General features: G+C 42.7%; 6 protein-coding genes across 16 annotated transcripts; 2 read left to right on the top strand and 4 right to left on the bottom strand.

Moving 5' to 3' along the window:
* Positions 1 to 977: 977 nt before the first annotated feature.
* LOC110524605 (glomulin-like) lies at positions 978 to 13,721 on the top strand. Its single transcript, XM_021604427.2, has 18 exons — positions 978 to 1,181; positions 1,362 to 1,490; positions 3,646 to 3,756; positions 3,881 to 3,989; positions 6,760 to 7,012; positions 7,182 to 7,284; positions 7,481 to 7,659; positions 7,767 to 7,820; positions 7,919 to 7,949; positions 8,050 to 8,139; positions 8,243 to 8,284; positions 8,393 to 8,466; positions 8,720 to 8,804; positions 11,370 to 11,479; positions 12,896 to 12,959; positions 13,071 to 13,206; positions 13,357 to 13,445; positions 13,539 to 13,721. Exons 1-18 carry the CDS (start codon positions 1,146 to 1,148, stop codon positions 13,638 to 13,640), a joined length of 1,797 nt encoding a protein of 598 aa, XP_021460102.2. The 5' UTR covers positions 978 to 1,145; the 3' UTR covers positions 13,641 to 13,721.
* Positions 13,719 to 16,115, bottom strand: LOC110524606 (uncharacterized protein C1orf146 homolog). Its single transcript, XM_021604429.2, has 5 exons — positions 15,913 to 16,115; positions 15,625 to 15,718; positions 15,042 to 15,213; positions 14,693 to 14,771; positions 13,719 to 14,122 (listed from the first exon to the last, which is right to left on the bottom strand). Exons 1-5 carry the CDS (start codon positions 15,979 to 15,981, stop codon positions 14,009 to 14,011), a joined length of 528 nt encoding a protein of 175 aa, XP_021460104.2. The 5' UTR covers positions 15,982 to 16,115; the 3' UTR covers positions 13,719 to 14,008.
* A 303-nt stretch (positions 16,116 to 16,418) lies between these two features.
* On the bottom strand, positions 16,419 to 29,698 carry LOC110524603 (AP2-interacting clathrin-endocytosis protein). Of its 2 annotated transcripts, none has more exons than XM_021604424.2 (7): positions 29,566 to 29,698; positions 28,162 to 28,223; positions 26,628 to 27,273; positions 22,595 to 22,682; positions 22,091 to 22,227; positions 19,946 to 21,955; positions 16,419 to 17,662 (listed from the first exon to the last, which is right to left on the bottom strand). In XM_021604424.2, exons 3-7 carry the CDS (start codon positions 27,142 to 27,144, stop codon positions 17,643 to 17,645), a joined length of 2,772 nt encoding a protein of 923 aa, XP_021460099.2. In that variant the 5' UTR covers positions 27,145 to 27,273; positions 28,162 to 28,223; positions 29,566 to 29,698; the 3' UTR covers positions 16,419 to 17,642. The 2 variants fall into 2 exon arrangements, with proteins under 2 accessions (XP_021460099.2, XP_021460100.2); XM_021604425.2 differs by having other exon boundaries at positions 26,628 to 27,270.
* Positions 29,699 to 73,222: 43,524 nt separating this feature from the next.
* LOC110524602 (epoxide hydrolase 4) lies at positions 73,223 to 84,858 on the bottom strand. Its single transcript, XM_021604423.2, has 7 exons — positions 84,394 to 84,858; positions 83,176 to 83,261; positions 79,734 to 79,891; positions 77,215 to 77,343; positions 75,984 to 76,087; positions 75,493 to 75,641; positions 73,223 to 74,459 (listed from the first exon to the last, which is right to left on the bottom strand). Exons 1-7 carry the CDS (start codon positions 84,634 to 84,636, stop codon positions 74,219 to 74,221), a joined length of 1,110 nt encoding a protein of 369 aa, XP_021460098.1. The 5' UTR covers positions 84,637 to 84,858; the 3' UTR covers positions 73,223 to 74,218.
* Positions 84,859 to 87,206: 2,348 nt separating this feature from the next.
* brdt (bromodomain, testis-specific) lies at positions 87,207 to 103,163 on the bottom strand. Of its 9 annotated transcripts, none has more exons than XM_036978436.1 (21): positions 102,862 to 103,163; positions 97,722 to 98,021; positions 96,559 to 96,696; positions 96,244 to 96,433; positions 95,977 to 96,107; positions 95,390 to 95,755; positions 95,121 to 95,249; positions 94,737 to 94,976; positions 94,458 to 94,645; positions 93,981 to 94,279; positions 93,730 to 93,852; positions 92,983 to 93,114; positions 91,753 to 91,808; positions 91,437 to 91,545; positions 90,675 to 91,058; positions 90,305 to 90,378; positions 89,880 to 90,000; positions 89,674 to 89,774; positions 89,347 to 89,537; positions 88,913 to 89,177; positions 87,207 to 88,797 (listed from the first exon to the last, which is right to left on the bottom strand). In XM_036978436.1, exons 2-21 carry the CDS (start codon positions 97,923 to 97,925, stop codon positions 88,729 to 88,731), a joined length of 3,510 nt encoding a protein of 1,169 aa, XP_036834331.1. In that variant the 5' UTR covers positions 97,926 to 98,021; positions 102,862 to 103,163; the 3' UTR covers positions 87,207 to 88,728. The 9 variants fall into 9 exon arrangements, with proteins under 9 accessions (XP_036834331.1, XP_036834332.1, XP_036834329.1 ...); XM_036978437.1 differs by having other exon boundaries at positions 97,722 to 98,018; XM_036978434.1 differs by lacking the exon at positions 102,862 to 103,163 and adding an exon at positions 102,463 to 102,816.
* Positions 103,164 to 125,928: 22,765 nt separating this feature from the next.
* Positions 125,929 to 251,934, top strand: LOC110524600 (transforming growth factor beta receptor type 3). 2 transcript variants are annotated; one of them, XM_021604413.2, is made up of 17 exons: positions 125,929 to 126,174; positions 135,910 to 136,130; positions 160,939 to 161,126; positions 188,471 to 188,608; positions 205,885 to 206,068; positions 216,391 to 216,553; positions 217,333 to 217,480; positions 222,443 to 222,632; positions 225,739 to 226,052; positions 226,600 to 226,755; positions 229,856 to 230,017; positions 231,425 to 231,628; positions 233,305 to 233,598; positions 240,436 to 240,565; positions 244,640 to 244,690; positions 244,925 to 245,032; positions 251,014 to 251,934. In XM_021604413.2, the coding sequence occupies exons 2-17, from the start codon at positions 136,067 to 136,069 to the stop codon at positions 251,133 to 251,135; spliced, it is 2,616 nt and encodes an 871-aa protein (XP_021460088.2). In that variant the 5' UTR covers positions 125,929 to 126,174; positions 135,910 to 136,066; the 3' UTR covers positions 251,136 to 251,934. The 2 variants fall into 2 exon arrangements, with proteins under 2 accessions (XP_021460088.2, XP_021460087.2); XM_021604412.2 differs by having other exon boundaries at positions 135,907 to 136,130.
* Positions 251,935 to 288,358: the final 36,424 nt, after the last annotated feature.

Raw genomic sequence — 288,358 nt, 5'->3', positions numbered from 1 at the left:
CGTCCTCGGATACACAACCCAACCAAGCCGCACTGCTTCTTAACACAGCACGCATCCAACCCGGAAGCCAGCCGCACCAATGCGCCGGAGGAAACACCGTGCACCTGGCCACCTTGGTTAGCGCACACTGCGCCCAGCCCGCCACAGGAGTCGCTGGTGCGCGATGAGACACGGTGTTTCCTCCTCCCTACCGACCAAGCCCTCCCTAACCCGGGCGACGCTAGGCCAATTGTGCGTCGCCCAACGGACCTCCCGGTCGCGGCCGGTTACGACAGAGCCTGGGCGCGAACCCAGGGACTCTGATGGCACAGCTGGCGCTGCAGTACAGCACCCTTAACCACTGCGCCACCCGGGAGGCCCCGCAGCTTTGACATACAGTAGGCTACATGTAACCGTCACAACAATCATCAGTCTCCAATTAAAGATGACTAAATCAGAGTCAACACAGCACATTGTCTCTGGGTGTACTTGCTTTGTGGCTTTTGTTCAGGGCTTTGCTTTCATCACGGCCCAATACAGAGAGCAAACCTATCTTAACCAGCAGCCACTGGCTAAATCCTACCGTTCAAACATGCTCCTGGCTAACCCTATCTATTTATCTCAACTAGCTACAGCCGTGTGTGTGTCCTGTCCTGTCCTGTCCTGTCCGTCTGTCTGTCTGGGGCAGCAAACTGATACAGCTTAGGCCAGTGCTCAGTACTGGTTCTTAAAGTAACAGAGTTTGTTATGCATTTGATGTACAAGATATGAACTTCACTTCCCTACAGGAGCCTACATTTGTGGTTAATTAAAACAAAACAAAACAAACCCAGGTCACCAGCATGCAGTTAGTTCTAGTGGTTTAAGGTTGATTGAGTCTCCCTGGACTAGAGCCTTCCAGACAGTTCTGTTGTCTGCCGTGACTATGTTGCACTGCTTTAATCCGATTATAGCTCAGGCACATAAGGCTTGATAAGAGGTTTACTGATTGAGGTCTCTGGACAGTCCACCTTTACCACAAGTCATTTCAAACCGCAACAGTAACTATCTGGTGTCCTCTTTTTGGCAGAAATTTGGATATTATCATTATTTCATCTATATTCTGAATATTCACACTCTTATTTTTTGGACCCCTCCACGATTGTTATTCAAGACAAACGCTGAGGATGGCTGATCAGCTGCAGGATGTCATCCAGAGATGGGTAAGCTAACATGCTAACAGTGGCTCATATAAGAATGATAAGAACTAGCTTATAATAATATCATTGATATGACATTTTTAACAATAATATGACTAATCAGATGCATAATATTGTCAGAATTATTACTTTGAACTAGCTGTCTCTGTGAGTGGTGTCAGTTAGCGTCTTGTATCTCTACAGCGAAAAGCCGTGGTGGAAGATGGTTTAAGGCCAGAGGACCATGAACTGTTCCAGAATGCTGGATTGGCGTATATTAATCAGGGTGACACGACACAACTGCTAGACTTCATTCAGGATGAGAAGAACCAGGTAAATGCATCACATTCGCATGCCCTCCAATGAAAACCCCTCTTATGCTCCACTAAGTGAGTAATTCAATTCAAAGATATCCTAAGAAGAATCACACCTTACTGTTACAGAGTGAACCGGGAGGACATTGGGTGCTTTACACTGTTCTATTTGTGAAAATTGTTGTAAAATATACCTTGCGTTTGACACATTTTTACACATTGACAGTGTAGTGTAGTAGATTCCAGTCCCAGAGGCCGATAATGGTGATGACAGACACACGCACACTCCAGTCTCCTCTGTGACAACATCCGCAAGTCTACAGCTAACAGTACAGGCCACTTTGCTACATTGCCACCATAGACATATAGGGTGCATCCCAAATGGCACCCTATTCCCTACATAATGCACTATTTTTGACCAGGGCCCATAGGGCTATAGTGTGCATCCCAAGTAGTGCACTATGTAGAGAATAGGGTGCCATTTGCGATGTATACATAAAATAACGATCGCCTCTCTGCCACTACCCAGAGCTTGTTGTTGGGCTGTTGACCTGAAGGTGTGAGGACTGAACAGGCCGATATCCAGTCAGATTTCTCGCTCCAGTGATGGTGACCCTGTTTGGAAAGGCTATTCTCTAAGTGCCCTTGGTTGTCCCTCCTCCCCACGCCTTCTTTTGCTCTAAACCATACACTTACAGGAGCATGTGTCAGGGTGGTTTTTCAAAGTCTTTAAGGAGCTAAAGGAGCCTCAGGAGGTATCTGGGTTGAAGATATTGAATTGACTCACAAATGAGAAATCTGTGAGAAAACCCTCAACTTGGACAAAGAGTATTATCTAACTGTAGTGAAGGGATATTCACTTTAAAAAGAGAACATGGAATGGAAATGGAGTTAATTTTGATGGAGTCATAACAGGGTCTATAGCTACCTCTCTAGGATGTCCTGGAGTCATACAAGGGCCTATAAGTAACTCGCTAGGACTTCATTGAGTCATAAAAGGGTCTATAGCTAGCTCACTAGTGTAGTAGGATGTCCCTAAAATCATACTACAACTAGGACATCATGGAGTCATAACAGGGTCTATAGCTAGCTCGCTAGGATATCATGGAGTCATAACAGGGTCTTTAGCTACCTCACTAGGACGTCATGGATTCATACAAGGGTCTATAGCTACCTCGCTAGGAGGTCATGGAGTCATACAAGTGTTTATAGCTACCTCGCTGGGATATCATGGAGCCATAACAGGGTCTTTAGCTACCTCGCTATGACGTCATGGAGTCATAACAGGGTCCCTAGCTACCTCGCTAGGACGTCATGGAGTCATAACAGGGTCTATAACTACCTCGCTAGGATGTCATGGAGACATAACAGGGTCCATAGCTACAGTGCTAGGACATTATGGAGTCATACAAGGGTCGAAAGCTACCTCGCTAGGATGTCCTGGAGTCATACAAGGGCCTATAGGTAACTCGCTAGGACATCATGGAGTCAGACAAGGGTCTATAGCTACATCGCTAGGATGTCATGGAGTTACAACAGGGTCTAGAACTACCTCGCTAGGAACACATGGAGTCATAACAGGGTCTATTGCTACCTCGCTAGGATGTCATGGAGTCATAACAGCGTTTATAGCTACTTCGCTAGGATGTCATGGAGTCATAACAGGATTTATAGCTACCTCGCTACGATGTCATGGAGTCATAACAGGATTTATAGCTACCTCGCTACGATGTCATGGAGTCATAACAGGGTCTATAGCTACCTCGCTACGATGTCATGGAGTCATAACAGGGTCTATAGCTACTTCGCTAGGACGTCATGGAGTCATAATAGGGTCTATAGCTACCTCGGTAGGAAGTCATGGAGTCAAACCAGGGTCCTTAGCTACCTCGCTAGGATGTCATGGAGACATAACAGGGTTTATAGCTACCTCGCTAGGATGTCATGGAGTCATAAAAGGGTCTATAGCAACCTCGCTAGGACATCAACTTAGCTTTTTTGACCGACGTGAGGGGGTAGTCAAGGTGGTCATTTGCAAGATAGCCCACATGCAAGTAACAATTTGTATACTTAAACTTGCACAACTGTTTTTCATCATCAGTTGCTGCTTTCTTTCTAAATGTAAAAAGTAGACAACATGACACAGAAGTTTTTGGTTATTTTATCTGACCCAGGGAATAGTGGAGTCTATGGGCTGTGGCCTCCTTGCGTCCCTGGTGGCCGAGGTACTGAAGAGGAAGAAGAGTTCCTCTACCTGTAAGGCCGTTATCACACACCTGGCCGAGGTAAACTATATATATATATTATGAATTACCCTTGACAGAATTGAATGGCAAAAGGCTAAAGAGCAGGTAGATTCACATGGCATGGCATCAGAGTTAACAGTAATGTAGAAATCTTGTCTCTCAGACATGCAGCCCGATGGAACTCATGCTGATTTTTCTAGGCCAAGTGGATGACCTTCATCCGGACCTCATCGCTGATACCATCGTACTTATGGCCCCGCATCTTCAAACAGGTAATACTTAGCAGTGGTATTGTGAAGGCTATCTCCTGCAGATGTTGTTTGTTTCCCTCTACTGGACACTTACTGGAACTTAATCTTGATGACGTTCCCTTTCATTTTTTTAATGCCGATATTTTTTTATTTATAAATGCAAACAGAACACAAAAACAACACAACCACCACAACATTCCCAGACCTGTGTTTTTGTACGTTTATGGACAGAAGCCTTCCATTTCAGTACACATACACATAGTGCATCAAATTAAAACACAATTATGTATGTTGGTAAATCTTACACTCCTCAAGATTACCAATGTGAGGTTTTCAGATTTTATCACACGTCTTTCTTTTGCTTAATATCATGAAACACAATCTAATGGAATCAAACCTTCAGTTCGTTATTGACGATGCGTGTGTATGATGCTTTCCAATTGATAGCTACACATATTTTTTGCAGCAATTAGCCCTGAATTACAAAACCTTCTTTGATATTGGTCAATAATATTTACATTCCGCAACAGACATAATCATGGAGATGGATGGATGTAAAATCCTTGACACAATGATATGATGGCACAGACATCCTATTCGTTTTTTTTGCATCTCCAACAGCGATATGACTGATTTCTGGGTACATTACATGCATTCTAGCAGGAGTGTAGTAAATCCTATGGATTATCTTCAATTGCAATAATGTATGGCTAAGATTGTAGGAGCAAATATTAACATTTTCACATACAGTTGAAGTCGGAAGTTTACATCAAATCAAATCACATACACTTAGGTTGGAGTCATTAAAACTAGTTTTTCAACCACTCCACAAATTTCTTGTTAACAAACTATAGTTTTGGCAAGTCGGTTAGGACATCTACTTTATGCATGACACAAGTAATTTTTCCAACAATTGTTTACAGACAGGTTATTTCACTTACAATTCACTGTATCACAATTCCAGGGGGTCAGAAGTTCACATACACTAAGTTGATTGTGCCTTCAAACAGCTTGGAAAATTCCAGAAAAATATGTCATGGCTTTAGAAGTTTCTGATAGGCTAACTGACATAATTTGAGTCCATTGGAGGTGTACCTGTGGATGTATTTCAAGGCCTACCTTCAAACTCAGTGCCTCTTTGCTTGACATCATGGGAAAATCAAAAGAAATCAGCCAAGACTTCAGAAAAAATCATTGTAGACCTCAGCAAGTCTGGTTCATGCTTGGGAGCAATTTTCAAACACCTGAAGGTACCACGGTCATCTGTACAAAAAATAGTACGCAAGTATAAAAACCATAGGACCACGCATCCATCATACCACTCAGGAAGAAGAAGCGTTCTGTCTCCTAGAGATTAACGTACTTTGGTGCGAAAATTGCAAATCAACCACAGAACAGCAAAGGACCTTGTGTAGATGCTGGAGGAAACAGGTACAAAAGTATCTATATCCACAGTAAAACGAGTCCTATATCGACATTACCTGAAAGGCCGCTCAGCAAGGAAGAAGCCACTGCTCCAAAACCACCATAAAAAAGCCAGAGTACAGTTTGCAACTGCACATGGGGACAAAGATCGTACGTTTTGGAGAAATGTCCTCTGGTCTGATGAAACAAAAATAGAACTGTTTGGCTATAATGACTATTGTTATGTTGGGAGGAAAAAGGGGGAGGCTTGCAAGCCGAAGAACACCATCCCAACCGTGAAGCACGGGGGTGGCAGCATTATGTTGTGGGGGTGCTTTGCTGTAGGAGGGACTGGTGCATGTCACAAAATAGATGGCATCATGAGGGAGGAAAATTATTTGGATATATTGAAGCAACATCTCAAGACATCAGTCAGGAAGTTAAAGCTTGGTCACAAATGGGTCTTCCAAATGGACAATGACCCCAAGCATACTTCCAAAGTTGTGGCAAAATGGCTTAAGGACAACAAAGTCAAGGTATTGGAATGGCCATCACAAAGCCCTGACCTCAATCCAATATAAAATGTGTGGGCAGAACTGAAAAAGCGTGTGCGAGCAAGGAGGCCTACAAACCTGACTCAAGTTACACCAGCTCTGTCAGGAGGAATGGGCCTAAAATTCACCCAACTTATTGTGGGAAGCTCGTGGAAGGCTACCCGATATGTTTGGCAATGCTACCAAATACTAATTGAGTGTATGTAAACTTCTGACCCACTGGGAATGTGATGAAAGAAATAAAAGCTGAAATAAATCATTCTCTCTACTATTATTCTGACATTTCACATTCTTAAAATAAAGTGGTGATCCTAACTGACCTAAGACAGGGAATTTTTACTAGGATTAAATGTCAAGAATAGTGAAAAACTGAGTTTAAATGTATTTGGCTAAAGTGTATGTTAACGTCCGACTTCAACTGTATCTGTGACCAATAGTTCTCATCAATTTCTTCTTTGAGATCTGTTTCCCATTTTTGCCTTCGGTTCTGAACCATCAGATAAAAATTCAGTCAACCCTTGATATAACTTGGCAATCAACTTCTTTGGCGTTGCAGCTTCTTTCAGTATTTGTTCTATGCTACTGTTAGGTTAATCCTGATTCTGTTGAAGCGATTGAATAAGATTTCTTAAATAGTCTTAGATAACCCACATTTTTCTTGTAATTGATTGAATGACAGTAGTGAGCCATTTTAAAACAAATAAGCCTCAAAACAAATCAGAATGCAGTAAAACAACCTATACATTCCTTCAATTACTTTTTAATACTGTATTCTTGCCTCTCCTAGTGCTATTCATGTTGGTGACTCTTGAATGTCTCCGTCCATCTCCTAGTGCTGCTGCGTCTGGGTGAGGAGAAGGCTCCCTGGGTAGGCCTGGCTCTGGCTGCCCTACAGAAGCAGGTGTCCAGGCTGCCAGTGCCTTACACCAAGGAGCAAGAAGTGGAGGATGCGTATGGTCTGTGTCGTTGCTGCTCAGCCCTGGCCAGGTTCATGGAGCCATTCGTGGAGGAAGTGAAGAGGAGGGACAACAGCGAGGATGGTGGCACTGCTTCAGACAATCAGCTAAAGACTGAGCTTCTCAAGTTGTAGGTGTCTGTCTGCCTGTCTGTGTGCTTTGTTGGATAGTAATGTTGCTAAAAGGAGCACCAAAATGTATCAATCAGATGTAGTTATTGGCCAGGTTATAATCAGGAGAGTAGAAGATACTGACACCGGCTTGTTGATCTGTAATGCATATTATTCTTCTCTCTACAGTTGCATGGGGAGCTTGAGGGAGCCACTCCTTCAGGCACAGCTTGACCAGGCTATAGACATCCATAAACAGTCTCCCCTATGGCACTTTGCTACAGACATACTGGTAAGTAATCCGGGCCTACTTGGTAGAGTGATGGCCTTTTGAAATTGCTCTGCACACTACACTAAGGGTTAGCTCTTTTTCTACTGCATTTTCCATCAAGTCCAGCGAGACTATCAAACAAGGCAATCAACCTTAAAATAGACAATTTTAATAAGAACCTAGCTAAAACAAGACTACATTGTGTTTTTGATCCTAGGCCATCCTACCAGCCATCCAGGAGCCTCTCCCAGGCCTCCTGTTCTACAAGGCTCTGAAGAAGAGGGAGGAGTCTGGCCTCCTGACAGACAGTACTAAAGCCCAGGAGTCACGGGCCTGTCTGGCATACCTGCTCTTTGTCCAGCTCATCACCATCGAGAGCTTTCCAGCAGTTTTCAGGTGAAACACAGTAGAAAGGTTCTGAATAACCGTGTTATTGAAGATATGGGGTGATAACTATGTTTGAAACATATAATAGTATTAATAATATTTTGTTGATCTCTCAGCCCTGTGTTTGTCCTGCAGTGTAATATGGAATATATTGACCTCCTACTGAGTAGGTATGTTTTCAGAGCTAGACTGTTCTTACATGATAATAAAACATTGGTTTAAGATATAGTGTGTTCCTCTAAACAAGATGTTTTCTTTCCTAAAATAGAAAGGAAGAATCGTTCCTACTCAAAGGCCTGGTAAGGATAAATTGATTTCAAATCTTCCAAATACTATATTGAGTGAATTCTCTGAGTAGTAAGTATTGCTAAGTATTCTTCTCCATGCTCGATCACTCAGGAATTATATACAAAAAGCTTGGAGAGAGTGGAGGATAACAGCCTCCCAGTTGAACTGCTGGACCTAAAGTCATTTTACAGTGTTCCACAGGTGAGTCTGACTACATACCAGAAGCAGCTAAACAGATGCATATGTAACAGACGTAATGATAATCATTTGTGATTTGTGTTTTTGTTGTTGTGTGGAAATGCAGCACTTGGTGCAGATCCTGACTGTGTGTCCAATTCAGCATTTGGTAATTGAATAAAACCCCTGCATGAATAAAACCAATTGAAATGATTACTATGTTTACTATTATTACTATGTACCTGCTAGCCTAATAACTCCTTTCTCCCATTACCAGAGAGAACAAGGGTTTAAAGTGTTACAGCTCTTCATAGATAAATTGGGACCTGAGGCTAAGCACAAATTCTTCAGGTGAGAATACTGTATAGCCTGTATGTGGTCCGCAATGGATGAATCTGTAGTACTCTATAGCAGTACCCCCCGTGCATGTTTAGTTTTTGCCCTAGCACTACACAGCTGATTTAAATAATCAACTCATCATCAAGCTTTGCTTATTTGAATCAGCTGTGTAGTGCTAGGGCAAAAACCAAAACGTTCACCCAGGGAGGGCCCCAGGACCACATGGTATTAGAAACATCTTGAATATCCTGATTTCTCATCGTAGGTGTATGATAAAAACCAGTTGCCATGCCGGAGTAGAGGGTTACATTATAAAGAACATCAAAAATCAGATTGAGCTCTCCTTGAAGGTAAGATATACAGTGCATTCGGAAAGTATTCAGACCCCTTCCATTTTTCCACATGCTACGTTGCAGCCTTATTCTAAAATTGATTAAGAACTATTCCTTATCAATCTCTACACACAATACCCAATAATGACAAAGCGAAAACAGGTTTAGTTTTTTTGGCTAATTTATTAAAAATAAAAAACAGAAATACCTTATTTACATAAGTATTCAGACCCTTTGCTATAAGACTCTAAATTGAGCTCAGGTGCATCCTGTTTACATTGATCATCCTTGAGATGTTTCTACAACTTGATTGGAGTCCACATGTGGTATATTCAATTGATTGGATGTGATTTGGAAAGGCACACACCTGTCTATAAGGTCCCACAGTTGAAAAGGTCCCAATCCATCAACATGATCAAGACAAATGAGATGATTGTGGACTACAGGAAAAGGAGGCCCGAGCACGCCCCCATTCTCATCGACGGGGCTGTAGTGGAACAGGTTGAGAGCTTCAAGTTCCTTGGTGTCCACATCACCAACAAACTATCATGGTCCAAACACATTAAGACAGTCGTGAAGAGGGCACGACAAAGCCTATTCCCCCTCAGGAGACTTAAATGATTTGTCATGGGTCCTCAGATCCTCAAAAGGTTCTACAGCTGCACCATCAAGAGCACTGGTTGCATCACTGCCTGGTATGGAAACTGCTCGGCCTCTGACCGCAAGGCACTACAGAGAGCGTGTACGGCTCAGTACATCACTGGGGCCAAGCTTCCTGCCATCCAGGACCTCTATATCAGGCGGTGTCAGAGGAAGGCCCTAAAAATTGTCAAAGACTCCAGCCAACCTAGTCATAGACTGTTCTCTCTGCTACTGCACAACAAGTGGTCCCGGAGCACCAAGTCAAGGTCCAAAAGGCATCTTAACAGCTTCTACCCCCAAGTCATAATACTCCTGAACAGCTAATCAAAGGGCTATCCAGACCCCTATTTTACACTGCTGCTACTCTCTGTTATAGTCTATGCATAGTCACTTAAACTCTACCTACATGTACATATTATCTATATTACCTCAACTAACCGGTGTCCCTGCATATTGACTCTGTACTGGAACTCCCTGTATATAGCCTCACTTGTTATTTTACTGCTGCTGTTTAATTATTTGTTACTTTTATTTTCAATTTTTTTAACACTTTTTTTTCTTAACTTCTAAAAGCATTGTTGGTTAAGGGCTTGTAAGTAAGCATTTCACTGTAAGGTTGTATTCATCGCATGTGTTAATTACAATTGGATTTGATTTGACAGTGCATGTCAGAGCAAAAACCAAGCCATGAGGTTGAAGGAATTATCCATAGAACTCTGAGACAGGATTGTGTTACAGGCACAGATCTGGGGAAGGGTACCAAAAAAATGTCTGCAGCATTGAAGGTCCCCAAGAACACAGTGGCCTCCAACATTCTTAAATGGAAGAAGTTTGAAACCACCAAGACTCTTCCAAAACGGCCAAACTGAGCAATCGGGGGAGAAGGGCCTTGGTCAGGGAGGTGACCAAGAACCCGATGGTCATGCTGACAGAGCTTCAAAGTTCATTTGTGGAGATGGGAGAACCTTCCAGAAGGACAACCATCTCTGCAGCACTCCACCAATCAGGCCTTTATGGTAGAGTGGCCAGACGGGAGCCACTCTTCAGTAAAAGGCACATGACAGCCCACTTGGAGTTCGCCAAAAGGCACCTAAAGACTCTCAGACCATGAAAAACAAGATTCTCTGGTCTGATGCAACCAAGATTGAATGCCAAGCGAAACCTAGCACCATCCCTACGGTGAAGCATGGTGGTGGCAGCATCATGCTGTGGGGATGTTTTTCAGCGGCAGGGACTGGAAGACTAGTCAGGATCGAGGGAAAGATGAATGGAGCAAAGTACAGAGAGATCCTTGACGAAAACTTGCTCCAGAGCGTTTAGCACCTCAGACTGGGGCGAAGGTTCCCCTTCCAACAGGACAACGACCCTAAGCACACAGCCAAGACAGTCCTTGAGTGGCCCAGCCAGAGCCCGGACTTAAACCCGATCAAACATCTCTGGAGACCTGAAAATATCTGTGCAGCCTTACAAAGTTTGAGAGGATCTGCAGAGAAGAATGGGAGAAACTCCCCAAATACAGGTGTGCCAAGCTTGTAGCGTCATACCCAAGAAGACTCAAGGCTGTAATCACTGGAAAATGTGCTTCAACAAAGTACTGAGTAAAGGGTCTGAATACTTAGGTAAATATAATATTATACTTAGGTAAATATAATAATATAATATTAACCTAAGTATAATATTTCATTTCTAAAAACCTGTTTTTGCTTTGTCATTATGGGGTGTTGTGTATAGATTGATGAGGGGGGAAAAAACAATTAAATCAATTTTAGAATAAGGCTGTAATGTAATAAAATGTGGAAAAAGTCAAGGGGTCTGAATACTTTTTGAATGCACCGTAGTAGGAGACATTTTGATAAACAGGACAGTAGCTCCATTTCATTGCATTAGAAAAGGTGTATACAGTGCAACCTATAATTGTGTTATTCTCCTTGTTATCTCTAGCCAGGTCATGAGAATGAATGGTTTATGGGAATCCAGGTTTTGCCCCTACTGAGACTGGTTCTCTGTTTCCCACGGGGCCCAGAAACAGACCTGCTGAACAGTATGGACAGGTTAGTACCGTTTGTCCTCTCCCTAAATTTAGGGCCGGTTACCTGGATACAGATTAAACCTAGTCCTGGACTAAAAAACACTGTCAATGGAGAGCAGTGTGCGTACTTTTTCTAGGACTAGGCTTAATCTGTGTCTGGGAAGCTGGCCCATAGGATCTGTCTAAGCAATCCTGATACCTCTCTGTAGTCTAAAATACAAACCTTGGACTGGTGAGCCTGCCTTGCCCCTCTACAAGCTGTGACTGGTCCCTTATCTGGTCATTAATACTGCAGTAGAAAGCTGCATATTCTAGCCACATATATCTGGTGCCCAGCATAAGGCAGATGGAACATGGACTACGGAACCGATCTATTCTCTAATGAAGTTCAGGTTTCATTCCTAGAATCCCTTTCTTTCTAACAATGAAGATAGCATTCTTAGCCAACAAGACATAATTGATTAATCAACTCTCCATCCAGTTTAAAACATAGACTGTAGTAAATAGGTCAATATCAGCTGACTGTTGTCAACTTGTAATGCCCGATTGAAACACAGACAATATAATATACACTGAACAAAAATATAAACGTAACATTTTTATTTATTTAATGTTGGTCCCATGTTTCATGAGCTGAAATAAAAGACCCCAGAAATTTTCCATACGCACGAAAAGCTTATTTATCAAAAATGTTGTGCACAGATTTGTTTAAATCTCTGTTAGTGAGCATTTCTCCTTTGCCAAGATAATCCATCCACCTGAAAGTTGTGGCATATCAAGAAGCTGATTAAACAGCACGATCATTACACAGGTGCACCTTGTGCTGGGGACAGTAAAAGGCCACTCTAAAATGTGCAGTTTTTTTTACACAACACAATGCCACAAATGTGTCAAGTTTTGAGGCAGCGTGCAATTTGCATGCTGCCGGCAGGAATGTCCACCAGAGCTGTTGCCAGATAATTTAATGTAAATTTATCTACCACAAGCTGCCTCCAACATCGTTTTAGAGAATTTGGCAGTACTTTCAAACAACTCACAACCTCAGACCACGGCCTCACAACCTCAGACCATGTGTATGGCGTTGTGTGGGCGAGCGGTTTGCTGATGTCATCGTTGTGAACAGAGCGCCCCATGGTGGCGGAAGGGTTATGGTATGGGCAGGCATAAACTAAGGACCACGAACACAACTGCATTTTATTGATGGTAATTTGAATACACAGAGATACCGTGACGAGATCTGTGACGAATAGGTATCTGTGACCAACAAATGCATTTCTGTTTTCCAGTCATGTGAAGTCCATATATTAAGGCCTAATGAATTTATTTAAATTCACTGATTTCCTTATATGAACTGTAATGCAGTAAAATCTTTGAAATTGTTGTATGTTGCGTTTATATTTTTGTTCAGTATAGTATTCTTTGTCCATCTCTACCTTAGGGTAATGGAGTCTCTCAATCTATTACGATACCTGCATATGCGGGACATGGACTGGCAGCAGACAGTGAGTGTTTTTGACACATTCATATAACTCAGAAGATTAAACCTTGCTACTAGTCAGTTGACGTGGTTAAGACAAGACAGCACGGTGATGGTCTAACGCTGATGTTTTCAGTCAAGTATATGGCCGGAGCTGTTCAAGATCAAAGAGGACTACCTGAAGATGCTGAGGGTGTGTCTGGCCCTCTCTAGAGCCTACTATGCAGGGCAGGTTAAGAACATGAGAGAGGACAAGAAGATTCAAGCACAGGGTAAGAAAGCAGATCTCTCTACACTACAGTACTCCATCTATTAAAATGTATTATATGTACATACGGTGTATTACTCTGGGAAGACTGTACAACATGTGTTATACTGTGTACACAAATCAATGTATTATTGTGACTCTCATCCATTAACAGAAGCCAGAGAGGCTAGAGTTGCATTAGTTCAGACTATGACTGTGAAGAACAAGATGGTATCAGATATGACCCCAGAGATGCAGTATCAGGTAACTATAGCCACGTTACCACTGCTGTTTTTGCTTGCTTGTCAAATTTAATTTAATCATTTGAATTGGCACTGAGTTATCTTGACTTCACAGGTACTGCAGTGTGCTCTGGTGACCTTTGACCTGATGGAGAGTCTAGTGATCCGTATTGAGGAGATATCAGAGGAGAAAGTGAAAACGGGGACTGCTGTCTAACAACAGAGATGGCTCAGAGTCTTATGCTTTTAAAAATGATTGTTTCAGGCTAATAATAAATAATAAATACACAATCTACAATTTTTATTTGATTTATTTAAGCCTCATTTCACTTATTTGCAATGCTGGATTTTCAATTGACTTTCTATTGAATCTATACAGTAATAGTATTCTTCTGGATACAGGATTGGATGCATTGAGTATATCAAGCACACTAAACACATGCCAGTTGGGTTAAAGCCATTCTGTGCTTGTGACCATAAACACAGCTGATGCCAGACCTAGCATAAATCAATCATTAGAGTCACTAACCTATCATGAACAGGTAGGTTTGAGGGGACCTGGCATCCCCACTCTGCACCAGCTGCTCACCTCAGCTTAATGTCCTTGAGCATCTCCCAGACAGAGCTGCTCTCTATAATGTGGGCTCTGGCCAGAGACATCCGATCCCGCACGCTGTCAACATGGGGCTTACTGGTGGCCTGGAAGATGAGATCACTTTCATTATCACAGGGGGAAAACTCGAACTCTCAACTTTAGCCGGCTGGCAAAAACCTTGTACATTGACAGAAATGTTTATTAATGTGCATTGTCCCTGAGCAAAGTAAAGTAGCCTAACTTTGTATCAACTTTATCGTTATAAACCATATTTGTATTGACTATTTCTTATCTATGCATAGTCACTTTACCCCTACCTACATGTACAAATGACCTTGACTGACCTTTACCCCCGCACATTGACAAAGTACCGGTTTCCCCTGTATATAGCCTTGATAGTTATTTTATTGTGCTATTTTTTTTTTTTTACTTTTGTTTATTTAGTAAATATTTTTAATTTCTTGAACTGCATTGTTGGTTAAGGGCCTGTAAGTAAGCATTTCACGGTATTACCTGTTGTATTCGGCGCATGTGACAAATAACATTTGATTTTGATTTGATTTTTTATCAACCTATGCCAAGTATCTTCATTTTCGTTTTTCAGTATTATTATTACTTAATATCCATGTCAATATAATGTGTGAGGACTTAGGGGTGTCTTCTTTCATCCTTACTTTGGCTATAGTCAGCATCCCCTTGACTATCTCTGTGTTGTTACGTACAGGTAGAACTCTGAGATTGCTGCCAAGGAATCTGCAATAGACCACAGGATCCCTCAGTTACAATGAAAGCACAGCACTAACATATCCATGTGACCGGAAATATTGTTGCATCATTCAAAACTACTGGTCATTTGAATGTATTTGGGTCAGTACAGTAGGATAATCGTTTAGAGGAGGAGTGAACATTACTGTGAAACTACACTAGTCCACATTGGCCTGTAAATGCATAACATTTGCACGTTAGAATCATTCCAGACAGGAATACAATTGTCTGCTATAAAGTATAATAAAATAACTATACCTGTGCTGTATCACTGACATGATGCCCAGTTCCTTCTTCCCATAAAAAGGGGCTTGCAAGAGAAGGAAACTATTGCGGTGAACCGTCACAAACATCTTGATCTTGTCAAACAGTCCTGCTTCCTCAAGGTTCTCTGGTAGTTCTTGTGGGTTTATTATGAGGAACGCAATACCTGGACAACCCACATTAATACATTAATTTATAACACAACTTTGGTCTTGCAGACTGGCCTTAGGCTTATGTGCTTTATTTGCTAGATTATGAGGGAGTCAATGGGCTATCACAAAATATCTAGGTAATACCGACAGAAGTCTTCTGCAGCCTTTTAATAGGAGCAAAATCCTGCAGTTTTTGAAGTTAGACCACATTAGCTGAAAGGTATCTCATGTCATGACAGGCCCAGGGGACAGTGTGTAATGGCGGGTACCCCCTTACAACAGGTGGTAGATGGCACTGTGACATGGTCTTCTTGGCATTGGCAATATGATAGCCTAAAGACACCAACTGCTGATCTCTAGTATAGGCATACATACTGTACATTTGAAGCATGAATCAAATAACGTAATATCAAATTGATGATTACCTGACTGCGGGAAAACAATGGATCCCGACTTGACAGCGTCTGAGAATCGGATCCGATGGTGCTGTGCAAGAAGCATCCTGGATGTGTCATGATTCTGTGTGTTTTAGTAGGGTAATGTTTTACATGGGTAATGTATTGATGAAATCTAATAAGCTGTAATAATCAAATTGTCAATATTGTGACTTCATATCAATATTGGGAAGAACTCAATTATACAATTGTCCATTTCTGCCCAAGCTAGCTCGCTAGTAACTTCTTTGGCTAGCCATTTGTCGTGTTAAACGTTACCTGAAGTGATGTGCTGACTATAATTGTTGTTTTCCATTGAGTTGTCCTGTCATTACCGTTGGTAGTCATTATAGGTGGTGGTATGTAGCTAACTTTATTCACCCAAAATAAGATAGGGTGCGAAGTTGGATAACAAAACAAGTCTGTTTTGTCCGAATGAGCGGTGCTGAGTTGACTGGAATCCTACGAGGCACGTGAAGGAGGTGTGAGCAATGACGTCACGGGACCCTAAAAAGGTGACGTCATTTCACGTACAGCAACAAACGCCCAAGTGCATCCCTCATTTTAACCCGACATGTACAATAAAAATCTATATAATTTCACAAATTATCTGTTTATTTAAAAAAATGATCTACTATTGTATTTTTACTATCACCAAACCCCCCCAAACATGAAACTATTGTATTTACAACCAAACATTTACATTTTTATATACACAATGAATATAAAGCCAACAGACCAACATGTTCTCTAGTTTCTGTGAAACTATCATGAGTAGAGAGCCATAAGAAAAACATGTATTTTTTATTTTCTTCTTTCTGAAGGTTGCAAACACCAAGTAAACAGTTAAACATACACAAATGTCCGCATGCACAACACCTTATTTGTGTCTAAACTCTCAGTCCATTAAGTATTAAGGATATAACTGAAGATGATGAAGGGGCAGAGCTTGACTTGGGCAGGAGCTCACTGGAGCTGAGTTCCGGCACCTAAAATGTTCTACGGCTTGAGCTCCTGTTCCTCTTATCAAAAGGTGTTGTGGAGCTCCTTTACCTAATTATAAACAGTACCGGCACCCAAAATTAGTACTGGAACCTATTTCCGTCCAAGTCAAGCACTGTGAAGGGGACTGAATGCAAACAAACAAGTTCAGTTTGAGAGTCCGAAAAAACTCAAAGCTCATAAAAAGCAGCATAAAAAGCATGAGACAGTCAACCAATAAATAGAGGATGACTCAAACATCAAGACAGAATAATTGTGGTACTGTAGATGTCAGTAAACCATAGACATGTTGCAGAAGTCCAGAGAGAAAGTGTAACAGGTCCCGCTGATAGAAAGTACTGTTGTAGTGTCTGTCTCAGAAGAAGTGTTGTTTAGTTGATGAATCTAGAGAGAAGGTTGATAAATCCAGAAAGAAGTTAACATAGTGTCTCCTTAGTCCTTAAACCTGTCAATCAAGTGATGTGTTCCTAACTCCAAGATGATCCATTAGTCCTTAATTCTGTATAGGCTTTGTCAGTGATAAGTTTCTAGCTCCATGATGGTCCACTACCCCTGCGGAGAGGCAGCATACTCGGGCGAGAAGCTGGTCACAGTGATGCTGGTTGTGGAGTCCTCCAGGGGTGATATGAGCTCTGCCCAGCGTTTAAATTTCTCCTTCTCGTGGAGCAGGAAGGTTTGCTGGGTGTCCAGGCAGTCCCGGGAGACGGACAGGTTCTACTTGATGAGATACTGGGCTAGGTTTAGGTCCTCAGGGACTGGGTTTATGAAGCCAAGAGTTGCTTCAGCATGCTCCAGTCACGCTCCGCAAACTTACCACTCTCTTCATTGTAATCTTCCTCTTTGTCGTTCTCCTCCTCCTACCCCACTGTGCTCCTCCTGCTGCGGTTGTCAGAGGAGCTGAGGTGCTCAAAAGCTTGTCTCAAGTTCAGTTCGTAGTTGGTAGAGAGGGCTTTGGAGGGGCGTCAGTCATGTGTACAGGTTGGGGTTGTTGTTTGATCCAGTCTGTCTCATTGTCCTTCAATGCCCCCTAAAAACAGTTGACAATGACATAACAATTCATCTTTCCATAAGTCCATAGTCATTACAAAGGTATCCTGCAGGTCACTTTTACGTTATTATCCCAACATTTAGATGACTAAAGTTTCACCCTTAATGCAGCTGTCTCCTCTTAACATCCATTAATAATCAAATGACAGGATGAGTCAATAACCTGTCCTCTATTCCACTAGGAGAGAGGCAGGAGGCCCTCATTTCACCATTGTTGGTACCTAGTTACAGACCAATGGATTATAATATGAAATTGTTGATATAATGTAGAATTATATCATATGCATAAGTCATGAGTAGTCACTGACCTGGACTGTGGGTGACAGATAGGATGGACAGATGCCTTAAAGGTCAAGCACAGAGGGATGTAGTTGTCTGGATGTGTCTCTTTTATCCACCAGTGAAAAAACACAGTAAGCCATTCATTGCATTGCCAGCGCTTGTTAGTTAACTCTGCATAACTCAGTTTGCTCAGGCACCAGTGATATGTTTGAAGAAATAAACCGTGCAGGTATCTTTAACTAATGAATAGAACTATTGTATTGTACAGATATGATTATAATACGGTCACAAAAACCAAAATTCAGGCAGAAATGATTTACTTTGCAGCACAAAGGGAAGTACATAGGTTAATCTACCATTTCCCATCTGATTTTATGTACAGTTTCTTTCTGTAATTAACACTGCTTCCATATCACTGTAAATAACAGATCCATGCTGGCAATGGATGATACAATTGACCTCTTATTGCTGTTGACAGCAAAAACAAGATTGATATGTTTTGCACTGGGATAGACCGTAACCAGTATGCATCCCAAATGCCACCATATCACCAGTATAGTGCACTATATGAGGAATAGGGTGCCATTTGAGATGTGACCCCTAACTAAGTAATAGCTTTGCTGTATCATATGAGAATGAAAAAAGAGAGACATGGAATATAAAGATTGTTCTAGACACACCACATACAGAAAACTACCAGGCAGTACCACACGTCTATTGAACCAAACCAGCATTACATAATAAAACAAGTAAAAAAATAATTAAGTAAAAACAAACATATTGGGTGGAATAAATAAAAAGACACAACAAATGGCATGTACTACTATCATGCAGATGTCTTTTTGATAAGCAGACTGATGAGAAGATACAGGTTAGAAGGGTCTGACAATAAATAACAAAAACAAGCCAATCCTGGGTAGGCAAGGGTCCCTGTAGGTAAGTAAAACAAAGATTGACATCTTTCTCAAAAGCAATCTGGTCGTAATGACAGCTTAGTATTTGTGGATTTACCCTCCAAATCAACTGGCCACTTTGCATATTATTGTGACATTAGATTTTTTTTAAAATCATATCTTGGTTGCACGTCTTCTGCATGAAATACAAATGATGGAAACATCAATCTAATAAATAATATCATCAGCTGTGGATTAAAAAAGGCCAGGAGCTGTTGGATTTCGTTGCATTCACTAAAAGAAACAATGAAAAATCATTGAATATTTGCATTTTTATGTACATCAAAGTGCATTCGTACAACTAGGCCCACATCAGTCCGCCACACCTTGTCAGAAGGCAGGGGGTTTCTAACCAACACATGACACACTACTTTACACTAAATATGTATCCCAAATGGAACCCTATTCCTTACACAGTGCACTACTTTTGACCTTACGGGCCGTGGTCAAAAGTAGTGCCTTATAAAAGGGAATAGGGTGCCATTCACGACTCACTCTTAATATTTTAGTATCAGTTCTCATTGAAATCAACATTGCTTTTTCTTTCCATAAGTAATCTAAGTAGTCAAGGTCAGAATGCCTCTGAAAAAAGGTAGTTCAGTTGTTATAAGATGATTATAGCTAAGCTACTTCTGCACGTTTCTTGATTGACCAATCTCCATTTTTTTTTTTTACGGATATTGGTGTTACCAATTCAAATCAAGGGACTGGTACACAGATGTTTTGTGTATTTATAACAAGCTTTCGGCTACACTATATGGGCATATAAAAAAACGACCCCTTATCCAATTTGAGTTTGAACTAGTTAAGTAATCTGTATTTTGAGAGGAAGGGTCATAATGCAAATGAATAGTCTGAGCATCATGTTATATCAGACAGAGGAGATTGCAAGATACAGAGGGAGAACTAATTAACTAACTATGACTTGACTAATGGAGTTTGGCTGGGTGGGGAGGGAGAATGGGTGAGGGGTTTGGCTACAGGGTTTAAATTAGGTGGGTTCCTAGATGTAGATCATTATACATTACCTGCTGGGGATTGTGGGATAGCTGCATGTACAGGAGAGCCCCCTTTCTGCTGAGGGTCATTTAAGTCTGTATGTAAGTCTGATCTCTTGCTGTCTACATGCACAGGTACAGATGCTTGGCTAGGCTTGGTTGAGGGGTTGTTGCGTGGTGATCCTCCATTGCTGTACTGTTCAGCAGGCCGGAGGTCTAGGTGGCAGGGTCTCTCTCGCTCTTGGGGAGGCAGGTCAGTGGGGTCATGGTCCAGAGAAGGGCAACCAGGACTGGGCTCTACTCCCTCCACTTTGGTGGGGTTATGGTCATCTACCAGAGGATCCTGGATCTCAGTGAGGAAAACAATGGGTTTGTTGGGTTTGTTGTTGTTGGACTCGTGCTCGTTGCCTTGTTCCTGCTGCTGCTGAGGTGTGTTTTTGGGAAAGTCCGATGCCAGGTGCCCCCCAGAGTGAGAGACAAAGTTGGGGACTGACTGAGGGGCCGGAGAAGGGTTGCTCCCGAAGACGTCGCAGGGCGTGAGGGGGTCATCAGGCTGTTGCTGGGGCGGAGTCTGCACCCCGCACTCCTCTGATCCCAGCTCCTCACACTCGTCAACAGAGATCAGAACAGAGCGGCGGAAGTTAGAGGCTGATTGGTAGTCCAGTTGCTGCTGCTGTTCGTTGACTTGACCAGGGTCAGCTCCATCCTCGAAGGCCATGTTCACAATGCCCTGGAATTGAGAAGAGGGATCGGCAGGAGGCAGAGGGGCCTGGTGAACAGGAAGAACCTCCACCTCTGACCTCTCATCCTCTTCCTCAGACTCCTCGGACTCCTCAGAGGAGAAGAGCTGGCTGTCGGGGACCTGCTTCACCATAATATTGGTCTGCACCTCCTCCTCAACAGGGACCTCGTCTCGGTCCCTGCTCAGCCAGGAGCGCGGCCGTTGCTTCACCCCTTCCTCCTCGCTGGTGGTCTCTACCTCGCACCCCTTCAGCCTCACCTCAACCCGCAGTCCACCATCCAGCATCTTCAGCTCCTCAGGCGTACTCGTGTCACTACTACTGCGACCCAGGAAGTCATGGCAACGCATGGTGCCGCCTCCTTTGGATTCGCCGCGCTCGTTGGAGCAGCAGTCATCCACATCGTCCTGGGAGCCCCCGGCGTCGTAGTCCTCAGAGCGAGGCTTGATGTCGTCTGATGAGGTGGTGGCACTGCCGGATTCTGACTCGGGGCTGACCTGGTGGTGCAGGCTGCTCCACGAGTCCTCCAGAGGGCTGCCTGGAGTTGGGGTGTCCAGTGGAAGGTCTGTGGCTGAGCCAGGAGTGTGTTTACATGTGTGTGTCCCCTCTGTGTGCTTAGCAGGCTCTCCGCTTACAAGGTTATTCCCATTAAATATGTGGTTGATTGCTGGTGGCTGATTGGACAGAGCCCTGACTCCTCTTGTACAGTTAGGTTTACCTGGTTGTTTGGCAGATTTCTGAGGACTGGCATTCAGGGGTAAGGAGAGGGAGTCCCCTCCTCCACTGTGGCCCTGGGAGCATGGTGGTAGTGGGATGTTATGAGCTGGACTCTGCTCTGTGGATGTTGTTACTGGCTCTGAGGCCTTCTCTCTGGGATCTGAATGTGAGGAGACCCTCTCTGCTCCGGAACCAGTGTCATTAGCCTGCTGGGTCTCTGTAGAGGTTTTACCATTAGATCCTTCTTTCTCTTTAGCTGCAGGCTTTTTGGATGAAATGACAGAGGATACGTTTTTAACTGGCCCCGCTGACTTGGGTGAGGCTTTCTCTGTAGGAGATTCAGAAGTAGCATTCTGCTTTGGCCCAGGTTTGGCCGTTGCTAGTGGAGGCTGTTTGGAAGGAGAGGAGCTGGAGATGGCTTTTACTGGTTTAGAAGTAGATTTGGCTGTGGCTGCGGTAACTGGGGTGGTTTTTGTGGTCTTCCTGGCTGCTTTGTCTGCTGAGACTTTGGAACCATCCTTATCCTCCTCTTTCCTGGGAGACGCAGGTTTTCTGGCACTCAGGGATGACCCAGGTCTAGAGACTGCATGAGAGGAGAAACATATTTCAATTGTTTGGCCCGGTGAGATGATGTTAGGATTTGTATTGGAAGAAACACACATGCACACATGGACGCACACACGTCCACACGCGCGTGCAAACACACACGGTTTCTCACCCTGGTTCTCAGCTGAGCCTGTTGGTGTGCTCATCCCCTTTGTGTCTGCTCTGGCTCCTGTTCCTACAGTTGTTGTTCTTCCTGTAGCGGAGAGCTTGGCTTTATTGGCCTCTCTGGTGCTAGGCTTATTGGTAGGGCTGATCAGGGAGATGAAGAAACCATGAAGTCAAAAGAACAGCACCGGAGAACAGAAAATTAATCCTGACACTCACAAAATGAAAGCCATTTTAATTGCTTAAAAATATGTTTAATTTAGGACAATAACAACAATCATTCAATAAAGGATACAAAATCACAGGGTCTGATCACACTAAGGGATGAAAGCGCATAAACCTCAAAAGACCATGGCATTAACAAGTACTGCAATGTATCGTTTCACCCATCTCTGTATGGACTAGCAATTACCACTATATAACAGTGGGGGGCAGCAGAGTTATTTCTACCATTTCTCAGGGATGGTCTACCAAAATTGGATGTTCTGATATCGGGTGCAGTGCTGCTTACCTGTTGATCTTTGTGGTGTCTGTTTTCTGGGGGGGTTTGGTCAGTGGAGATTTGGTCAGAACTTTAGCCTGGGTTTTTGTCTTAAGATCTAAAACACAGAGGATCGTTATAGTGTGTTTAACCAAACACTGATATTTATTGTTGGAAACGGTCTCATTTCAGAAAATGAAAACTGCTCACTTAGAATGAGGGATTAAGAGGCAGAATTAATTTATACAGCTTACCGGGGACAAATAGAGCAACAATAAACAGGCAGTTTTGAGGGGAGAAATGCTAATTGAACTCATGAAATCCTCAAACAAAGTACAGAGATGATTCCATTATAAGGAGAGCTAACAAGGATGTGAGAGCTAGAGGCTAGGAACTGATATTAGTACTGCACATCAAAGCCAAAATATTGCAAAATCAGAGCCAATAACATAGAGCTGGAGTAGAGTAGATAGATGGGATGACTGGGCTGGTTAGAGAGAGGGCGGGAGGGAGAGCATATGGCACTCTGTCTCTCCCTTTCTCTGTTGAATGAAAAGGAGGGACAGACCGGCTGAGGCCCTATACTCTAATCTACACCTTATTGAGTCCTTTTCGCACACATACAGTCAGTGCATTCGGAAAGTTTACACATTTTGTTACGTTACAGCCCTATTCTAAAATGGGTTAAATTGTTTTCTTCCCTCGTCAATCTACACACAATACCCCATAACAACAAAGCAAAAACATGTTTTTAGAAATGTTTGCAAATGTATTTAAAATACATATTCTGACCCTTTACTCAGTACTTTGTTGAAGCACCTTTGAAAGCAATTGCAGCCTCAAGTCTTCTTGGGTATGACACTACAAGCTTGGTACACCTGTTTTTGGTGGAGTTTTCCCGCATTTTTCTCCGCAGATTCTGTCAAACTCTGTCAGGTTGGGTGGGCAGCATCGCTGCACAGCTATTTTCAGGTCTCTCCTGAGATGTTAGAACGGGTTCAAGTCCGGAGATGCTGCCACCACCATGTTCCATCGTAGGGATGGTGCCAGGTTTCAGGTCCGGAGATGCTGCCACCACCATGTTCCATCGTAGGGATGGTGCCAGGTTTCAGGTCCGGAGATGCTGCCACCACCATGTTCCATCGTAGAGATGGTGCCAGGTTTCAGGTCCGGAGATGCTGCCACCACCATGTTCCATCGTAGGGATGGTGCCAGGTTTCAGGTCCGGAGATGCTGCCACCACCATGTTCCATCGTAGGGATGGTGCCAGGTTTCAGGTCCGGAGATGCTGCCACCACCATGTTCCATCGTAGGGATGGTGCCAGGTTTCAGGTCCCGGAGATGCTGCCACCACCATGTTCCATCGTAGGGATGGTGCCAGGTTTCAGGTCCATGAGATGCTGCCACCACCATGTTCCATCGTAGGGATGGTGCCAGGTTTCAGGTCCGGAGATGCTGCCACCACCATGTTCCATCGTAGGGATGGTGCCAGGTTTCAGGTCCCGGAGATGCTGCCACCACCATGTTCCATCGTAGGGATGGTGCCAGGTTTCAGGTCTGGAGATGCTGCCACCACCATGTTCCATCATAGGGATGGTGCCAGGTTTCAGGTCCCGGAGATGCTGCCACCACCATGTTCCATCGTAGGGATGGTGCCAGGTTTCAGGTCCCTGAGATGCTGCCACCACCATGTTCCATCGTAGGGATGGTGTCAGGTTTCAGGTCCGAAGATGCTGCCACCACCATGTTCCATCGTAGGGATGGTGCCAGGTTTCAGGTCCGGAGATGCTGCCACCACCATGTTCCATCGTAGGGATGGTGCCAGGTTTCAGGTCCGGAGATGCTGCCACCACCATGTTCCATCGTAGGGATGGTGCCAGGTTTCAGGTCCCGGAGATGCTGCCACCACCATGTTCCATCGTAGGAATGGTGCCAGGTTTCAGGTCCGGAGATGCTGCCACCACCATGTTCCATCGTAGGGATGGTGCCAGGTTTCAGGTCCGGAGATGCTGCCACCACCATGTTCCATCGTAGGGATGGTGCCAGGTTTCAGGTCCGGAGATGCTGCCACCACCATGTTCCATCGTAGGGATGGTGCCAGGTTTCAGGTCCCTGAGATGCTGCCACCACCATGTTCCATCGTAGGGATGGTGTCAGGTTTCAGGTCCGGAGATGCTGCCACCACCATGTTCCATCGTAGGGATGGTGCCAGGTTTCAGGTCCGGAGATGCTGCCACCACCATGTTCCATCGTAGGGATGGTGCCAGGTTTCCTCCAGGTGTGATGCTTGGCATTCAGGCCAAAGAGATCCATTTTGGTTTCATCAGGCCAGAGAATCTTGTTTCTCATGGTGTGAGGGTCTTTAGGTGCCTTTTGGCGAACTCCAAGCGGGCCGACATGTGCCTTTTACTGAGGAGTGGCTCCCGTCTGGCCTCTCTACCATAAAGGCCTGATTGGTGGAGTGCTGCAGAGATGGTTGTCCTTCTGGAAAGTTGTCCCATCTCCATAGAGGAACTCTGGAGGTATTTCAGAGTGACCATCAGATTCTTGGTCACCTCCCTGACCAAGGCCCTTCTCCCCCGATTGCTCAGTTTGGCCGGGTGGTCAGCTCTAGGAAGAGTCTTGTGGGTTCCAAACTTCTTCCATTTAAGAATGATGGAGGCCACTGTGGCCCTGGGGAGCTTCAATGCTGCATAAATGTTTTCGTACCCTTCCCCAGATCTGTTCCTTGACACAATCCTGTCTCGGAGCTCTACGGACAATTCCTTCGACCTCATGGCTTGGTTTTTGCTCTGACATGCACTGTCAACTGTGGGACCTTATATAGACAGGTGTGTGTCTTTCCAAATCATGTCCAATCAATTGAATTTACCACAGGTGGACTCCAATCAAGTTGTAGAACCATCTAAAGGATGGTACGTTTAAACAGGATGTACCTGAGCTCAATTTTGAGGCTAATAGCAAAGGGTCTTCTGGTATTTCTGTTTTTTATTTTTAATACGTTACAAAAAATCTAAAAAAATCTGTTTTCACTTTGTAATTGACGGGTATTGTGTATAGATTAATGAGGAAAAAGTTGTACTTAATACATATTAAAATAAGCCTGTAACGTAACAGAATATGGAAAAAGTCAAGTGGTCTGATTACTTTCCGAAGGGCACTGTACACCCACACACACTCACACAAAAACACAAACACAAGCTCTCATACACACACACACACACACACACTAAGCTTTAGACATTGAACAATCAATGCTTCCCATTTCTATACTGTTTAGACCCACTGTGTCTGTATATATTGTATACTTGACATAGCTCACTGTAATATATATATTGTTGTACATATCATTCATAGTATATCTTTGTGTACATTAATCCCATGCACATAAGCACAGATAGTTTTTTGGATTATTGTTATAGTGTTATTTGGATTGTTAAGAACAGTTAACAGTCAGTTAAGAACAAATCCTTATTTTCAATGACAGCCTAGGAACAGTGGGTTAACTGCCTTGTTCAAGGGCAGAACCACATATATTTATTTACCTTGTCAGCTCAGGGATTCGATCTTGCAACCTTTCGGTTACTAGTCCAACGCTCTAACCACTAAGCTACCTGCCGCGCCTCTGGGATGAAGCATAACTCATTTAAATCACTCTGCTACTTATTCTTCATAAAACCTGCTACCATTCATTTCTAAATCAAGCTAATTTTTCAGACACTAACTTTCTGCCATAAATTCTAATTAATGTCATCATAACAATGAGTGAATTAACCTAGCGTCAAAACTGGTTAGAATCACGTCATTACAGAGTCCTTATCACAACGTCATTACAGCGTTATTATCACAACGTCATTACAATGTAATTACAACATCATTATGTCTTTTCAACAGTTTTTTCCCTACTGGGAGGCAACTTAATAACATTGGATGTTAGACAAGGGAAGTACAGTTTCCCAGCTGGCAAAATGAGTTGAAAATCATTACAAAGTCATTATAATGTATTTTCAACCAGTTTTGCCCACTGGGGAGCAAGTTAATTATGTTGGATGTTAGACCAGACCTGGCATGGTGGGGCAGTTGCGTGGGCTTCCGGAACTGTTGTCAGGAGAGGCACTGCCGGATGTGGAGGGGGTGGTAGTTGCCGGGTGGGCTGTGCTGCTGTCTGCCCCCTGAAGAGAGTCACCCTTCCCTGCTGTATTCTTCTGCAGCTTCCCTGGCCTGGCCTGAGCTGTGGAGGTGGTGCCTGGGGGAGAGGTCTTGGGCCTGGCTCCAGGGTTAGGGCTAGGCTTCCTGTCCTGGTCCTTAGTCCCCTTCCCACCTGTTGGGGACCCCCTGGGTCCGTTAGCGGTGGCTACCTCCCTCCTAGCCCCCCCTGGGCCAGCCGTACCGTTGAGCACTGGTTTGGCTGATGCGGAGGTTGTAGTCTTGGCTTTAGCCGTGGTGCTCTGGTGGTCGCCTGGCTGCTTGGTCTTGACGTTCTTTGCCCTGAATGGGCCAGTGTCTCCAGGCTTGGTAGCACCAGTCCCTCTCCCTGCGGTGGATGGGAGGCCTGGCGTCCCCAGCCCGTCTGACTTCATGGTGGCTGATGATGTAACTGCAGTGCAACTTCCTTTCCCTGTGTTCCTGATGACCCAAATGGTCCTGTGGACAAGAGGTCTTTCACAAGGAGCTGCAGGAACTCAAGGGCATCTTACACCTCTCGGCTGCTAGAGAGAGAGAGAGGGGAGAGGTTTGAATGGAAAGATCAGATCACACAACATCATTTGGGATAATGGAGTAGTAGCCTACAGACTTGATTCAACAACTAAAGACTGGGATGAAGCAAGTTCGATCTAACCTGCAATTACCTATAATTAACCTGTGATAGAGAAAGTGATTAGCACTGATTTTGCAGATAGTGGCTAAAAAGGTTTTTCATTATATGTTGGTTTACATACATTAGTTGAATCAATGCACTAATTGTAAGTTAATTGCAATAAGAGCATCTTCTAAATTCCCAAAAGCAAATGTTAATTCAATAGGATTGAATAATACTGGTGAGGATGCCTGCATGTGACTGAGCTGTATTGTACACTCAGGCTTGTAAAACAAAAGCAACCCTCATCACATATTTCCAGGTTCTGTCTGCCTTGTGTTACTGTTCGTAAGTCTGATACGACACAAGGTCTGTGTGTTTATCACTCTGAGGGGATGAAAGGTAATTGCTATCTGTGTCAGTGATGAAACTACAGTCGTCAGCTGCAGAATCAGTGTGTGCGTGTGCGTGTGCGTGCGTGCGTGTGTGCGTGAGGCCCACTCTAGTGTTTCGACCATTCACATTTCTGTGTCAGTGTGCAGTAATTACAGACTTTTAAAAGTCACCATCCTAGATCATAATCACACCGTTACATTTACATTTGAGTCATTGAGCACTTAGATGCTCTCATCCAGAGTAAAGTATAATCAGTGCATGCAACTAAATAGGCATCATAACCACATATCATAATCATTACATAGGTGCGTCTGTGTTATAGATGGGAACATGAGAGAGTAGAGAGAGTAATAAAACAATAACTAGTCAATTAAATAATAAATAAGCTTTTATCATGCATTACCTTTGAGCTGGTGAATACAGGCTTTCCCCCAAGTCTTCTACTGTTTCTTTTATCAAAAGCACCTATGGAAGAGACATAATTAAAACAACACATTTTAAACTTGGTTAAATTACAATCACATTCGAAAACACAGTCAAAGCACAGTACTCATCCAAAAAACAGGTCGCCACAAACATCTTTCAAGGCACTTTGACCTAGTTCTGTCTTGCATTCTCAACACAAGGAGCATTCAATTTGATGGGTATTTTCCATGTGAACTGTACCAACATGTCCCTGAGATATCAAATCCATGACATGTCCATTGAAGAGACGATACTGCAATGAGGCTATTCCACCTAAGGCTTCCTGATTTTGATTTTAATGAGATACAGAAGGTGAAACAATGTGGAGAGGCTTTCATTTAATCAATGAAACATCAGTCAATTTTGACATCTGACCAAGAAAAGACTTCACAGCACATCCTTCCATTTCCCAGAGATACTCCAAATGAAGACCAAACCGATGCACCGGAATGTAGTTGAGTGTGTGTGTGACTGTGTGTCTGTGTTGGATGGGTATGATGTGACGTGTGTGACTACATTACCTTATGCAACTATGCATATTAATTCTACGTGCCTTGTCATGAGTATGTGCATGCGTACGTGTGAGCTATGTTAGTGACAGAGAGATTTCTACAGTATGGAATGTCAGTGGAATTTTAAAACCAAGTTCAATAAATAATTCATGCTATGCATTTCAATGGATCACAAAGCTATACAGTCAAAACAAAGCCGTGCATTATTTGTTTCTCAGCGAATGTATATAATTATGTGTAAAATCCACAAATCCAACCCTCCACCCCAGCCCTTTATTACAATACAGAAGAGAACATGGTGCAGTTTTAGCCTAGTTGCTATCTACAAATTGGCTGAAAATGGGGTGAGTGACTGACTGACCCTCTTCCTCGCCCAAACAACAGATGGACCTCAGGTCGTGTCTGTTTGTGCTCTGTTTTGTTCTGCAGCTGTGCTGAAAGCAGACATTTAATGTCTGATGTTACCCAGAGGCAGCTGCAGCAGTAACATATGCTTCATGGGCTTTGGTTCCTTCCTCTCGAATCATGCAGAGACAGAGCCTGTGCTTCATGGCTGTAGCCCGGTCCCAGATCTGTTTGTGCTGTCTCTTGCCATTTCCTATGGTCATTGTCACTGTAGCCTGGTCCCAGATCTGTTTGTGCTGTCACTTGCCATCTCCTATGGTCATTGTCATGCCAAGCAAGATCAAACACATTGAACATATCTCTAATATCCCATCTGAGCTTAGAGAAACAGAGCTCTGGCTGTCTTCTGCAGTGAGAGACAGATCAGTTCACCTCCCAACTACAGCTAAAGCCCCGTAGAATAAAGATGTCCTCCCTTCTCTTACCTGCCAGTATCCTCTCTCTGTGCTTGGAGGGTAGGGTCTCCCATCCCTGCATGTGGCAGACAGAGTAGAATGACTGGAGCAGGAAGGTCCACAGCCTAGCGCGCAGAGCACCAATCTTTTGCCTAAATGGCTGGTTGAGAGAGGAGAGGAGAGAGGGAGAGAGGAGGAGGAAGAGAGGGAGGGAGGGAGGGAGGGAGGGGGAAGAGAGAGAGAGAGCTCTAGCAAATCAGCAGCTGCTTAAAAGGACCCATCACCATGGTAACCACCCCTCCTTTCTCTCTCACTCTCCATCTCTCTCCCTCTCTCTTGCAGAATCCCCTTGAGCTAAATGGATGATGTCATCAGCTGAGGCTACTCCTACCTCCTCCACATCGCCTCAATGTTTATAAAAAAACAGAGCTGGAGGGTAGGGAGAAGCTCTCTTTCATACATAAATCGTCCCTCCCGTCCTCACTCAATTCAATTCAAGGCGCTTTATTGGCATGGGAAACATATGTTAACATTGCCAACGCAAGTGAAGTAGATAATATACAAAAGTGAAATAAACAATCAAAATGAACAGTAAACAATACGCTCACTCACTCTCTCCCTTCCTCTCCCACTCTCTGGCTCTCATCCCCTCTGACTACTGGCCACAAGTAACACAGAGACAGATTAGAGAAGGCCACTCTCATGCCTCATCATGCTTTCTCTCTCTCTCTCTGTCTCTCTCTGTCTCTCTCTCTCTCTCTCTCTCTCTCTCTCTCTCTCTCTCTCTCTCTCTAATCCATCCTGCCATATTCCCTGTCGGGATGTATGATTTAACCCAGACAGCCTAACCCTGCCTGCAGCCTATACAGCTCTAACCAAGCCAGGCTGTCTACAGTCTGCACCCTTTAGCGGTGTCACACTCCCCTGGGAGTAATTACATGGGCTTAACGGGGCTCTGGAACTACACTACATGACCAAAAGTATGTGGACACCTGCTCACCGAACATCTCATTCCAAAATCATTAATATGGAGTTGGTTCCCCCTTTGCTGCTATAACAGCCTCCACTCTCTGGGAAGGCTTTCCACTAGATGTTGGAACATTGCTGCGGGGACTTGTTTCCATTTAGCCACAAGAGCATTAGTGAGGTCGGGCCCTGATGCGGGGCGATTAGACCTGGCTTGCAGTTGGTGTTCCAATTCATTCCAAAGGTGTTCGATGGGAATGAGGTCAGGGCTCTGTGAAGGCCAGTCAAATTCTTCCACACCAATCTCAACAAACCATTTTTGTGTGGCCCTCTCTTTGTGCACAGGTGCATTGTCATGCTGAAACAGGAAAGGGCCTTCCCCAAACTGTTGCCACAAAGTTGGAAGCACAGTATCGTCTAGAATTTAATTGAATGATGTACTGTTATGATGTCCCTTCGCTGGAATTAAGGGGCCTGAACCATGAAAAACAGCCCCTGACTATTATTCCTCCTCCACCAAACTTTACAGTTGGCACTATGCATTCGGGCAGGAAGCGTTCTCCTGGCATCCGCCAAACCCAGATTCATCCGTTAGACTGCCAGACGGTGAAGTCATCACTCCAGAGAACGAGTTTCCACTGCTCCAGAATTCAATGGTGGCAAGCTTTACACCACTCCAGCCGACGCTTGGCATTGCACATGGTGATCTTAGGCATGTGAAACCCATTTCATGAAGCTCCCAACGAATAGTTCTTGTGCTGACGTTGCTTCCAGATGCAGTTTTGGAACTCTGTAGTGAGGGTTACAACTGAGGACAGATGATTTTTTACTGAGCTCTTCAGTAAGGTCATTCTACTGCCAATGTTTGTCTATGGAGATTGCATGGCTTTGTGCTCGATTTTATATACCTGTCAGCAACGGGTGGCTGAAATAGCCGAATCCACTAATTTGAAGGGGTGTTCACATACGTTTGTATATATAGCGTAAGAATCACTCCCTTTTACCCAATGTATGTGTGAGATTTGGAAGAGAGAATTGCAGGCAATGGGGGTCGGTGCCGTTTAAGATCAAGGAGGACAATGTTTTTTTTAATGATCATTGCCTTATACCTGTATTCAAAAGATTACTGATCTAGGTTAAGGTTCCCTTTCCATATATAATTTTTCATTATGATCTCTAGAAGGCAAAACCTATCCTATATCAGTACTCATACTCAGAGACTCTTTGTGAATACTGGCCAGAGGCAGAGAAACCCTCAGCTACAAACAACAATTATTACACATTATAAACTGGGTGGTTCGAGCCCTGAATGCTGATTGGCTGACAGCCATGGTATATCAGAGCTCTAATTACGCTAGTAGCCAGTTTATAATTACAGTTTTTTCCAACTGCTTACACAAGTTTTCAAAACTGTCTCCTTTTTTTCAAAACTCTACACACAATTCCCAAAACTGCACACACAAAATGCAAAATGCCTCACAACTCCTTCAAAATGTAACTCTGCATTAAAAATGCCATAAACACATGTCAGAATGAAGCATTTGCATCAAATGGCAAACACTGCTTTCATATTAGTACATTTTTGGATATACCATGTAAACACTGTTGTTCTAAATCTAAAGCTCTTTGGTCTTTCATAGGCTTATATCTATTTCAATACAATGTTCTACAGTGAAAGTAATCGGCTGAGCGGGGTAACAAGTACACTGTAAACACCAATGCAATGTAGAAACAGAAAATATTTATTAGGCCAAACATTACTGTTGTATACAGTACAGTGCCTTGCGAAAGTATTCGGCCCCCTTGAACTTTGCGACCTTTTGCCACATTTCAGGCTTCAAACATAAAGATATAAAACTGTATTTTTTTGTGAAGAATCAACAATAAGTGGGACACAATCATGAAGTGGAACGACATTTATTGGATATTTCAAACTTTTTTAACAAATCAAAAACTGAAAAATTGGGCGTGCAAAATTATTCAGCCCCTTTACTTTCAGTGCAGCAAACTCTCTCCAGAAGTTCAGTGAGGATCTCTGAATGATCCAATGTTGACCTAAATGACTAATGATGATAAATACAATCCACCTGTGTGTAATGAAGTCTCCGTATAAATGCACCTGCACTGTGATAGTCTCAGAGGTCCGTCAAAAGCGCAGAGAGCATCATGAAGAACAAGGAACACACCAGGCAGGTCCGAGATACTGTTGTGAAGAAGTTTAAAGCCGTATTTGGATACAAAAAGATTTCCCAAGCTTTAAACATCCCAATGAGCACTGTGCAAGCGATAATATTGAAATGGAAGGAGTATCAGACCACTGCAAATCTACCAAGACCTGGCCGTCCCTCTAAACTTTCAGCTCATACAAGGAGAAGACTGATCAGAGATGCAGCCAAGAGGCCCATGATCACTCTGGATGAACTGCAGAGATCTACAGCTGAGGTGGGAGACTCTGTCCATAGGACAACAATCAGTCATATATTGCACAAATCTGTCCTTTATGGAAGAGTGGCAAGAAGAAAGCCATTTCTTAAAGATATCCATAAAAAGTGTAGTTTAAAGTTTGCCACAAGCCACCTGGGAGACACACCAAACATGTGGAAGAAGGTGCTCTGGTCAGATGAAACCAAAATTGAACTTTTTGGCAACAATGCAAAACGTTATGTTTGGCGTAAAAGCAACACAGCTGAACATACCATCCCCACTGTCAAACATGGTGGTGGCAGCATCATGGTTTGGGCCTGCTTTTCTTCAGCAGGGACAGGGAAGATGGTTAAAATTGATGGGAAGATGGATGGAGCCAAATACAGGACCATTCTGGAAGAAAACCTGATGGAGTCTGCAAAAGACCTGAGACTGGGACGGAGATTTGTCTTCCAACAAGACAATGATCCAAAACATAAAGCAAAATCTACAATGGAATGGTTCAAAAATAAACATATCCAGGTGTTAGAATGGCCAAGTCAAAGTCCAGATCTGAATCCAATCGAGAATCTGTGGAAAGAACTGAAAACTGCTGTTCACAAATGCTCTCCATCCAACCTCACTGAGCTCGAGCTGTTTTGCAAGGAGGAATGGGAAAAAATGTCAGTCTCTCGATGTGCAAAACTGATAGAGACATACCCCAAGCGACTTACAGCTGTAATCGCAGCAAAAGGTGGCGCTACAAAGTATTAACTTAAGGGGGCTGAATAATTTTGCACGCCCAATTTTTAAGTTTTTGATTTGTTAAAAAAGTTTGAAATATCCAATAAATGTCGTTCCACTTCATGATTGTGTCCCACTTGTTGTTGATTCTTCACAAAAAAATACAGTTTTATATCTTTATGTTTGAAGCCTGAAATGTGGCAAAAGGTCGCAAAGTTCAAGGGGGCCGAATACTTTCGCAAGGCACTGTAGCAGACAACAAAACCCTAAACATATGTAAACCAAAAGTATATTCTTTAGAATACAGTAAAGAACACAATTGTGTGTGTGGGGTCCCGGGGGGGTAGTCCAGGAATTGGTGGGGGGGGGGCAGTCACCAGTGCTAAGCTACGCTTCATCTCTTCTCCGTCCTGAGTCTGGCCACGATACTTCGTCCACATCACAAGATAGGTTTTCTCTTGCCAAACATCGAGGGAAGAATCTCCTAGCATGGCGTATCCAACCTTGGACAGAGGCAACCTCCATGTCCCCACATAGACCATATTTATAATTGCAGTCTCTTGTACATCTGGTAAACAAGCGTCCTCGTCCTCCATGATGTCTTTGCCTTTCCACTCTGTACAGAATTCAAACACAGTATGTGTTCAGCATAGGAACTGTAAACAATGTACAAAAAAATGTAGTACAGCATGATAACCAACCTCATTCATTCAATGCAGTGCAGTAAATGGATGGCTTAGAGTTACAAGTGTTCATGCAATACTATGAAGTCACACGTATTTTACAGTACATTACTGTAATGCTAAAATACTCATTAGATAGTTGCATACCTGTTCTCATTTCTGAAGGTTCGAATTATGGACGCCACTGTAAATCGACTCACATTGGGCTGGACTCTCAGTCCAGCCTCTCTCATGGTCAAACCGTGGTTGATCACATGATCAACAAATTTTGCCCTAATCTCATTAGAGATGCCTCCCCTTCCTTCTCTTCTTTGCCCTCGTCTTCTTCCTCTCCCTCCTACTCCTCTTGCTCTCTGTCCATTGTTGGCATCCATTGTTCAAAACAGGTAATCTGACCGTTGACCTATTTATAGGCCTATACTACAGTAAAGCAGTGATTGGTTAGTGATCAGTTAAGCTATTAGTGTTTGCACATGTGAGGAGTGTGTGTGTGACCTGGTGAATAAGTGTAGCATTTTGATTGGTTGTGTTTGGAAAAGGAAAGCAAGTCACTTCCTGTTAGATTTTTGTGTTTTAGGTTGAGAATTGTGTGTAGTATTTTTTAAAAAGTGTTTTATGCAATTGACAACAGAGTCAAAGGCTGAGAAATAGCTTATGGTTTTTCACATTTGGTGTGTAGTTTTGCACTTTGAGTGAGAGGTTTCAAAAATCGTGTGACATGAAAAGATTTTGTGTGTAAGCAGTTGGAAAAAACTGTAAGCAATAAGGCCCGAGGAGGTGTGGTATATGGCCAATATACCACTGCTAAGGACTGTTCATAGGCACAGCCCTTAACCGTGGTATATAGGCGATATACCACAACCCCCCGAGGTGCCTTATTTCTATTAAATTGCTTAAGTAGAACACTTTTTACACCATACAGATCATAACAAAACTTGAAAAACAACTATAACCAACAATTATTATTAATCAGTCAACGCTAGTAGTAATGTACTAGCGTTACTAGCGTTACCCCCACTACCCTTGCCACCACTGCTGAAAAAACTCCTAGGGGCAACACTGCATTCGGCTAGATTATAATCACATCTCAGACTCCCACATTAACTAAATCAGACCAATTTCAGAGGCTGATTAGAATAATCCTTTAGGAAACTCATCGTCACCACAGCTGTATACATGAACTGTGACTGTGATAACAGTGTGGAATGATTCTAGAGGTTGGCGACTAAGCAAGGGGATTGTAAATGTGTATTCCTATCAGGGCAGTCAGACACAGTAAGTTGGCATATTATGAGGACAGACACCCACTGAATTAAATAGAACACTTACATCAAATATGCAGACACCAATGATACAAATATCTGTGACTGGGACTGCACCAAGAACATCTAGTGCTGTCTCAGCATGCAGCAGGATGTTTACTAGGAAGTTTTCATGCATAGCATTAGCCTCATTGGACCGTCTACAACTGATAGAACGAGAGTCATTTCTCTCTTTCTGTCTCTGTGTGTGTTTGCGTATTTGTCTGTCGTATGTTGTATGTGTGTCCCATGTTGTGTGTGTCTGTCCTATGTTGTGTGTGTGTGTCATATGTTGTATGTGTCTGTCATATGTTGTATGTGTCTGTCATATGTTGTGTGTGTCTGTCATATGTTGTATGTGTGTCGTATGTTGTGTTTGTGTCTGTCATATGTTCTGTGTGTCTGTCATATGTTGTATGTGTGTCGTATGTTGTGTGTGTCGGTCGTATGTTGTGTGTGTCTGTCGTATGTTGTGTGTGTATGTATCGTATGTTGTGTGTGTTGTATATTGTGTGTGTGTCTGCCTTATGTTGTGTGTGTCGGTTGTATGTTGTGTGTGTCTGTCGTATGTTGTGTGTGTCGTATGTTGTGTGTGTCATATGTTGTGTGTGTCATTCGTATGTTGTGTGTGTCTGTTGTATGTTGTCTGTGTGCGTGTCGTATGCTGTGTGTGTCTGTAGTATGTTGTGTGTGTCTTTCATATGATGTATGTGTGTCGTTTGTTGTGTTTGTGTCTGTCATATGTTCTGTGTGTCTGTCATATGTTGTATGTGTGTCGTATGTTGTGTTTGTGTCTGTCATATGCTGTTTGTGTCTGTCGTATGTTGTGTGTGTCTGTCGTATGTTGTGTGTGTCTGTCATATGTTGTGTGTGTCTGTTATATGTTGTGTTGTTTGTCATATGTTGTGTGTGTCATATGTTGTGTGTGTTGTATATTGTGTGTGTATCGTATGTTGTGTGTGTCTGTCGTATGTTGTGTCTGTCGTATGTTGTGTGTGTGTCTGTCATATGTTGTGTGTGTCGGTCATATGTTTTGTGTGTCTGTTGTATGTTGTATGTGTGTGTGTGTCGTATGTTGTGTGTGTATGTATCGTATGTTGTGTGTGTTGTATATTGTGTGTGTGTCTGCCTTATGTTGTGTGTGTTGGTTGTATGTTGTGTGTGTCTGTCGTATGTTGTGTGTGTATGTATCGTATGTTGTGTGTGTCGTATGTTGTGTGTGTGTCTGTCATATGTTGTGTGTGTCGTTCGTATGTTGTGTGTGTCTGTTGTATGTTGTCTGTGTGCGTGTCGTATGCTGTGTGTGTCTGTAGTATGTTGTGTGTGTCTGTCGTATGTTGTGTGTGTGTGTCGAATGTTGTGTGTGTGTCTGTCGTACTTTGTGTGTGTGTGTGTGTGTGTTTATCATATGTTGTGTGTGTGTCTGTCGTATGGTGTGTGTGTGTGTGTGTGTGTGTGTGTGTGTGTGTGTGTGTGTGTGTGTGTCTGTCTGTCAGATGCTGTGTGTGTGTGTCTGTCGTACGTTGTGTCTGTCTGCCTTATGTTGTGTGTGTCTGTTATATGTTGTCTGTGTGCGTGTCATATGTTGTGTGTGTCTGTCGTATATTGTGTGTGTCCTCTTCTCTTACCCATTTAAGGCTGTGGGTGTGACAGACAGACACTGGTCTTGCAGCTCTGTAGCCAGCACACCGTCTGGTTAGCCCACTTGACCTCCGGGAGACTGCCCTGCAACTGTTCACTGCCACACAGCAGAGTCACAGCATTCTGTACAGTCTGGATAGAACACGATTATTAACTGTTATCTCTTCTTCAAGAGACTTTTCTCTTTCTCTCCCTCACATCACAACACACACAGCAGGATTACAAAACACACACACAGACAGACACAGTAGTGCTGCGCAGGTCAGTTGTTTCACCCGCACCGCAATTGCTAATAACACATCCGCAATCGCCCGACTGCTACCATCCAGAAGACGAGGTCAGTAAAGGTTCATCAAAGCTGCAACCGAGAGACTGAAAATCATCTTCTATCTCAAGACCATCAGTCTGTTATATAGCCATCACTAGGCGGCTACCACCCGGTTACTCAACCCTTCACCTCAGAGGCTGCTGCCCTATATACATATGCATGGAATCACTGGTCACTTTTATAATAGAACACTAGTCACTTTAATAATGTTTACATACTGCTTCACTCATCTCATATGTATGTACTGTATTCTATTCTATTGTATTTTTTGTCAATGCCACTCCGACATTGCTCATCCTAATATTTATATATTATTTTACTTTAGATTTGTGTGTATTGTTGTGAATTCTTAGATATTACTGCACTGTTGGAGCTAGGAACACAAGCATTTCGCTTCAACCCACCAGTACATGACCAAGCAGCATGGTGACAGGCAGCGGCAGGAGGAGCAGCACAATCAGGACTATTGGACTTGGGAGGAGATACTGGATGGAGATGGACCCTGGATGCAGCCGGGGGAATATCGCCGCCCCAGAGCTGGAGGCAGCCAAAGCGGAGAGGCGGCAGTTTGAGGAGGCAGCACGGAAGCAGGGCTGGAGGCCCGAGAGTCAGCCCCAAAAATGGATTGGGAAGGGGGAACACAGGAAGTATGGCGAAGCCAGGTAGGAGACCTGCGCCAACTTCCTGTGCTTACCGGAGAGCGAGAGGGACCAGGCAGGCACCGTGTTATGCTGTGGAGCGCACAGTGTCCCCAGTGCGGGTGCATAGCCCGGTGCGATACATACCAGCTCCTCGTATCGGCCGGGCTAGAGTGGGCATCGAGCCAGGTGCCATGAAGCCGGCTCTACGCATCTGGTCTCCAGTGCGTCTCCTTGGGCCGGCATACATGGCACCAGCCTTACTCATGGTGTCCCCGGTTCGCCAGTGTGGGCTATTCCACCTCGCCGCACTGGCAGGGCGACCGGGAGCATTCAACCAGGTAAGGTTGGGCAGGCTCGGTGCTCAAGAGCTCTAGTGCGCCTGCACGGTCCGGTTTATCCAGTGCCACCTACACGCACCAGCCCTCCGGTGGCAGCCCCCCCGCACCAGGCTTCCTGTGCGTGTCCAGAGCCCAGTACTCCCTGTTCCTCCTTCCCGCACTCGCCCTGAGGTGTATGTCCTCGGTCCAGTACCACCAGCGCCGGCACCTCGCACCAGGCCTACAGTGCGCCTCGCCTGTCCAGCGCTGCTAGAGCCTTCCTCCTCTTCAGCGCCGCTAGAGTCTCCCTCCTGTCCAGAGCTGTTAGAGTCTTCCTCCTGTCCAGAGCTGCTAGAGTCTCCCGCCTGTCCAGAGCCGCTCGAGTCTCCCGCCTGTCCAGGGCCGCTAGAGTCTCCCGCCTGTCCAGGGCCGCTAGAGTCTCCCGCCTGTCCAGGGCCGCTAGAGTCTCCCGCCTGTCCAGGGCCGCTAGAGTCTCCCGCCTGTCCAGGGCCACTAGAGTCTCCCGCCTGTCCAGGGCCGCTAGATTCTCCCGCCTGTCCAGAGCCGGTAGAGCCGCCAGAGCCGCCAGTCAGCCAGGATCCGTCAGAGCCGCCAGTCAGCCAGGATCCGCCAGTTAGCCAGGATCCGCCAGAGTCGCCAGTCTGGCTATTTGGCTGACTAGTAGGCTATTTATTAGTCAACTTGTCAAAATTGGATACATGCTGCTTCTCTTTTGTCATTATATTACAAAATAATGTAATAGATCGATAGAATAAATGCTTCAATCTAGTTGACATCTGTAAAGTTCTCTCTGTCATCTTCTTTCGCGGAGCAAAGGCGTTTAGGGGCTGTGGAGAAAATGCAATAACGGCAACAAAAGAAAACGGGAAAGATTTTCTGTGAAAAATGTCCAAATGAAATCAGTTTGACTAGTTGTAAGGAAATAGAAAGCTGTAGAAACGACCCAAAATGTTTCTGATTCCAGTTCAGCTTCGATGCATATTTTATGTCGTTAAAATACTATTCGCTTTTATGATGTTGACAGCATCTCAAGATGCAGAAATAAATCAATCATATTTCTCTGCTCCTGTTCCGAAGTGCAAATTTGGTGTATCATTTGTACTATCATTTTACTGCAAGAAATGCTTAATTCTGCAGGAGTTAATTCATATTAAGGATATGTGAGAGCTTATTGACCTACAGTCAGTGTCCAGATTTCCGTTTCCACTTAACTCATCTGAACAGTAGGCTACAGTTCCCTTGACGTGCCTGTTAGGAATTGTATGAATAATGACTAAACAATATCTACATTTTAAATAGAACTATAACTAATTGAACTTATACTCTTTATTATATCTGATTAATAATATTAATTCATAAGGAAGGGATTTTGGAGCATGAAACAGGGGGTAATTAAATTAAATAAATACCATTCCAGCCAGGTTGGGGAGGACTGGAATTGTGGGTCGTAAGCAGAAAGGATCGTTAACCTATGGTTGAACCGACTCAACTTAGCTCTGGGATGTTTAGTTAAGGCAGAGAGTGTTTTCCTGGGTTTTCCATTATCTGGAACTGTCTTCTAAATAGTGATGGATGAAGGTGAAGATTCCAGAAGTTGATCTAGATAAGTGTGTGACTGGAATGAGCGAGCTAGTGGGTTGGAATAAACTTTTGAACCTGTTCTGTCCTTGTCGATTGGAGGAAGGACATTTTACAACAGATGACGTCATATTTTGTATAGAAACTGTTGTTTGTGGTTTCATGGCAGCGCGCTCCGGGAATAAATACTATTATCTAATTTTGATTAGACTGGTCTCTTATTTATGCAAATAAGAATCTTACAAATTCTCATAAAATAGACTAAGTGAATTCAATTAATGAAAACATATTGGAATTATGAAATTACATTAACAGTGCCATAGGCCTATTTGAAGTCCGTCTTGTGACTGTGGAATTTGTATAGTGCCTCACAATCATCACACACATCATTGCCAGCACTGCTATCATCCTCTTTAACCACTTCACCAATTCTTTCCCAAACATGACTTTTCTGTCCCTCCCTTCTCTTTTTCAACTCTCCTTTTGCAGCTTTTGTCACCCTGAGGGGTGAGCATGTCAGCGCCTCCACACACACACAGACACACTCACTCACACACACAGACACACACACACACACACTCACTTACACACACACACAGACGCACACACACACACACACACACACACACACACACACACACACACACACACACACACACACACACACACACACACACACACACACACACACACACACACACACACACACACACACACACTCACTTACACACACACACAGACGCACAGACGCACACACACACACACACACACACACACACACACACACACACACACACACACACACACACACACACACACACACACACACACACACACACACTCACTCACTTACACACACACTCACTCACTCACACACACACACACACACACACACACACACACACACACACACACACTTCGCCCACAGCGGAGTGGAGGCAGTATAATTTTTGCCTCCGCGGATTGACGTTAACTTTTTCTGCCTGTTCCCAAAAGCATTATTTGGCAATTGGCCTGTAGGCTATTTGGCACAAGTACAGTGAAGTTTAGGCTTATACACTAACACCAAATAACCTAAAATAATGAAAGCAAAACCTCAATGCAGCCTATAAATATAAATTGCACAAAAATGATAGGCTACATTTATGGATTTTTTAAGGTATAGTTTTCTCTTTATTCAAACCACCCGCCCTTCATCCACACAATATTTAATGACCATAAACCCGTCCATCCTATGGTATCTGCTTGGACTGCAGGCTATTAATCAATCTGCACATCACAACAGGAACAATATATAGGAACAATATATATTATAGCTCTTATGATCTCTTATTTTAGTCCTTTCTCTTTCTGTCTACTTCTCTTTCTCAACACATTCACAGTGTTTCACCAACTATCTCATCATTCAAAATCACAGTCTGTGGAACAACAGTAATTTCAGCTCTTATGAGACATGCTATTTGTCACATACATGTTATTTGTGAGCCATTTGTCCTTCTCTCACAACGCATACAACCACATAGTTCATAAAACACTACATCTTGTCATTCATAATTTACAATTCAGTTTCATAATGACATTATGGACAATGGAACACTGTTTATTATCTTCAAAATGTGTTAAGACATTTACACCTTTGATCAAATCTAGTGTGTGTAGACTACTACTGTTCCTTACACCACTACTTGGCTATCGATGGAGGGGGAACCCCAAATTATGCAACAGATTTTGGCAGCAGCCAGGTGCTCCAGAACAGCAGCACCAACAGTAGTATTAGTAGGCTGCACTCCAGAGGGGTGTACTCAGGGGAGGCAACTTGAGAGCAGCCCTGGAGTCACACATAGCCCAGCCCAGGAGGAGATCCAGCTTCAGCTAGCTGTCTCCTCCCTAAGGGGGGCAGGAGGGAAAGACACTGGCTTAGTCCCACTTTCTACCCTATTCCCGAAGTGTGCCCTTGCACACTCCCTGTCATGGATTTACAATGGTGGAAATTCCTTCCAGCCAACACCATACTAATCCAATGCTTTTAAATCCATGATGTGGAGTGCAAGTACACATGTCAGGAGAAGGGTAGAGAATTGGGATGCAGCCACTCACTCAATTACCAGACCTGATTACACTGCTACATCTGTCTGTATCCACACTGTCCTCCTGAACACGCCTTCCATAAAGGACTGTTATTCAATAAAGATGACCCGCTCATTTGATCATGTTTGGATTGACTTCCTGTTGGGACTTCCTGTCAGGTACTGAAATAGAAAATGAGTTGAGGATGTTGGGGTGTGTGTGTCTGTGTGTAACCCACCATGGCTCCAGTCACAGCAGTTAGACAAGCAGTCTGAACATCACAAGGCAACATGGCAAAGTTTCTCTCTGACCAACTCTTCACATAGTGCTGAGCCCACCTGTAACATACAGTACAAACGAGTGTTAGAGATAGAGAACCTGTCACTACACATTCCACTGCTGCACGCTTATTGCTTGTTAAACACCTTTTTACCTTGTTTTTATGGAGACATGTATGAACGAATGAGATATTTGACGCCAGCTGGGGATTGTACATGTTCTGTAGATAGCAGCCTTAATCACAAGACCAAGACCAGGCACTCATTAAACTTCCTGATTATTATCACGGCAAATCCATTGATATACAGTAACCATCCACTGACTAGCCAATGAGGCTCAGTGTGACTGTCTACTGTGTGTGATGAGATTCAGTGTGCACCATTACTGTCTCTTTAAGGTCTGAGGAGATGAATGGTCAGGTCTGTGTCCAAAACCTATTATCCAGCCTAACATCCAACTGAGAGAGCTGCCACACTCTGTTTGTGTGTGTTTGTGTGTGTGTGTGTGTGTGTGTGTGTGTATGTGTGTGTGTGTGTGTGTGTGTGTGTGTGTGTGTGTGTGTGTGTGTGTGTGTGTGTGTGTGTGTGTGTGTGTGTGTGTGTGTGTGTGTGTGTGTGTGTGTGTGTGTGTGTGTGTGTGCCTGCCTGAGTGCGTGTGTGTGTCTGTCTGTCTGAGTGAGTCCCAAATGGCACTATTTCCTATAGTGGACTACTTTTGACCAGGGATCATAGTAGTGCACTACAGGAAACAGGGTGCCATTTGAGACGCAGCCTAGGACTGTTCAACAACTTTTAGTTAAGGCAGTGGCACTGAGAGAAGTGATGAAATCCAGTATCGTCGTTGAAATGGAGTGAAACTGAACTCAGATTCTTAGTCCCATTTTCAGGGAAGTGGCCAGAGATGGTTGGTTAGCTCCCGAGGCCTGAGGGGTGAGAATGTCAGCGCCTCCACACACACACACAGACACACGCACACACACACACACACACACACGCACACACACACACACACACGTGACTCAAACGCTTCGCCCACAGCGGAGTGGAGGCAGGCAGCACATCCCGGCCCACACACCCACAACATCACAACCAATCAGCTTACCACAACTTTCATAGTAAAAATACTATCCTTCTGATCTACATTCCCACATTTCTCTCTGTGTTTACCGCAATGCCAATCCAATCCTCACCAGACAGTTACTTTGTAGGCAGAAAGTGGGTCTAGGTAGGGGTGGTCTGAGGTAAAGGGAAATGTGATTTAAGGCAAAGAGGAAGACACGAAGTGAGAGGCTTCACTCGCCAAAATTGGTCCAAAGTAAGCCCAATGCGTTTCTATGGGCTTAATATGCAACCTAAGCTTTAGGACAACGACTCCAATTGTTTGGGTGGAGCATCTCATCATTATATACAGATCTCTGCTTAAGGCAATTTGTGGTAAGGAGGACGGAAAGGAAAGCATAACCTCAGGTGGCCTAGTCCTCAACAACAACAACAACAACGCTTGTAACCACCATGCTGAAGTGTCAGGAGTAGTGAATGAATGGAGAGGCTGTGGAAGTCCCACAAGGGAAAAGCCTCTGCTGAGCTGCAAATTATTGATCTGTTCAGATAATTCTCACAATTAGTACTCCAACTGACTCCTGCTTCAAACAAAGGAACGACAAAATGAACCTGGGCCTGTCTGTCTGACATCTGACACAGCAGCCCATCTGAAAGCATACTGTACCAAGACTAAAGGATTATTAAAAAGTTATACTGTAATGTAAACTTCCCATTGGGGTTTTAGTTGTTTTTTTTGTGTGTATTTTTCTGCCAGATTAAATCCACACACAGATGGTGAAGTTAGAGTTAGGCCTGAATGACCAGACTGAAAAACTAAAAAGGCCGTCACAATTTACACAGTGCCCATGGCGGAGGTCAAATCCAATAAAATGTATTTCTATAGCCCTTCGTACATCAGCTGACATCTCAAAAGTGCTGTACAGAAACCCAGCCTAAAACCACAAACAGCAAGCAATGCAGGTGTAGAAGCAACTCCCTAGAAAGGCCAAAACCTAGGAAGAAACCTAGAGAGGAACCAGGCTATGTGGGGTGGCCAGTCCTTTTCTGGCTGTGCCGGGTGGAGATTGTAACAGAACATTGCCAAGATGTTCAAATACTCATAAATGACCAGCATGGTCAAATAATAATAATCACAGGCAGAACAGTTGAAACTGGAGCAGCAGCACGGCCAGGTGGACTGGGGACAGCAAGGAGTCATCATGTCAGGTAGTTCTGAGGCATGGTCCTAGGGCTCAGGTCCTCCGAGAGAGAGAAAGAAAGTGTCTGTGTCTGTGTGTAACAGACACAGACAAGAAAGAGAGAATTAGAGAGAGCATACTTAAATTCACACAGGACACCGGATAGGACAGGAGAAGTACTCCAGATATAACAAACTGACCCTAGCCCCCCGACACATAAACTACTGCAGCATAAATACTGGAGGCTGAGACAGGAGGGTTTAGGAGACACTGTGGCTCCATCCGAGGACACCCCCGGACAGGGCCAAACAGGAAGGATATAACCCCATCCACTTTGCCAAAGCACAGCCCCCACACCACTAGAGGGATATCTTCAACCACCAAGACAAGACCGAGTATAGCCCACAAAGTTCTCCGCCACAGCACAACCCAAGGGGGGGCGCCAACCCAGACAGGAAGATCACATCAGTGACTCAACCCACTCAAGTGACGCACCCCTCCTAGGGACGGTATGAAAGAGCCCTAGTAAGCCAGTGACTCAGCCCCTGTAATAGGGTTAGAGGCAGAGAATCCCAGTGGAAAGAGGGGAACCGGCCAGGCAGAGACAGCAAGGGCGGTTCGTTGCTCCAGAGCCTTTCCGTATGGTTCCCAATCAGAGACAACGATAGACAGGTGTCCCTGATTGAGAACCATACCCGGCTAAAACAAAGAAATACAAAAACATAGAAAAAATAACATAGAATGCCCACCCAAATCACAGGGAGTGAGAAATAAACTAGTTACTAAAACAATTTTCTGGAATAAAAGCCTTAATAAACTAGTTACCAAAACAATTATCTGGAATAAAAGCCTTAATAAACTAGTTACCAAAACAATTATCTGGAATAAAAGCCTTAATAAACTAGTTACCAAAACAATTATCTGGAATAAAAGCCTTAATAAACTAGTTACAAAAACAATTATCTGGAATAAAAGCCTTAATAAACTAGTTACAAAAACAATTATCTGGAATAAAAGCCTTAATAAACTAGTTACAAAAACAATTATCTGGAATAAAAGCCTTAATAAACTAGTTACCAAAACAATTATCTGGAATAAAAGCCTTAATAAACTAGTTACCAAAACAATTATCTGGAATAAAAGCCTTAATAAACTAGTTACAAAAACAATTATCTGGAATAAAAGCCTTAATAAACTAGTTACCAAAACAATTATCTGGAATAAAAGCCTTAATAAACTAGTTACAAAAACAATTATCTGGAATAAAAGCCTTAATAAACTAGTTACAAAAACAATTATCTGGAATAAAAGCCTTAATAAACTAGTTACAAAAACAATTATCTGGAATAAAAGCCTTAATAAACTAGTTACAAAAACAGTGTTAGACTGTTTGCAGTTGACACACAGATGGGTAATACGTCCGACACTGGTCACAGGAACATTGTTTTGTAATAGGAGTGAAAAGAGATAAAATAGAGTTCTCTCTGTGCCTGCTGACGGGTAAATCTAAGCTGTCTGTCGTAGGTGGCAGAACAGAACCAGGGGGCAGAACAGAACAGGGGGAAGAACAGAATAGGGGGCAGAATAGAACACGCCATATCAGCTGTATCAGAGGCAAATTATGAGGTGGGAGTGATGAAACAGAGGCTGTTCAGAGAACTGAAAACACAGCGGGACAGGAATGGGTGCAGGGATGCCTGCGAGGTAAAAAAACTGTACAGGCAGGCAGGTAAGGTACCAAAACAGAAGGCTGTTCTATCTTTTGTTTTGAGAAGCTAAATCTAAATCCTACATCTCTCTTTCTGCAGATGTAGGATTGATAGAGCCTGGTCCCAGATCTGTTTGTGCTGTATAGGTAATTCCTACGAAGTTGGTAAGAGAGCACAAACAGATCTGGGACCAGGCTAGGGCAGATCAAAGAGGTTGGTTTGGGTTGTGGGTTGTGGTTCTGACTGGGAGAGAGGCTTGGGTGAAGTTGGGTTGTGGCTCTGACTGGGAGAGAGGGCTGGGTGAGAGGGACAGGTGTGGTGTTGTGGTTCTAACTGGGAGAGAGGGACAGGTCTAGTGTTGTGGTTCTAACTGGGAGAGAGGGACTGGTGTAGTGTTGTGGTTCTGATTCATCATCAAGCCCTAGGTTCTGTAGAATTCCACTTCCACTACTATAAAAAATACTTCAAGCAAGCACACACACTTAAGTCAGGAAGTTGACATTTTCTAGTTGCGGATATTAATCTTTCATTCTGATGGATTAATAAAGTATGATTATTTCCTAATCCATATATAAGGCACCTGGCACTGGCTCTGGGAGGCAGTGTACATCAACTGTAAGAGAATCTCCCTCTCATCTGGACCCAAACTGAAAATAACACAACAAACACTGTAGTTACCTCTCTATGCAATGGAGAACCATAATGCCACATCTACCCTCTAATCTAAGTCCTGTGGTGTTGTATTGGCTGTAGGCTTTTATTCAAGCTGTTAACTTGTACAAATTGTACATGTTTCTCTTGCAAAATATATATTATGTTAATGAGTCTAAACTATAAATAGTGGTTCAATAAAACATACAGTATGTAAACATATCTATTTTTTGCTACATTATGTTTTTATAAAATGCAAGTCTAATCGAAGAGCAGCGTTAGAACATTGTGACTCAGTCTTATGGGGAATTTTTCCCAGAGTCCTCCATGGCGACAGAGTGTGTCGTCCCGGGTTACTCTCAGATCAGCCAGTCACAGAGACTAGTAACATTAGTCTCCCCTGAGGAGATAGGGCTGCCTCGATTGTCTCTGCTGCCACACTAATCTGACAGCAAGGGGTTGTGGGGGATCTTCCCATCAGAAGAATGATAGAGAGGACTTAACTACAGTAGATGACCTCGCTCACCGTGTGGATATCTGAGTGAGTGGAATCAGGAAATTACACTCCCTGACTGTATTTGGCATTGTGTGAGTTTGTGAGTTTGTGAGTTTGTGTGTGTGTGAGTGTGTGTGTGTGTGTGTGTGTGTGTGTGTGTGTGTGTGTGTGTGTGTGTGTGTGTGTGTGTGTGTGTGTGTGTGTGTGTGTGTGTGTGTGTGGGTGTGTGTGTGTGTGTGTGTGTGTGTGTGTGTGTGTGGTGATCCTCAGTGATTACTGTCGCTATTACTTAAACACTGGCTGCTATTTCGCTGGGGCCACCCATATGAAAATGTATGCACACGTGACTAAGTCGCTTTGGATTAAAGCGTCTGCTAAATGGCAGACAATAATATTAAGAACATTGGCCACACTTATTGGGAGACACTAAAGACATTTCACATAGCGTGGTCATGGTGGTGCAGTAGTGTACTCCACACTAAGCTACTTTATTAGCACTGTCAGCCTACTGTGGGAAACATGTCCTTCTGTGTGTCTAATAGAAGAGTGACTCAGCCTGCTCCATACAATGAGCTGTAGGAGTCTCTGCTGCTTAAAATTCTGCTGAAAGTTAAAGGCTCTAGATTGGGATTGTCAGTCAGTTTCCGTGAGAAGGGGAATATCTATTCTCTTCCCCCCACAGAGGGAGGTGGGGATAGAGGGATGGATGATGGAGTGATGAAAGAAATCACACAGCTCAGTCCCAGTAGAGTGGTGTGGATAGAGGTGGGGAGTGAGAGAGAAGAGAGGCAGGCAGGCAGGCACCACTGGGCTACCATACTGATCAGATTCAGCAGGCAGTCAAGGCTCTCACAGCATGGTGCTATGCTACAGTAACACAAAAAAAAGGCTTGCCCCACTTTCATCTGACAGAGGAAAGGAGAGGTGCAGCATTTCGCTGGCTGGTTGGCTGGCTGGCTGACTGGCTGGGTAGATCCCCTGAACACAGGCAAGGAGGCAGGGAGGTAGAAACCTGTTTCCATGGTTATAGGCCAGCTACTACTTTGTAGCCTACCTCTGCACCACTGAGTGACCTCACTACAGCGTAATGGCTGGGTGAAACACTCTGGCCTTGAGGACTGGGATTGAGTGGTACAGTTTAGCTTTTATCAATGAATTATGATAACCTAAACATGGGAGATACTGTATATAAGCGAGATCTTGTCACACAGAGACAGAAAGTAGTGTTTCACATTATTGCTTTAATTAAATTCTGGTCTGGGGAGCTATTTCGGGTTGATTTTTGATTCAAAGGTCAATAGAGAATGAATGAGTAACCATGACCATTTATTTGTGATTATACTGAAATCCAACTATTTAGATTGGTTAACATTTTGGAATGCAATCTCTGCAAATCTCCCTTAAAAGTGAATTCTGTACGCAAATGCATAACACTCATGATTTCATGTGTGACACAAAAAGAAACGTCCCTTTTTCGGTACCCTGTCTTTCAAAGATAATTCGTAAAAATCCAAGTAACTTCACAGATCTTCATTGTAAAGGGTTTAAACACTGTTTCCCATGCTTGTTCAATGAACCATAAACAATTAACGAACATGCACCTGTGGAATAGCTATTAAGACACTAACAGCTTACAGACGGTAGCCAATTAAGGTCACAGTTATTTAAGAAAACTTAGGACACTAAAGAGGCCTGTCTACTGACTCTGAAAAACACCAAAATAAAGATGCCCAGGGTCCCTGCTCATATGCGTGAACGTGCCTTAGGCATGCTGAAAGGAGGTATGAGGACTGCAGATGTGGTTGCAGATGATAAGACAGCGCTACAGGGAGACAGGACGGACAGCTGATCATCCCTTGCAGTGGCAGACCACGTGTAACAACACCTGCACAGGATTGGTACATCTGAACATCACACCTGTGGGACAGGTGCAGGATGGCAACAACAACTGCCCGAGTTACACCAGTAACGCACAATCCCGCCATCAGTGCTCAGACTGTCCGCAATAGGCTGAGAGAGGCTGGACTGAGGGCTTGTAGGCCTGTTGCAAAGCAGCTCCTCACCAGACATCACCAGCAACAACATTGCCTATGGGCACAAACCCACCGTCACTGGACCAGACAGGACTGGCAAAAAGTGCTCTTCACTGACGAGTCACAGTTTTGTCTCACCAGGGTAATGGTCAGATTCACGTTTATCGTCTAAGGAATGAGCATTACACCGAGGCCTGTACTCTGCAGAGGGATCGATTTGGAGGTGGAGGGTCTGTCATGGTCTGGGGCAGTGTGTCACAGCATCATCGGACTGAGCTTGCTGTCATTGCAGGCAATCTCAACGCTGTGCATTACAGGGAAGACGTCCTCCTCCCTCATGTGGTACCCTTCCTGCCGGCTCTTCCTGACATGACCCTCCAGCATGACAATGCCACCAGCCATGCTGCTCGTTCTGTGCGTGATTTCCTGCAAAACAGGAATGTCAGTGTTCTGCCATGGCCAGCGAAGAGCCCGGATCTCAATCGTCTGGGACCACGTCTGGGACCTGTTGGATCGGAGGGTGAGGGCTAGGGCCATTCCCCCCAGAAATGTCCAGGAACTTGAAGGTGTCTTGGTGGAAGAGTGGGGTAACATCTCACAGCAAGAACTGGCAAATCTGGTGCAGTCCATGAGGAGGAGATGTACTGCAGTACTTAATGCAACTCGTGGCCACACCAGATACTGACTGTTACTTTTGATTTTGATCCCCTCTTTGTTCAGGGACACATTATTCCATTTCTACTAGTCACATGTCTGTGGAACTTGGTCGGTTTATGTATCAGTTCTTGAATCTTGTTACGTTCATACAATATTTACACATGTTGTTTGCTGAAAATACACGCAGTTGACTGTGAGAGGACGTTTCTTTTTTTGCTGAGTTTACATGGTATCATACTATGAATGTAGAAGAAGCACATCGGTATGTATCAGCAGTGTAAGCAGATCTATAGCAGTATCTCTACTCATTCCACTTCCAAAGGGCCTTGCATGTTTACCACTATCACGAGGAACTACCTACCAGTCAAGGCAAGTTGGAGCATCAGTAAAAGTCTATATAATACAAGAGAATTGTTCTATGTTGCCGTGATGTTATCAACTATAACTGCTTTCTGAACATAATACACCTACGACCTATTGAGTTGTATCCAACTACGCACAGATCGAAGAGCAATTGAGATGTACAGAGGTTTGATACGTCCCAGGAGAGCTTTTGTGTAGGAGATATAAAACAAAGCAATCATAGGCATTCCCCTACATAAATATTGATGAATGAAACCTTTAGACTTTCTCATGTTACTAGATTTCTTCCTTCTAGGAAGTTTTTCCTGGACACAGTTCTTCTGCTGACTCTGTGGGGTCTAGGCAAAGTTACTGTCCCTTTATGACCACTGCCGATGCAAAAAGGGCTTACAGTAATACATTGGATTGAGTGATTTATTGATGATTGATTACCTGTGACAGGAGAAGACCTGTTCCCCCACGGATGCTGATGTAAGATCCTTTTCCTCTCTGGTAGAGATCCAACAGGTCTGCTCCAAGACCAGAGGCTGGTTCCACAACCACAGCATTGTCTGAGGGGGAGAGGAGGTAGGAAGAGAGATAATAAGAGAAAGAGAGAGTGTGTGTATCTACAAAAAACCTGGTCCTTTGGCCAGGGCAGATCCGACTAGAAGGGCTGTGCATGCTATGTGTTGGACCAGATGCAAAGTGTTGGTGTGTGTGTGTGTGTGTATTAACTGAATAAACATGCAGAAAGAGTAGCAACCAATAGTGTTTACCTCAATAGGTCAATGAAGCCCAGTGTTGCCTTATCTGCAGTGCTTGACTTGGACTGGAGCTGTCCAGAACACCATACCAGCACTTTTTCATTTTTGGGGAATTGCTTCCTCTATAAAAAACAAAGTAGTCTATCGCTGATTCACAAACCCTGGCAAAAAGGTTGATCATCACCGATCCTCCACTAGATTTCACAGTGGTTGCGAGACCTGGAGAGGCCTACAGCCTCACTGTGAAATTTGGTGGAGGATCGGTGATGATCTGGGGGTGCTTCAGCAAGGATGGAATCGGGCAGATTTGTCTTTGTGAAGGACGCATGAATCAAGCCACGTACAAGGTTGTCCTGGAAGAAAACTTGCTTCCTTCTGCTCTGACAATGTTCCCCAACTCTGAGGATTGGTTTTTCCAGCAGGACAATGCTCCCTGCCACACAGCCAGGTCAATCAAGGTGTGGATGGAGGACCACCAGATCAAGACCCTATCATGGCCAGCCCAATCTCCAGACCTGAACCCCATTGAAAACCTCTGGAATGTGATCAAGAGGAAGATGGATGGTCACACGCCATCAAACAAAGCCGAGCTGCTTGAATATTTGCGCCAGGCATAAAGTCACCCAACATCAATGTGAAAGACTGGTGGAGAGCATGCCAAGATGCATGAAAGCTGTGATTGAAAATCAGGGTTATTCACCCAAATATTGATTTCTGAACTCATTAGTCTTGTGTTGTTTAAAAATGAATATAAACGTATTTTCTTTCCATTATTTGAGGACTGACAGCACCACTATCGTTTTTGCTATTTTGACCAGTTGTCATTTTCTGCAAATAAATGCTCTAAATGACAATATCTTTTATTTGGAATAATAATAATAGTCATGATAATTTGGTTAAAAGTAAAGGAGGAGTCATGGAAAACGTGTATAAACCATTAACAGTAAATAATCAGAGGTTTTTGTAGCATAGTGTAATTTGTGAATTTCGGTGAACACAGTCTAATGGACCGACTTGTAAAAAAACTGCTCCTCCACTTCTTCCATACCAAATCAAGCACTGCTTATATACACTGGCCTGTACAACAAGCTATTAAGTGGCTTAAGAGTCTCATGGACCTAGATCCGGGGGGAGTTTAAGTAACCTCAGACAAACATCCCTAACAAATGGCAGCATATTCCCTATATAGTGCACTACTATTGACCAGGGCCCATACGGCTTTGGTCAAAAGTAGTGCACTATACAGGGAATAGGGTGCCATTTTGAATAGGGTGCGATTTTGGACACACACAGTTGATCTGTTTCCCTGAGTCAGTGTGGAGATCTGCTGAGTTAGCATGGGGACCTTTGAGGACAATAGTGGGAGGCTCTAACCTCTCAGGGATTCCTTCTCCAGCTAAGACCGTGCATTGGTCTGATGTGTACACTCACCTAAGATTAGTGTAAAGACTACTTTATTGTCCAATGTTAATGAAAGCCCATTGGATTTGTATGTTCTGCTTTATCCCAACATTAGAATTGTAGCAAATGCCCAGGTTAGAGCATTTGAATACCTTCTATGAGGAATACTATAGTCAGTGTATTATCGTTGCTCTGAGTTGGTGTATCCACGGAGGCACTGAGGCACAAGGTGTAATGTTCCAGAACACAGAACACAGAGGTGCGTGACAGGCGCACAGTGCAGCTGTGCAGTGATTCTGACTGCAGCCCGAGTCCCAGTGCCTGTCAGCAAGCCCACTGCACCCCAGCCCAGTGCCTGTCAGCAAGCCCACTGCACACCAGCCCAGTGCCTGTCAGCAAGCCCACTGCACCCCAGCCAGTGCCTGTCAGCAAGCCCACTACACCCCAGCCCAGTGCCTGTCAGCAAGCCCACTGCACCCCAGCCCAGTGCCTGTCAGCAAGCCCAATGCACCCCAGCCCAGTGCCTGTCAGCAAGCCCAATGCACCACAGCCCAGTGCCTGTCAGCAAGCCCAATGCACCCCAGCCCAGTGCCTGTCAGCAAGCCCAATGCACCACAGCCCAGTGCCTGTCAGCAAGCCCACTGCACCCCAGCCCAGTGCCTGTCAGCAAGCCCAATGCACCCCAGCCCAGTGCCTGTCAGCAAGCCCAATGCACCCCAGCAGTGGCGTGTAATCATGGATGCCAAGGGAAGCAAGCCTTACCCCAAACAATTGACAAATAAAAAATAAAAAAATCATAAAATAATTCATCTTTCGTCTCTCTGTGTTTCATAATGTTCCTTCAATTCACAAGAGGCTGAATGTCTCTCACTGGAGAAAGAATCAGAGCGAGCAAAACAGCGCCCCTCTGTCTCTGTATGTGTAGGTTATCTATCTGATGCTGTCTGGTCCAAAAGAGTATGACATTGTCGCCGCTTGTAGCATTGAATGCAAGGGAACCCAGCGAGCATTTGGCCTCCATTGATAAAAAACGTATACAATAATAGCCCATCAGAGTTGAGCTAAAAAGAGTGAGCTCAACTGTGAATGGTCCTGGCACACCAAAAAAAAGTGTCAGTTTGGATTTGGCCTCATTACTATCATATCGCACTGAGAACATACATCATTGACAGAAATAACTTGAGTTGTTGCATCTCATTGTGTTCTTGTCCTCCGGTTCTTGTCCTCCATTTCTAAGCAAGTAGGGTGAGTCAACATGTTTTTTCTACTTGCACGCACGCATGCACACACACACACACACACACACACACACACACACACACACACACACACACACACACACACACACACATACACACACACAGAGAACTATGGACAGCCACATCATGTTTAGCTTACGTTGATTGGACTAAATTGTTTTTGGTATCTTTTAGTTGTCACTTTATTAGACTAAGCAGAGGTGATTTGATGATGTTGAAATGTTGAAGTTGAAATGGTGCTGGAATAGTGGAAGCAGCTCCTGTTTTCTTTGCGACTTGCGGTAACTCTACGTGGTTCTAAATGAATAGCTGTTTACTGCCCCTGAAAATGTCAGAAACATTAACTTGCTTGAACGTGCTGTAGGTCCTGTAATTGTTTATTACATGCAATATGCTTTGTGGACTTCACCGGACAGAGGCTGCTCTCCGGTTTTGTGATCAAACAAACGTGTGGTTGAATGTATTCTGCCACTGTCTTCTTATTGTCTCGGCCTTTAGCCCTACAGTGCTTTCAGGAAAGTATTCACACCACTTTACTTTTTACACATTTGTTTTAGGTTACAGCCTTATTCTAAAATTGATTACATTTTTTTTTTCTCATCAATCTACACCCAATAAACCATAATGATAGAGCAAAAACAGGTTAAGGATTTTTTGCAAATTGATAAAAATTACAAAAATGAAATATCAAATTACATAACTGTTCAGACCCTTTACTCAGTACTCGGTCCTATCGGACCTTGTAGTCATAGCAGATAATATTCCAATTTTTGGTGACTTTAATATTCACATAGAAAAGTCCACAGACCCACTCCAAAAGGCTTTCGGAGCCATCATCGACTCAGTGGGTTTTTTCAAACATGTCTCTAGACCTACTCACTGTCACAGTCATACTCTGGACCTAGTTTTGTCCCATGGAATAAATGTTGTGGATCTTAATGTTTTTCCTCATAATCCTGGACTATCGGACCACCATTTTATTACGTTTGCAATTGCAACAAATAATCTGCTCAGACCCCAACCAAGGAGCATCAAAAGTCGTGCTATAAATTCACAGACAACACAAAGATTCCTTGATGCCCTTCCAGACTCCCTCTGCCTACCCAAGGACGTCAGAGGACAAAAATCAGTTAACCACCTAACTGGGGAACTCAATTTAACCTTGCGCAATACCCTAGATGCAGTTGCACCCCTAAAAACTAAAAACATTTCTCATAAGAAACTAGCTCCCTGGTATACAGAAAATACCCGAAATGGTGCCACACCAAACTTGAAGTCTTCCGACTAGCTTGGAAAGACAGTACCGTGCAGTATCGAAGAGCCCTTAAAATAAGTACATAATAAATAAGAACAATCCGAAATGTCTTTTTGATACTGTGGCAAAGTTAACTAAAAAGCAGCATTCCCCTAGTGAGGATGGCTTTCACTTCAGCAGTAATAAATTCATGAACTTCTTTGAGGAAAAGATCATGATTATTAGAAAGCAAATTACGGACTCCTCTTTAAATCTGCGTATTCCTTCACAGCTCAGTTGTCCTGAGTCTGCACAACTCTGCCAGAACCTAGGATCAAGAGAGACACACAAGTGTTTTAGTACTATATCACTTGACACAATGATGAAAATAATCATGGCCTCTAAACCTTCAAGCTGCATACTGGACCCTATTCCAACTAAACTACTGAAAGAGCTGCTTCCTGTGCTTGGCCCTCCTATGTTGAACATAATAAACGGCTCACTATCCACCGGATGTGTACCAAACTCACTAAAAGTGGCAGCAATAGCCTCTCTTGAAAAAGCCAAACCTTGACTTAGAAAATATAAAAAACTATCGGCTTATATCGAATCTTCCATTCCTCTCAAAATTTTTAGAAAAGGCTGTTGTGCAACAACTCACTGCCTTCCTGAAGACAAACAATGTATACGAAATGCTTCAGTCTGGTTTTAGACCCCATCATAGCACTGAGACTGCAATTGTGAAGGTGGTACATGACCTTTTAATGGCATCAGACCAAGGCTCTGCAAATGTCCTTGTGCTCCTAGACCTTATTGCTGCTTTTGATACCATCGATCACCACATTCTTTTGGAGAGATTGGAAACCCAAATTGGTCTACACGGACAAGTTCTGGTCTGGTTTAGATCTCATCTGTCGGAAAGATATCAGTTTGTCTCTGTAAATGGTTTGTCCTCTGACAAATCAACTGTAAATTTCAATGTTCCTCAACGTTCCGTTTTAGGACCACTATTGTTTTCACTATATATTTTACCTCTTGGGGATGTCATTCGAAAACATAATGTTAACTTTCACTGCTATGCGGATGACACACAGCTGTACATTTCAATGAAACATGGTGAAGCCCCCAAATTGCCCTCGCTAGAAGCCTGTGTTTCAGACATAAGGAAGTGGATGGCTGCAAACATTCTACTTTTAAACTCGGACAAAACAGAGATGCTTGTTCTAGGTCCCAAGAAACAAAGAGATCTTCTGTTGAATCTGACAATTAATCTTGATGGTTGTACAGTCGTCTCAAATAAAACTGTGAAGGACCTCTGCGTTACTCTGGACCCTGATCTCTCTTTTGACAAACATATCAAGACTGTTTCAAGGACAGCTTTTTTCCATCTACGTAACATTGCAAAAATCAGAAACTTTCTGTCCAAAAATTATGCAGAAAAATGTATCCATGCTTTTGTTACTTCTAGGTTAGACTACTGCAATGCTCTACTTTCCGGCTACCCGGATAAAGCACTAAATACGGCTGCTAGAATCCTGACTAGAACCCAAAAAATTTATCATATTACTCCAGTGCTAGCCTCCCTACACTGTCTTCCTGTCAAGGCAAGGGCTGATTTCAAGGTTTTACTGCTAACCTACAAAGCATTACATGGGCTTGTTATCTCTCTGATTTGGTCCTGCCGTACATACCTACACCTACCATACCTGCAATCTAATAGAGATTGCATCATTTGTGGATCTGTTGGGTGGTATGCAAATTGGAGTGGGTCTAGGGTTTCTGGGATAATGGTGTTGAAGTGAGTCATGACCAGCCTTTTGAAGCACTTCATGGCGAAAGACATGAGTGCTACGGTTTGGAAGTCATTTAGGCAGGTTACCTCAGTGTTCTTAGGCACAGGCACTATGGTGGTCTGCTTAAAACATGTTGGTATTACAGACTCGGACATGGAAAGGTTAAAACTGTCAGTAACGACACTTGCCAGCTGGTCAGCGCATGCTCACAGTACACATGCTAGTAATCCGTTTGGCCTTGCGGCCTCGTGAATGTTGACCTGTTTAAAGGTCTTACTCTCATCGGTTGCAGAGACCGTGATCACACAGTCTTCCAGAACAGCTGGTGCTCTCATGCATGTTTCAGTGTTATTTGCATCGAAGAGAGCATAGACGTAGTTTAGCTCGTCTGGTAGGCTCGTGTCACTGGGCAGCTGTCGGCTGTGCTTCCCTTTGTAGCCTGTAATGTTTTGCAAGCCCTGCCACATCCGACAAGCGTCAGAGCCGGTGTAGTACGATTCGATCTTAGTCCTGTATTGACGCTTTGCCTGTTTGATGGTTCATCGGAGGGCATAGCGGGATTTGTTATAAGCTTTCGGGTTAGAGTCCCGCTCCTTGAAAGTGGCAGCTCTAGCCTTTACCTCAGTGCGGATGTTGCCTGTAATCCATGGCTTCTGGTTGGGGTTTGTAAGTATGGTCACTGTGGGGACGGCATCATAGATGCACTTATTGATTCAATTCAAGGGGCTTTATTGGCATGGGAAACATATGTTAAGTGAAATAAACAATGAAAATGAACAGCGAACATTACACTCACAAAAGTTCCAAAACAATAAAGACATTACAAATGTCATATTATGTATATATCTTCCGACTTCTGGCGCCGACAGAGATGGCCGCCTCGCTTCTCGTTCCTAGGAAACTATGCAGTATTTTGTTTTTTTATGTGTTATTTCTTACATTGTTACCCCAATAAATATTAGGTTTAACGACATACAGTCAGGAGGAACTATTGGATATAAGAGCAACGTCAACTCACCAACATTACGACCAGGAATACGACTTTCCCGAAGCGGATCCTCTGTTTGGTCCACCACCCAGGACAATGGATCGGATCCCAGCCGGCGACCCAAAACAACGGCCCCGCAGAAGGGGCAGACGAAGCGGTCTTCTGGTCAGGTTCCGTAGACGGGCACATCGCGCACCTCTCCCGAGTTTACTACTCACCAACGTCCAGTCTCTTGACAACAAGGTAGACTAAATCCGAGCAAGGGTTGCCTTCAAGAGAGACATCAGAGATTGTAGCGTTCTTTGTTTCAAGGAAACATGGCTCACTCAGGATACGTCATCATAGTACAGCGGTACAGCCACCTGGCATCTTCACCATCGCGCCAACAGAAACAAACATCTCTCTGGTAAGAAGAAGGGCGGGGGTGTATGCCTTATGATTAACGAGACGTGGTGTGATCATAACAACATACAGGAACTCAAGTCCTTTTGTTCACCTGACTTAGAATTCCTTACAATTAAATGTTGACCGCATTATCTACCAAGAGAATTCTCTTCGATCATAATCACAGTCGTGTATATCACACCCCAAGCAGACACATCGACGGCCCTGAAATAACTTCATTTGACTCTATGTAAACTGGACAACACATATCCTGAGGCTGCATTTATTGTAGCTGGGGATTTTAACAAGGCTAATCTGAAAACAAGGCTCCCTAAATTTGATCAGCATGCGCGACCCGGGCTGGCAAAACCCTGGATCATTGTTATTATAACTTCCACGACGCATAAAAAGCCCTCCCCCACAGGAAACGCCCGTGCTCAGGTCTGTCCAATGCTGGTCCGACCAATCGGATTCCACGCTTCAAGATTGCTTCGATCACGTGGACTGGGTATGTTCCGCATAGCGTCGGACAATAACATTGATGAATACGCTGATTCGGTGAGCGAGTTTATTAGCAAGTGCATCGGTGATGTTGTTCCCACAGTGTCTATTAAAACATTCCCCAACCGGCCTCAGTGGTCTAAGGCATCGCAGTGCTAGCTGTGCCACCAGAGACTCTGGGTTCGAGCCCAGGCTCTGTAGCAGCTGGCCGCGACCGGGAGGTCCATGGGGCGACGCACAATTGGCCCAGTGTTGTCTGGGAGGGTTTGTACATAGTCAAAGCTTTCCTTAAGTTTGGGTCAGTCACAGTGGTCAGGTATTCTGCCACTGTGTACCCTCTGTTCAGGGCCAAATAGCATTCTAATACTCTCTTTAATAGACCATAGTAACCAAATGGCCACCCGGACTATTTGCATTATTTTACTTTCGTTTATTTAGTAAACTCTATTTTCTTAAAACTGCATTGTTGGTTAAGGGCTTGTAAGTAAGCATTTTACGGTAAGGTAAAATGCTGTAACCTGTTGTATTTGGCGCATGTGACAAATAACATTTGATTTGATTTGGTTTGATACTGCTGCTGGTGGTGGTGGTGTCAGATCTACCTCTAGTCTACAGTATTCCTGATGGAGAGTACCACTGGTTCTGAGTCATACCACCCTGATGTTGATATTATAAATGGATTGAATAAGCACTGACATGATCACATAATCTCATAATTCCTTTGTTGTTCATAACCAGATTACGCTGTTCTATTGAAAACCTGCATGACAAAATACTGTAATATCCAGAAAGAACATGAGTTTGGCGCCATCTGTCAGAGATTTAACAGTACTCCAACTACAATCCAAGCACCGGTTTAACAGTCAGGATGATGGATCTATAGAGAGTCAGATAATCCACAGTGAAACATAAATTATTTGGGTTAAGCAACATTTGATGTGTCTGTAGTGCCATTTATTTATTTAACCTTTAAAAAATAAAAAAGTTTTTGAGGAATACCTGTTTGAGTGATATACAGCTTGCCACATAAAGCACGCATAAGGAAAATTGGACAGTATCAAATCAAAATCAAATCAAATTTTATTTGTCATGGTTAGCAGATGTTAATGCGAGTGTAGCGAAATGCTTGTGCTTCTGGTTCCGACAGTGCTGTAATATCTAACAAGTAATCTAACAATTCCCAACAACTACCTAATACACACAAATATAAAAGGGGTGAATGAGAATATGTACATATAAATATATGGATGAGCAATGGCCGAGCGGCATAGGCAAGGTGCAATAGATATGATATGAGTAATGTAAGATATGTAAACATTATTAAAGTGGCATTATTTAAAGTGGCATTGCTTAAAATGACTAGTGATCCATTTGTTAAAGTGACCAGTGATTGGGTCTCCATGTAGGCAGCAGCCTCTCTGAGTTTGTGATTGCTGTTTAGCAGTCTGATGGCCTTGAGATAGATCTCGGTCCCAGCTTTGATGCACCTGTACTGATCTCGGCTTCTGGATGCTAGCAGGGTGAACAGGCAGTGGCTCAGGTGGTTGTTGTCCTTGATTATATTTTTGGCCTTACAGTGACATCGGGTACTGTAGGTGTCCTGGAGGGCAGGTAGTTTGCACCCGGTGATGTGTTGGGTGTAACAGTTTAACTTTAGTCCATCCCCTCACCCCAACCTGGGCTCAAACCAGGCACCCTCTGCACACATAGACAACTGACACCCACAAAGCATTGTTACCCATCGCTCCACAAAAGCCGCGGCCCTTGCAGAGCAAGGGAAACCACTACTTCAAGGTCTCAGAGCGAGTGATGTCACCGATTGAAACACTATTAGCGTGCACCACCGCTAACTAGCTAGTCATTTCACATCCCTGCAGTTGCGGGCGGTGCAGTTACCATACCAAGCGGTGATACAGCCCGACAGGATGCTCTCAAATGTGCATATGTAAAGGTTTGTAAGGGTTCTAGGTGCCAGGACAAATTTCTTCAGCCTCCTGAGGTTGAAAAGGCGCTATTGCACCTTCTTCATCGCACTGTCTGTGTGGGTGGACCATTTCAGTTTGTCAGTGATGTGTCCCCCGAGGAACTTGAAGCTTTTCACCTTCTCCACTGCGGTCCCGTCGATGTGGATAGGGGATGCTCCCTCTGCTGTTTCCTGAAGTCCACGATCAGCTCCTTTCTTTTGTTGATGTTGGTTGAGAGGTTATTTTCCTTGCACCACACTCCCAGGGCCCTGACCTCCTCCCTGTAGGTTGTCTCGTCATTGTTGGTAATCATGCCTACTACTGTTGTGTCATCTGCAAACTTGATGATGGAGTTGGAGGCGTGTGTGGCCACACAGTCATTGGTGAACAGGGAATGCAGGACGGGGCTGAGCACGCATCCTTGTGGGGCTCCATTGTTGAGGATCAGCGGTGGAGATGTTGCTTTCTATCTTCACCACCTGGGGGCGGACCGTCAGGAAGCCCAGGACCCAGTTGACCCCTCAAACTTAATGATGAGCTTGGAGGGTACTATGGGGTTGAATGCTGAGCTATAGTCAATGAACAGCATTCTTACATGGGTATTCCTCTTGTTCAGATGGAAGTATGAAGTACTTCCATCTTGAAGTATGTGGAGACAACAGACTTGGATAGGGAGATATTGAACATGTCCATAAACACTCCAGCCAGCTGGTATGCGCATGCTCTGAGGACGCAGCTAGGGATGCCGTCTGGGCTTTACGAGGGTTAACACGCTTAAATGCCTTACTCATGTCAGCCATGGAGAAGGAGAGACCACAAAATAGCGGGCAACATCTGTATTATCCTCAAAGCAGGCGAAGAAGATGTTTAGCTTGTCCGGAAGCAAGACGTCAAGTGTCCGCGGTGTGGCTGGTTTTTCCTTTGTAGTCCGTGATTGTCTGTAGACCCTGCCACATACATCTCATGTCTGGGCCATTGAATTGCGACTCCACTTTGTCTCTTTACTGACGTTTTGCTTGTTTGATTGCCTTACGGAGGGAATAACTACATTATTTGTATTCGGCCATATTCCCAGTCACCTTGCCATGGTTAAATGCAGTGGTGTGTTCTTGTCAGGGTAGGTTTTAATAGTCACAGTGGGAACAACATCTCCTATACACTTCCTGATGAACTCAGCCACCGTATCAGTGTATTGGTCTATGTTGTTCTCGGACGCTGCCCGGAACATATCCCATGATCAAAACAATCTTGAAGTGTGGATTACGATTGGTCAGACCAGTCCTTAGCACGGGTACCTCCTGTTTGAGTTTCTGCCTATAGGAAGGGAGGAGCAAAATGGAAAAATTGTGATCAGATTTGCAGAAGGGATGGTGGGGGAGGGCCTTGTAAGCATCCCGGAAGTTGGAGTAGTAGTGGTCGAGTGTTTTAGCAGCGCGAGTACTACAGTCAATGTGTTGATAGAACTTCGGTAACATTTTTTTCAAATTGACTTTGTTAAATATGGCCTCAGGCCATGTGGTTTACAGTTTGCATAAAGTCCAGTGAAGTTCTTTGAGGGCTGTCATAGTATCGGCTTGAGGGGGTATGTACAGTGGCTTGCGAAAGTATTCACCCGTCTTGGCATTTTTCATATTTTGTTGCCTTCCAACCTTTTGGGGGGATTTGTATCATTTGATTTACACAATATGCCTACCACTTTGAAGATGCAAAATATATTTTTAATGTGAAACAATAAATAAGACAAAAAAACAGAAAACTTGTGCGTGCATAACTATTCACCCCCCCAGTCAATACTTTGTAGAGCCACCTTTTGCAGCAATTACAGCTGCAAGTCTTTTGGGGTATGTCTCTATAAACTTGGCACATCTAGCCATTCTTCAAGGAAAAACTGGAAGGAAGGAAAAACTGCTTCAGCTCCTTCAAGTTGGATGGGTTCCGCTGGTTTACAGCAATCTTTAAGTCATACTACATGTTCTCAATTGGATTGAGGTCTGGGCTTTGACTAGGCCATTCCAAGACATTTAAATGTTTCCCCTTAAACCACTTGAGTGTTGCTTTAGCAGTATGCTTAGGGTTGTTGTCCTGTTGGAAGGTGAACCTCCGTCCCAGTCTCAAATCTCTTGAAGACTGAAACAGGTTTCCCTCAAGAATTCCCTGTATTTAGCGCCATCCATCATTCCTTCAACTCTGACCAGTTTCCCAATCCCTGCCGCTGACAAACATCCCCACAGCATGATGCTGTCACTACCATCCTTCACTGTGGGGATGGTGTTCTCGGGGTGATGAGAGGTGTTGGGTTTGCACCAAAGATAATGTTTTCTTTGATGGCCAAAAAGCTAAATTTTAATCTCATCTGATCAGAGTACCTTCTTCCATATGTTTGAGGAGTCTCCCACATGCCTTTTGGCGAATGCCAAACGTGTTTGCTTATTTTTTTCTTTAAGCAATGGCTTTTATTTCTGGCCCTACTTCCGTATAGCCCAGCTCTGTGGAGTGTATGGCTTCAAGTGGCCCTATGGACAGATACTCCAATCTCCGCTGTGGATCTTTGCAGCTCCTTCAGGGTTATTTTTGGTCTCTTTATTGCCTCTCTGATTAATGCCCTCCTTGCCTGGTCTGTGAGTTTTTGTGGGTGGCCCTCTCTTGTCAGGTTTGTTGTGGTGCCATATTCTTAAAAAAAATATATATATATATATAATGGATTTAATGGTTCTCTGTGGGATGTTCAAAGTTTCTGATATTGTTTTATAAACCAACCCTGATCTGTACTTCGCCACAACTTTGTCCCTGACCTGTTTGGAGAGCTCCTAAGTCTTCATGGTGCCGCTTGCTTGGTGGTGTCCCTTGCTTAGTGATGTTGCAGACTCTGGGGCCTTTCAGAAAACGTGTATATATACTGAGATCAGTGACAGATCATGTGACACTTAGATTGCACACAGGTGGGCTTTATTTAGCTAATTATGTGACTTCTGAAGGTAATTAATTGCACCAGATCTTATTTAGGTGCTTCATAGAAAAGGGGGTGAATACATATGCATGGACCACTTTTCAGTTTTTAATTAGTTTTTTAAAAATTTGAAAACAAGTATTTAAAAAAAATGTACTTCACCAATTTGAACTATTTTGTGTATGTCCATTACATTAAATCCAAATAAAAATCAATTTAAATTACAGGTTGTCATGCAACAAAATAGGAAAAATGCCAAGGGGGGTGAATAATTTTGCAAGGCACTGTACACGGCTGTGACTATAACCGTAGAGAATTATTTTGGGAGGTAATACGGTCGGCATTTGATTGTGAGGTATTCTAGGTCGGTTGAACAAAAGGACTTCCTGTATGTTATCACAATTACTGTGTACCATGAGTAGTTAATCATGAAACATACACACCCTTCCTTCTACTTCCCGGAGGGATATTTATTCCAGTCTGCGTGATGAACTGAGAACTCAACTGGCTGTACGGACTAAGACAGTATATCCTGAGAGAGCCATGTTTCTGAGAAACAGAGCATGTTACTACCCATGATGTCTCTCTGGAAGGAAATCCTCGCCCTGAGCTCGTCAACTTTATTATCCAGAGACTGAACATTAGCGAGTAATATACTCAGAAGCGGTGGGTGGTGTGCACGCCTCCTGAGTCGGACTAAAAGTCCACTCCGAGTACCTCTTTTCCGTCGTCGGCGGGGTTTTGGAACAGCCTCTGGAATCAGTTCAATTGCCCTGGGGGGTACGAGCTAAGGATTTGATTCGGGAAAGTCATATTCCTGGTCATAATGCTGGTAATGCTGGTAAGTTACTGCCACTCTACATCCAAAAGTTCTTCCCGGCTGTATGTAATTACACAAAATAATTCCTGGGCTAATAATGTAAGAAATAACACATAAAAAAACAAAATATTGCAAAGTTTCCTAAGAACTAAAAGCACGGAAGCCCTATCCGTCGGAAATGCATAAAAGCATTTCCACTGACATTCCAATTGAGATGGTTTTGGATGAGTTGGACCACAGAGTGAAGGAAAAGCAGCCAACAAGTCCTCAGCATATGTGTGAACTCCTTCAAGATTGTTGGAAAAGTATTGCGGGTGAAGCTGGTTGAGAGAATGCCAAGAGTGTGCAAAGCTGCATCAAGGCAAACGGTGGCTACTTTGAAGAATCTCAAATAAAAAATATATTTAGATATGTTTAACACTTTTTTGGTTACTACATGATTCCATATGTGTTATTTCATAGTTTTGATGTCTTCACTATTATTCTACAATGTGGAAAATAGTACAAATAAAGAAGAACCCTTGAATGAGTAGGTGTGTCCAAACGTTTTACTGGTACTGTATATTGTACTATTGTACATTGCACTATCAATTGGTTAGAGGAAGCTTCAAATATCACATTTTGTCAAGATGTTGACAAAAGCCAGTCATCGCTTTTCAAAGTGTGTTGCATTATGGGTATACAAATGTCTGCAGTTGCACCTCACCAATTGCAACTTGAAGTTGGAACCAAAGCATTGTGGGAGACGACCTTCTGTTTTTTTGGAAGCAAAAGGCACTACATGCTCACAAATTGTTGATGTCACCACCATTGGTTATGCTTGTTGACTTTTCTGGGTAGATGACTATTTAGAGCTTAAATGCTGTATTCTTACAATGTAATTACTTAGGCCTACATTTGATCCAAATGTATAACATAGATAAATAAAATATTCTACTTGTGACAGCATAGTTAATGTATTAATTTAGTTGTTACTATAATGTTGTGTCCTATGAATGTTTTTGTGGACAGCAGTGGCTTCTTCCGTGGTGTCCTCCCATGAACCCTATTCATATTTAGTGTTTTACGTGTCGTAGACTCGTCAACAGAGATGTTAGCATATTCCATATTTCTGTAACTCTTTAGCTGACATTGTAGGATTCTTTTTAACCTCATTGAGCATTCTGCGCTGAGCTCTTGCAGTCATCTTTGCAGAACGACCACACCTAGGGAGAGTAGCAACAGTGCTGAACTTTCTCCATTTATAGACAATTTGTCTTACCGTGGACTGATTGACATCAAGGCTTTTAGAGATACTTCTGTAACCTTTCCAGCTTTTTGCAAGTCAACTATTCTTAATCTTAGGTCTTCTGAGATCTATTTTTTTTGAGGCATGGTTCACGTCAGGCAATGTATTGTGAATAGCAAACTCAAATTTTGTGAGTGTTTTTTATAGGGCAGGCCAGCTCTAACCAACATCTGACCCCACAGTACAGTTTCTGTACAGCACTTTGAGATATCAGCTGATGTAAGAAGGGCTTTGTAAATACATTTGTTTGATCTCCAATCTCGTTTCATTGATTAGATTCCATCCAGGTTAGCTGACTCCTGAATCCAATTAGCTTTTGGAGAAGTCATTAGCCTAGGGGTTCACATACTTTTTCCAACCTACACTGTGAATGTTTAAATTATGTATTCAATATAGACGAGAAAAATACAATAATTTGTGTGTTATTCGTTTAAGCACACTATATGTCTATTGTTGTATCGTAGACAATGAAATTTTATGACCAATTCATGCAGTAATCCAGATCATTCCAAAGGGTTGACATACTTTTTCTTGCCACTGTATAGCTTAAATAATTTCTGTACAGTGAGTGTTTTGTCCTTCATGTGATTAAATTAAGTTATGTTCTTCACATGCTTACTGACAAAAGCAACATAAAGGTTGAGAATTAAAGAGATAAACCTCCACTACAGGCTGTAATGATGCTGACATGCAATCAATTACCATACAGTAAGAATCTTTGTGGACTCCATTTAAATCAAATCAAATTTATTTATATAGCCCTTCGTACATCAGCTGATATCTCAAAGTGCTGTACAGAAACCCAGCCTAAAACCCCAAACAGCAAGCAATGCAGGTGTAGAAGCACGGTGGCTAGGAAAAACTCCCTAGAAAGGCCAAAACCTAGGAAGAAACCTAGAGAGGAACCAGGCTATGTGGGGAGGCCAGTCCTCTTCTGGCTGTGCCGGGTGGAGATTATAACAAAACATGGTCAAGATGTTCAAATGTTCATAAATGACCAGCATGGTCGAATAATAATAAGGCAGAATAGTTGAAACTGGAGCAGCAGCACAGTCAGGTGGACTGGGGACAGCAAGGAGTCATCATGTCAGGTATTCCTGGGGCATGGTCCTAGGGCTCAGGTCCTCCGAGAGAGAGAAAGAAAGAGAGAATTAGAGAGAGCACATCTGTTAATCACATCTGTTACAATTCCATGTTGCACAATAACATAATAATAAGGAAGGTACAGGGGCATGAAGTAATGGAAAACATAGCTTTTCAATATGCTGCAAAAACACCTATATGTCTCATTCTCTGTCTCATTCTATGCACCTCATTCTATCTCATTCTATTCACCTTTATTTAACCAGGTAGGCAAGTTGAGAACAAGTTCTCATTTACAATTGCGACCTGGCCAAGATAAAGCAAAGCAGTTCGACACATACAACGACACAGAGTTACACATGGAGTAAAACAAACATACAGTCAATAATACAGTATAAACAAGTCTATATACGATGTGAGCAAATGAGGTGAGATAAGGGAGGTAAAGGCAAAAAGGTCATGGTGTCAAAGTAAATACAATATAGCAAGTAAAACACTGGAATGGGAGATTTGCAATGGGAGAATGTGCAAAGTAGAAATCAAAATAATGGGGTGCAAAGGAGCAAAATAAATAAATAAATAAAATACAGTAGGGAAAGAGGTAGTTGTTTGGGCTAAATTATAGGTGGGCTATGTACAGGTGCAGTAATCTGTGAGCTGCTCTGACAGTTGGTGCTTAAAGCTAGTGAGGGAGATAAGTGTTTCCAGTTTCAGAGATTTTTGTAGTTCGTTCCAGTCATTGGCAGCAGAGAACTGGAAGGAGAGGCGGCCAAAGAAATAAATGGTTTTGGGGGTGACTAGAGAGATATACCTGCTGGAGCGTGTGCTACAGGTGGGAGATGCAATGGTGACCAGCGAGCTGAGATAAGGGGGGACTTTACCTAGCAGGGTCTTGTAGATGACATGGAGCCAGTGGGTTTGGCGACGAGTATGAAGCGAGGGCCAGCCAACGAGAGCGTACAGGTCGCAATGGTGGGTAGTATATGGGGCTTTGGTGACAAAACGGATTGCACTGTGATAGACTGCATCCAATTTGTTGAGTAGGGTATTGGAGGCTATTTTGTAAATGACATCGCCAAAGTCGAGAATTGGTAGGATGGTCAGTTTTACAAGGGTATGTTTGGCAGCATGAGTGAAGGATGCTTTGTTGCGAAATAGGAAGCCAATTCTAGATTTAACTTTGGATTGGAGATGTTTGATATGGGTCTGGAAGGAGAGTTTACAGTCTAACCAGACACCTAAGTATTTGTAGTTGTCCACGTATTCTAAGTCAGAGCCGTCCAGAGTAGTAATGTTGGACAGGCGGGTAGGTATAGGTAGCGATCGGTTGAAGAGCATGCATTTAGTTTTACTTGTATTTAAGAGCAATTGGAGGCCACGGAAGGAGAGTTGTATGGCATTGAAGCTTGCCTGGAGGGTTGTTAACACAGTGTCCAAAGAAGGGCCAGAAGTATACAGAATGGTGTCGTCTGCGTAGAGGTGGATCAGAGACTCACCAGCAGCAAGAGCGACCTCATTGATGTATACAGAGAAGAGAGTCGGTCCAAGAATTGAACCCTGTGGCACCCCCATAGACACTGCCAGAGGTCCGGACAGCAGACCCTCCGATTTGACACACTGAACTCTATCAGAGAAGTAGTTGGTGAACCAGGCGAGGCAATCATTTGAGAAACCAAGGCTGTCGAGTCTGCCGATGAGGATGTGGTGATTGACAGAGTCGAAAGCCTTGGCCAGATCAATGAATACAGCTGCACAGTAATGTTTCTTATCGATGGCGGTTAAGATATCATTTAGGACCTTGAGCGTGGCTGAGGAGCACCCATGACCAGCTCTGAAACCAGATTGCATAGCAGAGAAGGTATGGTGAGATTCGAAATGGTCGGTAATCTGTTTGTTGACTTGGCTTTCGAAGACCTTAGAAAGGCATGGTAGGATAGATATAGGTCTGTAGCAGTTTGGGTCAAGAGTGTCACCCCCTTTGAAGAGGGGGATGACCGCAGCTGCTTTCCAATTTTTGGTAATCTCAGATGACACGAAAGAGAGGTTGAACAGGCTAGTAATAGGGGTGGCAACAATTTTGGCAGATAATTTTAGAAAGAAAGGGTCCAGATTGTCTAGCCCGGCTGATTTGTAGAGGTCCAGATTTTGCAGCTCATTCAGAACATCAGCTGAGCAGATTTGGGAGAAGGAGAAATAGAGAAGGCTTGGGCGAGTTGTTGTGGGGGGTGCAGTGCTGTTGACCGGAGTAGGAGTAGCCAGGTGGAAAGCATGGCCAGCCGTAGAAAAATGCTTATTGAAATTCTCAATTATGGTGGATTTATCAGTGGTGACAGTGTTTCCTATCTTCAGTGCAGTGGGCAGCTGGGAGGAGGTGTTCTTATTCTCCATGGACTTTACAGTGTCCCAGAACTTTTTTGAGTTAGTGTTGCAGGAAGCAAATTTCTGCTTGAAAAAGCTAGCCTTGGCTTTTCTAACTGCCTGTGTATAATGGTTTCTAGCTTCCCTGAACAGCTGCATATCACGGGGGCTGTTCGATGCTAATGCAGAACGCCATAGGATGTTTTTGTGTTGGTTAAGGGCAGTCAGGCCTGGGGAGAACCAAGGGCTATATCTGTTCCTGGTTCCACATTTCTTGAATGGGGCATGTTTATTTAAGATGGTTAGGAAGGCATTTTTAAAAAATATCCAGGCATCCTCTACTGACGGGATGAGATCAACATCCTTCCAGGATACCCCGGCCAGGTCGATTAGAAAGGCCTGCTCGCTGAAGTGTTTCAGGGATCGTTTTACAGTGATGAGTGGAGGTCGTTTGACCGCTGACCCATTACGGATGCAGGCAATGAGGCAGTGATCGCTGAGATCTTGGTTGAAAACAGCAGAGGTGTATTTAGAGGGCAAGTTGGTTGGGATGAGATCTATGAGGGTGCCCATGTTTAAGGCTTTGGGGAGGTACCTGGTAGGTTCATTGATAATTTGTGTGAGATTGAGGGCATCAAGTTTAGATTGTAGGATGGCTGGGGTGTTAAGCATGTTCCAGTTTAGGTCGCCTAGCAGCACAAGCTCTGAAGATAGATGGGGGGCAATCAGTTCACATATGGTGTCCAGAGCACAGCTGGGGGCAGAGGGTGGTCTATAGCAGGCGGCAACGGTGAGAGACTTGTTTTTAGAGAGGTGGATTTTTAAAAGTAGAAGTTCAAATTGTTTGGGTACAGACCTGGATAGTAGGACAGAACTCTGCAGGCTATCTTTGCAGCACCGCCCCCTTTGGCAGTTCTATCTTGTCTGAAAATGTTGTAGTTTGGAATTAAAATGTCTGAATTTTTGGTGGTCTTCCTAAGCCAGGATTCAGACACAGCTAGAACATCCGTGTTGGCAGAGTGTGCTCAAGCAGTGAATAGAACAAACTTAGGGAGGAGGCTTCTAATGTTAACATGCATGAAACCAAGGCTATTACGGTTACAGAAGTCGTCAAAAGAGAGCGCCTGGGGAATAGGAGTGGAGCTAGGCACTGCAGGGCCTGGATTCACCTCTACATCGCCAGAGGAACAGAGTAGGAGTAGAATAAGGGTGTGGCTAAAAGCAATAAGAATTGGTCGTTTAGAACGTCTGGAACAGAGAGTAAAAGGAGGTTTCTGGAGGCGATAAAATAGCATCAAGGTATAATGTACAGACAAAGGTAAGGTAGGATGTGAATACAGTGGAGGTAAACCTAGGTATTGAGTGATGAAGAGAGAGATATTGTCTCTAGAAACATCATTGAAACCAGGAGATGTCATTGCATGTGTGGGTGGTGGAACTAATAGGTTGGATAAGGTATAATGAGCAGGACTAGAGGCTCTACAGTGAAATAAGCCAATAAACACTAACCAGAACAGCAATGGACAAGGCATATTGACATTAAGGAGAGGCATGCTCAGTCGAGTGATCAAAAGGGTCCAGTGAGTGGAGAGGTTGGTTGGGGGTCACGGCGATTTAGACAGCTAAATCGGTAGCAAGCTAGCATAGGAGCAAGCTAGCATAGAATGGAGGTCTGTTATTAGCCAACTCTTGCGTTCCGTCAGTAGATTAGAGGGTTTCCGTGTGGTAGAGGGGATTAATCCAAATCACACAACAACAACAAAAATAAAAACAATAGATATAGTTATAGAGGCCCAAGAAGAAAAATAAATAAATAAATAAAAATAAAATAAAAATTGTCCGATTGTCTATTCAGATAGCAGCCAATAAGATAGCCAATGGCTAGCAGGCCGCAGATGGGCGCCCAGGCAACGTTGCGCCGGAGGAGCCAGCCGGACAATTCCCTCGGGTAGACAACGTCGGCAGACCAACTGTGAAGGCCCGGTGGGGCTCCGCGTAGGCAGCAAAACGGGTCCGGATAGGTGACTGCAGCCCAGGAGTGATTGATGGAACTCTTCAGCTGGCTAGCTGCGGAACAATTGATGTTAGCTCCGGAATCGACGAAAGCCGATAGTCACACGGATAGCAGCTAGCTAGCTGTGAGATCCAGGTATGGATGTCCAGAGCCAGCGGCCGAAATCCGATATGTTCCGTTCCGAGCCGCGCTGCGCTGCACCGCGCCGTACAAAACTGGCGATAGATTCTCGAGCCAAAGGACAGCCGATGACCACAAACCGTGGTTAGCTGAGTACTAACGATTAGCCAGTAAATAAGCTAACTAGCTTCTGAACCAGCTTCAGAGTAGCTTCTGGACCTTCTTCACCATATATGAATTGTGCAAAGTTAGTTCGTTTCAGTCATGTCTTTGGTCACGTTCACGTGGGTCAAATAAAAAACCCTTATGATTAGGTGACAATTGAGCCTCCCACAATGCAGGCGATGGTTGCAGGATGAAATTGGTAAAGAGCAACTGCATAAACTTGCAGTCAAAACTTCATGACATTTGTAAAGTTCATGCAGTCGCAAGTCGGACAATTGTTATCCCAATAAGGCAACACACTTTGGAATTTGAACAAATTTATCTGCTCTAACGTGTCAAATGGCTGTTTTCGAGAGATTCAAATCCGTAATGTATCATGGATAAATAGATCAATCAGTCAGTCAGCAGTTGCCTACACTGTCGGCTGCAATGTTGAACAAGACCAATATTTTAATACCATTTCAATTGAATTTCTTTGCAATGAACATGATTTGCTGTGCCAGGTGACATAAGGAAAATGTACTTTTACCATAAATGCATGAATATAAATGGGAATTAAATGTGCCGTGGCGGAGATCTTTGTGGGCTATACTCTGCCTTGTCTCAGGATGGTAAGTTGGTGGTTGAAGATATCACTCTAGTGGTGTGGGGGATGTGCTTTGGCAAAGTGGGTGGGGTTATATCCTTCCTGTTTGGCCCTGTCCGGGGGTATCATCAGATGGGGCCACAGTGTCTCCTGACCCCTCCTGTCTCAGCCTCCAGTATTTATGCTGCAGAAGTTTATGTGTCGGGGGGCTAGGGTCAGTTTGTTATATCTGGAGTACTTCTCCTGTCTTATCCGGTGTTCTGTATGCTCTCTCTAATTCTCTTTCTCTCGTAGGACCATGCCTCAGGACTACCTGGCATGATGACTCCTTGCTGTTCCCAGTCCACCTGGCCGTGCTGCTGCTACAGTTTCAACTGTTCTACCTGTGATTATTATTATTTGACCATGATAGTCATTTATAAACATTTGAACATCTTGGCCATGTTCTGTTATAATCTCCACCCGGCACAGCCAGAAGAGGACTGGCCACCCCTCATAGCCTGATTCCTCTCTAAGTTTCTTCCTAGGTTTTGGCCTTTCTAGGGAGTTTTTCCTAGCCACCATGCTTCTACACTTGCATTGTTTGCTTGCTGTTTGGGGTTTTAAGCTGGGTTTCTGTACAGCACTTTGAGATGTCAGCTGATGTATGAAGGGCTATATAAATACATTTGATTTGTGTAGTAAATGCTCATATTGCATTTGATTTCTCCAAACAAATAAAACACAGTAAACTATTTTGAACTAGAGGGATTGGCATCTCTAAACCAGGCCAATCTAATTTTAATAATGTTCTGATATAATGACATGGCTGGTTCTGTGACACAGCAGGCATGCAAATTGTCACGTTGTGTCTGTCATCCATACAGTCAATAGTCTATTCAGTAGGTCAGTTAAAAAGATTGACAATGGCTCCCCAGGCTTCACATTATAGTTTATTTGCTTAAAAAATCAAAATGGTGCAGACCTGGCTCAGTGGATTTCAAAATGCAGTGTGTAGGAAGAGATTCAAAAAAGTGTACAATATTGAACCATCACTGTTGTTCTATACAGGAATTCTCAAATATCTGAGTAAATAATCAAAAAAATACAAAAATAACAATATTTTCCATAAGACAACGCTACCTGATAGAGAGGGTCTGTGGTTACGTCCCAAATGACACCCTATTCCCTGTAAAGTGCACTACTTTTCAAAAGCAGTGCACTAAATAGGGAACAGGGTGCCATTTGGGACAGAGACAAGGGTGTGGGACAAGAGGGATCCCAAAGGATTGTGTCCAAAATAGTGAGGAGCAATCCAGTGACACATATAGCAGACAAACGCCACAGTTCAACCTCAGAAGACATGGCACAACTTTACAACGCCGCAAAACATTATACAACATTACATTAAAAGGCACCACACAATACAAACTCACAAGGAGATTTTGCCACACATTTGTAATGTTGTAACCTACAAACTTTAAGGCGGATGTCATGTGCAAAAGAGTACAGAATGTGTCAAACATACTACTGTACTACTCAGTGTCCTCTCAATAAAATGTGCTTTTTTTCTCTTTCACTTTCTTTTGACATTAAAAAAAATATCTGAAATGTGCAAAGATTTAAAGAATGATTGCATTGTCATTATATTGGTTGGTTTTTCACAGGAATATTCCAGGCTTCTAGTGGTAGGGGTGGATGGTGGGGATGGAGGGAGGGAGTGAAGGATGGAAAAGGCCCCGTTCTATGGTAGGGGTGGCTGGTGGGGAGGGAGGGAGTGAAGAAGGGAGGGGGCCTTGTTTTAATGTGTGTCCCAAATGGCACCCTATTCTCTATATAGTGCACTGCTTTTGACCAGGACCCGTAGGGCTCTGGTCAGAAGTAGGTCACTGTATAGGAAGAAATTGTGCCATTTGGGATATAGACCTAGCTAGATTCAGTTCCTGTAGGTTTTGCGGCCCTCTCCCTCTTTGAGGAAGGTCCATATGAGTGTGTTGACGATGTCAGGCTGGTCCTGCTGTAGCCAGTGGCTGGCCCCGGAGATGATGTTGAGTCGGAAGTGATTCCTGATGTAGACACGGCACGCCTCAGCCATTTCCTGCTCCAGGAAGGCATCTCTCTCACCCCACAACAACAACACCGGGGACTTGACATCATTCTGGCTGAGTGGGAGGGAACTGTGGAGAGAATTTTAATAACAGACCTGAGATGAGTTGCTTAAAACTGGTTAAACTCAATCATATGATGTGCTATACAGATCTGAGATGGGTTGGGGTCAATTCCATTTCTACTCAGTCAATTATGGAAGTAAACTGAAAATTTGAATTTTCCACATTAAAAAGCAACGCATCTGAGAACCAGAAAACTGGTTTAATGCAGACTTGATGTCCAGCATTCACATGGTATCCATGTATGTTACCTGTATTGTAAACTTATGGAGAGGCTAATTGAATAATAGATTTATAGAATATGTTTCTCACGCTAATTGATAATGTGTCAGTGACATTCATATTATATAATTCTGAGCAGAATAAAATATGCTGTTCTGTTCTGACAGACACTGGCTGGCTGCTTAAGGAAGAAGAGCAGATGGTGGAGTCAGTCATGCATGTACAGTTCACATGTGAAAAACACATGTACTCTCTGATGCTGGGTGAGTGAGTGAGAGAGAGAGAGAACAAGAGAGAACAAGAGAGAGAACGAGAGAGAAAGAACGAGAGAGAGAGAACAAGAGAGAGAGAGAGCGAGAGACACTGAGAATGACAGAGTGCCAGAGATGACATTGTATCAACCCAGAATCATCCAGGCTTTCTCTTATTCATTATAGGAGTCAACTTGTCAAAGACAAACAACACAAAAACAACTAACAGAATACATTATTCTAAAGCCCAATTATTTCTCATCGTGTAGTCTGATTCCAAGACCTCGGTACGTATTACACAACCACTGAGTTTTCACAAGAGGAACTTATTTTTGAATGTACTGTAGTAGTACACTTTCATCAAAACAGCATTTACAACAGAAGAGGGCGCTAATGAATCACATTATCATAAGGCGCTTGAAGTAATACCGTATCTCAAATGAGGGTACACAACAATGGTGGTCAGCTACGACATGTTCAATGGGCATGTCATACATAAGTAGGGATGCTCACAGGAGACCAAATACAGAGCTCACTAATTAAGAATTTCATTGGTTCATAATCTTAACCTGAAGACATTCCTGTAGTAGTTGAGGGCCCCGGTGAGGGCCCCTGGCTGGGAGAAGGCGTAGAGATAGGCCTCCATGTCCTCTGCAGTGAGCCATCGACCCTTCCTCCCAATCCCTGTACTACGGCTGGTGAACAGACCTTTCAGTGCCTACAGTACAGAGAGGACAGAAGGACACACTGGGTGAGTGTGTGTGTGTGTGTGTGTGTGTGTGTGTGTTTCCGGATGTGCTCAAGGTGTGATTTGAGCTGGATGGCTCACACAGACAAGGTCGCTTATGTGACTGTCACAGTAATACAGGATGTATGAGGCTCTATAAAATGCCATGGCGGTTGTGTCTATAAATTATCGCCATACACAGACTCTTTGAGGCACAACCATCACAACAAGAATCCCCTCCCCTTCGACATACACAAAGGCAACTTCCTGTTGCCTGGAGCAGTTCTGTATTTTTCACCTTGAGGTCACTCAAACACATGCGACATGCTTCACCTTGAAATCATTGATGGAGAGCATGAGCTCTGGGAAGCGAGACAGCTGGAAGAAGAAGAAGTAGCTGGACTTGAGCAGCTGACTGGGATGACGCAGGGCATAATCTAGAAATATGGAGGAAAGAGGAGAGGAGAGAAGACAGAGGGAGAGTGGAGGGCAGGAGAGGAGGGAAGAAAAAGACAGGGGAGAACAGGAAAGAAAAGAGGAGAGGGAGAGAAGGGCAGGAGAGGAGAGAGGAAGAGGATAGGAGAGAGGAGGGTAGGATATGAGAGAATAGAGGAGCGGGTGAGAGGGAAAAGAGGAAAATAAGACAAAAAAGAGGATGAGAAAAAGTTCCAAAATAAACACTTGCATACCACTAAAAATTAAGCAATGTTTTGGGCATGTATTCTAAGTGGCATGCAAGTATGGATGTTAAGCAAGAGACGAATCCAGCGTAGTTGCTAGGGAGAGAGAGGCTGTGGATGTCTGCCAGTGACCTCCCCTCTATCCTCTCCTCTCATTTCTAGCCAGCTGCTCCAGCTCCATATTAAAGCACTACTGTATAATTACCTCCTCCATCTTCCCCTCAATGAAGGAGACTGAGGAAATACCAGATGGATGCAGCAAACACTGCATGGGGGTAATAATACCTCACAATTAAAGATGGTAATCTCTAATTAGCACAAGGAGGAAGAGGAGGTTTCTCTCACATCCGATTGATTTAATAATTGTATATTTGTGACATACAGTAGGCTGTTTCATCTGTTGTTCATCTAAGGACGGTGATGGTGATGACGTACCAGTTAACACAGAGGGATGGGGGCAGTTCAGGACAATGACGTTCCAGGGACTAGTCGATTGGTGTATTCAGTCCACAGTGTATTCACCAATGTAGTCCCTGTCATTTTATGCTAAACTAATTTACTTTGCAAAACTGAAACTTGAAAACAGGGAAGTTAGGATGTACCAGTGAAGACAGAGGAGTGGTGGCAGTTTAGGACATACCACTGAAGACAGATGGATGGGGGCAGTTTAGGACATACCACTGAAGACAGATGGAGGGGGGCAGTTTAGGACATACCACTGAAGACAGATGGATGGGGGCAGTTTAGGACATTAGGACATACCACTGAAGACAGATGGAGGGGGGCAGTTTAGGACATACCACTGAAGACAGATGAATGGGGGCAGTTAAGGACATTAGGACATACCACTGAAGACAGATGGATGGGGGCAGTTTAGGACATACCACTGAAGACAGATGGATGGGGGCAGTTTAGGACGATGAGTTTGGTGACCATCTCGGGGTAGTGGATGGCGAACAGCCAGGCGATGGTTCCTCCCCAATCATGGCCGACCAGGTGACATCTGTTGTAACCTGAGGAGAGATGGAGTAAAGTCTGAGTGTGTGTGTGTGTGTATTTGTCCAGCCCCATTCAATCACCTTCTTGGAGTTGAGTCTCCTTGCCAAGATACCGTATCTCCTGAAGTAGAACAATCCTATTACAGTGTGCAATGTGAATAATGTGATGCCTGATTATTCAGCTTATTAGTCATCTTCTTAGTCAGCTTATAGGGAACAACTGAGCCAGTCTGGTGTACAAGTGCGACAGAGGAAGTTTTGGGCAGAAGTCTGGCATAATGAATATAATATGACCACAGCTCATCTTGTTTGTTTAAAAAAGGTCAATATTTTGCCTGCAAAGAAAATAATTGTCAGTTGTACTGCTATTTGAAATATCAGTCTGACAAGGTGAGGGATACTGGTGTTACACAGACACAGAGGACCCCAGGTCTGAGTGGATGCTTCCTGTTTCACTGAGTGATAGAGAGCGTGCTCCGTGCTGCCTGCTGCCAGCCTGCTGCCAGGCTGGGGGCTCTGTAGTTAGTGTGTATCAGCACGATGACCCATGGTCAGTCACCATGAGTCAGAGTAAGCCTGTCATGTCCTGCTGTGTTGTAGGCCCACAGGGTGTTCACAGGCTGTCCAGTCCACACAGTATTACAACGAGAAACAAGTTTAACTTTGACTCAGCTCAGGACACCAGGCTGTGTCACCCTTTCTCTTTGTTCCCATGGAGTGATGTTTCATAATATGGGTAGTCATGGTCCCTAAAGTGTCTATCCCTGAATCAGACTGGGCATGATTTGTTTCAACTTCCATCATATATAGAGTGGGGCAAAAAAGTATTTAGTCAGCCACCAATTGTGCAAGTTCTCCCACTTAAAAAGATGAGAGGCCTGTAATTTTCATCATAGGTACATTTCAACTATGACAGACAAAACGAGAAAAAAAATCCAGAAAATCACATTGTAGGATTTTTTATGAATTTATTTGCAAATTATGGTGGAACTTGACCAAATACTTATCTCAATACTTTGTTATATACCCTTTGTTGGCAATGACAGAGGTCAAACTTTTTCTGTAAGTCTTCACAAGGTTTCCACACACTGTTGCTGGTATTTTGGCCTATTCCTCCATGCAGATCTCCTCTAGAGCAGTGATGTTTTGGGGCTGTTGCTGGGCAACACGGACTTTCAACTCCCTCCAAAGATTTTCTTTGGGGTTGAGATCTGGAGACTGGCTAGGCCACTCCAGGACCTTGAAATGCTTCTTACGAAGCCATTCCTTCGTTGCCCGGGCGGTGTGTTTGGGATCATTGTCATGCTGAAAGACCCAGCCACATTTCATCTTCAATGCCCTTGCTGACGGAAGGAGGTTTTCACTCAAAATCTCACGATACATGGCCCCATTCATTCTTTCCTTTACACGGATCAGTCGTCCTGGTCCCTTTGCAGAAAAACAGCCCCAAAGCATGATGTTTCCACCCCCATGCTTCACAGTAGGTATGGTGTTCTTTGGATGCAACTCAGCATTCTTTGTCCTCCAAACACGACGAGTTGAGTTTTTACCAAAAAGTTATATTTTGGTTTCATCTGACCATATGACATTCTCCCAATCTTCTTCTGGATCATCCAAATGCTCTCTAGCAAACTTCAGACGGGCCTGCACATGTACTGGCTTAAGCAGGGGGACACGTCTGGCACTGCAGGATTTGAGTCCCTGGTGGCGTAGTGTGTTACTGATGGTAGGCTTTGTTACTTTGGTCCCAGCTCTCTGCAGGTCATTCACTAGGTCCCCCCATGTGGTTCTGGGATTTTTGCTCACCGTTCTTGTGACCATTTCCTAATAATTGCTCCCACAGTTGATTTCTTCAAACCAAGCTGCTTACCTATTGCAGATTCAGTCTTCCCAGCCTGGTGCAGGTCTACAATTTTGTTTCTGGTGTCCTTTGACAGCTCTTTGGTCTTGGCCATAGTGGAGTTTGGAGTGTGACTGTTTGAGGTTGTGGACAGGTGTCTTTTATACTGATAACAAGTTCAAACAGGTGCCATTAATACAGGTAACGAGTGGAGGACAGAGGACCCTCTTAAAGAAGAAGCTACAGGTCTGTGAGAGCCAGAAATCTTGCTTGTTTGTAGGTGACCAAATACTTATTTTCCACCATAATTTGCAAATAAATTCATAAAAAATCCTACAATGTGATTTTCTGGATTTTTTTTTCCTTTTGTCTGTCATAGTTGAAGTGTACCTGTGATGAAAATTACAGGCCTCTCTCATCTTTTTAAGTGGGAGAACTTGCACAATTGGTGGCTGACTAAATACTTTTTTGCCCCACTGTACATCTGTCTCTGTGTGTATTTCTGCATAAACTACATAAACATGGATATAAAACACAGAAAAAAGATGTGGTTGTCCACTCTTACCTAGGTATTCGACAATGTCCTTGACGTCTGTGACCAGGTAATCAAAGCGGTAGCTCTCTGTGGATGACGGCAAGTCGGACTCCCCATAACCTCGCATGTCAATGGCCACCACACGGAACTCACTCTTAAACTCACGCAGCTGGTGGCGCCAGGAAAACCTGGGGGCAGGTAGACAGAGAGAGAGACACAAGAACCATCATAGTCTTGGTGAGAGGAGAAAGTCACACACAAGACAGTACTTCATTATTAAACCCCATCTCCACTACGGCAATCAGAAGAGGACATTCAGCATAGTGCACACTGCTAAAAAACCACAAACTTCTACCTATGCATATATTCTTCTATAAAAACGCTGTGTGTTTCTCTCTTGAATATACCTACAAAGTTGCTGTATCTTAAACTGTATTATTTCTACTGGCACTCGGCTTCCCTTCTTCCCTTCCAAACGGAGTGAAGGTCACCTTTGTAAACTCAGCAAAAAAAGAAACTTCCTCTCACTGTCAACTGCGTAAATATTTGTATGAACATGACAGATTAAACAACTGAGACATAAACTGAACAAGTTCCACAGACATGTGACTAGTAGAACTGGAATAATGTGTCCCTGAACAAAGGGGGGGGGGGGGGGGGGGGGGGGGTTCAAAATCAAAAGTAACAGTCAGTATCTGGTGTGGCCACCAGCTGCATTAAGTACTGCAGTGCATCTCCTCCTCATGGACTGCACCAGATTTGCAGGTTCTTGCTGTGAGATGTTACCCCACTCTTCCATCAAGGCACCTGCAACTTCCCGGACATTCCTGGGGGGAATGCCCTAGCCCTCACCCTCCGATCCAACAGGTCCCAGACGTGCTCAAAGGGATCCGGGCTCTTCGATGGCCATGGCAGAACATTGACATTCCTGTCTTGCAGGAAATCACACACCGAACGAGCAGTATGGCTGGTGTCATTGTCATGCTGGTGGGTCATGTCAGGATGAGCCTGCAGGAAGGGTACCACATAAGGGAGGAGAATGTCTTCCCTGTAATGCACAGCGTTGAGATTGCCTGCAATGACAACAAGCTCAGTCTGATGATGCTGTGACACACCGCCGCAGACCAAGACAGACCCTCCACCTCCTATTCGATCCCACTCCAGAGTACAGGCCTCGATGTAACGCTAATTTCTTAGACGATAAACACGAATCCGACTATCACCCCTGGTGAGACAAAACCGCTACTCGTCAGTGAAGAGCACTTTTGCCAATCCTGTCTGGTCCAGTAACGGTGGGTTTGTGTCCATAGGTGATGTTGTTGCCGGTGATGTCTGGTGAGGGCAGCATGCCTAAGGCACGTTCACGCAGATGAGCAGGGACACTGGGCATTTTTCTTTTGGTGTTTTTCAGAGTCAGTAGATAGGCCTCTTTAGCGTCCTAAGTTTTCAGAACTGTGACCTTAATTGTCTACGGTCTGTAAGCTGTTGGTGTCTGAACTACTGTTCCACAGGTGCATGTTCATTAATTGTTTATAGGTCATTGAACAAGCATGGGGAACAGTGTTTAAACCCTTTATAATGAAGATCTGTGAAGTTATATGGATTTTTACAAATTATCTTTGAAAGACCGGGTCCTTTTCTTGCTGAGTTTTTAATATGAATGTTCGTTTCCCCAATTCTAATCCGCTCAATCATCATAGTGGAGAGCAAAAGCTCTCTAATTGAAGATCTTGTCTGCTGTGGATCTATCTGCTGTGGACTGGAGGCTGAGGCTCCTCAGAGCTCAAATCCCCACAGAGGAGGAGCACAAGGCCTGACTGGGGTTCTGTTGAGTCAGGATAAGAGCTGGGCCCTGGTCAAAAGTAGTGCACTACAGGGAATACGGTGCCATTTGGGACATAGTTCTGGAGCAGAGAAACCCAACATCTTAGAATATAGATGAGGTTTAAAATAACACAGGCACTTCCAGTTCCTTCACAGCCTTGCACCCCACCTTGCACCCCAATCACCCACACAAAAAGCCTCTCTCTATTCTGAGTGATAAGGGAAACTTGAGTTTAGCACTTTTTAAACACTGAATTAAGTGAGAGAAGAACGTTGTAAGTGGAAGAGAGTCTGTCTGTCCAGCCAGCACGGCAGAGAGAGACGCTACGTCCCAAATGGCACACTAATTCTATAAATGCACTACTTTTGACCAGGACCCATATGGCTCTGGTCAAAAGTAGTGCACTATATACGGAATAGGGTGCCATGTGGGACACATTCAGAGTTCATCATGGATTCCTGTGCAGTAGATGGGCAGTGAGGCGGAATAAACCCAAGAAGACCGTTAATTAAGCCCGGTCCTGTCCTTTCTGCTGCTCCGTGAGTTCCCTGAGATATGGACTAGCTTACAGCACTTGACAACCTCTTAATTTAGCCCCATTCCAGAGGTCGACCTCACTACTACACTCCATATCATTTTTTATGAAACATGGTGGAAAGAGGAACAAGGAACTTTAGAGCCTTAGCTATCCTAATAAGCAATAAAGTCTAATAGGAATGTTGTAATTGAAGAATCACATAGTATGAAGACCCCAACTGAGATATGGTCTTTTGATGCAGAAGTAATGTACAGCAGAGCGTTGGTTACATGATACAGTACTGTTGTGTGGGATCGATACAGTAGTTATGGGATTGGTAGTTTTTCTTGTTGTTGGTATTATTATTACCACTTTTTTGTGATATCCAATTGGTAGTTACAGTCTTGTCCCATCGCTGCAACTCCAGTAAGGACTCAGGAGAGGCGAAGGTCGAGAGCCGTGCGTCCTCCGAAACATGACCCCGCCAATTCGCACTGATTCTTGACACAGTGTTCGCTTAAGTCGGAAGCCAGCTGCACCAATGTGTTGGAAGAAACACAGTACAGCTGGCGACCGAAGTCAGCATGCAAGCGCCTGGCCGCCACAAGGATTTGCAGGAGCCCAATGGGACAAGGACATCCCAGCCGGCCAAACCCTCCCCTAACCTGGACGACGCTGGGCCAATTGCGCACCCGCTGGGACATGGGTCTCCCAGTCGCAGTCATCTGCGACACAGCCCGGGATCGTACCCGGATCTGTAGTGACACCTCTAGCACTGCAATGCAGTGTCTTAAACTGCTGCGCCACTCGGGAGACCCCGGGGTCAGTGTTTCATGGGGGTCCTGGTTAGTTAGTTTGCAAAGGAGCTCCTTTCCAAAATGCTTTCTCAGCATAAAAACACAAAAATAAAAAAAATGAACTGGCCAGGCAATACCAATACATTAGTTGAGTCTCTATGTTTCCTGGACACAGATTAAGCCTAGTCCTCGACTAAAAAGCTAAATAAATTGAGAATTTCAATTGAAAGTGCCTTTCAGTCCAGAACTAGGCTTAATCTGTGTCCGGGTTGAAACACCAGCCCTTTATGTGTGTATAATATGCAGACGCACTGTGTAGTCTAGATGTCTTACCAGAACTCTGGGAAGCCATGCAAAAACAGCATGAGCGGTTTCCCTCTCTCTCCAGCAGCGACATAGTGAAACCTCAGACCAGACTCCTGAGAATAAAGACGGAAGACAGATCAGTCAGTCACCAGGGACACACTGTTATATGTCAACACTTCCCTGATCACTATCACGTGGGCTCTTACTGTCTGCTGGTCTCTGGTTGTGTCCCAAATTACACCTTATTCCCTATATAGTGCACTACTATGGGCTCTGGTCGAAAGTAGTGCACTACATAGGGAATATGATGCCATTTGGGACGTAGTGCTCTCTGTGACATAAAACTCTCATCCTCCAACATTGCTGTATGCTTTATGGCGCTGTAAAGCAGGGATAGAACAGGGAGAGAGCAGGGCCATCCCATAAACTCAGCCTTGGCCTGCCTTCTGCCTGGTCATTCCAGTATGATGCATTCTTTATATTATGAAATCAATCTGTCACTAACATTTATAGCCAATTCTATTCAAATTATTGTGAATTCATGTTGCAATGGTATGTAGAATAGGTTGTTCTTATGGTTACCCGTTGAGTAAAGTGTGGATAATATGCATGGTCTACCTACTTTATCTAATTTCTGATTTAATAACATTGTCTAGATCAAGTCAAATGTGGTCAAATGTAGCTACTTACTGGCACAAAGTTAAATCGCACAGGTTACTTAATAATATAGGGGATTGTTCTTACAACTGAACTGCCACATTGTTATTGTGAGCATGCGTTCATGCTATGTGAATCCTATAAGGGATAATGTGTTGCTAAATAAACATTTAAACGAAAAATACAAATGAAATGTGAATCTACAGTTCATAGCACCTTTAATCTTGGTATTCGTGTGAAATCGTGGCATTTGTCACGAATTACTATTGCTGCTGCTATAGGGGACTGTCCGTTCAGCACTACCTACCTCTGAGGCTTGAGCGCATATACAGAGACAGTAGATTGGAATAATAACAGAAGCCTACACTGCAAATATATCTGCATATGGCGTTTCGCTGAAATTCCCTGCAAATAAAACAGATGCCCCACGATTTGCACGTACCCTGCAGGACTATTCGAATTGATTTCAATTATACAAGCACATTAGATACATACGGAATTACCTAAACAGACCTCTCACGCACACAAAAGGCTATTTCCCAATCTCAAATGGGCTCCCACTCACGTGCAATGTAAAGTGTGCCATACCTTTATTCTAACGTAACAGTGGGTTCCCAAGGACGTGTCATTCAAGCAAGCAGGGGGAGTTTCGCGAATTCCCCACTGAAAGGTGGCTGACGGCCTTAAAATGATGCTCCACCAAAGTTTCAGCAGCGCTACGGCAGTGCAGAGGGCACAATAGCCGTATATCAACGACCAATACCCTAAAACTCGGATCTTCAGCGTGAGTCTGATTGTAAACAGGAGCAAGTTGTTGAGCACTCTCGCCATCTTTACATTACTCAGGTAAAACAACGCAGATCACGTCACCTACCTATTGATATATTAATTTGTTAATTATCTTGAAATATCACTCATCGTTATCCGGTAGCTCCGCTAACAGCGCATCTGCTTGCCCTGTCGATCTGCGGCTGTACTAGGGAGGATCCCTGAATGAAATGTTCAAGAGGGGAGCAGTACGTCAGAACTCACGCGTGCGTGTGATGACAGCAGATAGGATGTTAAATTTGAGATGGGTGTTTAACGCTTCTATTCTTTTAATCTAAAAGCCTAGAAATTAATCTGAGAAAAATATGAGACGCCACGTCACCTCCAAAACATATTCGTTTCTGAAACCTTTTCCACGTGTTTAGACTGCAAAATAAGAGGTGAATGAGCAAGTGCGTGACTCAGACTGACCTAGGGACATGATTGAGAGACCTAGAGCTCTCTGGGATTAATGGTGAATGACAGTTAATGCCTCAAGGGAAGAAAATGGTGATCTGACTCCTAGGGCTGTAATCCACTGCTCAATCCAAGGGTGATGGATGCTGATATGGGCAGTATGAATGTAAAAAGTTAATGTACAGGACTGACTCTCAGTGAGTGTATAGCTATTATTGCAGTATACTAGCATGCAGTTGGAAAATTGCTAAAATTAACACTAAATTGAGGCATTGAGTCCAGCTTGTCTTGTCAAATCTCAGTCACTGAACAAATGCAAGTGTGTAGATCTGAATGTGCACTCTGTTTTCAAGTATTGTGTCATATTTTTGTTGTAATGAAGACTTTCTGGATATCCTCCTTGGACTGGCTGATCGTTAGTGCTGGACTTGGGCAGGAGCTCACCGGAACAGCAGCTAATGGGGATCTCTAATATATACAAATACAAGTACAGGCATCTAAAATGTTATATTGCTTGAGTTCCTACACATCTTATAAAAATTAGCTTAAAAGTAAATATAAACAGTCCAGACACTGAAAATTAGTACCGGAACCTATTTCAGTCCAAGTCAAGCACTTCTATAAATCATCGTCATCATCCATTAATCAAATCAAATAAAACTGTCACATGTGCTGACATGTGTAGACCTTACAGTGAAATGCTTACTTACAAGCCCTTAACCAACAGTGAGGTTCAAGAAAGAGTTAGGAAAATATTTACCAAATAAACTAAAGTAAAAAATAATTTAAAAGTAACAATAGAATAACTAGGCTATATACAGGGGGTACCGGTTAGTCGAGGTAATTTGTACTCCTGTGGCGGGCTGGGCGCAGTGTGCGCTAGCCAAGGTGGCCAGGTGCTTCCTCCGACACATTGGTGCGGCTGGCGTCCGGGTTGGATGCACGCTGTGTTAAGAAGCAGTGCGGCTTGGTTGGGTTGTGTATCGGAGGACGCATGGCTTTCAACCTTCGTCTCTCCCGAGCCCGTACCGGAGTTGTAGCGATGAGACAAGGCCCTACGCAGTTCCCTCTGTAGTGCCTTACGGTCAGATGCAGAGCATCTACTATACCAGGTGGTGGTGCAGCTGTAGAACTTTTTGAGGATCTGGGGACCCATGACAAATATTTTCAGTCTCCTGAGGGGGTAAAGGTGTTGTCATGCCCTCATGACTGTCTTGGTGTGTTTGGACCATGACAGTTCGTTGGTGATGTGGACATCAAGGAACTTAACTCTCGACCTGCTCCACTACAGCCCAGTTGTGAGCAAACTTAATGCTGTTGAAGTCGTGTTTGGCCACGCAGTCATGGGTGAACAGGGAGTACAGGAGGGGACTAAGCACACACCCCTGAGGCGCACCCAGCGTTGAGGATCAGCGTAGCAGACATGTTGTTGCCTACCCTTACCACCTGGAGGCAGCCAGGCAGGAAGTCCAGTTGCAGAGGGAGGTGTTTAGTCCAAGGGTCCTTAGCTTATTGATGAGCTTTGTGTGCACTATGATGTTGAACGCTGAGCTTTCACACATAGGTGTGAACAGCATTCACACATAGGTGTTCCTTTTCTCCAGGTGGGAAAGAGCAGTGTGGAATGCGATTGAGATTGCATCATCTGTGGATCTATTGGGGCGTTATGCAAATTGGGGTGGGTCTAGGGTGTCCGGGAGGATGCTGTTGATGTGAGCCATGACCAGCACTTCTTGGCTACTGACGTGAGTACCACAGGCAGTAATCATTTAGGAAGGTTACCTTAGTTTCCTTGGGCACAGGAACTATGGTGGTCTGTTTGAAACATGTAGGTATTACAGACTCCATCAGAGAGAGGTTGAAAATGTCAGTGAAGACACTTGCCAGTTGGTCTGCGCATGGTTTGAGTACACATCCTGGCAATCCGTCTGGCACTGCAGCTTTATGAATGTTGACCTGTTAAAAAGGTCTTGCTCACATCGGCTACCGAAATCGTAAGCCCACAGTTGTCCAGAACAGCTGGTTCTCCCATGCATGCTTCAGTGCTGCTTGCCTCAAAGCTAGCATAAAAGGCATTTAGCTCGCAGCTGGGTTTCACTCTGTAGTGCATAATAGTTTTCAAGCCCTGCCACAGCCAACGAGTGTCAGAGGCAGTGTAGAAATCAACAATAAACAAATACAGAAAACACTGCTTTAATGAAAATCTTTTTATGATTTAGCTTTTAGAGTGTGATCTTCTCAAAAGTATATTAGTTCTTTCTCTATAAATGGCATGACATTCACGCATACCACAAGATACAGAATAAAGTGCTACTGTTCATGTCAGAGAGAAAAAACAAAAAAACTGCAGAATAGCTAGAACCATAGGATCAAAAAACAAAGTCTTACATGTCTCCCAAAACATTTAGTCAGGATTGGATCTTGATTAGAAAAAGCCAACAATGTAGGCACCAACAATACCAAAAGTTTGCTATAATCACACCACTATACATGGCACTTAAACTTTTTCAAGCAGAAACTCAAAACAAGTGTATAGTTTTAAATAAGTCCCACATTTGAAATAGACATTTTGGCAAAGATCGACACATCTTCAGCCTCCGCGTAACAAAATACTAAGTATGATTTCATACAGATAAACAAATATGTTTGGAACAGAAAAGGCATTTTGTTTTACTAAAGTCAATCAAATAGGACATGCATTGTAAAACTCATATTGAACATTTTTCCACAATAAGGTGCAGAATTGTAACTATGAATGAAGTATGAAGATAAGAACTATAACTGGAGAAACTATACAGTGCAGTACATGGATATACATAGTATTACTATTTGGGAGTGTAGCAAACACACAAAGGTCAGGTTATGCATTTCAGCCAAGTCAGAGTTGGAATGTTAAGAAGTGTGTGAACCGGTTGATGTGTACTGCAGTCATAGGAGAACGACTCACCAAGTAGTGTCCCAAATGGCACCCTATTCTCTATATAGTGTACTACTTTTTACAAGATCCTATGGGCCCTGGTCAAAAGTAATACACTACAAAGGCAATAGGGTGCCATTTGGGAAGTAACCTAGTTGAAAAGGAACAGAGGACTCTACGTGTTGGAGGAAAAACAAGTTATTTTCAACATTTATTTTTTTCAACAGCTCTTCATTTTGCTAACTTTTTACTTAGTCTTTTTCTCTAAGAGGTAAGCATTACTTCAGTGCAGCAGATATTTACAAAACCACCATCACCATGAGTAGAAAAAGGAAAGTCAAAATGCCATCTATATATGGTCCATTGTTTTTTTTGTTGCAATATCAATATTTTACATCTTACAGTATCTTCTTACAGTTGACAACTATACTAAAATGTACTGGGGTTATGTTATGTGATGCTGATATAGTACAGTACAAGCTTACCCTGGTAAGGATAGTAATAGGCTGTCCCAAATGGCACCCCATTTCCTATATAAATGTAATCATTTTGACCAGACCCCAAAATTGGGTACTATATAGGGGGTAGGATTGTCATTTGGGAAGCAACAATGACCCGTTTCCTTAATTTAGATGCAGCTCGCTCTGTTCAGACAGCCAGTGTCTGGAGGGAGAGAAGAAGCCTAGGGTGCTGTCTACTGGAACACCATGCTCATTTATTTATTGTCCAACAACAGAAGACATCAGTCGGTCACAAGCTGCACTGCCTGCTGCCATTTTATGTTAGTCCAGGTTCTTCTCAAACGTTGCCATGATGTCACTCTGCATGGTCATGTCAATGATACCAGACATCTGAGGAAGGAGAGGCGGTAGGTTATGAGATTACAGTCTGGGATTCAACTGTATAAAAGAACAGAAGAATGACTGGCATAATAAAATACATGGAAGAGGAATAAAAGGAACGTACAGCCTCCCGTCTGCGTCGCTCCTGTTCTCTCCTGCGGGCCATCTCCCTCTCCCTGTCCACAGAGGTCTGAGTAGTGAGGGGCGGAGGTGGGGTTGGGGCAGCCGCTAGAGGCTCCTCTCTTAGGGCCTCTGGAGCTTTAGGAGACGGAGGCTCCACGATGACCTCTGTCTGCAGGGGGATCTCTGCTGGCTCTGGGGTTGGAGTTCTACAGGGCAGGGGCTCCGGTTCTGCTGCTCTAGGTGGCACTGATACTGGCATAGTCAGGCTGAAAAGAAAACGTCACAACAATGTCAGCTAGCGCATCAAGTATCACTCGCATATTGATAGAGATCTACTTCATTATTTGAGGATTTTGGACGAGGAATTATTTCCTACAAGACATGAAACTGATACGACTAAGAAAATATGTTTATGACTGGATGGATGAATAATACCTGCTCTTCCCAGAAGCCATCTCCTTCATCTGCATCCTCCTTAGAATCAGAGCTTTCTCTCTCTCCTCCTTTTCTATGGCTGCCCTGCGAAACTTATCAAAGCTCTCCTTCGATGACCTCACCGTAGAAGGAGTGGAAAGCGACATCTTCCTCAGACTAGCCCAGGAGTCTGCGTTCTTCAGGACAATATCCTACCAAGGATAGTTTCCCAAATGAAGTTTCACTTTTTTCTGACAAATAATATGAATGCATCTATGGGCATGCATACAATGTTTTTCAAGTAATTAATGACAATGGTAGTGTTAAGTTCCATTCACATTTGCATACCTTTTTTGCAGGCGTGTTTTTTCCGTCAGCAGTGGTTTTATTAGCTGGATGAGATAGGCTGGTGTTGCCACCATCAAACACACTGTCAGAGTGTCTGGTATCTGGGGAGGCAGAGTAAATAGAATCCATTTAAAAGTTTTCTGGAAAAATTCTAAAGGAAAACATTTACACAGCGTACGTACACACATACACAGAGTTGTGCTTACTAGTCTGTTTCTGCAGCTTCCTGTAGGGAATCTCCTCCAGTGCTTCCGAGGCCCTCCTGTCATCCTTCACAGGCTGTAATGGGCTGTCTTGTAGAGGGGACAACAGCACTGGGTACAGCTGCTACCAAAAAGTGAGATTTACAGTGTTAAACCGCCATTACCACTCCCAGAGCTAAGGCCAATGCTATTTCACACAATCTGTCTCCACTCATTAAGGATTTGGCCAGTAAAAACAGTTAAATCGCAACAAAAAGGAAAAGAACACAGTAGACTTGTATCGATATTAACCCAATTTCCTTCACCCAAAAATATACCAGCCAACTCTTTTGATATTAATAAATACCAAGGACAGAGACATTCATTTAAACAGTGATTTAATCCAGCGTCACAATTCATCCTTCAACAACAGGAAGAGGAGGGCATACCTCATATCTGTTGCCAGCAGCCTGTAATAAACCTACAGGAGGAGAGGTCAGAGGGGACAACAGCGCAGATAGGCCTGACGGACAGGAGAAAAACAAAGCAGTGCATTATTCTCCACAGACAGACACCAACACTGTGGATGTAAGCAAGCAGCAGTTGATGGTGAGCAGAGCGGGATGAGACATGCAGCCTAGGCTACAGCGATGGTGACATGGCATCTATAACACACTGCAAACAAAGAGACAAAACACACCATCTACAGATGACACAGACATGATCAGCTATGGGCTGAGAAGCAGGCAGCACACAGGGGAGTGGACATGCTAACAGCTACAAGCTAGGGGGATGCTTAGCTGACTGAAGAGATCTTACCTTCCTGTTGTGCCCTATCAGGTAGATTGAGATAAACTGGCCCAGTTTTCACCTCCTGTGTCTGGCCTGGTGACTGACAATGAGGAGAGGTGAGGAGTGCTAAGGGAGAGGGCTGGGGCAAACAGAGTAAGCTGGAGGGAGGTTCTTGTGTGGGGGTGGATGTTGTGCTGAGAGGGTCTGTGGGCAGAGTTAGAGTCAGGGAAGGGTCACAGGAGGCGGCAGAAGGGGGAGTGAGGGAGGGGGAAGTAGGGCTCTCAGATAGGGGGTCTTGTTGTTGGGGCTGACTGTCAGTGAGCTGCTGGGGGGCCACCATGTTTTTGCGAGGTAGTGGTGCTGCTTTGGAACTAGGTCTTGAAGGCTGCGGAGGCAGGCGGCTGTGTAAGGCTGAAGACAAGTGGGGAGGGGAGATTCAAGAGTAACAGTAAGATAAGGCTTCCATCCCAATCTGACTTCATAGCTAAAATCAACTCAACTTCATCCCACGAGAGACAGAAACACTGACCAGAGAAACCTGGCCTATTTAATCTCTAACCCAAACAATGCAATCCTTGGTCCAGCCTGAGACTTTCAATGGGCTTAAAACCTGCTGGTTTACAGGATAAATTGCATTTCCATAGCTAGGGTTGACACTAAGGACTTTGGAAGAGCAGTGTCAACCACCTTTAAATCATTAAAGGGCAGTGTTACAGAACTTGACATGGTTGTCCATTGGGTTCCTTTATAGCCAACACACAGAACATGAAGGCAACAAGCATTTATTACCTGGGGGTGAGATGAGCAGATCTAGAGGAGGCTGGGCTGGGTACTGCTGTGTAGACTGGCCTTTAGTGACTGGTGCTGGGGGTAGAGAGGCAGGCAGGGGCTGGCTGGTCTGGAGAGAAGATTCAGACAATGAGTCTTCTCAGATTTCTTATTTTTATAATTTCAGTTGAGAAGGAAAGGACTTACAATTTATAATGAAAATGCACTGTAGTTCCAACCTTCAAGTATATTCATCCAAATATCACAAAAGTGAACATATAACCATGCGAATTAGGCCACTAGTTTAAAGGAAGCAGGGCCTATGTTACAGATTTACCTTGGTCTTGACCTTGTGTGGATCACCTTTGCTTTTCTTCTTCTTGGTTTTCTTCACTGAAAGACAGGTACAATAGTCATTTACATTTACCCATTGTAGGATAACTGGAAAATAAAAACAAAAAGATCTACTTCACTTACTTTCAAGTAATATCAAAACAATTCCACTGACCTACTCTGGAATCACTACTCTCATACCAATTCTCAGCTGAAGCTTAAGTTGTGATCGCAAGCAAATGTGTCTAGTAGGCTTTACGATTTATGATAAAAATGAAAAGAAAAACAACTTAACAGTAAAATGTCAAATTGTTTATGAAAATGTATTTATTTGAACCTTTAGGTGTCGACCACCAAGACTAACTATGTTAAAGGTTAAACTGGAACAAGAAAACATTAGCACTGGCTACAAAATGTATAAGTGCAGCAGAAATCCTACTCCATCAAGGTCTGCATTAACGTTAAAATCTGTTGATTACTTTAAATACATCATAGATTGTATGAGTTTTAAGCTAATATTGCTCTATACTAAATCATGCAAAAACCCAACACAAAAAGTACAATCAAAACCAGTATAATTGTGATGAGGGCCAGCTGTGACTCTGCAATGGTTCGGAGTATGGAGGGTGAGACGAGGGGGGCGAATAGTATGGTAACACTGTCTGGTACTTCTCTAGCCCTACCCATCTGATTTTTGTTATGTTTATCGAAAGATGTATAGCTACCGGTAGGCGTGAAAATAAGACCTCTGGCTTATAATTAGTGGCTAGTCTGTATGGGTAGTGTTTAATAACTTGTCCCCATGCAGCAGCAGTCTGGGGCCCGTTGGAAAATTAACATTTTGTACAGAAGACTGGCTGTTCTCATTTCAAACCTAACCTATAGTTTGTTTTCAAAAGGTCAAATAAATTCAGTGAAACTACAACAAAACAATAACATTATCAAAAATAAATATAACACCCTAATAATCTGATGAGGTTTGTGTGACAGAGTTGGCTCTATAGACAGACTAAACGTACGTAATAATACAATTTAAAAAACAATATTTTTTCAAGTATTTTGGTTTCGCCAGCAGGTGAAAAGGTGACTGAGTTCTACTGTGCTACAGAGGCTAGAGAGTCCCAGTGGGTTTTAAGCCATATCTTTTTCACTCAATCCATGTGTAGAGAGTGGGGAAAGGGAGTGGGTAGGTAGGGAGGGAGGAAAGTGCTTAGTGCGGAGGAGAACAGCTAACCTGAATCAGAGTCACTGCTATCAGAATTGCTAGAATCACTACTACTGCTGCTGGAGATGTCAGAGCCGATACCCTCACGGAGACGGGATGGCTGGGCTAGGTCTGGGACAGCAGGAGCCCTGGGGAGCTCACCTGGAGAAAAACAGAGAGGGACAACTGTTATGTATAGGACAACAGAGAGAAAGACTGAGGCAAGCACTGCACAGTTGAGTTATTCACTATTGGACAGAAGAGAGAAAACATAGAAGAACCCATATTCCCTGACTCTAAGGACAACAAGGCCCCTAGATCACAGACACACTGGTCCTTGACAGATCCATATATAAATACGAGAGGCCCAGTTTTCAGAATGGCTGCCATGTTAGCGCTCATATAGAACTTTATTCTTGAAATGTTGGTGATGTAACAAAACGAGAGCGCCTACGACAGTTCCCTATGAAATGACCCGCTGTAAACAAGCAAAACAGCGCAGGGAATTTTACGTTTATATTGATTAGCATTCAGGGTAATTAATGTGTATCCAAGTCTTTACTGTGTTGTAGTGTCAACAAATTGCATATCTGCTTTCACTGGACATCTTCATAGGTTTTGAAAACTATCAGAAATACATACAAACGCAAAAGCGTTATCACTTAGCAATGGAGGAGAAAGTGGCGCCCTCTGAATTTTCAACCGCATTGACCCAACTCTATATATACACACTGTATGGCTCTGGTCCTTGCTACCACAGATTCACTGTTTACTTACTTGTTGTCTTTTTCTTCTTCTTTGCCAGTGAGCTCATTTCTTCAGTAATACTCTGGAGATATTTCTCTGCATCCTGCTTCTTCACAGTCTGTATTGGTCCTTTGGTTTTCACCAGCTTATTCACTGGTAGAAAGAAGATGGAAAATAACTGACATTTGGGCCTGTCCTTGGTCAGCAGTACTGAGATATACAGTGCAATGATCAACCCGCAAGGAAGCTCAGAAAGAAAGGTGTGTACTACAACTACTCACGGTTGTGTTTCTTGGGTCGTTTCCTGAGGCAGGTCATGGCGAAGCTCTCCAGGGCCCTGAGAGTGGAGGGCTTGAGGGTCTCAAAGTCGATCTCGATCTCCTCAGGGTTGGCATTTCTGAGCGAGGCCTCCCTGGCCTGGATGATGTTCACCACCTTACCCAGTTTGTCCCCCGGAAGCTTGTTGATGTCCAGGCTCAGCTGCCTCTTCTCACTGTACGACATGGGCAACGCTGGCACCTCTTCCTCATCAGACTTGTAGGGCACCATTGGGAGTGCCATCTTCCTCCTCTTACCGTGCCTACAGAGGGGCGAGAAGACATTAAGAAACTCTTGGTAGGACAATGGAAGTTAGTTTCAAAGTAAAATTGGCAACAATAGTCAGTAATCCTGTGTATTGGCTGAAGAAAAGGAGTTACACTGGGGATCGGGATTAGAAAACAATTAGAGCAATTTATCAACAAGGATTTGCCACTTACACTGCAGACGTGCCCTTATTGATGCCCCTCTGCTGTACTTTAGGTTTGGTCTTCCTCAGGTCTTCTTCCTGCTTCGGTCTACTACTCGTTTCCTTCTTTTTTCTTCTCTCCTTTGATTTCTCTTTCTTCTTTGGTTTGAGCAGGGGCTCCTGGGTGAGTTTCTGCAGCTGATCGTGTACCGCTTTCAACTGAAAAGAAGAGAGTTAGATCAGTTAGATACGTGGCAGTAGGTAACAGAACAGTAATGTCAGCATGGCCAGGTAAGATGACACAACATACCTGTTCCTCTAGTTTAGCCAGCCGTAGAACTCTGGCCTCCTCTTCCTCCTCCTCCTCCTCCTCTTCCTCCGTACCAGAGGAGGACTCTGATTCAGAAGAGCTCTCGCTGTCACTGCTGCCTGTGCTGGAAGAGCACTCAGGCCCATCTCCTCTCGCTTTCTTGTCCCTGTGGTGACCTGGATCACCCGCACTCCTCACTGGCTCGTCTGGAAGCTTCAGCCAGCGTGCCTCAAACACATCCTGGTGGGTAAGGGCCACAAGTCATCTAGTCAAAACTTCTCACCTACCATCTATATTCATTCATATTGCACTTTTGTTATTCCATCGCAATTTATTTAAACAACTTCTAGGGACTGGACTAGCTGAAACCAAGGGCAATCATACCTGGAGTTTTCTTGCCATAATAACAACTTCGTGGGTGGGTGGGTTGTATTTGTAACAGTTGGAAAACATGAGTCTGAAATCAGCAGCAAACTCCTGGGCATCCATGTACTCACGTTCGTCCATTTTTTTCTGTGAGAAAACACGCAAATACTGTCATCTTCATAATAGTGAGAGAGATCAAGGAACAAGATACAGCTACACCAAAGTAACCTTGGCAGATACTAACTAGCCTCTTGTTCAACAAGTTTAGTGTAACACGGCTATCTAACCCGTATGGTGCCCAGGTCCATGGGCTGCTTGATGATGTCGTGGTAGTCGCGTAGACCCAGGGCCTCCGTATCCACCGGCTTATAGAAGGGCCAGCCGTAGGCCGCGTGCCTCTTGGTGAACATCTCCTTCAGGATGCAGTTACAGAAGCGGAGCTGATCAGAGAGCTTCCTCTTCTTGCTCTGGTGGTGCTGGGGAGAGTCCGGCAGGTCTTTCCTGGGGGGTTTGATGGGCCGACTGCTGCCCCGCCTGGAGAACAGCTTACAGGCCGTCGAGCCATCAACGATGGGGGACGACTCGCAGCTGGTGATCGGAGCAGAGGCTGTCGGCGTGGTGGTGTCGGCTTTTCTTTTCACACCCTTCTTGATCTGAAACGATACGAATACATCAGCGCTGGGTGTTATCTGAGAAGGGTGGAAATTCAATCAAACTACAGACTAAACAGAGGTTGCACAATATACATGTTACAAAGTATTCTGGAAACTACAAAGGTGATGTTTATGTGGAATGTATAAGTGGTATAGAGGTTAAAGTTGCTGTCAAAATATATACACAATACACACTGAGGTAATTGTGAAGAGGTACTGACTTTGGCTGCTATGTGTGAGGAGAGCTGGGCAGCAGGGGGGACGGTGTGGAGGGCCTCAGGAGGGATGACTGTCACTGTCTGCTGGAACACCACCTCAGACACAGGGGACTGGGGCCTCAGCTTCACCACACCTACACAGAAGAACATAGGACATTTAGAAGGCAGTGTGTACTCCTAGGAGTATATAATAGATAGTATGGAGCTATATGGCCCTGGTTGAAAGTAGTCACTAAAGGGAATAGGGTGCCACCCATTTGGGATGCATACAATTTATGTGCAAGATTAAGCAGCTGGAGCAGCTGTGTAGCCTACTAGCAGAGGAGGACTTCCTCCCACCCTTCACTGGTGTCTTGGTTGTGATGGCAGATATCTCAGTCTCTTCCTGGGGCATCTCAGCCACTCTCTGTAGGAAGATCTTCTCCAAGGCTTGGGCCATCAGGACTATGTCATCTCCAGGCTGGAAAAATGTAATCCCAATTATTGTGCATTCTGTCACTCAATAGGAGACCATGTAGGCCTACACTATTGGTGCGCGGCAAATGAATAAAATATGATTATGAAGTGTTAACTTTTTTTCCTTACCCGATTATATACATAGCAGTTGGTGAAGAGTTTGTTGAAGTCCTGTATGCATTCCAATGCTTTGCAGTAATAATTATTCTGAAGACGCTTCTTGATGGTGCTCAAGTCCATTGGTGTCTTGATAATTGTATAGTAATCCTAAAATAGAAAAATAATGGGAAAACGTTAAATACAAAAGATAAGATTATCAAGGTGGAGGAAGGATGGAGGAAATGGAAAATGAACAAGTACAATTTTAGTCATTTAGCAGACACTTACCTAGAGCAACTTAGTCAGTGCACTCAACTTATACTGAACAAAAATATAAAACGTAACATGTAATAGTAGTGTAATAATAATAATAATAATAATAATAATAATGTGGTCGCATGTTTCATGAGCTGAAATAAAAAATCCCAGAAATGTTCCATAAAGCTTATTTAAAAAAATAATAATTGTGCACAAGTTTGTTTACATCCCTGTTAGTAAGCATTTCTCCTTTCCCAAGATAATCCATCCACCTGACAGGTGTGGCATATCAAGATGATTCAACAGCATGATCATTCCACAGGTGCAATAAAAGGCCGCTCTAAAATGTGCAGTTTTGTCACACAACACCAGAGTTGAGGTGATCTTTTTGAGGGAGAGTGCAATTGGCATACTGACTGCAGGAATGTTCCCCAGAGCTGCTGAAAGAGAATTGAATGTTCATTTCTCTACCATAAGTAGCCTCCAACGTCATTTTAAAAGAATGTGTCAGTACGTCCAACTGGCCTCAACTGTAGACCACAAGTAAACACACCAGCCCAGGACCTCCACATCTGGCTTAATCACCTACAGGATAGTCTGAGACCAGTCACCAGGACAGCTGATGAAACTGAGGAGTATTTCCATCTGTAATAAAGCCCTTTTGTGGGGAAAAACTAATTTTGATTGCCTGGCCCATGCTGCCCAGTGGGTGGGTCTGGCTCATCCCAGGCCCACCTCTGGCTTCGGCCCTGCCCATTCATGTGAAATCCATAGATTAGGACCTAATTCATTTCAATTGACTGATTTCCTTATATGAACTATGACTCATTGAAATTATTGTGTTTAAATGTGTGTTTAGTATAGTTTAGTATAGTTTAGTAGGGAAAAACAACCATATATAAAAGTAATTGCAAGTAACAAAAAGTGAGACTCACTGGAATGTGCAGTCCGACAGCATCAACAGGCGTCCTGAAAGGCCAGGAGAAGTTGTGTCTCCACAGGGCCTTGACCACCACCTTCTCCAGGTACTGCAGCTGGTTGGTTTGGCGACCAGGTTTCTTTGGGTTGTTGAACTTCGGCGGAGGAGGGTTCACGCCTCCCACCCTGGACACCGAAGGGTATTTGGCGTCTGTCATCATGATGCAGTCCAAAGCGCGGTGGACACGGGGTAGCAGTTGAGAGCGACACTTATTTTCCGTAGCTCAGCTTTCATCACACATCTTCCTCCAATACTACTGAAAGAGAGGGGTGGTTTTCAGCATGGCTGGGCATTTCTCTATAGATAACCGTACAACAATAATAATAATAATGACAAAACCCCTTTTGATCCCCTGGTACAATATCCAGAGCAGAATCACACTGCCATGGAGATGAAGTTTCTGGATTGACTGTTTTATTAAGATAGGAAGGCTTTGGCCATGAAAATTTCATCTGCATAAAATCAAAGATGGCTCTGAAATCCCAATACGTAAACCCATCACTGCTATATCGTACACCAGTATGTCCATAGACGGTGCCATACAGGCAGGTTGATATGGTGTTTTTGTGCAGGGGAAAGGTTTTACTGAGGGTTTTGCTAAATAAAATTGAGCGCAAAACATAACTACAAAAAACAACCAATTAATCCTATGATATTCAGAACTGGTTTCTACTGCCATCTACTGGACCTGTGCATTGTGGGCTACAGGCAACATTACAATTCTGATGTCCAATGTGGCAACTAAAGCGCAAAATTTTCTTACCTCATATCTGTCAGAGAAACATCGCTTGACAAATAAAACCGCAGATATTTAAAAAAAAAAAAAATACAAATTCTCCCCCTCTGTAAGCAGTGCTATCCTCTACCATCCAACCAAATGGTTTTATGAAAAGTATGGGCATATCAATTGACTCGACAGAGCGCAATGCCAACTGATGAACTTGTAAGCATCTATGTTTTCAGTCAAGCATTTTTGACAATTAGTTACACTAATAAGTAGCAACATTCTAGGCACCAATACTTTATGAAAAGCATTAGGCCTATTCACATCACAGAAAAAAATAGAGAAGTCACGAAGTTCAAGGTTCAGGAAAATCATATTTTTATGATTATTCAACCTAACCCTTTGTTATTCCAAACATTCATAAAATACCTAACTTTCAGCCATAAATTATTAAACATTACCAAAGATATGAATTACATAACATGCATATGAACAAACTATGCTGTCCATTATACAGTAAACTATAGGCCCAATTTCTCTAAGAAATTCCCAATCAGTTGAACGTTTTCAACTTCTCACTCAAATTTGAAAAACACCTCCAATACACTTGTAGGCAGGGGACGTTTAGTGTAATTCACAGCCTTAAAAATCAAACTAGGTACCTAACAGTTCACAAAAAAACATTTGTGCTGGCACAGATGGATGCCCTTGTTACCCACTTACCCCATCAAGAATATTGCAATCTTCCAAAAAAAAGGTACACATTCAATGAGATTTGACTTTTGCCCATACCCAATCAAAGAATTTACATTACAAGTTATGTTGATATTTCTAGGCAGTTTATTTTCTTTCAATAAATACATTGTATTGTTTACAGAGAAACTATAATTTGCACTCCCAAGGACATACAAAACATTAGAAAATTAACATTAAAAATAAACAGAAAATACAATTCATAACAAGACTAAAATTGGTTTATAATTAACATTACCTAATGTTATATAATTAAGTAGTATGTCATGAAAAAAAATACATGCAGCTAATACTGAACCAAACATTTTTTTTTGGGGGGGGGGGGGGGCAAAACTTAAGCCTTGGACTGAATAGAAAGAAAAACAGCACCATGCATTTTTATTTACCAGGAGAGCGTAACGTTACAGATTAATGTGTGCATTACATGTGAGAAGTGATGGATGTGTAGGTGCATTTTATTATTTAAACATGCAGTTGTTTACTCTGACCAGGGTTGTCACTAGTTACCTCTGCCACGAGAAACGATGTGTCACTGTGTAATTTCTGACTGCCCTCTACTGGTAGACATGGAAGTAACTGGTTGGCATCAGGCCAGGGTCCGTGCAATCAGAATCCATGGGATATCTCTATAAAGCTCAGTTCTTGTGACCTTACTTCTAATTTAATGAATAATGATCCACCTCCAGAAACAGGCCCAATAACTTATCGGTAAAAGAGTATGTGTGTGTATATATATACATATATATATATACATATATATATATATATATACACACACACACATTGTATCATTTCAGATGTATTTATTATTGTTGGACACTACTACACTGTTGGAGCTAGGAACACAAGCCTTTCAGACAGCGGCAATAACATCTGCTAAATATGTGAACAATAAAATGATTTGGACCATGCATAGTCTATGATTCATAATGCACTCTAAAAAGTATTATTTTTGTCATTGCACTTTTAAGATGCCATTTCTAATTTAAGAGCTTTGTTGCGCATTTAAAATACCCAAATGCAGGACAACAGGATGATTTTGCAGGTCAGTGCAGCCTACATTAACTTTTGGGGGACTATTCAGCTAACCATCCTAAAATCTTATAAGATATTAGGTGGTGTAAACAGTAACACTGCTATTATAATTGGTTCTGTTATATAGAATCATTACGTGATCTTCCAAGACATTGATTCAGCTTTGATCGTACTTTACTAAAGGAGAACAATTGTGAGAAGAGGCGGGTGCACTACAGCAGTACTACACTCCTGTGTAACCAAACAAGCTAATTGAATCGCACCCAGCCTACTCTTGCCTCATGCAACATTTGGTGAGGCAGAAACAAGAGTTAACATGTATGTTATGAAAATGTGGAAATATTTGGCCATGGATACATTGCTGGTTGAGCTCAGCTCTCAGGGGGGAATGTAAAACAGTTAGGAAGGGAGACTGAAAAATGGGAGAGTGAAGTACCAGAAAATATGCTGAATGAGCAACTAATGAGCACGAAGAGCCTTGAATTTGACAAAATGACCTTATATCCTTCAGTCTAACACGGCGATTTACCTTTGTAACTTTGTCAGAAGCACACTTTTTGTAAGTAGTCAGTCCCAATTGTCCACCAAGTTCAGCTGAAATGTATCCCAAAAAGATTTAAGAAATGTGATGAAGATAGGCCTATGGATACTGGCGCACGTCTGGTCTTGCGCAGAATATCAGATCTCAGCAACGATTGAGATTGGGCAGCAGATAGCCTAGTGGTTAGAGCGTTGGACTAGTAACTGGAAGGTTGCAAGATCAAATCCCCGAGCCGACAAGCCCCTGAACAAGGCAGTTAACCCACTGTTCCTAGGCCATCATTGAAAATAAGAATTTGTTCTTAACTGACTTGCCTAGTCAAATAAGGTAAAATAAATAATTTGAGATGTGCTTAACACCTCGATCACACCGACATCATTGCACTAAGTGGTATGCAGCATCATCTGGATGCGTGCTACAAAAGTTAAACATTCACCGTATCCTTCCATTTCTGTCAAGCAATCGAACCATACTTCCGACGTCCCCATACGTTCGATAAATCAAACGTACCATTGGAAATGAATTTACTTCCGACGTCCCAGAATGCAATGACACTGTCAGTGTGATCAAGGCGCTACATGGGCATTCCGTGGTCTGCACTGGCTGTGAAGAAAGTTGGTGTTTATACAGGACCGCTCGCCCTTACCTACCATCAACCAAATCATGCGGAGCTATACTGAGCCCGTATTACACCATTTGAGAGGCACACGGCGAAGCAGTATGGAATTCAATTAACGTTAGGCCTCTGCGTGCTCCGACCACATTTTCGGATCAAGCATTTACTGGCTCTTACAGTTAAGCACCGCGTTAAAAGACTAATTCCCTTCATCTGAATATAGGAATGTCAGCAAAAATCATGGGTGCCAGTTAAGTGCACACAGCGTAACAGACTAAATCAAATGAGAAGACGTTTTGTAATATTTAGTAGAACAGACATGCTCCTGTCGGTATTAGGCAGTCAGTCATCTGAAAAGCAGCCCCCCCGATAATGTTATTGCAGAGCTACACTGAAAAAACTACCTCTTCAGATTCCATGACGAAAATCCGTCGCAGTGACGGAGAACGTTCCCCCTGCTGTACATAGCTAGCTAACGTTAGTCAGCTACAACAAGTTCCAGACTAGCTAGCTAACGTCAAATAATGTTACATAGTTGAAGTTAACAAACGTTAGTGAGCTATAGTTTGTGCGCATTATTGGTCAACTCCATGCTTGCATGACGCAATCAACGTGGTTGGACCGAAATGTGGTGGCTAGCACGTGAGATAATTTACAACCTGACTTTCGTACCAAAAAAACGAAAGCTTCGCCCAGCCAACATATGTGAAATTCTACCTTGTAGCTAAAGAATTGAATCCAGAACATGGCTCAGATTTTGCAGTAAATGTGACAAACGAATCTTGGTTGGCTAACGTTAGTTATAGCTAGTTAGCAATGCTAGTTAGCTTTATGTAACAAAATGGTGACAGGAAACGATTTCCGTGTCAAGGGCCCACACAAAACGGAGGCCAACCGCTCAAACTTGAAACAGCTCCACCACACACACACCTTCCATATCAACGTTATAAGGAGATACACATAAAGTAACCAGCTGATTAAATGCAATGTGTTAACGTTATATTTCCCTGACCTCTTTTCACATTTACCTTTCCGTCTCTGGCACAACAAGATTGTTTTTACTGCCGAACTGAGACAGACGTTCTTTGCCGACCGTGTTCTGCTGGAAGGATGCCAAATGAAACTGTCGCCGATGATGCGGTGGATTAAAATGTTGCTGTTTTTAGTTGGCTAACAAATAATATTTAAAAAAAAAACAATACACGGTTTTACCAATATCAAGTACATTGAAAACGAGTCTTCAATGGCGGACGTCTCTATGGGCAACCGCCTCATATTTATACACTTCAATTCAGAACTCAAGCGGTGATTGGTCAAACCAGTTCACGTGATACATTCAGTCCTTGATTTCCTCACTAGCGTAGGCGAGGATTTCGTTTTACTAAATAAAAATATCCTAGATATTGTTATATCAAACATCGGTTCACCTTGAGCTCACTGACATCCGGGTCCTCTTTTTCGATGTAGTAACCTAGATAGTTTGAAAGTTAAAGAAGGCAGTCGTTAAAAAAAACACGGAAAAGCAAGGGTATTTTTCAAAATGCAACATAACTGGTCAAACCACATCACATGACCATTCTAGAACCTTCCATTGATGTGTAAGAATGAAAATTGCCGCTAAACAACACATTTCTTGCGAACATTATACACAAATGTGTTTCTAGTCGCTGTTTCATCGATATGGTGCCTGTCCCAAAGAATGCGTACAGCCAAGCGGTGTAGGTAGTTCAGCTGAGAACTATCACAGTTTCGAAGCCAACATCGCGAGACTTCCGGGAATTCTTGCCAAACAGACCAGTCCGGGGATTGCCGTTTGATATGTCAATAAGAACAATTCTTCATTAGTTGTACATTTTCGCGAAATCTAAAGGCACAACCTATATTCGTTCCAATGTCTTAAATAGTTGAACATGTTATTTCTCCAACTTCGTGAAAGTGACAAACTGACACGTTTTAATTTTCGTCAAAAACAACTTTATATCGAACGAGTGCCTTTGATTTGAGGCAATTTGGCTTTACCTGACGTCATGTCTAGCCTTGTTGTTGGCTCCCTTTTCTGATCATCACTTGATTTCCCTGAATTTACAAGCTACTAAAAAATCAAAAGGTACTCGAGGATATTGGACATTAAACAATACACTTCTTAAAGATACTGATCTCATTGAAAACATCCAATCATTAGCTAAATATATTTTTGCTAGAAAAAATTTGGGTCATGGGAGCAGATGGGAATTTTTCAAATATAAAGTCAGAGTGGTAGCCATTAAACTCGCCAAAGAGCTGATGCAATTAAAGAACCATAGAGAAAAGGAGATGATGAGCAAGCTTGACAGTTTTCTAAAGAAAGATAATCTATCTGAAGAGAAGAGGAGTCTGTGTTCAGGTCTTTACAACTAGAATTAGAACAGACTTACACGGATTTGGCAAAGGGTGCCTTTGTAAGGTCAAGAGCAAAATGGATTGAAGAGGGGGAAAAAACACTAGTTACTTTTTTGCACTTGAAAAGAGAAACTACAAAATAAAATATATAACTGCACTCAAAATTAACAATGTTTTATGCAAAGATCCCATTACAATATCATAATTTGTCAATTCCTTTTATGAAAACCTTTACAGCTCTCAAATTCAGGAAGATGGTTGTGAAAGTTACATTTGCCACATTCAGAATTGTGTCCCTGTAATTGAGGATGATTTCCACTCAGTTTACGATTCACCTGTGTCAACTGAAGAAATTAGAGAGGCTCTGAATTCAATGAAAAAAGGGAAATCACCTGGCCCTGATGGCCTGTCAGTTGAATTCTATAGACAGTTTTGGGAGTTACTAGAAGAACCGATTTTCAATGTTTCAAGATTGCATTAAAAATGGGGAAATGGTCTCCACTATGAAACAGGGCCTTATTTCATTGATTCCGAAGCCTGATAAAGACCCTTCTCTCATTGACAATTGGAGACCAATTACTTTATTAAATGTTGATTACAAATTGATTGCTCTGGTTTATGCCAAAAGATTAAAGAAAGAAATAGATACCATTATAAATGAGAAGCAAACAGGGTTTATGAAGGGCCGTCACATAAGCTCTAACATTCGTTTAGTCTTGGACCTTATAGATTATTCAGATGCAATTGACTCAAATGCGGTTGTCCTATTTCTGGACTTCTGTAAAGCTTTTGACACAATTGAACATGAATTTCTCTTTAGGTCTCTTAAACTTTTTGGATTTGGTGAACATTTTATTAAAGTAATTTGCATGTTTTTCAAAGATATAAATAGTAATGTGCTACTAAACCTTAATACTTCCAAAAGATTTAGTATCAACAGAAGTGTACGACAGGGATGCCCAATTTCGCCATTTGTATTCATTTTGGTTGTGCAACTTCTATCTCTAGATATTCTGAATGATGCAAATCTGTATGGCTTAACCATTTTTTTTTTTTATAAATCAAAATTTCCCAACTGGCTGATGATACTGCTCTCCAGGTCGCACATGCCCTTAATGCTATAACTGTATTTCTATTGCATCAGGATTAAAACTGAATGTTTCTAAATGTGAAATCTTATGTTTATTTGACTCTGATGACAAAGAAATTGAAAATATTCCTGTAAAGGACTGTGTTAAATATTTAGGAATACATATGTCAAAAAACCACTTAGACAACTTTTGAATTTCTCTCCTAAAATTAAGAGAACTAAAAATATATTTAATAATTGGCTACAAAGAGATCTTTCTATACTTGGGAGAGTACTTCTGTCCAAGGCAGAGGGACTGTCTCGTTTTGTGTACCCCTCATTATTGTTATGTGTAAATCCAGCTACTTGTAAAGAGATCAATAAGACCTTTCTTGACTTCATCTGGAAAAATAAGTCTCACAAACTAAAAAAATATGTCCTTTCTAACAAAAGAGCTGAAGGCGGTCTAGAAGTGTTGGATTTTGTTGACTTAAATAACACTTTCAAGATAAACTGGTTGAAAAAATGTTTGCTCGATACTGATTCAATATGGTATTTCATTCCAAATAATGTGTTTAATAAATTGGGAGGTCTTACATTTTTACTGAAATGTAATTATATTCCTGAAATATTACCTGCTAAATTGGCTAGGTTTCACGAACAAGCTTTACTGGCCTGGAAAATATGTTTCCTGCACAATTTTTCCCCTCATAAAGCTCTTTTGTGGAATAATTCAGACATAACTGTAAGGAATAAGTCATTGTTCTACCCCAGCTGGCACGAGAGGAATATTTACTTTGTTCTTAATATTTTCGACAACAAGGGTATTATTCTCACATATGAACAATTTATAACATTGCAAGAGTTTCCAATACCTTTCAGAGAGTTTATTTCTGTGATCAAAGCCGTTCCCAGTGGTCTAACTACACTTATGAAAAGTGGTGTCCACATCACCAACAAACTGTCATGGTCCAAACACACCAAGAAAGTTGTGATGAGGGCCCGACAACGCCGTTCCCCCCCATCAGGAGACTGAAAAGATTTGGCAGGGCTCCCCAGATCCTCAAAAGGTTCTACAGCTGCACCATCGATAGCTTATTTATCTAAAATGTTGTAAACACATTTACAGTGTCTTCGGAAAGTATTCAGACCCCTTGACTTTTCCACATTTTGCTATGTTACAGCCTTATTCTAAAATGGATGACATTTTTTTCAAATACTCAGTAATCGACACAAAATACACCAGAATAACAAATCGAAAAACAGAAAAACAAATACTTTATTTACATAAGTGTTCAGACCCTTTGCTATGTGACTTGAAATTGAGCTTAGGTGCATCCTGTTTCCTCTGATCATCCTTTAGATGTTTCTACAACTTGATTGGAGTCCACCTGTGGTAAATTCAATTGATTGTACATGAAAAGGCACACACCTGCCGATATAAGGTCCCACAGTTGACAGTGCATGGCAGTGCAAAAACCATGAGGTCGAAGGAATTGTTTAAAGAGCTCATAGACAGGATTGTGTTGAGGCACAGATCTGGGGAAGGGTACTGAAAAATGTCTGCAGCACTGAAGGTCCCCAAGAACACAGTGGACTCCATCATTCTTAAATGGAAGAAGTTTGGAACCACCAAGACTCTTCCTAGAGCTGGCCACCTGGCCAAACTGAGCAATCGGGGAGAAGGGCCTTGGTCAGGGAGGTGACCAAGAACCCAATGGTCAATCTGACAGAGCTCCAGAGTTCCTTTGTGGAGATTGGAGAACCTTCCAGAAGGACAACCATTTCTGCAGCACTCTACCAATAAGGCCTTTATGGTAACGTGGTCAGACTCCTCAGTAAAAGGCACATGACAGCCCACTTGAAGTTTGTCAAAAGGCACCTAAAGAATCTCAGACCATGAGAAACAAGATTCTCTGATCTGATGAAACCAAGATTCAACTCTTTGGCTTGAATGCCAAGCGTCAAATCTGGAGGAAACCTGGCACGATCCCTACGGTGAAGCATGGTGGTGGCAGCATCATGCTATGGGGGTGTTTCTCAGTGGCATGGACTGGGAGAGTAGTCAGGATCGAGGCAAAGATGAATGGGGCAAAGTATATCAAGAGCTCCTTGATGAAAACCTGCTCCACAGCGCTCAGGACCTCAGACTGCAGCGACTGTTCACCTTCCAACAGGACAACAACCCTAAGCACACAGCCAAGACAACGCAGGAGTGGCTTCGGGACAAGTCTCTGAATGTCCTTGGGTGGCCCAGGCAGAGCCTGGACTTGAACCTGAAAATAGCTGTGCAGCAACACTCCCCATCCAACCTGACAGAGCTTGAGAGAGTCTGCAGAGAAGAATGGGAGAAACTCCGCAAATACAAGTGTGCCAAGCTTGTAGTGTCATACCCAAGAAGATACGCGGCTGTAATTATTGCCAAAGGTTCTTCATCAAAGTACTGAGAAAAGGGTCTGAATACTTACTTAAATGTAATATTTCAAATGTTTGGTTTTTAAAAAATGTACAAAAATGTCTAAAAACCTGTTTTTGCTTTGTCATTATGAGGTATGTATTGTGTGTAGATTGATGAAAATAATTATAAAAAATATTTTAAAAACATTTTAGAATAAGGCTGTAACCTAACAAAATGTGGAAAAATTCAAGGGGCCTGAATACTTTCCGAAGGCACTGTATTTATATTCCTGTTAGTGAGCATTTCTCTTTTGTCAAGATAATTGATCCACCTGACAGCTGTGGCATATTAAAAAGCATGATCATTACACAGGTGCCACTTGTGCTGGGGACAATTAAAGGCCACTCTTAAATGTGCAGTTTTGTCACAACACAATGCCACAGATGTCTCAAGTTGAGGGAGCATGGCATTGGCATGCTGACTACAGGAATGTTCACTAGAGCTGTTGAAAGAAAATGTTATGTTCATTTTTCTACCATAAGCTGCCTTCAATGTCGTTCTAGAGAATTTGGGAGGACGTCCAACTGGCCTTACAACCACAGACCATGTGTAATCACACCAGCCCAGGAACCTCCACATCCGGCTTATTGAGAATATATTTTTAAAACTTTTTGCAAAAAAGTACTGTGTAGTTCCAGTAGTTTGCTACACCACTGCACGACAAAAAATAATAAACTACTGTTAACACTAACAATATTTGAATTTAGTTCAATTGCCATCAAGGTATTACAAAATGTAGTTAACTAAATGTAGTTCAACTAGTAATTTTACTATTCCCCAACACTGGTAAGGTGTGGTCGAAGAGTAGATGATTAGGGTTCAAACTTCTCTAATACGTTCTGTCATGGTAGGAGAGATATGGTAAGCCTGAGTGCCAGTCTGTTTGTGCTATCATTCCAACTCCTTGTAATTAATTTTATGCCAAACATATGGGGAGAATCTCAATTGGTTTTGCCCGCCTCCTCTCCTCTGTCCTCTCCTCACATCTTTATGAAAAGGGTCAGAGGTAATCGAGGAGCGAAGGCTCTGATTCTGCCGGAAGACAGTGATGAGGGGGAAGATGGTGGAAGTGGATGCTGTGCTAGAATTAAGCAGCACGTCAAGTACATTTTGTGAAGACTAATGTTCTGAATGGACAACAGTAATATCAAAAACTGGAACAAAAAGGAAATTGTCTAAAATTGGAGTGGAGCATACGTGTGTAAATGATAATGAATAACTTCTCGTTGGTATGCATTTGTTGAGTAAGGATGCATATGTGGGAAACCCGTTTGAGTTGTCAAAAATTGTGAAGTATGCGCTTGGAAAAGTGCAGTCTGTCAGAGTGACCAGGAGTGGTATTATTTTGATTAATTCTATTTCTGAAGAGCAGAGGAAGATTGCAGTCGGCCTGAAAAGAATCCGGACAATGTAAGTTTTGTGTTTTGAGCTTCGGAGTAGAGCACCCGTCAAAAAACAAATCAAATTTTATTTGTCACTTGCAATGAATACAAAAAGTAGACCTTACCGTAAAATACTTACTTACAAGCCCTTAACCAACAATTCAGTTCAAGAATAAGTTAAGAAAATGTTTACAAAATAAATGAAAATAAAAAATGTAATTAAAAGTAACACAATAAAATAACATTAACGAGGCTATATACCAGGTGTACCAGTACCGAGTCAATGTGCGGGGATACAGGTTAGTCGGAGTAATTTTTATATATAGGTAGGGTTAAAGTGATTATGCATAGATAATAAAAGCAGTGTAAAAATAAGGGGGGTCAATGTAAATAGTCAGGATGCTCTCGATGGTGCAACTGTAGAACTTTTTGAAGATCTGGGGACCCATGACAATCTTTTCAGTCTCCTGAAGGGGGAACAACGTTGTCGTGCCCACTTCACAACTTTCTTGGTGTGTTTGGACCATGATTGTTTGTTGGTGATGTGGACACCACGAAACTTGAAACTCTCGACCCACTCCACTACAGCCCTGTCGATGTGAATGGGGGCATTTGGCCCTCCTTTTCTGTAGTCCACAATCATCTCCTTTGTCTTGCTCATGTTAAGGGAAAGGTTGTTGTCCTGGCACCACACTGGCAGGTCTCTAACCTCCTATAGGCTGTCTCATCGTGTCTGTGATCAGGCCAACTACTGTTGTGTCGTCAGCAAACTTAATGATGGTGTTGAAGTCGTGCTTGGCCACGCAGTCGAGGATGAACAGGGAGTACAGGAGGGGACTAAGCCGCACCCCTGAAAGGCCCCTGTGTTGAGTATAAGGGCAGTGTGGAGTGCGATTGGGATTGTGTCATCTGTGGATCTGTTGGGGCCGTATGCGAATTGGAGTTGGTCTAGGGTTTCCGGGATGACGGTGTTGATGTGAGCCATGACCAGCCTTTCAAAGCACTTCTTGGCTACCGACGTGAGTGCTACGGGAAAGTAGTCAATTAGCCAGGTTACATTCTCTTTCTTTGGCACAAGGACTATGGTGGTCTGCTTGAAACATGTCGGTATTACAGACTCAGTCAGGTAGAGGTTGAAAATGTTTGTGAAGACACTTGACAGTTGGTACGCAAAATCTCTGAGTAAACTTCCTGGTAATACATCTGGCCCCGCGGCAATTGGAATGTTGACCTGTTTAATGGTATTGTTCACATCTGACTTGCCTAGTTAAATAAAGGTTAAATATATATATATATTTTTAAACATTGGCTACGGAGAGCGTGATCACACAGTCGTCCAGAACAGCTGGTGCTCTCATGCATGCTTCAGTGTTGCTTGCCTCGAAGCGAGCATAAAAGGCATTTAGCTTGTCTGGTAGGCTCGCGTCACTGGGCAGCTCATGGCTGGATTTCCCTTTGTAGTAATCCATGGCTTCTGGTTAGGATATGTAGTACGGTCACTGTGGGGATGACGTCGTCGATGCACTCATAGATGAAGCCGGTGACTGAGGTGGTATACTCGTCAATGCCATTGGATGAATCCCGGGAACATATTCCAGTCTGTACTAGCAAAACAGTCCTGTAGCATAGCGTAGTGTCCTCATCATTTGACCGCTTCCGTATTGAGCGAGTCACTGGTACTTCCTGCTTTAGGCTTTGCTTGTAAGCAGGAATCAGGAGGATATAATTATGGTCAGAGTTGCCAAATGCAGGGCGAAGGAGAGCTTTGTATGCGTCTCTGTTTGTGGAGTAAAGGTTGTCTCTATTTTTTTTTGCCTCTGGTTGCACATGTGACATGCTGGTAGAAAGGATGTGAAATGGTTTAAGTTTGCCTGCATTAAAGTCCCCACTAGGAGCGCAGCTTCTGAATGAGCATTTTATTGTTTGCTTATGGTCTTATACAGCTCGTTGAGTGCAGTCTTAGTACCATCATGGGTTTGTGGTGGTAAATAGATGGCTAAGAAAAATATAGATGAAAACTCTCTTGGTAGATAGTGTGGTCTACAGCTTGAGGTACTCTACCTCAGGCGAGCAATACCTTGAGAATTCCTTAATGTTAGACATTGCGCACCAGCTGTTATTGACAAATAGACACACATCCCCACCCCTCGTCTTACCAGATGTAGCTGTTTTGTTCTGCCGATGCATGGAAAACCCAGCCAACTGTATATTATCCATGTCGTAAATTCAGCCACGACTCGGTGAAACACAAGATATTACAGTTTTTAATGTCCCGTTGGTAGGATAGTCTCGAACGGAAATCATCCAGTTTATTCTCCAGTGATTGCACAATTACCAATAAAAGTGATGGAATAGGTGGGTTTACCCACTCACCAATGAATTCTCAGAAGGCACAGGATCTCCGCCCCCTGTATTTCCATCTTTTCTTCACGCAAATGATGGGGATTTTAGCCTGGTCTCGAAGAAGCAGTATATATTTCGCATCGGACTCATTAAAGAAAAAATCTTTGTCCAGTTCTATGTGAGTAATCACTGTTCTGATATCCAGAAGTTATTTTTGGTCATAAGAGACGGTAGCAGCAACATTATGTATAAAATAAGTTACAAACAATGTGAAAAAACACACAAAATAGCACAGTTGGTTAGGAGCCCGTAAAACGGCAGCTGTCCCTCCCCAGCGCCATTGTAGTACTCGTCATCTCAGGGGTGACGAGGGATGTTCAGGTTGAATACCTGAAGAGAATTCCTGGTGTGGTTGGTGCCCGGCGTCTGACCCGCTGGGTGAATGGAGAAAAATAAGAAAGTCTGTTAGTCCTGTTGTTTTTTGATAAAGACCAAATACCTAGGCATGTGAAGCTTGGTTATGTAAGATACGCCTTAAGAGCTTTCATCAGCCCAAACCACTGCAGTGTAAGGATTTTAAAGGATTTGGAGGTGTTTCAAGTGTGTGCAGATGAACAGAGTATACTGAAGAAAGGTGTGTAGAAGGACGCCAGTGTTGCAATTGTGGTGGTGATCATGACCCTGAGTTCCTGGAGTGCCCTGTAATGGTGAAGGAAATTGAGGTGGGAAAAGTTAGTGGTCAATTGAATCTCCTATGCGTGATGCTAGTGAAGAGATGGTAGTGGATACCCCACAGCCTGTAGGAAATATTTGCTGTCAGACAAAAGATACCCTGTGTGTTAAAAAGGTGGATTTTGTTGCGTTCATTGCCATAATTATAAACTGTACAGCATAAGTCTCAAAGAAGTCGTAGAAACTAGACCTTATTGTGGCTGCAGTAGAAAAGGTTTTGGGATTCAAGGATTTTACACCGGAAGACTTGAAAGGGGTACTGGTGCCGGAAGACATGCCCTCACAGGTTCCCCTTGAGCCTGTGTAGGGATCAGATCAGTTTTTTACATTTATTTTTTAACAGAAAAGTTATTTGATTTATTTGATTTATACATTTTTTGGTTGTTTTTTGGTAGTTCAGTGTTTTGGGGGAATCCTGTTTCCATCCCGTATAGTAGGTGGCGGGATGCACATTCAAATATGTGATTGCCAGTATACCATAGAAGAAGAAGAGAAGAAGAAGAAGAAGAAGAAGAGGAGCGAAGGTGAGAGAGTAAACATTGAAACAAAATACGCTTGTATGAAATGAGACTCTCCTTCTCCACTCTCCTTCTCTCAAAATATTTATTTTCACTTGATTGGAAGTGTGGTGGGTTTTAAAACACTTCCACCGAGAATAAAACACTCCCATCCTCTGCCGAAGTAGCTAATCGAGGAGGGGAGCAGACTCCTTCATTCGCCTACTAACTAATTGATTCTCTCCTTGATCACTGGACCATTTATCAGTTTCTGGACGGACGAGTCTTGGAGAGGACAGACTCTTTCCCAATTGAGAATCTCTGCCATGGTGGGATAGGATAACAAAAACAACCATAGTTCCTATGTGGGGCTGCTGGCACTCTCACATTGGGTTATAGGAGTGAAAGTTAGGCGGTATGGCGGACTGGCAAAAATAAATAGTGAGGGTACGCCATAAAAGTAAGACATGAGCCTATGACAATAATTAAAACAAAATGTCAAGAAAACTGTAGGCTTTTTTACACCACTTTTTATCATGACCAAAATTTGCGAATTAACTTCAAAATAGGTGGTATAACCTATGCTCCAAAATGCGATGTGGTTTGACGAAAACACTGAAAGACACCAAGACATGACATTTTTTGGTGTTATGTGTAACAAATGTCTCTTTCCATTCACTACTGTTGGGAGATTGTCTAGTAAAGAAGCCCTTTGAAGTGACTGTTTGACAATCATTTGAATACATCATGACGGGTTGTGTTTATTCCATAATAAAAGGTAATACATTTTGAAAGTAAAATTACAAGTCATAACAACATGGCCAACATCGATCTTATTGAATTAATAGGGATTCTATATGTAATTCTATGATTAAGCCCATAAAAATAGTTGGCTATAGGAAGTCACATACCTGGAAGAAATTAATTCTACTTTTACCCCTGCTTGTGGGCCAAGGGTCGCGTAGCAAAGATTGTCTATTAAATCACAGATTATCCATTATATTGACCAGATACACAAGTGGGATCTCTAACAATGAAAATACAAAGGCAGTCGAGAGGAGGCGAGAGGCGAGCCAATGAGAAGGCAGCTACGCGTGTGAACAAATGCACATGTCTGATATAAAGTTATTTTTCTCAAAGTTGACGGGATGTCACGTGTCCTACTTATCAGTACACTCATAACAACCTAAGCATTACAAAACTTCTATTTGATCAAATACGTCTCACATAGCAAATAATTTAGCATATTATTCCAATGCTAGCCTCGCTTCCTGTTAAGGCAAAGGCTGATTTCAAGGTTTTACTGCTAACCTACAAAATATTACATGGGGTTGCCCCTACCTATGTTTCCGATTTGGTCATACCTACATGTATGCTACAGTCACAAGACGCAGGCCTCCTTACTGTCCCTAGAATTTCTAAGCAAACAGCTGGAGGCAGGGCTTTCTCCTATAGAGTTCCATTTTTATGGAATGGTCTGCCTATCCATGTGAGAGACGCAGACTCGGTCTCAACCTTTGTGATCTTCCTGTCCGGGTTTGTGCCCCCTCGGGTTCGTACCGTGGGGGAGATCTTCGTGGGCTATACTCGGCCTTGTCTCAGGGTAGTAGGTTGGTGGTTGAAGATATCCCTCTAGTGGTGTGGGAGCGGTGCTTTGGCAAGTGTGTGGAGTTATATCCTGTCTGTTTGGCCCTGTCCGGGGGGTATCGTCGAACAGGGCCACAGTGTCTCCCGACCCCTCCTGTCTCAGCCCCCAGTATTTATGCTGCAATAGTTTATGTGTCGGGGGGCTAGGGTCAGTCTGTTATATCTGGAGTATTTCTCCCGTCTTATCCGGTGTCCTGTGTGAATTTACAGATGAAGTCGAATGTCAACCACTGCACAAATTTCTTGCTAACAAACTATAGTTTTGGCAAGTTGGTTAGGACATCTACTTTGTGCATGACACAAGTAATTTTTCCAACAATTGTTTACAGACAGATTCTTTCACTTATAATTCACTGCATCACAATTCCAGTGGGTCAGAAGTTTACATACACTAAGTTGACTGTACCTTAAAACAGCTTGGAAAATTCCAGAAAATGATGTAATGGCTTTAGAAGCTTCTGATAGGCTAACTGACGTAATTTGAGTCAATTGGAGGTGTACCGGTGGATGTATTTCAAGGCCTACCTTCAAACTCAGTGCCTCTTTGCTTGACATCATGGGAAAATCAGAAGAAATCAGCTAAGACCTCAGAAGGAAAATTGTAGACAAATCTGGTTCATCCTTGGGAGCAATTTCCAAATGCCTGAAGGTACCACGTTCATCTGTACAAACAATAGTGCGCAAGCATAAACACCAAGGGACCACGCAGCCATCATACCGCTCAGAAAGGAGACGTGTTCTGTCTCCTAGAGATAAACGTACTTTGGTGCGAAAAGTGCAAATCAATCCCAGAACAACAGCAAAGGACATTGTGAAGATGCTGGAGGAAACAGGTACAAAAGTATCTATATGCACAGTAAAACGGTTCCAATATCAGCAAGGAAGAAGCCACTACTCCAAAACCACCATAAAAAGCCAGACAACAGTTTGCAACTGCACATGGGGACAAATATCATACTTTTTGGAGAAATGTCCTCTGGTCTAATGAAACAAAAATATAACTTTTTGGTCATAATGACCATTGTTATGTTTGGAGGAAAAAGGGGGAGGCTTGCAAGCCGAAGAACACTGTCCCAACCGTGAAGCACGGGGGTGGTAGCATCATGTTGTGGGGGTGCTTTGCTGCAGGAAGAACTGGTGCACTTCACAAAATAGATGGCATCATGAGGGTGAAAAATTGTGTGGATATTTTGAAGCAACATCTCAAGACATCAGTCAGGAAGTTAATGCTTGGTCGCAAATGGGTCTTCCAAATGGACAAGCATAGTTGTGGCAAAACTTCTTACGGACAACAAAGTCAAGGTATTGGAGTGGCCACCACAAAACCCGGACCTCAATCCTATACCAAATACTAATTGAGTGTATGTAAACTTCTGACCCACTGGGAATGTGATGAAAGAAATAAAAGCTGAAATCATTCTCTCTTCTATTATTCTGACATTTCACATTCTTAAAATAATGTGGTGATCCTAACTGACCTAAAACAGGTACATTTTACTGGGATTAAATGTCAGGAATTGTGAAACTGAGTTTAAATGTATTTGGCTAAGGTGTATGTAAACTTCTGACTTCATCTCTCTCTCTCTCTCTCTCTCTCTCTCTCTCTCTCTCTCTCTGTCTCTCTGTCTCCGAGGTGCTGACCTGTTGCACCCTCTACAACCACTGTGATTACTATTGTCTGACCCTGCTGGTCATCTATGAACGTTTGAACATCTTGGCCATGTTCTGTTATAATCTCCACCCGCCTCAGCCAGAAGAGGCCACCCCTAAGAACCTGGTTCCTCTCTAGGTTTCTTCCTAGGTTCTGGTCTTTCTAGGGAGTTTTTCCTAGCCTGCTTCTACATCTGCATTGCTTGCTGTTTGGGGTTTTAGGCTGGGTTTCTGTACAGCACTTTGTGACATTAGCTAATGTAAAAAAGGCTTTATAAATACATTTGATTGATTGATTGATTGATTGATTGATGGTAAGCCATAAAAATGTTTGTTGACCAAATGTCAAACTCACTCATTGACCTTCATTGCTTGCTTGCTTGGTTGGCGAAAAAAACACCATCTGCTAGAGAAGACAGATTTTGGGCCGAGTTGGGCCTCTCGCTTCGCCTCTTCCTCTTTGATTATATTGACATGATATTTGAGTGACCGCTCTAACAATGGAAATACATGTCCTCAAAGATGGAAGGCAGGTGAGATCAGGTGGGACCATTCTAGCCAATGAGAGGGTAGATACTCGTGGGCCATAGAGTTAGAGGGCTAATCTTTGTATCTGCCATTATATTGTATGTGGCGTCCTCCTCCTTTTTAAAGTAATACATTTTCTTCTTCATTGGCTGATTGCTCCCATCTCATGGAATCCCGACCCAGTTGACTACTTTAAAATGGTGGAAGCCTTCAATGGCAATGTTGATGCTAAAACAGGTTATATCCATTATGAGTCCTCCATCTATCTCTATGACAACAGGAACAACTCTGATATAAAATTGTTTTTGGGTAGGTAGCAGAAATGCCACCTGCGTCCACTATTATCAGTGCATTCTTAACAACCTAACCATTACAAAACCTCAAAAACATTTTCCCCTTTCAATTAAGACCTAGACAACCAGGTGATGGGAGTTCCTTACTAATTAGTGACCTTAATTCATCCATCAAGTACAATGGTGGACTGGGAAGAACTTGAGAGGGTGGCCGGAAAAAGAAAATGCACACACCACTACGAAGGGTTTGGATTTAAATCAGCTGGGTAAGAACAAGATGTATGTCAGAAGATGGATAGCATTATCACGAGGAGACATATACTTAGATTACAGTGGCAGAATGGAGGAAAAAAGAGAGGCAGAGGAGGTCAGAGAGAACGGGAAGAAGAGGGTGAGCCTGAATTGGTTAAAAATGGAGAATGGTAGAAAGTGTAAGTAGAGTGAACTGTATGCCAGATCGAAGACGAGTGAGTGAGGTGAGTGAAGTATTGGAGGTGGTAGGTGTATTGGAGGTGGTAGGTGTAGTAATGGAGGTGGTAGGTGTGGTGAAGTTCTCAGAGCCTGAGGCTTGCACCGAGGGTCAGGATAAAGATGAGTTTGTGATGATAGGAGTGTCATTTTGTGAAAAAGTGGACCCTTGCCTCTTGGCTGATCCATTTGTGGTTTCAGGGTGGGTGAAAACAATGATGGGTGCTGTGGAATTGGTGAAGGTAACCAGAAGTGGACTTGTAATAGTTGTTTGTGTTTCTGCTGGTCAGAGGGAGCAGGCGCTCCGCGTTAAACAAATGGGGACCAGAGATGTAAGGAGTGATTACTGGGGTAGTGGTAAATGTGAAAGTTCACCAATTTGAAGGGGAAGATTCCCGGTGTTTGTGATGCTTGTCATTTGGTGCAACGCAGACAGGGTGGCGTGAGTGGTGAAACAGAAGAGTCGTCTGCTCTTTTGAGTTTTGATGTTGAGTCTTTACCAGACAAAGTGATGTTAGGATATATAAGTATGAGCTTTTGTGCTGAATACATTACGTTTTTACAGGTGTCAAGCTTATGTGGCAGCAGTGTGTAGGAGGAGGTTCCTAGGTTTGAGAAGTGTGCAGAAGGGCATGAGACAAAGCAATGTGTAGCATTGGGGAAAGTATTGGTATGTGTTAATTGTAGGGGTGTTAATTGTAGGGGTGCCCATGGGGCTGGGGATCAGAAATGTCCCGTGCAAGAGAGACAGGTTGAGGCTTCCAGGGTTAGAGTATTGCAGAAGTTGTCGTATGCTGAGGCAGTGAAGAAAGTAGAGGAAAATGGGTCAAGGGGGAGGGATCCTGAGAGGAGTGGTGTGAGTAATAGATATTTATCAGTACAGAGGGATAGGCCAACAAGTGATACATGCTTCAGTAAGATTACATTTATAGCTATGGTTATCAACTGTACTGCAGGGATGGAATGTATGTTGCAGAAAACTGAGGATGTGGCGGCAGCTACAGAGAGCTATTTGCGAGACTTAACGTCAGAAGAGTTACAGGGTGTGTTGAGTTGTGGTGTCCTGTCCTTTCAGGCTGTTGGCCTGAAGTAGGACTAGATGGATTTAAATAGGTGGATTGAGATGTTTTTAGTGAGTGTAGGGTATTTGTTTATTTTTTATTTTTTTCCAAGCAAAGTATAAGGGAGTTACTCCAGTCTAGTAGGTGGCGGTAATGCAACACTTATTGGATGCCAACCTCTGTTAAATCTCATCAAAGAAAAAGAAGGGAAGAACTTCCTGCTCGAAGGAAGATGGACGTTGGCGGTAAGATGGTGGACAGGAAAAAAAGGAGGAACGTGAAAAATATGAGTAAATATGGAGTGGGGGATTGCACAAGCCTTCTGGAAGATATGATGAAGGAGAAAATGCCCCGACAAGAAAAAAGGAGAAAAGTGGATAATGTTTTGAGTGAATATGGAACGGAGGATTACACAGAACAGAACAAGAGCGACAGAAGGAAATTTAACGTGACAAGAGTGAGGATTAATTAACTGCGCTGGAATGTGTAGTGATGACCGCAGAGAAGGAGCTGAGTGTAAAGGAAAGCGGTGGGGTGAGGAAGGTTGTCGCCAAGTGCAAAAAAGAGGGATACGTGCTCTAGTAACTTAGAGATGTAACCTGACGAGCGTGAGGATACTTGTTGAGTCAGGTGCGGTGAGGACCGTTGAGTTTGAGCCTCTTCCTGATAATGACAAGGATGATTCTGGCCCAGTGGGAGTGAGATTTGTGGAGAGAATGGATCCTTGTTTTCTGGCTGATCCATATGTGGTGTCAGGTTGGGTGGAGAAGAGGTTGGGGACTGTTGAGTCGGTGAAAGTAACTCAAATGGGCTCATGATGATTTACTGTGATTCTTCTGTCCAGAGGGAATGGCGCTGTGACTTGTTTTTCTCTTCAGAGCAGGGCGCCGTTGGAAGGAGTGGTAACGTGGGGTGGCATTAAGTGTTGAGGAGGATCAGCTGAAATGGAAGATTCCTGGTATCTGTGATGCCCTGCGTTTGGTGCGACGTGGACCCAGTGGAGTGCGTGGTGAAATGGAGAAGACCGACAAGGTCAAGTTAGGATGTGTCAGTTATCCAAAAATACTACAGTGTTTTTGGTCCAAGCTTATGGTCATGTTGCAGCAGTGTCTAGGAGGGAGATTCCTAGATGTGTGAAGTGGGCATGAGATGAAGGAATATGTAGTATCGGTGGAGAAAGTTGTATGTGTTAGCTGTGTGGCTGGAGATTGGAGGTGTCCAGTGATAGAAATGCAGGTTGAGGTTGCCAGTGTCAGAGTAGCACTGAAAATGTCGTATGCTGAAGCAGTGAAGAGCAATAGAGAGTAATGGGAATAATATCTGCTTCAGTAAGGTGAGTTTCTTAGCATCCATAGCCAGTCACAGAAAGTCGTGGTGGCAGCTGCAGAGAAGTACTGCAAATAAATTGTAGAGGGTGTTGAATGGGGTGTTGAATATTTTTTTCTTTACCTTTATTTAACTAGGCATGTCAGTTTAAGAACAACTTCTTATTTACAATGATGGCCAAACCTGGACGACATCCATATGTTGCATTACTGCCCCCAACTGAACTATAATAAAGAGCCATTACACTTTGTGATACGAAATGAGAACCGGGAAAATAAACTAAACAAAAAATATACATGTATTTTAATTACCCTACCAACTAACCCTATACTCATTAAAACCCATCACCTTATTTCACTACTTTAACCCTCTCTGATCCTACCCCAGGCCAACAACCTGAGTGGACTGGACACTGCCACAGAACACACACTGTGACTCTTCTGAAGTCAAATCTCCTACCCACAAGTACTGTTTTTAGAATGAGATGTCAGAAAATCATGGGCATTAATATGGAGTTGGTCCCACCTTTGCTGCTATAACAGCCTCCACTTTTCTGGGAAGGTTTTCCACTAGATGTTGGAACATTGCTGTGGGGACTTGCTTCCATTCAGCCACAAGAGCATTAGTGAGGTTAGCACTGATGTTGGGTGATTAGGCCTGGCTCGCAGTCGTCGTTCCAATTCATCCCAATGGGGTTGAGGTCAGGGCTCCTTGCAGGCCAGTCAAGTTCTTCCACATCGATCTCGACAAACAATTTCTGTATGTACCTCGCTTTGTGCATGGGGACATTGTCATGCTGAAACAGGAAAACTGTTACCCAAATCTGTTACCACAAAATTGGAAGCACAGAATCGTTGAGGACATACAAAAAAAAATTCTCGCTACAGCACTCGTTGGTCCCATTCCGTGAGCTTGTGTGGCCTACCACTTTCATGGCTGAGCTGTTGCTGCTCCTAGACGTTTCCACTTCAAAAGGGCAGTTGACTGGGACAGCTCTAGCAGGGCAGAAATTTGATGAACTGACTTGTTGGAAAGGTGGCATCCTATGATGGTGCAATGTTGAAAGTCACTGAGCTCTTCAGTACAGGCCATTCTACTTCCAATGTTTGTCTATGGAGATTTCATGGCTGTGTGCTCTATTTTTTTGTATATACCTGTATATACCTGCAACGATTGTGGCTGAAATAGCCTAATCCACTAATTTATAGGGGTGTCCACATACTTTTGTAGTGTATTTTCTGTCATTTACGTTCCATTTCTGAGGTACAGTTGATAACCCTTGCTGTGAACGCTAAGAAGCCAAACTTACTGAAGCATATATCACTCATTGGTCTATCCCTCTGTGCTGGCACAGATCTACTATTCACAGGGATCCTCTCAGAATTCCTCACCCTTGATCCATCCTCTACTTTCTTCACTGCCTCAGCATACGACACCTTCTGCACTACTCTGACTCAACCTACCTCAACCTGCCTCTCTCGCACCGGACACTTCCAATCCCCAGCATCATATGCACCCTTACAGTTGATTGACCCACACCATTTTATCCACCGAAACTACACAATCATCTGTCTCATGAGTCCTGCACACTTCCCACATGTTGGAATCTCCCTCCTACACTGCATGACCATAAACATTTGCACCTGAAACAGAGCAGTGGATTCAACAGAAAAGCTCTAACAGGAAAACTGATATATCCTAATATGACCTTGTGACTCCTCTGTTTCACTCCCACACTCACCATCAGGTCTGCGTCGCACCAAACGGCAGGCGTCATAAACATCAGGAATCTTCAACTTCAATGCTCCACCTCCACACTTAACGCTACCCCAGAAATCACTCCTTTCAATGGTGCCCTGTTCCTAAGAGCAAAGGAAGAATCAGATCTTGACCTAAGTTACGTGACAGAGCACCCACTCTCTCTGGTCAGAAGAAGGAAAAAAGGGGGGAAAGTCCATTACAGGTTACCTTCACTGATTCAACTGCATCCAACTCCTTTTCTACCCACTATGAAACTACAAATGGTTATCCCCTGTCCCCACAGTAGGCATTTTTGCCTCTTGCCAGGCTTTTTGTTATTGTAAATATGAATGTGTTAATTAACTAGCCTGGTTAAATAAAGGTGTAAAAAATAATCATTTTTACCAGGAATTGTTAGCAAAGGTAAGAGAGGGCGCGATGTTAGCTGTCTCACTAGAAAGCTTATGAAATGAATCTCATCATGTTTGTAATGTAATATTTTGTATTGGAACTCTGTATTTTGTATTCTACAATAAATGGGAACATCACTCAAATAAAGATCTTTCTATGCTATGTGGACAGGTCAGGAACTGCTCTCAACATGTCCCAATAGCGTTTCATAGGGAATCGAAAGTAATTAATGTTCATTCAGCAAAGTTTCTTTGTAAGTGCCTCTGATACACCAATAATACTTATTCAAACTTACCAATAGTGCTTTGAATAACCACAAAATACATGAGCATTTGTCTGACAATACAGTACTGAAATGACAACAGAAGGATGAGGAAAAAATTGTTGGCCTTGTCTTTGTATGAATCAGGAGGAGTGCTATTTAGAAACAGCCACACGAGGGCAGTATTACCTACATTATGTGTGGTGCAGAAACTCCTCTGCCGAAGGCTAACTGGAAAACTGACGTGCAAGGACCATGCATTTAATATACTGTTAGTTTCCATAAATTATTTGACAGCCACAGTGTTTTGGTCACTGCTCGTGTGTTTACTGTTTCTGTTAACTTGTGGATGTCTATATTCTGTTTGCATATTTTGTCTGTTGCCGGCAGCAACACTTCACTGAGTTAAAATCCGGGTAAATGTACTTGGTGAATAAAGTGATTCTGATATATCTATCAACAATCAATAGTCTCTCTCATTATTTGGGATTTTCTTTCTCTGCACAAGATGAAGATGCTGTGCAATTATGTTGGCTAGTCCTTGACTTTTTCACTATATTCAGACTGTGAGCTATTGTCCAATGGGCAACCTTTGATGCCTTTTTCATGTTGCTCATACATAACTCACATAATACATAATCACTCTTTGTGAGACAGAGGTCAGGGGTTATGTATTTCCTTACTCTTCAGGTTTATATTAAAATGTACAGAATTCATTACAGAATTCATTACATAATTCAACCCAGCCCCTCTGCCCCTTTTTATCCAATTCTCAATGTATTATTTTTTTTTTACTGCTGTCTAATAGGCTACTAACTATAGTACTACTTTTACTTCCCCAAATTGGAAGATATCATGCTATTTTTATTTCCTTATTCACACTTAATTTTTCTCTTTGCTGAGGTGTCGGCCTACCCTCAGCCCAAACATTGAACACCAAATAAACATACAACAATATAAGCAGGCCTTTCACTGTCATCATACATACATACATATGTATGAGACGTAAAATGATTTGAGCCCTTTGAGCGTTAGCTTGTCAACTCTCAGAAGCGGCACATCAGTGTTGTTGTGAAGGCATCAAGGTGTTCCGAAACAAGGTTTCCTCCCCTCTTGTCACAGGTACCGGCTCATTAGTGGCAAATCATCTCTCTGACATTTGTGTTGTACCCTGCTATATAGCATCTCCCTCTCTGTGGAGAGATGATATCACATCAAAGCAAAACAGATCTGTTTGTTCAGAGATACGAGACGACTTGACGAGGTAGGTACAGATATATGCAGCTAATAATATCAATATACACACACACAAACACACAGTGATTTATGCTTGCTAGATGATAGCTATCTGGGAGGAGGGGAGCACATGGAACATTTGACTAGTCCCAACTTTAATTTTTTTGTGTAGAATCAGTTGATTCATATTTTTTTTGACCAGTCAAAGCTAATACAACAGTCATGTAATAAACATGTAGACATTGGTAGGCTTCATCAATGGCATGAAGAGAGAAAACCAAGGAACAACACCTTGAGGGAGAGCACAAGGACAGTGAAATGCCTTTCTTGCAAGCTCCAAACCCAACAAAGTCGGAAGTTTACATACACCTTAGCCAAATGCATTTAAACTCAGATTATCACAATTCCTGACATTTAATTCTAGTAAAAATTCCCTGCCTTAGGTAAGTTAGGATCACCACTTTATTTTAAGAATGTGAAATGTCAGAATAATAGAAGAGATAATTATTTATTTCAGCTTTAATTTCTTTCATCACATTCCCCGGTGATCAGAAGTTTACATACACTCAATTAGTATTTGGTAGCATTGCCTTTAAATTGTTTAACTTGGGTTAAACCTTTCGGGTAGCCTTCCACAAGCTTCCCACAATAAGTTGGGTGAATTTTGGCCCATTCCTCTTGACAGAGCTGGTGTAACTGAGTCAGGTTTGTAGGCCTCCTTGCTCGCACACACTTTTTCAGTTCTGCCTACAAATGTTCTATGGAATTGAGGTCAGGGTTTCGTGATGGCCACTCCAATACCTTGACTTTGTTGCCCTTAAGCCATTTTGCCACAACGTTGGAAGTATGCTTGGGGTCATTGACCATTTGGAAGACCCATTTGCGACCAAGCATTAACTTCCTGACTGATGTCTGAGATGTTGCTTCAAAATATCCACACAATTTTTCACCCTCATGATGCCATCTATTTTGTGAAATACACCAGACCCTCCTGCAGCACCCCCACAACATGATGCTGCCACCTCCATGCTTCACGGTTGGGATGGTGTTCTTCGGGCTTGCAAGCCTCCCCCTTTTTCCTCCAAACATAATGATGGTCATTATGGCCAAACAGTTCTATTTTTGTTTCATCAGACCAGAGGACATTTCTCCAAAACGTACGATCTTTGTCCCCATGTGCAGTTGCAAACTGTACTCTGGCTTTTTTATGGTGGTTTTGGAGCAGTGGCTTCTTCCTTGCTGAGCGGTCTTTCAGGTTATGTCGATATAGGACTAATTTGACTTTGTATATCGATACTTTTGTACCTGTTTCCTCCAGCATCTTCACAAGGTCCTTTGCTGTTGTTCTGGGATTGATTTTTACTTTTCGACCCCAAAATACGTTAATCTCTAGGAGACAGAACACATCTCGGCTGCATGGCCCCATGGTGTTTATACTTGCGTACTATTATTTAAACAGATGAACGTGGTACCTTCAGGCATTTGGAAATTGCTCCCAATGATGAACCAGACTTGTGGAGGTCTACAATTTATTTTCTGAGGTCTTGGCTGATTTCTTCTGATTTTCCCATGATGTCAAGCAAAGAGGCATTGGGTTTGAAGGTAGGCATTGAAATACATCCACAGGTACACCTCCAATTGACTCAAATTATGTAAATTAGCCTATCAGAAGCTTCTAAAGCCATTACATAATTTTCTGGAATTTTCCAAGCTGTTTAAAGGCACAGTCATCTTAATGTATGTAAACTTCTGACCCACTGGAATTGTGATACAGTGAATTATAAGTGAAATAATCTGTCTGTAAACAATTGTTGTAAAAATTATTGCACAAAGTAGATGTCCTAACCGACTTGCCAAAACTATAGTTTGTTAACAAGACATTTGTGGAGTGGTTGAAAAATGAGTTTTAATGACTCCAACCTAAGTGTATGTAAACTTCCAACTTCAACTGTAAATGCAGCACAAAAAATAACAAAGTAGAACAAAAACACACAAGAAATAAGAAGCACACGAGAAAGTAAGAAGCTATAAACAGGGTCAATTCCAATAACATATTTACAATGTGCAGGGATACTGGAGTTATAGAGGTAAAAATGTATAGGGGTAAGGTGACTAGGCATCAGGATATACTTGTACTTGTAACCGAAAGGTTGCAAGATCGAATCCCCAAGGTAACAATCTGTCGTTCTGCCCATGAACAAGGCAGTTAACCCACTGTTCCTAGGCCATCATTGAAAATAAAATACGAATTTGTTCTTTAACTGACTTGCTATGAGGGAAAATAAATATACAGTGAGCTCCAAAAGTATTGGGACAGTGACATTTGTTGGTGTTGTTTTGGCTCGGTACTCCAGCACTTTGGATTTGAAATGATACAATGACTATGAGGTTAAAGTGCAGACTGTCAGCTTTAATTTGTGGGTATTGTCATCCATATCAGGTGAAAGATTTCAAAATTACAGCACAGTTTGTACAAAGTCCCCCATTTTAGGGGACCAAAAGTTTTGAGACAAGTTCACTTATATGTGAGTGAGAAAGTTACAGACTGGGCTGTCCGCACCAACCTCTGTAGGACCATGCAGCCGAGGGCGGTGCTGTTGCCATACCACAGCTGTATAACTTTTTGAGGATTTGAGAGCCCATGCCAAACCTTTTCAACTTCCTGAGGGGGAAGTCATTACAACTAATGACTTATTATGTGTTGAGTTTGAAAAAATAAAACAACGATAACAACATTGGAAAATGCTGCTTATAAAGGGAACGAAACATTATCATTTTAATATGACTTATTAATCATTATTAAACCCAATAATAACAATACTATTTAATTATTTTCATAGTTCAATTAGCCTATACTGTGTTTGCCTAAAGTCGTAATGTGCAATCTGTTTGAACCATAATTATACTTTCACTGGAATGACAGCAGCAACTGTCTGCTCTTCTCCAATGAAAACCAATCTGTTGACTTATGTAGCTAGCTAATTTACCTCGCAGCCTCCTCCCACCACAAGACCAACCCTCAAAATGTAGTGCCTCGTGAAAACGGAGATAGGTATTTAAAACGTTTAAGCAATAGTAGTGGACTCACTATTCATAAACTCGGCAATTTCTGTAACCTGACATCTAACGTTGTTTTCCAAGGACGTGGAGGGGGTTTTCCAGGAAAGGATACATATCGCATCCATTCGAACCACTGCAAGGCAAGCAAGCTACAATTTACAACAAAGTTTACTTTGAGATTCCTGGATATTCTGCATGGTACGTCAGAGTTCTTCTTTAAGCGTTAAACGTTGTGAAACATGTTATACTAGCGTACAGAAAGAAAAGTTACATTAGGCCTACATAGTAATTGTTTTATGAAAATAATGTATGTGTTTATCATCTGCATGTTTTACTGAACATCTCTGGGATAAATAATTGCTGTGTCCCCTCCCCTGCTCACAACCCCGCACTGCAAGGATGCAAAATAGTGCACAGAATATGAACATCCCTGCCGGTCAGCAGAATATGTCTGATATTCTGTGATAGGCTGTATTGTTGCAAGTGACAGAACAAACAATGACATGTTCTTCCAATGCACACACAATAGTTATTCGGATAAACCGTGATGAACTTCAGCATTTTGTTTTCCCTCTTATCAACTTTAATGACGTCCTATGCTTTCCTGACTGAACAACTATCCCAAAAGCTATTTGCAATCGTAAGATTCTGAGTATATTGAAGCTGTCAAGCTCTCAAAACCAAACACGCATGGCCAGTTGCATGGTCCTTGCGCACACCTACAGCTACCCATCACCCCTCGATTAGTGTCAGCATTGTTGCTTTTAATATGCAACTGGTTTATAACTGTTTATAACTAACTAAATTAATAAATATTCACATTGGATAATTGATTTCAATAATTTATTATAACATTGTAAATAGTAAACAGTAATGCAGGCTTATGTATTAGGCTATTTATTTGTGCAACCTGATGTAGACAACATGGTCAGAGGATCACTGGTGGGAAGGAACTTTAACATTACACAACTGACCTGCCAGATATCACACCTTAGTGCTGAACATCACTTTGCTGTATGATTTTGTTTTGTATCTCTGCCTTAAACAACTTCAAGTTGTGTTCCAGTGTGGCATCACTGATGTGAAAGCAAAGCATGATACCAAACTGTCTACAGCAATTTCTGAAAGGATGTGCATTTTTTTTTACCATCATGATTTATACATTTGCAGTATGTACCTATCTTCCTTTAGTTTGAGTTCTCTGTAATTTTTTCAGATTTAGTTCTGCAATTCTGTCATTTTAGGAGCCGTTTTCAGAAACCTTTGATGCATTATAATACTGTTATTGACTTGGTAAAAGTAGATATAACTGTTTACCTTGTTATGATGAAAGAATAGCAGATTTATACAGTAGTATGTCTGATATGGGACAAGTAATAATTAATGTAGTTATAAAACACGAGCTGAAAAAAAGCTTTAGATTACAGATCTGTGTCAGAAAGCTATTTGAATTGCTTTCTAAATACTTGCTTTAGAGATTTCCTAGGAGGATTGTTGTTTGGCAGCCTTGTAGGGCAAGGTAGGCAGAGTCTGGGGCATGATAGGCTATGTTAAGCTTGATGGCAGCTGTAGTGTTGTGCACATTTTTAATAGCTATATATTTGATATCTGGTCTTGTGCCTGTGTTTAGTAGCCGAGGTAAGGGCTTGTACCTTATTCCATGGTGTCAGAAGTAGGGAGACGGGTGAGAGATCTGTAAGTCATGCCTTAGGTGAGGTGAATAAAACACACAAGGTGAGGCTGAGCATAATATGATATCAAATCAAACCTAAAGATGCCCTCAGTCTCAATATCAGTGAATAACTGAACTGACTCAGAGAGAAAGAAAAGCAGGACCAGGGAATATGCATGTTGATATGTACTCAGTTGTTGTGACTCACTCATATAGATCACACATGCTGATGACATTCAAGTGTATGAGCAGAGAGTCTGGCTCTGTGTTTGAGGAGATTGTGTGTGCATATGGATTGACTTACTCAGGGGTCAGTGCACATATGGTTGGGGAGAGTGAGTAGCTCTTCAGTCCCAGTCACTATATTAAGTAATCAGTATGTGTTTGTGTTCACACACAAACATTTACATTCCATTCCAGAGCAACTTACAGTAGTGAGTACATACATTTGTGTACTGGTTTCCCTCAGGGTTTGACCCCACAACCCTGGCATTGCAAGTGCCATGCTCTACCAACTGAGCCACACAGGAGTACACCACACAGGCATGCACACAGGCATGCACACAGGCATGCACACACACACACAGACAGAGAGAGAGAGAGAGAGCTAGTCAATACATGCATCCCTAGTGTGCATCCCTTGCATTGACACGTGGCGTCTCACTTCCACAAGAGGAGATGTGGGGAGGGAAGATTGGTCTCTTCTGGACAAGCACATTGTTTATTATAAACAACAGTAGTTACTCTGCATCATCGGTGTCTTATACAGTTGAGAAACATAACTTTGTTTAGACTGAACAAGCCAGCCTACACTCTTTTTAAAAATGTATTATTATTAGTATTATTTGACCCCTTTTTCTCCCCAATTTCATGGTATCCAATTGGTAGTTACAGTCTTGTCTCATCGCTGCAACTCTCTTATTGACTCGGGAGAGCCGTGCGTCCTCCGAAACACAAACCAGCCAAGCCGCACTACTTCTTGACACAATGCCCACTTAACCCGGAAGCCAGCCGCGCCAATGTGTTGGAGGAAACACCCTACACCTGGCGACCGTGTCAGCGCGCACTGCACCCAGTCCGCCACACAAGTCGCTAGTGCGCAATGGGACAAGGACATCCCTGCCGGCCAAACCCTCCCCTAACCTGGACGACGCTGGGCCAATTGTGCGCCACCCCTTGGGTCACCCGGTCGCGGCTGGATGTGACAGAGCCTGGACTCGAACCAGGATCTCTAGACCACTGCGCTACTCGGGAGGCCAGCCTGGACTCTTAGAAAAAATGGTTCCATAAGTGTTCTTCAGCTGTCCCCATAGAATAACCCTTTTTGGTTCCATGTAGAACCCTCTGTGGAAAGGGTTTTTACATAGAACCCAAAAGGGTTATACCTGGAACCAAAAGGGTTCTACTTTGAACCAAAAAGTGTTCTTATAATTACAACCACAGAACCGTTTTAGGTTCTAGATAGCACCTTTTTTTTCTAAGAGTGTACTTCATTCAGTGAACTATTGAAATGAGAGCAGCCAGATTAGTGTCATTTTAGGTTATGAAGCTTCTCAATTTCTTATTGCAAAAACAGAACTCATATTCTGGATGGGTAGTTGTCCAGATGGACTAAGGAACTGAGAAGAGGTGGTTGGAGACGCTCATTCAGACACATTAGCTGCATTTAATAGGTGATTTATACTTGACCCGGCGTAAGAGTAGCAGAGCATGCAAGTCACTGGTCTCTGGGTGGTTTGCGGCCAGCACTGGACATCCTTCATTAGACAGCTTTTCCCTTTGTTAGATAGGAGGGACTTACAGTGGGGCAAAAAAAGTATTTAGTCAGCCACCAATTGTGCAAGTTCTCCCACTTAAAAAGATGAGAGAGGCCTGTAATTTTCATCATATTCATCATGATGAAAATTACAGGCCTCTCTCGTATTTTTAAGTGGGAGAACTTGCACAATTGATGGCTGACTAAATACTTTTTTGCCCCACTGTATAATAGCCCTTTTTAACACTTTTGATTAATAATTGTAATAATTTTGCATTAGATGTGACTAGGGGCCATATGTATCAAGTGTCTCAGTATAGGAGTGCTAGAATCAGTTTTGCCTTTTAGATTACAATTCACAAGTTTACATGGTTGGGGGACTAATCCTAGATCAGCACTCCTACTCCTAGATGCTTGCTACATACGACCACAGTACTAAATTCATTAATCTCAGTTTATCTTAAGCCCTGAATGCTGATTGGCTGACAGCCGTGCTATACTAGCCCGTATACCATGGGAATGACAAAACAATTATTTTTACTGCTCTAATAATGTTGGTAACCAGTTTATAATAGCAATAAGGCACCTCGGGGGTTTGTGGTATATGGCCAATATACCACGGCTAAGGGCTGTGTCCAGGCACTCTGCGATGCGTTGTGCCTAAGAACAGCCCTTAGCCGTGGCATATTGGCCATATACCACACCCCTCGTGCCTTATTGCTTAAGTAAACAATTCTGCCTCGTTTCCTGGATTCAGGATAAGGCTGCTGCGCTTTGGAAACCATGTTGCATTTACGGTCCCTCCTACGCTGCAATAGTGTAGAGTACCTAATAGCTACTTATTATGTTCAGTCTGGGGTCTGCAGTGTCTCTAATGGGTTTTCCAGACCAGCTTGGAGTGAAATGGAAGCTCTGCTTGGACGGACGGCTAGAGTTAAAAGAGAAGTCACATGAGGTGATCCTACTGTTGCAGCAACAAAAAGTCAGTCAGTTTCTTGCATCAGTTTGAATCAGGGGAGAACGACTGCCCTCTCATTGAAGTTGCGGTAGTTCAAGGCCGACCGTGGTACTGTAGGCATTGTTAGCAGCAAACAGGATCCCCCATTATAGTGAATGGAAAAATCAGTATATACACATGTCAGTATATACACACAAAAGTGCTTTATTTGTTTTGTGAAACCTAAACCTCAATAGAACTAATATGAGCTGGCAGAGTGAAAAATGGCTTAAAATATAGCCAGTTTTTTTCGTGATTACTTCAAAACTACGGCAAGCAGTTGGGGCAGATGGTAATATTATGAGACTGGGCTCCACGGCGGATGCAATGAACTAGTTTTTATCAGAATTTTTTTTTTTTTTTTTTTAAGTTCATGTGTCCAGCCTACTGGTGGCATGCCTGGTGGGGTAAGTGTGTGTGTGTCAGTGCTTTGTGTAAGTTGACTAGGAAAACAATGTGGAATTTCCAACACATTAATGTTTCTTATAAAAACAAGAAGCGATGCAGTCAGTCTTCCCTCATCTCCTAGCTAGCCTGCAACGCCACTTCCTGGAGTAGCTCAAACTGCGAATGTTATGTCTCCACGAGATGCCATCTTAACTTACTTAATTTGGCTTCAATGCGCTATTGAGTCTTCACATAGCCTTAACCTTGTTCGCAACACCTGCAAAACAAAGGTCATGTGATTTGGAAGAATGCCCCTCTCCCTACAGGTGTGATTACTACCTCTGAGGGTTTAGAGCTTGAGGTAGTCACCTCATACAAGTACTTGGGAGTATGGCTAGACGGTACACTGTCCTTCTCTCAGCACATATCAAAGCTGCAGGCTAAAGTTAAATCTAGACTTGGTTTCCTCTATCTTAATCGCTCCTCTTTCACCCCAGCTGCCAAACTAACCCTGATTCAGATGACCATCCTACCCATGCTAAATTACAGAGATGTAATTTATAGATCAGCAGGTAAGGATGCTCTCGAGCGGCAAGATGTTCTTTACCATTCGGCCTTCAGATTTGCCACCAATGCTCCTTATAGGACAAGTCACTGCACTCCGTTTACTATCTCCGTTTACTATCTATCTCTGTATACCCGTCGCAAGACCCACTGGTTGATGCTTATTTATAAAACCCTCTTAGGCCTCACTCTCCCCTATCTGAGATATCTACTGCACCCCTCATCCTCCACATACAACATCCGTTCTGCCAGTCACATTCTGTTAAAGGTCCTCAAAGCACACACATCCCTGGTCGCTCGTCTTTTCAGTTTGCTGCAGCTAGCAACTGGATCGAGCTGCAACAAACACTCAACTGAACAGTTTTATCTCCATTTCTTAATTGAAAGACTCAATCATGAACACTCTTACTGACAGTTGTGGCTGCTTTGTATGATGTATTGTTATCTCTACCTTCTTGCCCTTTGTGCTGTTGTCTGTGCCCAATAATGTTTGTACCATGTTTTGTGCTGCTACCATGTTGTGTTGCTACCATGTTGTGTTGTCATGTTGCTGCCATGCTATGTTGTTGTCTTAGGTCTCTCTTTATTTAGTGTTGTGTTGTCTCTATTGTCGTGATGTGTTTTGTCCTATATTTTAAAAATTTTATTTTTGATTTTTTTAAATCCCAGCCCCCGTCCTCACGGGAGGAATTTTGCCCTTTGGTAGGCCACCATTATAATAAAAATGTGTTCTTAACTGACTTGCCTTGCTAAATAAATAAAATAAACATAGGAATTCATGGTGTCACGTGATCGAAGGCTTTGTCCATTCATAATGTAAACAGTCATTGGTTTGAATCCATAGTCCAGACCGATGCAATAACCCTTAGACTGGTTGATTTGACACTTTCATGATAGGCTAGGCCAGTTCTTTTTGTCTCCTGGAAACAATTAGGCCTAATGAACGTGCTTCTGAACCCACTGTGTCTCAACCATCAATCTAAACTCCGGAAGGAAGCAAAAACACTTCAGCACTTTCTCTCATTTCACTCTTCTTGCTCAAGACCACAATCGGTTTCCACTCTGTACTCTGTGTGGTCGCAACACCGTTTAGATCTGGCCTGAACGCTCTGAATTATATCATGTCATTTAGCTTCCCTTTGATATGGAATTTGGCCTATAGTGGAGAATGGAGGGATAGAGTTTACCTCCACTTATGAAAGGGGAAGGGGGGCGTTGGGAAAGGGTCCATCAAATCAAAAAGAGATGGCACTAGCCCCGCGCGCTGCAGTGTAATATTTGTTGTGATCATCCAAAACGACTTTCCAGTCCACACAGCTGCCAGGGTCTGAAAGGCCCTTTGTTCCAGCAGCTGTTTGCACTGTGGAGCTCAGTGATGCACCTTAGCCCGCCTCAGTTCTCATCAGCCCTCGGCTCCCTCTGTCGATGCACCTTAGCCCTCCTCTGTCGATGCACCTTAGCTCTCCTTCCATCTCTTAGGCCTCTATCCACTCCATGCTTCAGAGCACTGCAAAGCACCTTAGGTTGATGATCCTACCGATTCTCGACTTCGGCAGTCTATCACAGTGCCATCCGTTTTGTCACCAAAGCCCCATATACCACCCACCACTGCGACCTGTATGCTCTCGTCGGCTAGCCCTCACTACATATTCGTCGCCAGACCCACTGGCTCCAGGTCGTCTATAAGTCTTTGCTAGGTAAAGCTCCATCTTACCTCAGCTAACTGGTCACGATAACAACACCCACCCATAGCACTCGCTCCAGCAGGTACAGTGGGGAGAACAAGTATTTGATACACTGCCGATTTTGCAGGTTTTCCTACTTACAAAGCATGTAGAGGTCGGTAATTTTTATCATAGGTACACTTCAACTGTGAGAGACATACATAGATCAAGACTGGGCACCGTGTATTCCGTGTTGGCCCTCAACAATGTGAGAGCATACAGAGAGAGGACACCACAATAGTGCTGGCATCTGGCCTGTCAGGACTCTCTGCATTGGGTTCATAATCTGAACGGCCATGCTGCGGTGGTGCATTCCTGTGTGTGCTGCGTTACTGCTCTATTGTTCAGAGAATCCTTTTCTTTTGTAGGGTAATCCTAACAACTCAATGAGCTATGAAAAATCCCTTTCCCTGTTCTAACTGACTAATGCTGTGATAGTGATACTTAGGCAGGCTTACTGTTCACTTATCATTCCACAAATTATTTAAATGTCTTTTAAAGGTGCACTATGCAGAAATCGTGTCGCCATTTCCTGGTTGCTAAAATTCGAATAGTTTGTCTAATTTCAGTTTGTGACAACATAAGCAAGTATAGTGTCGAGAACCATTTATTCCATCTACAAATATTGCATTCAACTGTTTGAAGCTGTTTTACAAAACCGAAAGTAAAAGACACCAAAATGAATCTTAAGAATGGGAAGCATAGAAATAGTGAAGTGGTTGTAATTTTTATCATGTAGGATATGTGTATATTAGAAATTCCTCACATGTGACTCGTAATAAGACTAAGCAATTATCCTATTAAAATGTTTATCTGACTCCATAAAGATCATTCAAATATACGCAAGCATTAGGCAATGAGTTGAAGTTGACTAGCAAGAATTGGTCTGAGAATTGTCCGTATCAAAGGCAGATATTTAATTAACATTGTACAATGAATGGATTACCTTACATGGCAAATCATGAACAAAGAGAAGCCTAGGAAATTAGAATGAATCATGCAACCTTCCTCCATGGAATGGAAATGTAACCTTTCTACCAGCCAAGACCAGCCACCATTGACCAATCAAACGATACCACGTTTACAGTGTAACCTGACCACCAAGGCCCAATCTCCACAGGGTGTCACAGCATTTAAAGGTTTGTCTGGGGAATGAGACCATGAGACAGAATTCCTGAGAGGACAATAAAATTCCTTTGAGAGTAATTTAGAGTTCACCCTGTACAGATACACGTTACCACAGAGATCATACATCCATATAGATAGCATCAGAGTTATCCTCAGTGAACACGTTTTGGATCGATACCAAACATGGATAATTTAGTATTATTCTATCACACTCAATAGTCAGTCCTCTGGATACTTTAACAGAGAGATACATTTTGACCCCTCAGAGGGGGGAAGGGTTGACTAGTCCTTTGGCATGGTCCTTTGTCTTCCTTGTGCTCCTGGACCATTTGCCATGCAACTCCAGGTGTCAGAGAGCACATCAATTAGGGCTGAGCCTACAATAGCACACATAGAACAGACCTACCGCTTCTTAGGCTTGCTTTCAATAACAATGACACATCTATCATTTACATTGCTATGTGAATTTGGTCAGGTCACTCAAAAAGTTACATATTGCAGCTTTAAAACTAAAAAGTAAAATCTGGCCATCATCTGTTGGAAAAAACAAACAGTTTCACCAAAATATAACTGAATAACAACAAAGCCTGTCACCATGTTGAAAAATGTCCCGGATAAATGTTTTATCTCTCCTGGTACCCTAGTGTATGTGCCGTAGCCAACTTTTCTATAGTTGTCAAGCCATGCACATCTTTGGCATGCCAACAAACGGGCACAGAGAGCAGTTGGCTAAAGCTCAAACAGAATTGACCACCAGGCTAATTCTGATGCCTTTTTTTAAAGACTGATTTGACGTGGGGTTGTTGCGTTGTTATAACTGTTTTTGACAAATCAAAGCGTTGAGTTGTAAAAGGTTGAAAAATAACTACAGTATATAAACATTTAATTAAACATAATGGTAAAAAGACAGACGTTTTTAATGAATGATATTATGTTTTATCAGGACATTATATGATCCATTGATTTTGGAGTATTTCTTTTTATTGTGTTAAGATGAGGAAGCAATAGGAATGGAATGAATGCTGTTCCCTGTTTTGGAGGTTGGCTAACATGGTCTGTGGTCTATAGCCTGGTCAAGTTAAAAAGTTCAGCTATGGTCATGCTGATTAGCAGCAAAATCGACCCCACTTGCACTAAGCAGCTTAACCCGGACCCTGCTGGAGGATCCAGTCTTTCCCAACGATCTCAATTAAACTGGGTGAATTACCCCACCCACCCCATAACATGTTCAGAAAACAGTGTTTTCACACCTACTGGCCACCCACCCAGCCATACCTCAACCCTCAGATACCCCTCTTTGACTGACCGTGCATGGGCTGTGGTGGGGTAGGTGGGTGGCCGGTATGGGTACCAAGAACAAGGATCCTAAAAACTCACATGATGTCTAATTAGCCCTATGAGATTAATCCTCCTGATCTCCTAGGCGCTGTCTCCCCTCTCTCCTGTCTTTTCTCATCAGTTCCACAGGGAACTAGATCCTAATGCCCCTTCTGGTACTTACCACGTCTGCGTCCCAAATGGAAGCCTATATAGTGTACTACTTTTGATCAGGGCCCATAGGGCTACGGTCAAAAGTAGTGCACTAAGCAGGGAATAGGGTGCCATTTGGAATTTACACTCTGTCTTACTATTTGGCCATGCTAAACGGTTAGCCACCATGTTTCTCTGTCTCACTCTCTCTCTCTACTCCTGTTCTTTGCAGCAGGAGATCCTGTGAGGTTTCTCTCTACTGACTGACTGTGTGGTGGTAGAAGGGTTGTCCTTGTGAAGAACCAGGAGGAAGGAAGGCCGTCCAGTGGATACATCCTGTCCTCTTCTGGATAAGCTGTAGGCCAGTTCTACTACAGTATAACTGCAGCATTATGATGCCAGACAGACCCATTTTACCCCTGTTTCTCCTGGCGTTCTGCTGCTCAGCATTTGCAGGTAAGTCATCTTTGGCTGCTTATATATCTGTAGACATAGGGATTTTTGAATGATATATTATTATAGGCTATATTTTTTAATACAAAGAATAAAGGCTTTTGGTAATAGAGTAGCAATACATGGAAATGGAAACTGTATGTTTAGTGCTAGATGATTTCTATGTGAGTAGAGTGAGTAGTCAATGTATGCTCTTATATATTGAGTCTTCACTGTGGAAGGCAGCAGTGGAATCACTCTTACGAACTGGAAGCACACTTTGCACTCCGGGCCTTGTCAGGGCGAGCCTGGTGTTGCCTGTTTTTTCAGGCAAGAGAATCACAGAATTCTCCCAGCAGGCAGGCCTCCCCAGAGCAGAGATTGGTTGTTGGAGCTCTGATACAGAGGCAAGTTTGTGGCAGGGTTGAGGCAGGGTTGAGGCAGGGTTGTGGCAGGGTTGAAACAGGGCTGAGGCAGAAAAAAAGTGCTGACAGCTTCGACCTCATAGCAGGTCTAGAAGGCCTCCATAATGCCTCCACACACATCTGCCAGATTGATTGGAATGAGATTCAGGTGAAGCCAAAAGCACTTACAGCTACTTGGTAAGGCAGACTGCAGAGATAGGAGAGAAGAAAACAACAACACTCAAACAAACAAATAAGATAAAGCCTCCTGAAAACCTGTGGTTATGTGACAGGCTTTCAGATTTTGAAGACTCAGTCTGCTTATCAACATTGGGTACCACTTTAAATAAACTTCATAACCCCCTTGTAAGACCAATGTAGATGCTTCAGAAGTCATTCATAAGCAAATGGGTGTAGTTCCCTTTTATATCACCCTTTATGGAGCATGATTATGATAAATGATTTGTGATGCATTTTTTTACCTTTATTTAACTAGGCAAGTCAGTTAAGAACAAACACTTATTTTCAATGACGGCCTAGGAACAGTGGGTTAACTACCTTGTTCATGGGCAGCAAGACAGATTTATATCTTGTCAGCTTGGGGATTCAATCTTCCAACCTTTCGGTTACTAGTCCAATAGCTCTAACCCCTAGGCTACCTGCCACCACATTTACAGTGCATTCGGAAAGTATTCAGACCCCATGACTTTTCCCACAATTTGTTACATTACAGCCTTATTCTAAAATGGATGAAATTGTTTCCCCCCTCATCAATCTGCATACAATACACCATAATGACAATGCAAGAACAGGTTTTTAGAATTTTGAGCAAATGTATTACAAATAAAACAAGTATTCAGCCCCTTTACTCAGTCATATGTTTTTATTTTTATTTATATTTTTTGTTCACATTTTTTGTATTTAAAAAAAATATATATATATATTTGTATTTTTTTTAACCCCTCTTCGGAGGACTAATATCGTAGTTTTTCTTTACAGCTTTTTTGCTACATATTTTTGCTACATACATTTTACCTATACATTTTACATATACATTTTACATATAAACTCTGCAAAAAAGAAACTGTCCTTTTTCAGGACCCTGTCTTTCAAAGATAATTCGTAAAAATCCAAATAACTTCACAGCTCTTCATTGTAAAGGGTTTAAACACTGTTTCCCATGCTTGTTCAATGAACCATAAACAATTAATGAACATGCACTTGTGGAACGGTCATTAAGACACTAACAGCTTACAGACGGTAGGCAATTAAGGTCACAGTTATTTAAGAAAACTTAGGACACTAAAGAGGCCTGTCTACTGACTCTGAAAAACACCCAAATTAAGATTCCCAGGGTCCCTGTTCATCTGGTTGACCGTGCCATTGGCATGCTGCAAGGAGGCATATGGACTGCAGATGTGGCCAGGGAAATAAATTGCAATGTCCGTACTGTGAGAGGCCTAATACAGCTACAGGGGGACAAGACGGACATCTGATCGTCCTCACAGTGGCAGACCACGTATAACAACACCTGCACAGGATCGGTAAATCCGAACATCACACCTGCGGGACAGGTACAGGATGGCAACAACAACTGCCCGAGTTACACTAGGAATGCCCAATCCCTCCATCAGTGCTCAGACTGTCCGCGAGAGGCTGGACTGAGGGCTTGAAGGCCTGTTGTAAGGCAGTTCCTCACCAAACATCACCGGCAACAACGTCGCCAATGGGCACAAACCCACCGTCGCTGGACCAGACAGGACTGGCAAAAAGTGCTCTTCACTGACGAGATGCGGTTTTGTCTCACCAAGGATGATGGTCGGATTCATGTTTATTGTCGAAGGAATGAGCGTTACCCCGAGGCCTGTACTCTGGAACGGGATCAATTTGGAGATGGTGGATGGTCCGTCATCATCTGGGGCGGTGTGTCACAGCATCATCAGACTGAGCTTGTTGTCATTGCAGGCAATCTCAATGCTGTGCGTTACAGGGAAGACATCCTCCTCCCTCATGTGGTACCCTTCCTGCCAACTCATCCTGACATGACCCACCAGCATGACAATGCCACCAGCCATACTGCTCGTTCTGTGCATGATTTCCTGCAAGACAGGAATGTCAGTGTTCTGCCATGGCCAGCGAAGAGCCCGGATCTCAATCCCATTGAGCACGTCTGGGACCTGTTGGATTGGAGGGTGAGGGCTAGGGCCATTCCCCCCAGAAATGTCCGGGAACTTGAAGGTGCCTTGGTGGAAGAGTAGGGTAACATCTCACAGAAAGAACTGGCAAATCTGGTGCAGTCCATGAGGAGGAGATGCACTGCAGTACTTATTGCAGCTGGTGGCCACAACAGATACTGACTGTTAGTTTTGATTTGGACCCCCCCCCTTGTTCAGGGACACATTATTCCATTTCTGTTAGTCACATGTCTGTGGAACTTGTTCAGTTTATGTCTCAGATGTTGAATCTTGTTATGTTCATACAAATATTTACACATGTTAAGTTTGCTGAAAATGAACGCAGTTGACAGTGAGAGGACTTTTCTTTTTTTGCTGAGTTTATATTTGACATACATGATACTTTTATATATAACAACAATACTTGACCAAACAAACTCTTTAATCACAACCTTCAGCAACTCTCAGCCCATCCCAGCTATCACTATAGACCGCCCTTGTTTGGTTTCCATGTGCCATAAGTATATTTTAAATTGTGCTGTGATGTTTTACAAAATGTTTGAATCTTTCTAATCGTATATTATCCACAGATAATGAGCTAAAGATGAAAACCTTTCCTTTGAGTATTATTATATTACTTATTGATTGGTTATGACTTTCCAGATCACCGTTTACTCAGTACTTTGTTGAAGCACCTTTGGCAGCGATTACAGCCTTGAGTCTTCTTGGGTTTGACTCTACAAGCTTGGCACACCTGTATGTGGGGAGTTTCTCCCATTTTCTGCAGATCTTCTCAAGCCCTGTCAGGTTGGATGGGGAGCGTTGCTGCACAGCTATTTTCAGGTCTCTCCAGAGATGTTCGATCGGGTTCAAGTCCGGGCTTTGGTTGGGCCACTCAAGGACATTCAGAGACTTGTCCCAAAGCCACTCATGCTTTGTCTTGGCTGTTTGCTTAGGGTCGCTGTCCTGTTGAAATGGGAACCTTCGCCGGAGTCTGAGGTCCTGAGCAGGTTTTCATCAAGGATCTCTCTGTACTTTGCTCTCTGTACTTTGCTCCGTTCATTTTTCCCTCGATCCTGACTAGTCTCCCAGCCCCTGCCTCTGAAAAACATCCCCACAGCATGCTGCTACCACCACCATGCTTCACCGTAGAGATGGTACCAGGTTTCCTACATATGTGACGCTTGGTATTCAGGCCATAGAGTTCAATCTTGGTTTCATCAGACCAGAGAATCTTTTGTTTCATGGTCTGAGAGAGTCTTCAGGTGCTTTTATAGCAAACTCCAAGCGGGCTGTCATTAGCCTTTTATTGGACAAACATTGCTCAGTTTGTCCAGGCAGCCAGCTCTTGATTTAAGGTTATTTTTTTAAATGTTATTATTTCCATTCCATTTCCACAAATTATTATTTACAATGACGGAAGAGTCTTGGAGGTTCCAAAATTCTTCCATTTAAGAATGATGGAAACCATTGTGTTCTTGGGGAACTTCAACTTTACTGCAGAAATGTTCTGGTACCCTTCCCCAGATCTGTGCCTCGACACAATCCTGTCTCGGAGCTCTACGGACATTTCCTTCGACCTAATGGCTTGGTTTTTGCTCTGACATGCTCTGTCAACTGTGGGACCTTTTATAAACAGGTGTGTGCCTTTCCAAATCATGTCCAATCAATTGAATTTACCACAGGTGGACTCCAATCAAGTTGTAAAAACATCTCAAGGATGATCAATGAAAACAGGATGTACCTGAGCTCAATCTCGAGTCTCATTGTCTCAAAGGGTGTGAATTGTTATGTAAATAAGGTATTTCTGTTTTTAATTGTAATACATTTCTAAAAACACGTTTTCACTTTGTCATTATGGGGTATTGTGTGCAGATTGCTGAGGGATTTATTTTTTTAATCAATTTTAGAATAAGGCTGTAACGTAACAAAATGTGGAAAAAGTCAAGGGGTCTGAATACTTTCCGAAGTCACTGTATGTAGTGTTTATCTAGACCTTTGAATCCTGTAAATCAGGGATCATTAACTACAGTAGATTCAGCCGAGGGTTAATTTTTTTCTTGAGCGGATGGTCAGGGGCCCTGAACATGATTTCAAATCATGTGTATACTGCAAATTGACCACAAGAAGCCCAAACAGACATAATATTTGATTAAAACATAATAATTTCAAACCTTGATTACATTTTATACAATCACGTGTCTCTCCATTATACGTGGGAATAATTGGAATAACAGATTTCCAAAATGTATGCCAGCAATGATTTAAAAATATAAATATATATATACACAACATTTTATTTAACCTTTATTTAACTAGGCAAGTCAGTTAAGAACAAATTCATATTTACAATGACGGCCTACATTACCAAAAGTATGTGGACACCTGCTTGACAAACATCTCATTCCAAAATCATGGGCATTAATATGGAGTTGGTCCCACCTTTGCTGCTATAACAGCCTCTTCTGGGAAGGCTTTCCACTAGATGTTGTAACATTGCTGCGGGGACTTGCTTCCATTCAGCCACAAGAGCATATGTGAGATTGGGCACTGATTTTGGGCGGTTCGGCTGGCCCGCAGTCGGCATTCCAATTCATCCCAAAGGTGTTCGATGGGGTTGAGGTTAGGGATTGCGCATGGTAACCTTAGGCTTTTGTGCGCCTGCTTGGCCATGGAAACCCATTTCGTGAAGCTCCCGACGAACAGTTATTGTGCTGAAGTTGCTTCCAGAGGCTGTTTGGAACTCGGTAGTGAGTGTTGCAATTTAGGACAGACTATGTTCACGCTACGTGCTTCAGCACTCGGCGGCCCCACTCTAAGAGCTTGTGTGGCCTACCACTTTGCGGCTGAGCTGTTGTTCCTCCTAGACGTTTCCACTTCACACTAACAACACTTATAGTTGACCGAGGCATCTCTAGCAGGGCAGAAATTTGACAAACTGACTTGTTGGAAAGGTGGCATCCTATGACGGTGCCACGTTGAACATCTCTGAGCTCTTCAGTAAGGCCATTCTACTGCCATTGTTTGTCTATGGAGATTACATGGTGTTGTGCTCAATTTTATACACCTGTCAGCAACAGGTGTGGCTAAAATAGCCAAATCCACTAATTTGAAGGGGTGCTCACTTGCTTTAGGATATATAGAATATACTGTATATTTTTGCTCAGAAAACTTGGGGGGCCAAATAAATCCACCCGCGGACCAAATTCCGAAGTTGGGGAACCCTGCTGTAAATGACTTAATCCCGAAGTGTGACTCAACATAGAAAATATTTTTCCTTCATTGTGAGTGCCTGAAGTGGAACGTTTTTATAATGACCATCTTTACCACCTCAGCTTTGGCTGCAGTCTTTGCACTATTTTCTTTAGGCAGTTACCACTCTCTCTAGAGACTTGATGTTAACTATACTACAAAAAAAGCAGTCCAGGCTGGATCTGCTGTGAGTGGAGGAAATGCTATCTCTCCTACGTTGACACAATGAGCTCACGCATTATATTTTCCAATTCTACCATATGCACTCTGCTGTCAGCATTGCTGCATGTCCCAATACACCTCCACCTCTCCGCATACACACTCAAACACCTGCCAGATTGACTTAGTGTTTAAACATACCACACTATCTAATAGATGGCCATCACATTGTATATAGTAGTATATCTTAGATTATGTCTTCATCGTCATCAGGTGTAGTGTTTCCTAGTTACATGAGTAATATTTGTGAAGTCGTGTAAGTGTGAATATCCTACTGATGAAAGACGTTACTCAGTAATTCGGCCAATTAAGTGGTGTTAAGATGTGACAAGCCTTGTGCTCAAGCGTGTGCCAAAAAAACCTGAATGTGACTCTGAAATATCACTGAAAAGACTATGAAACAAATAGAGATTCAAAGATAACATATGACATTCACAAAAGAGGTAAATAAGAGAACGGGAACTTTGCATCTTTGTTTTTGTTACACCTTCCAGCTTCTCTCAGTCCTTCTGAAGTCTCATCAAATACGACCAGCGATCTCGCTCCCTCTCTTTCAGTCAAGCTACGGTGTCTGAGTAAATCAAATCAAATCAAATGTATTTATATAACCCTTCGTACATCAGCTGATATCTCAAAGTGCTGTACAGAAACCCAGCCTAAAACCCCAAACAGCAAGCAATGCAGGTGTTGAAGCACATTGGCTAGGAAAAACTCCCTAGAAAGGCCAAAACCTAGGAAGAAACCTAGAGAGGAACCAGGCTATGAGGGGTGGCCAGTCCTCTTCTGGCTGTGCCGGGTGGAGATTATAACAGAACATGGCCAAGATTTTCAAATGTTCATAAATGACCAGCATGGTCAAATAATAGGTCTGGGACAGGTAGCACGTCCGGTGAACAGGTCAGGATTCCATAGCCGCAGGCAGAACAGTTGAAACTGGAGCAGCAGCACGGCCAGGTGGACTGCGGACAGCAAGGAGTCATCATGCCAGGTAGTCCTGAGGCATGGCCCTAGGGCTCAGGTCCTCCGAGAGAGAGAAAGAAAGAGAGAAAGAAAGAATTAGAGAGAGCATACTTAAATTCACACAGGACACCGGATAAGATAAGCCCCCCGAACACATAAACTACTGCAGCATAAATACTGGAGGCTGAGACAGGAGGGGTCAGGAGACACTGTGGCCCCATCCGATGATACCCCAGGACAGGGCCAAAAAGGAAGGATATAACCCCACCCACTTTGCCAAAGCACAGCCCCCACACCACTAGAGGGATATCTTAAACCACCAACTTACCATCCTGAGACAAGGCCGAATATAGCCCACAAAGATCTCCGCCACAGCACAACCCAAGGGGGGGCGCCAACCCAGACAGGAAGATCACATCAGTGACTCAACCCACTCAAGTGACATACCCCTCTTAGGGACGGCATAAAAGAGCACCAGTAAGCCAGTGACTCAGACCCTGTAATAGGGTTAGAGGCAGAGAATCCCAGTGGAAAGAGGGGAACCGGCCAGGCAGAGATAGCAAGGGCGGTTCGTTGCTCCAGAGCCTTTCCGTTCACCTTCACACTCCTGGGCCAGACTACACTCAATCAAATGACCCACTGAAGAGACGAGTCTTCAGTAAAGACTTAAAGGTTGAGACCGAGTTTGCGTCTCTCAAATGGGTAGGCAGACCATTCCATAAAAATTAAGCTCTGTAGGAGAAAGCCCTGCCTCCAGCTGTTTGCTTAGAAATTCTAGGGACAATTAGGAGGCCTGTGTCTTGTGACCGTAGCACACTTGTAGGTATGTACGGCAGGACCAAATCAGAGAGATAGGTAGGAGCAAGCCCATGTAATGCTTTGTAGGTTAGCATTAAAACCTTGAAATCTGCCCTTGCCTTGACAGGAAGACAGTGTAGGGAGGCTAGCACTGGAGTAATATGATGCATTTCTTTGGTTCTAGTCAGGATTCTAGCAGCCGTATTTAGCACTAACTGAAGTTTATTTAGTGCTTTATCCGGGTAGCCGGAAAGTAGAGCATTGCAGTAGTCTAACCTAGAAGTAACAAAAGCATGGATTCATTTTTCTGCATCATTTTTGGACAGAAAGTTTCAGATTTTTGCAATGTTACATAGATGGAAAAAAGCTGTCACATCTGCTCTGTAAACTTGTAAGGAGGGCTCTTAGTTATGTAATGTTTAAATTGGTCAGTGATAAATCTTCTCTCATTGCAATGCAATCCAGGATACAAGCCATAATTCTCTCTGAAGTTTTACCCAAAGTACCTTGATGGCTCTCTTCCCATCTGTCTGTCTGCTCCGTCCTTCTTCGCTGCCATTCTCTTTCTGCTTCTCTCTCTGTCTGCTGCCCCTCTCTCTGCTTCTATCTCTCTCTCATTCTCTCTCCCTTTTCCCTGGGACTGTTTATACTTTTTGTGCATTTACCATGCTACCTTCTCTTTTCGCGTGTGCCTCTCCTCACCTTGACAAAACTCTTTATTCTCTGAAGGATATATTATGAACTGGTTGTGACAACCTCAGGTTTCACTGTGAAATAAATGTGAAGCCGGATATTAATTTGATGCATTTGCCAAAAACAGCTCAGGCAGGATGCTTGTTATACTGCAGGCACATTGCACGGCTCGTGGTTCTCTCAGAAACACACGCTCATGTGTTGAGTGCCGAGGCACTTTCTCTCCTCGAGCCGTTCACATGTTATTATCTCATAGGCGGCTCTTTCTGATGAGTGACACATAGCCGAGAGAAGGGGGTAGTCTCTGAGTTTCAATTGGAAGGCATGGTGATACTGTATGTATATGTAGGGACTTTAAATTATGACAGCCACATAGATGGGCCTGAGAATTCACTCATATCAAGTTTTAAAAGCTATAAAAGACAACGGTAACGTGACAAACTAAGTCAGTCACCCTGGAGTCATCATTTACTGAATTCCGTGACTCTAAAGCCTGGTTCACACTGCAGGCCTTAATGCTCAAACCACTTTTTTTTTAAAAATCCGTTTTGGAATACTGACTGTCCAAAGAGAAAGTTACAAATGACCAACTGGCTACTCTAGTTGTCATAGTATCAACGGGTGTGTGCTCAGTGGTGTAGGCTGATTGGTGGTGGTGCTCGTGCTTCCTATCACTCAGAAGTTATGTAGCAACAATGCCTGCCATGGATGTTTCCCAGTTGCTTTGCATCTTCATAATCATAGTGTAAGAACACTTTTAAAGCCTCAAAGGATAAGATGATCCATCTTTCAAAACAAGTCAATTTTGGCTAGCCACAGCATCCAACTAACTAGCTAGGCAGCTGTTTAGCTTTCTAGCACATTCACTAATTTCTTTATAAGCAATTAACAAGATAGTTAGCTACCACACGTTCTTGTCAAACTGTACAGATAGTAGCTAGCAAGCAACACGCCAAATAACAGTCTAAAAACCACTTGAGGGCAAATAAATCAGATTTTACTGTCGCATGGCCAGGAATCAGATTTGTAGCTGATCTCAAGCAACTAACGAATATCCGATTCTATGTGCTTTTTGACTGTTCACACTGCATAAAAAAAGATCAGATTTAAATCAGACATGCAAAAGAATAGGATTTGAGTCACTTCAAACTGCCAATGTAAACAAGGCTTGAGTGCAATAAATATGGTATTCATCTTCTTCACTTTGATACCAATCTACCTCTTTCATTTTAATGTGCTCACAGTGTACCACATTTAATATAGCTCTTTTATTTTATTTCCAGCTCCATGCTTGGCTATCAGATACACACCTCAGGGAAGCAGTTTTAGCCCTTTTCCCCATAGTTGAACAAAGGATGGCCTGTAAATCACCATCCACTGTATATCCACAATGCTGCTGTTAAGGCCTGCAGCATGACGAGGGGACTGCCAAAATGGATTGTGCAACCCGCTGTAAACTGAGGGGAGAGTGGGGGAGGAGGGGGAAGAGGAGTCCAGTCCAAATTGACACACTGCGCACACTCACACACGCACGCACGCACACACACACACACACACACACACACACACACACACACACACACATATGCACGCACACACACACACTTCACACACACACTGAGCCAAACCGAAGAGAGAGAGAGGTCCCTCCCAGCATGTTAAACCAGATGTTGGAGTGTGATTCATGCTAACAGTCGGAGCAGCCAGTCAGAGCGGTACAGAGACTATGACTATATAGTGCACTGCTTTTGACCATGGGGTTAAAAGTAATGCACTATGTCAGGAATAGCATGCCATTTGGGATTCACATATGACTGTGTGTGTTGCTGTAGGCTAGAGAGTGGTAGGGATGTTTACATAGCAATGGGAGACCTGCTTGCCTTGAGCATCTCTACTTACAGACCTGGGCCCTTCTCCGCGGTTAAGCCTTTATCTCAACAACACTACCGATAAGGGAGGGAGGAGGGAAAGGCACAGGCTTTCTCTCCGCTTGAGAAAATTATTTTCTAATTAAGTATAGATTTATTATTGAGATTAGTGATGAACAGCAGTGGATGTACACTGAGTCTACAAAACATTAAGAACACCTGCTCTTTAAATTACATAGACTGACCAGGTGAAAGCAATCATCCCTTATTGATTACTTACAAGCCCTTAACCAACAATGCAGTTTTAAGAAAAATAAGTGTTAAGTAAAAAATAAAAATAACAAATAATTGAAGAGCAGCAGTAAAATAACAATAGTGTTGCTATATACTTTTGTATATATAGTGTTTGTTTTGGAGATAACCCCTCAAAACTGTCCTGCTATCGCCATGGCATCCAGAGAACATACATCGTAATCCTATATATATTTTAAGTCTTTACTCCTCTTTGCTCCCGTGGAACATAAATCCACCTTTTCATGTTGTAATGACCCCAAATATTATTCTGTTCACTTTACTTGTTAATTTTTCAGGCTATATCTCCATTGGAAGATCACAGTTAGTTTCATTATTTTCTGTAGAACCATGACCTAGATATTTATGTGCTGTGGCTGGATCAATAGTGGTATATGAGTCAGTATATTTAAGCCGTAAAGCTGTATAGGGGCTGCCCTCTGTTTATCCTGATACTCAAACCCTTCCTGCTGTTCATGGTAAAGAACAAACAAGCAGGGGTATGTGTATTCAGTAGATATCACACACCACATGTATTTATTGTGTGTACATGTTTGTCAGAGTTTCCGTTAGAAAAATGTGGCACCGGACATTTGAGCACAGTGATATACAGTACGTTATGTAAGCATTTTCTTCTGATGCACAAATAAACAGCTAGCTTCAGTCGTTACGTCATTAAAAGTGTATTCCTGTCCCCAGCGTCTACAACCTCTAGCTGCTGATGTAACCTCCACAGGATCTGTATAGGACCTAGAGTCTCAAGAAGTGTTCTTTAATACTTTAAGTGAGGTGGGAGGAAACTTCACATTGATGGTTTAACTAGACTGGCTTTTCAGCCTTTCTATTGTTGTAAAGTCATTATTAATATGAACAATACGGAGGGCCAAGATGAAAGCAGGCTTTGTGAGTGGGTCATTCAGAAAATAAATGGTGTCAAGAACGAGCTGGACAAGTGGCACTCAAGACCTTCACTGGGCCTGAGACCCTGGCTGCGAGGCCTGTGTGTGTGTGTCTGAGTCTGACTCACACTGAGCCTGAGATCCTGAAAAGAGGCCTGAGACGGGTGGGAGGGTAAGAGGACAGGGGTAGGTGGTTGCTCCTGAGAACGCTGGATGAAAGACTGGATGAAAAGGCCTGGGATCTATTTGGCGCCTGTGAGTGATGGGTGAAAGATCATTGACGTGGCCGGGCATTTATTCATTTACAATTCCTGTCTCCTGTTGCAAAAGGCCAAAGGATGAAAAGTCAAAAATATTTTAGATTTATGTTTTTGTCACCATCATCCTTGAATTTCCAGTTATATAAAGGTGCCAATGGAAACATTTTTATTTCTAAAACAATTCATCATAGTAATTTTTGTTAGCACATACTTAACCCCTTAACCCTTAACCCCCACTAAAGAATAGCATGACTTGGGAGGACTCTTTCTAGTCTCTACACCCACGAGTCCATACAATGCCATGCAAAAGTTTTCCCACCCATTGGATTTCATCACATTTTATTGTGGGATTAAAATGGATTTAATTGTCATTTGTTGTCAACAATACCCATAAAATACTGTGTAATGTCAAAGTGGAAGAAACATTAAAACAATTGTATTAATAAAAACAAATATAACTAAAATATAGTTGTTGCACAAGTATTCAACCCATTTGTTTAGGCAAGGCTAAATTAGTTCAGGAATAAAATTTGGCTTAACAAATCACATAAATTATGTTCACTTACTCTGTGTGAAATAATAGTGGTTGACATGATTTTTAAATGACTAACTCTTCCTCTGTCCCCCATAAATGCAACATCTGTAAGGTTCCTCAGTGAAGTGTTGAATTTCAAGCACATATTCAACTACAAAAACCAGGGAGTTTTTTGATGGGTAACAATAACAAACCAGACATTGAATATCTCTTTAAGCATGGTCCAGTTCATAATTATGCTATGAATGATGTATTAAACCACCGAGACACCTCAAATATACAGTTACCATGAGGCCATTGGTGATTTTAAAACAGTTACAGAGTTCAATGGCTGTGATGGGAGTGAACTGAGGATGGATCAACAACATTGTAGTGACTCCACAACAATGACATAAAGGACAGTGTAAAAAGAACACAAATCTACAAAATAAATAATATTCCAAAACTTGTATGCAACAAGTCACTAAAGTATTACTGCAAAAAAGCATAGCAAAGGAATACACTTTTTGGCCTAAATGCAAATCCCTATGATTGAGTCAAATCCAACATAACACATCACTGAGTAACTGCCTCCTTATTGTCAAGCATGGTGATGGCTGCATCATGGTATAGGTATGCAAATACTGATGTACAGTAGATGTACTTATGTAGAAGTTTTTCAGGATTAAAAAGAAACGGGATAGGGCAAAACGCAGGCAAAATCCCAGAGCAAAACCTGCTTTACACCAGACACTGGGAGAGGAATTCACTTTTCTGCAAGACAATAACCTACAACCCAAGGCCAAATCTACAGTGGAGTTGCTTACCAAGAAGACCGTGAATGTTCCTAAGTGGCCAAGTTACAGTTTTGACTTAAATCTGCTTGAAATACTATGGCAAGACTTGAACATTGATGTCTGCCATGATCCTCAACAGTTTGACAGAGCTTGAAGAAGTTTTAAAATAATAATATTATATAATCCAGGTGTGCAAAGCTCTTAGAGACTTACCCAGAAAGACTCACAGCTGCCAAATGTGTTTCTAACATCTATTGACTCAGGGAGCTGAATACTTACGCAAAAACTATATTTTTTATATTTTATTTTTGATGAAATCTTCTTTAAAAAAGTGTATTTCTTCCACTTTGACCCTACAGAGTATTTTGTGTAGATTGTTGACCAAAAACTACAGTTAAAACCATTTTAATCCCACTTTGTAAAAAAAACAATGTGAAGAAATACAAGGGGTGTGAATACTTTTGAATTAAATCATCTCAGGACCGTTTCTGCAACTGCTATGCCTGTGTATAAAATCAAAACAGGAAGCCATTCCTAGACTGGGCCTGTCTGTTTATTATCACTTGATAGAAAGATGGGTCCCGATTTGGAGTGACGGTTTCAATCCTAGGTCAATAGCTCAATTGTCACTGTACTTTTTATGGACACAAATGTAGGATTTATGACTAGTATCCACACCTGGTAACACACTTGGAACAAATATTCATTTCAATATTTTTCTCCCCATTACTGTTTTTCCCCCTCATGTAAATGTTATTCAGTCATGCGATCAAGTTATTCAGTCATGCAATCAAGCTTGGCAGTAGCGAATACAATTTTGATTCATCAAATAAGGGATTGTTTGTGTGATGCTGGACCGTGGACAGGTTTGTGGGACTTTTGATCTCAGATTTCACACTTTGATGGAAAAGTTTTATAACTTTCCTGACTGACTGCAGTGCAGCCCCCATCTCCCACCTCCTCCCCCCATCTCCCACCTCCTCCCCCCGTCCTCCCCTGTCAACCACTCTTCTCTCCCACCTCCTCCCCCCATCTCCCACCTCCTCCCCCGTCCTCCCCTGTCAACCACTCTTCTCTCCCACCTCCTCCCCCATCCTCCCCTGTCAACCACTCTTCTCTCCCACCTCCTCCCCCCATCTCCCACCTCCTCCCCCCTCCTCCCCTGTCAACCACTCTTCTCTCCCACCCCCTCCCCCCGTCCTCCCCTGTCAACCACTCTTCTCTCCCACCTCCTCCCCCTGTTATCCCCTGTCAACCACTCTTCTCTCCCCCCTCCTCCCCCGTCCTCCCCCGTCCTCCCCTGTCAACCACTCTTCTCTCCCCCCTCCTCCCCCCGTCCTCCCCTGTCAACCACTCTTCTCTCCCCCCGTCCTCCCCCTGTCCTCCCCTGTCAACCACTATTCTCTCCCCCCTCCTCCCCCCGTCCTCCCCTGTCAACCACTCTCCTCCCCCCCGTCCTCCCCCTGTCCTCCCCTGTCAACCACTCTTCTCTCCCCCTCCTCCCCCCGTCCTCCCCCGTCCTCCCCTGTCAACCACTCTTCTCTCCCCCCGTCCTCCCCCCGTCCTCCCCTGTCAACCACTCTTCTCTCCCCCGTCCTCCCCCCGTCCTCCCCTGTCAACCACTCTTCTCTCCCACCTCCTCCCCCCATCCTCCCCTGTCAACCACTCTTCTCTCCCACCTCCTCCCCCCATCTCCCACCTCCTCCCCCGTCCTCCCCTGTCAACCACTCTTCTCTCCCACCCCCTCCCCCGTCCTCCCCCCGTCCTCCCCTGTCAACCACTCTTCTCTCCCACCTCCTCCCCCCCGTTCTCCCCTGTCAACCACTCTTCTCTCCCCCCTCCTCCCCCCTTCCTCCCCACGTCCTCCCCTGTCAACCACTCTTCTCTCCCACCTCCTCCCCCCGTCCTCCCCCCGTCCTCTCCCCGTCCTCCCCTGTCAACCACTCTTCTCTCCCCCCTCCTCCCCCCGTCCTCCCCTGTCAACCACTCTTCTCTACCCCCTCCTCCCCCGTCCTCCCCTGTCAACCACTCTTCTCTCCCACCTCCTCCCCCCGTCCTCCCCTGTCAACCACTCTTCTCTCCCCCCTCCTCCCCCGTCCTCCCCTGTCAACCACTCTTCTCCCCCACCTCCTCCCCCCGTCCTCCCATGTCAACCACTCTTCTCTCCCACCTCCTCCCCTGTCAACCACTCTTCTCTCCCACCTCCTCCCCTGTCAACCACTCTTCTCTCCCACCTCCTCCCCCTGTCCTCCCCTGTCAACCACTCTTCTCTCCCACCTCCTCCCCCCGTCCTCCCCTGTCAACCACTCTTCTCTCCAACCTCCTCCCTCCGTCCTCCCCTGTCAACCACTCTTCTCCCCCACCTCCTCTCCCCATCCTCCCCTGTCAACCACTCTTCTCTCCCCCCTCCTCCCCCCGTCCTTCCCTGTCAACCACTCTTCTCTCCCACCTCTTCTCCCCGTCCTCCCCTGTCAACCACTCTTCTCCCCCACCTCTTCTCCCCATCCTCCCCCATGTCTCCCCCTTCCTACCAACGTCCTGCCTCCCATGCTTCCACATTTTACAGGCTAATATTGGTTCATGATGAATCCATATTTCATAGCTAGCAGACAGAATGAATAAAGCTAGTACTATCCTTATGAAAGGCTTTATTCGCTTCCTGTATTTGTGCCCTCTGGCTAACTCAGCGCTGAGTGAGTTACTGTTAGTGTCAGCGCTGCGGGCCTAGTGATTGTGTAGTTCCAAACTAAAGCCCAAACTAAAACATGACAGGGCAGAATATTCCTCTCCGTAAACTGGTTTGCGTGTTCTGCGGACCCTGAGAATCTCTGCTAGGAGACAAGGACCAATGATTGGAGGATTGAGATAATACCTTGGTCCATATGGGAACTGAGATACCACAGGTTTAATGGATAGAACTACACATATTGACATAGTGGCCCCACCAATCCCCTGTCTATTACATGTATTTTCCTGTAATCAATCCTGCCTTATGATGTCTTTGTGTAATTGAACAAACATGTTTTAAAACCCGTTTGTCTTTATTTGGGAATGTGTACAGGATACAGGATGTATTCTGATATAGGCAGTGCACAGCCAGCGTCATCTACTTTGTGAAACATACTGTGTAAGAATTAAAACTGTGTAAAAGTATCTCCCTCTGAAAAAATATACAATAGTCTACTGCTGAGGGATGCTGGAAATAAGACACGTGCACTTTTGTCTGTCTCTGAGTGCGTGAGTGTGTTTATGCGTGCACATGTTGTGTGTGTGTGTGTGTGTGTGTGTGTGTGGAGTGCGTTGGGGAAGGGTCTTTTTGTTTCTTAGCGGAATTGGCTTTGTGGGAAAATCAGATATGTTCCTGACGGGCACATGGTATGACATCACATCCTGTACCCAAGTCTTGGAATGTCACCAGCAGCATGTTGTAGCAACAGAGTGCATTTCTTGGAATCTAATCAGTGGCTGCATCCTTAAATGGTATTATATTCCTTATATAGTACACTATTTTTGACCTGGGCTTATAGGACTAGGGAATAGGGTGTTATTTGGAACACTTCCAGGGTGTTTAAATACATTTTAAGTCGGTTGGCTTGGAGAGTGTTTCTACATTCTCTGAGATTTAACTATCGTTTTGAGTTTCTATATGCTTCCTGACTCTACTAAACCCTTTTAAGAGCGATCCCGATACTGTATATCCACGTTCCTCATTCCCTAGCTTTCAACATCATTGTAATAATCAAAGCACTCAATGAGCCTTTACAACAGAATCTATTTCTATTTAAGTTCACATATACAGCTTCTGAGTAGAGACTGCTAATACTTTGACCACCTGATTTAAAAACTCAACTGTAATTTACAAAAGAGGCATAACCAGAACTGCAGATTTCAGTAGGTATTGTAAGGGGCAGAATAGAGACTGGTGGAGAAAGTACATCAGTTCTGTTACTGGCTGTCCATGCTTCTCAAAACTCCCACATCGTCAGATAGGTTAAGTGGAGTAATAAGGAGTTATACTCATCTGAGTGCATTTTTATCTTTCAGTGTCAGTGCCTCCCCCATTCCTGATCTATCTCTCTCTCTCACTCTCTCTCTCTGTTTCTCCCCTCTTTCTTGTTCTGTCCCTCTCTCTCTCTCTCTCTAAGCGCCTAGTTTGATGTGTAAAAATGTGAATGCCTGTGGTTTCTACCCTGTGTAAATTCAGTAACCTAAACCGTCGTCATCTGCTCTTGAGGACTTTCCCAGTATTACTATAAGAACCCAGTAAATTCAGCAACCTAAACTTAATCTACTCTCTCTGAGGCCTTTCGCAGTAGTACCACTATATAACCCAGTCAGCGTATTCATTCAGCCTGCTTCCAAATGGCACCCTATCCCCCTTATAGTGCACTGCTTTTGACCAGGGCCCACAGAGCCCCTTGACTCACTATGACAGCCCTCCCCTGGTATCTACATGAGATACTGTAGGAGAGAGAGAAAGAAAGGGCAGTGTGTGTGTCAAAGGCACAGCGGGCTATCAGGTCTTTTTCATTTTCTCTGGCATCTAATTTGGCCGCGGAGCATGTGTGTGTGCGGGTGGCTTATTCGTCTTCCTCCACTCAAAGGACTTAATTGAAACTATGGCTCATGCTGAAACTTATTACAGAGAACTTTTCAAGACTGACTGACTGCCCCATGACGCCAAGTGGCCTTGAGTAACATTTGTGTTTTAGCAAATGGTTTCAGGAATGGTTTATTACAGTTACCCATCATACATAGTTGAACCTTCCACAAGATAAGATGACTATACCATATCGTCACAGTCTGATGAAAACCTCTTATCTCCAAAAACAGAGACTTTTCTGAAAAATTACCATATGTCCCCATTAACGAACACACAGTTATAAAACTTCAAAGTTATTTTGAATACATTTTCTTGGTCCTAGAGGGTAGTTACTGCTTTCAATAAATAAATAAAAATTGACATTTGTAAAAATTGACAGCAAAAAAATATATATCCAAATTTGATAGGAAAGATAGAATATCATTATGAATACAGGTTAACAGGATATATATATTTTAACAAGTAGGTTAAAAGCTCATAGCTGTAAAAGTTGTGGCCTGGTGTGTCTGTGCTCTCTTCAAACAGGTGCATGTGGGAGTGAAAGACAAAGGCCAAGCATTTCCAGTCAGAAAGTTGAGGTAGCAGCAGAAACCGGTGGCAAAGACACCTTGTACAGTATGTTGACCATCATTGGCAATACATCCTTTCTAGAACTGAGATGTTATCTGTCTGTTACTTTGATTACACGTTTATCAATTCATTATTTCCTAGCATGCTAGCCTGGGGAAACATTATAGATTAGTCAGTTTTATAGAAACCTATCTGATGTCAAACTGGTGAGGTATTCAGAAACTGTCCTCTGTGGTTTTTGAGTATTTATTTATATGATAGTTTTGTGTTTTTGTTGTCGTTTATTATGATTTTTACTTGGTTCTCCTGGCTGTACCTAGGTCTGGGTGGTGAGGATAGTAGGATATTGAGTAGGATGTTGAGTCTGTGGGTCCAGAACATGCAGGACCAGACCAGGCTGTCTGTACTCACGCAGGTGTGCTCTATCCCATGCGCTGCACTCTTTCAGGGTTCTGTCTGTTTCATCTTTGTCAGGATCCAGACAGAAACAGGAAGAGACACTCCTGTGGGAACCAGTCTCACCTGATGTGGAGGTTTGCCTGACGAGAGCAGTTTGTCCCCCAGGCCCCAGAATAAAGGGTGCTTGGACATTGATGGATTTAATCATACCCTAGACATGAAATAAAATCAGAATTTTCTTCAATTGCTGTTATTGTTCTCATTTTTAAACATCATCTGATCAACTAACATTGGCTTCACGCTGAGATTAATTGGTCCTTGACCTTATTTTCCACCAGAAGACGATTAACCATGACCTTATTCTCCCAACCAAAATCCAAGATAAATATTTTTCTGTTAAGGTAGACATCACAGATGGAATATCACTTGTTACTATCAGATATGACTGAATCTGCTGGGCTTAGGTCTTGGAGGTGTCTGCTCTGCAGTGTGTATAGTCTGTCTAGTAAAGTGTCTGGTGGGCTCTCTAGGCTGGGTTAATTTTTCATGCAGAGCGAACAACAGCTTCTCTCATTCCTCTCCTGTGGGCGTTAGTCCGGCTTGGCCTGGCCAGAGGGCCTAGCAGCTGCTGGACAGGACCTCTCTGTACTCCCTCTGCTGTGGAGAGAAGAAACACAGAGAGGAGAGAGAGTGTGGGAGAGAGGAAGAGAGACAGGGATAGAGGGATAGAGGGAGAGAGAGAGAGAGAGAGAGAGAGAGAGAGAGAGAGAGAGAGAGAGGTATGGACAGGGGGAGAGGTGACAGAAGAGACAAAGCTGTTCAAGTCTTTTTCTTCTCCTCTCCCCCCTCTCCATGGAGGCTGCAGACTGTGATGACCATACCAGATGTGCAGGATTAGATTACAGTTGGTTTCAGCTACACAGAAAAATATCAATAATACCAGATATTATGGCTATGATAGAGGATTGTTGTATAAGTACAGTGCTTTCAGAAAGTATTCATACCCCTTGACTTGACTTGTGTTACAGCCTGAATTCAAAATGTGTTATATATATATTTTCTCACCCATCTACACACAATACCCCATAATGGCAAAGTGAAAACATGTTTTTAGAAATTATAGCAAATATATTGAAAATGAAATACAGAAATATGTAATTTACATATGTATTTACACCTCTGAGTCATTTCATGTTAGAATCACCTTTGGCAGTGCTTACAGCTGTAAGTCTTTCTGGGTAAGTCTCTAAGAGCTTTGCATACATGGATTGTACAATAATTGGACAATATTCTTTAAAAACGTCTTCAAGCTCTGTCAAGCTGGTTGTTGATCATTGCTAGACAGCCATTTTCAAGGTCTTGCCGATTCAAGACGATTTAAGTAAAAACTGTAAATAGGCCACTTAGGAACATTCAATGTCATCTTGGTAAGCAACTCCAGTGTATATTTGGTCTTGTGTTTTTAGGTTATTGTCCTGCTGAAAGGGGAATTTGTCTCTGAACCAGGTTTTCCTCTAGGATTGTGCTAAGCTTATAGCATAAAGTTCATTTCTTTGCCACATTTTTTGCACTTTTACTTTAGTGCCTTATTGCAAACAGGATGCATGTTTTGGAATATTTTTTATTTTGTACAGATTTCATTCTTTTCACTGTGTATTTTAGGCTAGGTTTGTGGAGTAACTACAATGTTGTTGATCCATCCTCAGTTTTCTCCTATCACAGCCATTCAACTCTGTTGCTGTTTAATCTCTGAGAGATTTCCTTCCTCTCTGGCAACAGAGTTAGCAAGGATGCCTGTATCCTTGCAGTGACTCATTGCATTGTATATGTCTATTAAGTTCCTTGTGTAAATGTATAAACTAAGTTCCTTATTGTAAATGTCCAATAGACATCGTTGTTGTAATAATGTTGTAAATATGGCAGGCCCATAAATTAATATATAATACACAAATGATCAGAGTTGTTGTCTGAGTTTAGTTTGGGGGAAAGTATGGCCCTATTGTTGCTCAATCCCATCTCAGTCAAAACCATTTTGTCCTGATATGATTTTGAACTAGATACCGACGATTCCATTATTCTTTGGGATGGAAACACTGTCTTTGTTTATTACCCACAGCTCCATTTGTGTTTCAGGGTTATAAAACAAATGTTTGGTTTCCTTCCATTATTGTCGAAATCTTCTGTATTATTTTTTTCCCAGGAAGTTAAAGAAAGAAAGAACATCACTGCCTGACAAGTGCCATCATTTCTTAGCTGTCTTCCTAAAATGACTAATTATTTGTCTGTCTGGCCGGTGGGGTGGTTGTTATTTAACAATGTGTGGTGTGGGGGGAAAAGTGAGTTTGAGTGCTCTGAGATTAGGACTGAAGGGTGAGGCGTGATGACTGGAGAGAGAGGGACCGTCGTGTACCCCTTGGGGAGGAGAGGGGGGTTGGAACTCCGATGCACCACAACAAGGTTTTGCCATTAAGGTTTTGCAGTTTCTTTTTCCTTGACTCCAGCCATCCGTCACTGTGTTTTTGAATATATGTTCCCATCAATCACATCAAAGTAGATCTCCTATGAGTTGTATGGGGAATGGATTCACTAGCACCAGGAGACAGCAGCTATAGGAATAGAGAATAGGTTAAAGACATCTGTCAGAGGCTCTCAGGGTCTCTCTCAGGAGAGACAAGAGAGACATTAGTAAAGCATTTCTGTCCTCGCAACACACAGATAGGAAGGTATGTCTCAGGCTTTGTGCGGATCACACTACAGTGTGTGTGTGTGTGTGTGTACAGTACTGCAAAACAATAACAGTCTGTTCTCAGAGAGAAACCTTCCTCTAGCATATCAAATCAAAATCAAATCAAATGTATTTATTTATATATATAGCCCTTCGTACATCAGCTGATATCTAAAAGTGCTGTACAGAAACCCAGCCTGTTGAAGCACGTTGGCTAGGAAAAACTCCCTAGAAAGGCCAAAACCTAGGAAGAAACCTAGAGAGGAACCAGGCTATGAGGGGTGGCCAGTCCTTTTCTGGCTGTGCCGGGTGGAGATTATAACAGAACATGGCCAAGATGTTCAAATGTTCATAAATTACCAGCATGGTCAAATAATAGGTCTGCGACAGGTAGCACGTCCGGTGAACAGGTCAGGATTCCATAGCCGCAGGCAGTTGAAACTGGAGCAGCAGCACAGCCAGGTGGACTGGGGACAGCAAGGAGTCATCATGCCAGGTAGTCCTGAGGCATGGTCCTAGGGCTCAGGTCCTCCGAGAGAGAGAAAGAAAGAGAGAATTAGAGAGAGCATACTTAAATTCCCACAGGACACCGGATAAGACAGGAGAAGTACTCCAGATATAACAAACTGACCCTAGCCCCCTGACACATAAACTAATGCAGCCTAAATACTGGAGGCTGAGACAGGAGGGGTCAGGAGACACTGTGGTCCCATCCGATGATACCCACTGTTGAGGTACAGTATTACAATGTTGAGGTACAGTATTTTTGTCAGAGATTGGGGAGTTTTAAAGTTGTTATCTCCCGTCTTTCATTTTCTCTTTTAATTATTTCCAAATGTTTCCCCCTGATCGCTATCGGCAACTATTGCGTGTTTATCATGCAGCGTTTGAAACGTGAGCGGGGCCTGCGCTGGCTGGTTGGCCCAAGAAATGTCTGTGAGGCTGTTGAGCAGAGTAGAGAGTAGGGACTGACCTGCAAGAGGAAAGTCTGGCCACACAGCTTGTCCACTGAGACACAGTTTCTCTAATGGAAAAGGCCTGTTCAATGCCTTGCACAAAACATCAGGGCTGTGTGTGTGTGTGTGTCAGTTTAACAGTGTGTGTGTGTGTGTGTGTGTGTGTGTGTGTGTGTGTGTGTGTGTGTGTGTGTGTGTGTGTGTGTGTGTGTGTGTCAGTTTAACAGTGTGTGTGTGTGTGTGTGTGTGTGTGTGTGTGTGTGTGTGTGTGTGTGTGTGTGTGTTTAAGTGTGTGTTTAAGTGTGTAAAATTACTAATGTTAAAGTAAAATAATGTTTACGCTGTAGATACATGTCAGATAGTGGCAGTTTAAGCTTGTAGCCCACCTGAAAGCTTGTGGCAAGTGGCATGTGTTGCTTGTGCAGATGGATAAGCCTATGTCCTGATGTAATAGCGGTCCACAGAGCAATGTGATTAGCTGGGTGATGTGCTGATGAGTTTACCAGTGTGACCATGATGATGTGCTGATGAGTTTACCATTGTGACCATGATGATGTGCTGATGAGTTTACCATTGTGACCATGATGTGCTGATGAGTTTACCATTGTGTCCATGATGATGTGCTGATGAGTTTACCATTGTGACCATGATGATGTGCTGATGAGTTTACCATTGTGACCATGATGTGCTGATGAGTTTACAAGCATCTGAGTTTAAATCCAAGCTCTCCAGACGCTCACTGCAGCCTGCTCTGTAAGTGAGGGACAAATGTGCTTTTCCAGGCCAGCAGACCAAACCCAGAAAACCAGCCGGCCCCCCAGCCCCCTACCAGGCCTCCCAGACAGACTGGGTCTTCGTGTCCTCTCCTGGGTTGCGTGCCAAATAGCACTCTATTTCCTATATATTGCATTGCTTTCATAATACTTTTATACTGCACTATATAGGGAATATGATGCCATTCGGGACATAACCCTGGTCTGACCACGCTGGGGCTTGGCTCTGCATGACTGACAGGTCTCACTGGTCCTACTGTTCCTCTCCATGGCAGCCATGGATGGATGGATGGATGGACAGCAGTGAGAGGAAAGGGGCAGACGGCCCTATTTTTGGACCACTGCCCTCAGACTAACTATAATGTATGGCAGTCTTGAGATTTAGTTGTTGCCTATTTATTATAATTTATTATGATTGACTTTAGCTACCTAAAGCATTATCTACAGTTTTTAGTAATATACAGGACCTCACAATGTTACCTGTACCACTTATTAGGCTAATCAGTGTAGAGTAAAATGAAAGATAGAAAAAGCGAGATTCTGATCCAGAGAGAGAGAAAAGGGAATCCCACAACATCCAACATAATATGGCCTTGTTAGAATAGCCCTTCAAGGAAGTTTTGTTAACAAGTGTGTGCTCGTTATGTTCAACTGCTTGATCCCTGTTATAGTCCATCCGTTCTTGTTGTACTCCAAGTCCAAGTTCACCAGTCTCTCTGTGCTGCAGGGCACCAGTGGGAGTGAAACACGCACGCACGCGCACGCACGCACGCACACACACACACACACACACACACACACACACACACACACACACACACACACACACACACACACACACACACACACACACACACACACACACAGGCTTCTCACAGGAACACCTCCAGCGACACATCTCCACAGCAACTTCTATAACTGACCACAGTCATAACGGCTAATTATGGGTTTTCCAGAGACAAGAGCACTAAAGTGTGAAGTGTGGGCCACCCCCTGTAGGGATTAGGGAAATAAGGGAAGGTCAGATCTGAACATTTACGGGAAAAGAGAAAGAGGTAAAAGTGACATAAAGGGGATTATAATGGAGGTCACTTTGGGTCATCTTGATTATACCTCTGGCACCATAACATCCTGTACAGGGTCAGCTAGACACTGCTTTGTTCAGAGGCAAGGGCAGTCTTGTGTTAGTGGCCTGTTGAGGGTCAGAAAGCGTGGTGCTGCTCTTTGTTGAGAGGTCAGTCTGCTGTGTTAGTAGGCTGTCTACTGAAGAGAATGGCCTACTTTGAGAAGTAGTGAGCTTTGTGCCCAGACAATGTGCGCAGACACTTTTTATTTTGCTATGCCCAATTTAAATAATGATTATGTCACTCATTATAGTTGCATGCTGACACTTTATTTGCCCTCATCATTCATAACTTGTTCATCAGAGAATTGCTGATTCATACGCTATCTATTTATGGACAGTCTATAAATGATTTACATAAACTTCTAACTTACTAATCAACTTATCATATAAAGTGTTCTCCAGTTATTTGGACTGAAGCTGCAGTGTGGAACACTTTTTACCTCTGTGCTGTTGACTTTTTAAATGAAGATTCTCTAGCTTCACACTGGGGATCTTGGATTCTCGAAAAACCATTTCATGGATTCCACTCATCTCATTCTTCTCCCCGCCAGGTCCGTTGTCTCGTAGCCCGTGTGAGCTGCTGCCAATAGGTGTAGGCCACCCGGTGCAGGCTCTGCTGAAGAGCTTCACGGCCCTGTCAGGCTGTGCCTCCCGTGGAACCACGGGTCTACCACAGGAGGTTCACATCATCAACCTGAGGGGCAGCAGCCCTGAGGGGTCAAACAGCACACATCCAGAGGTCAGTCACCTGTATAATTTATAACCACCTATATATAATGTATAACGATATACTGTATATAATATGATGGACCAGAGGATAAACCTGACCAGAGGTCAGTCACTCACCTGGCTGAGCCAGCCCAGAACACCCACACCACATATACTGTTTCATACCATCATGCCAAACTAAACCGCACTGTGCAGGCTCAGATATGTCCAATCCAGCATGGTACCAGCAACTATGGTGGGTGCATAACTAGGCCAGTGCAGTACAGCTCGGCATGGCTCAGTAGTGTACAAACTACTAGAGAATATTAATTGGTGTGAGATAGGAATAGCATACCAGGAGTTTTACTATGACTTCGGCCCGCCACAGGAGTCGCTGGTGCGCGATGAGACAAGGAGATCCCTACCGACCAATCCCTCCCTAACCCGGATAGAGTAGACTGTAGAGTCTCACTCTATCCACACCTGTATATACTGCTATACAGTAACTGTAACCCACAGTGCACTACTCTGTCAGACAGTTAAATATCCAACATTCTCCCAGCATACTGTTTCTACCATAACATAAACATTGATGTCAACAAAAATGCTGGTGTCATTTTGAGTTAAGTGGCCTCAGCAGATGAGCACATAAAAAAAAATGTCACCTGCTCCTAGTGATAACTCAATCAGTATCGTTCCATGTGCAGTGTGCCATCCTAAGAAAGTACATAACAGTGTGGGTTGACTTTCAGCACCTTTCAACAGCTCCATACCAAGTTAATGGATGCTATAATTACTGGTAGGCCTCTCTGGCTGTGAGCTGGGGAGACTCAAGCACTTTCTGGGGAGTGCTGCATAATTAAAAAAACGTTGTCTTTGCTGAGCAGCAGGGCTGGAGAGTAATGTTATTAACAAAAGATAGTGGATGCCCTCTTATCACGTTGTACTCGTCCCAAGAATAACAGCAGCTTTAACTGAGGAGGTGGTGGGCGGTTGTTGCTCAATTTAGGGGAGATTTTACCATACACACTAGTTAGATGTTATCAGCCATGCAGATCTTAGGCTGCAGGCAACCAATCTGAATGCTGTTCTTGACCCTGAGTCATTAAAGACAATAGGCCAAATAACCTTACATGACCTTTCTTGTGATTTATGCATTAGAGGGCAGGGTCATGGTCATTAGAGCACACTGTTGAATTTTTTTTTTTTTTTTAAACAAAAAAAAACAATCATTTTTTATAGGATAGGTGGTACCGCCCAGTTTCACTCCATTTTCTTATTTTTGTGTGCCTATTGATTGAACACTACCCAGGATTTGGTTATTTGTGTAAAGATGGATGGCTCTCCTGTCTCTCACCACTCTGCACACAGGCCCCCTCTCCATGTGAGCAGCTCCTTCCACGGAGTATCTGTAGAGTACAATAGAGAACACTGTGTCTGTAGAGTATAGTATGATGGCACTGACAGACATGGCAGCTCTATCTCTTAAGCAACTTTGCAGTGTTTCATTCTTTTGTGTGTTATTTCTTACATTATTAGCCCAGAACAGTTTTTGTGTTATTCCATACAGCCGGAAATAACTTTTGGATATCAGAGTGGCAGTAACTCACCAGCATTATGACCAGGAATACGACTTTCCCGAATTGGATCCTTTGTTCGCACCCCCCAGGGCAATTGAACTTATCCTAGAGGCTGCTCCAAAACCTGCCGGCGGAGAAGAGGTATTTGGAGTGGACTTCTAGTCCGACTCAGGAGGCGGGCACACCATCCTCCGCTTCCGAGTATGTTACTCGCTAATGTTCAATCTCTGGACAATAAAGTTGATGAGCTCAGGTTGAGGATCTCCTTCTAGAGAGACATCAGGGACTGTAACATACTCTGTTTCACGGAATCATAAATCATATTTCACGGATATACTGTCCCTGTCCATACGGTCATCTGGGTTCTCAGTGCATTGCGCAGACAGGAATTAAGAACTCTCCAGGAAGAAGAAGGGCGGTGGTGTATGTTTCATGATTAACCATTCATGGTGTGATTGTGATAACATATAAAAACACAAGTCCTTTTGTTCACCCGACCTAGAATACCTCACAATCAAATGCTGACCAAATTACCTCCCAAGATAATTATCTTCAGTTATAGTCACAGCCATGTATATTCATCCTCAAGCCGATACCACGACGGCCCTCAAGAAACTACCCTGGACTTTATGCAAACTGGAAACCACATATCTTGAGGCTGTATTTATTGTATCTGGGGACTTTAATAAATGCAAATTTGAGGAAACGCTACTGAAGTTCTATCAACACATTGACTGTAGTACTCATGCTGGGAAAACACTCAACCACTGTTGTTCTCTCTTCCGGGATCCCTACAAGGTCCTCCCCCACCCTCCCTTTGGCAAATCAGATCCCAACTCCATTTTGCTCCTCCCTTACTATAGACAGAAACTCAAACAGGATGTACCTGTGTTAAGGTATATTCAACGCTATTCTGATCAATAGGAATTCATGCTTCAAGATTGTTTTGATCACTCGGACTGGGATATGTTCCGGGTCGCCTCGGAGAATAACATTGATGTATACACGGACACGGTGACAGAGTTTATCAGGAAGTGTATAGGGGATGTTGTTCCCACTGTGACTGTTAAAACCTTCCCAAACTAGAAACTGTGGATAGACGGCAGCATTCGCGCTAAACTAAAAGCACAAACCACTGCATTTAACCATGGCAAGGTGACTGGGAATATGGTCAAAATACAAACAGTGTAGTTATTCCCTCCGTAAGGCAATCAAACAGGCAAAACGTCAGTACAGAGACAAATGAGTAAGACATTTAAGTGTGTTAAACCCTCGCAAGGTTGCCGGCCCCAGACGGCATCCCTAGCCGCGTCCTCAGAGCATGCACAGACCAGTTGGCTAGAGTGTTTACGGACATATTCAATCTCTCCCTATCCCAGTCTGCTGTCCCCACTTGTTTCAAGATGTGTGCAGATAGCACTGTGTGCAGATAGCACTGTATCTGTAGAGTACAGTAGAGAACACTGTATCTGTAGAGTACAGTAGAGAACATTATCTGTAGAGTACAGTAGAGAATACTGTATCTGTAGAGTACAGTAGAGAACAGTGTGTCTGTAGAGTATAGTAGAGAACATTATCTGTAGAGTACAGTAGAGAACACTGTGTCTGTAGAGTACAGTAGAGAACACTGTGTCTGTAGAGTATAGTAGAGAACATTATCTGTAGAGTACAGTAGAGAACACTGTATCTGTAGAGTATAGTAGAGAACATTATCTGTAGAGTACAGTAGAGAACACTGTGTCTGTAGAGTATAGTAGAGAACATTATCTGTAGAGTACAGTAGAGAACACTGTGTCTGTAGAGTATAGTAGATAGCACTGTAGCTGTAGCATCTATCCCCTGCCCCCATTATAATCAGGGGCCCAGCAAATGGCGTCCGTTCCTTCCCTCCTGGTGCCGACAGGAAGCCAAAGAAAGGCTTGATGGCCAAAACAACGTAGCAGAAGATTGTAAACATCCGTGGGAGATCAGATTGTTGTTGGAGGGCTCTCCGTCTGCGTCCCAAATTACACCCTATTCCCCTTCATATTGCACTGCTTAGTAGTGCACTATATAGGAAATAGGATGTAATTTGGGACATGGCCATTGTCGTTGGAGAGCTCAGCAACATACAGTAAAACAAAAGCAAAGGAAAGGTTGTCTCCCCCAGCTATATTAATGGATGTGCAAACCCTTTACCCTGGCATCTGCACTTCTTCACAATGTGAGGAGAGAAAAAAGTAGGCTGTCATCACATTATTTTATTGCTCAAAATAACATCCCAGCATATTCAAGAGAGGCTTAGCAGTAAATAATTGTTTTAATAACGTCAACTAAAGAAGACACTCAATACTGTTGCACCTGAATCCTGATAGTTGTAGTGTGTGCCAGCTGCCTATAGGCGTGAACCCTTCTCTCTTTCAAGGGTTACAGTACAGGTGTTGGATCTTAATTTGACCAGTATTGTTGTTGCAAAATAATCCTGCAGCAATAGGATTTTAACGTTTAGTCTATAATGTTGTTTGATCGCAACAAAAGTGTGATCAAATGAAGATCCAACATCTGTATATCAGACTATTGAATGGCAAGAACCTCTGTATGCATGAACATTTTCTCTACCATAAGTCATGGGAGTCAAATGTCTCTGTGTAGACTACAGACTGAAGGATGTGCTTGTGCTGTGTCAGGATATTTAAGTGGCCCACTCCCTACCCCATCAGTCATGGTAGTGTGAAAAGCAGCATGTCTCGGCCTGCACTGGAGATTTCACTGCTGAGTTAGGCAGACATAAATGTTGCTAAGGCCTGATGCATAGACAAGAACAGAAACTGGGTGTAAGGCAGGGTGTGTTATGTTGAGTCAGTATGCAAATAAAGACATCACTCTGGTGATTGTATCATAACACCTTAGTGTGCCTTGCAGAGATGTTTTTACTCAACCTTTATTTTAACAGGGAAGACATATTACAAATGCGCCCTGTACATACAACATAAATATACACATTATACCAAACCTATATACAATACCAGTCAAAAGTTTGGACACACCTACTTATTCCAGAGGTTTTCTTTATTTTACTATTTTATATGTTGTATAATAATAGTGAAGACATTAAAACTATGAAATTATACATATGGAATCATGTAGCAACCAAAAAAGTGTTTTATATTTGAGATTCTTCAAGGTAGCCACCCTTTGCCTTGGTGACAGTTTTGCAGACTCTTGGCATTCTCTCAACCAGCTTCACCTGGAATGCTTTTCTAACAGTCTTGAAGTAGTTCCCACATATGCTGAGCACTTGTTGGCTGCTTTTCCTTCATTCTGCAGTCCAACTCATCCCAAACCATCTCAATTGGGTTGAGGTCGGGTGATTGTGGAGGCCAGGTCATCCGATGCTGCACTCCATCACTCTCCTTCTTGGTCATATAGCCTTTACACAGCCTGGAGGTGTGTTGGAATGAGTAGGTGTGTCCAAACTTTTGACTGGTACTGTACACATTAAAATACAAAAACACTGTCATGGGAAGCACAATAAAACATCACAGATGTAGATAGGACTTTTGCCTATGCTGAAAACATATTCTAAAGGTAAATTATTTAATGAAAGGTCTCCTTTGAAACATATTGTATCAACACATTTCCCAAGAAGGATCGAGAGCGATATTGGACAATAGAACACCATAGTATGAACACAATCTAACAGAACACATTGAAGTAATTTTCACACTGAAAAGGAATGCATGCAGCAAAGTTAAGTCTGAGTGATGCCATACCTGTCATTACTACACATCCAAAGCATGTGCTGTTCTGATTGCTCTCCTTTGGCTTACATATCTTTGTTCTGTAGAAGAATAACCTTGCAAAGAACGGAGATATCCTGCCGCTTTCGAATAAGAGCTGCAACATATACACTTAGTGTACAAAACATCACACACACACACACACACACACACACACACACACACACACACACACACACACACACACACACACACACACACACACACACACACACACACACACACACACACACACACACACACACACACACACACACACACACACACACACACACACACACACAGTTGTAATACAGCCTAGGATTGAACCAGGGTCTGTAGTGACACCTCTAGCACTGCCATGCAGTGCCTTAGACCACTGTGCCACTCTAATCACCAGCCTAATGATATCTTTGTCTGTTGTTTTACAGGGTCAGCCATTTAGTACTTACAGCACCCCTGGAGCAAAGTAGTGCACTAGGTAGGGATAGGGGGCCATAATAGGGAAACCAAGGCCTCTCTTGGTGCTCTTCATGCTGAGCAATCAGAATAAATACATGAGAGTTTAGCTGTCCAAAACCTGCAATTATTTTCTCTTTATTGACCTCTCCTGCTTGGTGTTACCGCCCAAATAACAACTTCAATTACTATCATCTAATTCTGCTTGGGAGGTACAGAGTCCATGAGCACATAGTCCAAAGCACACACTCTGTTCCCTAAGGATAACTGTCATGGCTTATGTCGAAATTTCAGAGTGGGCTTGTTTTCCTCGTGAAATTCTCCTATGTAATATATCTCATGTTTTGTTTGTCATTCTGGCCAGTGTTAATGTTTTTCTGACTTTGTGTCATCTTCTGACTACATTAGTTGGACTGTAAATCAGACTAATAGATGGTATTTTATATAAGTAATGTCTTCCACTGAGGGAGGGAGAAGGGACATGTTCAAATGTCATGGGAAATGCTTATCATCATTGCAAAGAGTGCCTTTCATTTCATATCATTGCGAATGTCACATGAATCCCCCTAAGCAGTTTGTTTTGGGCCAGTTCAAAGATGTGTCCCAACAACATATGTATGGATGATGATGATTTGCACACTCCGTTCTGTCAATGAACAATTGGTGGGTTACTTACCAGATAGAATGGAAAGTGCTGAACTGTTCTAGAATAATCCTGTTTGTTAGAAACATCCTAGATTGTCTGTGTAACATAATTAGTATTTGTCTATTTACCTGGCTTTCTCCACCCACCCCTCCAAACCCTGTCCTTGGCTGAAGAAAGCCACTCCGTCTCAGGCAGAGACTACTACTACTACTACTACCAAAGTGTTTCACACCATAAAACAATAAAATAAAATAATTAACAAAGAAACAAGGGAGGAATGAGAATTAAAATTGTTTTCATTTTCAACCTAGAATTTTGAATGGTCAACAGTGCCATGCCAGAGGATCTCAGACTGCATCCTGGCTCGTAGGGAGATAAAAGATCAAGGATATAGGATAGGCTAAACCAAGCCGAGCCTTAAACATGATTAATACAATTTCAAAATCTATTCTAAAAGTGACTTGGAACCAGTGTAGCTACAATAGGTGCGATATGGTTACATTTCCTGGTGCCTGGTTAAAAGCCGAGCTGCAGTATTTTGAACTAACTGTACTGACCAATGATGGAGGGATTTCTGACTGAGACAGGTATGTATACAAACAGTTACAGTAATCTAGGTTTGAGGAAATACGTTTCTCCAGATCAGTGATAAGTTAAATGATAAAATCAGGACAACCTTCTTTACATGCAGCTTGAGGTTTAGGTCAGGGTCAAAGAAGACACCAAGGTTTCTGGCCGTAGGCTTTATCTTGGTGGACAACTGACCAAGGTTATTTACAATCTGAGATAGTGATAAGTTGGCCCTGCACCGGTTCTCCCTGTGACCGTAGGTTGGTGTCTCTGGAGATAAACTTCCTAACTAAACCAATCCTGATCCTTGACATTATAATGGCTGACCTTCCTACAGTACCTGAAACGGGGGTCCAGATGTGCCCATCTGGATATTCAGTAGTCTCAGCCTGCGTCCCAAATGCCAGCCTATTCCTTTTAAAGTGGACTACTTTTCATCATAGCATATGGACCCTGGTCAAAAGTAGTGCACTATATAGGCCTAGGGATTAAGGTGCCATTTGGGACACAGGTTCTGCCTCTGTGTAGCCTTCCCTCGTCCCTTGTCCTTCAGTCTTCCACCCAGGCAGAGAACAGGGTTTGGCTTCACCACGTACAAAGGCTGTCATAGACACATAAACAGGCTGCCCATGACACGTACACAGGCTGCCCATGACACACGTACACAGGCTGCCCATGACACGTACACAGGCTGCCCATGACACGTACACAGGCTGCCCATGACACGTACACAGGCTGCCCATGACACGTACACAGGCTGCCCATGACACGTACACAGGCTGCCCATGACACGTACACAGGCTGCCCATGACACGTACACAGGCTGCCCATGACACGTACACAAGCTGCCCATGACACGTACACAGGCTGCCCATGACACGTACACCGGCTGCCCATGACACGTACACTACCTGCCATGACATGTACACAAATTGCCTGTGATCATAACCTTCAGTGGCAGATGGAGGGGATACTCAGACACACAAACATTTCACTGGACACCTGATTTGCTAACTCTGCCTAGTCTGCCTCCGCTCTTGTTACCAACATCCACTCTGTAAGCCTAGAGGGGGGTGGAAAGTTGCCTGAACAAAATAATTGTAGTCAGGCATCTCCTGTCTTCTTGAGGTAACATGGCCTACTGGCCTCCGTATTGAGACAAACACGAGGGAAAGATTGTTAATAGCGACATTCAAATCCATTTCATTCAGTCCTTTCACGGGGCATGCTAATTCATTACCCTCCGCTCTACGTAATGAGTGTTTTCCTCTGTTTGCTTAGGAGTGTGTGTTGGATGCTTGTTGTTGTCAGAGTCAGTACAGAGGTAGCGGTTCAGTCAGGGCAGTCAGTGATTATGGAGAGTTGTTTTCCCCAGTCTCTTCTCTGCCTCATGTTGGAAGAGGGAGTGGCGACTGGCCCGTAGAACGGACTGTGTGTGTGGTGTGTTTTGATGTTTACAGTGGATTGGCCTGCAGCACAAGCAGGGGTCTGTGGCCTGCTCTGGCTGGGACTGTCTTCTCTGGCTGGGCTGTTTGGGCTCAGGGGTCGATGTGGAACATGTCCTTTTCTGTTTTGAACTGACTGTGCAGCAGCCAGGGACTGCTTTTTCAATTGAACTGGCCTATCAAGTCAAGTACACAGCTATGTCCACGTACAGAGTTCCCTCCAAACCCAACTTCCACCCATTAGTAACACCTTGTCTGTATAGACAATACACCTCCAACGTGCACCTTGAAGTTCCACTGTCGACACAGGGGAATTGATGGAACATAAGATCCGTATAAAACCATGGTCTTCCATACAGTCAGGCCTATTTGTAACTGTTTCTCAAAAGTATTATTCTAATTGGACATTGGTATAGTTCAAAATATTACTGTTAATAGGTTTAGTTGCATGAGTCAGTGTTGTTACCAGGATGTGGTCCATGATATGTCTATCCTGATAAGCATGCCGAGACATACATCTGGTTTCCATGGTTACAGGGAGGGGCTAAGAGGAAGGAGGATAGGGAGCAGGAAGAGGAAGAGGTTGTACACCAGGGGTCTCCAACAGGTCGATTGTGAGCTACCAGTAGCTCGCAGCCCACCTATGATTAGCTTGCCAAACAATTCTAAAGGACATGCAATTTTCATGTGTTCCATCACAAACTGTCATAAACAAATCTCACAAGTACAGACACCACAAGCTCCCAGCTTCTATTTAATCAATGCAATATTGACATTGATGTACACACATACACAACACACACACACCAGTTGCATTCTGTCAGGCCTGACCCTCAAATGCTTTTTGAGTTCTTCCACGTTTTCACTACAGAAGTGAGAGAAATGAATAGTTTAAATGCCTTTTATGCTCGCTGGTTGGGATATGTACGTACAGTCACTGGGGACGACGTCATCGATGCACTTATTGATGAAGCCGATGACTGAGGTGGTGTACTCCTCAATGCCATTGGATGAATCCCTGAAAATCCTGTAGTGTAGCATCTGCGTCATCTGACCATTTCCGTGTTGAGCGAGTCACTGGTACTTCCTGCTTTAGTTTTTGCTTGTAAGCAGGAATCAGGATGATAGAATTATGGCCAGATTTGCCAAATGGAGGGCGGGGGAGAGCTTTGTATGCATCTCTATGTGTGGAGTAAAGGTGGTCTAGGAGTTTTGTCCCCTGGTTGCACATGTGACATGCTGGTAAAAATGTGGAAAAACTGATTGAAGTTTGCCAGCATTAAAGTCCCCGGCCACTAGGAGTGCTGCTTTTGGGTGAGCATTTTCTTCTTTGCTTATGGCCTTAAAGAGTTGGTTGAGAGCGGTTTTAGTGCCAGCTAAAACAGATAAGAACTCTCTTGGTAGATAGTGTGGTCTACAGCTTATCATGAGGTACTCTACCTCAGGCGAGCTATACCTCTAGACTTCTTTAATATTAGACATAGCGCACCAGCTGTTATTGACAAATAGACACACACCCCCACCCCACGTCTTACCAGAGGTAGCGTCTCTGTTCTGCTAGTTTATGGAAAATCTCACTATCTCTATATTGTCCGTATCTTCGTTCAGCCACGTCTCGGTGAACCATAAGATGTTACAGTTTTTAATGTCCCGTTGGTAGGATAATCTTAATTGCTGGTCATCAATTTTATTTTCCAATGATTGCACGTTAACAAGAAGAACAGATGGCAGTGGGAGTTTACTCTCTTGCCTCCGGATTCTCATAAGGCAGCCCAATCTGCGTGTCACCGTTGTCGTGAGAAATGGACAAATGCGCAGCGGATGTTGAGTTCCACATATTTAATTCAAAGAGAAACTTAAACAAAACAAAATATATCAATAAACGAACAACTAAACGTGACTACATGGTGCACAAACACAAAACAATATCCCACAAACACAGGTGGGAGAAATATCTACTTAAATATGATCCCCAATTAGAGACAACGATTACCAGCTGCCTCTAATTGGGAATCATACAAAACACCAACATAGAAAATATAAACTAGAACACAACATAGAAATTATAAACTAGAATACCCCCTAGTCATGCCCTGCCCTACTACGCCATAGAGAAACAAGGGCTCTCTATGGTCAGGGCGTGACACTGCAACTTATTTTCCGGGCATCTTTTCTTCTCGCAAAAGGCGTGGTCTGGGCCTGTTCCAGTGAAAGCAGGATATCCTTCTCGTCAGACTCATTAAAGGATAAAGTTTCTTCCAGTCCGTGGGGAGTAATCGCTTTTCTGATGTCCAGATGTTATTTTCTGTCATAAGAGACGGTAACAGCAACATTATGTACACAATAAGTACAAAAATAAGTTACACAAAACACAAAAAAATAACAAAATCGCACAATGTTTTGAGAGAATTGAAAACGTCAGTACCCCATCTACTTAAACAAATCTGACAGAGATCTGGGTCTGAGATGTCACGGCTTTCTTCTGTTGAAGGAGAGCCGGACCAAAACGCAGCGTGGTTATTGTGATACATCTTTAGTAAAGATGAAAATAGAACAATATACAAAAACAAGAAATGTGAAAAACCGAAAACAGCCCTATCTGCTGTAACAAACACAAAGACAGGAACAATCACCCACAAAACCCAACACCAAACAGGCTACCTAAAGACAATGACTAACACCTGCCTCTGATTGAGAACCATATCAGGCCCAAACACAGAAACAGACAAACAAGACATCCAACATAGAATGCCCACTCAGATCACACCCTGACCAAACAAAACATAGAACATACAAAGCAAACTATGGTCAGGGTGTGACATGAGATCTGGTTCTGAGATCTAGGTCTGATTTCTGGGTCTGCATAATTCCCTCCTTGATGGAGCGTTGTTTTCCTCTGCATCCCCTCATTCCCCTGCCAGCCTACCTTATCGCAACCTGATTACTATCATCCCCTCATTCCCCTGCCAGCCGACATAATCACAACCTGATTACTATCATCCCCTCATTCCCGTGCCAGCCTACATAACCACAACCTGATTACTATCATCCCCTTATCATCCCCTCATTCCCCTGCCAGACTACATAATCACAACCTGATTAGTATCATCCCCTCATTCCACTGCCAGCCTACATAATCACAACCTGATTACTATCATCCCCTCTTTCCACTGCCAGCCTACATAATCACAGCCTGATTGCTATCATCCCCTCATTCCCCTGCCAGCCTACATAATCACAACCTGATTACTATCATCCCCTCATTCCCCTGCCAGCCGACACAATCACAACCTGATAACTATCATTCCCTCATTCCACTGCCAGCCGACATAATCACAACCTGATTACTATCATCCCTCATTCCACTGCCAGCCTACATAATCACAACCTGATTACTATCATCCCCTCATTCCACTGCCAGCCTACATAATCACAACCTGATTACTATCATCCCTCATTCCCCTGCCAGCCTACATAATCACAGTCTGATTACTATCAGCCCCTCATTCCACTGCCAGCCTACATAATCACAACCTGATTACTATCATCCCTCATTCCCCTGCCAGCCTACATAATCACAACCTGATTACTATCATCCCTCATTCCCCTGCCAGCCTACATAATCACAGCCTGATTACTATCATCCCCTCATTCCACTGCCAGCCTACATAATCACAACCTGATTACTATCATCCCTCATTCCCCTGCCATCCTACATAATCACAGCCTGATTACTATCATCGCCTCATTCCTCTGCTAGCCGACATAATCACAACCTGATTACTATCATCCCCTCATTCCACTGCCAGCCGACATAATCACAACCTGATTACTATCATCCCCTCATTCCCCTGCCAGCCGACATAATCACAACCTGATTACTATCATCCCCTCATTCCACTGCCAGCCTACATAATCACAACCTGATTAATATCATCCCCTCATTCCACTGTCAGCCTACATAATCACAGCCTGATTATTATCATCCCAAGAAGAAATATCTACCCCTGACATCTTATCTGCCTGCTGGGCCCATTTTAGATCTGTGTGTGTGTGTGACCTCGGGTTGGAAGCAGACTGATTAGCATCACTGTGTAGTGGAGAGGCTCCAGGTAGTGGCCCCATCGGCCCTCAGATCAGCAGGGGGACAGCCGGTGGGGTGCTGATAAGATCAGTCAACAGGATTCCTTTTCCCCGGCAGCCCTCTGAGCTACTCCTCTCCTCTAGCCTGGCCTAACTACTATCTACTCCCACAGAGAGTTCTGCCCTCTTTCTGTCTGAGCAGCGATCCAGAAAGAACCAAGATACAGACAACACAAACACACGCATGTACACACACACCTATCTGATAAAGCTAGAGCTTAATGTTCATGGATTAGTTCCAGGCAATGCAAGGCTTTTCCAACAGCCTTGTCTTTTCGGCTCTCATCTAGTGCTGTCTGTCTGCTGTAGATGAGTGATGATGGTGTTGCTGAGCATCCTGTTTTGAGCATGCTGCAACATATTTCCCCAGGCCTAGTAATAGAATATGGCAAGGCACCGTATGGTGATATACTGTAGTCACGACCAAAATTATTGGTACCCTTGATAAAGATGAGCAAAAAAAAGACAATAAAATAAATAATTCAAATAATGAGCTGGCACCCTCCCTTTGCAAGGATAACAGCACTGAGCCTTTAAAAAAATATATGATTGGAGAAGACATTGGGACGGATCTTTCCTCGATACATAATCTTTCTGGATCCTTGATATTTCTTGTCTGTTCTTATGGACTGCCCTTTTCAATTCAAACCACAGGTTTTTAGTGGGGTTTAATTCTGGAGACTGAGACGGCCATTGCAAAATGTTGAGTTTGTGGTCAATTAACCATTTCTTTGTGGTTTTTTATATGTGCTTGGGGTTATTATCTTGCTGGAAGATCCACTTGTGGCAAAGTTTCAGCCTCCTAACAGGCAACCAGGTTTTTTGCTAAAATGTCCCCTACTGAGTGAAGTTCATGATGCCGTTGACCTTAACAAGGACCCCAGGACCAGTGGAGGCAAAATAGCCCCATAACATCAAAGATCCAACACCATATTTTACAGTAGGTATGAGGTACTTTTCTGTATATGCGGACGCCAAACCTATTTTTCCCCCCATTCTTTATCAAGGGTGCCAATAATTTTGCCCGTTTGCGTGGCCAAAAAGCTCTATTTAAATTTGAGCTATTGTATTAGTATAAAATAATCATATACACTGTATTTCTGATCAATTTGATGTTATTTTAATGGACAAAAAAATGTGCTTTTCTTTTAAAAACAAGGACATTTCTAAGTGACCCCAAACCTTTGAACGGTAGTATATATATATATACACATTCACTTAGATTGGAGTAATGGATTGTGATTAAATAAATAAAAGCTGAAATAAATCATTCTCTATACTATTAATCTGACATTTCACATTCTTAAAATAAAGTGGTGATCCTAACTGACCTAAGACAGGGGATTTTGTGGACTTGTGGTGGTCTAAAATGTACTTTCTGAGGTCTTGGCTGATTTCTTTTGATTTTCCCATGATGTCAAGCAAAGAGGCACTGAGTTTGAAGGTAGGCCTTGAAATACATCCACAGGTACACCTCCAATGGACTCAAATGATGACAATTAGCCTATCAGAAGTTTCTAAAGCCATGACATAATTGTCTGGAATTTTCCAGGCTGTTTAAAAGCACAGTCAACTTAGTGTATGTAAACTTCTGACCCACTGGAATTGTGATACTTATCATACCTTAATAAGTGAAATAATCTGTCTGTAAACAATTTGTCAATTTGTTATGCACAAAGTAGATGTCCCAACCGACTTGCCAAAACTATAGTTTGTTAACAAGACATTTGTGGAGTGGTTGGAAAACAAGTTTTAATGACTCCAACCTAAGTGTATGTAAACTTCCCACTTCAACTGCAGCTCAGAATTTAAATGATTTATTTTATACAGTCTTTTTTGCTTATCTTTATGAAGGGTGCCAATAATTCCAGTTGTGACTTTATACAATACATCAACCCAGTTACAAAGGGCTACCAAGTGGTACTGTATAAAATTATCCATCATATAGGCAGCTGCTCCAACTAACTGTGTTTCTGTTGTAACAAAGTGCCTGCTGATTTCATGCTGAAGTTGATTGACCATTATTATCATTTAACAGGGGAGGGAGGGATGTAGAATATTTTGATAGATTAGTGTTACTGGCCGGCCAATCGAAAGGATGTTTTGAGTTAGCACTGAGTCACTGAGGACTTTCAGAGACATAATTAGTTCTGTCAATAAAGGAAAACACCCTGTTCCTGGTTTTTGCAGCCAGGGCTGCTGAAAGCTGGTGTTGTATGTGTGTGTGTAAGTGGGTCCCTGTGCGTGTGATAGTGTCAGGTCTGACTGACTGGATGGAGGTGTAGAGAGAGGTCTCTGACAGCTGTGTTGTAGTACTGGGTTACAGACAGCTTATTACCAAGGGGCTGTGCATACATTGGTTATGAACATTTCACTCTACTATGCTGGGGTATTATGCAAGCTTGGTCGCAAAACATCATTTACTTGGGCCTGAAAGGTCATGCAATTGTGTTCAGAATGCTTGTTCAGGCGGCTGGCCAAATGCCTTGAATCATGGTGTAGTTATTATTGTCTGACGGTGTGGTATGTCTCACTTGGAATATGTTTTTGTCATACCTTAATACTGTAGATATCCACAGCCTTGTGTCTGTTTACAGCAGTTGGATCCTCCTCTCCTTGCGTGTTGTATTGGCATTTGTTGCTTATGTAGTAATTAACTCAGAGTTTTGTATTTAATGGAATCTTTTCCTTGTTTACGTCCGTATGCTCTGACCAGTCACGGTATGCCGCCTGGGACTGGCCTAGCATGCCGGGGCTGGCAGCAGCTGTGATCATGTGAGGGTTGTGTGAGGGGTTTGATGTTACCGTAACGTGATAGGTCCAGACAAGCCCCTGTCCCTGGCCAGTCACTAGTATGGCTACGTCTCAAATGACACATATTTCCTACATAGCACACTAGTTTTGACCAGAGCCCAGGACCACCTAGGCTCTGGTCAAAATGTGTACACTATATAGGGAATAGGGTGCCATTTGGGACACAGCCCATGTGTCGTGGGCCTGGCTATGACTGTAATGGACCCTGGTCCCCCAAATCCCTGCACCAGCCTCCCCATCATCAATCAGGCTGGGCTTCCAGGATCTCCATAGGGCCTCTAGTCTGCACAGGTTCCTCTGGAGGGTGCGTGGCAGTCCCAACTCCCAGGTCCAGGGCCACCTGATAATAGCTAGTAGTGCTGAATGATTAAGCTAAATGTAGTTTAAAATGATTTTTTTTTTTACAACTAATTGACCAACATCTGTTCAATTATTTGAATTCCATTTCTTTCGGGTTTTTTCTGTGAGATCAATGCTCACATTGCACAGTTTCTCTAGAGATAAATCAGATCCAGCCTGAACTGTGCGATCTAGTAGGGAGTTGTAGTTTCCAACAGGCCAATATTCTACATAGTAATTAATGCGCAACGGATTATGGTCATTGTCATCTACTTGTCCAGTCTGTGTTTCTTTTATGCCTGCTACAGAAGAGAGAATAATGTGTCACTGTGAGGTGGCATAGAGAGCAGCTGTTGCTTCACGAGGTGTCTCTACCTGAAAATACATGATCTAAGTGATTGATAGTTGTTATTCGGCAGTCATAAAAGTATGCCTTATTTAGTTTAAAGAACTACAACATTTAGATTTTTGTCAGACAGCACAGGCAGCAGCTCTATACAGATGAGATGATGACTTGGAATGAAATAATAAAGTCATCAATAAAACAAATGTAAAATACACAACAGCTGAAATATTGTATTAAAGTAAAGTAATGAGAATAAATTATGGTTAATAAGTGATAAGTCGTAATGGGCAGTTACTACCATCATGGGACTTTTATGAATTGTTTTATTCTGTGTTGTTACATCATTTAACCCACATAATGCATAGTGCATTTCATGTTATTATTTTCTAATAATCTGACCAAAACCTAAAAAAAATTACAAATGACTTAGCACTACTATCTGGGCTTTGATCACTGGGGCCTCTGGTCCATTTCTCTTCACATCCTCCATGGGTTCCGGGCCCTGGGCCCTGCCTGCTTTGACATCTAAATCACATTACCACAGGCTGAGGAGTGCAGAGTGACAATGGTTCTGGATGGAATCTGGATGGAATGCATCTCAGTCTCTCTGTGGGCAGATAGAGACACACAGTATCTGCTGCTCAGCTCTCCTCTGTCCTCTACACATCTGGCTGGTAAGAGTAGGAGAGGGGATGGGGAGTTGGCACTGGGACTGGCAGTGGGGACTGGGATTGGCACTGGGAGTGGGGACTGGGAGTGTGGACTAGGACTGGCAGTGGGAGTGGGGACTGGCAGTGGGAGTGGGGACTGGGAGTGTGGACTAGGACTGGCAGTGGGAGTGGGGACTGGCAGTGGGAGTGGGGACTGGGACTGGCAGTGGGAGTGGGAGTGGGGACTGGGACTGGCAGTGGGAGTATGAGTGGGGACTGGCAGTGGGAGTGGGGACTGGGACTGGCAGTGGGAGTGGGGACTGGGAGTGGGGACTGGGACTGGCAGTGGGAGTGGGAGTGGGCACTGGGAGTGGGAGTGGGGACAGGCAGTGGGAGTGGGGACTGGCAGTTGGAGTGGGGACTGGGACTGGCAGTGGGAGTGGGGACTGGCAGTGGGAGTGGGGACTGGGAGTGGGAATGGGAAAGTGTCTGTGAGTTCCAGTGCATCCACAGCTGATAGATTGATATCACATTAACTCCCCCTTCCCACATTATAAGTGTGAAAGATCATGAGTTGATGCATTCCTCAGTTGATCTATAATGTCTGGAAGTTGACTGGCTAAATGGCCTCACAGGTCTTGTTCAGGTATTTCTACGTCAGTGACCCTCCCATGGGCGCATTCAGTCTGACATGAGAGAGTGTATCACAACACTGTTAATCTTATTATTTCACACTCTCTGGCACTACTTTTTCTTAACCTTTGCCATTTTGTTTCTGCGCAACTATGTTTATGCCTTTTCTTTCAGGTGACTCACTTTTGGAATTGTTTCTGTCTGCTTCTAAAATTCCACAACGCTCCCCGTCTGTCTGTCTGTCTCTGTCTCTGTCTCTGTCTCTGTCTCTGTCTCTGTGTCTGTGTCTGTGTCTGTGTCTGTCTCTGTGTCTGTCTCTGTCTCTGTCTCTGTCTCTGTCTCTGTCTCTGTGTCTCTCTCTCTCTCTCTCTCTCTCTCGCTCTCTCTCTCTCTCTCTCTCTCTCTCTCTCTCTCTCTCTCAAAGCCAAGTCCTCTGGAGCCAGCTGTATATGAGAGCAGGTATGATTGTATCTGAGTTGCCTTGCGTTAGGTTATTCTCCCAGGAGGGATGGAGAGGCTTTTTCCAGAGTCTGGACAGAGGGGGAGGTTTAAGTAGATTAGATGCTCATCTACAATTTTCCACAAGGACAAACATGAAGAAAGGGGTGAGACAAAATGAGGGGGAGAAGCTATGCGAGACATACTTGTGGGGCTTTCGTCTCACTTGTTGTGTGACTGCGTGTGTGTGTGTAATTGTGTGTGTGTCTGGCTCAGAGCGTCTCTGAGCCAAGCCCCCTTGAAGTTAAGCGTTCTGTAATTTCTTCCATTCGTCTCTCTCAGAGGGCCTTTTTATTATGATTATTGCAGCATTTTTATGGCCCATATAGCTAAATACTCAAATTTGCTTTCCTCCTCCTCTCCCTCTCTTCCCCAGGGCATTATTCCTTTAGATCTGTGGAAGACTATGATCAAGAGGCTTTGAAGCCATGCCTATACTTTCTTTAGTACTAAATCCTCTGTCTCTAATATATTCTAATATGTCTGTCTCTAATATATTCTCTCTGTTGTGTGTCTCTAATATATTCTCTCTGTTGTTTCTCTCTCTAAACTATTCTCTTTACTGTGTCTCTCTCTAATATATTCTCTCAGTTGTGTGTCTCTCTCTAATATATTCTCTCTGTTTCTCTCTCTAATATATTCTCTCTGCTGTGTCTCTAATATATTCTCTGCTGTGTCTCTCTAATATATTATGCTATGTCTCTCTCTAATATATTCTCTCAGTTGTGTGTCTCTCTCTAATATATTCTCTCTGTTTCTCTCTCTAATATATTCTCTGCTGTGTCTCTCTCTAATATATTATGCTATGTCTCTCTCTAATATATTCTCTCAGTTGTGTGTCTCTCTCTAATATATTCTCTCTGCTGTGTCTGTAATATATTCTCTGCTGTGTCTCTCAAATATATTATCTCTGCTGTGTCTGTCTAATATATTTTCTCTGTTGTGTCTCTGTCTAATATATTATCTCTGTTGTTTATATCTAAAATATTCTCTCTGCTGTGTCTCTCTCTAGTATATTCTCTCAGTTGTGTGTCTCTCTTTAATATATTCTCTCTGCTGTATCTCTCTAATATATTATCTGCTGTGTCTCTCTCTAATATATATCTCTGTGTCTCTCTCTGATATATTCTCTCTGCTGTGTGTCCCTCTAATATATTCTCTGCTGTGTCTCTCTAATATATTATTTCTGCTGTGTCGCTCTCTTGAATATATTCTCTCTGCTGTTTCTCACTCTAAAATAGTATATTTGATGTCTCTCTATCTAATATATTCTCTGCTGGCTCTCTAATACATTCTCTCTGTTGTGTGTCTCTCTAATATATTCTTTATGCTGTGTCTCTCTCTTATATATTCTCTCTGTTGTGTCTCTCTAATATATTATCTCCTTAGTGTGTCTAATATATTCTCTCTACTGTGTCTCTGTCTAATATATTCTCTGCTGTGTCTCTCTCTAATATATTATGTCTGCTGTGTCTGTCTAATATATTCTCTGCTGTGTCTCTAATATATTATCTCCGTCTCTCTCTAATATATTATCTCTGCTGTGCCTGTCTCAAATATATGATCCTGTCTCTAAGATATTATCTCTGTTGTGTCTCTCTCTAATATATTATCTCTGTTGTGTCTCTCTCTAATATATTATATCTGCTGAGTCTCTCTCTAATATATTCTCCCTGTTGTGTCTCTCTCTAATATATTATATCTGCTGTGTCTGTCTAATAAATTCTCTGCTGTGTCTCTAATATATTCTTTGCTGTCTGTCTCTAATATCTAATCTGTGCTGTGTCTGTCTCTAACATATTATCTCTGTTGTGACTCTCTCTAATACATTCTCTGTTGTGTCGCTCTCTAATATATTATCTGCTGTGTCTCTCTCTAATATATTCTCTGCTGTGTCTGCCTCTCTCTAATATATTCTCTCTGCTGTGTCTGTCTCAAATATATTCTCCCTGTTGGGTCTCACTCTAATATATTATCTCTGTTGTGTGTCTATATAATATATTCTCCCTATATTCTTTTGTCTCTCTAATATAGTATCTTTGCTGTCTCTCTCTCTAAAATATTCTTTGCTGTCTCTCTCTAATATATTCACTCTGTTGTGGGTCTCTAATACATTATTGATGTTGTGTCTCTTAATATATTATCTGCTGTGTCTCTCTAAAATATATTCTCTCTGCTGTGTCTCTAATATATTCTCTGCTGTCTCTCTCTAATATATTATCTCTGCAATGTCTCTCTAATACATTCTCTCTGCTGTGTCTCTCTCTAATTTATTAACTGCTGTCTCTCTCTATTATTTTATCTCTGCTGTGGCTCTAAGATATTCTCTGCTGTGTCACGCTCTAATATATTATCTCTGCTGTGTCTCTCTCTAATATATTATCTCTGTTGCGTGTCTATCTAATATATTCTCTTTGTTGTGTCTCTGTCTAATATATTCTCTCTGCTGTGTCTCGCTCTAGTATATTCTCTCAGTTGTGTGTCTCTCTCTAATATATTATCTCTGTTGTGTGTCTATATAATGTATTCTCTCTGCTGTGTCTCTGTCTAATATATTCGCTCTGCTGTGTCTCTCTCTCTAATATACTATATCTGCTGTGTCTGTCTCTAAAATATTCTCTCTGCTGTGTCTCTCTATTCTCTGCTGTGTCTCTCTAATATATTCTCTCTGCTGTGTCTGTCTCTAATATATTATCTTATATATATTATCTGTCTCTAATATATTATCTCTATTTTTTTCTCTTTGCTGTGTCTAATATATTCTCTGCTGTGTCTCTCTCTAATATATTCTCTGCTGTCTCTCTCTAATATTGTATCTCTGCTGTGGCTTTAATATATTCTCTGCTGTGTCTCGCTCTAATATATTATCTCTGTTGTGTTTGTCTCTAATATATTATCTCTGTCTCTAAAATATTCTCACTGCTGTGTCTCTCTCTAATATATTTTCTCTGTCTCTAATATATTATCTGCTGTGTCTCTCTCTAATATATTATCTCTGCTGTGTTTGTCTCTAATATATTATCTCTGTCTCTAATACATTCTCTCTGCTGTGTCTCTCTCTAATATATTCTCTGCTGTCTCTCTCTAATATTTTATCTCTTCTGTGGCTCTAATATATTCTCTGCTGTGTCTCGCTCTAATATATTATCTCTGCCGTGTCTCTCTCTAATATATTATCTCTGTCTCTAATATATTATCTGCTGTGTCTCTCTAATATATTATCTCTGCTGTGTCTCTCTCTAATATATTATCGCTTTCTCTAATATATTCTCTCTGCTGTGTCTCTGTCTAATATATTCTCTGCTGTGTCTCTCTCTAATATACTATATCTGCTGTGTCTGTCTCTAATATATTGTATCTGCTGTGTCTCTCTATTCTCTGCTGAGTCTCCCTCTAATATATTCTCTCTGTTGTATCTCTCTAATATATTCTCTCTGTTGTGTCTCTGTCTAATATAGTCTCTCTTTTTCTCTCTCTAATATATTCACTCTGCTGTGTCTCTAATATATTCTCTCTGTTGTATCTCTCTAATATATTCACTCTGCTGTGTTTGTCTCTAATATATTATCTGTCTCAATTTTTTTTCTTTGCTGTGTCTATAATATATTTTCTGCTGTGTCTCTCTCTAATATGTTCTCTTCTGTCTGTCTTGAATATATTATCTCTGTTGTGTCTAATTTATTATCTATGTTGTGTGTATTTTTAATATGTTCTCTCCTTTGTGTCTCTGTCTAATATATTATCTGCTGTTTATCTCTCTAATATATTATATCTGCTGTGTGTGAGAGTTCAATTAGGCTAGTTCAGATAGCAGCATCCTGAGAGAGATTACAAATCAGAGCAGAGTTACTTTCCAAAGGGAGAAAGCTCATAGTCAGACTTAGTGGGATTATCAGCACAGTGAGCAGATAAACAACTAAAACCCTGATAAAAGACACAATCAGAAACATTATAGCTCGGTAATTGTGCAGGAACAGTCAACAGAGTGATCTGCAATGTTTTGATAACATTGATTCAACAACATCCACAGTAAAGAAAATGCTCTCATATTTGCCTTGTGAAGCAACTGAGTGAAATGAAAGGGGGTGGTGGTGTTAATGCACTGTAGCTGACCCTATGCTGACTGTAGCTGACCCTATGCTGACTGTAGCTGACCCTATGCTGACTGTAGCTGACTGTAGCTGACCCTATGCTGACTGTAGCTGACCCTATGCTGACTGTAGCTGACCCTATGCTGACTGTAGCTGACCCTATGCTGACTGTAGCTGACCCCATGCTGCCTGTAGCTGACTGTAGCTGACCCCATGCTGACTGTAGCTGACCCCATGCTGCCTGTAGCTGACTGTAGCTGACCCCATGCTGACTGTAGCTGACCCTATGCTGACTGTAGCTGACTGTAGCTGACCCTATGCTGACTGTAGCTGCCCCTATGCTGACTGTAGCTGACCCTATGCTGACTGTAGCTGACCCTATGCTGACTGTAGCTGACCCTATGCTGACTGTAGCTGACCCTGTGCTGACCGTAGCTGACCCTATGCTGACCGTAGCTGACCATATGCTGACCGTAGCTGACCCTATGCTGACTGTAGCTGACCCTATGCTGACCGTAGCTGACCCTTTGCTGACTGTAGCTGACCCTATGCTGACTCCCCCACCCCTGTAAAGGTGCAGGTTTCAAATGCTGTGTGTTACACTGTGTTGCTCCCACACCTGGTGGAAATGGCTCCAATCATAACAGTGCTAATGTCAACAACCTTAAGTTGATATATTCATAAATGTGACAGTCATTTCACTAATCCTGCATTTATCAACTTGCAGTTATTGACATAAACACATATGTAATGCTTATGTACTGATTATGAATGTGTTATGTACAGTATAAGGTTTCAATATGTTATGCAGCCCTTATGTAGGTACCTTTCAAACCCTCTGTCTTCTCAGGAAGACAGGATCATTATGGATCATATTATGACATTATTATAAGACATACAGTGGCTTGCGAAAGTATTCACCCCCCTTGGAATTGTTCCTATTTTGTTGCCTTACAACCTGGAATAAAAATGGATTTTTGGGGGGTTTGTATCATTTGATTTACACAACATGCCTACCACCTTAAAGATGCAACATTTTTTGTATTGTGAAACAAACAAGAAATAACACAAAAAAACTGAACTTGAGTGTGCATAACTATTCACCCCACCAAAGTCAATACTCTGTAGAGCCACCTTATGCAGCAATTACAGCTGCAAGTCTCTTGGGGTATGTCTCTATAAGCTTGGCCATCTAGCCACTGGGATTTTTGCCCATTCTTCAAGGCAAAACTGCTCCAGCTCCTTTAAGTTGGATGGGTTCCACTGGTGGACAGCATTCTTTAAGTCATACCACAGATTCTCAATTGGATTGAGGTCTGGGCTTTGACTAGGCCATTCCTAGGCATTTAAATGTTTCCCCTTAAACCACCCGAGTGTTGCTTTAGAAGTATGCTTCGGTTCATTGTCCTGCTGGAAGGGAAACAGGTTTCCCTCAAGAGTTTTCCTCTATTTAGAGCCATCCATCATCCCTTCAATTCTGACCAGTTTCAATGCCGATGAAAATCACCCCCACAGCATGATGCTGCCACCAGCATCAGGGGATGGAGTTCTCGGGGTGATGAGAGGTGTTGGGTTTGCGCCACACATAGCGTTTTCCTTGATGGCCAAAAACTAAATTTTAGTCTCATCTGACCAGAGTTCCTTCTTTCATATGTTTGGGGAGTCTCCCACATACCTTTTGGTGAACACCAAACGTGTTTGCTTATTTTTTTCTTTAAGCAATAGCTTTTTTCTGGCCCCTCTTCCATAAAGCCCAGCTCTGTGAAGTGTACGGCTTCAAGTGGCCCTATGGACAGATACTCCAATCTCCTCTGTGGATCTTTGCAGCTCCTTCAGGGTTATCTTTGGTCTCTTTGTTGCCTCTCTGATTAATGCCCTCCTTGCCTGGTCCGCGAGTTTTGGTGGGTGGCCCTCTCTTGGCAGGTTTTTTTGTGGTGCCATATTCTTTCCATTTTTTAATAATGGATTTAATGGTGCTCCGTGGGATGTTCAAAGTTCCGGATATTTTTTTATAACCCAACCCTTACTTATCTCCACAACTTTGTCCCTGACCTGTTTGGCGAGCTCCTTAGTCTTTATGGTGTCGCTTGCTTGGTGGTGCCCCTTGCTTAGTGGTGTTGCAGACGCTGGGGCCTTTCAGAATACGTGTATATATACTGAGATCATGTGACAGATCATGTGACACTTGGTTTGAACTAATTATGTGACTTCTGAAGTTAATTGGTTGCACCAGATCTTATTTAGGGGCTTCATAGCAAAAAGGTGAATACATGTGCACTCACCACTTTTCAGTTTTTATTTTTTATTGTTTGAAACAAGTAATTTTTTTCATTTCACTTCACCAATTTGGACTATTTTGTGTATGTCCATTACATGAAATCCAAATAAAAATCAATTTAAATTAAAGGTTGTAATGAAACAAAATAGGAAAAATGTGAAGGAGGATGAATAATTTGCAAGGCACTGTAAGTGGGCCATACATGGTTATGACAGGTCTTATGATGCTGATTGGCTGAAAGACATGGTATATCAGACCATATACCATTACGATGGTAACCAGTTTATAGCAATAAGGCATCTCTGGAGTTTGTGGTATATGGCTAGGGTTGGGAAGTAAGGGATTACATGTAAGGGATTACAAAATTTGGCAACTGTAATCCGTTACATTGTCAGCACAAATATTGTAATCTGATTACAGGTACTTTTGAAAACTAGATGATTACTTCGAGGATTACTTTTAAATTCAGAAATAAATATTTGACACTTCTCTGTTTTCTCAATGACGTTCAAATCATCATTGAAAAAAGGTGCAAGTTTAAGTTTGTTCCACCACAAGTCAGAGACCACTATGATGACACACCAATTGTGTTTGATGGTTCGTGGGAAAAGAGCAGGAATAGGTTTTTGTAGGCTACAGTCCAATCTATGTCTTTCAATGGTGCAACTGTTGTCGGCATCCAAAGATGATCCAACTTGAATAAACACTTGGAGGTAAGGATGACAGCAGTGGTGTAGTCTACGGTGATACGTATACCACTTATTATTGATATCTACATAGCGCATTGATGTGAATCACACTGCTGCTCTCTCATTTAGCTATTTGCGCCTTACGGATTATGGTTGTTGTGGATGGCTGTTCACAAATCTAAATGTGTATTTGAACCTAGTAATGGTTGAATTCAAGAAGTTTAAGCTGCCTATCAATCATTGTTTTTGAAACCAGTGGACAGCCAGTGAAAAATGCGCTCTTACAACAGCTGCATAGTGTGAATCCCAGCCTATGGAATACAAGTGGGGCTTTGCTCAATCTAATTCACGCTTATAAAAAAAAATGCATAGGCCTGATGGACACATGCTCAAACTTGCACACTGTTGATAGACTTAAAGGGACAATCTGTAGTTGCTACCTCCATTTTTGGACTTATAAATGATATATATATATATATATATATATATATATATATATATATATATATATATATATATATATATATATATATATATATATATATATATACACACACATATATATATATATATATATATATATATATATTACTAAGTGAGTTTAGTTCAACTGTCACACTCCATGAGAACCCAAAATATAAGCTTGTTTTACTCCATTGTTTGTAAACATTGTGAATGTAAACAAACACTTTATATCCACATGTTTAAAACAATAATTTTGATATAATGGATGATCAGTCCTTGCATCCATAGCTCTGCCTATTAATCTGAGAGTGGTTGCATTTCTCCAGGCCCATCCCTCAGCTTTTTACCAAAACAGAGGCGGGGTATCCATTGTGTTATTGTTTCATCTGTGGATTTGCCCTTTAAACAGTTGCATATTATCAAGATATTAAAGTGTCACCAACAAAAAGGTTAACAATAGGCCTGTAGCAAATGCAGCATATGGCATCATTTTTCACATGTAAATAGCACTTTTCAGTAGTGTTCAAAGCATGGCATTCCATGAGCGCAGCATTTATTTTTCAACTAGAAGCAATGAGCCCAGTCAGTCCTCCATGACCACAAAATCATAAACAACAGAGCAGAGCTAGCTAATAAATCCTTCATTTTGGGGTCGTGCTCAGGTAAAGCAATTAGGCTAATCTATACTCGGGGCTCCAGAGTGGCACAGTGGTCTAAGGCACTGCATCTCAGTGCTAGAGGCGTCACTACAGACACCCTGGCTCAAATCCAGGCTGTATCACAACCAGCCGTGATTGGGAGTCCCATAGGGTGGCGCACAATTGGCCCAGCGTTGTACGGGTTTGGCCATTGTAAATAATAATTTGTTCTTAACTGACTTGCCTAGTTAAATAAAGATAAAATAAAACATATTTCCAAGTCCTATTCTTGAAGATTAAGGGGTATAACATTTATTGGAATGACTGGAATTCTGATAGACTTTGTTTTTAATGTAAATGTCACGGTCGTCCTCCTCTTCGTCTGAAGAGGAGAGGCGAGAAGGATCAGAGGACCAATATGCGGCGTGGTAAGTGTCCATGGTAAAATCTTTAATAAAGAAAGACTGAACACTATACAAACGAGTAACAAAAACAATAAACCAAATTCGACCGTGAAGCTACAAAATGAGACCTGTGCTGACACAAGCCACTAACATAGACAATCACCCACAAACAAACAGTGCAACCCAGGCTACCTAAGTATGATTCTCAATCAGAGACAACTAATGACACCTGCCTCTGATTGAGAACCATACTAGGCCGAAAACATAGAAATGCCCCAAAACATAGAAAAACAAACATAGACTGCCCACCCAACTCACGCCCTGACCATACTAAATAAATACAATACAAAGGAAATAAAGGTCAGAACGTGACAGTAAATATATAATTTAATCGTATTATTATATGTAGTAGAAAGCGATGGTTTAGAAGAAGACTACGTTCATAAACAACCCATAAAGTAAAATTGAACATCCATATATGGCCAGCTATGTAAACTTTAACATTGATTTATCCTGCAATAGATGTTGTTCAATTGGTAATATACATTTTATCTTCTTCTAATGCCCGTTAATGGGAAAGTAATCTAAAAGTAATGTAAAGTAATCAGATTACGTTAATGAGTTTGGGTAATCCAAAAGTTACGTTACTAATTACATTTAGAAAGTAACCTACCCAACCCTGTATATGGCTAATATATCCCGACTATGGGCTGTTCTTACGCAAGACGCAACAAGGAGTACCTGGATACAGCCCTTAGCTGGGGTATATTGGCCATATACCACAAACCCCCGAGAAGCCTTATCGCTATTATAAACTGGTTACCAACGCGTTGTGTCGTGCTTAAGATTTTGGCCATACACCACAGCTCCTCAGGCCTTATTGCTTAATTATAGTCCTCTAACCTTCTGTGTTGTTACCCTGTTCCCAGGTGGAGCTGCATCTGAAGCCCATCCAGTCCCTGCTGGTTCACCAGAAGCCCCTGGTGTTTGTGCTGAACTCCCCCCAGCCTGTGGTCTGGGACATCAGGACAGAGAAACTAGCCCTAGGCATTAAACACATCTTCCATGTGAGTCCAGCTCCAACTAAGTTCCTTACAAACACTCCCCTTATTACTCCTATCAAACACATCTTCCATTTGGGTCCAGATCTAACTAATATCCCTTCTAATGTCTGTGTGTCTGTGTCTGTGTCTGTGTCTGTGTCTGTGTCTGTGTCTCTCTCTCTCTCTCTCTCTCTCTCTCTCTCTCTCTTTCTCTCTCTCTCTCTTTCTCTCTCTCTCTCTATCTCTCTCTCTACGAAGTCCCTTTGTCTTACTTTCCTTACTCCCATGTCTTCATTGCCCTCATACCATTCTTTATTAACATTCAGGCATGAGATGTTTGGAAACCAATCCTTTTGCAGAGGAAACCTGTGCTATGTTACAGTCTAGATGTAAAGAGTTTTCAGCTATTGGTTACAGATTAATCATGATAGCATACAGTCTGTGGACAACAACAACCAAACATGCACACATGCACACATGCACACACACCGCAGCCAACGTGAGGAAAGTATTTAAACGTGTTATCCCTCGCAAGGCTGCCGGCCCAGACGGCATCCCTAGCCACGTCCTCAGAGCATGCGCAGACCAGGTGGCTGGTGTATTTACGGACATATTCAATCAATCCTTATCCCAGTCTGCTGTTCCCACATGCATCAAGAGGGCCACAATTGATCCAGTTCCCAAGAAGGCTAAGGTAACTGAGCTAAATGACTATCGCCCCGTAGCACTCACCTCCGTCATCATGAAGTGCTACGTCATCATATCACCTCCACCCTACCTGACACCCTAGACCCACTCCAATTTGCTTACCGCCCCAATAGGTCCAAAGATGACGCAACCACAGTGCACACTACCCTAACCCATCTGGACAAGAGGAATACCTATGTAAGAATGCTGTTCATCGATTACAGCTCAGCATTTAACACGATAGTACCCTCCAAACTTGTCATTAAGCTCGAGACCCTGGGTCTCGAACCCGCCCTGTGCACCTGGGTCCTGGACTTTCTGACTGGCCGCCCCCAGTTGGTGAGGGTAGGAAACAACAAGGGTGCCCTCTCCTGTACTCCCTTTTCACCCATGACTGAGTGGCCATGCATGCATCCAACTGAATCATCAAGTTTGCAGACGACACTACAGTGGTAGGCTTGATTACCAACAACGACGAGACGGCCTACAGGGAGGAGGTGAGGGCCCTCAGAGTGTGGTGTCAGGAAAATAACCTCACACTCAACGTCAACAAAACAAAGGAGATGATCGTGGACTTCAGGAAACAGCAGAGGGAGCACCCCCCTATCCACATCGACGGGACAGTAGTGGAGAAGGTGGAAAGTTTTAAGTTCCTCGGCGTACACATCACGGACAAACTGAAATGGCCCACCCACACAGACAGCGTGGTGAAGAAGGCGCAACAGCGCCTCTTCAACCTCAGGAGGCTGAAGAAATTCGGCTTGTCCCCAAAATCACTCACAAACTTTTACAGATGCACAATCGAGAGCATCTTGTCTCTGTATCACCGCTCGGTACGGCAACTGCTCCGCCCACAACCGTAAGGCTCTCCAGAGGGTAGTGAGGTCTGCACAACGCCTCACCGGCGTCAAACTACCTGCTCTCCAGGACACCTACACCACCCAATGTCACAGGAAGGCCAAAAAGATCATCAAGGACAACAACCACCTGAGCCACTGCCTGTTCACCCCGCTATCATGCAGAAGGCGAGGTCCGTACATGTGCATCAAAGCTGGGACCGAGAGACTGAAAAACAGCTTCTATCTCAAGGCCATCAGACTGTTAAACAGCCATCACTAACATTGAGTGGCTGCTGCCAACATACTGACTCAATCTCTAGCCACTTTAATAATAAAAAATTGGATGTAATAAATGTATCACTAGTCACTTTAAACTATGCCACTTTATATAATGTTTACATACCCTACATTACTCATCTCATATGTACGTATATACTGTACTCTATACCATCTACTGCATCTTGCCTATGCCGTTCAGCCATCGCTCATCCATATATTTATATGTACATATTCTTAATCATTCCTTTACACTTATGTGTATAAGGTAGTTGTTGTGAAATTGTTAGATTACTTGTTAGATATTACTGCATGGTTGGAACTAGAAGCACAAGCATTTCGCTACACTCGCATTAACATCTGCTAACCATGTGTATGTGACAAATAAAATTTGATTTGACACAGGCACACAGGCACGCACAGACACAGACACACACCCTCCCACATGTCCTGTGGCGAGACATTAATGTCTGTATGGCAGTAGTTAGTGTGTAATGTGCAGCAGTGGTTTACCCATGGGTACAGGCTCGTCTTTACACTGTGCAGACACTCACACTTTCCACATCCTCTCGCTGTAAACTCTAATAATCAGTGACAAACCTATACCACTTTGATGACTAACGCACCACTGCTTTAGGACATCATTGATATCAACCCTCAAGAGATTAGGAGACTGGTTTACCTGCCAAATTATGGGATATAGGTTGGCATGTACTTTATTCTTAGCCTGGTCCCAGATCTGTTTGTGCTGTCTTGCCAACTGCTACGGTCATAGTCACACCAGGGTCGGTGAGCTTGGTTGGCACTGGAGTCCCTAACAACATTATTGTTTTCCAGTCTGACTGATAATCCCTCCCTCCCCTCCCATCGTCCCTCCCTTCCATCACGAAAACACACACACCTTACAGTGGGGTATCACATGAGAACATCTGAGAGAAATGAGAGCAACAGGCCTACATGTACATGGTTTAACTCAACATGCTGCTCTACACTGTAAGCCTGTCTGGATCTGTACACTCAACACCTACATTTCCATATATGCTGTGAAAACTTTCATGTAGCTTGCGGTTCTTTTGAAATAATCATTGTCAAATGTGAGTTAACACCATAGCATTCTGCAAGAATGGCATTCATACTCCATATTATTTCCAGATGTGGTGGTTATGTGTTCTCATTGCATGCAAAACATCCTACCATGAAAACCAGAGCCCATACAGATGCATGGGCACACCCACATAAATGCACACACAACACACATGCACGCATTCATGCACGAACACACACACAAACAGACACTCATTGACGCACACCGCACATGCACAGGGTCTTTAAAAAATATATTAAGCCATCTTTATTTTGATCACTGAGAGAGCTGAGCTTCAGCAATAAAGCCACAACCTAAATCCTTTACGGCTAAAACATTTTACATTTATAACAGATATAGCCAAATTCAGTCTCTCAGACAGAGGCTTAGCCTGAAATCCGACCTTCGGCAGTGAAAAGAACTTGGTCTTCTTCGGCAATGAGAAGAGCGAGATCTCCGTCATCACCTCTGTGTTAAGTGGGATTATTGTGGTCATGTGAAGCTACCTAGCTGACGTGCTAACATCCATCCACTTTGAGCAGAGAAACCATTATTTAGCCATATCGCACACCAGACCTGGGTTCAAACACTATTTGAAATCATTTCAAATACATCAGCTGGGCTTGATTGAGTTTGCCAGGCACATTGGAACCAATAGAATAGGGGCAAAAGTGAAAACCCTTCCCATCTGTCGCTCCAGGCAGGCAAAAGCAAATGCTAAAATAATTAGAAATATTTGAAATAGTATTTGAACCCAGGTATACAACAGACCCATCTGTCTTAACCACAGACTCAGGTTTCAGGACACCCCTAGTGAATACATCACACAGCATAACAACCTACATACCAGGCTCCCTTTTTAATTGAGTTATTTCCTGTACTAAGTGGAAATATTTCCATGCCAGATTGACGTAGTTTATTCAGATGAATGTGCATCCAGGCTGCTTCTGTTTTTAGAGCTGTAATTCTACATGCAGTTAGAGCTGTGTCCCAAATGGAAACATATTACCTATACGTAGTCTGGGCTCTGATCAAAAGTAGTACACTATATGGGAATAAGGTGTAATTTGGGACGCGGTCTCGGAGGGAGCCATTAGCAGGTCAACAGAGTCTCCTCATCAGACATATAACAGCTGACAGCAGTCATGAAGCCCAGCCCGCAGCCTACAGTACAGTACTAGGCTTTATGCTGTAGTGTATCTAACATGTATATCTTACACTGTTACCCCAGGAAATCTTAAGGCTTATTACATACAGCCGGGAGAAACTATTGGAGCAACGTCAACTTACCAACATTACGACCAGGAATACGACATTCCCGAAGCAGATCCTCTGTTTGGACCACCATCCAGGACAATGGATCGGATCCCAGTAGGCAACCCAAAACAACGCCTGGTCAGGCTCCGTAGACGGGCACACCGCCCACCGCTCCCGAGTATACTACTCGCCAATGTCCAGTCTCTTGACAACAAGGTAGACGAAATTCGAGCAAGAGTTGCCTTCCAGAGAGACATCAGAGATTGTAACATTCTTTGTTTCACGGAAACATGGCTCACTCGGGATACGTTATCAGAGTCAGTACAGCCACCCGGTTTCTTCGCGCATCGCGCCGACAGAAACAAACATCTCTCTGGTAAGAAGAAGGGAGGGGGTGTATGCCTTATGATTAACGAGTCGTGGTGTGATCATAACAACATACAGGAACTCAAGTCCTTTTGTTCACCTGACCTAGAATTCCTTACGATCAAATGCTGACAGCATTATCTACCAAGAGAATTCTCTACGATCATAATTACAGCCGTGTATATCCCCCCAAGCAGACACCTCAACGGCCCTGAAAGAACTTCATTGGACTCTATGTAAAAGGAAATGGACACCTGCATTTATTGTAGCTGGGGATTTTAACAAGGCTAATCTGAAAACAAGGCTCCCTAAATTTTATCAGCATATTGAATGTGCCACCCGGGCTGGCAACGCTCTGGATCATTGCTACTCTAATTTCCGCGACGCAATCAAAGCCCTCCCTCGCCCTCCTTTCGGCAAATCTGACCACGACTCCATTTTGTTGCTCCTAGACTATAGACAGAAACTCAAACAGGAAATGCCCGTGCTCAGGTCTATTCAATGCTGGTCCAACCAATCTGATTCCACGCTTCAAGAATGCTTCGATCACGTGGACTGGGATATGTTCCGGTTAGCATTGATGTATACGCTGATTCGGTGAGTGAGTTTATTAGCAAGTGCATCGGTGATGTGGTACCCACGGTGACCATTAAATCCTTCGCCAACCAGAAACCGTGGATTGATGGCAGCATTCGCGCAAAACCACTGCTTTTAATCATGGCAAGGCGACCGGAAACATGACCAAATACAAACAGTAGCTATTCCCTCTGCAAGGCAATCAAACAAGCTAAGCTATAGAGACAAAGTAGAGTCGCAATTCAACAGCTCAGACACGAGATGTATGTGGCAGAGTCTACAGTCAATCACGGACTACAAAAAGAAAACCAGCCCCGTCGTGGACACTGATGTCTTGCTCCCATACAAACTAAACAACTTCTTTGCTCGCTTTGAGGACTGACACGTGCCACTGACACGGCCCGCTACCAAAACCTGCGGGCTCTCCTTCACCAAGGCCACCGTAAATAAAACAATTTAAACGTGTTAACCTTGGCAAGGCTGCCGGCCCAGATGGCATCCCCAGCCGCGTCCTCAGAGCATGCGCAGACCAGCTGGCTGGTGTTTTGGGACATATTCAATCAATCCCTATCCCAGTCTGCTGTTTCCACATGCTTCAGGAGGGCCACCATTGTTCCTGTTCCCAAGAAAGCTAAGGTAACTGAGCTAAACGATTATCGCCCCGAAGCACTCACTTCTGTCATCATGAAGTGCTTTGAGAGACTAGTCAAGGATCATATCACCTCCACCCTACCTGACACTCTAGACCAACTCCAATTTGCTTACCGCCCCAATAGGTCCACAGATGACGCAATCGCAACCACACTGCACACTGCCCTAACCCATCTGGACAAGAGGAATACCTATGTAAGAATGCTGTTCATCGATTACAGCTCAGCATTTAATACGATAGTAACCCCCAAACATGTCATTAAGCTCGAGACCCTGGGTCTCGACCCCGCCCTGTGCAATTGGGTCCTGGACTTTGAGGTGAGGGCCCTCAGAGTGTGGTGTCAGGAAAATAACCTCACACTCAACGTCAACAAAACAAAGAAGATGATCGTGGACTTCAGGAAACAGCAGAGGGAGCACCCCCCTATCCACATCGACGGGACAGTAGTGGAGAAGGTGGAAAGTTTTAAGTTCCTCGGCGTACACATCACGGACAAACTGAAATTGTCCACCCACACAGACAGCGTGGTGAAGAAGGCGCAACAGTGCCTCTTCAAACTCAGGAGGCTGAAAAAATGTGGCTTGTCACCAAAAACTCACAAACTTTTACAGATACCAGATGCCTGGTATGGCAACTGCTCCGCCCACAACCGTTAGGCTCTCCAGAGGGTAGTGAGGTCTGCACAACGCATCACTGGGGGCAAACCTCCTGCCCTCCAGGACACCTACACCACCCGATGTCACAGGAAGGCCAAAAAGATCATCAAGGACAACAACCACCCGAGCCACTGCTTGTTCACCCCGCTATCATCCAGATGGCGAGGTCATTACAGATGCATCAAAGCTGGGACCGAGAGACTGAAAAACAGCTTTTATCTCAAGGCCATCAGACTGTTAAACAGCCATCACTAACATTGAGTGGCTTCTGCCACCATACAGACTCAATCTCTAGCCACTTTAATAATAAAAAATTGGATGTAATAAATGTATCACTAGTCACTTTAAACTATGCCACTTTATATAATGTTTACATACCCTACATTACTCATCTCATATGTATATACTGTACTCTATACCATCTACTCCTTCTTTCCTATGCCGTTCGGCCATCGCTCATCGATATATTTATACAGTGGGGCAAAAAAGTATTTAGTCAGCCACCAATTGTGCAAGTTCTCCCACTTAAAAAGATGAGAGAGGCCTGTAATTTTCATCATAGGTACATTTCAACTATGACAGACAAAATGAGGGGGAAAAAATCCAGAAAATCACATTGTAGGATTTTTAATGAATTTATTTGCAAATTATGGTGGAAAATAAGTATTTGGTCAATAACAAAAGTTTATCTCAATACTTTGTTTTATACCCTTTGTTGACAATGACAGAGGTCAAACTATTCTGTAAGTCTTCACAAGCTTTTCACACACTGTTGCTGGTATTTTGGCCCATTCCTCCATGCAGATCTCCTCTAGAGTAGTGATGTTTTGGGGCTGTTGCTGGGCAACATGGACTTTCAACTCCCTCCAAAGATTTTCTATGGGGTTGAGATCTGGAGACTGGCTAAGCCACTCCAGGACCTTGAAATGCTTCTTACGAAGCCACTCCTTCGTTGCCCGGGCGGTGTGTTTGGGATCATTGTCATGCTGAAAGACCCAGCTACGTTTCATCTTCAATGCCCTTGCTGATGGAAGGAGGTTTTCACTCAAAATCTCACGATACATGGCCCCATTCATTCTTTCCTTTACACGGATCAGTCGTCCTGGTCACTTTGCAGAAAAACAGCCCCAAAGCATGATGTTTCCACCCCCATGCTTCACAGTAGGTATTGTGTTCTTTGGATGCAACTCGGCATTCTTTGTCCTCCAAAAACGACGAGTTGAGTTTTTACCAAAAAGTTATATTTTGGTTCCATATGACATTCTCCCAATCTTCTTCTGGATCATCCAAATGCTCTCTAGCAAACTTCAGACGGGCCTGCACATGTACTGGCTTAAGCAGGGGGACACGTCTGGCACTGCAGGATTTGAGTCCCTGGCGGCGTAGTGTGTTACTGATGGTAGGCTTTGTTACTTTGGTCCCTGCTCTCTGCAGGTCATTCACTAGGTCCCCCCGTGTGGTTCTGGGATTTTTACTCACCGTTCTTGTGATCATTTTGACCCCATGGCGTGAGATCTTGCTTGGAGCCCCAGATCGAGTGGTCTATCAGTGGTCTTGTATGTCTTCCATTTCCTAATAATTGCTCCCACAGTTGATTTCTTCAAACCAAGCTGCTTACCTATTGCAGATTCAGTCTTCCCAGTCTGGAGCAGGTCTACAATTTTGTTTCTGGTGTCCTTTGACAGCTCTTTGGTCTTGGCCATAGTGGAGTTTGGAGTGTGACTGTTTGAGGTTGTAGACAGGTGTCTTTTATACTGATAACAAGTTCAAACAGGTGCCATTAATACAGGTAACGAGTGGAGGACAGAGGAGGAGCCTCTTAAAGAAGAAGTTACAGGTCTGTGAGAGACAGAAATCTTGCTTGTTTGTAGGTGACCAAATACTTATTTTCCACCATAATTGCAAATAAATTCATTAAAAATCCTACAATGTGATTTTCTTGATTTTTTTTCTGATTTTGTCTGTCATAGTTGAAGTGTACCTATGATGAATATTACAGGCCTCTCTCATCTTTTTAAGTGGGAGAACTTGCACAATTGGTGGCTGACTAAATACTTTTTTGCCCCACTGTATGTACATATTCTTAATCATTCCTTTACACTTGTGGGTATAAGGTAGATCTTGTGAAATTGTTAGATTTCTTGTTAGATATTACTGTATTACTGCACGGTCGGAACTAGAAGCACAAGCATTTCACTACACTCGCATTAACATCTGCTAACCATGTGTATGTGACCAATAAAATTTGATTTTATTTGTTAGACATGGGATCTTTCCCACTGTGAAGAGGGAAGGGGATAGGACTCCTCCCTGGTGACAGTGCTACTGTTCAGGGATACTTGAATGTACCCTCAGTATCATATATTCACATAAACAGATTTTGTCATTTTCATCTAAATAGTTTATGTGAGATTTTCTTAATGGCCTTGGCAAGCTACACATATACACTTGAGTCATATGTGAGTCCTATTCAGACACATTCACTCTAACAATGAAGTGACTGTACCAGATTAGCAGTCTGTCTGTGGAGTTCCACTCTGGTCCTTAGCTATGGCAAAGTAAGGTAAGTGTTGGGTTGTGTGTTTGAGTGACAGCTCCAGGCCCTCTGGCTGTGCGCAGATCGAGTTGCCTTGTACATCCTATCTGTTAGCCTGTCTGCACTTAGCCATTACCAGATTCCCAGGAGCCTCTGCCTGCCTCAGTTTCAGGTACCCAGGAGCCTCTGCTCTCCTCAGGTTCAGGTACCCAGGAGCCTCTGCGCTCCTCTGGTTCAGGTACCCAGGAGCCTCTGCTATCCTCAGGTTCAGGTACCCAGGAGCCTCTGCTCTCCTCAGGTTCAGGTTAGCTCCACCGGGACGCCTCGTTAACATGCCACCATGGAACCCAGACACACAATGACTGGACAACGAGACGGGACAGGGTGAAAGAAAGGATGTACACCCACTCTTCCTGTCCCGCACACTGTCGGTGCTTCACTCTGCCTGTTTGTCCTGTAGGAGGATGTGGAGGAGGAGGAGGAAGAGGAGGAGGAGGAGGAGGATAAACCCCATCATACTGCATGCAGCCACATCTCCCCTGCTTAAAGCACCATCCTCATGACTAGAGCCACACTTGCCTCATCATACTCTCACTGGTCTGACTGTCTGTCTGACACAAACACTATGACATTGTGAGGGCTGAGCTAGTGGAGACAGCTAGCAGCTTCCAGAGAGTTGGAGAGAAGGTGCTGTGTGGTGGATATATGGAGTAACAGAAACTATAGTAACACCTCGACCCAGGCCTTCTTTACGCTGTTCCCCCATTAGAGAGCTTGTTTCCTGGGGCTAATGGGCCATGCATCAGCCCTGCTACACACACACACACACACACACACACATGCACACACACACACACACACACACAAACACACACACACACACACACTTGATCAGCTCTGCCAAGGCCTCGTTTCCTGGTCCCCTATTCTAGGGTCCACAGACAGACACGGATGGGCCCTGGAACCGTTGCAGTTTAGCCCTGCTCTGTCTGGTAAACACACTGTTGCTGTTGGCCCACTGCACCCTCCTTACCTCCAGCCTTTTAAAATCCAGACATTCTGTTGGTAAACATGCGCCGCAACACTCCCTGTCAATCAGAAGTACTGAGTAATGAAAGAATACCAATTCTAACATGAAATGAAAGATGGACACAGCAAATCAAGCCAATGTAATTTCAGGAGGGAACAATTACAATCCAAAAGAGGGCATGTTTCCATGTCTTTAGGGAAGTTGGCTGTATGACTTTGTCTGTGTCTCTATTGCATATGGTGTTATCGTGCCTCTTTGTTTGACTAGTTTGATCTGAAACACATCTCTGTTCTCTCTGGCCTTTTGATGGAGCAGCATTGTAAAGTTTAGATGTTGGAATGTGCTCTCTCTCTGTTTGCCAAGTCTTCCTCATTTTCCCTCTCTTTTCTTTCTTTTATTACATTATTTGAACTTGGTGTGTGAATTGATTAATGACGCCAGAGGAGATGGCTGCCGTTTTACGGGCTCGTAACCAATTGTGCTATTGTGTGTGTTTTTTCCATGTTATGTGTAACTTATTCTCTTATGACCGAAAAGAGCTTCTGGATATCAGAACAGCGATTACTCACCTCGTACTGAACAAAGATTTTTTCTTTAATGAGTCTAATGCGAAGGATTTACTTCAGACACCGGACAAGGCCCAAATCCCCGTCATTCGCATGAAGAAGAGACAGAGATACTGTATAATGGTCATAGGTCAGGGTGCCTTGTAAGAATCAGATGGCGAGTGAGTAACCCGCCTCTACTATCAGACCTATTAGCCAACATGCAATCATTGGATAATAAACTGGATGAGATCCGATTTAAGCCTATCCTACCAATGGGACATTAACTGTCCCGTTTCACTGAGTTGTGTCTGAATGACAACATGGATAACATAGAGATGGCTGGGTTCTCCGTGCATCGACAAGATAGAACAGCTGTCTCCGGTAAAACAAGGGTTGGCTGTCTTTCTATTTGTCAATAACAGCTGGTGCACGAAATATAATATTAATGAAGTCTTGAGGTTTTGCTCGCCTGAGGTAGATAAGCTGTAGACCACACTATTTACTATTTTTCATCTATACTTTTCGTAGCTGTCTATTTACCACCACAAACCGATGCTGGCAATAAGACCACACTCAACAAGCTTTATAAGGCCATAAGAAAACAAGACACTGCTCATGCAGATGTGACGCTCCTAGTGGCCGGGGACTTTAATGCAGGCAAACTTAAATCCATTTTACCTAATTTCTACCAGCATGTTACATGTGCAATAAGAGGGAAATAAACTATAGACCACCTTTACTCCACACACAGAGATGCATACAAAGCTCTCCCTCCATTTGGCAAATCTGAGCATAACTCTATCTTCCTGATTCCTATTGACAAGCAACAACTAAAGCACGAAGTACCAATACATACGGAAGTGGTGAGATGACGCAGATGCTAAGCTACAGGAGTGTTTTTTACTAGCACCGACTGGAATATGTTCCGGGATTATTCCGATGGCATTGAGGAGTACACCACATCAGTCACTGGCTTTATCAATAAGTGCATTGATGACGTCGTCCCCACAGTGACCATACGTACATACCCCAACCAGAAGCCATGGATTACAGGTAACATTCGCACTGAGCTAAAGGGTAGAGCTGCCAATTTCAAGGAAGCTTTCCAGGAAGCTTATTAGAAATCCCGCTATGCCTTCCTACGAACCATCAAACAGGCAATACAGGACTAAGATTGAATCCTACTACACCGGCTCCAAAGCTCGCCGGATGTGGCAGGGCGTGCAAACTTTGTTGTGAGTTGTGAGCTGCCCAGTGACATAAGCATACCAGACGAGCTAAATTACTTTTATGCATGCTTCGAGGCATGCAACACTGAATGAGAACACCAGCAGTTCCGGACGACTGTGTGATCACTCTCTCTATAGAGGTCAACATTCATAAGGCCCAGGGCCAGACGGATTACCAAGACCTGTACTCCGAGCATGCGCTGACCAATTGGCAAGTGTCTTCACTGACATGTTCAACCTATCCCTGACCGAGTCTGTAATACCAACATGTTTTAAGCAGACCACCATAGTCCCTGTGCCCAAGAACACCAAGGGAACCTGCCTAAATGACTACCGATCCGTAGCACACACGTCTGTAGTCATGAAGAGCTTTGAAAGGGTGGTCATGGCTCACATCAACTATCTATCTTTTTCCTTTTTGTCTCTCTTTAAATCCCTCTCCCCCCTCTCTCTCCCATTCAATTCAATTCAAAGGGCTTTATTGGCATGGGAAATATGTTTACATTGCCAAAGCAAGTGAAATAAATAATAAACAAAAGTTAAATAAACAATAGAAAATTAACATTATACTCATTAACATTATACTCACAAGTTTCAAAGGAATAGACACATTTCAAATGTCATATTATGGCTATGCACAGTGTGTTATGATGTGCAAATCTCGTTCCCTTTGTTCTCTTTCTTTTTCTCTCGCTCTCTCTATCTTCTTCTCTCTGTCTTGTTCTCGCTCGCTCTCTTTCTTTCTTTTCTCTACTCATCTATCTTTCTATGTCTCTGTCTTTCTCTGTATCTCTTTCTTTCATCTCTCTCTCTCTCTCTCTCTCTCTCTCTCTCTCTCGATCTATGTAATTGTTAATTGGAACCATGGCCAGCCCAATATTGGCTTTGATGCAGAGACAGATGGTGTTGTTTTCTACGCAACAGCTCTCCCTGCCAGTACACACACACACACACGCACACACACACACACACACACACACACACACACACACACACACACACACACACACACACACACACACACACACACACACACACACACACACTGAGTTTGATTAGCTATCCTGGAGCCAGTCTTGAGAGAGCAGATCAAATCACCCACAAAAGCATTTATCACATTTATATAATCTGCATTAGAGCACGCTCCTATTATCTCACATCCCCTCTCTGTCTCTCCAAACAGACATGGTATTTTCTCAGGTTGTGCTTTACTGTGGGTGTTGCTTAGGTAGTAGGATTGCAGCTCTCTGATAATGAATATAAAACATTTGGCATGGCGTCTCTCCTCTCCCCTCACCACAACTGGCACATATGGAAGTAATATGTAGACTCACACACATAGGCAGAGAGGCCAGGAAACCAACCACAGGCAAATATGCTTTTAAAACGCCACAGACCATGCAGGGTACTGGGCAGCATGCACATGTTATTGTTGGGTTTTAAACTTTGCGGAGAGAAGCAAGGGACCAATGTTACAGTAAGCAGGCTTAGCTCTCTATGGCTGTTAGGTAGACATCAGTGGATTGTCGAAAAATCTCTTTGAAAGTGTGGGTAGTTTTTAATTGTGTCACGTTGCATGTTCTGCTGAACAGTTGAGGATGCCAAATGCTTTTTCAACAGATATGACCCTTCCAATTGTGTTATACCCATGGAAATTAGGCTAGCTAGCTTGCCAGAGGGTAGTATTTTTCATATTGGGCTTGTAGAAAATGTTCCAGACTAGAGTTTCATCCCTGGTTATACTCAAGTAGCCTTATATTTGGCTTTGAACTGCCCAATAACTCCTCATTGGAGATTAACTCCATGCTCAGTTAGGTAGAATGAGGTTATCTTTTGGCTTTGCAAAGTTCCCCGGCGCTCACCTCTGAGTGCGGACCTGAGCTGATTCCAGACCGACAGAAAGAGGCCAGACAGACAGAAAGAGGCCAGACAGACAGACAGGCCATGCTTTGGTGCGTTAGGTGTTAAGTCATGATACAGCGAGCCCAGGACTAAGCTAGTCTGTTTGTCTGTCTGTCTGGGTCTGTTTGTGAGCAGAGGAAATATAAACAACAATGATTTATGTGTTCAGGGATCAAGTTTAGGAATAAGGCCCTTTCTCTCTCTGCACGTTTAGTCATATCCTCCTCTTCTCTTTTCAGGGAGAACGGGGTGATAAGAAACACAAGGCAACGAGTAGCGTACATGCCTATGACAGTAGGGACAATATAAAGACAAAAATGTATGTTCTGTGTATTGTATGAATCATTGAGTTAATCGTCCCATTGTGTCAGTCATTGATGTCTATGCATATAGCACTACGTTGAAGTATTGTTGATACTCTGGGAGTGGAAAAATTAAGAATAGCATTGCTTTTACATTTTCAAGCAGTTCTCATGCAAGTGCTGGCTTCACAGTTTGTGTTCTTGTAAAAGTGGATGCTCGTGGCAATTACTTTCTTCAAACTTTCAAGTCTTTGATAAAAACATTACTCATATATTCCATTTTTTTTAAAATCTCAAAAGCCCTCCTCTCTCTCTTTCTTTCTCTCTCTCTTTCCCTCAGCTAACTGGTCGAGTCCCAAAGTGGGTCTCTCCGAGTCTCTTCTTTCATATTCCCATATCATATTATTGAGGTGTCAAATCACCATGTAAAGGCCTGGAGCTAATTTGGGGTTTCAGGCTTCCCCCACTAATTATTTAAGACTAATTACAGTCATATTTCCACAATTAAATTGATAAACTCTGCTGAGCTTGGGAAGGTTTCCCAAAGTAAACCCCTTCCTCTTCCTCATCTTCCCCCTCCTCTTCCTCCTTCCCTCTCTTTTCTCAGCGTTCCTCCATTGCTCTATTTCACATTTGATAGCTTAGGTGAGGCAGTCAGGCAATGGCATGGTGCTCCATCTTTCTCCACTTAAGTTTTCCTTTCCTTCCTGCCATAGTCTTAGTAAACGTTATTACTAAAAATAAATATCTACGTAGCGGTGAATTCTTCGACAGTGTTCGTCTCCCTGGTTTTGGAATTTATTATCTGTGGTGACAATGCCAGGAACATAGAGAGGAGAGGCCAGGGGTCAGGCAGATGTTGCAGATAGTGTTGGCTAGTGTGTGTGTGTGTTTGTGTACGTGCGTGTGCGTGTGTTTGGGGAATGGAGAACCTCTCTGTCTGGAGCTCCAAATAGGGATGGAGAGATAACAGAGATAATGTAACTAATTTTCACACAAACAAATGGGCACCATGATTTAAAAAATTAACTAACGTTGCAGTAGATTCTTGTGTTTTTGCTTTCCTCTCCCCCCTCTTTGGAAAATTCCTATTAACCAAAATCTGGGGAAGGCATCAAAGTGTGAATGATCGTAATGATCCTATATGTCCACCTACGCTTTAGGGAAATGGTCCATTCAGCACTACGCTCTATCAGTTTAGTTCTATGAGTTAATGTTTTAATTTGGCCTGCCAGGCAGCATGTTGTCAGCTGCCCCCCACTTTACATTGGAGGCCTTGGTAATAAGAATGACAAGTATGGAAATATAATGAAGTAGGATATCTAGACGAGACTGTGTGTTGGGGCCGCCGACTGGCCTGGGATGCTCAGCCCTGCTCACAGTTGTACTACAGTCAGTAGTAGGTTTTTCAGCGCATGTGAATGTTTATCCCTCTGAAATGAAGCAAATGGGTCGAGGTCCATTAAGAACCAAAAGGGGTGGTCTCGCTTTCTCTCTACTTCTCTCTCTTTCTCTGCTCCCTGTTCTATGCACACACACACTCACACATGCCAAGTTTCTCTCTTTCCCTCCATCCCTTCCTCAATCCCTCCTTCCCTCTCTGCCAGAAGACAAACCAGCATTTCATTGTGGGCTCAGCTCACATTTTCTTCTTCTTCTTTTGACTCTGCATATTACAGCTGGGTTTTGTGCTCTCACACTTTTTTACCTACCTAGGCTTAGGCTGTGTCTCATTGTATCATCCCACTCTCAGCCGGCTCTAATATGGCAAAATGATCTACTTTGAGATGATCCCCAATGGCAACGCCAAACAAACATACTGCATTGATAAAAGTTGCCTCTTTCTTTTGTACCTCTGAGTTATTGTGTGTGTGTGTGTGTGTGTGTGTGTGTGTGTGAGCATGCATACACAGACACGCGCATCTTGCACATGTGTTACCTATGATGAAGACAGATAAGTGTTTGTGCATATGCAATCACGTGCGTGTGTGTATCTGCTAGCTACATTCATGACAGATTTTGATAAATCCCTGCACACTGCTTACGCACAATAACAGGTTATATAAACAGTAGAAATCAGACACCTTATTGTGCAAGGGGACCTTGTGTGAAAATAAGGAGAGAACATTGCGAGAGGTCTTAAAATAATGAATGGGGATGGAGTGTGAAAGATGTGTTTGCGCAAAGTTTAGATGGAAGTTTTAACTTTGGAAAGGTCTGTTCATGTCTTTTTTTGTTTGCCTCTAGGCAGGCCTTTACTTTTATTGTCTCGAATTTGTTATTTTCCCAAAAAGTGGATGAACATATCAATACAGAATTGAGTTTTATGTGCATATCTTTATCAACGAAGAAGTCGTTGTGAGTGAAAGTCTTGAAAACTAACTCCATGAGCCCAATCGAAAATACAGCTTCTGAACAGTAAATCACAGCTACCTTGTGGTAGCTTACCATTTTATGTCCTCAGTAACTCTAAACATGTATTTCCTTCAGTAGCTGAAATGGAGACTGCTAAAAGTAATCAAAAGTTATTTGATGTAGATTAGACTATCAAAAATCATCCCTATGATATTAAATCAATGCTTATTGCTCTCTGGACTAGATATACCGATACTGTAAATCCCCACACCCTATTACTGTTCCTATGGTATCTCTGTGTTTCGTCTCCCTAGGTCCATAATGCTTTAGGTAGTCTCTTAGCACCGGTTTCCCACACACTGATTAAGCCTTAGTCTCTCTAGACAGCTGGGTTGCCTCCCACAATTTTCAAATGTTCCAGCTAGGGTCAGGTTTTTTCGACACTAATTAAGCCTTGTTCTAGACTAAAAATAATGTCCAATGGAGATTCTCCTTTGAGCTTGCTATTTAGTCCAGGACTAGGTTTTATCTGTGGCTGGGAAACCGGGCCATAGTGTCATACAGAAAACTACTGTATCACAGTCATTCTGTGGAATCCTTACCTTCAGCTCTTTTCTCTCACCGGCAAAGTGATGTCCCTCTGTGGTCCCTTTAGTCCTGAGACAAGGCTGTAGACTCCTATAACTGACTATGAGTCTTATTACACCTACTGTAATGCCATAGCAGCCTACAGCCATGTCTTGGGGCTATTTCTTCTGATGTACAGTATCTGTCTGTAACCTCATTGTGTCTCTCAACTCCAGCTATCTGAAACCTCAGTGGTCAAATTCCCTGTGTCTTGTGTAGTGCTGATACATAGCTGTAGACTCCTACAGTATAACTCCTAACACACTACAGCCATGTCTCAGGGCTATGTCTCTTGATGAAAAGTGTACTGTATTTGTAAAGCCATGGTGTCTCTCTTACTGACTGTCTATAACATTGTTGTATCTCTCCTTCCTCCAGGTATCTGGGGGATCTGATGTCCACTTCCCTCCAGGGAACTTCTCCCTCCACTGTCATGTTCAGAAGGAGGTACTTCCCCATGGCAACGAGCACCTCCTCAACTGGGCCACCAAGAAGTACAGAGCCGTTACCTCCTTCTCCGAACTCAAGATTGCCCTGGACATCTACATCAAAGTGGGAGAAGGTGTGTTTTACTGTTAGAGGGAAGGTATGGAAAAAGTTGGTACCTAGAACCATAAAGGGATCTTTGGCTGTCCTTTCTGTAGGATAACCATTGGTTTCAGGTGAAATGTGTGTGCCACATTCTCGTTTAAAATGCCTGGGGACTTTTACACCTAATTTCACTAACTGTATATTTTCTTTGCCTTGTGACAGGCCTTTTCATCCCCACTAAACCTTAATTAAGGGGTTCCTACTCAGTCAGTCATTCTTAATGGAGGCCATAGAGTAGCAGAGCACACACTCTGTTTTCTGACTTCTCAGTTCCACTAGCCAACCTTCAGGTGCACATAGACTTTCTTTATTTTGTAATCTGGCACCTTGCTTTCCTTGCTTGTCACTTTTCTTATTTGACCATGAGCCCAGAGTCAGTGGAGTGAGGAAGAAGTGACTGATGGAAATGCCTAGTAGGTTTGTGAGGGATCGCTTCTCTGATTGCTAGCTTGTGTGTAGGCCTGCTGCCAGATTTGAGGCCTGATAGACTAGTCCTGTGCACTCTGAGAAAAAGAGGGAAGTGGCAGAGTTGTACCGAAGTTGATGAAACAAGAACAACATCTGTAGACTGAAGAGATCAAACATGGGACTGTTTCTTGCTATTCAAGTCTTCAAGCAGGTTTAGTCAAATACACGAGAGGGATCTATTTATCATATTATCTCCTACTTAACTCCTCAAGCTGCTGTTAAGTAAGATGATAGGGGCCTTGCTCCTCAACTTGTGTCTATAGGAAGATCTCTTCTGAGCAGCAAAGTTTGTAGTAAACTAAACTGTCAAAGGCATTAATGGGTTTAGGGAATGTGAGATGTTCCTTGATAACTATGAGCTGTAAGTGGAAAAAACTGTGAAGAGGTGTCTTGAGCAAAAGCAGACATTGGGGGCCTCATCTCCTCTCAACCAGTCAGTAGAGTTACTGTAGTAGGGAGGCTGGCTGTTGGAAGTCCAGGGCTCCTCCAGGGATGTTGTGTAATTGATCCATTGAAGCCATGCTTCACTCCTTCCTTCACTGTTTCACTCCCCACTGGTCCTTTATAAACCGAACCGACAGCACGTTCAACTTCATCAACATCCAGATAGATAGTCGTTAATAGGTCTCCTATCTTTCAATGCAAGACAATATCACAGTTACTGCCAGGAGTGGAGTGGAGTAATGGCTCCATTACACATTACAGCATTATGTCAAAATCTAATTCAATTCTATTGGTCGCGTACACATATTTAGCAGATGTTATTTCGGGTGTAGCAAAATGCTTGTGTTCCTTGCTCCAACAGTGCAGTAATATCTATCAATTCACAACAATACACACATCGGAAAGTAAAATTATGGAATTAAGAAATATAGAAATATTAGGACTCCGACATTGCTCATCTTAATAGTTATATATTTTTTAATTCAATTATTTAACTTTTAGATATGTGTATTGTTTTATATATATATATATATATATTACAGTACCAGTCAAACTTTGGACACACCTACTCATTCCAGTTTTTTTTACTATTTTCTACATCTTAGAATAATATAAGACATCAAAACTATGAAATAACACATATGGAATCATGTAGTAACCAAAAACATGTTAAACAAATAGAAAAATAGATTCTTCAAAGCAGCCAACCTTTGCCTTGATGACATCTTTGCACACTATTGGCATTCTCTCAACCAGCTTCACCTGGAATGCTTTTCTAACAGTCTTGAAGGAGTTCCGACATATGCTGAGCACTTGTTGGCTGCTTTTCCTTCACTCTGCTGTCCAACTCATCCCATGTCACGTTCTGACCTTAGTTCCTTTTTTATGTCTTTATTTTAGTTGCTCAGGGCGTGAGTTGCGGTGGGCATTCTGTTGTTTTCTATGTTTTGTTCTGTTGTTATATTTCTATGTGTTTGGCCTAGTATGGTGCTCAATCAGAGGCAGGTGTCAGTCGTTGTCTCTGATTGGGAGCCATATTTAGGTAGCCTGTTTTCTATTGTGTTTTGTGGGTGGTTGTATCCTGTGTTAGTGTTTTCATCATACGGCACTGTTTTGGTTGTTTGTTTGTACTTTTGTTATTTTGTTCAGTGTTTTGTTGATTTATTAACCTTTCTGATCTCCCCATCCCGGATCCGGGTTCGTGAATACAGACTCAAGCTCATTACCATAACGCAACGTTAACTATTCATGAAAATCGCAAATGAAATGAAATAAATATGCTAGCTCTCAAGCTTAGCCTTTTGTTAACAACACTGTCATCTCAGATTTTCAAAATATGCTTCTCAACCATTGCAAAACAAGCATTTGTGTAACAGTATTGATGGCTAACGTAGCATTTAGCATTAGCATTCAGCTGGCAACATTTACACAAAAAAACAGAAAAGCATTCAAAAAAATCAATTACCTTTGAAGAACTTCAGATGTTTTCAATGAGGAGACTCTCAGATAGCAAATGTTCAGTTTTTCCTGAAAGATTATTTGTTTAGGACAAATCGCTCCGTTTTCTGCGTCACGTTTAGCTATGAAAAAACCCCTGTATCCAGGATTGTGTAAATCTATCAGCAAGCTCATTAGCATAACACAACGTTAACTATTTATGAAAATCGCAAATGAAATGAAATAAATATGCCATCTCTCAAGCTTAGCCTTTTGTAAACAACACTGTCATCTCAGATTTTCAAAATATGCTTCTCAACCATAGGAAAACAATAATTTGTGTAAAAGTAGCTAGCTAGAGTTAGCATTTCGCGTTAGCATTTAGCGTTAGCATTAGCGTTAGCATCCAGCACGCAACATTAACAAAAACATAAAAGCCTTCAAATAAAATCATTTACCTTTGAAGAACTTCTGATGTTTTCAATGAGGATACTCTCAGTTAGATAGCAGATGCTCAGTTTTTCCAAAAAGATTCCTTGTGTATTAGAAATAGCTCCGTTTTATACATCACATTTGGCTACCAAAAAAAATCCATAAATTCAGTCCTCAAAACGCAAACTTTTTTCCAAATTAACTCCATAATATCGACTGAAAACATGGCAAACGTTGTTTAGAATCAATCATCAAGGTGTTTTTCACACATCTCTTCATTGATACATCGTTCTTGGACACATGCTTTCTCCCCTGAATCAAATGGTAAAGTAGAAGCAGCTGGCAATTGCGCACCGAATTCGACGCAGGACACCAGGCGGACACTTGGAAAATGTAGTCTCTTATGGTCAATCTTCCAATGATATGCCTACAAATACGTCACAATGCTGCTAAGACCTTGGGCGAACGACAGAAAGTGTAGGCTCATTCGTTGCGCAATCACAGCCATATAAGGAGAGAATGGAAAACAGAGCTTCAGAAATTCTGCTAATTCCTGGGTGATGCATCATCTTGGTTTCGCCTGTAGAATGAGTTCTGGGGCACTTACAGACAAAATCTTTGCAGATTCTGAAACTTCAGAGTGTTTTCTTTCCAAAACTGTCAAGAATATGCATAGTCGAGCATCTTTTCGTGACAAAATATCGCGCTTAAAACGGGAACGTTTTTTATCCAAAAATGAAATAGCGCCCCTAGAGCTCTAACAGGTTAAATATATCATTATGGACACTTACCACGCTGCACATTGGTCTGATCCTTGCTAGTAGAAATTCCGTTACATCCTAAAGAATCTCAATTGGGTTGAGATCGTGTGATTGTGGAGGCTAGGTCATCTGATGCAGCACTCCATCACTCTCTTTCTTGTTAAAAGTTCATTTGTGTAATTTTGACCAAGGCACACCTGTTAATTGAAATGCATCCCAGGTGACTACCTCATGAAGCTGGCTGAGAGAATGCCAAGAGTGTGCAAAGCTGTCATCAAGGGTGGCTACTTTGAAGAATCTCAAGTATAAAATATATTTACATTGGTTTAACACTTTTGGTTACTACATGATTCCATGTCTGTTATTTCAGAGTTCTGATCTCTTCACTATTATTCTACAAAAGTATTCACCCCCCTTGGCATTTTTTCCTATTTTGTTGCCTTACAACCTGGAATTAAAATATATTTTTGGGGGGTTTGTATTATTTGATAAACACAACATGCCTACCACTTTGAAGATGCAAAATATTTTCTCTTGTGAAACGAACAAGAAATAAAACAAAAAAAATCTGAACTTGAGTCAGCATAACTATTCACCCCCCCCCCCCCCCCCCCTCCTCCCCAAAGTCAATACTTTGTAGAGCCACCTTTTTCAGCAATTAAGTGTCTTGGGGTATGTCTCTATAAGCTTGTCACATCGGATGGGTGGATGGGTTCCACTGGTGGACAGCAATCTTTAAGTCATACCAGATTCTCAATTGGATTGAGGTCTGGGCTTTGACTAGGCCATTCCAAGACATTTAAATGTTTCCCCTTAACTTATTATGGCTGGGGGCAGTATTGAGTAGCTTGGCTGAATAAGGTGCCCAGAGTAAACTGCCTGCTACTCAGGCCCAGAAGCTAAGATATGCATATTATTAGTAGATTTGGATAGAAACCACTCTGAAGTTTCTAAAACTGTTTGAATGATGTCTGTGAGTATTACAGAACTCATATGGCAGGCAAAAACCTGAGAAAAAATCTAACCAGGAAGTGGGAAATCTGAGGTTTGTAGTCTTTGCCTATCCAATATCTGTGTCTATGGGGTGTCTATGGGGTGTCTATGGGGTCATATTGCACTTCCTACGGCTTCCACTAGATGTCAACAGTCTTTAGAACCTTGTTTCGGGCTTCTACTGTGAAGGAGGAGAGAATAAGAGCTGATTGATATGAATATCTTAGCTTCTGGGCCTGAGTAGCAGGCAGTTTACTCTGGGCACCTTATTCACCCAAGCTACTCAGTACTGCCCCCAGCCATAAGAAGTTAAGCAATGGCTTTTTTCTGGCCCCTCTTCCGTAAAACCCAGCTCTGTGGAGTGTACGGCTTCAAGTGGTCCCATGGACAGATACTCCAATCTCCACTGTGGATCTTTGCAGCTCCTTCAGGGTTATCTTTGGTCTCTTTGTTGCCTCACTGATTAATGCCATCCTTGCCTTGTCCACGAATATTGGTGGGCGACCTTCTCTTGGCAGGTTGGTTGTGGTGCCATATTCTTTCAATTGTTTTATAATGGATTTAATGGTGCTCTGTGGGATGTTCAAAGTTGGGATGGGGATGAATACTTTGGCAAAATAGTAAAAATAAAGAAAAAGCCATGTATTAGTAGGTGTGTCCAAACCTTTGACTGGTACTATATGTATGTGTACATGTGATAGGATGTATAGACATTATGGACAGTATACGGATAGAATATTTAGTATATCTGTAGAATACCTAGAATAGATTAGTATATATACCACAATAGATGAGGGATGGCATTGACTAGAATACAGTATATACATATGAAATGAGTAAAACAGTATTTAAATATTATTAAAGTGACCAGTGTTACATTATTAAAGTGACCAGTGATTCCATGTCTATGTACCTAGGGCAGCAGCCTCTAAGGTGCAGGGTTGAGTAACCAGGTGGTAGCTGGCTTGTGACAGTGACTAAGTTCAGGGCAGAGTACTAGGTGGATGCTGGCGAGTGATGGTTATTTAACAGTCTGATGGCCTTGAGATAGAAGCTGTTTTTTAGTCTCTCGGTCTGAGCTTTGATGCACCTGTTCTGACCTCGCCTACTGGATGATAGCGGGGGGAACAGGCCTTGGCTCAGGTGGTTGATGTCCTTGATAATCTTTTCGGCCTTCATGTGACATCGGGTGCTGTAGGTGTCCTGGAGGGCAGGTAGTTTGCCCCCGGTGATGCGTTGGGCAGACTGCACCACCCTCTGGAGAGCGGGATACCAGTCAGTGATACAGCCTGATAGGATGCTCTCAATGGCCATCTGTCAAAATTTGTAATAGTCTTAGGGGCAAAATTAGGGGCCAAATTTCTTCAGCTTCCTGAGGTTGAAGTGGCGCTGTTGCGCCTTCTTCACCACACTATCTGTGTGGGTGGACCATTTCAGACCATGTCAGTGATGTGTATGCCTTGGAACTTGAAGCTTTTCACCTTCTTCACTGCTTCCCTGCTGTCTCCTGGAGTCCACAATCAGCTTTTTGTTTTATTGAAGTTGAGGGGGAGGTTATTTTCCTGGAACCACTCCGCAAGGTCCCTCACGTCCTCCCTGTAGGCTGTCTCGTCATTGTTGGTAATCAGGCCTACTACTGTTGTGTTGTCTACAAACTTGATGATTGAGTTGGAGGCAGAGTGAACAGGGAGTACAGGAGGGGGCTGTGGGGCCTCTGTGTTGAGGATCAGTGTAGTGGAGATGAGGTTTCCTACCTTCACCACCAGGGACCGGCCACTCAGGAAGTCCAGGACCCAGTTGCACGTGGTTCAGACCCAGGGTCCGTAGCTTAATGATGAGCTTGGAGGGTACTACGGTGTTGAAGGCTGAGCTGTAGTCAATGAACAGCATTCTTACATAGGTATTCCTCTTGTCCAGATGGGATAGAGCAGTGCGCAGTGTGATGACGATTGCATCGTCTGTGGGTCTTTTGGGTCGGTATGCAAATGGAATCTGCAAATGGAATCAAATGGAATCAAATGCAATCTGGGCTAGCAGCCTTGCAAGGGTTAACTCACTTAAATGTCTTACTCAGAGAATGTGAGCCCACAGTCCTCAGGAGTGGCCTGTGTCGGTCGCATTGTGTTATCATCAAAACTGCTGAAGAAGGTGTTTAGCTTGTCCAGGAGCAAGATGTCGGTGTCCGCGACGTGGCTGGTTTTCCCTTTGTAGTCCGTGATTGTCTGGAGTCCCTGCCACATATATCTCGTGTTGAATTGCAACTCCACTTTGTCTCTGTACTGACGTTTTGCTTGTTTGATTGCCTTACGGAGTGCATAACTGCACTGTTTTTTATTCAACCATATTCCCGGTCACCTTGCAATGGTTAAATGCGGTGGTTCGTGGTTTTAGTTTTGCGTGAATGCTGCCATGCTTTTTGATTTGGGAAGATTTTAACAGTCAGTGGGAACAACATCCCCTATACACTTCCTGATTAACTCAGTCACTGTGTCAGTGTATACGTCAATGATATTCTCAGAAGCAACCCAGAACATATCCCAGTACACATGCTCAACAAAAATCTTGAAGCATGGATTCTGATTGGTCAGACCAGCGTTGACTAGACCTTAGCCTAGGTACTTCCTGTTTGAGTGTCTGCCTATAGGAAGGGAGGAGAAGAATGTAGTCGTGATCTGATTTGCCAAACTGAGGGCGGGGGAGGCCTTTGTTCCTCTCCCTTCTGGGATGGCTACAATGGTCAATAGTTTTTGAAGTGCGAGTTGTACAGGCAATGTGTTAATAGAACTTTGGTAGCTTTTTCTTCAGATTCGTTTTTTTAAAGCCCCCAGCTACAATAAATGCGGCTTCAAGAATTGTGGTTTTCAGTTTGCACAAAGTCAGGTGCAGTTCCTTGAGGGCTGTCGTGGTATCGGCTTGAAGGGGAATATACACGGCTGGTACTATAACCAAAGATAAATCTCTTGGGAGGTAATATGGTCTGCATTTGATTGTGAGGTCGGTATGCTAGGTCGGGTGAACAAAAGGACTTGAATTCCTGAACGTTATCAGAATCACACCATAAGTAGTTAATCATGAAACATACACCTCAGGCCTTTGTTTTGTGCTCTCCATGTTCTGTGCTCTCCATGTTCTTAGTCACTTGGAGGAGAGCAGAGAGAACAGAGAGTGTGTGATTGCTTAGCCTTGAAGCAGTCATCCATTTACAGCCTCTCTCTCTGTCATTAGATACACACACACACACTTACTCAGCTCTTCAAAGTGCCATGAGGAGGTTCGGGGAGGAAGGTTCCAAACCTTTACTTTATATTCTCTAAACCTCACTACTGTCCAAGACCTTGTTTGCCAAATAAGGAAGCATCTGTCTTGTGATTCCTCTGAAAAGATGGAGAAGAGATTGCATGCCTGGGCAGTTGGATGGAGTATAATAATATTTGAGTAAATAAATGATAAGTTAGAATGGTGGGAAACCTGACAGGAATTACTGATTGGATGTGTTTATGACTGATATTGTTCAAAATGTATTTTCAAAACATATTGGCCTTAATTTTGTCAGAACCTGAATAATAGTGTTCAATACAAAATCTGTCTGTATGTCCGTCTTTTACTAGCAATCCCAAAGTGTTTAGATTAGAGGTCGACCGATGAAATCGGAATGATAAATTAATTAGGGCCGATATCAAGTTTTCATAACAATCGGAAATCGGTATTTTTGGGCGCTGAGTTGCTGATTTTTTTATTTATATATATATACATTTTTTTATAACTGACTTGCTTAGTTAAATAAAGGTAAGAACACATTCTTATTTTCAATGACGGCCTAGGAACGGTGGGTTAACTGCCTTGTTCAGGGGCAGAACGACAGATTTTCACCTTATCAACTCGAGGGATCCAATCTTGCAACATTACAGTTAACTAGTCCAACGCAATAACGACCTGCCTCTCGCTCGTTGCACTCCACAAGGAGACTGCCTGTTACGCGAATGCAGTAAGCAAAGGTAAGTTGCTAGCTAGCATTAAACTTATCTTATAAAAAACAATCAATCATAATCACTAGTTAACTACACATGGTTGATGATATTACTAGATATTATCTAGCGTGTCCTGCGTTGCATATAATCTGACTGAGCATATAAAGTATCTAAGTATCTGACTGAGCGGTGGTAGGCAGAAGCAGGCACGTAAACATTCATTCAAACAGCACTTTCGTGCGTTTTGCCAGCAGCTCTTCGTTGTGCGTCAAGCATTACGTTGTTTATGACTTCAAGCCTATCAACTCCCGAGATGAGGCTGGTGTAACCGAAGTGAAATGGCTAGCTAGTTAGCGCGCGCTAAAAGCGTTTCTAACGTCACTCGCTCTGAGCCTTCTAGTAGTTGTTCCCCTTGCTCTGCATGGGTAACGCTGCTTCGATGGTGGCTGTTGTCATTGTGTTGCTGGTTCGAGCCCAGAGAGGAGCGAGGAGAGGGACGGAAGCTATACTGTTACACTGGCAAGACTAAAGTGCCTATAAGAACATCCAATAGTCAAAGGTTAATGAAATACAAATGGTATAGAGGGAAATAGTCCTATAATTCCTATAATAACTACAACCTAAAACTTCTTACCTGGGAATATTGAAGACTCATGTTAAAAGGAACCACCAGCTTTCATATGTTCTCATGTTCTGAGCAAGGAACTTAAACGTTAGCTTTCTTACATAGCACATATTGCACTTTTACCTTCTTCTCCAACACTTTGTTTTTACTTGAGGCTAACCCCCAAAACCAATTCTTTCTTTGGCCGCCTCTCCTTCCAGTTCTCTGCTGCCAATGACTGGAACGAACTACAAAAATCTCTGAAACTGGAAACACTTATCTCCCTCACTAGCTTTAAGCACCAACTGTCAGAGCAGCTCACAGATTACTGCACCTGTACATAGCCCACCTATAATTTAGCCCAAACAACTACCTCTTTCCCTACTGTATTTTATTTATTTATTTTGCTCCTTTGCACCCCCATTATTTTTATTTCTACTTTGCACATTCTCCCATTGCAAATCTACCATTCCAGTGTTTTACTTGCTATATTGTATCTACTTTGCCACCATGGCCTTTTTGCCTTTACCTCCCTTATCTCACCTCATTTGCTCACATCGTATATAGACTTGTTTATACTGTATTATTGACTGTATGTTTGTTTTACTCCATGTGTAACTCTGTGTCGTTGTATGTGTCGAACTGCTTTGCTTTATCTTGGCCAGGTCGCAATTGTAAATGAGAACTTGTTCTCAACTTGCCTACCTGGTTAAATAAAGGTGAAATAAATAAATAAATAAAAAAAATGATTTTATTGATGTATTATATTAAGTTAAAATAAGTGTTCATTCAGTATTGTTGTAATTGTCATTATTACAAATACATTTTAAAAAATTAAAAAATAAAATTGGCCGATTAATCGGTATCGACTTTTTTGATCCTCCAATAATCGGTATCAGCGTTGAAAATCATAGATATCTCAAAACGTTGGCTGAACAAACTGTAGTGTAAATACTCACCCATTTGCTCATGAGTAATCATCTTGAAAGTTTAAAAAAACTTGCACACAGCGATTCCCAGTATCACTTCAGGATATTAAGCTTACGTATTGTCCTCTCTGTCTTCGTCAGAGCTTCTTCCTCTTGACGATTAATCATGTATAATCACATCACGTGTTCAAATTATACATCGAGTCATGATCTCATCTCATAATCACATCCACCCACCTTCTCCTTTCCTCTTCCAGACCCAGTGTTCTCCGATACTTGCAAGATCGACAACAAGTTCCTCTCTCTGAACTACCTTGCTGGCTACGTAGAGTCCCAGGCCTCTAAAGGCTGTGTCCTGTCTGGACCAGACCAGGACCAAGAGGTCCACATCATCGAGCTGCAAGCACCCAACTCTAGTAGGTCAGTACTGTAATCCACCACAACCATAACATAAACATAACTCCAGCTGGTCAGTACTGTAGCCCACGACCAGAACCAAAAAATAGTCTGGCCCAAATAGGGTGCACGTTTATCTAGTTTTGGCTGGTTTCCTGGACACAGATTAAGCCTAGGTCTGGACTAAACACTTTCAATGGAGATTCTCTACTGAGCTTGCTTTGAGTCGAGGAGCAGACTTAATCGTTCACTGGGAAACTGGCCCTTTATGTCAATACAATACACATTATATCGATCACAGTAACTCTTAGCACAAACCTTAATGATCTCAGTGTCATTTCCCCATTACAAGAGGCCAGAATGATCTCTCTCTCTGGTCTCTGGTAGTTTGTTTTGGATACGAAGGAAGAGGGTGGGTAATATTGACCGTATGACGTTCTGTTAAGAACTCTACCTCAGGCTCAGAGTCTATGAGGTTGTCCCAAAATGGCACCCTATTCACTATTCGCCACTTGGGATGCAACCTATCTCAGACTCTAGTCTGTATCTCCAGTCTGCCAGATAATCGCCTCACTCTTCCAGTGGTGTGATTATTTTGTATATGCATGAAGAGCCCAGAAATACATGTATTTCACCATACTTCCACTATGTGGTCTGGTCTGTTACACACATGTCCTCCTCTTTCTGGGAATACTTCCAGTTTCTTAATCAGTTGGCCAGACTGAGAGAATTCATGTAAATACAGAGTGTTTTGGGCCTTCCAAAATTCTTATGTATCTCTCTCTCTCCCTCTCCTTGAGCAGTGCGTTCCAGGTGGATGTGATCGTTGATCTGAGGCCGTTGGGGGCAGATGTTCTGTTGCCTCGTGACATCGTGCTGCTGCTGAAGTGTCAGAAGTCTGTCAACTGGGTCATCAAGGCTCACAGCATCAGCGGGAAACTGAATGTAGTGGTACGTGACTCAGAACGTCACTCTTAACGTAACAAACACAGCCTCTCCTTTTGGAATGAGCTGTTTTGACCTAAATAAAAATTATTTGATTTTCAGTAGTAGCAGTTTATTTAATGGCAATCTCCAGAGACCCAAGACTCCATCCCTCAGCTTTATAGCAAACCAAGTGGCGGCACTGTTGAGTTCAAATTGAGTAGTTCTACTTTCAGATTTTTTACTGCCAAAATGTTTTTCACTGTCTCAGTAACACATCACAATGGCACTGATGGTGTGAGGGGATACAGGCAGAATAACCATGTCACAACACATGACTAGACAGGCACAGCAGACAGACAGGCATGTCACCACTTTGTGTTGCTGACCAATACATTTGTCACAATCTGAGGAGTGTTGAAGTGGCACCTGGTTTCAACCTGCCTGCAGGGGATGTAGGGATGGAAGGAGGGAGGGGGATGGATGAACTGTGAAATATCACCCTGACAGCACTAAGGGTTGTCATCGCATCAAATAAGGAAGGGAAAGGAGGAGGAGAAAGGGGGAAGAGAGGAGGGGGGCAAGACATTTTCATAGCCTCATCACAGACAGTATTTGTGCTCACAGCCTGACCTGTTTGTCATCCATGATAATGTGAGTTATGAGCGCTGCTGACTGCAGGCTCTGGCTGACTGCAGGCCCTGGCTGACTGCAGGATCTGGCTGACTGCAGGCTCTGGCTGACTGCAGGCTCTGGCTGACGGCAGGCCCTGGCTGACTGCAGGCCCTGGCTGACTGCAGGCCCTGGCTGACTGCAGGCCCTGGCTGACTGCAGGCTCTGGCTGACTGCAGGCTCTGGTTGCATCCCAAATGACACCCTATTCCCTATAAAGTGAACTACTTTTGACCAAAGTAGTATGGGCCCTGGTCAAATGTAGTGCACTATAATGGGAATAGGGTGCTATTTGGGACCAGCCCTAGCTCTGCCAATGGTTTCACCAGACCTGAGTGGTTTGGATTGCAGAAACGGTAGGGTGTTTGGATGGGTAGGCGTATAACGCAAACGTGTATTAACAAAGGTTGGCAGTTTACCTACTGACCTGCAGTTTACTGTTCTAGGGCAGTACCAGTACCAGCTTGGTCCTATATGGGTTGGCAGGTAGCCTAGCGGTTAAGAGCGTTGGGCCAGTAACTGAAAGGTTGCTGGTTCAAATCTCCAAGATGACTACGTGGAGAAAAAACATATGCTGATGTGCCCTTGAGCAAGGCACTTAACCCTATTTGCTTTGGATAAATTACTAAAATAAATATCTGTTTAACACGACAGTTAATAACCAAAACAAATATTATTTTTCACATGCTCCGAATACTTAACTGTGAAATGCTCGCAGATCTCGACAAACCATTTCTGTCTGAATCTTGCGTTGTGCATGGGGGCGTTGTCATGCTGAAACAGGAAAGGGCCTTCCCCAAACGATTGTCACAAAGTTGGAAGCACTGAATCATCTAAAATGTAATTGTAGGCTGTAGCGTTAACATTTCCCTTCACTGGAAGAAAGGGGCCTAGCCCCAACCATTATTCCTCCTCCACCAAACTTTACATCTGGCACTATGTATTGGGGCAGGTCGGACTGCCAGATGGTGAAGCGTGATTCATCACTCAAGAGAAGATGTTTCCACTGCTCCAAAGTCCAGTGTCGGTGAGCTTTACACCACTCTAGCCGACACCTGGCACATGGTGATCTTATGCTTGTGTGCGGCTGCTTGGCCACGGAAACCCATTTCATGAAACTCCCGACGAACAGTTCTTGTGCTGACTTTGCTTCCAGAGGCCATTTGGAACTTGATAGTGAGTGTTGCAACCGAGGACAGACAAGGTTTAAGTGCTACATGCTTCAGCACTCGACGGTCCCGTTCTGTGAGCTTGTTTGGCCTACCACTTTGCGGCTGAGCCGTTGTTACTCCTAGACGTTTCCACTTAACTATAACAACACGTATAGTTGACCGGGGCAGCTGTATTAGGGCAGAAATTTGACTAACTGACTTGTTGGAAAGGTGGCATCCTGTGACGGTGCCACGTTGACTGAGCACTTCATCAAGGCCATTCTACTTTGTCTATGGAGATTGCATGGCTGTGTGCTAGATTTTATACACCTGTCAGCAACGTGTGTGGCTGAAATAACTGAATCGACTCATTTGAAGGTGTGTCCACATACACTCTATATACAAAAGTATCATTATAGGAAACAGATACATTCATTGTTATCTATACATTATTGATAACTTCAATTTCAAATGTTCACTGAATCTATGTACAGCTGCCCATTTGCTCCCGCTGGACGTGGTCACTTTTTTCAGTTGATCTTAGGGACATGGAAAAACATTTAAATGACTCCTGGGTTGATAAGGGCTGTGAAATCTGCATGATCTGTCACACAGACTGTTGTGCTGTTACTGACATCATCAGTCTCCAGCAGACACATTTAGTTCTTCAAGTGTTGGCATTATCAAGTCCCATCAGAACAGCACAGACCCTCAATTTTGGTCTGCATTGCCTTGCATTTTTCACATTTACACCACCAGTTCCCCGTGACTCTCTTTCTGGGCGCTGCCGCTGGTTGCTGGTCTGCCGGATCACCTGTTGCCATTTCCTCCATTCTGTCTCGGCTTCTATCTGTCCAAGCTCTTCATCAGTATATTCTGGCCCATATACATATGGTTCTGCAAAGTATGCATCCTCTTCAGTTTTAGCTGTCTGACTCAGACACGTTTTGATTTTGATGTAATGGTTTTGGGCAGTGTAGCGCTTGAAAGATGTGTCTGTACTGCGCTCTCCTCGAGAAGCAGGCTCCGTAGAATTTGGAGGTGTGGCTAAGCAAGACTAGCAGCACGCGGATGTAGTAGTGACATAGAAATTAGTTCCAATACAAGGGAAAAACAGTAAACACAGTTCGGGATATACACATTTATGCTCGTCATTGTGGAAAAAGTGTTTCGATATTGACATGCCTGTATAGCCCAGATGTTTTGAAACACGTTTTTTGGGGTGAGTCTGGCCACTACCACGATTTGACTCTTGCAAGCAACTAAGACAGCCAAAGAAATCTCAGGAATGGAAGTCTGATCAAACCAATTGTCTGGGTGAGGCTTCAAAACTAAAAGTAAGTAGAAAATGAGGTCTAACATGTTAAAATCTGAAATATCCCTTTAAGCATTCTTTTGACTATTTAGCAGTCTTATAGCTTGGGGTAGAAGCTGTCTTGGAGCCTGTTAGTCTGACAGCCGATGCTCCGGTACCATTTGCCAGATGGTAGCAGAGTGAACAGTCTATTACTTGGGGGGCTGGAGTCCTTGGCAATGTTTCTGGCCTGATATAAAGATCCTGGATGGCAGGGAGCTCGCCCTGAGTGATGTACTGGACTGTCCTCATCATCCTCTTTAGCGCTTTGCGGTCGATGGTGGTGCATTTGCCATACCAAGCCGGGATGCAGCCAGTCAAGATGCTTTCGATGGTGCAGCTGTACAACTTTCTGAGAATCCGAGAGCCCATGCCAAATCTTTTCAGCCTCCTGAGGAGAAAGAGGACTGTTGTGCCCTCTTCACAACTGTATGGGTGTGTGTGGACCATGTTAAGTCCTTAGTGATGTGGATGCCAAGGAATTTAAAGCTCTGAACCAGCTCCACAACAGCCCTGTCTATGTGGACAGGGACGTGTTCTCCCCTCCTTCTCCTGTAGTCCACGATCAGCTCCTTGGTCTTATTGACATTGAGGGAAAGGTTGTTGTCATGGCACCACACTTCCAAGTCTCTGACCTCCTCCCTGTAGGCTGTCTCATTGCTGTCGGTGATCAGGCCTACCACCATCGTGTCGTCACCAAACTTGATGATGGTGTTGGAGTTGTGCGTGGCCATGCAGTCATGGTTGAACAAGGAGTACAGCAGGGAACTTGAGGGGTCCCCATGTTGAGGGTCAGCCTGGTGGAGGTGTTGTTGCCTACCCTTACCACCTGGGGCTGTCCCGTCAGGAAGTTCAGGATACAGTTACAGAGGTAGGTGTTCAGTCCCATGGTCCCCAGCTTGCAGATGAGCTTGTAGGGGATTATGGTGTTGAAAGCTGAGCTGTAGTCTATGAACAGCATTCTTACATAGTTATTTCCCCTCTTGTCCAGGTGGGAGAGGGCAGTGTGAAGTAACTAGATTGCGTCATCTGTGGATCTGTTAAGGCGGAATGCGAATTGGAGTAGGTCCAGGTTGTCTGGGAAAGTACAGGCCAGGCTGACATAGAGTACATGAGCCTTGGTCATATGTAGTACACTAAATAGGGAATAGGATGCCATTTGTGACAGAGTGGATCTGTGAGAAGGGATTAGCTCCCTCACATTATACAGCACGGAACACTGCAGAACTAATGAGGAATTCTGGTAGAAATCTGACACAGACTAAGTCCCACCATTGATCAGGCCTTCGATGTGTGTGTGTGTGTGATTGTGATCGTGTGTGTGTGTGTTTGATCGAGTGTGCGTGCGTATGACCCTTCACTATGGGCAGTAGTACATTTGTCTTGGGTTTTCCTTCCATGAAGAAACCTAACAAATGTAAAATGGTTCTTCGACTTTTACTCTGTCAAGATATGAAAGTATGTGAAATACTCTCACACTTTCATTGTGGGTTGTGGTCACGCTGGCTTTTGAAGCTGACAGGGTCGTTTTTACTGTTCCATACAGTCAGACAAAGGAAATGAAACTTTAGCAGAGGTAGAGATTACTGTAAATGCTGCTGACTAGAAGAGAAAAAGCACCCACTTTGATCTCTATAAAATGTCTTTCATGACACAGAATGGTTTAAAACATGGTCAGATTCCTCTGTCTGTACTGAGGGACGAGCATCACATAGGAGTGACTCCACCTGTCGGAAGAAAATGACTGTATACTGTATGTCATATTTAATATTTCATATGACTAATATAAACCTGTATTTACCTTTCTTTCAGACGCCAGATACCATCAGTCTGAGCCCCAACACAGAGAGGCTGATGGAGGTGTCTAGGACCCCTAAGCACCACCTCCCGTCTGGCTCTCAGGCCCTGATCAAGTGGGCAGAGGATCATGGTTACAGACCGGTCACCACCTACACCCACACACCTGTAGCTAACACCTTTAACCTGAGGCTCAGGGAGCCAGGTGAGAAACACCCAGGCTTCTATAATTCTGTTTATAGACAACTGATTGTATTGTTGGTGCCCCCCCCCCGCCCCCTCCCTAAGAGTGACATGCTCGCATCCCCTGATCTCTGCACACAGTTTTTACGATTCTTTATAGAAAATATTAGATCCCAGATTGACAGTATCCGACACCATAACAGCATTTCTGGTCAGGAGGCACTAAAGGCAACCGCTCTGAGACTGTCTACTGCTTCCTTTTGCTCCTTTGAGCAAATGTCCTTTAATTCCCCCCTTGATACTGTAGCTCACATGAAGACCTCCTCCTGCCCCTTAGAAGTGATCCCTACTAGACTACTTAAAGAAGTTATGCCTAATGTTGGCCTCAACATTATGTCTATTGTAAATTGCGCCATGAACTCTGGCTCCCTTTCCAAAAACAGCTCTGGTCCAACCTCTCCTTAAAAAGACAATCTAGACCCCTCATCACTGAGTAATTCTAGACTTCTAAACATCCTTTTTTATCCAAGATTTTTAGAAGTTGTTTTCAAGCAATTGGTGGCTTATTTGAGTATGAATAACGTATTTGAAAAATTCCAGTCGGGCATCCACTTGGGCGGTATACCGGGGTATTTGGAAGTAGCCACTGTCACCATTGAACCAACTTATTTTAATTTTTTCAATAAATGTTAATATTAGTAGCTTAATACCTGCAGTCAAATTGTGCAATATATTAGGAGATTGCATTCTTCATTTCACCTGTCACATTATTTTACATTAAGAATCTTACCTTACTTCCCCAGAACAGTTGAGACAGTCAAGTGTTTGTTTGTAAATAGCACAACGGGAGAAAGCGGGAGCAGGTGAGTCCTGCTGTGTATTGACAGGGGTCACGTTTTATATTGAAAGCCAACGGTGTATTTTGCTTCACTAGTGATCAGGGATGTGCAGCTATAGTTTTCCTTCACAGAAAAAACATTAGTGCAACAAATTTGGCAGAAAATAGCTTCATGACAACAGAAGTGCAACACTACTTGGCTGGCAACCAGCAAAGTGAATGAGCTTACAATGAAAAAGCAAGGTCTTTTTTGCAAAAACGATGCATGGCCATCATATTTCTAATGTTTATCATAGAAAGAATGTAGCCAGCTAAATGTCCTAATGTTTTGCTTAAAGTTCATCTCAAAGCGCTGTCTGCTGATAGAATGCCCGTTCGTGAAGTCTCATCCAAGTGGAGAAGTGCAGCTTGAAGCACAAATTTAATCTGGTGTCGAGCAGAAATTCCAGTAAGAAGCATTTTAGATCTGCTTTCCAAAACGCAGCAAAATATTTCTTATGCGTTTCATATTTTTTTCCTGCATGAAAAAACACAGTATTCTGCGTTAACGCAACCCTTAATTTAACTTGCTAGTTATCTAAGTAAGTGGTTGAATTAACAATATTGGGTTAGCTTTCTGCCATGTTTGATAAGTCAAAGCCCTTTGGATGAGTTATCTGTAGGCTGTCTTGATTTCCTTGCTTTTTTTTAATCCTCTCTGTTCTCGGGCCGTCTGCTCCTCCCCATCTTCTTCAAGCAGAGCAGGCAGGCAGGCCAGTTGCCCTAGTGACTCCAGATTCCACACAGATACAGCCTGTACACACTGCTCGAGAGTACTGTTCAGACAAGCATGCATCAAAACTTTGAGTCTCTCATTCACATTCGCTTGTAAATGTCCAAACTCATCAAAAATGACATTCGGTAGCTCCTACCTATATATGTATAACTTTATGAGCTGGATTGCCTGTCTTTGCAATAAGTTTATTTTTGTTTGTGCACGTTAGCATATTTAGCTAGCAACTTCCATGGAAATGTGTTATTACTTATTCAAATTTTGTTAGCATTCTGGTAATAGATGCCCGTAGGGCTTTTTTGAGTTTATTTTGGCTCCCCCTTGTGTACCAAGCTAGTAATACCGTAAATCCTGGGATTTACGCCCAACCCTACAAGTGACCTAAGCGACTTTGAGCGTGGTATGATTGTCGGTGCCAGGCACGCCGGTTCCAGTATCTCAGAAACAGCCGGCCTCCTGGGCTTTTCATGCATGACAGTGTCTAGGGTTTACAGAGAATGGTGCGACAAACAAAAAACATCCAGTCAGTAGCAGTCTTGTGGGCAAAAACAGCTCGTTGATGAGAAAGCTTGAAGGAGATTGGCAAGAATCGTGCAAGCTAACAGACGGGCCACAAACAGGCAAATAACGGTGGTGTGCAGAATGGCATCTTGGAACGCACAACTCATCAGTCCTTGTCATGGATGGGCTATTGCAGCAGAAGACAGGTTCCACTACTATTAGCTAAAAACAAGGAGAAGCGGCTCCAGTGTGCATGCGATCACCAACACTGGACAATTGAGGAGTGGAAAAACATCACCTGGTCCGACGAACCCCGGTTCCTGTTGCATGAGTCCATGGCACCATTATGCCTGGTGTCAATGATACAGGCTGGTGGCAGTGGCGTAATGGTGTGAGGAATATTTTCCTGACACATATTAGGTCCCTTGATAGCAATTGAGCCACGTTTGAATGCCACACCTTGTAGAATCCATTCCCTGAAGAATTCAGACATATCTGGAGGCAAAGGGGGCTCCGACCCGGTACTAGATGGGTGTAACTAATAAAGTGGTCATTGAAAGTGTATGTTTACTGTAATGAAAATAATAGATAATGCATGACAAATAGACATAGGTTTACTACATTTAAGAAAGATATCTACTGTGTAAATAAATTATGCTAATAATAATAATTAATTTTATTTGTAAGCGCTTGTTATAAAAGTATAAACTATTATAAATCATTGATTTTTAAAACCACATACCATCGACATACAATTTTACCTGTCCTTATAAAGACAATAGTCTGAAACTCAAGTCTGTTAACTCTGAGCCAATTTAGTTTCAATGTTCTGTTCTGTTTGTGCTCGGTGCAATCTCAATGCCTTTAAAATCACCAGATGAGGCCTGTGTGTGTAAGTGTGTGTGTGTGTGTGTGTGTGTGTGTGTGTGTGTACGTGCGTGCGTGTGCATTCGTGCTTGTGTGTCTCTGTGCATCTGTGTGTGTGACTAAAATGTGTTACACACACTTCACTTACAGATGTGGTGGATCCCCTGGATTCCATGTTCCCTCCAGAACTCTCCATCTTACGGGACACCAACCCCATTCTCTCTGGTGGTCAGGGGGGTGCTGCCCCACACTCCAGTGGCCTGCCCTTCACCTTCCCCTTGCCCCCGCTCATGGAGCAGGGCCTGCACTACCTGTCCCTGCCCCCCCCCCTGGATGACCGGCCTTGGCTGGGAGGGGAGCTGGGTGGGGAGCCTGAGGAGCAGCAGGGGACCCTCAGTGTTGGTCTCAGTGTTCAGTGTGAGGAGAGCAGGATAGTGGTCTGCATCGACCGAGAGAGTCTGCAGGTGAGGAGATACTTGAGTAGTCAGCCAACTGGTTTATCACTGTGACTAAATATCTGCCTTCATTGTGTAAAAAATGGAGGAAAGGCAGTTGTGGAATTCACACTTTTCATGCTTGATTTAACTGTATGATTATTCCTCTTTAATACTGACTGGCACTGACTTGAGTCAACAGTGTGTAGTGTGTTTGCTACTGTTTGTGTCTGTACTTGTGTGCTACCATTGGGCACTGTGAAGCAGGCCCAACACAATAGACAACAGTGTAGTAAAACCCTCACACTGCAATTAGGTATACTTATGGTTAGAGTTGGACTATCCTGTTGTTTTATTTAACATCACACAGAGAAGTAGAATGGCATAGTGACGTCTAATGCCTCACTAGTCTAGTGTCATGTGTCTCAGTCAGCTCTACTGATCGTTTTGAGATGATCATTGATCATGATTAAAATGTTATTGCAAAGATTATAGATTATATTGACATTATATCATTAAAAAAATACTTTATAGATGATTGACTATTTATTTATAATTACATTGTCTCTTTCCTCAGGCCAACGGTTACGCTAATGTCAACCTGACTCTTCAAGACCCAGAATGCAAAGCAACGGTCAACTCCACCCACTACACGTTGGTGACCCCATTGGAGGGCTGTCAGACCACCAAGTACCCCATGCACCCCGGTCCTATGGTCCTCTACATCAACTCTGTGAGTAGCACATTTAGCAAATGATCAACTCATTGAAGGCACGTTTCCTGGACCCTAGCCTACCACATGTTACTATACTCCAAAATCTTGTAAAGCCTGGAAATTGAGGGTGCCCAGACCCTAATAAGCATACCCCTGGACTAAAATGCATATCCATTTAAAATACTTTCAGTCCAAGACTTGGCTTGGTCTGTGCCTGGAAACTAGCCCTATATGAGTACTGTATTCACATATTTAAATAGAACAATTATAGGATCTCTATGGCGGTATCCCCCAACCCTATCCTGTTACTCTGAACAATGGTAATCCATTATCTCTATGTGCATGGGAGGAACAACTAGGGGCAGCTAGCGCTAAATCAGGACAACAGTATGAATTTCTGCGGGAAGTAGGGGTGCTGAGGGGGCTTCCCATCCCTTGATAAATCAACATTTAAATAAATAAATAAAATAGCCCCTGCAAAATGTGTTAACTAGGCCTTTATTACTCCTGGATAATTCTTGTTTTTTTCTCTTCTTAGATACAAAGATAACTTCAGTTCCCTATGGTCAAAATAAAGTATTCTTCATTTAACTGTTTCGCAATACATCAAAGCCCCATGTCCTTGTGTGTTCCATCCTACGAATAAGCATTTTCATTTATTAGGCTTGGGCGGTATCCAGATTGTCATACCTTCATACCGACCTTGTGCCCCCGGGATATTTGGTCATACCAGCATTGAACACAAGGGGAGCTATTTTCAAACCCCACTGAGCCTCTGTAGTCCAAAGGTTAGCAATGCTAACCCATAGAGTGCTAACTAAATGCTAACAAGCACATTGCAAACATTTTATACAGTCTCTGACCTAAACTATTTGCAGGACAGACATCCCAGCTCATACATTTTTACAAGTAACTAAAAACTGCTACTCACAGTTTTCTGCACAAAACACACATTAGACAGCAAGTCTCTTGATCCAGCAGGGGATTCTCAGCTGTTACAAAGCGAAGCTTGATTTTGGAAGACGCTAAGCACTTAGCTAGATAGCTAACAAGCTACTAAATTAGCAAACCCAATCCACAACCGCAGAGTATTTAGCACATATTAGACAGTTACCGTAATAGTTATAAAATATCTAGCTGGCAAACATTTAGTTGTGAATTCCATAGTGAAACTAGATCACCGGACGCGTGCTGCACAACAGTTAGTGACTCACAAGGTTCTGGTCTCTCGTTGTTGTTTACTTGTAAAAAAAACACCACGTGACTGGGGACTGCCAGTAAGCTTCATAATAAAAAAATATTTGACAGGTAAACTGAAGAACGGAATCTTTTTTATCTCCTAACGTATTGCACAAGTTGACTGCAGGTATTTATTTAAAAAGTAGCTACAAATATTCTAATGTATAAAATTGTAAAATAAATAGTTTCAACGGTATTGACGGTATTGAAAAAACATCCTGTGGCTATTTCAAAATTTCCCCCGGTATATGGTATATATGGTATACCGCCCAAGTCTACTATTCACTATATTAGAGCCTTGGTCAAAAGTAATGCAATATATAGGGAATAGGGTGCCATTTGGGATGCATCCTTAGACTAGAGACTACACTGGAGGGTCAACACGTGTGAAATAAGCACCAGTAGGAATAAACTAAATGTCAATGGCAATAATTGACCTCATTTAGTCCTTGTCTTCTAGCCCTAACTCACCTCTGAGCCTGTAAACAACTGACGTACACAGAGTGGGCTTCCAGTGTTTCTTTCCTGTGGAGAAAATGAAATATATGCTTCACAGGGTTCTGATAGAGCTGATAGAGCTCTCAGCTCTGGACTGTTGAAATCTCTGGACGTTCCCACGTTTTCATTTCAGCTCATCTGTTGCAGAATGTTGTGGCAACTAGATTCAGACCAGAGCCGCATCACTGGTGTCCTGAGTAGGGTTCCAAAGGGAGGGTATATTACTGGAGACTTTAGAGGTTTACCAGTAAACCACCAGAATGTTGGTATCTTCGAAGGATTTTATGTAATCTATCACAAGACATCTAGTGGCCCTTTTGTGTACGGTTCTGTAATAATCTCTGGCCCTCTGTGTGGCCTTATCACATGTAAAACTTTTTTTACTAATTGAATGACAAAGCTGTAAAACCTTATTCACCATCAATTTAGTGATACCATTGGTGTTTAATATGAGGGTTTCAGCATTAAATATCCTATATATGTTTTTTTACTTGTATTGTATGTATTGTATGTTATTATGTCAATATGTATTTGTTTCAGTGTTTTGCCATCAAACTGGTGGCAGCTATGAAAAAGTCAAAAGTTAGTAGAGTTAATTGAAAATAATTGCATGCTTTTTTCATTAATTTGACTATTTTCTCTTGAACCATGTACTAGAAACTCATGAACAATATGGACACAGATATAAAAAAGGAATATTCTATATTATTCTAAATGTTTTTAAGTTATTCAAATATACATCTCCAAAGTTACGATAGATTGCCATAGATTTTCTGTTAATTACCTAAATTACCGGCAGCTTTGCAACACTAGTCCTGAGCCCCTGAATGAAACAACACCATTCACACGCAGAACATTATTTTAAAATAGTTTGGCGCCAATCACTGGTAAAGTTTCCTGTTTTTTTACCAACGCCCTGACAAAAGTAGTGCACTATATAGGTAGTAGGGTGTCATTTGAGATGCACCCTTAAAACATGATTTGGCACCAGTAGCTGGGAACATGTCCTATTCACCTCTGAGCCTGTAAACAACTGACGTACACAGAGTGGGCTTCCAGTGTTTCTTTCCTGTGGAGAAAATGAAATATATGCTTCACAGGGTTCTGATAGAGCTGATAGAATATATCTGAACTATGTTCAATGATTCAATGATCAACTCTCCTATGTGGCTGACGTACAGATTCTAAAAAGTCAACCTGAACCTGTTCAATGTGGGTGTTTCCCAATTGGCACCCTAGCTATATAGTACACTACTTTAGAACAGGCTTTGGTCAAAAGTTTGTACTTCATAAAGGGAATAACTGGGGTGCCATTTGGGACGCATACTGTATCTGAACTGTGTTCACTGATGTGTTCAACTCCCCTGTGGTTGACATCCAGATCCTGATAAGTCACGATGAGCCTAAGGATGGGAGTGGTGTTCCCCTGGATTACGATGATCTAGAGTCTGGAGACGTGACATTCCCTGGGGAGACAGAGGCACTGGAGAGGGCTGCTTTCCTGGAGCACACCACGGGGCCTGATCACAGGTCCTCCATTCTGGTAAGACATCTATAATATTAGATAATATGGATTCTATATGATTCTCTCTCAGGACCAGCACACAGGTCCTTCATTCTGGTAAGACATCTAGCTACACAGGGCCAGCTACAGGCATAAGCGGTCGCTTGTTTTTTTTTCCCAACTTCTATAAAACTGCAAAGATGTCTCTCCACCCAATGGCAAAATGGGTAGTATTGCAGAAAATTAACTTTAAAACTCAAATTCTTCTCTCAGCCATGAAAGGGGGCGGGAGCACTAATATGTTTTACCGGGACATGGGGGCCCCCAACCAGATCTCACTTAGGGCCCTCAAATGGCTAGAGCCAGTCCTGTACCTACATGACTCTCTGTTTGTTTGTTTTTCATACATTTGGTCTCCCTCGAACAAGAGGTTGGTTTTCAAACTCAAGGGAGTTTACCCTGGTTAATTAACCCTAAATGAAAAAGGAATTAAGAGAGTAGCATTGCATGACAGGGCCTGCCTGGGGTTGAGAGAGTTGGGAGTCATGACCAGACCACTGATCATCAATAAATAATATACTACCTCCGCCTGAATCCTGTCCAGATGGTTGAAACTCCATCCCCCAGAGTCCCTCAGTGCTAGTAAAGACTCATCTGGCTTCTTAGGAGGATGGAAGATTCCAACTCTCACTGTCTACTCCCCACATTATCTTTATGTCTTGAACTTCTTCTGACCTGAGCGTTTTGGGAAATCTGCTATCACGCTTTCCCTTTCATCTACAAAGTCTCTTTCCTTTCTCTCTCTGTGCCTCTATAGCCATACTCTTTACCCATGCACACTCTTCCTCTCTCATCTTTGTCTCCTCCTGCCTGTATCTCTGTGTCTCTATAGCCGTACTCTTTACCCATGCACACTCTTCCTCTCTCATCTTTGTCTCCTCCTGCCTGTATCTCTGTGTCTCTATAGCCATACTCTTTACCCATGCACACTCTTCCTCTCTCATCTTTGTCTCCTCCTGCCTGTATCTCTGTCTCTATAGCCATACCCTTTACCCATGCACACTCTTCCTCTCTCATCTTTGTCTCCTCCTACCTGTATCTCTGTGTCCCTCAGTGATATTGCTGTGATGAAACACTTGACACACTCCTGGCTGTGAAGGCCAGGGAGTGTGAGGGGCGAGGGTGAGGGCCAGGTAATGTGAGGGCCAGGGCAAGGGCCAGGGGGATGGTGAGTGTCAGGATGAGGACACGGGTGAGGGCCAGGGTATGTTAGAACCATGATTATGTTGTGATTGGCTCTTCTCTTCTTCACCCCTCCAATTCAGCTGTTTTGATTGGCTCTTCACCCCTCCCCCAGTTCAACTGTTTGGATTGGCTCTTCTCTCCTTGTTCCTCCAGTTCAACTGTTTTGACTGGCTTTCTCTCCTCTCTCCCGCCTCTCTCCAGTTCAACTGCACCTACAGGAAGAACCAGGACACTCTAGGAGGATCAGGATCATCAGGATCGTTCCCTCGTATTGCCCCAGCAGCAAAGGAACTGCTCAGCACCGACGTCATGGTTAACATGGAGCTGTACAACACCCATCTCTTCCGTTATCCGTCTACCCAGGCCTTCCATACCGTCTCCAAAAATAAACAGGTCTTCGTAGAGGTAAACGAAGCAGTGAAATACTATAAACTGTACTAAATACATTTAAGTACATTGTGTCTCTTATATTTTTAGTCTGTGTGTGATTCGCTCAGATTAATATAATTAGTAGGCTAGGATCCAGATTTTGGAACATGTGAGTTGGAGCGATTTCACAAGAGCCAGGATTGTCTGTGTGTGTGTGTGTGTATATGTCTGTGTCTCTGTCGCTCTCAATATGAGGCCTGTCAAAACAACAGTGAGGACTGTTCTGTGTGTACACTGGTCTGGTCCACTTTCATCTGTTAGTGTTTTAGCTTCCACAGGGTCCGTTGATATTTGGTCTGGGTCGGAAGGATATAAAGTTAACATATCGTCTTTCTGCTGTTAACTACCCCTCCCAGCCATCATCTCTGTCTTAAAGTGTCCTGGCACATACAGTACTGTATGGCATTTAGAATTCTCCCCAGAGACCTTATCGTCTATTTATTCTGTCTGGAAAGTCCAGAATGTACCTTGCTAATAGCACTGATAAGTAATTACTAAGGAGGTCCTATCGGGAGGTTGTGTAAGATAAGTTCGAGATCCACACAGTGAGGCTCTTTGGAGTGTTGATTTATGGAGCTATTTGAGGAGGACGGCTGCTCTGACAGTGTGGCCTCAGAGAGACAGCAGCAACAAGTCACAAAGAGCTCTGTGTGTGGGGCCATGGGGCCTAGTCCTTCTATCCCTTTCTCTCCCACCTCCACACCTCTCACACTGGGCTGAGATCTGCCGTGCCCTGCCCTAGCCCCTGAGGCTACAGCCCAAACTAAGCTGTATAGGAAACTGCTGTTGTGCAACAAGTGAGTCATAACTTGTGTTACTCATAGGTCAGGTCACAGCCTGCATGTACAGTGCTCACTGGGTTTTCACTAGTCGCTGCCAACGATGAGCTGTCCTTTGAATGCAGTGTGTGTGTGTGTGTGTGTGTGTGTGTGTGTGCGCGTGCGTGCGTGTTTGTGTGTCCGTGCCTGCGTGCTTACATGTGTGCTTTTGACTGGGCAAGCTTTTTGACAACCTTGGCATGCCGATGGCACAGCCAGAAAACAGTAAAACACATGTAGATTTTTCAGAGAAAAGGGAGAGAGAAAGCAGCAGGGGGATAATAAGTCATGTTTCGTCCCAAATGGCACCCTATTCCAGGGTCCATAGGTTTCTGGTCGAAAGCAGTGCACTATATGGGGAATAGGGTGCCATTTAGGATGCAAACCCATAACTCAGGGAAATGCCTTGTGGTCTGCCGAAAGAAAGATCCTCTTAAAACGTTTGAAGGGACTGAAATCCACAGGATTTGTGATTCTTGGACCTGATAGCACTCTGATAGTGTTCCTTTAGCTTGTTCTCTGTGTTAAAACAAATAGCTCCTGGACTGACAGAGAGTGTACAGACATTTGCCAAGATGGTGTTCCTCACACAACTTTGCAGAGGGAAACAGATAGTTTATCAATTCAACGACGTCGATGAGAGGATTTGTAAATAGAATCATCTGACATCTTTAGAGGCTGTATCAATCATATAACCTCTACACCTTGCTTACACATTATAAACTGGACAATATTTTGGCACATGAGTTGATTGTTTTTGTGAAAAATGACACAATGTTTAACACAATGTTTTGTTTGATCTTGATTTTTTTATTTTTTTATTTCTCCCGTCAGATTGGAGCCTTCAAAGTCGACCCAGATCTTGGCTTCATGATCCAGACCTGCTTCATCTCTGCCAACTCAAACCCCAACATCGCGTCAGACTATACCCTGATCGAGAATATCTGCCCTACAGACGACACCGTCAAATACTACAGTCAGAGAGACCTACCTATCTCCCACTCCCAGACCGACAACAAGAGGTTCAGCTTCACCTTCAACTCACACTTCAATGAATCATTGCTCTTCCTGCACTGTGAAATGTCCGTTTGCTCTAAGAGACCCCACAATAACCAGGGACTGGCAATGGTATGTTTTAGTTTTTCTCCATATTTGTTTTATTTCTTGAGTTACTTGACGTCCTTGGCTCCTATAGTCCCAGTCTATATTAGCTAGAGCGTCACGGCCCCGCCCACCTGTAAGGAAAACAACCTGTGGTTACTTTGGTTACCCTATTGGCTTACAGAACGTAATTTTCTTGTTGTCTACATGTTTTAGTCAATTACAAAACTACATTTAAGAAAAGTACAACACCTAAAGATTGCTTTTAAACATTGCCTGCTCCTGAGCCTTCTCACTACTTAGAAAAACGTAATACATGCCCCTTTTCATGACAGTGCTAGGAGCCACGCGAGTGAGTGCTAGCTAGCTACTGACTGGAACATTAAGCTAGCAAAGACCAACAACACAAACAAACAGATTATACAGCTACAAGTAGTGAGTAGAATTACAAACAGACTAAACACGTTAAATTTCTTACCTGTGATTAAATGTTTTAAACACACATACAGTGCCTTCAGAAAGTATTCAAACCCCTTGACTTATTCCACATTTTGTTGTCTTACAACCTGAATTGTAATAAATAAAAATCTCACCCATCTACACACAATACCCCATAATGACAAAGTGTTTTTAGAGATTTCTGCACATTTGTTGAAAATGAAATACAGAAATATATAATTTTTGTATTCAGACCCCAGAGACAATGCATGTTACAATCACGTTTGGCAGCAATTACAGCTGTGAGTCTTTCTGGGTAAGTCTCTAAGAGCTTTGCACACCTGGATTATATAATATTTGCACATTATTCTTTAAAAAATTCTTCAAGCTCTGTCAAGTTGGATGTTGTTCATTGCTAGACAGCCATGTTCAAGGTCCTAAATGTTCAAGCTGATTTAACTGTAACTAGGCCACTCACATACTCACATTCAATGCCGTCTTGGTAAGCAACTCCAGTGTATATTTGGCTTTATGTTTTAGGTTATTTTCCTGCTGAAAGGTGCATTTTCCTCCCAGCATCTGTTGAAAAGCAGACTGAACCAGGTTTTCCTCTAGGATTTTGCATGTGCTAAGCTAATATATATGGGGCAAAGTGGGGCAAAAAAGTATTTAGACAGCCACCAATTGTGCAAGTTCTCCCAATTAAAAAGATGAGAGAGGCCTGTAATTTTCATCATAGGTACACTTCAACTATAGACAAAATGAGAAGAAAAAAAATCCAGAAAATCACAATGTAGGATTTTTTATGAATTTATTTGCAAATTATGGTGGAAAATAGGTATTTGGTCACCTACAAACAAGCAAGATTTCTGGCTCTCACAGACCTGTAACTTCTTCTTTAAGAGGCTCCTCTGTCCTCCACTCGTTACATGTATTAATGGCACCTGTTTGAACTTGTTATCAGTATAAAAGACACCTGTCCACAACCTCAAACAGTCACACTCCAAACTCCACTATGGCCAAGACCAAAGAGCTGTCAAAGGACACCAGAAACAAAATTGTAGACCTGCACCAGGCTGGGAAGACTGAATCTGCAATAGGTAAGCAGCTTGGTTTGAAGAAATCAACTGTGGGAGCAATTATTAGGAAATTGAAGACATACAAGACAACTGATAATCTTCCTCAATCTGGGGCGCCACGCAAGATCTCACCCCTTGCGCTCAAAATGATCACAAGAACGGTGAGCAAAAATCCCAGAACCACACGAGGGGACCTAGTGAATGACCTGCAGAGAGCTGGGACCAACATTGCCTACCATCAGTAACACACTACGCCGCCAGGGACGTGTCCCCCTGCTTAAGCCAGTACATGTCCAGGCCCGTCTGAAGTTTGCTAGAGAGCATTTGGATGATCCAGAAGAAGATTGGGAGAATGTCATATGGTCAGATGAAACCAAAATGAAGGAGTGGCTTCGTAAGAAGCATTTCAAAGTTCTGGAGTGGCCTAGCCAGTCTCCAGAACTCAACCCCATAGAAAATCTTTGGAGGGAGTTGAAAGTCCGTGTTGCCCAGCAACAGCCCCAAAACATCACTGCTCTAGAGGAGATCTGCATGGAGGAATGGGCCAAAATACCAGCAACAGTGTGTGAAAACCTTGTGAAGACTTACAGAAAATGTTTGGCCTCTGTCATTGCCAACAAAGGGTATATGACAAAGTATTGAGATAAACTTTTGTTATTGACCAAATACTTATTTTCCACCATAATTTGCAAATAAATTCATTACAAATCCTACAATGTGATTTTCTGGATTTTTTTTCTTCTCATTTTGTCTGTCATAGTTGAAGTGTACCTATGATGAAAATTACAGGCCTCATGTTTTTAAGTGGGAGAACTTGCACAATTGGTGGCTGACTAAATACTTTTTTGCCCCACTGTATATAACATTCTATTGGTTGCAAGAATTTTATGTAATAATTTAGATTGAAAAATTCTAAGTTTTCAATTTGGCTTCGTTTTGCGTATCTGTTCATAAACCATGTGCCATGGAATCAGTACATCAAAAATCTCTTCCCAACTATTTTGCAATCTATAAATCAAATCAAATTTGCATTGGTCACATACACATGGTTAGCAGATGTTAATGCGAGTGTAGCGAAATGCTTGTGCTTGTAGTTCCAACTGTGCAGTAATATCTAACAAGTAATCTAACAATTCCCAAACCCTACCTAATACACACAAATCTAACAAGTAATCTAACAATTCCCCAACTACTACGTAATACACACAAATCAAAAGGGGTGAATGAGAATGTGTAAGTATATGGAGTAAGTATATGGATATGGATGAGCGATGGCCGAGCGGCATAGGCAAGGTGCAGTAGATTGTATAAAATACAGTATATACATGTGATATGAGTAATGTAAGATATGTAAACATTATTAAAGTGCCATTATTTAAAGTGGCATTGTTTAAAGTTACCAGTGATCCATTTATTAAAGTGTCCTGTGATTGGGTCTCAATGCAATATATAAATGAGATATGAGTAATGTAAGATATGTTGACATTAAAGTGAACTACATTTGACTCTATGAAAACTGGAAAACACATATCCTGAGGCTGCATTCATTGTAGCTGGGGATTTTAACAAGGCTAATCTGAAAACAAGACTCCCTAAATTCTATCAGCATATCGATTGTGCTACCAGGGCTGGTAAAACCCTGGATCATTGTTATTCTAACTTCCGCGACGCATATAAGGCCCTCCCCTGCCCTCCTTTCGGAAAAGCTGACCACGACTCCATTTTATTGCTCCCTGCCTATAGACAGAGACTAAAACAGGAAGCTCCCGTGCTCAGGTCTGTTCAACGCTGGTCCGTTCAATCTGATTCCATGCTTCAAGATTGATTCGATCATGTAGACTGGGATATGTTCCGCATTGCGTAAAACAACAACATTGACAAATACGCTGATTCGGTGAGCGAGTTTATTAGCAAGTGCATCGGCGATGTCGTACCCACAGCAACTATTAAAATATTCCCAAACCAGAAACTGTGTATTGATGGCAGCATTTGCGCGAAACTGAAAGTGCAAACCACTGCTTTTAACCAGGGCAAGGTGACCGGAAACATGACCGAATACAAACAGTGTAGCTATTTCCTCCGCAAGGAAATGAAACAAGCTAAGCGTCAGTGGCTTCTGTTAAAGTGGCTTCTGTATCATCACTCATTCATATATTTTTATGTACATATTCTTCATCCCTTTACACTCGTGTGTATAAGGTAGTTGTTTTGAAATCGTTAGGTTAGATTACTCGTTGGTTATTACTGCAATGTCGGAACCAGAAGCACAAGCATTTTGCTACATCTGCTAACCATGTGTATGTGACAAACAAAATTTGATTTGATTTGAGAGGTTATAACCTGAATAAACGGGAAAAGGCTTTTCTTGAACATAGGATGAGACATTGTTACTAATCTACTATAGGAACCAGTTTGGATTTAAGTATAACTTTTGTATGACTGAAGTCTTTAGTGAGAGGTCTAATTCTTTAATATTTAATAATTCATCGTCATTATATAAATCGTCCCGTATAATTTTGTCTGGCTTGCCGTTACAAATAAAATAGATTTTTTTTTGCTTATATAATTTGAAAAACTGGAATATGACTAAAGAGTTCATCAGGGTGATTTTTCAACAAATAGACAAGTATTTTCCTTTCCATGATAGCAAGATCCTATTTTTGACAACTTTCTATTGTAATGTATTGTAGTGAGATCATTTCTTTCTTTTGGGATATGAATACTGAGTATGTGGAAAAAAGCAATCATTTTTGCTTTTTTTCCAGTTTTACTTCAGTGCCTTATTGCAAACGGGATGCATGTTTTGGAATAATTGTATTCTGTTCAGGCTTCCTTCATTTCTCCCTGTCATTTAGGTTAGTATTGTGGATACTAACTACAATGTTGTTGATCCATCCTCAGTTTTCTCCTATCACAGCCATTAAACTCTGTAACTGTTTTAAAGTCACCATTGGCCTCATGGTGAAATCCCTGAGCAGTGTCCTTCCTCTCCAACATGAGTTAAGAAGGACACCTGTATCTTTGTAGTGACTGGGTGTATTGATACACCATCCATTGTACAATGAATAACTTCACCATGCTCAAAGGGATATTCCATGTCTGCTTTATTTTTTATTTTTTACCCATCTACAAATAGGTGTCCTTCTTTGCGAGGCATTGGAAAACCCTGTCTGGTCTTTATTAATCATGTTAAACACTATTATTGCACACAGAGTGCCACTTATTATGTGACTGAACTGAACTTATTTAGGCTTGCCATAACAAAGGGGTTGAAAACGTATTGACATTTCAGCTTTACATTTTCTAAAAATGAGTAAAAAAACCTCAATTGAATCCATTTTATATTCAGGCTGTAACACAACAAAATGTGGAACAAGTCAAGGGCTGTGAAAACTTTCTGAAGGCCCTGTAGCTAGGTGTCGCCTACTTGACCACCAGGTCTCCACATTTCCCTCTCTCATGCTGAATAGCCTGAAGCCACAGAGCACTTCTCCCAGGTTCTATTTCGCTACGTGGGAGCATTGCACATTGTAGGTCGTGATTTTTGATCTGGTTACATGTACATTGAACAACACAGCAGCTTTTCAGCATGGTTTTTTTCTTTCTACATAACAAAAAAATCTATGATGAAGTTGGCTCCTTTACAATTGGGAAAAATGTTTTCCCCAATTTGTGGGCATGATGTAAATATCGACTCAGAGTAAACTGCGAGGAGCATAGGCCATTGACAAATGACCTGATACATTTTTGGGATAGATAATGTTGAATAGGGGTGGGTGGACAAATAAGAGGTGCAGTATGAAGAGTTGTAGATGTCGGCCCAGGGATTGAACCCTGGTCTTTCACGGGGCATGTGTAGTCCAGAGCCTGGCTGTGCCACTGCTAGACCAAACTCCTGCATTGCCAGTGGTACATACTGTAGCATCTACCTCTTTCAAAGCCCTACATGCAGTAACCCAGACTTAACTGGCATGACCTGAATCTGTGGTCTATGCAGTGATTCATACATTTCATGGTAGTTTGAAGAGCACTCGGCGTAAGTTAGGTAGTGTTTACTGTGTGACTGGGCAGTTCAGCCATTCAGAAGGTCTGTGCTCCAGTTTGCAGACTTGGCACGAGCTAGGCCTGCTGCACCATCTGTCAGTCTCAATCCATTCTGAACCAGAGCAAGAAGCATACATCTACTTCAGGTTTCCTAAGAAACCATCTGTAGAACCAAAACAAGCCAACAACTCAAGTGTCATTTTCACTTTCCCCTCTCCTCACTGTACCAGAATCCCATTCTCTCTCTCTTGCCTTTAGCCCCCCCCTCTCTTTCTCTCTCTCTCTCTTTCTCGCTCTCTCTCTCTCTCCCTCTGTCTCTCCCTCTCTCTCGCACACATTCTCTCTTGCATTTAGTCCTGTCTCTCTCAATTCAATTCAATTTGCTTCAATTTAAGGGGCTTTATTGGCATGGTAAACATATGTTAACATTGCCAAAGCAAGTGAAATAGACAATAAACAAAAGTGAAATAAACAATAAAAATGTACAGTAAACATTACACTCACAAAGGTTCCAAAATAATAAATATTATGTATTTATACAGTGTTGTATTGATGTGCAAATAGTTAAAGTACAAAAGGGAACATGAATAAACATAAATATAGGTTGTATTTACAATGGTGTTTGTTCTTCACTGTTCTCTCTCTCACGCTTTCTCTCTCTCTCTGTATCTCTCTCTCTCCTTTTTTCACTCCCCTCTTTTTCTCTCGGTCTCTCTCTCACTCTCCCTCCATCTCTGCTAAGTCATTCCACTTTCATAACCTTTTCCAAGCAGTTCTTTCTGCTCAGTGCTCACCCAGCCGCCCTCTATTGGGGTCTCAGAGGGTATTTTACATTAAAATGTCCTGTCAGAGTCAGGCTGGGGCTCTAAGCTGACTCACGCCAGAGCAGTGCTGCAGCTGATTATTTACATTATGGGTAGGATAGGGATCAGGGGAAGGAACATGAGTTTTGACTAGGTATGATTTCTTGGAAAATGATATGTGTGGTCAAAGATCAAAAGGCATGCTTGGTCTTGGGTAAAGGTGTAGAGATCTGATTATTGATTGGTCTTATAAACTGCTTTTGTCATATGAATGAAAAGCATGTAAAAGTCTCATGGCTGATAAGCAAATCATACGAAAAACGGTTTATTTGAATAGGAAACTCCATGTGTTATGTAACACATGAAATTAATGAAATTCATAAGATATGAATGAAAGTAATATACTGTATGAAATATTTTCACATGGTGTATGAATACCAAGGCTGAATTATCTTGGATCTCTCAGTGGTCTCATTGTGATTCTGTTTCTCTCCATGCAGTGTATCCAACCGAACGAGGCTTGTACGTCTGTCAACGGAGAGATCATCCTAGCCATGATGATGAACACCAGGACTTCTACCAAGACCCTAGTGGTGGTAGATGAACATGACACAGAGGAGGAGGAACCTTGTGAGTGGACTAATGCTAACCTACTGTACAGTCCTCATATCCAATGTAATCTCTATGATGAGCCAGCTTATCCAAAATATATGAGGAGGATGGCATGTAAGAACTACTTCAAAGTACTCGTTCCATCTTTCCCTCCTTCCCTTCTTCCCTCCCTATACATCAGAGACAGTCTAATCTTACTGTAGTCTCGCGAGACGTACTGGACGTCTTGTGCTGGCTGGCTAACATTTATATGAATGTCTGTGGAGAGAGACTAGTCTAACTGAGACATCCTGTATGCGGAGCCTGCTTAACTAAGACACATGTAGAGAGCCAGAACTGTTTTGAGGTCATTGAAGAAGGACAGGAAGACAGAGAGAGTAAATCAGAGAACAGTCTGGGTGGCAGAAAGGACGTCCCAGGGAAAATCAACCTCAGTTCTGCAGAAAGAGAGGAGACACATTGTGGAGCGCATCCCTCCATCCCCCTGCATCCCTGCATCTGGAGTTTATTAGCTTGTGGTGGGAGTCTGTGTGTGTGTGTGTATGTGTGTGTGTGTGTGTGTGTGTGTGTGTGTGTGTGTGTGTGTGTGTGTGTGTGTGAGAGCAGTCGAGCATAGCTGAGGTATGGGTGGCTTGCTGCTGGCGCTGAGGCCCCAGATGAGGCCCCAGCCATGTTCTATCACAGTTCTACCAAGCAGTACTGTGCGAAAGGAGTGGAAAAAGACGAGTCATCCACATCCATCCAGCAGAGAGCTCCAGTTGTTTTCACTTAGAACCTTCTCTGTGACCTCCCCTTCCCGGTAAAGAAAGGAGGGAGGGTCTTCTCGCTAGGTTTGGGAGAATATCCAGAGCTTGAGGCCCCCTCATCACTGCATTAGCAAATCACTTATTCACTCAGTCAGTCAGTCAGTTGTTCTCTTCTCTGGGGCTCAGAGGGCTGGGACTGTGTGCGTATGAGTGTGTGTGATCAGAGAGTGGGTGGGGTAGACTGGAGAGGCCCCAGGACCACAGAGGCCCGGGGGTGTCCTACATCTCATTATACTCATTATGATCTAAATGGACTTGTTTTCGCATTCTAATCAGCATCCCCCTATGGGGTGAATACATCAACAAGTGGACTGTTGTCGGTGGGTGTGATGAGTAAACCCCTATTGACCCACAAAGTGCATCCCAAATGACACCATATTCCCTATGGGCCATGGTAAAAGTAGTGCACTATAAAGGGAATAGGCTGCAATTTAGGATGCAGTACTTGTCTTTTATGTCTAATCATACTGTATTAATCACTAAGGGCTGGCATTGTGCCCAGAGTAAATGAAGCATGGCAAACAGTAGTGGGGACCTGAGGAGTGTTTACTAGACTTGATTTGGCCTATGATGACAAAGGAGCACCATGCTGCTGCAGGGCCTAAACATTGGGTACAGACTCAGGCTACATCAGAATTGGCACTCTATTCCCTATATAGTGCACTACTTTTGACCAGAGCCCTAAGGGAATAGGGTGCCACTTGATTTGACTGTGAGCACCACTCCTCTGCGGGTCTGAATATTAGGCTCAGACTGAGATGTTGTAATCAAGGGATATATCTTTCATTGATGATGTTTGGAAATAAAGAGCCTCAACAACCTCAGCTGCTTTTAGCTATTGGTGATCAGAGACCCATAAGGATGGCGTAATCACCCAAGTGGGCTCTGAGTATGCAGTATATGCCAAACCTAGCCTACTGTAACCAAGCCAACCTTGGCAGTGGGCAGGGGGTGTTGTGTTCCTGCCAATACCAGTACTTATGCCAGGCCGGGCTGTGGATTTGTTTCCCGTGGCAAAGGGATATTAAGTAAGCACATAAAGCCTAATGAAAAAAATACAGCTGGGCTCAGATACCATGCTTTTAATACAAAGGCATCTCTTATGCTGAGATGGCAAAGACAACAAGCAGTATTTTCAAGCAACCTGAGTCCTGTACTGGACAGTATCCAATGAGTTCAGCTTGATCTCCAAATCAAAGAGGGACGTTTGTAGGCAGTTTGTTGCACGGAAAAACATAACAGCATCAAAGCTCAGCCATCAAAGTTAGATATACTGCCTCACAGCATAAATACATTGTCACCCTTTTTACTGAACTGTGAGCTGTAAGGAAAGCTAACAGAAGGGACAGTAGTAATGTTGAGTACTGGCGAGAACGTTGAGCTATCAAAAGAAGTCTGCCCACTTGAATCAGATGCAGGTTCAGTGCTAAGCTTCAGATGCAAATTATAATGTGCTAAGCTTTCAGTCAACAGCCAACTTCGTCAGAGCACCGCCATTTTGAATCCCCTGTTGCATATCTCCCTATGCTTTTCTTTTGAAGTGGACTTGTTTACAGTACAGTAATTATACAACACCACATTTTCTGACTGAATTCCTGTTATCTGACTGACTGCCTGTAAATTGTGCAACCAAGTCAACTGGCATATGGTTTATCTGAGTACAGGCCTCAAATGTCAAGGATCTCATATGGACTCCATTAGTCATTTCTACACACTTTGGGGATTTGGATTAAGTCAAGGGTCAGATGTTAAGAGAAACAAGGCACCATGCCACTAAAGGACTGTTCTTCTGTTCTATTATGTGAACAGCAAACGCTGGGCAAACAAATGACGTTGACTCTATTGAGGTGCTATCGGTTCAGGGTCAACTGTGTCTAGAGCATACGGAGATGAGAACATCGCCTTGCCTTTAGTTTTCTCTCTCTCTCTCTCTCTCTCTCTCTCTCTCTCTCTCTCTCTCTCTCTCTCTCTCTCTCTCTCTCTCTCTCTCTCTCTCTCTCTCTCTCTCTCTCTCTCTCTCTCTCTCTCTCTCTCTCTCTCTCTCTCTCTCTCTCTCTCTCTCTCTCTCTCTCTCTCTCTCTCTCTCTCTCTCTCTCTCTCTCTCTCTCTCTCTCTCTCTCTCTCTCTCTCTCACACTTAGCACAGCTGAGATCTTTGTGGAATCTGAATAAGTATGAAGAACAAAGCTTTGCTTCTTACATGGAGAATGGTTGAACCTTAGGGTCTCTTTCATACTATTGGCAGATGTGCTAGTAGGAAAGTTGGTCTGGGGGGAGGACCCAGGGATAACTGACTCAACCATCTTTGTTAGAGCACATGGGCAGGCGAGGCTAGATGGGAACAGGGCAGGGACCCTTACACAGAACCTCAGAGCTGTGACCCAACCTCAGCCGGCCAAAAACCTCAACTGCAACCCAGAGGTGGAACTTCCCAATCATAGTCTGACCAGGCTTTGAAAGATCTTCTGCTACAGTCTTTTCATACGACTGTACTGTACAACTACAACTGTACTGTACAACTACAACTGTACAACTACAACTGTACTGTAAAACAAATGTCCAAAGTGTGCTATTTTTGTTGGCCTCAACTTGTCTTCGGCTCCTCTATCCTCTCCTCTGACCTGGAAGTCGTTGGGCATCTCTGATTGTTGACGGGTCAGCTTTTCATTTTCTTCATTACGAGCCAAAGATAAGATAAGACTGGAGAGGTGGAGCAGTGGGAGGGATGACAGGAAGGTGGGATGAAGGGGGAATGGAGGGGAAGGATTGCGAGATGGAGCAGGACAGTCACTGAGTGGTTTGGAGGGGAGGGATGAAGGGAGGGGGGTCCCATGTGAAATCCAACTATACTCTGATGGTTCTATTATCGTCCGTCTTGATGGAATGAAAAAAGGTGTTCTTTCCCGGAATAGTTTGGACCCGGAACTAACCTGCTCTTGAGTTCGCCTCTACACAACAAGCACCATTGTATGGTTTGTTTAGAAGTAATGAAGGAATAAGCAGAAATGTTAGGAGTCAACAAGTTCATCTCTGCACTCTGTTCCCTTTGTAGTGCACTACTTTTACCCAGGGCACATAGGGGACCATTGCCAAGACCTGGTTATCCCACAGTAGTTAGGTTCATTGGGTTGCTCAGCTTTGATTTATAAGTGCTGTCATTTTATGTCACAGCAAGTGTTTTTGACCCTTCAACACATAGTTGTGATGTGGTGTTTTCATGTATCTACAAATGTAATGTTGTTCAATTGTTGTTCTATATTAACACCAGTCTGTATTTTATGTTTCAGTTCATCCCACCCTCACGGCATCACAAAACCCTGCTGACCCCCTAGGGGAAAGTAAGTCAGTCATTGACTAGGAAATTCTTAACCAATGGTTTTTATATCTCAGGATCTTAGGCCACTTTGACTTAATACTTGATGTCCAGATTAAATTATGTCATTTGCATATAACTTGTTTTCATGCTGTCACTACCAGAGAAAAATACATGCTGTCACTACCTCACGTTCAGACCAAGGTGAAGTCATGTTGTCAAGTCATTGAATAACAATCTACTCTGTTCTCTCTCTCAGACATCTTGTATGTGTTGGACACTCCAACCGTGGTTGGGATCGCCTTCGCTGCATTTGTGATCGGTGCCCTGTTGACCGGAGCCCTGTGGTTCATCTACTCTCATACAGGTACATCTCTGACCTGTCCCTTTACCTGAGACACAGGAAAGTCTCATACAGTTACATCCCCACTTGTATACTACTTAGAATGTATGCTCAATGCATTGCTTCATTCCAAGTGGTATGATAGTATGGACATTGGAACATTCATTAGTGGCATGCTTGTTTGGAATGTAGACGTTCATTGGAACTTAAACATCTGGGTACTGTCCCTTTATCTGCTGCTGCATATGAGGTCCTACCTGTTGGGCCTCATGTAAGACTGAAGGTTTCATCTTGATGGTAACCTCTCTGCACTGACAAGTGATTCTAAAGAATGTCTTAACTACACAGTGCCAGAATGCTGTTTTATAATCAGAAAACATCCTATCGCTGAAAGAGGCGAGTTAACAATAACCAGGGCCGTAGCTACATGAGGACAACGAGGTCATATTGTCTGCAATTTTTTGAAATAGATGTGTGTGTGTGTATATATATATATATACTAGCGTTCAAAAGTTTGGGGTTACTTAGAAATGTCCTTGTTTTTGAAAGAAAAGCACATTTTTTGTCCATTAAAATAACATCAAATTGATCAGAAATACAATGTAGACATTGTTAATGTAGTTGGAAATTGACAATTTTTTTAAATGGAATATCTACATAGGTGTTCAGAGACCAATAATCAGCAACCATCAGTTCTGTGTTCCAATGGCACGTTGTGTTAGCTAATCCAAGTTTATAATTTTAAAAGGCTAATTGATCATTAGAAAACCCTTTTGCAATTATGTTAGCACAGATGGAAACTGTTCTGATTAAAGAAGCAATAAAACTGGCCTTTAGACTAGTTGAATATCTGGAGCATCAGCATTTGTTGGTTCGATTACAGGCTCAAAATGTCCAGAAAAAGTAATTTTTTCTGAAACTCGTCCTTCTATTTTTGTTCTGAGAAATGAAGGCTATTCCATGCAAGAAATTGCCAAGAAACTGAAGATCTCGTACAATGCTGTGTCTTACTCCCTTCACAGAACAGTGCAAACTCGGTCTAACCAGAATAGAAAGAGGAGTGGGAGGCCGCGGTGCACTACTGAGCAAGAGGACAAGTACATTAGAGTGTCTAGTTTGAGAAACAAAGTCCTCAACTGGCAGCTTCATTAAATAGTACCCACAAAACACCAGTCTCAACGTCAACAGTAAAGAGGAGACTCCGGGATGCTGGCCTTCTAGGCAGAGTTGCAAATAAAAAGCCATATCTTAGACTGGCCAATAAAAATAAAAGATTAAGATGGGCAAAAGAACACAGACACTGGACAGTGGAATTCTGCCTTTGATGGACTGTCGTTTCTCTTTGCTTATTTGAGCTGTTCTTGCCATAATATGGACTTGGTCTTTTACCCAATAATCTTCTGTATACCAACCAAAATGTGTATAATTGCAGGAAATTAGCTGTAAAACCCTAACCAAAAAGGTTCTGTAAAGTTAACGTAGTTTTAATTTTTGTTAATAACATACATTTTATGCTAACAGAGCCCTCTGTACAGATTAAATTATAGTTTTTAATTGCGGTGCTAAGTTAATGGGAGTTAATGTATAGCGGCTAATTGTATAGCTAATAGGCTATGTTTTAGTAGATCAACTGAGGTGAATGAACCTACAGCAACCAATGTGATAATGGCTAAGGTAATTTTGCTTGTTTATTCTGTTATCCAAATAGCATTTTAGAGTTTTTACATTTTATAGAAATACAGTAAATGAGCTTTAACTTTCTTTAGATTTATTGTATCCCCCAACCCGACTAAAACTCAGACCCTGGCTACAGCCCTGGCAATAACATATTGACTCCTCTACTGTAAATATATCCTGTTTGTCAGCTTAAGCGGCTCTTCTCTTTCCTGCCTTTGAATGGGTCTCGGGTCCTGCGGGTTGTTGTATTCTCAGACACAATGGCCTCAGCTCGGACATAGAGAGGGGGCTGGCTGGAATTCCCCCTGTCCATTTTGTGGGGCACTCGCCGTTTGGCTCACAGGAAGAGAGACACAATCTGTCCATTAGATGCCATGTCAAGACTTTCCACACCAGCATCCCCAGGCTGGTAACCCCTGACCTTTGGGAGGAAGCGTGGAGGTCACTGACGTCTGGAGAGGACCTCTAACAGCACATACTGAAGAACAGAACAGGCCTGTCTGTGTTCTGCCTGGCTGCTATGCTGTTGAGTTGACCCCCTGTCATCGATCCTTCATGTGTCCTCAGAGAAAACCATGAAATCCTTCATAAACAAGATCAGGGTGTTCTAAGCGTGATCATTGCCCTAAGGTTTGGAGGACCACAGCACAGATAGCACCAAAGGCCTGTCTGTGTTCTGCCTGTTTTGCCACTGGCTGTCTTATCTGGTTACTACACTGTTGGCCCCCCTCTTCATCGATCTGATGTGTTCTCAGTGAAACACTGTGAAATCTTTCATTTACAGCATGAGGGGGTTCTAATAAAGTTGATCTAATCTAGGTAATGTAATTACTAAAATGTGTGTCACATAACTTAGAAGCAGTAGGGCGTCAAATTTCAACCTCACTGAAAGTGCAGCAAACTCCACTAATGTGCATTTCAGTTAACCAGTCCAAATACATCATTTTTACTTTTATCTTTATCCCTCTGTTTATACTGGCACCCCTTTAAAACGTCCTTTTATGAGTTTCCTAGAGAGACCCGCCATTATAAACACAATCCTTTATATTCCCCTATGGCCCAAAATATTGTTGAGGTCAAGAGTTGAACTTCTTTAGGGAAACAGGTGTAAAGAATGTAGTTATGAAAAGATTAGGAGAGTTAAGCCCTTTTAGAAGTTGTGATAAAAAACACTGCAGGAATGTGGTTCTAATATTGATGTTCCTCTGTTGGAGCATAATAGCCCGAGAGGCCTAGGCTTGTGTCCCAAATAGCTCCCTATTCCCTATATAGTGCACTACTTTTGATGAGGGCTCCCGAGTGGTGCAGTGGTCTAAGGCACTGCATCTCAGTGCAAAAGGATTCACTGCAGTTCCTGGTTTGATACCAGGCTGCATCATTTCCGGCCATGATTGGGAGTCCCATAGTGCGGCGCCCAGCGTCGTCTGGGTTTGGCCGGTGTAGGCCATCATTGTAAATAAAAAAAAATCTTAACTGACTTGTCTAGTTAAATAAAGGTTCAAATAAAATACCATTTTTAAAAATGAGGCCCATAGGGCTCTGGTCAAAAGCAGTGCACTAAATAGGGAGTAGGGTATTATTTGGGATGCATACCTATTCTATTCTGATGTAGTCTTGGAAACTATTGACTTGTAACACCAACATATCCCTACATGGAAACATAGACAAGAATACCCCAAGAATTTATATTTTCGCAAAAACAACTTAAAATATCCACAGCTGAATAATTTTAAAACCAGTGAATGATGAAACATGTCACTTATTCCCTCAGGAGGCGAAGGACAATGTTAGAGGTTTGTTCACATTAAAAGCCAAAACCATACTTACCCCACACTCATCTACACTCACTCACTCACAAAACAAGCCCATAAAGTTTTCTCCTTGGTCTGTGTGGTCTTGGCCAAATCCTAAAAAGAAACTCCAAGATGGCTGAAGCATCCACCTGATGGCTCAAAACTGAACCATTCAATAGACTAGACATGAGTACACATTCTAATCAGGTACCAGTGTGCAATATGGTTTCCCCTATCAGGCTCTGCAGATAGGACAGCTAGCTCATACTTTGATATTCCCCATGACTGGTATAGAAGGTCACAATTAAAACCGGTAGGGTACTCTGAAGTATTATTTATCATTACCTTGTGTTTGCAGCCACAGGGAAGTGATATTTATTTAATAAAAATAACATATATTTTAATGTAACTGGAAACAGATATCAGGAAGTTATTTATTAAAGCTATGTCTTCAGTCCGGTAATGTCCTATGTATACAGGACGTGATAAATACTATCCCTAGTATCCCTCTATTTTACAATATGCCACATTAGGAATGTGGTCTGCGTCCAGAATGGCACACAATTCCCTATATAGTGCACTACTTTTGACCAGAGCTCTATGGGCCCTGGTGAAAAGTAATGCACTAAATATGGAATATGGTGCTATTTTGGGACACAGCTTTGGAGGAAGGATGCTATTATGGAAGATTGGCTGTGATCTCGCTGCCTGCATTGTGATAGCTCACACCAGGGGTTAAAGGGGGTTGCCACTGGAGACAAGGAGTGGGAGTTACCTGGGAGCTGGAACAGGGTCAATACACTGTTGCTTCACTTCAATGACATGTGATGTCACCATTCACAAAGTTTCTCATTCAGGCCAGATGGTTTACAACAACATTAAATTAAATTATATAGCCCATTTGTGTCTGGCCGGCCAGACCTAGCTATCTGGCAGGCCTGGCCTACAGTACCTATCTGGCCTGCAGGCCTGACCTACAGCACCTATCTGGTCGTCAGGCCTGACCTACAGTACCTATCTGGCCGGTTTTCCGGATCTATCATGAGATTTATAGATTTGTTTGGTCAAACTTGCTGACAGTATGGTGGAAAGCCAAGTATGCTTTTTGGGGCGAATTCTAACTTCTATTTATGTCAAAATTTCACTTGGTCTCCCATAGATTTAAATGCATGACTAAATTCAATTTAGGATTTTGCCCCTTAGATTCCTACCAGGAGGTAAACTGACTTTGTTATTGAAGTTTTTTTAGAGATAGAGAATGGACACAAAGGAGAGTTAAAGTGAGCCGGGGCCTTTTGTGTTTGACAACCCATGCAGTGTTCTGTGAGTATATGGACTGTGTTTAGCTTGAGCTCTTTGACAGCGCTGCTCTGGCAAACATTAGAGCAGAGAGAGAGACGAGGGGCCTGAAAGAGGGAACCAGAAAGGGCTGTGGGCCCAGAGCCGCGCAACACACACACGAAAGTAAATGACACTAATACACAAACACAGAACCACTCCAGAAACCAACAGAGATCAATATGGTAGGCATCGTCTTCGTCCCAAATGGCACCGTATTCCCTATATAGTGTACGACTTTTCACCAAAGCCTGTAGGGCTCTGGTCAAAAGTAGTGCAGTATATAGGAAATATGGTGCCATTTGGGACACAGTCACAGACCCCGTTTTTCCAGTCTCTCTCTACGTATATTCCTCTATGGTCCTCACTCAGCTATGCAGGAGCTCAGATTGCTAACAAACAACATATGGAGTGCATTTTGATACCAGAAGCACAGTGTGCCAGATATGTAAAACAAACACAGGGATTTTTTCCGATGCCTTCAGTTCTCTGTCAGACAAGCTTTCCAAACAAATTGAAGCATTTTTATTTGCCCCCTAACTTTCTGTCTCCAGCTCTGGAGCCCAGGAATCTACAAAATGGAATGCTCATTTAAACACAGAACAATAAACAAGTCAGTGGTTTGAGGTCCAAGCAAAAGGCCTCTGCCTTTAAAGCTATGCGAATTGCTTGCAGATAACAGAAAGTGAAGAGTTGGATTGAGAAACCTCAGTTCAGGTCTTTCCATTTGAGACACTGTGCTTGACCAGGTGTTTTGATTGGCTGACTCAAAGGAGTTGAGTCCTTGTGTGTTAAGCGACTGTTACATTCACTTAACAAATGGCAGTGAAGTGGTGGTCATCACATGGGACAAGCAGCAGCACTTGGAGAACTGACGATTTGAATTTATACATCAGTCTGTTACCAGATTGAGCCATTGGCCTCTAGATAATAAGGCCAAGGCAGTGGTGCAAAAGCGTATCTAAAATCATATTATTGTGTTGTATTTCATCAAACCTTATCTCTCTGTCTTTTTCATTCTCTCCCCTCGCTCGCTCTCTCCCCCTCCCTCACTCACTTCTGTATTTTTTCTTCTCGCCCTCTCCTGTGTGTCTCTCCCCCTCTCTCTGTCTGCCTTTCTCTCTCCCTCCCCCTTTCTCCCCCACCCCTCTCCTTCTCTCTCACTTCCCTCCCTCTCCCCCTCACCTCCCTATCCAGGTGATACAGCTGGACAACAGCAGCCCCTGAAGCCCCAACCCCCACCCTCAGAGAACAGCAGTGCGGCCCACAGTATTGGCAGCACACAAAGCACGCCCTGTTCAAGCAGCAGTACAGCATAGCCCAGAGGCCAGGCCAAGGCCATTGGACTGGAGCCCGACGGGGAGCACCCTACCCCCCTGCAGGGCTACAGGAAGGGCTACACAGGTCACAGAGAACTGGGTTTGTTGACACTTGTTTCCCCTCTGGATGAAAGGAATTATTTTGGGTTGCTTTGTGAAAACAAAGAAGAAGGATGATTTACTAAAGAAGAAAATAAGAATAAAAGGATTGTTTTTTTAAAGGATTTTGTAAGATACTAAAAAACAATAAGACCCGTTAATGTCCCTGGTTAATTCAATTTATTTCAACACAAGTCATTAAGGCTGTGTGACAGAACTGCTGTACTACAAGGACTGGTCTGAGAGCAAAACAGTACTAGGGTTGTTCCACCAATTCAGTGCCTTTTGAGAAGTGTAACCTGGTCCAAAAATAGTTGATTTCACCTCATTTTAACATTCTGTCATAACGAGCACATGTTCAACATCATAAAACACACATTTTGTAATCTCAGGAGGTTAAATTTAAAAAATGACTATAGTAAATGCCAAATAAAGTAACAGGATTGACAAAACACCAAAAATATCCAAAAAGAGTAGAACCAGCTAACCTGCTTTTCACTATGATTTACTTATTGGATGTTCAATGTTTCTTTTGAAAAAAATATTTTAAAAGGAATAGTTTTACCACATTACTACGAGAGTTGAGTTCACGTAACAGGGTTGACCATAAAATGAGGGACAGACGTACAGTACCAGTCAAAAGTTTGGACACACCTACTCATTCAAGGGTTTTTCTTTATTTTTATTATTTTCTACATTGTAGAATAATAGTGAAGACATCAAAACTATGAAATAACACTCATGGAATCATGCAGTAACCAAAAAAGTGTTAAACAAATAAAAATGTATTTTATATTTGAGATTCTTCAAAGTAGCCATTCTTTACCTTGATGGCGGTTTTGCAGTTTTTGGCATTATTTCAACCAGCTTCAATTAACAGGTGTGCCTTGTTAAAAGTTCATTCGTGGAATTTCTTTCCTTCTTAACCTTTCTGATCTCCCCATCCCGGATCCGGGTTCGTGAATACAGACTCAAGCTCATTACCATAACGCAACGTTAACTATTCATGAAAATCGCAAATGAAATGAAATAAATATGCTAGCTCTCAAGCTTAGCCTTTTGTTAACAACACTGTCATCTCAGATTTTCAAAATATGCTTCTCAACCATTGCAAAACAAGCATTTGTGTAACAGTATTGATGGCTAACGTAGCATTTAGCAATAGCATTCAGCTGGCAACATTTACACAAAAAAACAGAAAAGCATTCAAAAAAATCATTTACCTTTGAAGAACTTCAGATGTTTTCAATGAGGAGACTCTCAGATAGCAAATGTTCAGTTTTTCCTGAAAGATTATTTGTTTAGGACAAATCGCTCCGTTTTCTGCGTCACGTTTAGCTATGAAAAAACCCCTGTATCCAGGATTGTGTAAATCTATCAGCAAGCTCATTAGCATAACACAACGTTAACTATTTATGAAAATCGCAAATTAAATTAAATAAATATGCCATCTCTCAAGCTTAGCCTTTTGTAAACAACACTGTCATCTCAGATTTTCAAAATATGCTTCTCAACCATAGGAAAACAATAATTTGTGTAAAAGTAGCTAGCTAGAGTTAGCATTTCGCGTTAGCATTTAGCGTTAGCATTAGCGTTAGCATCCAGCACGCAACATTAACAAAAACATAAAAGCCTTCAAATAAAATAATTTACCTTTGAAGAACTTCTGATGTTTTCAATGAGGATACTCTCAGTTAGATAGCAGATGCTCAGTTCTTCCAAAAAGATTCCTTGTGTATTAGAAATAGCTCCGTTTTATACATCACATTTGGCTACCAAAAAAAATCCATAAATTCAGTCCTCAAAACGCAAACTTTTTTCCAAATTAACTCCATAATATCGACTGAAAACATGGCAAACGTTGTTTAGAATCAATCATCAAGGTGTTTTTCACATATCTCTTCATTGATACATCGTTCTTGGACACATGCTTTCTCCCCTGAATCAAATGGTAAAGTGGAAGCAGCTGGCAATTGCGCACCGAATTCGACGCAGGACACCAGGCGGACACTTGGAAAATGTAGTCTCTTATGGTCAATCTTCCAATGATATGCCTACAAATACGTCACAATGCTGCTAAGACCTTGGGCGAACGACAGAAAGTGTAGGCTCATTCCTTGCGCAATCACAGCCATATAAGGAGACAATGGAAAACAGAGCTTCAGAAATTCTGCTAATTCCTGGGTGATGCATCATCTTGGTTTCGCCTGTAGAATGAGTTCTGGGGCACTTACAGACAAAATCTTTGCAGATTCTGAAACTTCAGAGTGTTTTCTTTCCAAAACTGTCAAGAATATGCATAGTCGAGCATCTTTTCGTGACAAAATATCGCGCTTAAAACGGGAACGTTTTTTATCCAAAAATGAAATAGCGCCCCTAGAGCTCTAAGAGGTTAATGTGTTTGAGCCAATCAGATGTGTTGTGACAAGGTACAGAAGATAGCCCTATTTGGTAAAAGACCAAGTCCATATTATGGCAAGAACAGTTCAGAAAAGCAAAGAGAAACAGCAGTGCATCATTACTTTAAGACATAAAGGTCAGTCAATGCAGAAAATCTCAAGAACTTTGAAAGTTCCTTCAAGTGCAGTTGCAAAAGTGCAGTTGCAAAAACCATCAAGCGCTATGATGCAACTGGCCATGAGGACCACCACAGGAAAGGAAGACCCAGAGTTACCTCTGCTGCAGAGGATTAGTTTGTTAGAGTTACCAGCCTCAGAAATTGCAGCCCAAATAAATGCTTCACAGAGTTCAAGTAACAGACACATCTCAACATCAACTGTTCAGAGGAGACTGAGTGAATTAGGCATTCATGGTCAAATTGCTACAAAGAAACCACTACTAAATAATAAGATACTTTTTTGGGCCAAGAAACTCGAGCAATGGACATTAGACTGGTGGAAATTGGGATGAGTCCCATTTTTTAAATTTTTGGTCCCAATCGCTGTGTCTTTGTGAGACGCAGAGTAGGTGAACGGATGATCTCCACTTGTGTAGTTCCCACCGTGAAGCATGGAGGAGGAGGTGTGATGGTGTGAGGGTGCTTTACTGGTGACACTGTCAGTGATTTATATAGAATTGAAGGCACACTTAACCAGCATGGCTACCACAGCATTCTGCAGCGATACTCCATTCCATCTGGTTTGCGCTTAGTGGGACTATCATTTGTTTTTCAACAGGACACTGACCCAACATACCTCCAGGCTGCGTGAGGGCTAATTGACCAAGAAAGAGATTGATGGAGTGCTGCATGAGATGACCTGGCCTCCACAATCATACGACCTCAACCCAATTGAGATGGTTTGGGATGAGTTGGACCAAAGTGTTTAACACTTTTTTGGTTACAACATGATTCCATATGTGTTATTTCTCAGTTTTGATGTCTTCACTATTTTTCTACAATGTAGAAAATAGTAAAAATAAAGAAAAACCATTGAATGAGTAGGTGTGTCCAAACTTTTGACTGGTACTGTATATGAATCCTTAATCACCTGAAATATACAACAATCTATAGAAATGAGTTTATCAAAGCAATAAAATAACTAGGGCTTTACAATGATGATTAGAGAAATGTTGGGGTTAAGTGGGTTAAAATCTTCCTAGAAGTGACACAGAGTTAACGGAGGGACATGTCAAAATGCTAATCTTTATTTATTTTATTCAAACTAAAAAGCTGATTTATTGAATTCTGCATGTGGTCTATATTAAAGGGCAGTTCATTAAATATAACAGGCTTTTAAAATTCTATATTGGTGTACAATTTCTACTTAAAATATCAAAGGGACGCAAATGGCACTCATTTCGTGGAACGACCCTCTAATACCCAGAACTGCAACAAGGCCTCACATCTATAGAGCACTAGAACTCTAGCTACGGGCAAAAAAATAACTGTTAGTGAAATACCAGCCTTTTTATTTATTTTTATATAAATGCTGCTTTTTTTCGGCAACCACATCAGATAATTTTCTTTGGACCTTAAATGGCCTAGTTTAGGCTGTAAACAAGTTAGTGTACACCAATAGCAATGGAGACAGTAAAGCTGCCTGTCTGCAAACAACATCTGTGAGTGTTAGCAGGACTAGTGAAATGAACAACATGACTGTCAACAGAACTGCCTGTTACCTCCTATCCACATTATATGTACACTGAAAAAAAAATATGAACGCAACATGCAACAATTTCAAAGATTTTACTGAGTTACAGTTCATTTAAGGAAATCAGTCGATTGAAATAAATACATTAGGCAGTAGTAGTCTATGGATTTCACATGACTGGGAAAACAGATACCTTAAAAAAATATATCACAAAACCAGTCAGTATCTGGTGAGACCACCATTTGCAAAGCGACGCATCTCCTCGCATAGAGTTTATCAGCCTGTTGATTGTGGCCTGTGAAATGTTGTCCCACTCCTGTGCTGTGCGAAGTTGCTGGATATGGGCAGGAACTGAAACACGCTGTCGTACACGTTGATCCAGAGCATCCCAAACATGTTCAGTGGGTGAGATGTCTGGTGAATATGCATGGAAGAACTGGGACATTTTCAGCTTCCAGGATTTTTGTACAGATCCTTGCGACATGGGGCCGTGCATCATCATGCTGCAACATGAGGTGATGGGGTGACGGATAGATCGCACGACAGTGGCCCTCAGGATCTCATCACGCAATCTCTGTGCATTCGAATTGCCATCGATAAAATGCAATTGTGTTTGTTGTCCGTAACTTATGCCTGCCCATACCATAACCTCACCACCACCATGGAGCACTCTGTTCACAGCGTTGACGTCAGCAAACCGCTTGCCCACACGACGCCATACATGCTGTCTGCCATCTGCTCAGTACAATTGAAACCGGGAATAATCCGTGAAGAGCACATGCCTCCAGCATGCCAGTGGCCATTGAAGATGAGCATTTGCCCACTGATGTCAGTTACGACGCCGAAGTGCAGTCAGGTCAAGACCCTGGTGAGGATGATGAGCACGCAAATGAGCTTACCTAAGACAGCTTCTGACAGTTTGTGGCAAAATTCTTCGTTGTGCAAATCCACAGTTTCATCAGCTGTCCGAGTGGCTGGTCTCAGACAATCCCGCAGGTGAAGAAGTCTGATGTGGAGGTCATGGGTTGGCGTGGTTACATGTGGTCTGCGGCTGTGAGGCCGGTTGGGCTTATTGCCAAATTCTCTAACGAGGCGGCTTATGGTAGAGAAATTAACATTAAATGATCTGGCAACGGCTCTGGTGGACATTCATGCAGTGAGCATGCCAATTGCAGGCTCCCTTAAAACTTGACACATCTGTGGCATTGTGTTGTGTGATAAAACTGCCCATTTTAGAGTGGCCTTTTATTGCCCCCAGCACAAGGTGCACCTATGTAATGATCATGCTGTTTAATCAGCTTCTTGATATACCACACCTGTCAGGTGGATGGATTATCTTGGCAAAGGAGAAATGCTCACTAACAGGTAAACAATATGCCAAAAAAATGTAGACAAATAAGCTTTTTGTGCGTATGGACATTTCTGGTATCTTTTATTTCAGTTCATGAAACATTGGACCTTCACTTTACATGTTGCATTTATATTTTTGTTCAGTATAGAGATGCTACCTCCTATCCTCATGCTATTTACAGTAGATAGGAGATGGCCAAATCAACCAGTTGAATCGGAGAGCAAAACCAGACAGTAAAGCATCCCATCATGTGCTATTAATCACTTGGAATGTGAAGTGACCTAATAACTTAGCAGAGGTGTAAATAGATAGATAGCTAGATGCCAAGACAAATGTGAAAGACAAAAGTAATGCAAACAATCACTTGATGATAACCCTGTTTGTAAGCCAGCTAGTTTAGCATGCTATCGGTTATAGTAGGACTTTGGCAACTCGTCCGTCTAAACGTACTGTTGTTACAAAATTGTTAATTAAGTATCAATGGTGTTTCTGTTGATATTGAGTGATGTATGCTTTGTAATCCTTAGTCTCACGTTTGATTGGTGTTACACAGCTTGGCATTAGGCATTATGGGTTCTCTTGTACTATATACAAATAGTATTGTAAAGCTATGTATATTTTTGTGAATATTGTAAATAATCTAAAATGTTATAAGGCGAAAGTCAAAATAGAATGTGCAAGGTTGGTGCTTTAGAAGCATTCTAAATATAATGTTGTTAAATAAGACATTGTTAAGTGGCTACGTTTGGCCAGTATTCCCAAATATATTATACTGTTTGTGTCCACTGTGAGGTAACTAAAATGCTACATGTTGCAGTGTTGGATCATAAATATGCAGTATTGTTAAAAGTGAACTTGGGGCACAGTAATTGGGCATTACATTTAAAACACAAAACAATGTGTCTTTCTATCTGGGTCTGACACCACTAGAACTTCAGCTGTTTGTATTCTGATTGTACATAATAATATTGTACACAATTTCATACCAAAATGTGTATCTTTTGTGAACCTGATATGGTTGAGATTGTGTTATGAAAATATAAGCCAAAATAGTCATTGGCTTATTATGGCTTATTATCAGTAGATCTGACCCAGATGATAAAGTTTCAAATGTATTTTCTATATGTAATAAATATATTGCCAATCTTACTCACCAGAGCTCTTGCATCAAAATGAAATAGTTAAAGGCCCAGTGCTGTCAAAAACATGATTGTCCTGTGTTTTATATATATCTCCACACTATGAGTTTGGAACAATACTGTGAAATTGTGAAAATTATGATAATGTCCTTTTAGTGTAAGAACTGTTTGAAAAGACCGCCTGAAATTTCAGCCTGTTTTGTTGGGATGGAGTTTTGTCCTGCCTGGTGACATCACCAGGCAGTAAATTAGTTAATAGACCAAAAGGAAACAGTTCCAAACATCTCAGCCAATAACAGCTTGTTTTCAGTGTTCCCCTCTCAACTCAGACCACACCCAGACAGTCAAAATTATTGGTAGAGAAATTGCTCTTTGCTAAGAAGCTATTTTTGTTTCTTTTTGGCCATTTTACGTTAAGACAATCACAGTAAGGTACTTAACTGTTACCCAGAAATGATTGGATATTGAGACAAAAGCATCTGCATTGGACCTTAAACATTGCCATATACTGGCTCCATCCTGGAATCTTAATGGTGTACTTGTTCTGACAAACATTCTACTACTTATTAATGAACTCATCCTGATTATTTGTGATCTCAAGTAAAACATTTATTGTTTCTCTCTGTGTATATAGACATATGGGCACTTAGATGTATATAATGCATGTTAGCAATGAGTACATTGATTGTGAGGGACAAACAACTGTGTTGAGTTGTATTGTGTTGCTTCAGTTGTAATATCATGTGCCATGGAAAGCTAATGCAAAGCCAAAAGAGTCTCACTGTCATAGAATCCATGAATGTTCTTTGGTGTGTCTTTACTTTTTGTGTTTGGGGGGTTTGAATAGAAGTACATGTTTTTTTAATAGGAGAAAGGGGATGTTTTTTGGAAGGAAAATATGTTTGGAAGAGAAATAGAAAACCCAATACACTAGGAAAATTGGCATTAGACCCTACTTATGTATAATGTATTTTAAGTGTTGCTTGCTGCAGATCCTGATAGAGAAGGTATGTTATCTCAAAGCTTTGAGTCTTAGTTGTATGTTAACATGTATATATGTCTCCACAGAGGTAAACAGAGTATAAATATATAGTTGTGTATAAAAAAATATATATATTTTAAAGTATTTACCTAGAGCCAATCTATTGTTGACTCTTTGAGTACTGTGAATTTTTTGTTTTGTGTTCTTTCTATTTGTTTTGTAAATATGCATATATTACTTTATGTATTTCTGTTTCTATAAATGATGTAAAAATATTAGCAATTTTTCTTCATATGTGATGTTTTAATTAAAGAAAAATCTCTCACTTAGTGTTGAAGTTGGTTCAATTGACTACCTTAAAATGATACCATTTTTATTGAATTTTTCCTATGTAAACATAGAGACAATTAGATATCATATAGCTTTACAAAAGTAATATATTGCATACCCATATCTTAAAAAGAAATACAATTGTGACATCATTGATAACATACAACATGACTTCGGAAACTATTCAGACCTCTTGACTTTTTCCACATTTTGTTATTTTAGAACCTTATTCTAAAATGGACTAAATATTTTTTCCCCCACATCAATCTACGCACAATACCCCATGATGACAAAACAAAAACATTTATAAATAAATAATTTAAATATCACATTTACATAAGTATTCAGACACTTTACTCAGTACTTTCTTGAAGCAACTTTGGCAGTGATTACAGCCTAGAATCTTCTTGGGTATGATGCTACAAGCTTGGTACACCTGTATTTTGGGAGTTTTCCATTATTCTCTGCAGATCCTCTCAAGATGGGGAGCGTTGCTGCACAGCTATTTCCAGGTCTCTCCAAAGATTTTCGATTGGGTTCAAGTCCGGGCTCTAGCTGGGCCACTCAATGACATTCAGAGACTTGTCCCAAAGCCACTCCTGCATTGTCTGGCTGTTTGCTTAGGGTCATTGTCCTATTGGAAGGCAAGCCTTTGCCCCAGTCCGAGGTCCTGAGCGCTCTGTAGCAGGTTTTCATTAAGGATCTCTCTGTACTTTGCTCCATTCATCTTTCCCTCGATCCTGACTAGTCTCCCAGTCCCTGCCGCTGAAAAACATCCCCACAGAATGATGATGCCACCACCATGGTGCCAGATTTCCTCCAGACGTGACCTTTGGCATTCAGGCTAAAATAGTTCAATCTTGGTTTCATCAGACCATAGAATTTTGTTTCTTATGGTCTTAGTCCTTTAGGTGCCTTTTGGCAAACTCCCAGCGGGCTGCCATGTGCCTTTTACTGACGAGTGGCTTCCATCTGGCCACTCTACAATAAAGTCCTGATTGGTGGATGGCTGCAGAGATGGTCGTCCTTCTGGAAGGTTCTCCCATCTCCACAGAGAAACTCTGGTGCTCTGTCAAAGTGACCATCGGGTTCTTGGTCACCTCCCTGACCAAGGCCCTTCTCCCCCGATTGCTCAGTTTGGCTGGTCGGCCAGCTCTAGGAAGGGTCTTGATGGTTCCAAACTTCTTCCATTTAAGATTGATGGAGGCCACTGTTTTCTTGGGGACCTTCAATGCTGCAGAAATGTTTTGGTACCCTTCCCCAGATTTCTGCCTTGACACAATCCTCTCTTGGAGCTCTACGGACAATTCCTTCGACCTCATGGCTTGGTTTTTGCACTGTCAACGGTGGGACCTTATATAGACAGGTGAGCCTTTCCAAATCATGTCCAGTCAATTGAATTTACCACAGGTGGACTCCAATCAAGTTGTAGAAACATCTCAACCATGATCAATGGAAACAGGACGCACCTGAGCTCAATTTCGAGTTTCATAGCAAAGGGTCTGAATAATTATGTAGATAAGGTATGTCTGTTTTTGTTTTTTTATTGATTATTTAATCGATTTTACAATAAGGCTGTAACATATCAAAATGTGAAAAAAGGAAGGGGTCTGAATACTATACGAAAGCACTGTAAGTAAGCAAGACTGAATTGTTATAAACACAATGGAATGGTAGTACAACCTAGTACTTCATTGTATTTTACATGAATCAAAATAAAGGTTTTACTGTATTGTCTGTTCCTCTCACATTTTCAGATGTCATATTACAGTTTTAGTTGTATTCATACTCTCTGAACGCTGTTCTTATTCTATGTCTTGTTCTGTGATGGTGCCAGACAAATGTTTCCTTTTTTGTTTGAGGTATATGGTGAGTTTTCTCTGAAAGGTTGCTTTCTCTAGTGCAATGGTTCCCAAACTTTGTATACCCGTTCAAACATTCAACTTCCAGTTAGGTACCAGGGTCAGCGCACTCTCAAATGTTATTTTTTGCCATCATTGTAAGTCTTCCACACACACACTGTATGATACATTTATTAAACATAAGAATGAGTGTGAGTTTTTGTCACAACCCGGGTCGTGGGAAGTGACAAAGAGTTCTTATAGGTCCAGGGCATAAATAATGATATAATAATAATCTATATTTATGCTTTTTATTTAGCCATCTTACATATAAAACCTTATTTGTTCATCAACAATGGTGAATAACTCACCACAGGTAAATGAGAAGGGTGTGCTTGAAAGGATGCACATAACTCTGCAATGTTGGGTTGTATTGGAGAGAGTCTCAGTCTTAAATAATTTTCCAGACACAGTCTGTGCCTGTATTTAGTTGTCATGCTAGGGAGGGCTGAGAATCCACTCTCACATAGGTACGTGGTTGCAAAGATTATCAGTGTTTTAACAGCGCGATCTGCCAAGGCAAGAAACTCTGAGCGTAGCCCAATCCAGAAAGCTGGCAGTTTCTTCTGATTGAATTCAATTTTCACAGAACCGCTTGTTGCAATTACGATGAGGCTCTTGTTCAGATATCGGTAAGTGGACTGGAGGCAGGGCATGAAAGGGATAACAAATCAAGTTGTTTGTGTCGTGCGTTTCGGGAAAGTACCTGCATAGTTGCGCACCCAGCTCACTCAGGTGCTTCGCTATATCACATTTGACATTGTCCATAAGCTTGAGTTCATTTGCACACAAAAAATCACACGATGATGGAAAGACCTGTGTGTTGTCCTTGTTAATGCAGACAGAAAAGCGCTCCAAATTCTTAACATGGCCTCAAATTTGTCCCGTACATTGAATATAGTTGAGGAGAGTCCCCGTAATCCTAGATTCAGATCGTTCAGGTGAGAAAAAACATCACCCAGATCTTGTGAGAAACTAGTCATCATGCAAGCGGTCAGACAAGTGAAAATTATGGTCTGTAAAGAAAACTTTTATCTCGTCTCTCAATTTTTATGTGTCAATACTTTGCCCTTTGATAAACAGCTATATGTTTATATGTTGTAAAAGCGTTACATGGTCGCTGCCCATATCATTGAATAATGCAGAAAATACACGAGAGTTCAGGGGACTTGCTTTAACAAAGTTAACCATTTTCACTGTAGTGTCTAAAACGTATTTCAGGCTGTCAGGCATTCCATTGGCAGCAAGAGCATCTCGTGGATGGTTCAGTGTACCCAAGTGGCGTCGAAAGCAACTGCTTACACGCACGATACCACTCCACTATGTCTCCCTGTCATGGCTTTTGTGCCATCAGTAAAGATAACAACACATCTTGACCACTAAAGTCCATTTGATGTCACAAAGCTGTCCAGTATTTTAAAAATATCCTCTCATGTTGTCCTGGTTTCCAGAAGAGGATGTCTTCCTTAACTGACCCCCCATAAATATAACAGACATATACCAGGAGATGTGCCAGGCCCGCCATGTCTGTTGACTCATCCAGCTGTAATGCATATAATTCACTGGCTTGTATGCGAAGCAGTAATTGTTTCAAAATGTCTGACATGTCACTGATGCATCGTGAAACATGGTTGTTTGATGAAGGCATTGTCTTTATAGTTTTTTTGGCCTTTTCCCCCAGCATTGTCCCAGCCATACCCACGGCAGCAGGAAGAAGGAAGTCCTCCAGAATAGTATGGGGCTTGCCTGTCCTAGCCACTCGGTAGCTCACCATAATAGACGCTTCTAGCACTTTCTTATTAATGGTATCTGTCGCTTTTATACATGTCTTACTACTCGAAAAGTGTCTTTATTCTCGCTCAAAAAACTCCTGTGGCTTATTTTTCAAATTGCCATGTTTAGCTTCTAAATGTCTGCGCAAGAAGTGAAGGTGTTCTTGCGAGAGAGTAACAATTAATGTGATTGGATGTTAATTATTTGACTAGGCTACCTGTATATGACGTTGTTATAAACACTAGATGGTTTAATTTTATTTATTGCAGTGAAACGATTCTACTCGGGCGAGAAAAAAACTTCACCCAAATGTATAGCCCCGTTGGAAAATGTAAATGTACTTTTTGAAAATTTGAAGAAAAAAGAAAAAAATATATATATAAATACAGTGCCTTGCGAAAGTATTCGGCCCCCTTGAACTTTGCGACCTTTTGCCACATTTCAGGCTTCAAACATAAAGATATAAAACTGTATTTTTTTGTGAAGAATCAACAACAAGTGGGACACAATCATGAAGTGGAACGACATTTATTGGATATTTCAAACTTTTTTAACAAATCAAAAACTGAAAAATTGGGCGTGCAAAATTATTCAGCCCCTTTACTTTCAGTGCAGCAAACTCTCTCCAGAAGTTCAGTGAGGATCTCTGATTGATCCAATGTTGACCTAAATGACTAATGATGATAAATACAATCCACCTGTGTGTAATCAAGTCTCTGTATAAATGCACCTGCACTGTGATAGTCTCAGAGGTCCGTTAAAAGCGCAGAGAGCATCATGAAGAACAAGGAACACACCAGGCAGGTCCGAGATACTGTTGTGAAGAAGTTTAAAGCCGGATTTGGATACAAAAAGATTTCCCAAGCTTTAAACATCCCAAGGAGCACTGTGCAAGCGATAATATTGAAATGGAAGGAGTATCAGACCACTGCAAATCTACCAAGACCTGGCCGTCCCTCTAAACTTTCAGCTCATACAAGGAGAAGACTGATCAGAGATGCAGCAGCCAAGAGGCCCATGATCACCCTGGATGAAATGCAGAGATCTACAGCTGAGATGGGAGACTCTGTCCATAGGACAACAATCAGTCATATATTGCACAAATCTGGCCTTTATGGAAGAGTGGCAAGAAAGCCATTTCTTAAAGATATCCATAAAAAGTGTTTTTCAAAATTGAACTTTTTGGCAACAATGCAAAACGTTATGTTTGGCGTAAAAGCAACACAGCTGAACACACCATCCCCACTGTCAAACATGGTGGTGGCAGCATCATGGTTTGGGCCTGCTTTTCTTCAGCAGGGACAGGGAAGATGGTTAAAATTGATGGGAAGATGGGATGGAGCCAAATACAGGACCATTCTGGAAGAAAACCTGATGGAGTCTGCAAAAGACCTGAGACTGGGACGGAGATTTGTCTTCCAACAAGACAATGATCCAAAACATAAAGCAAAATCTACAATGGAATGGTTCAAAAATAAACATATCCAGGTGTTAGAATGGCCAAGTCAAAGTCCAGACCTGAATCCAATCGAGAATCTGTGGAAAGAACTGAAAACTGCTGTTCACAAATGCTCTCCATCCAACCTCACTGAGCTCGAGCTGTTTTGCAAGGAGGAATGGGAAAAAATGTCAGTCTCTCGATGTGCAAAACTGATAGAGACATACCCCAAGCGACTTACAGCTGTAATCGCAGCAAAAGGTGGCGCTACAAAGTATTAACTTAAGGGGGCTGAATAATTTTGCACGCCCAATTTTTCAGTTTTTGATTTGTTAAAAAAGTTTTAAATATCCAATAAATGTCGTTCCACTTCATGATTGTGTCCCACTTGTTGTTGATTCTTCACAAAAAAATACAGTTTTATATCTTTATGTTTGAAGCCTGAAATGTGGCAAAAGGTCGCAAAGTTCAAGGGGGCCGAATACTTTCGCAAGGCACTGTATACAGTGGGGAGAACAGGTATTTGATACACTGCCGATTTTGCAGGTTTTCCTACTTACAAAGCAAACAAAAATCCAGAAAATCACATTGTATGATTTTTATGTAATTAATTTGCATTTTATTGCATGACATAAGTATTTGATACACCAGAAAAGCAGATCTTAATATTTGGTACAGAAACCTTTGTTTGCAATTACAGAGATCATACATTTCCTGTAGTTCTTGACCAGGTTTGCACACACTGCAGCAGGGATTTTGGCCCACTCCTCCATACAGACCTTCTCCAGATCCATCAGGTTTCGGGGCTGTCGCTGGGCAATACGGGCTTTCAGCTCCCTCCAAAGACTTTCTATTGGGTTCAGGTCTGGAGACTGGCTCTTACGGAGCCACTCCTTTGTTGCCCTGGCTGTGTGTTTTGGGTCGTTGTCATGGAAGACCCAGCCATCTTCAATGCTCTTACTGAGGGAAGGAGGTTGTTGGCCAAGATCTCGCGATACATGGCCCCATCCATCCTCCCCTCAATACGGTGCAGTCGTCCTGTCCCCTTTGCAGAAAAGCATCCCCAAAGAATGATGTTTTCACCTCCATGCTTCACGGTTGGGATGGTGTTCTTGGGGTTGTACTCATCCTTCTTCTTCCTCCAAACACGGCGAGTGGAGTTTAGACCAAAAAAATATATTTTTGTCTCATCAGACCACATGACCTTCTCCCATTCCTCCTCTGGATCATCCAGATGGTCATTGGCAAACTTCAGATGGGCCTGGACATGCGCTGGCTTGAGCAGGGGGACCTTGCGTGCGCTGCAGGATTTTAATCCATGATGGCATAGTGTGTTACTAATGGTTTTCTTTGAGACTGTGGTCCCAGCTCTCCTCAGGTCATTTACCAGGTCCTGCCGTGTAGTTCTGGCCTGATCCTTCACCTTCCTCATGATTATTGATGCCCCACGAGGTGAGATCTTGCATGGAGCCTCAGACCGAGGGTGATTGACCGTCATCTTGAACTTCCTCCATTTTCTAATAATTGCGCCAACAGTTGTTGCCTTTCCACCAAGCTGCTTGCCTACTGTCCTGTAGCCCATCCCAGCCTTGTGCAGGTCTACAATTTTATCCCTGATGTCCTTACACAGCTCTCTGGCCTTGGCCATTGTGGAGAGGTTGGAGTCTGTTTGATTGAGTGTATGGACAGATTTCTTTTATACAGGTAGCGAGTTCAAACAGGTGCAGTTAATACAGGTAATGAGTGGAGAAAAACTAACAGGTCTGTGAGAGCCGGAATTCTTACTGGCTGGTAGGTGATCAAATACTTATGTCATGCAATAAAATGCAAATTAATTACTTACAAATCATATAATGGGATTTTGGGGATTTTTGTTTTAGATTCCGTCTCTCACAGTTGAAGTGTACCTATGATAAAACATTACAGACCTCTACATGCTTTGTAAGTAGGAAAACCTGCAAAATCACCAGTGTATCAAATACTTGTTCTCCCCACTGTATATACAGTGTATATATGTTTTTTTTTGTAATAAAAAAAAAAAACGTGAATCGCATTTTTATTTGCCGTACCCCCGATGGCATTGCGGCAAGATTCAATCCATATCAGTGAATTAACGGGTGGGAAGATCCACCTAAAAATGTCCAGGTAATTTCCGATTGAGCCGACATAGGGAGCCTTTCCCTTGAATGCAGTCTCCACAACCGCAGGAATGTTGCTTTTAATTGTCAATCGCTCTATAAAGCGTCTCTTCAGCGCTACAGATTAGTCTGTCTGTTACCATAATTTGCATTTATAACATTCCAGTAGTTCACTGGCTTTTCTTATCTACTGTGGGACATTTACCCATGAACCTGTTAAACCCCAAATTACACTATGAATTAGGATTCGATTAGATATTGTACTTGGAAGTTTAGATCTCAAATTCAATCCCTGTTAGTAGATCTTACACGTATACAGTATTTTGCAAAGTAGATCAGTAGATCAGTAACCTTTTCTCAGCGTGTGTGTGTGTGTGTGTGTGTGTGTGTGTGTGTGTGTGTGTGTGTGTGTGTGTGTGTGTGTGTGTGTGTGTGTGTGTGATAGAGAAAGAGAGACAGATGTGTTCTACTATTTACTATGTTATGATGGTTGAAAGGGCCCTATGTTTTTCTCTATATGTTCAGGTCTACAATCTTTGAAGCTTTTCCACAATTGGACAGTCAAGGTAGATGGCCTCTTCCAACCATTGGTCAGTTGGCTATAGTTTCATTATGCACAACCAAAGAAGTCCTTTCTCAAATGCCAGTCGAAATCCCCTTGGTCTCAAAGCTATTTGTTGATAAGATTGTTGTTTTGATTTGCAAAGCGTTTTGTAAATCATGCTGTAAATAGGCATGGCATTTTGAATGCACATTCGTGTGCCGAATACAATCTTATAATCGTTCATAACTTGTTCGGCCTGTTTTTTTCTCTTCCTCTGATTAATACACTCTATCAAGCATCAAATTTGCAAAGTAACAACATCAGTAACAACTTCATGGTACTCTACTTAGTCATTATCTCACTCAGAATAGTGTAGATATGCCTATTCCTGTGGGCTTAGTCTTATAACAATGAGTTGTAGTAATGATGTGTTAGGTGTGGCAGTGTGTTGATGATGTCATCAGTCCCCTCTTGGGTGAGGCCATTACACAATGCAGACCATGTGGCCTTCTGGCACAGGGGACAAGGGGGTAGACCACCTAGATGTGTCCACACACACACACACACACACACACACACACACACACACACACACACACACACACACACACACACACACACACACACACACACACACACACACACACACACACACACACACACACACTTTCTCCTCACAGGCTAATCTGGCCCATCCTCCTGATGAGGGGTCCTTGGAGTCATGCATGAGCACAGTGACTCCAAGGACCCCTCATCAGGAAGATGGCCCAGATTAGCCTGTGAGGAGAGAGAGAGAATGTGTAAAGTACTATGATGTCAGACTGTAAGAGAGGGAGGGAGAGAGAGAGAAAGAGGGAGAGAGTGAGAGGGAGAGATGGGCCCAGGGCGATTTGGATAGGAGATCTGATGATGATGTCATCCCAAACCATGTTTGAGCTGACCAGTCTAGGCCCCACTTCTCAAACCTCACTGACCACTGGAAGGCAAAGAGTCCTGGCTGCATACTTTATGTGGCCCTGCCTGTACTGTGTGATGTCCCTCTGTTGACCTGATTACCTGGCCATCTTCCGTTTCCTCAGACTGTGTGTAAAGGCTTCTAGTAAAACATGTTGCTTGTAAAAGAAAAGAAAATGAAACAACAATTCATTTGCAACTGAATGAAGTGAGTGCTCCTCCCTTCGCCGTTTTTATTTGATTGACTTTTCGCTTCAAGCATTGTTTTACGCAAGAGGATAGAGTTAAGCACGTTCTTTTCCGTTACCTGTGCATGAAGGCTCACAGAACCAGTTCAAGAGTGATTTCTCACTCATTGAGCAGGCCCCTCTCTAAATGATGATTCATTTGTTTTGCACACTTCTCCAACCCTTCATTCATTCACCTCCACAGACAGATTTCTGAGATTATTTCCTGTAACAGAATTTAACAACATGAATTTGGGTATTTCGAATATAGAACAAGGCTGTCAATAACTCAGTTTAGAAAAAATGCAGATAGGACCAAGCTCTCCAAATGGCACCCTATTCCCTATATACTGTGTCGCACTACTTTTGACCAGGACCCATAGGGCCCATGCACTGTAGGGAATTAGGGTGCCATTTGGGAAGCAGACACAGACTTTCTGTACGTCAGAAAGTATTGAATCATATCAACAACCCAGAGAAAGGATTACTGTAGAAGCATAGAATCACAGATATGGGAACGAAACCTTGGATTCAATTTGACCAACGGCATTTTTGGCACTGACTACATTGGGGAGGCCAGTTTTAATGTGGACCAAACTGGCATTTTGTTCTCTGTATAGTACACTACTTTTGACCAGAGCCCGTGGTGCACTCCATAGAGATTAGGGCACCATTTGGGACACCCATTACTCTAAGTAGGTCAAGACAGTATGTTTTGGGCTTTGTTTGTTTATCTCCTGGTTAGGGGATGTGGCCAAGTAGAGTGGTCTTGGACACCTCCTCACAGAGTAGGGAACCACATCCTGCTTCATAGCCATTGGTCAATCCCCAGGGGCTTGTTGGAGTGGTTAGAGGAGGCGCCTCTGTGTGTGTGTGTGTGTGTGTGTGTGTGTGTGTGTGTGTGTGTGTGTGTGTGTGTGTGTGTGTGTGTGTGTGCGTGAGGTGGGAGGTTGAGTGTATGGGTGAGGGGGGGGGTGTAGATTGAACTTTCAAATCAAATCAAATCAAATCAAATTTTATTTGTCACATACACATGGTTAGCAGATGTTAATGCGAGTGTAGCGAAATGCTTGTGCTTCTAGTTCCGACAATGCAGTAATAACAAGTAATCTAACTAACAATTCCAAAACTACTGTCTTGTACACAGTGTAAGGGGATAAAGAATATGTACATAAGGATATATGAATGAGTGATGGTACAGAGCAGCATAGGCAAGATACAGTAGATGGTATCGGGTACAGTATGTACAAATGAGATGAGTATGTAAACAAAGTGGCATAGTATAGTATAAAGTGGCTAGTGATACATGTATTACATAAGGATACCGTCGATGATATAGAGTACAGTATATACGTATGCATATGAGATGAATAATGTAGGGTAAGTAACATTTATATAAGGTAGCATTGTTTAAAGTGGCTAGTGATATATTTACATCATTTCCCATCAATTCCCATTATTAAAGTGGCTGGAGTTGAGTCAGTGTCAGTGTGTTGGCAGCAGCCACTCAGTGTTAGTGGTGGCTGTTTAACAGTCTGATGGCCTTGAGATAGAACTTTCAATATGACGCTATGATGGGAACTTATGAGGGATAGATACTGATCAAGAGCTGTAAATTCAATGCTGTTTTTGTGTAAAGTAATTTGTACGTATTAGGCTTTAGGTACTGTATACCATAGCACCTTTTACAGACTCCAAACTAATGATCAGTGATTTCTGCGTGCTAGTGACCCTTAGATATGAATACTAGCCTTAGACGAACGTCAAACAAATCTCAAACACCAAGATAACTTCATCCCAGAGGTTTACCTCACTGATGAGTATGCCCCAGACATACATTCCTACCACACCTGACATAGTAGTAGACCATCTATATTTAGCCTCCTAATGTAGCACAGCTGTCCTCCACTCGCTTCACACATTAAGAAAAATGACTATGGTACATTTGATATCGCTTGCCAGTGTCCATAAAACAGTCCCAATGTGCTGACTTGCAGACAGTGTTTTGATTGTGCCACATGGGTAATGTGTGTATATTTACTTGGAGAGGTTGGAACACTGGAGCGATTCCAATAAAATATTATAAAAAGCTCAATCAAAACCAGATATACACACACACACACACACACACACACACACACACACACACACACACACACACACAATTTTGTTTTACTTTCCTTGTGGGGACCAAAATATTTATTCCCTTTCAAAAGTATATTTTTCCCTAACCATAACCCTAACCTTAACTCCAAACACCTAACCCTAAAATTATATCTAACCCTAATTCCTAACCCTAAACTTAACCCCAAACCTTAACCCTAACCTTAATTTCCTCGTAGGGACTGGCGAAATGTTCCCCACTTTTCCTTGGTTTACTGTCCTTGTGAGGACTTCTGGTACCCACAAGGATAGTTCAACAAAACACACACACCACAGAAATGTGTCTCAAAACTACACTGAATTGTTTTTATACACAAATACATTCCTCATTGTGGCCTCTCTATTTTGGCAACTGTTCTTGTCTCAGTAACTGTTTATAAATCTCTTTATCAAATGGAGGATTGCAGGCGCCTAAATGAATGCTGGCAATGACAGAGGAATGACGGTTTTGGCTATTACATGACATTATTGTCCTTCAACCAAGAGGTCTGTTAGGGCCAATACCCCCACTCTCCCGCACACTGAAACCAAACACAAATACAACAATGCTCAGAGGGAATGCCAATTTTCAACATACAGTGACAAAGATTTCACAATGCAGTATGCTATGCACACATATACAGTTGGTTAGTATTATGGAAAATGTCAATGCATACAACACATATTTTTGAGGGTCTTTTGTTTGCATTACTTGAAACTGTGAAGCAGGGAGATATTATAGACAGAGAGTGTGACGTCCACTGTTTATTTTCTACCGACGGTCTACCGACAACTCTGTTTTGCACCGAAGCAAGCTTATCTTTCAAACTGAGAGTCACCTAAAATTCTTCTCAATCATGATTACAGAAATTACAGTGTAATTACACTAGATTAAACACATAGCTATCAATTACCATTTAAAGACCATCAGAAAATACTCAACTTTTCAGTAATTATGTTTGTATAGATCATCATATCTTGGCAAAGTTATTCCTGTAAAAGTAGATTAATGATACATGCAACGCCTAAATTTGATTCCACTGATATGAACATTCATTTGATTTATTGTGCTTTTATAGGTGCTTGTACTGAAAATTGGAGCCATTGAAAATAAGGTACTTGGCTCATTTTTCAGGCTCTGGTGTTGGAGTGGATTTTAAGTACCTGTCTTAATTAAACCATGGACTAATTTCATCCAGACTAATTTCATCTAAACTGTAAAGTAAAGCCCAGTTGGAAAATAAACCCATATTTGTGGAGGATGCCAGAAGGCTGTAAAATACACCAATACCAGCTGTCAGCAACTGCCTGCCTGCAGAGTCAGCCTGGTCTGCCTGCCTTCCAGAGACAGGGTACAGATGTTGTGGGACGTTCAGGACTGGGATGGGAAGGAGGGAAACAGGAAAGGAAGGAAAGAGGGAAACAGGGTAGGAGGGAAACAGAAAAGGAGGGAAACAGGAAAGGAGGGAAAGAGGGAAACAGGGTAGGAGGGAAACAGAAAAGGAGGGAAACAGGAAAGGAGGGAAAGAGGGAAACAGGGTAGGAGGGAAACAGGGAAGGAGGGAAACAGGAAAGGAGGGAAAGAGGGAAACAGGGTAGGAGGGAAACAGGAAAGGAGGGAAAGAGGGAAACAGGGTAGGAGGGAAGCAGGAAAGGAGGGAAACAGGAAAGGCGGGAAAGAGGGAAACAGGGTAGGAGGGAAACAGGAAAGGAGGGAAACAGGAAAGGAGGGAAAGAGGGGAACAGGGTAGGAGGGAAACAGGAAAGGAGGGAAAGAGGGAAACAGAGTAGGAGGGAAGCAGGAAAGGAGGGAAACAGGAAAGGAGGGAAAGAGGGAAACAGGGTAGGAGGGAAACAGGAAAGGAGGGAAACAGGAAAGGAGTGAAGCAGCGAAGGAGGTAAGCAGGGAAGGAGGGAAGGAGGAAAACAGGGAAGGAGGGTGGCAGGAAAGGAGGGAAACATGGAAGGCCACACTGAATTAAGATTCTAGCTCAGAACTGGCTGAGAGAGCGAGAGAGAGACTGAGGAAGGAGACAGAGAGAGAGGAGAAAGGGGGAGAGAGAGGAAGCACCACTCTGCACCACTGCAACCCAACTGTAACGTCTGGGCACACTCTCAAACATGTAGATCCCCTGAACGCAGCTCACTTTCCAGCTCACACTCTCAAACACGTAGATCCCCTGAACGCAGCTCACTTTCCAGCTCACACTCTCAAACACGTAGATCCCCTGAACGCAGCTCACTTTCCAGCTCACACTCTCAAACACGTAGATCCCCTGAACGCAGCTCACTTTCCAGCTCACACTCTCAAACACGTAGATCCCCTGAATGCAGCTCACTTTCCAGCCCACTTTCCAGCTCACACTCTCAAACACGTAGATCCCCTGAACGCAGCTCACTTTCCAGCCCACTTTCCAGCTCACACTCTCAAACACGTAGATCCCCTGAACGCAGCTCACTTTCCAGCCCACTTTCCAGCTCACACTCTCAAACACGTAGATCCCCTGAACGCAGCTCACTTTCCAGCCCACTTTCCAGCTCACACTCTCAAACACGTAGATCCCCTGAACGCAGCTCACTTTCCAGCTCACACTCTCAAACACGTAGATCCCCTGAATGCAGCTCACTTTCCAGCCCACTTTCCAGCCCACACTCTCAAACACATAGATCCCCTGAACGCAGCTCACTTTCCAGCCCACTTTCCAGCCCCCACTCTCAAACACATAGATCCCCTGAACGCAGTTCACTTTCCAGCCCACTTTCCAGCCCACACTCTCAAACACGTAGATCCCCTGAACGCAGCTCACTTTCCAGCCCACTTTCCAGCCCCCACTCTCAAACACATAGATCCCCTGAACGCAGTTCACTTTCCAGCCCACTTTCCAGCCCCCACTCTCAAACACATAGATCCCCTGAACACAGCTCACTTTCCAGCCCACTTTCCAGCTCACACTCTCAAACACATAGATCCCCTGAACTCAGCTCACTCTCCAGATCCCAATCACCTGAATTCTGATCACCTGTTCACACACCTGTGTCATTATCACACACTATTTAGTTCAGTTCTTTGCACCCCATCATTGTGAGGTATTGTTTGTTTTGTGATACACTTCTATTCGGAGCTCTGTTTTCCTGTAATTTAATCCTCCTGTGTTTCGCCTGCCTAACTAACGACACCTTTTGCCTATTCCCTGCCTGTACTTTAGCCTTTCAGATTTCCTGTTATCAACTTATTGCTTGATCTCCCTGATGACGTTACTAGCCTTTTCCCTGCCTGTACTGTTGCCTTTTTGGACCCCCTGTGTATGACCTTCTGCCTGCCCCTGGACCCAGCTACCTGCCTCCTCCTGTGGTCATTTACCAATAAACACCTGCTGTGCCCTGCGCTTGAAACCAGCTCTCTGTCTCCCATCGTGTTCATTACACCAACATAATAAAAAAAACAGCAGCACTACTTATCAGGCTTTAAAAACAACCAGATGTCTACCCTCTCAACCAATAATCACATCAAATACACACCTCAGCTCTGATTGGTCGATGGCAAGCCCCAGTCATTCACTGAAGGCTGTTATCTAGAAAACAGATGTGTAGGGTGTGCTGAAGGTGGTGAAACTCTGCTGTAGCCCAGGGCACCACTGAAAGGTGAGTGGGGCAGACCTGACCTGCAGTTACAGGGAAAGGTATAAAAAATGCCGTGATGGAAATACACACCCCTCATCAAATCAAATCAAATCAAATTGATTTATATAGCCCTTCTTACATCAGCTGATATATCAAAGTGGTGTACAGAAACCCAGCCTAAAACCACAAACAGCAAGCATTGCATGTGTAGAAGGATGGTGGCTAGGAAAAACTCCCTAGAAAGGCCAAAACCTAGGAAGAAACCTAGCGAGGAACCAGGCTATGAGGGGTGGCCAGTCCTCTCTTATGTCTGCTAGGCTTGGAAGGAAAAAGGCAAACCTGCGCTGGGGTGGAGAAAGTGTTTGTGTTTGCTTGGAAAATCGAATGTCCACATGTATGCACACATTATGCGGCCGATTACTCATCCTCTGTATTCATGTACTTGTAGACATGTGTACACGTGTGAAAGAGATTGTGATATTGTGTATCCAACTGAAACCCTTCAGATGTGCTTCCTCTAAAATGTGTTACTTCTTTTCTCTACGATGATCACCAATCTGAATGGGAATCCTCTATCATCTTTAGTACAAGAGCTTCAAATATTTTGTGTTATGATTTGAGTTTGGTTTCAAGTTAATCAATACCTGAATCCAGTCAGACCTAGGGTCTATCCCAGATCTCACGTCTGGAGCTGTGATAGGTTGGAGGGGGTGTGCGGTCAGATATTTTGTGTGTTTGCCTTAGCTACCGAAGGACCCAGGGCTGTGCATAGTTCAAAGATAAACATTGGCGGCATGTAGCCAGGTGAGTAAGAGAGTTGGGCCAGAAACCAAAATATCTCTAATTCAAATACCCGTGCCGACTAGGTGAAAAATCTGCTGATGTGCCTTTAAAACCCTCTGGGTAAGAGCCTGCTAAATTTCTAAAATGTACATTTAGAAATGTTTTCCCCATTAAGACCATCATGCATGTGCCATGAGGACAGAAGTGAGTGTGTGTGTTATTCTGACCCACCTTTAATCGCGTGAGCTGTTCTGTGATTAGAGAAGAAGAGGTGGCATTGTTGATCAGCCTCGCTTAATGACTGAAGCAGTAGGAGAGTGGGAGCCTGTGGGCCTTTAATGAAAAGATGTTGTCAGTTTTTCACGTTGTCCTCCACAATATTAATAATGAGCTTGAAAATGAAACCTCACTAAGCTAGACATTTGCTTTATTCAAACCCCTGGAAGACACACATACATTAACATGTTGGAGAGGTTAGAGCAGGGGGCTGCCAAAATGGGCACCCATGGAGCAGTTGTTTTGAGGGGTTAAGTGCCTTGCTCAAGAGCAGAACGTCAAGCAATGGCATCTAGGCTTTGATACCAACAACCCTCCGGCTGCCAGATCCCTTCTCTCCAGATTATTCCCGTCAGAACAGGGATTCAAACTGGCAAACGTCCAGTTGCTGGCTCACCTCTGTAAGGAGAAGCATCCAGTTGCAGATTTTGCGAGCTGATGCCGCCTAGTCTGCGAATCACAAAGTGCATGCTCGTGCGTCTCAGATGGTATGTGCATGCGTAACCTGAACTCTAGACGAGAGAGCATCAGTGTGCTGTGCGCATACCAATTGGCGCGCTAGGGCTGGTCCAAGGCATTATATTAGTGGGTTAGTATTGTAGTCAGTGACGTGTATTTATGTAAGCCAAGTGAAGCCAGGCTTCCACCCCCAAAAAATGACCAAGAAAAAAAACATAAAATAATTGATCTCTTCATCTCTCTGTGTTTCATAATTTTCCTTCAATTCACAAGAGGCTCAAACAGCGCCGCTCTGCTTCTGTATGTGTAGCCCATCTATCTGATGCTGTCTGGTCAAAAAAGAGTATGATATTGTTGCTGCCCATAGCATTGAACGCAAGGGAAGCCAGTGAGCATTTGACTTCCCTTGATAAAAAAAGTGTAAAATAATAGTATATCAGTGTTGGGCTAAACTGAGTGAGCTCAACTGTGAATGGTCCTGGCAGTGTTGGGCTAAACTGAGTGAGCTCAACTATGAATGGTCCTGGCAGTGTTGGGCTAAACTGAGTGAGCTCAACTGTGAATGGTCCTAGCAGTGTTGGGCTAAACTGAGTGAGCTCAACTGTGAATGGTCCTGGCGCACCAAAAAAAAAGTGTCAAGGGAAGCCAGTTTGGATTTGGCTTCAGACGAATAACATATCGAGAGCAAAACGTAATTTACAGAAAAAAAATATATTGTTGAATCTCGTTGGGTTGTTCTCCGTGGCAAGCTAGCTAGCAAAAAAATGTTTTACCCCCTTTTTCATGGTATCCAATTGGTAGTTACTCTCCGCAACCCAGACAGTGCTGGGCCAATTGTGCGCCACCCCATGCGACTGGCTGCGACAGAGTTTGGACTCAAACCCAGAATCTCTAGTGGCACAGCTAGCACTGCGATGCAGTGCCTTAGACCACTGCGCCCCTCAGGAGCCCATAATGGTGATTCTGATTCAACCATAAATTCATACATTGTGCCCCTGTCCTGAGAGGATGGAAGTTCAAAATATAGCTAGATGTAGTAGGCTGAGGTTAAACAAGCTGGCCTGGCACATCGTTGCCCATGAAAGAAAGTTAGGCTTGTGAGCAAGCATTTATATTATTATTTAAAAAATATATTTTTTAGTTATTTAGTTTTTACTTTTTTTACTTTAATTTTTGTAAACCCTCCACCACCCCCCTTCTTGAAAGTCCAAATATCTTAGTTTTTTTCAATAGATTTTTTTGCTACATATCCATACATTTTACCTATTCATTTTACGTACACATTTTACATACTGTATCCCTTTTAAACACATATATATAACATATATATAACACCAATACATTACCAAACAAACTCTTTAATCCCAAAATGTTGAATCTTTCTAATTATATATTATCCATAGATTGTGAGCTAAAGATGAAAACCTTTCCTATGAGTATTATTATATTATTTTCTGATTGGCTATAGCTTTCCTGATCGCCCAACACTGCTATTTGTAAGGTTAATTTTAAGTGCATGTTGTGATTTTTTAATCATTCCTGAACCTGTGACCAGAAACAAGCTACATAGGGGCAATATCAAAATAAATGATCTATTGACTCTGTCTCTTCGCAACAAAGTCTACAGAGCTGAGATTGCTGTATGCCCCATATACAGTATCATGGTGGCAAGGCATATGAACTAACAGGTTATAGAGCAAACAACACAATTATCACAACACATAGGTTGTAATATGCCTTTTTTTCTGGCTTGGCTTCCCCAGTAATCTTACGCGCGCACCGCTACTGATCATAGTGATCAAAGTTGGAAGAGCAATGACTGCATATATGAAGTGGGAGCGCTAGCTCGCTATGTGTTCAGGATGAATTTGGTTTTGATAATTTGGGGATATAATTTTTATGCCAAAAATCACTACAACCTGTTGCTTGTGCTTTAGCTATCACCTTGATAAATTGGCTACACTGGCTAGCTAGCTAGTACTACTAACTTATCAGCTAGCTAGCGGCAAAGATGCTGATAACCAACCTCTTTTGTCTGTGCTTTGAATTCTGAATGTAATTTCACCACCCTTGTTGTTGGTGGCAGTAACTCACCATCCTCTCTGGCACCTTTCAACATCCTGTCTCATCTCGTATGGATGAAGTCATCACATAGGTCAGGTGATTCAGGTGGATGTTATTAGTATAGCCCTAAAACGAACTGCCATTTGCCTAGCGTTGATATTCTAACATTATTTATATGCTTATGTCTACAAAATTAAGGATGAAAAAATACAACGTTTAGCTAATTCAGAGTAGAGGTGTTTTTTGCAGATGGTAGTTTGGCAGTCAGGTGGACTGGGGGCGCGAGGCAGCTGTAAGGCAGCAGTTGTATTTACATTGTGAATGAGATGGGTGATTAAGTGTCTCTTGTTGGCTAAACAGTTGAATTCCACAGACACGTTACCGTAAGGCTTCCCTCAGGGGTCTACTTCTCTTCTCAATCTCAAAACCAGACTCTTCCTCTCTTCTCTGTCACAGTTATGGTTAGGTCAGACCTGACAATGGTTTGTCTCTCAGACATGTGTCTGTATGTCTGTCTTTCTTTCTCTCTGTTTCTGTCTCTCTCTCTCTTGCTCTCTCTCTCTCGCTCGCTCTCTCTGTCTGTCTCTCTCTCTCTTGCTCTCTCTCTCTCTCGCTCGCTCTCTCTGTCTGTCTCTCTCTCTCTTCCTCTCTCTCTCAGTCTGCCTGTCTCTTTTGGCACTCATGTTGAACTGTGATCAGGCCAATAAGCCAGGTAGAATTTATGTTCTATTCTAGTGGATTTTCAGTGGAGGCACGTAGTGTAGTAAGATATCTTACCTAAGTACCTGGTCAACTTTAATATTTAGTTTCATGTCCTAGACTTCTTGACCTTTTTGGTCAGTATAGAAGGTATAGAATAGCTTACAGTAAAATACGGCACAGTACAGAATCAATAAAACACCAGAACCATTTTTAACTACACTGGGGATTTGCGGTTTATATTAATGACATCATGGCAATATCAGCAACAATGTAATGATTGTCTTTGTTATTTCAATTACTCAATCACATAAATACTCACCCCAGTTAGTGACTTGGCATGCTATGCCGTTTTAATACTTGAGTCAGTCCTCCCTCTTGCATATGGGCTTGATTTAAGAAGTTTAAACACTGTAGGAACCAATGATGTACAGTATCTACAGTCAGGTCCAAACTTATTGGCACCCTTGATAAAGATGAGCAAAAAATACTGTATGAAATAATCATACAACTAATGAGCTTTATTGTCTATATTGTATGCAAAATCTCAAAAAGATAAGAGAGAAAATTATTGGGCACACCTAAAGATTCTTATAAATTAAATCAAGCATAATGTCATCTGTATGAACATTCTAGTTTTTTAAGTTAATCTCAGTTTAAGGACCTGTATTTTGGCCTTGCATGGCTTTATGTTTTACTGGAGCAATAAAATGAGGTAAAACACATGCAAAAAATGAGAACTTGTTCTCAACTAGCCTACCTGGTTAAATAAAGGTTAAATAAATAAATAAATAATCCTTTCGTCATCCATCACCATGGGGAAAGGCAAAGAACTCACAAATGAAAAGAGACAAATGGTTGTTGTGTCACGCCCTGACCTTAGAGAGCCTTTTTATTCTCCATTTGGTTAGGTCAGGGTGTGACTAGGGTGGGCAATCTATGTTTTATATTTCTTTGTTGGCCAGGTATGGTTCCCAATCAGAGGCAGCTGTCTATCGTTGTCTCTGATTGGGGAGCCTTTTCCCACCTGTAGATTGTGGGATCTTGTTTTGGTACTGTGCTATTTAGCCCTACTAAACTTTACGTTGCGTTTGTATTTTTTTTTTCGGTGTTCATTGAATAAAATTAAGACGTACGCCTACCACGCTGCACCTTGGACCGATCCTTCCATCAACGAGCGTAACAGAAGATCCCACCACAAACGGACCAAGCAGCGTGGCCAGGAGGAGCAGATATCCTCGACATGGGAGGATATCTTGGACGGTAAGGGATCCTGGCCGTGGGAGGAGATCCTGGCCGGAAAGGATCGCCTTCCATGGGAGCAGACGGAGGCAGCGAGGGAGGAACAACGACGACACCGGGGTTCAAGACCACGACAGAAGCCCAAGAGGCAGCCCCAAAAACATTTTGTTGGGGGAGGCACACGGGGTGGTTGGCGGAGCCAGGGTTTGAGGGGAGCGTGTGACCGGTCAGGCACCATTTTTTTGCGGTGATACGCACTGTGTCTCCAGTGCGCATCCACAGCCCAGTGTGTTCGGTGCCAGCTCCCTGCACTTGCCGTGTGAAAGTGGGCATCTGTCCAGGACAGGTGGTGCATGCTCAGCGCCTGGTCTCCAGTGCGCCTTCTCGGTCCAGGATATCCTGCTCCGGCTCTACACGCTGTATCTCCGGTGCGCCTTCACAACCCAGTGAGTCCTGTGCCAGCTCCCCGCACTTGCCGTGTAAAGGTGGTCCTTTGTCCAGGACGCATTGTGCCAGCTCTACGCTCCAGACCTCCAGTGCGAATCCTCGGCCCAGTATATACTGCACCGGCTCTATGCGCTGTATCTCCGGTGTGCCTTCACAACACAGTGCGTCCTGTGCTCCCCGCACTTGCTGTGCGAAGGTGGTCCTTTGTCCAGGACGCATTGTGCCAGCTCTACGCTCCAGACCTCCAGTGCGCCGCCATGGTCCAGTATATCCTGTGCCAGCTCCATGCACCTGGCCTCCAGTGCGTGTCTCCAGCCTGGTACGTCCTGTGCCAGCTCCCCGCACGAAGCCTCCAGTGATGATCCATGGCACAAAGCCTCCAGTGATGATCCATGGCCCGGAGCCTCCAGTGATGATCCATGGCCCGGAGCCTCCAGTGATGATCCACGGTCCGGAGCCTCCGGCAACGATCCACGGTCCGGTTATAGTTTAATTGCTATATTGTAATTACTTCGCCACCATGGCCTATTTATTGCCTTACCTCCCTTATATTACCTCATTTGCAGATGCTGTACATAGACTTTTTCTACTGTATTATTGATTGTATGTTTGTTTATTCCATGTGTAACTCTGTGTTTTTGTATGTGTCGAACTGCTTTGCTTTATCTTGGCCAGGTCGCAGTTGCAAATGGGAACTTGTTCTCAACTAGCCTATCTGGTTAGATAAAGGTGAAATAAATAAATACAAATAATAACTTCCTGTAGACCCTGCCACATACGTCTCGTGTCTGAGCCGTTGAACTGCGACTCCACCTTGTCCCTGTACCGGCATTTCGCTTGTTTGATTGCCCAGTGGAGGGAATAACTACACTGTTTATATTCAGCCATATCACCAGACCTCTTTCCGAGGTTAAATGTGGTGGTTCGCGCTTTCAGTTTTTCGCGAATGCCGCCATCCATCCACGGTTTCTGGTTAGGGTAGGTTTTAATAGTCACAGTGGGTACGACATCTCCAATGCACTTATTTATAAACGCACTCACTGAGTCAGCGTATAGATCAATGTCGTTCTCTGAGGTTGACTGGAACATATTCCAGTCCGCGTGATCAAAACAATCTTGGAGCGTGGCATCCAATTCATCAGACCAGCGTTGAATGGTTCTCGTCACTGGTACATCCTGTTTGAGTTTCTGAGTAGTTAATCATTAAGGATACACCCCCGCCCTTCCTCTTCCGAGAGAGGTGTTTATCTCTGTCGGGCGATGCATGGAGAAGCCCGGTGGCTGAACCGATTCTGACAACATATCCCAAGAGAGCCATGTTTCTGTGAAACAGAGAACGTTACCATCTCTGATGTCTCTCTTGAAGGCAACCCGTGCTCGAATTTTGTCTACCTTGTGGTCAAGAGACTGGACATTGGCGAGTAGAATGCTCGGGAGCGGTGAGCGATGTGCCTGTTTACGAAGCCTGAACAGAAGACCGGTCTGTATGCCCCTTCTGCATCGCTGTTGTTTTAGGTCAGCTGCTGGGATTAAATCCATTGTCCTGGGTGGTGGTCCGAAGTGAGGATCCCCTTCAGGAAAGTCGTATTCCTGGTCGTAATGTTGGTAATTTGACGCTGCTCTTATATCCAATAGTTCTTCCAGGGTGCATGTAATAAGACTTAAGTTTTCCTGGGGTAACAATGTACATAAAAAACAAAATACTGCATAGTTTCCTAAGAACGCGAAGCGAGGCGACCATCTCTGTCGGCGACCTTCTCTGTCGGCGACCATCTCTGTCGGCAACCATCTCTGACGGCACATATGCAGAAAGAACCTCATACCTACTGTAAAATATGGTGGTGGATCTTTGATGTTATATGGCTGTTTTGAATTAACTGGTCCTGGGGCCCTTGTTAAGGTAAAACATTATAGAAATGGCTAAGTGCCATTGTCCTCGCAAAGGGAGGATGCACAGAGTATTGATAACAGTGGTGCCAATAATTAAGACACCTATCTTAAATTTTTTTTAAAAAGACTCATTAAACAAAATATTTTTGAGCGTATAATATAGCTTTGTATTTGTATTATTTATTTTACCATCATTTTTACTCATCTTTATCAAGGGTGCCAATAATTGTGTTCCTTTGTATATGTCTACTGTTGAGATTATTCCATTCCACTTAGTATCCAATCAGACTCCACTCATTCTTTAAGAAGGGCCTTTCTACGTAATGCAAATCTATAGCAGGACTGTTTTGAAGGGAGCTAGCTGTGGTTCTCTCTGCTCTGTTAAGCTAATCTCCGATGGTTAAATATTTTGGCTAAGAGACGTTTAAGAGGAATCCACCATGTATCATGTTTATACCGTCGGACAGTCCAGCGCTTCTACCTTTCCAGTTCTACTTCGGGCAGTGCTATCCGGGTTCCTTGGGACTTCCCTACCTTAAGCCCGAACCCTAACCTCAACCCTTACCCTAACCTTAACCATAACTACAGTGCCTTGCGAAGGTATTCGGCCCCCTTGAACTTTGCGACCTTTTGCCACATTTTAGGCTTCAAACATAAAGATATAAAACTGTATTTTTTTGTGAAGAATCAACAACAAGTGGGACACAATCATGAAGTGGAACGACATTTATTGGATATTTCTAACTTTTTTAACAAATCAAAAACTGAAAAATTGGGCGTGCAAAATTATTCAGCCCCTTTACTTTCAGTGCAGCAAACTCTCTCCAGACGTTCAGTGAGGATCTCTGAATGATCCAATGTTGACCTAAATGACTAATGATGATAAATACAATCCACTTGTGTGTAATCAAGTCTCCGTATAAATGCACCTGCACTGTGATAGTCTCAGAGGTCCGTTAAAAGCGCAGAGAGCATCATGAAGAACAAGGAACACACCAGGCAGGCCCGAGATACTGTTGTGAAGAAGTTTAAAGCCGGATTTGGATACAAAAAGATTTCCCAAGCTTTAAACATCCCAAGGAGCACTGTGCAAGCGATAATATTGAAATGGAAGGAGTATCAGACCACTGCAAATCTACCAAGACCTGGCCGTCCCTCTAAACTTTCAGCTCATACAAGGAGAAGACTGATCAGAGATGCAGCCAAGAGGCCCATGATCACTCTGGATGAACTGCAGAGATCTACAGCTGAGGTGGGAGACTCTGTCCATAGGACAACAATCAGTCGTATATTGCACAAATCTGGCCTTTATGGAAGAGTGGCAAGAAGAAAGCCATTTCTTAAAGATATCCATAAAAAGTGTCGTTTAAAGTTTGCCACAAGTCACCTGGGAGACACACCAAACATGTGGAAGAAGGTGCTCTGGTCAGATGAAACCAAAATTGAACTTTTTGGCAACAATGCAAGACGTTATGTTTGGCGTAAAAGCAACACAGCTCATCACCCTGAACACACCATCCCCACTGTCAAACATGGTGGTGGCAGCATCATGGTTTGGGCCTGCTTTTCTTCAGCAGGGACAGGGAAGATGGTTAAAATTGATGGATGGATGGAGCCAAATACAGGACCATTCTGGAAGAAAACCTGATGGAGTCTGCAAAAGACCTGAGACTGGGACGGAGATTTGTCTTCCAACAAGACAATGATCCAAAACATAAAGCAAAATCTACAATGGAATGGTTCAAAAATAAAACCATATCCAGGTGTTAGAATGGCCAAGTCAAAGTCCAGACCTGAATCCAATCGAGAATCTGTGGAAAGAACTGAAAACTGCTGTTTACAAATGCTCTCCATCCAACCTCACTGAGCTCGAACTGTTTTGCAAGGAGGAATGGGAAAAAATGTCAGTCTCTCAATGTGCAAAACTGATAGAGACATACCCCAAGCGACTTACAGCTGTAATCGCAGCAAAAGGTGGCGCTACAAAGTATTAACTTAAGGGGGCTGAATAATTTTGCACGCCCAATTTTTCAGTTTTTGATTTGTTAAAAAAGTTTGAAATATCCAATAAATGTCGTTCCACTTCATGATTGTGTCCCACTTATTGTTGATTCTTCACAAAAAAATACAGTTTTATATCTTTATGTTTGAAGCCTGAAATGTGGCAAAAGGTCGCAAAGTTCAAGGGTGCCGAATACTTTCGCAAGGCACTGTATATCTCTTACCTAACCCTAACCTTAACCCTTACCTTAACCATTTTAAATATCAACTTCAATGGGGAGGGACATCCCAAGGATTCCGGGTTGCACATTCTACTTGTACTAGATTCATAATGTCACCCAGACAGACGTGCAATGCTAGAGTTACATAAACAGTCCTCTCTATGGGGACCAGTTTACACAGTAAAGAGCCTCTCTGTGTGGAGCCGTATAGAGCACCTCTCATGCTAGGAGGGACATCTGCTCCCATTGTCCTTATTCATAAATGTCCCAGAGTAGAAGTGCTGACCTAGGATCCATTTTTTGCCTTTTATATTATAATGAATGGAGCAGGGGGATCTGATCCTAGATCAGCACTGCTATTCTGAGAAACATTATGAATACCAGCTGTGGAACCTGCCACTGCCAGAAGAGCTGAGCTGACACACTAATGCTAATGTCTTCTTAGAGATTCTGTGAATATTTTTTTTAGAAGTCATCCTGCTTGCTTGTAAATTGTTCTCCCCCAGCCCCTCAGCCTATTGACCCAGCCATGGTTGGCTGCCCAAGAGAGATTTCTCACCCTATATGGTCAATATAGTAAAAACACTTGGGGTTCATGACCCTAAACAATTCATTTGAAGTTACTTTCTTGTTTATGTTAATGTTTTGGATGTGCTCTTTAAAAAAAAAAAAAATCTGTGTAGTTTCTGGGGGTATCCTTTGGAGTAGTACAGCTGTATGGTTACTATAGTGCAACACGCCTCTCAATACTCTGCCCTTAAACTGTGATAGTCGACAATTGCATTTAGCAACGGGTTAACTTGTCCTGCAAAACGTCTTGCTTTGAATTCAATTTTTTTCCCTGAGAAATAAACGAAAAACATCCCCAGCCATGGAAGTGTCACATAAATAGGATTAAAGAATTTAGGTCCATGAAAATGCTGAGCATATTTCTTCACCCCTGAGAACTGTTCCTGCAGATGTTGCCGCTCACAGAGTCAACGTCACAATACTAGAAGTTGTTCAATTTAATAATACGCAAACAGATGCACTCCATTTGTGCTTAATTTTCAATAATGAAGGAAATGGATTTACTGGCCCACCAACACCTAAGCACAGGGGATAAATCAGACAGGGATATATGACTCTGACGGCCACAGCTCTACAACAGGCAGGCAGTGGGTAGTGGTGCTAAAAGCACCCTTTCCCCTATATAGTGCACTACTTTTGACCAAACCATGGTGAAAAGTAATGCACTATATATGGATAGGGTGCCATTTGGGAATAGCGAGCGCCTGGTTTGATCCACTAATGTTTTCCACAGCTGCACCACGACAATCCATCTGTGTATTTCTTACGTAGTTATACTTGTTGATGCTATAATCCAGTACTCCAGCTACGTGTGTTAGCTATACACTAAGGGGCTAGGAACAAACCAATGGTCAATTTCCATATTTTGTTTTGTAGCTGATTCTTCTGCACGGCCACTTAACCATTGGATATTGCAACAATAATTTGATGTGATGGTAGTCTAGAACTTGTGTATAGTATTGTATTGTTTTGTATTGTATTCCATTATGTTCTATTCTAATCTATTGTATTCTATTCTAACCATGGTTTATTTTATTTAAGACTGCACTGCACACAGATATGAAAGCTGGTTGGGACTGGGAACAACCATAGTGTGTTCATTATGCTATTCAGATAAACTGTTTAGGCCTATAATCCCTTTTCTTTCTAGTTCCAGTTTCAAGAGCCAAGATGGTTTGTAATTACAAACAACTGCAAACAAATTTCTCACAATATCTCTTAGTCTGCTTTGCTGTTTATGTCCTCTTCTATTCCTCAACAGAAAAATGTTTACCAAATGCATCTTTATTAGATACAGAATCAAAGTTTTCAAAAGTTGTACGTTTTTATTTATCATATCCATTTAACCAGTATTGTCTCCTGTCTTAATGTTCAGTCAGAAGAATAAAGTATAGTTTTCAAATCAAAGCAAACCTTTGCTCCCTAAACTTTATTGGTCAGTTTCTCACAGTTACAAAGCAAACTCTTCTTCATGCAGTGTATCAATCCTCCCAGAATCCTCCACTGTGTTCCATCTCCCCTGACAACCATCCGTTTCTCCATAATAATAATAAATTATAAAACTACATGGGACAGAATCAATATTAAGAATCTGTTTTCTTTTCTCTCTTCTCTTCTTTACATTGGCTGAGAGGATTGTAATGTCTGTCTGTTTCTTAGTCTCACAGTCCACTTTGTTTTTCTAAACGGAATAGATAAGTTAACTTATAAGATAAACGCATATAGTTAAGACAGGTTATTCTCTCAACATATTGCCCTTTAAAAATGCCTTGTGACAAATTGAGAGCATATGTGAAATAATGAGATAATGGACAACTCTCCTTGTTTACGGCTGATGACACACGTATGTGAGGTCATACTCTCCTCTATAGTTCAAAGTCACGAGGGAGTTATTCTATTGGTTTTATTGCTAGGCCTTCAGGCAGCAGAAAGCATGGATATAATACCTCAATATTGGGGCGGCAGGGTAGCCTAGTGGTTAGAGTGTTGGACTAGTAACTGGAAGGTTGCAAGTTCAAATCCCCGAGCTGACAATCTGTCGTTCTGCCCCTGAACAGGCAGTACCAGTACCTTGTCAGCTCGGGGATTTGAACTTGCAACCATACCCACTGTTCCTAGGCTGTCATTGTAAATAAGAATTTGTTCTTAACTGACTTGCCTAGTTAAATAAAGGTAAAAAAAAAAATGCAATAGGCTAATAATAGCCCATTTGTAAGCAGTAACCATGCAAATACATTGTGAATTGACAGTTCATTAGCTGTTTAATAATATGAGTTATTTATAAGGAAAGGATGCATTTTTACAGATTTTTGTTACAAAAGTTATCAAAATCAATTTTATTTTTAGGCATTGCTGTAAGACAGGGATCATCAACTAGCTTCAGCCATGGGCCCATTTATTCTTGAGTGGATGGTCTGGGGGCCGGAACATAATTACAATCATTTGTAGACTGCAAATTGACTGCAAGAAGACCAAACAGATATAACATTTGACCAACACTAAATTATTTCAAACTTGGCTTTCGTTTGTATACGATCACATATATCTCTCTATTATGCAAATACTTTGGAACAGATTACCCAAATTAAAATCACTCGCAGCTGATTATATGATGTTTTTACAGTCTTTTATGTCCGAAAATAAAAATTATATTTTTTGATACCCTGCTGTAAGATTAAACCATTATGAGTCTTACTTCATAACACATGGCTTGGGAAGCCCATTTACATTTAGCTTACACACCAACATATGGAACTACAAGACCAACATATGGAGGCATATCCATTCATATAGCCGTTTCTATGAATATATTAGTAGAATGTGCCACCACAATGGTGATCCTAAAATAACTCCCTTTCTGCAGAAGTGAAAGACTTTTGTACAGGGCTCACAGGGATTTGTATAACTAATGATTACATTTGTCCCAACAGATCTTGATGTTATAGTTGCATGCCTATTAGGGTGGTGAGGCTCAGAGGGCAAAGTAGTAGTTTTGAGGAGCAAGATTATATCAGTCAATAACCAATTCCAGAACTAAAGAAATAACTATCTTGTTTGTTATTTTCTTTAACAGAGCTCTGGAACTGGAACTGAACCATAGAGATGGAATTTATAAACCAGCCATTCTGTGTGCCTTTGACCCGTTGAAATAAAGTGGGAAAAAACCCTGGTATTATGGCATATCAGACTTTGGGACTGGGGTCTGGTCTGACATTGTTGATTAGCCTGTGTGATATGCCACCCTGCCAGAGAAATGTAGCTAGCTTGTTGTGTAACAACTCAAACTGCATCCTTATGGCAAGCTCAGAGACCATGGCTACTTCCCAAATGGCACCCTATTCCCAATATAGTGCACTACTTTTGACCAGAGCCGTATGGGCCCTGCATAACAGTAGTGCGCTATAGAGGGAATAGGGTGCCATTTGGGACGTAGACTAACCCTAGAGGAAGCTCTACAGCATGGCTCTAAACCACATGGTTAATGACACCAATATGGCTAGTAGCATGACAGCTGTGGCTGCCTTACTAAATCCCCATTCCCAAGGGCTAATGTAATCACAGAGTAAACGCGAGAGAGAGAGAGAGAGAGAGAGAGAGAGAGAGAGAGAGAGAGAGAGTGTGTGTGTGTGTGTGTGTTTGTATGCCACAGAAAGCTCCCTCTCCCTCATATGAAGCATATTGTGGCCTTTAAAATTAGCCACAAATGGCAATTATACTCTTGGTTCCCAGAGAGAGAGAGGCGTTTTTTCACCTAATACTGTATGTTTAGCATTTTAAACAGGATTTGAATGCTGACAGCTCAGTCACAGCACATTACAGTAGGACCCATTAGAAGTCTTTG

The sequence above is a fragment of the Oncorhynchus mykiss genome, chromosome 5 (genome assembly GCF_013265735.2).
Source record: "Oncorhynchus mykiss isolate Arlee chromosome 5, USDA_OmykA_1.1, whole genome shotgun sequence".
In the NCBI taxonomy this organism is placed as follows: domain Eukaryota; kingdom Metazoa; phylum Chordata; class Actinopteri; order Salmoniformes; family Salmonidae; genus Oncorhynchus; species Oncorhynchus mykiss.
The sequence above is the reverse complement of the archived record's forward strand: the minus strand, read 5'-3'. Positions and strand labels throughout refer to the sequence as shown.

Coding starts and splice junctions, on each gene's coding strand:
- LOC110524602 (XM_021604423.2), bottom strand. CDS start 84,636: ATGGCGAGAGTGCTCAACAACTTGCTCCTGTTTACAATCAGACTCACG. Junction 79,892..83,175: donor CATGGCTTCCCAGAGTTCTG/GTAAGACATCTA, acceptor ACCTGCCCCCAG/GTTTTCCTGGCGCCACCAGC. Junction 77,344..79,733: donor GGACATTGTCGAATACCTAG/GTAAGAGTGGAC, acceptor ATCTCTCCTCAG/GTTACAACAGATGTCACCTG.
- LOC110524606 (XM_021604429.2), bottom strand. CDS start 15,981: ATGACTACCAACGGTAATGACAGGACAACTCAATGGAAAACAACAATT. Junction 15,214..15,624: donor CATTGTTTTCCCGCAGTCAG/GTAATCATCAAT, acceptor TGGGTTGTCCAG/GTATTGCGTTCCTCATAATA. Junction 14,123..14,692: donor GGATGCTGACTATAGCCAAA/GTAAGGATGAAA, acceptor CTCATCTTCCAG/GCCACCAGTAAGCCCCATGT.
- LOC110524605 (XM_021604427.2), top strand. CDS start 1,146: ATGGCTGATCAGCTGCAGGATGTCATCCAGAGATGG. Junction 3,757..3,880: donor TTATCACACACCTGGCCGAG/GTAAACTATATA, acceptor CTTGTCTCTCAG/ACATGCAGCCCGATGGAACT. Junction 8,805..11,369: donor AGATTGAGCTCTCCTTGAAG/GTAAGATATACA, acceptor TGTTATCTCTAG/CCAGGTCATGAGAATGAATG.
- brdt (XM_036978436.1), bottom strand. CDS start 97,925: ATGATGACAGACGCCAAATACCCTTCGGTGTCCAGGGTGGGAGGCGTG. Junction 91,809..92,982: donor TAGCAGTGACTCTGATTCAG/GTTAGCTGTTCT, acceptor CCTGTCTTTCAG/TGAAGAAAACCAAGAAGAAG. Junction 88,798..88,912: donor AGCGACGCAGACGGGAGGCT/GTACGTTCCTTT, acceptor CTCCTTCCTCAG/ATGTCTGGTATCATTGACAT.
- LOC110524600 (XM_021604413.2), top strand. CDS start 136,067: ATGATGCCAGACAGACCCATTTTACCCCTGTTTCTCCTGGCGTTCTGC. Junction 240,566..244,639: donor CACAGAGGAGGAGGAACCTT/GTGAGTGGACTA, acceptor TTTATGTTTCAG/TTCATCCCACCCTCACGGCA. Junction 244,691..244,924: donor TGCTGACCCCCTAGGGGAAA/GTAAGTCAGTCA, acceptor TCTCTCTCTCAG/ACATCTTGTATGTGTTGGAC.
- LOC110524603 (XM_021604424.2), bottom strand. CDS start 27,144: ATGAAGTCAGACGGGCTGGGGACGCCAGGCCTCCCATCCACCGCAGGG. Junction 22,683..26,627: donor CAACTGCCCCACCATGCCAG/GTCTGGTCTAAC, acceptor TCTGTGTTTTAG/ATCTTAAGACAAAAACCCAG. Junction 21,956..22,090: donor AGGCTCAGCTGAGAACCAGG/GTGAGAAACCGT, acceptor CCTCTCATGCAG/TCTCTAGACCTGGGTCATCC.